The sequence below is a fragment of the Scaptodrosophila lebanonensis genome, unplaced genomic scaffold (genome assembly GCF_003285725.1).
Source record: "Scaptodrosophila lebanonensis strain 11010-0011.00,11010-0021.00 unplaced genomic scaffold, SlebRS2 tig00000043-arrow-pilon, whole genome shotgun sequence".
Classification (NCBI taxonomy): domain Eukaryota; kingdom Metazoa; phylum Arthropoda; class Insecta; order Diptera; family Drosophilidae; genus Scaptodrosophila; species Scaptodrosophila lebanonensis.
In genome coordinates this window covers 583037-837635 of record NW_022060545.1, presented here as the reverse complement: position 1 = coordinate 837635, position 254599 = coordinate 583037, and the positions used below count along the sequence as shown (strand labels likewise).

Sequence of the window (254599 nt, the reverse complement as noted above, 5' to 3'; positions counted from 1 at the left end):
AGAGTACTACCATGAGTGTGTTTGTGTACCGATGGGTGTGTGGTTGGTAGAATGCTTTTGTGGGTAAGTGCTTATGAATGAATGCGCAGTTATGGTGCTGTTTACTCATCTCTTAACGGTAACGAGCATTAATGGAAAATACCAAATAATTATATTGCAGAAAAACATAAAAATGGATTAAAGCAGTACCTGCTGTTACTGATAAACTATTTGTCATTGCTTTAATATTTGATGGAAAAATATTTAAAAAAAAATAAACTTCTTAAAACCGTGCATAGTTGCTTCAATTTCAAAATATGTTATTTATTACATACATGTATTAAAAATTAAAAATGTTTGTAGAAATGTATAATTTATTAATTGCATTTATTTGCTAAAAATTATTATGAAGCTGTTATCTAAGAAATTTATCACTAGAATATAAATATCAAAAGAAAAGAAATAAAGATATATCTATAAATATCAATATTGAAAAACAAATTAAGATTAATTCAAAAAATATACAATTGAAGCTTCATAGAGACTAAATTAATTTTTCTTAATTATTTTGTTTATTTATCATAACTTACATGAAACATTTTCATTATATAATTGGAATATTGTAGAAGTATTTTCTTTTTTGGTTAAAATTGATGTGGGGTTTAAAATTTGATAGTATAACTCAAACCTAGTAATTTAAAAAAAAATACAATTAATTATGAAGCTGTTACCTAAGAAAGTTTATCAGTAGAATAGAAATATCAAAAGAAAATAATTAAAGACATATGTATAAATATCAATATTGATAAAAAAATGAAGATTAATACAAAAAAGAGACAATGAAAGCTCCATAAAGTAGAAGTATTTTCTTCTTTGGTTAAAATTGATGTGGGGTTTATAATTTGATAATATAACTCAAACCTAATAATTAAAAAAAAATTACAATTAATATATTATTGTCAAATATTAAAGAGTACTTTTCCGCCCTTAAATTAACAGGAAATGTATTGTTTTTATTTTCCTGCTAATGAACAGTTTTTTACAAATGAAAAATTTGACTTGCAAGCATTTTGTTTGCGAATCAATTGCATTACTTTCGATTTGAAACATAGTTGTGCCCCTCTATTTGTTCTTTATACACCTACATGCTCGAGAGAGTAAGTATACGAAGTTTCCAATATATTTATCAACACTTGCAACTTGTATACGCCAAAAGCTGCATATATTGCAAAACGGCAACTTGCTGGGATGAAATATTGTTACTAAAACTTTAGCAATATGATGCGGTGAGTATAAAAAGTAAGCCAATAAGTGTGCTTGTGTTAGTGTCTTCGCGGGTATGTAAGTGTGTAAGGGAGAGTCCATGCTTTCGTGTTTGTATGCGTGTCAATACAACTTTCACTTGGCCAGGTGGGCAGGTAAGGCGCTCCAATGGCGTATTTGCGCGCCTTACGGTAAAAAGAAAAGTGGAACGCTTTTGGTTTTTCCCAGACACATTCACACCAAGCTAAATGTAAGTATTTGTTTGTCGCGGCACTGTTTTGCGAAAGCTCTTTGGCACTTTCGCTCTTTGCTTTTTCCCCGTCCTGACATGCCAAGCTATTTAGTTGCCTGCAACTCAGCATATGTATGTGTTCACAAGCGTCCATGCATGTGTGTGCTGTTAGAGGTGAAGGATGATGGGGACGGGGCATGTTTGGGCCGACCCAGGACACTCTGTAAGTAGATGTGGTAGTTTGGCTTATTGCTTTTCACTTTGAAGTGGCTTATATGGATATTTATTACCATGTCGGTTGTATTTGAATTTTACTTGCAAGTAGCACGCAAACTCACTCACACGCACACACGCACACACACACACACACGTATGTGTGTTTTTTTCCCCTAGTATTTGCCTTTGATATCGTTGCCTATGGCCATATAGCTAGCTTGGTCTATGTGTGTGTTTGTGTGCTTTTGTTTGTTGTTTACTTCATATTTCGACTGCCTGCTGCTTTTTCAATTTTATTCCTCTCCTTCGAGCTAGAGTTGTGTGTTTGGAACTCAGTTGTGAATGAAAGTGTAAGAAAATGTGGCTTTTCCTGTTTTTCGTTATTTTTTCTTCTTCTCATATTGCTTTCTCTTGACTTTGCACGCGTTGTGCTTTGCACTTCGTGCTTTCTCTTTCTCACTTTAAAACTGATGGCAATAATTAGCATAGAGCGTTTTTCATTCATTTTTTCTTGTATGCCAGCAAAAAATAATTGTTTCTCTATATTTTGTCATGTCTTGCGGTTAGTTCTGTGAATTTTGTCATTTTTGTTTGTGGCATTGCCCAAAGCATCACAAATGAAAAGGGTGTACGAACAAAAGCTCCATTTGGCAGGCTTTTTTGGCCACTTTTATACCTATTGAATATTTTATGGTATTTGTTGCATAGTTTTGGGCGTTTAGGTTGGAATTTGTGTGTGTTTGGGCTCAGCCATTGTCGCTCGTTTATTTTAACATCTAATGCCTTGTGTATGATTTAAAGTGCTTATTATATTAAATTGGTATTTTTATCTGTTAATAGTCTCTCCTTCTTTGTCGTACATCAACTTATGCAAATGTTTTTAAGCGCTGTGAACAGGTAGCACAAGATAACTAAATTGCCGGTTTTTGGCAAAGCAAAAGCAGTTGCAGTTGCAGAGCCATAAAAAGATAGATTCAAAATTAAAATATATCGGCGTAATTTGAAGGGCGAAAGTGATAGTTTAGTTAGATAAAAGCAGTAAACTAATCACCATAATTATTATATAAAACATATTCCAACTTCAACAAATTGATTGTTGACTGAATACACAATTTTTAAAATATATAGCCTGTATTTACTTTAATTTATTCATATAATTTATAAATGTGTGTCTACTATACTACAAGTAAATACATATAAAAACTTTTATATTTAATACAATAAATATTAAATAAACTAGTTTATTGCTTTTGGTGCATTTTAAGTTCAAGAATTGGTTGTTTTCTATTTATTTATTTTTTGCAAGTCATGAGGATTTATTTAAAGATAATATTTTGTTGGGCAGTAGGTTGCGCATGTTCCGCATTATTAAATATATATTGAAAACAATCAGAACAGATTTTAAATTTACGAAATTCTTTTATAGTGACGAGCTAGTAGAAATAATATTTCTTATTGAAATGTAACGTTAGAGGAAGTGGGTATCAAATAGATGTGTATTTTGATGTATTTCAAAACGGTTTAAAAAATATATCAGCTAACTAATCATCTTAATTCTTATTCTTGCATATATGTACCTTTGTTGGTTGAAATATAGAAAGTTTTTAAACTATACTACGATGCAAATTTGCAAATTTTATTTAACTATCTGTTCTGTTTTATTGTTTCTCAAAGAGCTTGTCTTAATGTTGGTTGAAATATAGAAAGTTTTTAAACTATACTACGATGCAAATTTGCAAATTTTATTTAACTATCTGTTCTGTTTTATTGTTTTTCAAAGAACTTGTCTTAATGTTTGTCTTTTCATATGGTATTGGCAAAAAATTTGTTATGCCTTTATGCTTGTTTTTAAGCTGATCTTAATACTAATGTATGTATGTATGTATTCATACACGGTGCGTATGATTGATTTATTTACAACCATGTTTGTTCCATGTCATAAAATATCATTGAATTTTTTATGCCGAGCAAAAACGTTTTTAATCGTTATATCTAGTTTGGGAAAAGCCATAAAATACAAAATTGTATTTTACTGCTGGATATGAAGAGTCGGTAGAAAACCATTAAAAACTTCCATATAACGATGTCCTGTGCACGAATCAAATTCCAGAAGTTCTTAAGCGTTGTATATATGCATATGTACATACATATGTACACACGTAGACATTTGTATGTAAACTTTAAAGCCTTTAAACTGACAAGGTCATGAACTGCTGTTCGCACCATGTATAGAAATTTATTTGCTTGCCGGAGGCTGTTGTTGTTGTTGTTGTTCGCTTTCGAGCGTGTCAAAATAAATCGTCTTAGTTTTTCGTCCGTGCGTTGTCGACTTTAATTGAATTAAATTGATTTTGTTACCGGTTGCTCGTTGTGGCTATTGCAGTTGTTGCTGCTGTCGCTACCTGACTGTCATCAATTTTGTTACCAAGTAATAGGAAAACATGCTGAAATCTGTGGCATGCTGCCATGGACTTGTATTTCCCTTATAAATAGAAATTTCTAATCTTGACGCTATGCCACTTGCCGTAAATTTGACACGACAATCAACTCAGCTTAGACACGTATTAAACGCACACCTATACCTATGCAAACACACACAATATCACATATACCGACACGCACACAGGCAGACATTGTTAATGTTTTCCCAATCAATTGTGTCACAGACATTGCTGAGCCCCTAAACAATATGAAAATAAATACACCGCACACGTTTTGTTGCCGTGCTTCAATAAACAAATACACTCACACAAAAACACACTACAGCAGCACATAAACATGACGCAGATACATTTGATGGGCATTTTATGTATAAAACAATAACAGTGACAAGTCTGCATTGTGTGCCAGCGACCAATGACCAGGTTTCAACAATGGGCATGAATGGGACAATGGGTAGAGAAAATATGACTGACTAGACTGTGACTGTAGTTCAGGAACTGAAAAATGAATTAATTAATTGTAAATTTTTAAATTCATAGAACTTGTCGAAGAAATAACATGAGAAATGTTATTAAATGGCGTTCTAATTAAATTCAAATATTTAAAAATATTATAATATTTATTCAATTAATTTAATTAATAATTCTATTTGGTTTATTTGTACTCTTAAATGCATAGCCAAAGATCTATAAATATAACAATATTTTGTTTTTATACTCAATGAATAATGTGCTTAGTTTTAAAGTTAAAGTAGAGTATTGGATAGTCGTAAGTCTTTAGCTATATTTAGCTTCACAGCTAATTTGAAAGCCACATTTTCGTCAAATATTAATATGTTAATTGTACAAAATATTTCCTATGAAATAGTTCGTTGCTTCGTTAATTTAAAGCTTCATCTTCGAAATCAATGCATAGAGCAATAATAGTCCCATTTTCGGATTTTTTTTTTTTTTTTTTCAGTTTGCATGCTTTTTTAATTATGCCCACCATTGTTAATCTTCTTCCAATTAGTGCTGATAAAGACAGCGATATCAAAATATAAATATTAATTATGAGTATTTCGATAAAATTGAATTGCGTATTTCTCTCCCTGGTCGTTGACCGGCTGACCATTGTACGAGGGACATTGCCCCACATTGTTAGACGCTGTCTGAAAAGGTGCAACAACTATGCAGGGGACCGCCAACGCCATTTCATGTTTCGAGTTTATGGAATTTCGAATATTTTCATAAAAGCGACACAATCGACCAAAATAATTCACATTGTCAGGCAGTCAGACAGTCGGACAGACGCCGAGAAAGACAGAGGGATAGGACGGACGGAGGAACGAACGGCATGCGGTCCCTAAAGCAATGGCCTAGCCTGTGTCCTGGCCAGTTTTGTGTGCTGCATAGTTTAGTTTGTTGCGGCTGGCCATATTTTCAATTCATATTGTTGTTGTCATGTGCTCACAATGCATGTCGCTTGTAGCATGTCGCTGGCATACATAGCTTGTTAATAAAACTTTACTGATTTTTTGTATTGTTATTGTTGACCGGGACCGGGAGCAGAAAACAAAAAGCTCATACAAAAAACACACACGTACAATTTAGAAATGTACTCGTATTTCGGCGCACATATATCAAACAAATCTAAATCCAAACCGCAAGTTGTTGTCGTCTGTGATACGCGACGCGTGCGTGCAATGTTGTTTAGTGAAAAACTTGTACTGGACAGCAAAAGTTGCTGGGCACACGCAGCTGCTCCAAAAATAAAAAAAAATATAATAAAAAAAACAAATTTGACAGGACCCGTTCTGTGAAGTGAAACAAAGGAAAAATGAAAATGAAAAACAAACGCTAAAAGGAGCCGCGCAGAAATTAATAAAAGTCATAATAATACTCGCAATTTTCTTTGCCCTGCTCTCCCCTTTTTTTTCGGCGCACGCCGTTTGCATATTTTCCTACGGTGGAATGCCTTGTTCCTCAGGCTCAGCGAAGACGTGGACGCAGGTTTGTGTGCTCCCTAGATGCTGCTACTAGGTTCGTACCACGCCTTGCACCCTCACCCCGTTGTTTACAGTGCCCGCCAGCTCAATTTTTTGATTTAAATAGTTTTGTTTGGCATATTTTTGCTTTATTTACGTGCCTGGCGTTGTTGTGCCTTCGTTTTCGCTCCCACCCCTGCCTATTCTCACTCCGACCTTGCCTTTGCTGTGGCTTTATTATTTGTAGCCGCACATTTTGCTCCTTTTGCCGCTTTCTTTTTATTGGAACAGCTATTATCGTTGTTATTACAAAATATTTGCAGCTCTACAGAGTGGGGATTGATTCTGGACTGATGGTCCTATTTCTTTAAGATATTACATTTCCATTAAGTTTTCGGTTAGCTTAAAGCAGTTAAATTATATATAATGTCAATTTTAATTATAAGACATGTATTAATCAGAAGTTCAATGCTATGGACATAGATTAGTGAGAACTGCTATGGTAAATTATCATTTGCAATTTGCAGGGCACATTTAATTCAAATTATTTTTCTTTTTAAGAATTTTCCCACTTTCGCCATTTGTAAGGACCATGTACTTTGTAAGCAATATTTAAAGTTTTTTTTTTTTGGTTTAATTTCATTGTCATAACAAAAAAAACTGTGATAATTTTAATAATAAAATTTAATATGTTTTATATCTAACAATAATATATAACTAGCTAAGTAAGAATCATAACGTGAGATTAGAGAGTATTCAAGACTTGAACGATTTAAGTTTAAGATATATTAATTATATTTTTAAATGAAACTATCTGATTAAAGCTTTGTGGACCTGCGATGCAAGCTAGATAATTTAGTGAAATTGTTGCTACAACTAGTAATGTATTTAGAAAGTCAGCAGCTCATGTTACTGCAACAGCTTTAATACCCAATTTGTATATGTATATAGTATTTACTTTTTCTGATCATCATCAGATGAAGCTCTAAGTGTTTAGGCTCAACTCTTAGCTCATCAACTGTACCGCAGCAGCTATTCAGCACAATCGTAATCCAAAACGATTTGTTGTTTTTTTTCGGAATATTTGTTGCATGCCATTTATTGTATTTGCCTCAGCTCTTTACTAGTGTGTGTGGGTGTGTGTGAGTGTGTGTATGTGTAGTTTTTATGCCACTTTCGTGCGGAAGTGGCATGGCTGGTGACTTATCGTCGCCATTTCACTGGCAATCGACGTGCGTCCGTCCAACCTCTTGGCTCTGCGTGTGTAAATAATTCCAGCATTTACTATTCGTTCTAGGTGTAAATACGTTGAGCTCACACGAGTGAGAGCTCGGTCGAGAGGAATTCGAAAAAGTGTAGCCCCAAAAAAGTGAGACCAAGAAAGAGGTCGAGGATTATGGCTTAATTATTCCTATGCATGAAATGTGTGACTCCATTGTTATATGTTGGCCCATTGTGTACCCCTTTTCGAGTCCTTAATTGCGCTCATGACCTAAGAAATGTATGCGCTCCCCTTTTTTTATTTTATGAGCTTTGCGCCTCGCTTCGTACTTCATTATTTTTATGTCGTTTTTTGTTTGTTTTCTTTATTTGTTTATATACTTATATATATATATATATATATATTTTTTTTTTTTTTTTTGGCACACGCATAATTCATAATTTTTATGATTTATAATAAAAGCAGAGCCCGTTGTATATTTTTAATTATATCCTACATGTGCAGCTCTCAGCCAGGATGGGATTGAGGCGGGTGTATGGTGTTCGGTCATCGCTTATTTGCGGCCTCGCCAATCCCTCTGAGCACAAATATGTTATGTTCAAGAATTTCCTTTGACTGTAATGTGGAAAATATTTACTGTTTGGCTGAATTTGTTCGGCATTGCTTTTTATGGAGGTCAACTTAGTCGTAATTAAGACGATGGCTTCTGTTTATTAAAAAATGCATATAAAGGTTTATCGCCTTTGACAAATTTATGCCATCTATGAACAGTTGGTGGTCATAGACCCCGCCGTGCTTATAACAAATATTCGATTGTTTCGCTTTCAAGGCTGTGTATACTCGTACATTACCTTGAGCTAACAATTAGACCTAATGCCGTTTAGCTTATAGTTAGCGAAAGGCAGCATGTGAAATGGCACCGGAAATCGAAATAGTCACGCATCAAATGACCAAACTTTTCAAGTACATTTTTCTATAAAGCTAACAGTTATGGGCCAATAAATATTACAATTATTTGCACACATAAAGTATAAATCAAGGCTAGTTGGAAATGATGTAAGATTTGCCAACATAATATTAATTCCCGGCAATAAATGAACTTTAATTTAAATGTAGCCTAATAAAACCCAAATAAGGTATTTGGAAGTACAAGTACACGTATGTTTAGTATGTTGTGAGTTCCAAAAGTTCTTGCTTTTTTTTGGGCTCCTAAGCAAATTATTTAAAAATGAAGTAGAACCAACAAATAATTATGGATTTCGCTTAGGCTATCGAAATGTTTCAAAATAGAGTTCATTTAATTGGCTTTTAAATTAAAGATGTATAGTACAATGGTGATATATTGGTTATAATACAACTACAACTTACAACTTTGATACTTCTTTATTTAAAATGTTTGTTAATAAATAAATTGAAAAACGTTGTTTCTAGTTTCATTTGTGCTGTTCGTGTTTTGCCATTGCACCTCATCATCAATTTAATAACTTTACATACATAAATGATTGAAAAAGATAATAAATTTTATAGCTAAACGAGATACTCAACAAATTGATTTCCAAAAGTAAATTTGTTTTGCAATTTTTGCAATACGAGTATGCATGTAGGAATATCAAAATATTTTATGTTTTGAGAGTGCGCGATTAACGTTAAATAAAACATAACTAACAATATTTATGAATAATTTAAGACTTTGAAAAATATTGAAGAACATATTGTATGACTTTTCGGAATGGCAAATAAAACTAATGAACCATTTAATTTAAAATATAAATTCATCTAGTTGTAGTAAAACTGCATGTTTTGTGTAGTAGTCTCTCCTTCGTCTCAATTCTCAGCAATGCCTATGTAATAATATTTAGATAAATAATGTTTCGAGCCATTATGAGAAATAAAACAATCTGCACTCGCCTGATTTAAAATATAAACAGGCATACCTATTTTGAATTTCCATTATCTTTGATAATGGTAAACATTTCTCATTACACACTCAACACACACAAGCTCAAAAACACAGGCACACACACGCAGTCATTTATGCTTATTTGAAGTCAATATGCCTTTGGTATCCAATTACTCATATTGCCTAGGATGCTGTCTGCTTGTTTATCTGCGACATCAGCAAAAGCCTCAACCCTCAATATACTAAGCTTTCTGCATCGATGGCAGTGTTGAGTGTAGGACCTTTAAATTACGAGCTTAAAATTCAACAGTCTTCTGAAAGCAGCGCACAACCAATCAATAAATTAATATAAATGTCACTTCGCAGAGTGCACATGATAATTTAAAATATTCAAGAGACGACGCAGCGATTTTGCGGTTGCGAAGGCTAAGCACTTGGGCTCAGACCTTGGTAGTGTTGTGGGTGTGTTAGCTGCTTGCCACCAATCATAACTCACAATAGAACGAAAAAGTAATAATCAAAGCGTAACACGAACCCTAAATAATAGAAAAAAAGGAACAAGCTGCGATTTAATTTATGTATACGTACGAATACCATAAACGAAAAATGTCTCAAACTGATTTGAATTTAATTACTTGTGCCATATTTTTGCACCGTTGACATCAGCCTTGAGCCGAGGGTATGGCGGTGTGGGGGAGGGCGTGTCTGATGGGGCTGTATTGCTTTGTTGGCCGTTAAACGTTATGTAAATTTTCTTGTAGTACAATTTCTTACACCACAGGCCCTTTGGCCTGCCGCCATATACATTACGCAGTTTTTTTTTTTCTGACAAATTGTTGATGAATGTGTTAAATATTTTCCTCACTCGTTCCAGTGCTCTTCTATACGCTGTTGTTGCTATGATGGGAGGGGGTGTGGTAACATTGCGGTTACAAATGCCCGTCTAATTGCATTACGTGCTTTGTGGCCTCATGTCTTCAGTGGCTTGTTAATGAGTGCTGCAAAGCGCGCAGGAATGCCAACTTTACTAAATCATGCCAAGCATGCCAACTTGACGTGTCGCACAGTGTCAGTTAGAGACGGAGAGAGGGAGAGAGGGAGAGAGAGAGAGAGGGAGAGAGGGGCTGACAGAGAGGGAGTGGGATGCGATCGCCCCACATAAATACTTATTTGTAGCACAGAGGCAGCATGGCATGCATACATACATATGCATATATCACATATGTCTTTACCATACCAAGTGACATTTTCTGCTCCATTATTTTCATCATGTCTGACAGACGACTTTTTAGCATGCAATCCAATGGGGCATGAGACAGAGCAGTCGTGTGGGGGCAGCAGCACCAGCAGCAGCAGTAATAATGCCAACAGCAACAACACGTAACTGTAACTCTAACTGTTTTCGCATTGCGGCTGCAAAGTGCTGCCAACTGCTTGCCCGACTGCTCGCCTGCCTGCCTGCCTGCCTGGGACTCCAATATATTTAGCCAATGCATGTGTGTGTGTCTGTGTACTTGAGTGTGGTATTAGAGATCCTGTTGCTTGCTGTGCAGCATATACACACACCCACACATGCATCTATGCTTATTTCCTTTAACTTCCATTTGCAGAAACTACCTTCTCAGTGTTGCATACATGCAATCCCACATACACACATTCTTACTGGCTTCTGGTGTATGCGTGTGTGTGTGTGTGCAAGCGCTTTGCATTGCAAATATTTATACCCTACTTAAGTTAGATTTTATGACTAGGCCATGAAGTTTGCTTTGTTGCTGAACTGTCTATCTGCAAATGGTTCAGTTTTATAGCTACTAAGTCAAACTAAATAGCAATTTAGGTGCAGGCTAAGCTACATCATTCAGCAATAATGTAACACATAAAGCGGAAGTAGCTTAAGGAGTAAAAATTTAAATACGCATTTGAAATTTTGTATTTAACTTCGTTTTTTATCAATTAATAATAGAAATTGTGAAAGGTATAAAGATGCCTTTTAGACACATTTGTTTTTCAGGAAGGCATTTATTTTATTAGCAATATTTGTGAATAGAATACAGAAACATAAGTAAACATGTAAATTATAGTATTTAAAGCAACATTATTTTATAAATATTAGTTCAATTGAGTATTTTTTAAACATTTAAATTCAATTCAATTTTCAAAATAAAATAAAATAAAATAAATGAATGAATATAAAATGCGGATCAGGCATGTTAAAAACATAGATAGTTCTAACGACAAATGCGCATCGGGACACCGGATCATTGAAGGGAACTGTATTTATGACAATTGGCCAGAGAGGGTACTACAGCACACATCTTCTTTGAACAGCAGAGAAGGCATATGCCGCTAGTTTCCTCACACTTCTGATGTGTAACCACGCATAGACCAGGATCCAACCACGCTGTAAAAGTAAAAACCACACTCCTAAAAAGAAGCAGAGCATTAAAGTTCCCGAAGAGGAGGAGGTACTACGAGTCTAGTAGGCAGACACGCAGGCAGATTTGACATTTCGGATTGCATTTATTTTAGTTGGTTTTGAAGAGTCTTAAATAGGCGTCGAAGTACTAATTCATAACTGGTTTATATAGATTTCTATATGTTTCAAATAACTTTCTGAAGTTAGTGTGTCTGATTGTAGCATAAATTATTCATTGTATGCATAATTCAAAGAAATGTTATAGACGTTGCTACCAATGCTCAACAGTGTCGATAGCATCAAGAATAAATATAGCACACATAAATACTATCAAACGACGGTATCAGTAATTAATATTTCATACTTTTCCCATTGCTCTATTATCGAGAATATGTAAATGAAAGCCATGGAGTGTATTATCGATTCCATATAAATGTTTAAAGATTAACAAAATATGTAGACATAGATTAACGAAATATATAGACCTAGATTTAGGAAATATATAGACATAGCATTTGTTTATCAAAACCAATTAATACAACTAAATAGGAGCGTAGGGCACAGAATAGTTCAACAAGTGCATGCCGGACCGCAAAATCCTTTCGTTTTCATGCAGTGCAATTAATTTTGTGCATTTCCCTGCCATTGAAAATAATATTGGGTATACGCATGCAGATGGCAAATGCTATGTACATATTTTGCATGCAAATTTGACACTTTTTGCCTCATTATTTGACGCCATAATAATAATTTGTGCTTCGGGGCGGGCGAAATGCCAGCATATTTCTTACAGCTGCTGTCTCAGCTCTCTTCCGCTGCCACTGCTGCTACCGCAGCTATGAGTGAGTTAATAAGGAAATATCCTTTTACACATGTGACCCTAATAATTTCTTCGAGTTCTTCGTCGAGTTGGAGTTGATGGCAGGCGACGCGCTTGCATTACATACATGTGTATGTACATATGTATGTACTAATAATAATGCCATTGTATGCTTGCGAGTGTGTGCATCCCTGGCTAAGTATAGGTATGAGTGTGTGTATTGTGTTGTGTTGTGATTTATAGCATACGTGTGCCAGATTTTACAAATGTAATGCCACACTATAGTCATGCCGTGTCTTTGGCCTCTCCCCAACACTCATGCATATGCAAAGTTTCGAATATTTTGCTTGCTAGCCATAGGAATGTGTCATTGTGTGTTAAGTCGAGTGCGTGGGTGTGTGTGTGTGTGTGTGTTTGTGTTTGTATGTGTGTGGATATACATGTGCACTTGTGTGTGTCCTGGCACTCGCATAAATATTCCAAACGTACTCATATTTCTTTTTGCGTTTTGTATGCGTTACAAGTCGAAAGTGGCGTGGACATACGTGTCGGAATTATTTGACTTCCGTTTCCGTTAAAAATGTTGTCGTTGCCTTTTCCATTTTGTGCTAAGCGAATGATTTCTGAATTTTATGCCAAGCGCCTGAGTATTTGGCTAAGAAGAATATGCAATTTTTATTAAGTGCAAAATGTTCTTCATACATAAATGCAAATTGCTGTAAAATATTTTGCAACTATTGCTATCTGTGACCTAAAATATCAAGAATATATATTTTATTAATCCTCTCAGCTTGGCTGTCACTTTGAAAATTATCAACAAACAAATACACAAATTGAAAGACCAAGAGCCCTAAGTATTATGGCAAACGCCAGATTATAAAACTGTACAAATTTAATATATGCTTTTACAACCAGCAATAAAAAGCTTGAAATCATATAATTAGAATATGAACTTTCTACAGCATAGTGCGATGGGAATTACAAAAGTTCTGGAGGTTGGTTTTTGACTAAAAAATGTAACACAGACAGTTTCGATAAAAACGACTTAGAAGTAATAGGGAGGCTATATATCTCAGACTTTACTTTTTATATTAATTTTCAATAACATATTTAATTTATTAACTTAAACATGAATTGAAGATGAGTTTAATTTAAATGTTTAAGCAATTATTGAAAAATATACATATTTTTTTTTGACCCATTACTAAAGATTGCAGTTCATGTAGTTACATACAATATTTTTAGAGAGTTTTTGATTATAAATTTCGAATAGGCAAGGAAATATTTGTAAGAGGTACGCTTGCGTAAATATTTGCATGCCTTTAGGTATTTCTTTGTAATATTTCATAAAATCTTAAGATTATACATAGTACTTGACAACCAATAAAAATTTAATAGTTAAAACTAATTTCAAGTTTTCTGAAAGGGAAATCAGCAATATGTTTGCTTCAATAGCACAGATGGTACTTATATACAGCATTGCTTAAATTTTGTGACTCCCCTCGTGTCAAATGGAATCAGATAAGTTTCACTTAACATGCAGCAGGAAAAACCACAGCATACACATTCGGGCTGGCGCTCGAATTACTCAAAAAATATCATAAATAACGTAGCTCAATCCTTGAAATTAATACAAACTATTGAATTTCTATACAGTTGTGGCTTTATGAAAGCACATGAATTGCTTTTCCGCATAGCAAACTAATTGAAATGCTGTAAAATCCACAAAATATTACACATACGTCATGCATGACGCTCTTGCACATAAACGCATACACACTATATGTATCTACGAGTATAAGTGTGTAACTGCGATACAACTGGAATGCATAAAAAATTCTATATAAACGCAAATGTCTCGAGTCGTCTAAATAAATTTCGTTCAAAATGTCCAACATCTAAAATCTAATAAATTATAACTGGAAATTTTGTGTGCGTTGCAAATTGTAAGCCGTTTGCTGTCGTGTTCGCAATAAGTTCCTGTTAGTGCTTGCCCTACAAGCTGAACATTTTCAATTTATGATTGTAGTTGAAAATTCCCCAAGCATTTAAATCACTTATGCATTTAATCAGAGCATTTAAAATTCCACAGAAGCAGCCCTACAATGTGCTGCATTGCGAGAGTGTGTGTCTGAAAATGTTTGGTATATAGTATACTTGTATAGTAGTAGTTTGAAAACGTTGACACTCTCATTAAAAACTATGCAGCACGGAAATGTGAATTTCATAGCTTAAGAATACATATATGTCAGGCAAATCCATTTCCCAAGGGCTGACAACAAAAGTTGGATCATTTAATGCAGGTGTTGGGTATTGTCTTTTTTAAACAGAATGTGGCAATTTGTCAGTGATGAGCAATTCATTTAATAATAAAGTTTTGTAGTGAATTCGGTACAATAACTCAATTTAAATTAGAATTGCTCTTTTTGTCAGTTGGACAGATAGAAAACTGATAGCTCCGTCCGTTTAGCAGCCATATTTCTTAAATAAGATTGGAGATGAAATTTAGTTAAACAATAACTTAATTAAACAAATATTAATGAAATTCTTCAATAAACAAAGCTTCAGTTCGTTTTTTAAATGAAGCTGGAAAGCCTAAATAAACTACATTTGTTAACTGCACTGTAGACACTAACTAATTAATTATAGAAAGTAAATACTCTCTCTTAACAAGTTCAAAGCACTTTAATGCTTTTGATTATAGAATAATGGAAATGGTTATCAATTAAGAGATAACCTTAATTCCATAAAATATAAATTTATTGAATAAAAAAAATTTGGTTGCAAGAAAGTATATTTCACATATTTCCTTATAACTTAATACCAATTGATTTGAATTGAAAAATAAGTATGGCCCTTTCATATGCAAAAAGTACCCTTGGAGCAGTAACAGTATTTTGGGACCCCCCATCCAGCGAACCAAAAATCATATTTGATAAGGGCTAGTGGCCAATGGGGATAAAACATATTTACATTTGATGTTTGCAGAAAGGCATTCACTGCCGATTCCTTAGCCCAGAAATCACGCAACGTGCTGTTTTGTTGGTGCTGCCCCCCCGGTTGTGGGGGTGGGTAAGCGGTCATCTCCGTTGTGGTCGAATCGGCGTACATGTGGACGGCAATTGCTTTCGCTAGCTACTCTTTAGTAACTGACCACTTAGCCCAGTTATGGCAGTTATTTTTGGCACAAGGTATGCACCTTACCTTGAATTTTTACCAAATAATAAACGAAAATAAATGAATTTAGAGCACGTGACAATTTGGGTGCTGATTTATGCGCCAAGGATTTTTCTTGACTTTTGCTTAGTAATTTGAATAATTTGCTTTATGTATGGGCCATATAAAAAGGCATTTATCACAGTTGATATTATTAATGTCACTACTGCACACACACACATATACAGAGAAACACTGCTTCTCACACAAACACATTTGCACTTGCACATGTAAATTATACGCAGTGTATGCTGTGGTAACGATTTTTCGGGCGAACTTGGCACGCGCAAAGGAAATTGTATTTTGTTCTCAAGGAAGATTTTCAAATCGCGCTTCTCTGCTGTGGCTGGCCCGTGTAACCGCATTACATGCTGACGTACTCAAAACTGTTGGCGCATATGTCCGTCGAAAAGTTCGAGCACGCTAAGCCGCAGTCGACAATATGGCGCAAGATATTGCAGTCCACACACACATACGTATACATATATGTACATATATAAGCATAAACAAAAAGGGGGGACCGTGGAAAAGTCTTGACTCACGTGTTTGTGTGTGTTGCCTCTGGCATGGTCTAATGGCATTTTCGAATAGCTTAGCGCAAAAAGTACACATGAAATGCGCTGGCCGGAGACACAAGCAAGCACACACACATACACACACACACATACACATACAGTACTAATACTGAGATACATATATGCTAACACGTCAGCCATCAACAAAGACTACGACATCAACGATGTCGACAACAATGGCGACGTTTCAATTGCATTTCCGTTTGTACCAGTTTTCATTTCAAAACTCATAAGTTTCAGAAAACGTCAACAGCGACAACAACACCAACAAGACCAACAACAACAACGATGGCAACGACGTGACCAACTTGAGCCGCCTCAGCTTAGCTTCGAGCCTGGGCGGCACTCGCTGTTGCGGTTGACAGCGCGGCACAACTGTTTGCAAATTCTAAAACTTTTCAATATGTCGTCGTAGTTTTTGTTGTCGCCGCTAGATTTATAATGGTTGAAATAAAAAACAATGGTAACAAACACACACACTCACAAACTGGTTATTAAAAGAGGTTTACGAAATGTATCATAAATCTTTAGCATATTTATTCTTAATAAACGTCTTATTAAAATTAAAAGACAAAAATAAGAATTTCTATTTAATTTGTTTTTCTCGGTTTTTTCTTGGTTTTCAATTCAATAAAACGATAAATGAATTATGCGTTCTTGTTCTTTTTAACTTAAATTGAAAGCGCAATAAAAAAATAAAATTAAATACTTAAAAAGTTAGAGAGATATTAACAAAAATTTTTGAAATTGATTTTAATGTGTTAATTTGAAATTTTGATCAAGATTTTAAAAGCCTTCTTTTCAGTTTTATCTCTTAAGGTTCGCAAATAATTTTGAATTTTTACTGTTGCATTTTTAGTTCACACAAATTTATTTTATTCATGACATTACAATGTTTCAATGTTAATGTATTTTTTTATTTTTTATTAATTGTTGCGAGAGAAGACTACGTTTTTAAGTCGGAGAAACAGACTTCTTACTAATGTTTCAATGCTGTATCAGTCTAAAGATAGGATACATATTATTTGCAATACTTATTTAAAATTACAAAACATAAATTAATATTAATATTATTATTATATATTAATATTATATGAATATATGCGGCCCAGTCTATAATCAATAAATTAATAAAAAATAATATAAAAATGTTAATAAAAAATACATATTGCGTTTCCGAAATAATTAAATTCTTGTTCCGGTCATATTTTTGAAGATTAAGATACATTTTAAAAAAGGCAAATACGATACAGAATTCCAAATTCTTTGTTAAATAATTGTGACTCAATACCAAATTTCAAATTATGGGCTGCCGAAGATTACAGAGCAATTATTATTATTTTGAAAGTGAGTTCTAATATACGAATATAAGTTATTAAACTTAAAAAAAAACTACAATTCTAGAATTAATAATTCTTTGGTAAATAAATGGGACTCAATACCAAATTTTAAATTATGGGCTGCCGACGATTACAGAACAATTATTATTATTTTGAAAATGAGATCTTCTAATATACGAATATAAGTTATTAATCTTAAAAACAATTATTTTTTTTTTGTTATATTCGTACGTGTACTCATACGGCATTTGTCTTTTAGATAGCCTGCTTCCATTTTAAGTGTTAAAGCTTCATTTTTGTTTACAGCGTCTTTGCATTTCAACTACTGTGCGATCCATAGTGAAAGTTGTCTTGGCAAAAACGTCGGAAGTAAACCCCAACGCTTGGGTTACACTTCCGCTCACCACTTCAGCCGGTTGACAACTTTCACCATTAGCACACAAGTCGAATTTGTAGTCTGCACCATCAATTCAACTTAAAGACATTACCCTCACACCCACCCACATCCCTCCCCCCTATCCTTATCCAATGAAGTTGCGTCGTGCCTGTGTTTTATTGTTGTGCGCTTTATGGTCACAAAAATTCCTGTTTACTCCATGGAAGGGGTCGAGCGGGGGTTTCGCGGTGTTCCGAGTCGCTTTGCATAGAGTTTCAACAAATCTGTTGGTAGGTTGCCATGAAGAATTATGAAAATATGAGCAGGCGTCGTTGTTGTTGTTGTTGTGAACTCGAGGCCGCATGTAAATAATATATTTATTTTGCAAATTTCAGCCTCGTCTGTGACAGTGGCTTAAGCAGTTTAGTCGCATCGGCTTCTGTCTTTTGTTGGTGCATTAAATTTGTTGCCATTTGTTTGCCGTTGCCTTTTGGCCAGTTGGCGAGTTGACCGTTTGGCCGCTCACTACTTGGCAACCGAAAGTGTTGCCAGTTGCAGTCGGCAGCCAGATAAAACAAAACCAATAAAAAAGAGTTAAATAAAACTACAAATTCTAATTACTGTCATTTGGCTCGGTTTTAAGCTTTGGCTTCTGCCAGCGGTCTAGGTATAAAGTTGCCTTTATTTTGGCAGAGCAGCTTTTTGTGCTTCGGCGCGAGCGTAAATTGGCTTTTGGGTAGCCAAGTTTTTTTTTTTCTGTGTGTACTTTATTGGTCGGGAAGCAAAAGTGAGCAGTTTTTATTAACTACATTTATTTGAGGTTTGCGGAGAAAAGATGTCTTATTTTTTTTTGGAGAAAATAAGTGCCAAAAATTATAGCAAGTTCGAGAAAATGCGAATGTGGAATGCTCTAGACCCATTTAATGGACTATTTAATACAAATGTAGTATTTTAATTGTATATTCATCTATCTATAGAGTTAAGCAGTAATACTTCTGGAGCTTTAATTGACTATTTTGTACAAATACATTAATATTATATTTAAATATCTGAAGAGTTAAGCAGTAATACAATTCGCATTTAATATTTTCTGATTCCTGTTCTACGAAGAGTTTGTTGCTCATTGAGATAATTTGTTATGGGTATTCGCTGTACGATTAATTCGTTAATTATAACAAGCTAAGCTTACCTCTACCCTCCAATCATCTATCTATTTATTGCAGAGATATTTAGTGCAATGTTTTCTGTTTAAATTTTTTTTTTTTACGATTTATGAAGTTTTTAGAAGTTGTTGAGGCGGGGATGAGCATAAAAGCGTTGAACACCATCTTTGATATTCCTCAGCTCTTATTTGCTTTGAGGCAAACATTTCACAGATATGTATATGATTATTACGAAATTAATTTAAGTTCATAGGAACGACCATAGGATTATATCACCTTCGGTTGATCTAGCTCTTCAGATAATAAGACCGTCATCATATTGAGTTGAAGTTTTATACATCATAAATCAATCTATGGTATATAGAATAGTTCGTTGTTTGATGTATTGAAAGTTAATAAAAATGCTTTGAATTTTCATTGGAAGAAATGTGATAGTCACTCAAAGTATTATGGATCGAATAGATAAGTAAGTGTAACTAAACTTTTCTGTAGCAGATTCTTATCATTGGTTTGAGCTTCTGAATCAATGGAGAACGTCTGCAGCTGCTCACCATTGTGGTTACATGCTTGCGAAAGTAACTCAAAAATGTTATTGATTACTAGCATATATAACTTTAATTTTATCGTATCAAGTATTTTTGCATATTGCAGGCTTCATTATTAAATTGGTAAGTTCTCAATTAATATTTCACTTCAACTGAGTCAACCTAAATTGTAGTGAGCAGTTGTCAACTTATTTCTCTCTGGGGTACTTTAAAATGTATCCGCATATCATTTAGTAATTAGCTTTGAATGACGTTAAGAGTTTATCATTTTGCCAAATGCATATTTCATTATGTATTTTCAGCCATTTATTTACATAATCGCTTGCCTTTCTAAGCTCTTTAAAAAGCCATTAAATATGGCTTTTATTATACAATAGTTTTAAACAATTTAAATTTGGCTTTTAGTTTTTAGAGACCATAAACCCCAATGCTATAAAGTGGCACATATTTACAAAAAATATATATACATATATAGTATATACTTTTATGCAAATATGATGGTTTAAACATCTAAATTGTTAATGCCATTTATTTATGTATATATTTTACGCCACACAAAGCTCTGCCATATCCGTATAGGCGTAACCCTTTTTATGTAGCGTACAAAGCTCAGTCAATAAACTTTTATTGTAGCAGACGCCGCAGCTTAAAACTGTCCTGTGCTATTTATTTAATGTCAGCCCTTGTTTTTGCTGCTGTTGTCGTTGTTATTCTTGTTGTTGTAGTTGTTGTTCGTGCAGCGCGGCTACAGCTGCTGTTGTTGTGGTTGTTGTTGTTGTTGTTGCAATTAAAAACGCTGATATATGTTCTTTTTACAATTCAATAAATTTACGCAATGCTTTACTGTTGCCGTTGCTGTTGCCAGTCAGCTGTCCGTTGGACCAACCGACCAGAGTCCAGGGTCCTGTTTATAATGCAATGTTTTCTCTCCCGCTGTTTTTCGTGCGCCCAACTTTTGTGTACAATTTATTTTTTGACTCTTGCGCGCGAATGGTTCGGAATCTTCGAACCAATGACAGTTTAATTAATTGCCACACTGTAATGCGTTTTAAATTGTCATGTTTATACAGCAATGTCCGGCGGCTGTTGGTCAACATTAAGTTTGTTATTGTTACTTTTCTGCCTGTGTGTGTGTGTGCAGGACTAAGTGAGAATGTGTGCGTAAATTCCATGGCTGAACGTTGGTTTGCACAATGGCAGCAAATTCAAACAATAGGTTCTGTAACTCGTTTCATAAATTTTTATGGAATCATTTCCCTTAATTGCCAAAAATATTAATTTACTTCTTCTTATCACAATATGTACATTTTCTGAAAATTTACTTCTAATTTTAGTTTTTAGTGTTGAATAACTGAGATAGGTATTGAATTATGTATCTAGTCATTAGTTCACATTGTAGCTTAGCAGTTCTTATCTTGTACTGCGATTCTCAATTCTTCTTCTTCATATGTGTTTTATACATAAATTCCACTAATTTATGCCTTTCATCTTATCAATAACAATGTTACGTGTAATAATACCACCAGAAAGTTCAATCAAGTAATAGTTCTTTAAATAAGTTTTATTTATTGAGTAGTAATGAGTTCAAACATTTCCAAAAACAACATACAATTCTAAGCCTCCCTGATGCACTTCTTTATTGCCAATATATACTAAGTCTTTCCATAACATTAAAGGGATATCCCCAAGTATAAAAAAAGCTGATGAATGCATTAGTTTATTTGTTTTGTGCGATTACTAGGTAGAGGAGATAAGAACGCTTTTTAAAAATACAGCATACAGTTTACGTAATAACTACACATAAAATCAAAGTAATTCCTAATTTGAAAGAGCATTGCGTGTATTTGTACATTTAAGTCAGTTTTTTTGAATTTGGAACAGATCTAAGCAGATATAATTAGAACATGTTTAACAATAGTTCATACTTTAAATTCAACTGGTTTTCTGTCCCTCAATGCATTTAAAAGAAGCAGAAAAAAAGACATTTAATGTTTAAACACGCTGCTCATTCTTGAAGTCAATATATGTTCTTTGCTATTTCATTGAACAGAATTTAAAATGCAATTTAAACAGCATAGTACATATCGTGTACATATGCAATTGTAATTTAATTTCAAATTATTGTCAACACTTTTTATTACATTGAATAAAATTTGGAAAAATGAGAATTGGGAAAAATATTATTTCCATTGTGCCACGTTGGGCATGTTTGCGGGTATCTGTGACTGTTGCTATTATTATTTTTCATTTGTTTTTCATTGGCTTTAATAATTGCTATTATTGCCTCGGGCTTGGTTGCGCACAATTTGGCCCTCATCTGTTTTTCATTTTAACACCTACGTATGCGTATGCGGATTTTTGGAAAACGTTGCGCTGGCATTTTAACAGCTGCCCCTTTGCCTGCCGCCCGTTGAATTTCAATTAAAATAACGCTAATTTAATTTAAAGAGCGCATTTTAGCTGCTGACCACAAGATTTTCAACGCATGACTAACTCACAGTTAATTCAACGTCTGTCGTGCTTTGATAAGGTCGGCATAAGTACCAGAACTGAACTAATTTATTGAAGTGCCTATTAATACCTTGACAAAATCCAATTTAAGACAATGCAGCAGGGCTCGTTTGTAATTGTGTACGGCTGTGGTGGCCAAGAGAGACAGCTTCGGCCACATTTTCCAAGCCGATGCGCCGGCCACGCGGCGTATGCGTAATATTAATAGGCGTTTTGCTGCATATGCATAAGCAAAATCCCTTGCGTGTGTATGCGTAAGCATCTGAGCTTCTGCCTGGGTTTCCTTGTTGGTGTAGCTTTCGCCTTAATTGCAAACGCCTTAAGGTCTTAGGCACACGCACACACACACACACATATATATTTGCAACGTGAAATATGCATGCTCTGTGACTATGTATGCGTTATAAATTTATGCGTTCTTTGAACTTGGCTTCAATTAATCTTGAAGGCCTGCCACACATTGTTATTGCAACTTTCCGTCAGTCTCCAAATGCTGTGCAGCTGTACAGAAACTGATCCATGTTATAGAATTGGATTTTAACTTTTTGAAATGTATTATATTAAGACAGGACTGGAACTCTTGGCGTCCGTTATTTATTAAGTAATTTAAACTTATTATCTAAGTACCACAAAATACAACATTTCCGAAACTGTGGGCCCAAAATTTTTTCAGTTTTCTTGAAAAGCGCCTACAAGTAAGCAAGCAGGAGAAATCCGTATAGTAATGTATAATTTTAAATATTCATTAACCTCCAGCGTGTCGAAAGTATCATTAGATATTGATATTTGTTTTGTCTTTTTTTTTTAATCTGTGAAGCATAGGTACATTGTTTGAAGCGTATGTAAATTGTTTTCAATAACGACACCATATATTCTTCAACTGAATTAAGGAAAATAAATACAATATTTGATTGGGAAATAATTTCAATTTAACAGCCAACTGATCGGACACCTCTAATCGTTTTCTTTGCTGAAAATAGCCACACCTTCAAATAGTGCGAAATTTCAATAGAGTGTGTTGGTGTTAATTAGGCTGATGATTCGATGCTCATTAGAACAATTAACACAAAATTGGATTTGAAGTAAACACATGTCTACAATTTTATTAGAAGCATTCCATTAATAATGACCAATTATTGAAGTATTTAACATAATATGATTACAAAACTGCTCCGCTTTGACTGAACTCAATAAAATCATAGTTAAGTAAATTAAAAAAAAAAATAGGACGATGCTACGAAGAAGCTGTAAAGCTTTCTACAAACAAGTATTCAAGCATATTTATGAGGGTCGAAAAAAACCCGAGTTGTGGAAATAATCAATTTAATTTGTTTTATTTGAAGACAGCTTCAAAGAAATACAAACGAATTGTATTTCTTTTCAAGTATTTTTTATTACATATAACTTTTTTCATTTTAATGTTTCTGTGTAAATATATTGACATAAAACTAATATTAGCTGTGGGACTTATCGAACTAAGTTAATGACTATGGGGGAAACATATCAGAGAATTACTATTCTATATTTGTGCATATCTGTATACTAAGTTCTACGATTTTACCTACTTCGTGTACGAAGTCTAGTGAATAAATTATTTCCTTTCAACAGAGATCCTAAAAAAATAACTAATTACTGACTTTTTTTTATAACCAAACCTGAACAACAGTGATATTAGATGCGAATTATCTGACAGAAAGGTGTCAAATAATTCGCATCTAATATCACTGTTGTTCAGAATATATATGAGCCTATGACGCCGATATAGTTTTTTAACTAACAGAATATTAGAAAAGCTCTGAAGTATACTATTGTACACATAGAATTATCGTGCCAATTACAGCTTCGGGATTTAGTTCAAATTTAAGACTGTGTTGTAACATTGTATAAAACCGTACCAAATAATGATTGGTCTATAGTTCTACGATCGACAGAAAAATAGATACAATTATTCATTAGCATAATCAAGATTATGTTGCTGTTGTAGACAGTTGAAATGAAAAAAAGCTGTAGCTTTCTCTGTAAAATAGTTTCTAATTAAGTGCTAATTAAACTTGTTCCTCTGATGCCGCATATAAACTCAATCCCATTCCAATTGAGATCAGTTGAATGCAGAAATCGAGATGGGGAGCTTATCGCACATTTCTTCTGTTAAATATTTATTTTTGATCGTGGCAGTTATTGGCATGGCCATCATGGGTTTTGCTGCCATTGCCAACGAAGATTATTATACGACAACAGCACAGCCAGGGGCATCAACCAATATTGATATTTACAATGAGAAAACTACAACAGTTGACAACTTTGGCTTTGGGCTCGAGGAGTTGCCGGTTGGCGGAGATGCATCTTTAAAGCGTTTCAGGAACAAGAACAAGGAGAAGAAAACTACAACTCCAACTACACCTGCGACCTCAAGCCAACCAGTAGTTTAATATAAGGAGCTGCTTATCTTTATAACAACAAGTTCAATTGCAATTGATATAATTATGTCTTATAGAATTAACCCATTCAATTGTCGGCCACGAACTTAACTACACTATTAACTCCGGTGTCCACAGAATGAAGTCATTGTTTGAGAAAGGCGTTTATGTTACTACTCTTTATTCAAATGACAGCTAATTTATATTTAATTATCATATTTATATAATTGTTAAATAAAAATTGGTAAATAAAAAAAGTATATAAAAATGTATACTTTAGTTGGTGAAAGTATGTTTTAATTTGTATAATTTATAGCTGTATAATAATATATACTCTACAAATCAGTCATTTTAAAGTGCCGCTATATATATTGATACTTTGTTGACCCTTTGTCTATGGATCAGCTAAAGTTTTGTTGTATGATTCTAAACGCATATCATTGTTGAGTTTATTTCCCACATCGGTTAAAATGAACAAATAAAAACAGGTAGGGAAGTTGTTGTGAAACACAGATAGAAAACTTAATACTTTCAAACATCGACTGAAAACATTTTGTTTATATTAATTTAAAGTCAATTTTATTGGGGTAATTGAAGCCTTCATTCAGTGAAACCATATTTTATGAAAGGGAATGTTCAGTTCTTGATAGGCGCAAACATAGAAAGAGCATACAAAATACCATTTGTATAAAATTCAATTAACTAATTAGTTTGAAATGTTGTAAAAATACAGCAGCTACACTTTCTCTAAAATCTTAAGTAATCGTTTTACTTTAAAAATTACAATAGCTAAAAACGAATGCAAAACTATTCATTAGCACCATTGCTTAATTATTTAGCTGTTGATATTAAATAATTTATGTTTACGTGAAATTCAAATTATCCACAGCTTTCTCTGCAAAATAGTTCCTAATTAGACGTTAATTAAAATTTTCTCTTAGTTGCTGCATATAAAAGCAATCCCATCCGAATTGAGATCAGTTGTGTGCAAAAATCAAGATGGTTAGGTTTATATTTCTTATCATTGCAATTATTGGAATTGCGAGTGTGAGTTTCGCGGCCATTGCCAACGATAATTACTATACGACATCAGGAGAATTGGAGGAAAATTCAACCGATGATGCCTTTGAATACGGAGCTCTAAAACATTTACCTGGCGAAGGACCTTTTAAGAATTTTAGAGATAAGTTTACGGCAAAAACAACCGTGGCTGGTGAAACTACTACAGCCAAAACGTGGCCAACAAAACGTGGGTTCGGTGAAAAATTCAGACAAAAGAAAACTACAACTCCATCCACAACTTAATCCACAACGGTAGTTACCGCTTAACGCAAATAATTAACTAAGCTTTTTATTTACTAAAACATACACATCAAAAAATATTTATTACATATGGTAATTAATCCATTTATATCCTATGATTTAATTAAACGGCATATATATTGAGTTCTACTATATGTAATGTAACCTGTATACTTTGGTGAAATACTATACAAGTGAAATACGATTTAGTTATTAGTGTACATTTGTTCAGACCTATCTTGAATATGTAATCAAAGTATCCTTATAATTTATTTAAATTTGATCAGACCATCCAATAAATTTTGTGTTACATTCATTTTTGTACTCAATGTTCTGTACTTTTTGTTATTTATAAATTATTAATGATCCAGCTTCGTCGGGAGATTACCGTGAAAAAAAAAATCAACCAGCAGCTGGCATTATACTTATAAATAGGTTGTTCGGTTTTAAATATAAAACGGATACTTTTCACAGCCTGGAATGTTTTAGTAAGTCAGTTGATGTTTACACGTGTTGATAACAATGTTATGAGACCTTCAAAAAAACTGGTGCTGGTTAATGTTTAAATATCGTTCCACAAGAACACGTGGGGTACTCGTATTGCTCGTGTGCTTCACGTGCGCTCAAGCCGTTTGTGAGTTTTGCGTGAGGTCCATTGAAAGAGAGGCATGCAATCAGGGAAAGGAGCTTTGTGCAATGGATGTCGTCAGGCAACGACAAATTTTTCAAAGGGGCTTACAACGCGAGGGCTGCAACGCGGCTACAATCTTGTTCACATGTCATTGCAGGTTGTTGGTCATAATTCTGCTACCAGGACCAAAGTTAAAATAATTGACCCCACAGTGTGTCCGCAAGTCCTTTTTGGTCACCCTTCGGTATACCCGCTCGCCCCCTTGTTTGCAGTTAATTATATGGTGTCTGACCTTGCGTGCTGCATGCGCCATGCCCCAAGCGCCGTTTTTTTTTTGCCTGTTGGGCATGCCGCGCACGTCTGTGCCAAAAATCTTAATTTCTTTTGGGCTTGGGCCTGCCGTCAAGGTTGCACGAGCTCTGCGTGTCCATTTTCTTGGTAGCTTGGGGGTGCAGCACCAATATTACACACACACACACACAAACACACGAGTGCATACGTGGAAATTGACGGCGAGCCTGTCGACCATCATTCATAATTGGCGTGCTGCACCCTTAAGTCGTATTTATGGCACAATTGCATTATCGGTCAGTTAATTTTTGTTGTTGTTGCTTTTTAGTAAATTCTGTGATTTATTTCTTCATTACTTAAGCCAAGCCAATGATAGTTGAAATATTGCAACAACTATAAAGTTACTTCATGGCTTTCTTGTGTTATTTCAATTGGCACTGATTTGTGGATATAATATATAAATAGCACGTTGTCATGGTTAGATATTAAAGTATATACTTAAACGTGTTATAAATTATATATTATTTTATATAATACTTTTATACTGAGCACTTCCAAGAAAGAAGCAAAGGGCTCTAAAGCTTGTATGAAAAATCATTATTCACTAGCTGTCGAACTTTTACTCGACGGCAAATCTATTGGGGCATTTATTCCAAATTCTGCTACGAATTTTGTCTGAAAATTTATAGAAATTATCTGCAATGGATAGGCCAATATAAATTTTCTTCTCACATTGAGATGAGATGGAGAAATGAAAACAGAAAAAGCCCAATAACGACGGGCGAGACCTACTATATACCTAAAAATGTAAATTTAATAATATATTTAAAAACAAAAGGGGACGCTACAGTCAAGCAAGTCCATCAGTAAAATACTCTGCACCCACCTAAACTTGTTTTAATAAAAACAAATATACCACTTGTATACAATTCAATTAATTATTTAGTAGAAATGTACGAGCACAGTAAACAAACTTTCTTCTCTCAAATCTTAAGCAGTCTTTTAACTTTAAACTATTTATTAGCACCAATGCTTCATTATTTAGTTGTTGATAAAAAATAATTTATGTTTACGTAAAATTAAAATCATCGACAGCTTTCTCTGCAAAACAGTTCCTAATTAGACGTTAATTAAAATGTTATCTTGGTTTCTGCATATAAAAGCAATCCCATCCGAATTGAGATCAGTTGTGTGCAAAAATCAAGATGGTTAGGTTTATATTTCTTATCATTGCAATTATTGGAATTGCGAGTGTGAGTTTCGCGGCCATAGCCAACGATAATTACTATACGACATCAGGAGAATTGGAGGAAAATTCAACCGATGATGCCTTTGAATGGGGAGCGCTAAAACATTTACCTGGCGAAGGACCTTTTAAGAATTTTAGAGATAAGTTTACGACAAAAACAACAGTGGCTGGTGAAACTACTACAGCCAAAACGTGGCCAACAAAACGTAGGTTCGGAGAAAAATTCAGACAAAAGAAAACTACAGCTCCATCCACAACACCAGTAACTTCACCATCTACACCTACACAAATAACTAGACATATTTTAGTACAAAAATAACTAAGCTTTACTCGAACATACACTTCGATTCGTTGAATTGTTGAAGATTACACTGGAGAATCTTATAATGACCTCCCCTCACTATATGATCAAAAAAGCTCTATGAGTTGATATGAAATTCTTTGCATAGATTTTTAATAAAGCGCGCCTGACCCGCTTTTTCAAGCACCCTTATATATGTATTTTTGGATTTAAACTTCATGAGTTTCATTTATTCGTATTCTTTTTCTAAAAATACACAAACACAGTCGTATATTTATGAAATGTGTAATAATTCATTCGGATTGTGGTTGAACTGAGTGGCTTATGAGTCATTCAGTGCAAGTCAGCGATATTCGTTATATGAAAGCGAAAATTAGTGTAGCATTGCCAGTGAACTTGTAAGCAATAATAAAGATGAACACTTTTCATATTTTACAACTGAACGATATCTGTTTTATTCATATACTGGAGTACCTGGGTATAGAGGACCAGGCAAATTTTGCACATGTTTGTTCATTATTTCGCCGAATTGTAAAAAACTATTCGAAATGTAAATACATTCGAATCGAACAGCCAAATGTGCGATTGAAGTTAATTTTGTTTTGCACCATTGCGGATAATATTGAAAAGCTTTATATTAATGTTGATAATTTGAGGCAGAAGGATAAATGGTGCCAAAAAATGTTTTATAGATTTTGGAATAGAAACGAAATTCACAAACGCTCCGAAATACTCGAACATATTTTAAAGACTGCCAGAAACTCTTCTAATCTGAGGAGATTAGAAATTGCTTCTAATGGTATGTGATATTTAATAAAATAGAAATATTAAGAAAATATCCACAATATTTCACGTTAGATATCTTTGTCACATGGCACATTAAAGGCCTTCGAAGCCTGAAGCTACTCACAGAACTCGCACTTAATATCAAGTTGAGTCCCCAAAATGTAATCGATTTTTGCAAGTTCAATACAAATCTGCGTATCTTGCATTTAAACGAATTTCCCACATACGTTGAGAATATAAAAAATATTGCATCCTATTGCAAGAATATTGAAGAATTAACCTTTTACCTTAAAACGGAAGCTAGGAAATACTTTTGGATAGCGGAACTGCCAAATCTGAAGAAATTAACTATACATGGTTTTAATAACTGGTCTGCAATGGCAAAGTTTTGCAAAGGACTTGCAGAAACGGATTGTCAAAGGATTCAATGTTTAGAAATAAAAATAAACTTTATTGACTACCAAGCGACTTTGGAGATTGTGCGAATAAAATCACTAAAAAGCTTACGCTTCGATTTCTTCAATCCAAAATGTGTTGAACTCTTGGCCGAACTAATAGAGCTTGAAAACATCACCATAGTAATGTGGCCAACTGTAAGGAAAATCGCTCCTGCGCTTTTACGCGTTCTACAGTGTTGCAAAAAGTTGAACCGAGTTCACGTTGAAGGAGGCAATTTAACATCTGAGTTCGTTTACGATGCTATAAAAATCTTACAATCGGTTAGAAATATTAAAGAACAAAAACCTCTGATATTAGAAGTGGCAAGATTTAAACATTTGATGCCAGTGGAGGTAAGTGTAAATATATTTTTAGCAATGATGGAAATTGTTCGAAATGTGTCTCAGCAATGAAAATGAAATTTAAAAGTGTGATTTTTCTTGTTCTTTTTTCAGTTAACAGCTGCCGATAAGAAATATCTTATATTTCGATTCCAGCCTTGATAAAAATTGTTATTTTATAATCTTGTAAATAAAAAATGTATGCATATATTTTGTTATTTAACATAAAAGATATATTTGTATAGGTAGTTGGGCATCGTCTTAACATAAGTGGGCATAAAAGATTGTCATGATGTTTCAAACACTTAACCGAAACTTATTTAAGCTTGTGCCTAATGTAATATTTATTCAAGTCACATAGCTGCATTTGTTAATCACAGCCAGCGCCTGACTGTCTAGTTTTTTTGGGTTGAATAGTTCTATAAATAAGGAACAAAAGTATTAAATTGAGGCTTCAATACATTTTTTAAACTGACCGCAATTACGTGGAAATTCGAAGTTAGACACTCTTCTTTATAAGATATACGGAGACGATCTAAGGTAGCTCCTTACCCTTTATTTTATCGATTTGGTGGATGTTTGAAGAAGTTTTTACCGTCGGATGTTCATATTCTTACTAGCAAATAGTATAATGGTTTAATTTCCAAATGCCATTTTTATGGCAGTTAATAATTATTAATATTTGTGAAAGTTTAAAATTTGTATTTCCTTCACTGAAAAGTGTAAAGTTAAAAAGTTGTTTCTGGTGTGCAAATTTGTAACAAACAGTAGGAGAACGATAGAAATCATGTTATAGGCAAATATATGATCAGAATAAGGGAATGAATCCATTATCCGTACGTTACATAGCAGTCTAGTGAAGCTGAATACCCGAAAAAAAAAACAGCCTTAGTTAAAATTACGATAAAAAATGCATCTCTAAAATGAAAAGATGCCAATTGTAAGGATGTTGAATCAATTGGCTTCAACAATATTTTCCTCAATTTCTAAGACAATGCAGACTTATCCTAGAAATATTTCATATACAAGTATAATGAGAATTAAATTTTTAGAATAAGTTTAAAAGGTATTGACTTAATTTTAAGGCATTTGCAGAAAACATATACCGTTCTGTTTGAATTCATTTCAAATGCATTTTTTTAAATTTATATGATCTTGAAATGCGTAAAATTGTTTGCCACTGAACTACTTCCTAAAAAAGAATGCATAGCAATATCAATAATATAAAGGTCACCCGAGCATGTGCCCCTAAAGTATGTGGGTTGGACAGCACTCCATTATTTTTTTGACTCTACCTCTTTTCCATATGACCAATTAGCTTTATAACTTGGCAAGGTTACTGCAATTTGCTGCACCCTAAATCCAATCAGTCAGTGGGCAGAGCAGCTCCAGTCACGCACATGTTGCATACATTAACATAAATGATTTGGTAAACAGTTTTTTGTGTACTTATGGGTATGTGGAAAATTTTCCCTAACGCCTGCACACATCGCGCATACGCCGTGTGAGCCCGAAATTGCCAGCAAATTAATTTATATTATTAGCCATGCAAGTGGCGCTTGCACTATACGCCCTTTTCACGTACATGCCCCACTCCTATTGTTTTCATATATTTTACTTGTGTTTTTGCATAAATTTTTAATTTCCCTAAGTGAAATGCCACAAGTTTTCAAATTGGCCTTTTTCGCTTGAGAGCGCCCGGGCAGGGAGAAGGGAGGTGGCTACGATGATTTTCTATGCACTTTTCCATTTGGTGTGCACTGTTCGTGCCACGCGGGCTATGGCTATTGTTCTTTGTTGCCTTTTGCGCCCGCACACACACGCACACACACACACGCACACACACACCACACACGCACACATAGAAGTTCGAGCATCGACAGCGCTGCTGGCGTCGCCGTCATCCGCAGCGTCTTCATCACAAGTTTTGATTTCGTGTGAGAGTTTTGCGCGCAGCTCTCACGCTGCGCTTTTGTTTGCACGCCGCAAGCAATGCGCGCAATTGCCTCTGCGAGTGAGAGGGGGTCGGTGAGTGGCACAGCAAAGTAAAGTTGTGGGCGTCCATTGGCTTTAGTTTCTTTTTCTACCCCAACTGCTTTGTCTCGAAGGCGTGCCCGTTCTTTGACTTTGCAGCGTGTTGGCTTTGGGAGAGGCTCAAACGAAGTACATTAGAAGGTTGGTTGGCAGGAGTCAGAGGAGGCCTACACTAGTTGGTATACAAACAAGTATAAGAACTTTGGGGACATTTTTGAGATATATATGGTTTATAAAATTATGTGTAAACATATTAAATGATTAAAAACCAAGCTAAATTTGAGAGTGAAATTTTAAAATTAAGTAAATACATAAATTATGATATCTCATATATCTTTTTTTCAAAATTTTAGAAATAGTATTGACGAATAACTCATTTTTCATTTTAAACCCGTCAAAGGACATGCTAGACTGTTTAGAATGTTATGAGATTTGTTTGTAATAATATTTAAGTAGGAGTTACAAAACTTGTTAAATCAATGTTATGTGGTTTTTCTGCAGGGTGTTATCTGTCAACCTCATAATTTTTACTTTATGCCAAATGTATTTATTTTCATTCAAAAAACTCATAAATATTATAAAACTCATCGAATTTTTATTTTGTGAAACTTTATCAAACTGAAGGTTAAAATATTTCGATATTTATTACTCCAAAACTTCCCTATTTTTCACAACTAAAATATGTTCATAGTTTAGTGAGATATCATAAATAAAACGCGTAGCTTATGAATTTTGATTCGGCTTCCAAAACATGCCGTCTAGTGTTGATTTTATGGACACATACGCCACGCATAGTCTCGGTATTAGCTTTTGTCCCTATCGATTATGGTTGCTTGATTTCACTTCGTCCATTTTCTTTATTCTTCCGCTGCTGCGCTTTGTCAAAAGGAAGGTGGAAACTTTTTCGATAGTTGTTCGGCGACATGTAGGAAGTGCAGTCTGTTGATTGCCGTGCCTGAAGCTGCGGGTGCATGAATTGTGTGCAGACAATCTCATCTCAGTGCCCACAATGGATATTGAAAAGCTATTAAAGTTGTATGGCAGGCACGGGCTTGTGTTTGGGTTGAAAAGCCAAATGAAGTTGTGGTACTGTTTAAGAAAGTTGGGCTTGCTTTTGTGGCAAGCAGGTGGCAGTTGCAAATTAATTTAAATTTATTTAAAGATGCAATACCAAATGGATACTTCCATCAGGGTTTAATTGCCTTATTGGGAAAAAGTTTATTCAGTGATCATTCAAAAATAACTTTCAATGCTACTAAACATTTTTCTCAATTTTTTAGAGAAAGTTTAAGGACAACCCTTCGAAGCTTATAAATTGAAAATTATAAATTGTAAAGAGGTCGAAACAGAACCAACTTTTAAGTTAATTTCGTAAACAAATTCGAAAACTATATTTGATGTTTAATTCATGAATAGACGAAGCATGACCGAGAAAGGAATTTTATTATTTATTTCTTTTTATATTTTTAATAAACTTTAGGCAACGTAAAAGTTTGTTTAACATTAAGCATATCGATAGCTTCAAAATGCCGCTATAGTTGTCGACACTCTCTACACCACCTTCCCACACAAATATGTCTAAGTAGCGGCAACAGCTGTGTAAACAAATAGTTGCTCTTTCCAAGTATTTGCAAATTCTCACATTCGCTCTTCAATACTGGCAAAGTAGCTCTCTTAAATGGCAAAGAAACCACAATCATTATCGTCAAACCACCCAAGCACTCCCACACCTCACACAGTGCAAGACCTAGTTCCTAAGACGCCCCCTCCGTAGAAGTGCCATGGAACCAACTACTCAGCAAAGCTCATGCTAATTGTTTGATTTTTTTTTGTTTGCGTATAAAAAACATTAGCAGTATAGTTCCACGAACGAGTGGGAGTCGTTGCTTGTTACTCGTGCGCCACATGGGGGTCAGCTCTCACACACACACACACACACACACACACAAACACCAACACCTGAGCCGCATGTGTGCCAAAATGGAGCACACGGCAATTGAGAAAGGCGAGAGAAGAAAATGAAAGTGGCTCGCATGCAAAAATGTGGCCAACACCCGCAGTTGGAGTAACTTGAGGTAGAAATGCGAGCAAAACAAAAACAAAGTAATTTTTCCTTTTTAGGCCAACGGACCCCGAGTCCAGGGGCGAGTGGTATGAGTTGTAGAATGTTGACCGCAAAATTAACACCAAACGGCCACGATATGTACATACATACATATATATATATATATAGTAGTATATGTTCATATAAGAAAATACTTACATATATATGTATGTAGATGGTGTATAGGGAGGGTTGGGGGTACATATAAAATTATGCCAAAATATTCAAATTTCCATCGATTTTGTTCTGGCATGTAAACTTATACTTAAACTTCAAAAAAATTAGTGCAAATTGCAGAAACGCACGCCTCACCCAAATGCAATGCATAAGAGTGGGGGAGAAGTAATGGAGGTTGGACTCACCTTGAAAGCCTTGAACGATGACACCACATAGAAGGCGCCATCCTCGAGCTCATCCAGATGATATTTGCGATCACCATCCATGGAGAAGACGTAGCGAGCACCACGTGGCAAATCCATTTTCGGCGAAATCTTGTCCAGCAAATTGTCGAGCGAGGTGACATCACGTCCGGGTCTGTAGCGCAGCTCCACGCCTGGAAAGAATGGATCACCATTGCGATAAAAGACCACACGTCTGGCCTTCCAATACGACAAATTATTGTAACGCGCGGCGGCGGCACTGGAGATCTCTGGCCGTGATTTGGAACGCACGAGCGGCACAATGGGCGGCTGTTCCGAATTCTCGCTCATGTTATCCAGATAACTGGGACTAAGTGCCCGGCTATGACGACCGCTCTGTCCTGGTCCAGTTGCACCGCCTGGTCCAGGCCCAGCGCCAGATCCAACTGCAATGCCAGATGCGCCGTTCCGTTGTTGCCAATAGTCGGGCACGTGGCCGCCAGCGCCACCACGAGCTACTGCTGCCCCCGAGCTTACGTTATCAGCATGCAAATCGCCGGCTGTTAGTTCGTCCTCGTCGTCATCGTCATTGGCGTAGGAGTCATGTTGGGGCTGTATTTGAAAGCTCGATGGATTGCCGTTGATGTTGCGGCTGTTGCGGTTGCTGCTGTGACCGCGACTTGTGGGTCTCTTCACTGGGCTGCTGCGACTGCTTTCGTTATCGTTATTGTTATTAATACTATTATTATTTATTTGATTATCATCGAACTGAGTTGGCGTCGGCGAAACGTTTCCCTCGAGCTGTGCGTTCGAACTAATTTGTGGCATTGTTTGGCCGCCAAGCACGGACTCGTTATTAGCATTGGCCGCGTCGTTGCCGCCGCCAGCGTCGTCAGCGTCATCATCAGCAGTGGCGGTGGCAGCAGCAGGGGCGCCCATATAATCGTTCTCTTCGTTGGACATTGTCCTTGTGAGTCAGAACCTCTTCCAAGTCCTGCTCTCTTAGCGCACTCTTCACTTGCTCGAATCTAAATCTCAGTCGTCGCGTCGTTCCCTTGCGTGTGTGTTCCAAAGTTTGTTGTGGTCAAAAATTGCTAAGGCAGCGACGTCGCGTCGACGCAGAGCGTGCCTCGACTTTTCTACTCCTCACGACTTTCTTGCACGGTAGTTGGATTTCGTGTCGCGTCTCAAGTTGTTGCACGCCTTGCTAGCACTTTCGTTTTTCAGTTCACATATGCAAATTAGGTTGCTTCAGGTTCTTCACTTTACTTCGCGTTCTTTGTGGTTTTTACTTTGTTTAATGTGAGTTTGCTTGGAGTGTTTGTCAAAGGGGTTTTTATCTGAGCTCAACGGGTTTATGGTGCACCTGGACTGGAATTAAAGTATTTTTTCTTTCTTATTTGTTGTTATTGCAATAAAACAATAAATGTTCTTGCGTGGACAGCTTTTACAAGGAGACACGACCATTTTTATTGCCAGCACTAAGCCAGTTAGGTCAGTTTAATTGAAATGGTATCCAGTAACGACTGAGATCTTCAAGAAATACGAAAGTAGTTGAAGGCAACAAATAGTAGGAGCTTAATGGAGAAGGATTTAGTCTAAAAGACAATTTGTCGCATATTAAAAATATATGTCAAATATTATCAGAGTAATTCCACTATTTAATGTCATTGTCTGATTATATTCAGATAAATTATAAGTATTATTAAGCCCTTATTTGTATTAAATGATGGGCAACTACTTGTATAACAAATTTCATAATCTTTCAAATCTCAAATTTTGACACATCATTAAAAAGTTTGTAGAAATTTGTTTCAAGTCTTAATAGGAATTATTTTCCAATCCCAAATATTTAACTGCCAACTCAACAATTTTGGTTCTGGCATAAAATTGTTGTACTGAGAATATAATGAATGATTTTATAAATTAATGCATGAATGGTTTTAAATTTCGAACCTCGCCTTAAACAATAATGTTACTTGAAATGTACCCAATCTTTTTATTAATCAATCGCATAATATAATTAAAATATTGAATAACAATAATGCATAACTATTATTATTAAACGAATCATTCGAAAAAAGTTCTTAGATATCAGTAATGGCCTTTTTCTTTGAGCTCCTTCTTTTTAAATTTTAAATTCATTGTTTATAAATCATAAATTGAGTATCGAAATTACTTTTAAAATCATTTAAATATTAAAATGTTTATCTTCCAACTGAAAAAAATATAATTAAGTACATATAGTATTTTATGACACTTTCCATATTAAAATATAAAACTGGACATTATTAGGAACAAATAGATATTAATATAACATATGAGAAGAAACCAACAAATAAATAAATCCTTTTTAATAATAAAACGCAATATATATAATTTTGAAAATCATACTCATGAAAATACTTAATATTATCAAATGTGGTTTTAGTTTGGTTTATTTTTATTCATTTACGTAAACAAAACAATTTGTAAATATTAATTTTATGGTTCAAGGTTCTTTTAGTCGTCAATCAGGATATTCAAAAACATATTAGCTACTGCAGTGACTTGAAACAGCTGTTGAATATATTTGTGAAAAATTTGGTTTTGGTGCAAATTAATTATTCTCTTGATTTATACTCGTTTTATCAGCATTCAATCGTATACTCAACAACGGATCGCTTATTTGCTTTATCCTACCCCACACCTTTGCCTTTATGTTTAAAATCGAGAAAGGAAACTTCAGTCAATTGATCCCACCAGCTGTGTGTTCTTATTCTCTGCCATAGTTGGAGTTTACAAATTGGAAGCAATCGAACATACATGAAACTGTCGGTACGCTATCAATGCACAACGAAATTGTCCACGGTCCTGTTCATGTCCATTGGCAATGGCTCTTCAGGCCCACTTCACAGAGCCGTTCAATGGCTGTCCACTAACCACTTTACAGTTCCTTTGTCAGTAAACACAGTGAAGAGCGCTCTCCCATCCACTGTGTGGTGCTTGAGTCGAAATATCGCGTATACGTACAAATGCTATTTGCCTCGCTTTATGCACCTCGCACTTCAAACAGAGACACAGAGAGAAAGAGAGAGACAGAGAGAGAAAGATACAGAGGGAAACAGATAGGGAGGGAGAGTGTGTGATAGAGGGGAGATGAAGGCAATGGCTACTCCACTTTGCTTTGACCAAAATTGCAGCAGGCGTACAGCCTGTTGTGGTGTCTTCAATGCATGCAGACAAACAAACAGATAAACATTCAAACATACATATATGTATGAGTGTATATATATATATTGACGTATACTTTGCGGCGCTGACCGAAGGTTCAGGCTCAGTGCGGTTCGTGCCTTAAGTGGCGTATGTCTGGCTATGTCTTTGCGCCCTCATCACTTCAATTCAAACAAACACACAAACACACATACAATCATATAAACAACAACAACAGCAACTAACTGCATTGGAATTTCACGTATTTTTCAGCCATTGCGAAAAAAGTTGGCATACAGTTCCGTTTTTTTTTTTTTTTGGTTTGTGTGTTTTCTCTGCCTTCACTTTTACACTTGGGGCTTTGGACTCTGCAGTCGTTTTGGGGTTTTGGTTTACCTGGTTTATGTAAATTATTTTTATTGCAACACGTTGCACTTGTTTCTTTACGTTCCTGCCGTTATTTATGGCCGCTGTTTTTCTTTTTCGTGTTTTCTTTTATTTCACTTTTATTTTGTATTTTTGCGCGCCAATTAGGTTAATGACACTTTGGCTTTGCAGATTGCCGTGAAGTGTGGGCTTTTTATTTATGCACAAACAGTTGTTGCTTCCTCGGCTCCGGCTGCTGCGAGCACTTGCACTAATTGCCTATCAATCAGACGCAATTGTTTCAACTTTACAAACACACACACACACACACACACATATACTTGTAGTATGTACACACAAATACTATATAATCGCACTGGGACATTAAGTTGAATTGAATTTAATGAACTCGAAGCAAAGTTTATTAAAACATCTTCACAAAAGAAAGTTGGCAAAACAATGTGCGCACACAAACAACTTTTATGTTGGGGTTTCAGCTTCTGTTACTTCTTCTTCTCCTTGTTTTGGTCCTTTCTCAGCGTCTTCTGATTACTCGCCTTTGTCCTTTTTGGCAACGCGCCGCTCGCTGTTGTGCACGTTGCAGGCAAAAAATTCCGTCTGGCAACTTTGCCGGTCAAAGTGTTTTTGAATTGTGTTTCATGTGCCTGTCCACTCTAAAGTCGTTGGGCGAAGCCAATTTTCTTAGAGAGCGACGCGACGCGACGCGACGTGGCCCCGGTTCTTAACTTTTCACGTCGCCAACGTCGCCAGCGTCGCAGTCGAAGTCGCAGTTACGGCTTCGTCAACGGCGACGGCGACGTCGCGCATTGAATTACACTTTGTTGCTGCTGCTGTTGTTGTTGTTGTATTGTTGTGCAAGTGACTGACTTATGGGTTAATGCTGCCACGCGACTTCTTTGGCTCCAACTCTGCCGCACGCCTACCCGCCTAATTGCGCCCTCTTTATAAGCCACAAGCCACGAGCATGAGCCAGTCAGGCACCCAACCACCCAACCACCATCCACCTAACCACCCATCTAGTCCGTCGACCATCCAACTCACGTACCGACCAGCAGTTGGGCATTCGTTACGTTTTCGAAAACGTTTTGTTTTGGGCTTACTTGGTGGGCGCTTTCTCATTGCACTATTACCTCTTCAGAGCTGGTTGATGTTGTTGTTGTTGTTGGGAGCTGGAAGTTGGAAATGTGGAGCTGGTGGGGGTCTGGTGATGCCAACAACTCATTTGCTACCCACGCGCCAACGGCAATGGCGCTACGTGAGCTCAGCTTGTGGCCCAACCGCAATGTTACCCCAATGAGTCTAAGTGGTTCGCTTGCACAGTGGCTTAAGGCTATGAAAATAAAAAGTTTAATATTAAATAGAATGATGAGGAAGATGAAATTATACAGCCTTTTAAATAGGTATTTTAATACTTTTGAATAATGTTTCGTTTGGCTGCCGAATAATGTATTCCTTTTCTTTAATTTCTTAGTATTGTGTGTTCGTAATTAATTAGATTAAATACAAGTTAGACAACCTTTAGGTGAAAGAGAAATTCAACATTGACTATGAAAATAAAAAGTTTAATATTAAATTGGTATTTTAATACTTTTGAATAATGTTATATGCTGAGAAAGTAAAACGTATTTGAAATGAAATATATGTTTTTTTCGTTTGGCTACCCAATAATGTATTTTTTTTTTAATTTCTTAGTATTATGTGTTCTTAATTAACTAGATTAAATAGATAAATTAAACAATCTTTAGGTGAATAGAGAAATTTGACATTGACTTTTGATCATCATTCCTACGTCCTAAAGTCTTAAGCTGCAGTACGTTCAACTCCATTAATAAATAAATGAAAGAAAGTATACCTATCTATCCTATCTAAAGTTTAACTAAATTAATTAATTTCAATAAGCAGTGGACATTATTTTTATGTTGTATGCCTCTGTCTCTGCCTTCGACGCTCTCCCACAAGCTACACTCCAAGCTGCACAACCAAAACTATAGCACTTTGCCCGAATGTCTAACGCAAAGTCACAAAAAGGAAGTCGCAGTTTTTTGCTTATCGTGTTCATATTGTCGTTGTTTCGTTGTATGTGTGTTATCGTCGTCCCCCTTATCCTCCTTTGCCGCGACTTCCACGAGTCCTCAGCGCCGTCAACGCCATCACCATCGTCATTGCCGCCTGTTCCGACGTCTTGCAGCGATTGGCGCTGCTTATGCGCCACTCACATGCAACTCCTTCGAATCATTCTGCATTCACTCGTACACACGCGTATGTACATAGCTCTGGGTCCTGGGCTTGTAATTTTTTTCTGTGTCATGCTGTTCGGTCAGTCAACAGGGCTGCGAAATAAGCAACAGTCGGAGCTGAACGTGGGCGCCCGAGGCAACTCCTTCGGTTGGCATTTTGGCAGAGTTGCGGCATTGTGGCATTGTGGCACAATTAGGCCAAACGTTTGGGGAAATTTGTTTTTATTACAACGCTATTACACGTGATTTGTATTAGAGAGGGACAAAAAAAAAAAACCAACAAATAATCTCAGACTTGGGAGTGCTCCAGCGTCTACTCTGGTTGGTGTTTGGTCGGTTTTTTGTTTCTAATTGAGTGGGGCGGAGCGTGGAAGATTTTGGATCCCCCCACAGTTGGCCTTCACATTTATTTATTAATCACATTGTGCTTTGCTTAATTACAGGCACCCATGCCAGGGCATTTCAACTTGCCGTCAACGATCAGAAATTTGGCTAAAAGTGTTGGCGGCATGAGCGACACGACGTTTGTTGAAGCTAATGTATTATTTCAATATTACATCCGGCGTGTGCGTGATATTTTAGCGAGCAACCCGTAAATGTGCTTATATTTTAATTTAATTGTCAACCAAATAGCTTGGAGGTCAATGGTTAAAGGATTTTGTATACATTTATTTCTTTAGACATATTGGAAAGAACACTTAGAAATGAATACACTTTGTGAATATAGATCTTTTCATTATTTTGCTTTAAACTTGACAAAATAGGATCCTCAAAGCTGGCATTTTGAAATTAGCATCTTGAGGGTGAATAGGCTATGCGGCTTATCGACGAACAAAGCGGTTGATATTTGTCATAAATGTTTCTTGAATCGCGGACTTAATCAATTGACAAATATTTTGTACTACAATAACAATTGTCTTTCCCTCAAGCTACAAATAAGCAACAACAATTCTAAATACTTATTGACGATTTGCAGCATGATAAGATTACTTCGGCCTTATTCAATAACTACATTTTACAAGTGTAATAGCTAAGTCGAGTGTCCTGACTTTGAAATACTCTATACTTATGTGTACAATAATTATCAAAATTTTAAAAATTAAGAAAATTGGAAAACAAATTCTACAATAAACAGCATTTTGCGATCGATTATGGAGAAAAAGGAAATATTGCGCAGTAATATTTCCCGGTGTTCCTCAGGCATTTTACAAAGTATGGCTGTTAAAATAAATGTAAATGTAGAAAATAAAAGTACTACTGCAGGGAAGCACCGACAAGCTGCTGAGTTTGCACAGTGAGGTTCAATGCTAGCACCTCAGCGAACATGTGATTAATGCTGGAATACCACAAGAACATGTTCTCGGCCGGATGTTAGAGGATACAGCATCGCATACACTTTACACGCAAGTTATATCTACTCTCAAAAAAAAAAAACAAGTGCTACGAACAATCACATTCAAAAAAGGCACATACTTGCAGTTAGTGATTATTATTAAAAGTTTCGTATTTTTTTTTCAATTTTCTTTAATTTTTCAATTTTTTTTTTCAATATTGCACACTTAGCTTGCCGGACTGGCTAATAAATTTCCCCCCAACTGGTCAGTGATTCTTCACCTTTAAATTTTAATTATATTTTATATTTTATTATTTAAATAATTTAATTTTAATTTGTTTTCTTCTATCTTTTATTGCTATATTTTTTTATCTCCACTTCTTTTTTGATAGGTCTAATAACGTATCTGACTACTCTCTGCTGTGAGTCGGGGCATAGCTGGCCGTTTGGCAAATAAAATTCCCCCACCGTGTTGGATTCGTTATTAGATATTTTTGCCATTTTTATAGGCTTTTTCATTTCTTTAGTTTTACTTAGTCTAAGTACTCTATTGTATATTTTTATGTACATCGACTGCACTGTTTGTCGATGGAAATAAATAAAAAATAAATAAATAAATAGGTACAGAGTGTTTCAAAGTTCGACTTTAGCTTTTACATTTGTTAAATCGAATCATTGAACAAGGCCGAAGAAAATCTTATCATGCTGTAAGGGGCATTAAAAAGGAACAGATAACTGGTGTGTAAATACAATTTAAGTCCACACAGTCTGATGACTCACGTTCATTTATATCATAGGTTTGTCGTTTCGATCCCATATCACACTATACATGTTTTCAATAGTTTGAAAGCTTCATGTTAGTGTTAAGCTGATTTTCAATCAAGAAACAACGTTTTTTCAACTCGTCATATTTTTATACACTGCACCCGAAAAGTAAAAAGGGTATATTTGGTTTGTGAAAAGTGAGTGGGAAAGGAAGCATCTCCATGATGAGGCGAATCGACGTGGCACAGCTACAGATAATGCACAGCCTAAGCACAAGTGATATTTATATGTTGGACTTGGACATTAATTGTCAAGAAAGAATTTTTGATTATTTAACTTCTGGTGACTGCATACATACACCGCAGACTTGTTTGCACTGCGTCAAAGCTTTTCAAGATTTGTCGGCCATGAACGATGGCAAAATTCGAATTGATGGCTCATCGGAATATTTTAAATCGCAATTTCTATTGTTTTGCATTGGATGCGAGTTCATAAAAGACCTATTTATCGATATCGGTGACTTAAGCCATTTCTTAAAATCTCTAAGCTGCAGCGAAAGGAATTCGTTCTTTGCAAGTTTAAGCAAGAAATTGAAAAGCATGAACAATTTGGAGCAAGTGCAATTTTTTCTGTTCGGCGAATTACATAAGACATGGAATATGGAACTCTTCGAAGAAAGTTTATTATCATTAAAGGAGTTGCCAAAGCTAAGGAGTGTGATAATTGATGTTGACGGTGCGTTTTCTACATTTAAAAATACTATATCAGAGACAATTTATATACTTTAATTTTGTAGGCTGTTCAGTAAAAAATATACTCCATTTGAAAAGACTCGAAAAAATAACATTCAGGCATAAGGTTAGCCTGTACGACCTAATAGGTTGTTGCAAGGCTAACAAAAACTTGCAAGCCCTGCATGTTAATAAATTGATGATCTTGGCCCAGACCCAGCTGACAGATATTATTGCGTACTGCAACAAACTGGAGGAGTTACACTTTGAGGCCGAAGGTACTGATTATGCTGACTTGGCACGGCTTCCAAATCTGAAGAAACTGGTGGTTTCAGCTACTTCGTGTGGCTCCCTTTTTGAACTATTCAAAGCTCTGGGTAAAGCTCAACAGCTGCAATATCTGCCGATAATCGGCAAAGTTTCTCCAGACGACATTGAGGAAATTGTGGGCATAAAGTCTTTAAGACATCTAAGCTGCTGTTTCTCAGATATGCAATGCATTGAGCAGCTGTCAAGTTTGACTGAACTTGAAGTACTTGAAATAAATATTGACAAATGTGATATCATTCCTCCTGCCTTACTAAATGTGCTTAAAGCGTGCAAGCTATTACGTGTTCTTTTTATTCAAGGCCCAGTCTGGGTAAAGGATTTTCTGAATAGTGCTCGAGAAGTGCTGCAAGAGGTTAGAAATCCACTTGAACAAAAACCATTACAGGTTAAAATCGTTGCCCTCGATTGGTTCATTGTAAGTTTGTACATTTGAATATCAATTGACTATAAAATATGTAATTTTATATCATTTATTTAGTCAGAGCTGGAGGACAACTTTTTAGTAGCCAGTATACAGCGACCAGCTTGTTATGATAATGATGAGTCTCCACCGCAGGGCTGCTTCAATTTTAAATTTAAATTCTAATATATACGTGCAGTATATACATCGTTTTATTATATATTATATAATCATATAACATATAATTGGTCAGCATAAGATCATAATGGAGGGGAGCAAATTATTTCATAGCATCATTATATTTTAACAAATTTGTTAGTACAACATGATATTAATTAGATTGGCGTTGTAGTTGAGATAAAAAAGGGATGAAAGTTTTGCAAGCTTAGATCCCGTTTAGCCGGCAAATAAAAAAGTAATGTTAATAAAAAAGATTAACCTAAACCTTGCCTTTTCAGTGCCTTATGCTAAAAAGCAATTGTCATAACATTTTAATCTTGTAATCCTTGTATCTTTTTATGTAGCCAAAAAGTTATTTCCGAGAAAAAGTTCGTTTTATTCTGCTGAATAACAAGATCTTTGTATCTTTTTTATCTAGCCATAAAGTTCTTTCTTTCTGTTGAATAACAAGATCTTTGTATCTTTCTATGTAGCCATAAAGTTCTTTCCCAGAAAAAGTTCGTTTTATTCTGCTGAATAACAAGACGAATGCCTTTATTAATTATTATTAATGCCGGATTAATTTAAATTGACGTTAGAATTGGATTTCCTCTTGTCTGAAACGGTGCATCGAAAGTTCTTGAAACTTGGGATACTTTTTTTAAGTCTAACGAATCGGGCATTTGTCATATTTAACACAACAGAAAATAATGTATTACTTATATAATACACATAGATTCTATTCAGCAAGTATATTGAGAAGTTGTTCTGTTAATATGACGTGTTGATATCAATTAGCAACAAGACAATGCGGAAAGCTCTTTTAAAGTCCCTTTTTTCCAATTATCTGCAATCTATTGCAACAGCTTGGCTAGTGCTCTGGCAACTGTGTGTAATTTCGCTGCAAGAGTGGACTTTTAAGCTTCAATCAGCTTCATCATTTCTAGTTTCATTTTCAATTATCTAATTTCTCCTTTTCACTCACAGACGCACACACGCGATGCAGTGTGGGCGCTAAACACGACTAGCGAACATCCAGCCACAATGGCCACGCCCACAGCAGTTAACAACTCAAATAAGCTGCTTTTTGTGCTCATGTCCACATAACAGCAGCCTAGCGATTGAACAGGCAGGCATGCAGGGGCCTCGCCGACTGGCAGACTGGCTGGCTGGTAACAGCACTTTACCCCAATCAAAGTATCTTTTCACAACTCATACACATACAGCAACGCACACACACACACACTCACACATACACAGCTAAAAACCCACATAAGCAGGCACATGTATGTACGTAATAAGCTCTTTCAATGCCCAAGCGGGAGAATTTTAAGCGGCTATTGCAACTGCAACATTACCTTGTTGCCCATTCGGCATTGTGTTTACATGATGAAGGACGCTTGGCAAAGTATTCTGAAAATCTACACCAGCCCAGTACAAAGCATGTTTTGTTTGCTATAAATGCCCACTGTGCGTGGGCGCACATTTATGTAGATACACTGACAACAATGGAATTGAATAACCCAAAAAATGGTGTCAAACTAACAATAATTACTAAACTATTCTATTACGTACTTAAAAATATGTTGAGGGTACTTGTGGTTATTTTAAACTTTTTTTAATCTAATATGTGTTCTTTTCCTCTTAAAATATTTGAAAATTTTTAGTGTCTTTGTATTTTTGTTGCGTGACTATAAAAATGTTGATTAATGTGTATGCTTTTATGTCCTACAGCTCCTTGTATGTAAGGGATATTGAGTCTTGAATTGTAATAACAAGACAAAACACGTTAAAAATAATGAATTGAATTGAATATCTTTTTTACAAATCCTTTACAAATATATTTTACAATCCTTATACATCATATATCTCTTGAGCACTTAAGCTTCCATTTATTTGTAGCGCATTCACTTTGAGATGGTAGTTTTAAGAACTGTTTTAAATTATGTGAAGCCTTTGAGTTTTAATACATAGTGTAGCAAATTTAATGGATCTTATTGAGTAGATTCGTTCAAAACATTTATATGAATTGCCTTGTGCACATATAGAATATAATATTTTGTATGGGGGATACATACTAATTTATTTCGATTTTAGTATCTTGCCTAAAACTGTGGTTATTAATATTATTATTCGAAATTAATGTTGCACCCGTTTTCTTTGTGTGTATGCTGCACATATAGTACTTTTCCTTAACTTAAACTTCAGCTAATGGACTCACGTGTGCACACATACAAGTATATGCACATGCATAAGCATGCACAAAGGCATTATAAGCGAGCACGCGAGTCAACAGAAGTGCAGCAAATGTCACTAAAGAGTCCAATGGCCGTCGTTGGCGTTCGTTCGTTCGTCTGTTCGGTCGCTTGTTGGTTTGGCGACCATTTTTGTTGCATACTTTTGCAGGCTGCACCAAAAATGAGGCAAACTTGAAAGAAATGCAGTGGAAAATGTTGTGTAAAGGGCGCGGTCAGAAGTTGACAGCGATGACGACAACAACGGCGACATAGTCGGCTATGAGGCATTTTTAATGTGACCATTAAACAAAGGCAATGAGGACAATGCACACACACACACATATACAGACATGAACACACGAAATATACACAAAACCAAAAGTAGCTGCAGTAGTGAGCACAAACACACACACACACACACACACACACATACTACATTGACTACAGTTCACATTTAAAGAAAACAGCTGAAATGTTCTCACCCAATAAACATATTTTGTTGAGATTGTTTGCTTCCTGTATACATTTTTGTATGTATGTACAAGTATATACATCCCAATACACTTTCGATGATTTCGTTCATTAAGGTGAATTTTGCCTTCGGTTTAGCGCAATTGTAGTATCGTGCATTATTTTTTTTTAAATTTAATGACTGTATCGGTTATATATTTACACAATACACTCATCTCATTGTAACAATATGTTTTAATTATTTCATGGAAACTATTCGATGTTTATAACTAATTTTTTCGACTCTATAACATTGAATTATCACAGTAATGAAAATGTATAGCTGTGATAAATAATCATAAATCATGACCATTGAAAAATTCCAGCTCTATTTCAAAGTATTTTTCAAGTTTTATTGTAAGAAATTTTATTCACTTTTAGAAGACTATATTGGTTGAAATTAAATGGTTTATAGTAACTGACTAACTTATGAAAAGTTTGAACTAAAAAAAGTTAAGCTTTAAACACAAAATTATGCTTGTTAATTTTTGTGCTTAAAATGTTTTTTTTTTTTTAATTTATTGTGTGGTGAATTGTGTTACATTTATTACAAGAGACCACATTTACAAAAGACCACACTGCAAGTATTTTATTCGAACTTCAATCATGCTGCTGCTATGATGGTAGCCACGTGATTCAAACCAGAGCCTACTCTGGAGAAAACTCGCACTGTGGGATTCCTGCTAGCTCGTTGAACTATGCCAGTCCGCACTTGTAAATAGCATGACATTTTTGAGAAGTTGTTTTCTGGGTTATTTCTCAGACGAGGTATCCAGCAAGTATATAAAAGGCAGTCATTCGCATTGCTGTCAGTGGCGCGAGAAAACTTTTCAATACAAAGTATGAAACCCACGACGCTACTAAAAGAAGACGTTGAAGAATGCGACAGCCGTGACGATGACGTTCTCTATAACGATGGTCGAGTTCTGTGTGCAACTGAGTGAACCGCAACAAAGGCGAACTACAATGACAACGAGGACTACGATTTCAGCATCTACGATGAACAGAATGTCGAAGCTGTTGCATTTACAACAGTGCAGGCCACAAGCAATGTGAACATAACAACCCACAATGGGAACATATCACTGTTCAAGTTGGGGAGCTGACCATGCAGCTGCCTTCTCAAAATGAAAAGAACGCATGACAAAATGAATGGAAGGAATATGGTTGAGGGCAAAATGACCACAAGCAGTCAGCATGGCCAACTATTGGGCCAACAACAAACCAAACAGTCGGCCAGACCAAGTCAATGCAATGCACATGTCCTGGGCATCCACATGCCAGCACACAATATGTAATGATGGGGTTGAATGAGGATACGGATGGCATGCCAACGCATCTGTACGATAGTTTGCTGGCTCGTGTCATGCCGGCCGGACGGGCCGTAAGAAAAGTCGTCGTGTCTTTAAATGTGAATGGGACTGGGTTGTCGGCGTCCTTGTCGGCTGCTGGCAAAAGTTTCAATTGTCTGTGCCTGCGGATGTGTGAATGCGATTGTTTAAGTTTTTCTTTTGTCTCCTTCTGTTCCTGTTGCATGTGGGCACAATTAATTTTTGTTGCTCCACATGCTGCAGATGATGGTGATGATGATGATGATGCTGATGATGCTGATGATGCTGCTTATGATACAGATGATGCTGATGCTGATACTGATGATGCTGTGCTGACCAATGTTGAGGTTTGCATTTGGCTTATGTGGGCCACGGACATTGCGTAATGCCAGTGATAAATGCAGCAGTTGATTTCGTAAGAGATGGCAGGCTCAAGCTCATGCTATCAGTCACAAAACTATCAGACTGGGCTATGTTTCATGCAAATTGTTGCTGTGGTTACATAGATAGCCAAGGAACGTAAAACTTAAGGCTTGATTGGATCTGATTGCATCCAGAATTCAACTACTCCAGTGGTTGAGAGTTGAAATATGTTGATCGATGTATAATGTGCTTGAAACCGATACAAGGAATGTTTTTTAAAATATTTTCAAGAATAATGATTCATTATCCATTTAGGTCAACATTCCAATACAAAGAAAAACTTTTATTTTAGGAAGTCAGTTGATTAAAATGATCAATAAAAGTAATTAAGTTTTTAAACTTACTCGCTTAACGATGCCATGAGTCACATATCTTTACCGAAAAGTGTACGTCTTTAATAGACATACTTGTAAGCATAGATGAGAAAATCAATAGTCAGAAATAATAGGCAAAACCACAAACTAGCCCTTTTATTTAAAGAATTCATGTATTTCTCTAATTTTAAAAATGTTGAAAGTAACTTGTGCCTTAAATGTATAAGTCAAGATTTCTTCTATTTATTTTTTCCATTGCTTAGCTATTTATCTTTTATTTCACCAAAAGTGAAGATTATTAATTCCTTAATGAGATATGTACTAGAAAAATAATTAAATTGATATAAGTCGTTAAACGGTCTTAAATTTAAGCCGCTTTTACTAATCCCCCTTTTCCATAACTTGCTCTAAATTTGAAATTTTGCGTGGAATAACTTTGTGCCAAACCCAATCTGGGCATGTGTGTTGTATATTTTCCATTGTACATAGCTTTTACGGTGAATACAAAAGCATGAACATTTAGCTACTCGTACTAAGTTTTCTTAGATTAAAGCTCAAACATGTCTTGGCAACTTTACTTTGCTAATTCGTGCTTCTTTTATGTTAATAAAACGAGAATAGGCGAAAGTTTTTTGAACAGAAATTAACATTTCCCTGTTCGCTTTTAGGTGCGGCTGTCGCCCTTCTTGCTTGACTGCAGCGAATGCAACTGCCACCACAATGTGGGCGGGAAAGTGTTACGGTTTTGGGTTTTCAGTACATGCCCGAAACCCGACACCGGCACCACACCCGATGCCGTTTAGTTGATGGCTCGCTATGATTAGTTTAGGGTTTGGAGCGCTGCGCCATTTTGAATGCCTTTTCGCGCCACATTCATTTTCGAGCGGTGGTCGGTCGGTCGCGGTCTGTGTTGGTTTTTGCAGCAAACGTTTGTCGGGGGCCCAATTTTTTTTTGGTGGGTTCTAAGCTTGAATTTCATTTTTTCTTTTTTCGGTTCCGTTTGGCGGCTGCTTTTAATATGATTGCAATTTGCGCTTACATGTCGTAGGTACAGTTGGGGCCAGCAGCTGCTATAAGTTTTGGCTCGTTGGTTGGTTGGCTGGCTGGCTGGTCAAGTTTTCGACATGCAACAGCAATAGGGAGAGAGAGAGAATTAACGGGAGAAAGAGAGGAACCCAAAGGCTTTGTTGTTGCTGTTGGACGCGTTTGGAATTTTTTCAGAGTCTACTTTTGTGCGCATTAGTTTCGCTTCGCCAGACGCAAATTGTGTGGCCTGCCGTCGCTGTCGCCACCGTCAGCCTCATACTTCTCGCCCATGTCTGCGCCGTCGTCATCGCTACTTTTACTTTGCAAACGCTTTTGTGGTAATTAATGTGCAAGTGTGTGTACGTCCGTGTGTGTGTCGTCAATTATTTTTGGCTTTTGCAGTTGGCCCATAACAAATTACAGAGTGCCACCTCATTCCGCAATGTGCAATTTTTCATTCATTTACTGCACGACTGCTCAAATTTTGTGAAATTTATTGGTAAATTAATTAAGTGTTTTTTAATTGTATACGTGTATATTCCCTAAATTGGGTGAACAGAAACGTCATTCTATTTTAATTTAATATATTAAGGTATACGAACATATATGTAATTATTTAGTTGGAAATTAATTGTATTTTAAAAATCCTTACGAATGTAAAGTCTTTTGATTGCCTCATTCAGATTAGCTAAGATTTATATTTTTATTTTATTTTTTTCTTTCACATACACAATTGTTTCAGTAGTGTGTTTTAATTGGACGTCTTCCATAAAATTTTAGTTAGATTTTCCAGTTAAATGCATTCTAATTGTTGCTATAAGGGCTAAGATAACCAATCATGGTATTCACATTGCTTGAAGTATATGAAAAAAAGAAACACATATATAATGATGATTGGTTTCGCAGCTTGTATTTTATTATAATGCGATTATTAAAACAATATTTGTTGTGAACACTACTTCGTGATTAAAATATTTTAAAAAATGGAACGCCTAGCTGAGTATGTTATATGATTTTTGGAAGTAATTTTGAATTTGTTTGAAGTCCAGCTAGCTACTAAAGAGTCCTTAATATTCTGTCTACAATTCATCATACTATTTATCTCAGCTGGTGGATAAGAAGTGCGAAGAAACCAAATTAGAGATTTCTATAAAAAACATTAAACTGTGTACTGCTCATGTCACAATATTGCAATCATCGTAGGTCCAGAGAACCGTAGACACACAGCCACCGGTGCCGTATGCGAACGTGTGATTATAGCGCCGCACCAGATAGAGCATCGTAAGCAGCATAAGCCCTATCACAGCCATCAAAATGCCAACGTACATTTCTTCGGAGCCGAGCCTCACAGAAAAGCTAAAAGCGCAAAATTCGAGAAAGGAACGTTGCTTAAATAAGTGAACAGGCGTACCGGAACTATGTTGCGCATACGCACCGTTTGCCCTGGATCGCATAAGTGAAATTGCTGCGTCGAACTAGAGAGCCGCATTCCCGGCACTTGGCGTTCCTCACCACCTGGCGTGCCTCACAGCATATTTTACGTCGATATTTCGTGATTATTTCGGAAACGCTGTCACATGCATGCGCGACAACATTCTGCATTGGAGATGACTTCCTTTTGCAGGGGTCCGCGTTGGTGGAAGCAGATCCAGGCATTCTGTGTGAGCTCGTGTAGAAGTGTGCAAAATTTTAGAGGCTTCTGTTTACTTGAATTTGTGCGCTGTGTTGTTTTAAGTATGTTTTGAAACAATTTGCTTTGCAGCTATGTTTATTAATGATTTGTTGTTAAATGACAATTTATGGAAAAACTTACATAGAGTATATTACATATCGTAAAATGAGGTGCATTGAAAGAAATAGATATGGCATTAAGTGCATCAATTAATGTGTGTATCCTTCCGAGACCGGGGCTATTATTCTTTTTCCAACTTTGAGTAATAGTCAGATTGTTTGAATCCCGGTAGCAACATTTGAGTCCAAACCAATTAAAATGCATTCTTTTATTGAACACAGAATGCTCAGACATAATCTAATGAACTACTAAATAAATTCTTTGCGCCAATGTCGTACATGAACCTTTCGACACTTTGTGTAGTTGCGAGAAAATTTTCAAATATGCGTGCTGAATAAAAACTATATATTTCTGAGGAAATGATCAAGTACATAAAATCGATAGATTGAAGCCAAGAAACCATCATGCACAAACTCTTAGATATTACATATAAAACTTTTACTTCGATTTAAAAGTTAATTGTAAGATTTACTGATCCCCATGCTCCAGAAGGGCTTGAGTCTCACAATCTATTAATCGACGAAAGCTAACTAAATTTCGTTTTCGAATTTAAAAACTTGTTTCCTTTTAAAAGATATTTCTCTTCAAAATAAGATAACATTATAATAGATAATACATATACATACATACATACATATCTTACTGAAAAAAAAAAAACAATCTACACATCAATTATATAATTCATCAAATTGTTATGCTCTGAAATAATTACTCACATTGTAGTTTCATCGAAATTTGTGGTCCCATAACAATTGCAGAACAAACAAAATATGTAAACTCGGCGCCTATTCAATAGTGGTAATTACATGATAAAGCCAAAAGTGGAAATGGTGGCCCATAACAGTTAAATAAATGTTTACAAAAGATTCGTAATGGCAGCATCATTAGATAAAATGCTCAATGAATATAATTCGATGCGCTAAATAGCGCAACAAAAGGCCGGCAACAGAAAGAAATCAATAGTTGCAAATTGAAACCGAAAATTTACAGTAATCAGCGCAATATAGTATATAGAAGCCGCCATTAAAATCATTATGTACCCGAGCTTAATGTCTATTTATGGCTGATTTCAATTTGAGTGGCGCGGCGGGTAACCGATCGAGCTGCCAGCCTCCAACCTTCTGGCATTCATTTTCAATAAAAAGCCGCGCTGCAAAAAGTAATTAACAACAAATTACGAAACCGAAGCAAACAAATGCCGCAACCGACACACTTAAAGCTAATTAAATTTTGCGCAGCATTGGAATGATTGCTAGCAATAACAGCAGCGACCACAGCGCTAATAACAAAGTGCTTCAATCCTGGCAGGTCACTACAATAAAGGTTGTTAGTGGCCTCTCCAATATTTAAACTATTGGTAAGAGCACTCAAGCCAAAATGAAATAACTTCGTTGTGCGGTTGTTAAGCACAACGTGTAGTGTAATACGTCTTTACTAAACATTTTAATAAACAGTCTTAAATTGAATTATAAAATTGAATAAAATGAAAAACATAAAATACCGTAAAAATATTTCTATTACGGGCTATCATTTACGCATTTATATGGCATATTTGTTTGATGCTTTTAGTCCAAATGGTACATTTAAACTTTCTAGCTAGCTTTCTCCAGCGGGAAACTGGGCTTTATTTGGTCACGTTCTGGCTAGGGTGCACCTTTAAATGAACACATTTCTTGAGTACTACTTATGGTAAACTTATTCAATTGAATTCTTCCATTATGCTCCTTCCGATTCCCTCATTCATAAGGACGTTTTTCCGTTGAATCAATACCATAAAAAACACTTTCATACAACTTTTAAATTCCACATTTGGGAGCTGACCAAACACTTATGATGCTTATATTTATGACTTCTAAATTAAAAAACAACTTGTAAATTTTCATGTATATTCTGCTGCTAATTTATTATACTTTACATTTATTCATAAGCTAATATGCAATTCACAGATGCCAATAAAAATATTAATACTTGCAATACTTATATATAATCGATTCAAACTTATCATCACTACTTCCATTTAAATATCGATAATGCAACGTTGTTCATAATTAAAAATTTTCACTCATACTTATTTTGTATTCTCTGTAATAATATTAAACTAATTTAGTTTTATTTAGATTTTACATCGCATAGGACATGAATAAATAATTAAATCTAGTCAGTTCCGAGCCGTGGCTTCAGTTCTATCGATCAAAATATTAAGTTGCTCTTGTAGGGGCGAATTCTTTCTTTTCTCGTTTCTAAACAGTAGCAACCAAATGCCAAATAAAATCTGTGAGCAATTTTTATAATATTAACAATTGGATTCAACTTGTGAAATTTTTGGTAATTAAAGTTCTTGTTCAAGGAATACATTTTTTTGTTAAATCAGTTGATTAAGTAATTGCTAAGTAATCATGATCGCTCTCATTGATTTTGTTTATTTACCAATTCTTAATTTGATTTCAATTCCCTTTAGCAGAGAGACTGACATTGTCTCATCAGCTGTCCAGCTTACTGAATACACCTTGCTAATTGCACCGCAGGCAATTTAAACGCCCCAATTTGGGCGCTGCCAATCAGCAAGCTGTTTAAATAATAAATCACTTTAAAATTAGTTTGCCAACTTGTGCCAGTTGGGCGGCGCCAAATTAGTGAAAGTTAATTAAAACTATTTAAATTGCAAATTATTTTAACATTTTTCGCACACACACACACACAGACATAAATTGACAGACAAAGCTCAGGGCAGGACGCTGAAGCTGAAATGTAACTTGTGCGCAGACAAAAACCGCATCGTTGGAAAATGTAAGAAAAACTCTGGCGCGCACACACACACACACACATACGTACACAAAAACATACTAATAGGAATGAGCGCAGGGCCTTTCACATGTTTAAATGAGGGAAATTAAAAGCTAAAAAAAGTGTGCGCCCTGATGTTGGAATATCTAAAAAATGTCAACCGTCGTATGTCGTGTGTGTGTGCGTGTTTGTAAATGCTTGTGTGTGAGTGAGCGTTGAGTGGTTGGCAGGCAAGCAGTCAGGCAGACGAACGGACAGGCAGGCAGGCATTCAGTCAGTCAGACGGCTAGTCGAGGGCGACGGGGCGTATACGCGTCGCGCAACAATTTGCATATAAAAAGGGTTGTTAGACTTTAAATAGCGAACGCGCTGGCCTATTATATGAATTAAGGCAGATATGAGGCGCATTAAGATAAGGCACTTACACAGCATTTACAACGGAACTTCACACACAGACATACACGTATATGCATACATACATACATACACTCCCAACGATAGCTCCACCTGCACCGAAAGTTAATTTATGCGGGCCTGTGAGTGTTTGTGTGCGAAAGTGTGTGAATGTGTGTATTATATATGTATCTGCCGTTGCGTATGTGAAGCTTGTTGAAATTTTAATTAAAGGGAAAATGTTTAAAGAGGCAACAACAAGAACAACAGCAACAACAACAACAAAAAACCATGCGCATCCCACATAAAAGTTAGCACCCAAAAAATAAAAACGACTCGACTCGAGACGAGACGAGACGAGCTAAGTTGAGTTTTGTCTGTGTTTGGGTCTGGTGGCTGATTCTGCTGCACTTTGCCAGCATGCCCCGTAACTTTTGACTTCGCAGCCACAGTCAGGCTGCTGTCTAACACTTTTTGCAACTCACTCAACGCACACTACTCGCCTCTCCTTTCCTTCCCTTTCCTTCGCTATCTCTTCCTTTCCCTGCCGCATCAGACAGCAGCGAAGTCGGCAGCACTTGAAAAGTACTTAACTTCCGCACTGACTTCGCTTAATTCCTAATGATGGAATACCGCTTTTAAGTCAACCCATCTGTTTGTTGTTGTGGAACTGTGCTGCACAGAGAAGATCTGTGGGAAGAGCATCATGATGGTTCATGTAATTGTGACACTAAGCATAAAGCTAGGGAAGATGCTTTCAATTCAACGCAAACAAATGCACACACTACATGTAGGTACACTTATGTGTATGGAGGAGAGCAAAGAATGTGTGTAGAGTAGCTCATTTAAGCTTGGAACCTCACACTGGAACATGGCAAAGGCACACCGTAAAAAAAGTATCCATTCAGCATGGAAATGTGTGATTATATTTCATGAAGACTTAGCTAAGAAAAGGAAAAAGTAATAATTAGCAAAATATTTGTTTGTTATAATAAAAAGGGTAAATAACCGGGTCGGAGGCGTTAATTAGATATTATTGTAATTTGAATAGATTTCTCCTTCTTAGGCTTTTCTAGCTTATAAGATGCTTTTTATAATGAATCTATATACCTAAGCTATAACCAAACCTATATACTGCTCCTCAATGTGTGTGATGAAAAATAAATCTTACAGAATTAATTTAATTGATAGACATCCGTCTTGTATAGTACTCCAGACATACTAGACAAATTTGAAAAATGTTTTGAACATTTTTGCCGGTCTAGCCATACCTTTTTACACACAAATAAGCTATCAAAGTTATTTAAGTTATTTAGAGCGCCAATCAATTCAAATGCAAAGAATTTTCTATCAGCACCTTCGAACTTACTAACACAGTTTCGCATAATTTTGTGCGCTTTCGTTACCCTTGCGGTATGCAACGTTTTTTTTTTATAAAAATCGATTTCAACGTCTCCTTCATGAAGGTGAATTTTTTATCGTCCTGTTAGCTAATACTTCGCCAATATTTGTAATACTTTTGGTTTAGCTCTTCCATTAATATTTGCACAGCTTTAAGCATAAAAAGCCACTAATTTTGCAGCACATCCATTAAAATAATTTAATGCCTTTGTTTTTATTACTAACATTTTTTATCCAGATATTTGCGAACATTATGTACATATACAGGTCACACCTGCTATATTTTGTGGAGGAAGTTGTAGAAGTCGCAGTATAATTTAATATTTAAAAAATAGCTTTTTAAGCCACTAATTTTGCAGCGCATATGTATATTAAAATTATTTAACGCGGTTATGCAGCGCTCAGAGTTTTTATAGCTAAGATTTTATGGCCAGACATTCGAGAATAATATATATACAGGTCATACAGGCTTTATGTTTTTGAGAAAGTAGTAATAGCCGTAGCATAAGTTAGTATTTTAATAAAAATTTTTAAGTCTCCGTCCCGTTTGCAATTAAAGAAATTAAATTATATTTTCAAAAATGTTTTGCTCTATTACGATTATTGACGATTATAATATTATTACTTTTAATGCATTTGAAAATTTGAAAACGATGTGTTCAAGTCAAAATGCAGTCTAGACTGTTATTTTATGTCAATTATAGATTTTGTTTGAAATTGTAACGCCCTTAAAACTGTGCACAGCTATTTGACTAGCAATTACGAAATAGCAATGTAACTTAAGCTGCACAGATAACTATTGAAATAGTTTTTGACCAATTGTACTTCACTTTTGCTAAAGAAATGAATGAGCCATGGAAATTCTGTGAATTTCGATCATTTTCATTTGTCTGCAGATGCTGTTTCCTGTTCCACTTTTTGTTGTAGTGTTATGAGTTGTTTTTTGTTACAAACTAAAAATTTGTACTCATCCACACATTCTTAAATCCCCATTTAAGTTTGGCGCATAACTAGCAAGATTATTGTCTCTGCTGCTGTTGCCATTCAAATTGCATGCTATGTGTGCCAGCTGTGAAGATGTTTGTGTTTAGCTGCAACTTGCAACAGCAAGGACAGCAATAGCAGCAATAGTAAAAGCAAAAACAGTGGCAGGCACAACAAGCCGCAAAGAAGGCACGCAGTGGCAGTTTAAGCAGAAGCCAAAAGCCAACCAGGCAGTCAAACCTTTCCATTTTCCTTTTTTTTTATCCACAAACATTTTCCTCGACAGCAGCAACAGCACCATGAGGCAAATGGGAGCAACATCAGCAACAGCAACTAAAATTTCTCAATTGAAATACCTGGCTGCCTCTTCTCGTTTCATGCCACATACGTGTGTGCGAATCTTCAAATTTGTAGGTGTGTGTGTGTGTGTGTGTGTGTGTGCAGCGTGGCTGTGTTAGCGTATGTGCGCGCTTCAACACTTTCCAGGGCTGCGGGTGGATACCCTGCCAGAGTCTCCTCCATGTGCGTGCTTATGTTTTTGCTCGTGCTGCTGCCACTTCTTTTATTATCCTTTAAACCAATTTGACAGAGAGTCAGACCTGGCATCAGCATCGTCAACGTTTGTCGCCATTGCTGGTTATCAGTCAGGCAGTCAGCCAGTCAGCCAGCCAGACAGTCAGTCAGTCATAGTAGGAGACAACCTGGTAACCCGCCAGCTACAGCAACAACAACAACAACTACTCATCATCATTAACATTTGCGCTTGTCGTTCCTCGTCGAGCTTTTCAAAGCGATTAAACGTGCACGTTGCGTTTGCCTTTCACTCAAACATAGTTTGACATTCAAAATTAATGAGCACTTAAGCGCACGCATAACACATTTATTTCTATGTGTATGGGTGAGCGTGAATGTGAGTGTGTGTGTGCGCCAGTGTGTGTCTGTGGTGGTGACACCTTTGTGTTTCCACAGAACCGCTCTGGCACGCATTCGCGCAGCCAGCCAGTTAATGTGCGCTTTTCAAAACTTAATACGTACACACATACATACATGTCTACAAATGCATATTAGAGGTCTATCGGAATATGTCAAATGTGCTGTACCTAAAGGTTTAAAGGGTGTAATAATCATGTGTGGTTCCCCACCATAATCTAAAGTTACACAAAATTGGCTTACTATATCATATACCAAGATTGGAAGATTTTTTTTTTGTTTTCAAAATGTTGACGATAGTGTATAAGTTTCTATCAATCCATATAGTATAGAAAATGTTGTTTTTCTATCGACCCACATAGTCTAGAGGTTATTGCCCTCCTAACTCTACACGCGATATATTCGATCTTGCCCTTTGTTGTTTTCGACGCTACATAAAATAACTTCATTTTTGTGCTTGAGAAAGCCAGACATTTTAGAAAATTTAATTTAAAATGGATTTAAATTGGCAAAAAAAAATGACGAAGTGGAAACGGATCCATATACTATATTAAATTAAGTTTTGCTATCAGAACACATAATTAGGACAAGAAGAAGGTGAAATATTCAAAATGTTGTAAAATGTTGTTTCCAAATTTTAAACTCTTGACGAGTTAAACAAATTAAACATTGCCCATATTTAAAAAAAATAAATTTGAAAAGGACACTTTTTTGAGGATATTAGTTTTTGAAAGCAAAAGTATGAAATATAGAAAAATAAAATAAGATATAAGAGGAGCTATAAGTGTTTTTTTTAAAGAACTTTAATATAAGTATGCCAAAATATATGTGCAGCTTACAAATGCTTCCAATAGGTTTTTTTTATAGAACATGCTTTACATAATTCTTTCTTCATACGTATTCCATTTAACTGAGCCCAAAGTTTGTAACTCGAAAAATAAATATCTAATACGTTATTGTGTTCTATTGACGCGTTCATGCACACCACTAATACGTCTTTAGCAGACAGACGCGACAATATCAGGCGCAAAATTGCCAAGTGTCTCACTTAGACTCACAAACACATACTCTAATGCACATTTTGGCAGCCATTTAAATGATTTATAGGGTCGCTGCATAATTGTCGCGGTTGAAACTGTGTGAAATTGTCTAATATAATTAACATAAATTAATCATGTGTGGCATTACTTGTGTTGTCTGTTTTTTACGGCCTTGTTTGAGGTACAATTTATTAAGCTAATTATCACTTAAGTTTTTATGCTATGAGGTTATAAAAAAATTAAAAAAATAAAGTTCTATTAAGCATGTTTTTATCAAGGGGTGCGTAAGACTTTTGTATTCTTTTCTATATTAACTTTACTGTTATTATTACAATAACTTATATGTTTATTAAGCTGAAGAAATAACTTTTTTTTAGAATAATGCAAATTTCTCTTTAATATTCTAAAAATTTTCAGTTTTCGATACTAGAGTCTTAAAATTTCTACGGAAACGTAGCATACAATATAAAGAAAAGGTAGGCTATCCACTCTTGTACCATGTTTATGTGCTTGCTCGTGAGATATAATGGACTAGGAAATGCTTTCTGTCAATTGCGGTTGTAAATTCTTACTTAATACATATAAAATACATTAATATAAATTGAATTAATGTATGCACAAAAATTCGTCCATATTGTTGGGGAAAATCATTTAAAAGTTGCGCCCAAATCTGTTATGGACACTTTAATAAAAATGAAGGCAAGAATTTAATAAAGTATACGCCATGTTTTACGGCTTTAATCCGGCAACGACAACATTGCGCAGACATGTGCCCCAGCAAGTAACCAAAATATTAAAAAGAGAGACATCCCGAAATACATAAGTATAAAATAAATTAAAATAATCCGCTTCACGTACAGCGAGCAAATTAAAACAAATGACATTTCACACAAGCAAACGCACAAACACAAACACAAACGAATATGCACGAAAGCCAAACAATAAAAGTGAAACGGAAGGAAGAGCGCGCGCTTCACGCGTGTGTTTGTGTTTCTGTCGGTGTGAGTGTGTGTGTGTGAGTTGCTGTGTGCGGCGTCCGCCGCAACTGAAAATAAAAATAATAAAAATAAAATTACCTGAGCAGTAAAAATAACAAGCGAAACTAAATTTTTCATAAATCCCCAAACTACCCAGCATGAAGAACCGCAAAGACGATGATGGGCGAAATGAAAGAGTGGGGGGTGGCAGTCCTGCAGGATGAAGAAAGACGAGAGAACCAAAATACATAAAAATGAACATTAAATTCGGGCATTTCCCCCCCTTCCCAACCCACGGTACGGTTTTTTGTGCTTGTTTAACAAGCTGCGTAAATCGCCGTGTGGACAATGAAGTTATTCATGTTGCGTATACGCCACGTTTACGTTTGTTTTCAAAACTCACGGCATCGCCATCAAATGATGTCAGTGACTTTTTGCACCGTCTGTCAGCGTGATGGCTGAACAGGAAATGATGGCGCAACCAAAACAAACAGACAAAAAGTTAATTGTATGAAATCAACACAGTTAAAGTCAACAACAATAACAACAACGCCCAACAAATGCGTTCAGCATGTTGACAACAGTCAAGGCAATATTAGAACTTGCTGAGGTTTGGATGGTGTGGTGGATGGGACGAGGGGGGCGAGGTAGCAAATACTGGCAATGATATAGCAGAGTAACGACAAATGCGAACTCAGTCAAGATGTGGGCGAATCGAGCAAAACTACAGGCAACAGTGAGGCAACAACAAGAACAAGGACAACAGCTTATAAGCCACAGAAGCCTTGGCAAAAACATAAGTACAACTGTACAGCTATATGCGTATGTATATACATATACATATACATAGATATCTCTGTAAGTGTGTGTGTGTGTGTGTGCAAAAGAGTAAAAATGATGAAGCAGCTCGAGCTCGGTTCACATGAAAAAGATGAAAATGCTGAAGGTGAGCGTTGAGTGCAATGTGCGACTGAAGGAGGGCAAAAGGGCGCTCTTGCCTCATGTTGTGACGCTTAAGCTCAAGTAGTGACACACTCATCCACACACACACACATATATATATATATATATATATATATATATATATATATATATATATATATATATATACTTACAAACACGCACACCATTACACATTTATATATAAATTCAACCAGACTATAACAGCGACAGAGACGTAAAGAAAGACAGTAAGACAGCTATGCCTTGACACTCGCCCTGTTCTCTGCTGGCAAGCATCGCCATCATCATCGTTGTCCTTGCCATGGCACGAAAATACTTGAGAAAATCGTGTTAAATCGCGCTCAAGTGTTAAAGTAATAAGCACTTTTAATAAATAAAGTTGAGAGCTTGCAAAGGTGAGCGTGCGAGTGTGCAGAGACAGAAACAGAAACAGAAAAACCTCTGCCAACGCCCACAGAGCGACAGGCTCTCGAACACACACAAATACAACTACACTCATGTGTGTAATTGTGCGGTATTTGTGTGTGTGTGCGTGCTTTTTTTAGACAGTTTAGTTTTGACAATGGCAGCTTATTAGGTGCGACTGATTGTTGTTTATTTATTCGCTTTTGCCATTTTAAATTGATTTTAAATTTCATTTTCATTCTTTTATGTTACACGGCACATTTTTGTTCAAGCACAAAGGCGGCCTTTTTTGAATTGCCTGTTAGTATTAGCAATCGAAGCATAAAACTCAAACAAATATAAATGCTTTGAATTGGTTTTAAATGAAAGACTTAGAATTCAATATAGTATTGGAAAAAAGAATTTTTCTAATCTTGCATCTGCTGATTCAAAATTCTAAAAATATTGTAAATTCTAAAACACCCCAATATAAGAAGAATTCGAAAAGAATTATTGGTTAAAATTTAAATGATGTGCTTAAATTCTATTTGGGATTACAAGCAATCCATAAAATATTTTAAACTATTTTCAAAATAATTCAACTCAATAGTACAAATTCTTATTTTCTTAAATTTCATTTTGATTCTTTAATGTTAAACAGCACATTTTTGTTCAAGCACAAAGGCGACCTTTTTTGAATTGTCTGTTAATATTAGCAATCGAAGCATAAAACTCAAAATGCTTTGAATTGGTTTTAAATGACTGACTAAGAATTCAATATAGTATTGAAAAAAAGTTTTTTTTTAACCTTGTTTAAACTTTAAATGATGTGTTTAAATTCTATCTGGAAATACAAGCAATTACAAATTCATAAAATATTTAAAATTCATTGCTGAATATTTCAGTTACATAGTACAAACATTTATTTGCTTTAAAGCTTCATGAAACAAAATTGAAGATTTTCATAAGTCGAATTTGCAAAACACTATTAATTAAAACTAAAATTATGTGTTTAAATTATATCTGGGAATACAAGCAATTATAAATTCATAAAATATTTGAAATTCGTTTCAGAATATTTCAATTATATACAAACTCTTAATTGCCTTACAGGTTCTTAAAACATGAAAACAAACTTAGCAATTTCCAATTTAAGAAATAATTTTATGAGTTCAAGACGATTTTGCAAAAAGCTTGGGTTGCAATTTAATTCATCAGTTGCCCTGATTTGCTTAAGAATGAGCATTAAATATGTTTAAATTTAATTTACATGTCAAAGGAAAAGACAAGTATTTAAGCAACTTTTTATTCATTTTATTTTTGCCAACTTTTTATTCAGCTTGTTAACACAATACTAGCAGATGAATGATGTTTAAGTGAATGACTTCTTAATGCGTAATCTAACAATTTATTTCATATAATTGAATTTAGTTCAATTTAATAATCGTATTTCGCGTTAAGTGTCTAGGTTGTCATTGAATTAAACATGATGGAGAGGGGATTCCATAATGCGTGCAAGCATTGAAGAACCTTCTGGCTACATTTAGGCCACTATTAAGGTGTATTTTGCATTTGCTGCCTCGAAGCAATGCACTTTAGCGATAATCGCTTCGAGGATTTGTGCTAATTGAATTATCAACTTAAATGAGCCACTTAAAAGCAATCAATTCATCAACACCCGTGGGGTGTCTGGCATTATTGTTTGATTGTGTCTTTTTTTTGATTCATTTTTTATATTCAAATTTTTGTTTGTTAATGTCGCCACTTATGCAAAATAACAATGTAAATCACTTAAAGGCATAATTAAAACATATTTGCATATTAAATGCATTATGATGAATTATGAATATTTTTTAAATCTCTGCGCGCACACAAACCCTCTCACAAATACATACGAGTACAGAAGAAAAATGAGCGAAAATATTGATGGGACGCCCACAAGCTATTAAATTACAATGGCGACTGCATTAACTCTATAATTAACACTAATTATGCGCATCGCGCATTTATAATGGAGGATGCTTGCAGTTGCTGCTATTGTTGTTGTAATGGAAACTGCAGGGAAAGTGCAATGCCAGCGCAGTTAATTATAATTTATGCATAATTAAAAATATTGTATATCCACTATACGACGAATATGGAAATGACGCTGCGCGCTGATTAAGCTCAAAAGCCAAATTTCAGATGTGTGATGAAATTATATTAAGCATCATGTGTCGAGGCGCTAGCTCTGAAAACTCCATTTTATATTTACATACACGTATGTATGAGTCATGATGTTTTAATCGAAATTAAATATACGTTTTTTTTTTATTCAAAATGGATTCTATTTTTCACACAATGCTTGTAAAATAATGTATAAATTAGTCCCTATCCAAACATTAAGGGTTAAACCAGTATCATACGATTATATGTAACAATCAGAACTCACTATTAGGTATATATATATATATATATACATTTCTTATCATCTCTATAACCCCAATGATCTAAAAATAACCTGGTATAAAGGTTCTTCTACGTGTGAGATTTAATCGATGTACGCTCCAACTTTATTAGTTATTTTTCAAAACTCCGGTAGTTTTTGGAATTTTATTTTGTCCAGTTTGTCAATCACATGCCAGTGCTTTTTTTTTTGTACAATTTCATCAAAACAAGTTGAACCCAAGGGAAGGTTTATCCATAAATTAAATCTCTGCATGTGTTTTGGCAGCAGCTGTAATGAATATGCATAAAAGAAAACGCAATGCAAATTGGTGCAATTAAAAAAGAGTATCAATAAATGTACGTAGATGCTACATATTTTTCCATTTACGTATATGCATTTATGTATTTATTTTAATTAAAAATTTTTGTTGGGATTTTAAAGTGTCGAACGACTACGACTCCATCATCTCATTCTTGTTAATTATATTTTTATTGTCTGCTGTTGGTTCTCTATTCTCATGCTCCAGTTTTAAACAAGTCAATTTAACAATATAAGTACTTATAAGTACTTGTATGTATGTTTACACTGAACAGTGTTTAATAGTGTTGTTTATTTTTCTTTTTCTTTTGTGATTGGTTGTTGGATTTCGTTGAGCTACCACAGACATACAATGTCTTATATTAATACGCTTGACCACATCACCGTCCCAGTATAGCTTATAGAGGTCATCTGTGTTTGGAAATCGCCTTCAAGGTTTTACCGCCTAAGGATTCGTCTGGTGATTTTTCCTTTGAAAACCTCTGATGCTGTGAGACATGGATATTGTCTCAGCGCCACAAAGGAGCACCTTCCTTATATTGAGAGACTTGGAGAGAGTTTGTTAGGTGCCTCGAGAGAGGGATTTACTCAAGAACTGCTTACTATAGTAACACTGATTAGCAAAAGTTATGTGACGGTTTTATTGTTATTGATGCTGATGCTGCCCAGATAGACAATATTGTCTATAACTTGAAAGTCGTAGCTATCATTAGAGTTTTGTTTAATATCAATCAATTTATTTTTGCTTGAATGCTTTCGACAAATATAAATAGGCATACGAGAATGTGATTATTAATTACTTTCCATCGAATCTGATCAAGGAAATTCTTTGTATCATAGCAGTACCATTGAAAGTCTGTAATGTAAAATATTCTACAAATTATATATGTCTAGTTGTTTTTCTTTTGGTCCTCATATTGTAGACCTGAAGCGACTAAAAGTCAGCAACTCAATCATTTCTTGCACAATTCAGTGGATAAAGACTTCAATATATTTTTGAAAATTTATAATATTGAAACAAATAATACACTCACAACGCGCCACTGTGAGTTGAAAAAGTTATAAGTTGGCCGAACTATAATTAAAGCAAGCGCTAATAATGGAGTACTTGGCGTGAACAATGCACATAAGGACTCCATTTCCGCGAAGCGTGAGGCGCGAAATTTGGTGAGAAATAAAAGGGTCGAACCCACTCCAACGGCAAATACGGAAAATACGGCAAATCGCTGGGTGGCTGAAACTCGAGCCGTAGGTCGCGGCGCCATTAGAAGCATAATTTTGCACGACCATAATCACTTAAAAACAATTTTGTGTGCGGCACATTTAATGAAAATTAATTTAAAACTTACACGTTGCAAACACCGGGTTACCCTTTTTTATTTTCGTATTCAGGCCCGAGTTGGGCGCCATGCTGGCTGCCTTCGGCCTCCTTTGGCTGCCTGCCGCTTGCAAAAAGCCGCTTAAATTACCAAAATCCAGACATATAATCCTTGGCCCGCCTTTTTTGAACACTCACACACACATATATACTCACTCACTTCCACATACAAGCGAACTTTGCCGCTGCGCCGGCAGTGGCAATCACTTTTAAGCGTAAGCTGCGCCATATTGTCAGCCATTATTGTCAGTGTACGGAAAACGGAAATAGGGTGTCATATTTTACAGTCTGCATGTATGTAAGGATATTTACACTTTGAAAAGCAGATCAATATTTCTTTGCGCTTCGCTGATGATTATACGTTTTTTTTTTAAATCTAATTATAATTTAATATTTTATGATATTAAAGTTTCTTTTAAAGTAAAAGGCACGTTTTATGTAATAGACTGTTGTATGTAATAGAATTAATTATGCAGCAATTTACGAGCGGTTGAAGCAAAGATCAATTGAAAAAAGTATATCAACAATAATAAAAACATTAATGAACATTAATATAGATTGTTAATAAGATAGATAATAGAAAAAATAATAAATAGAAAATAAATCAAATATTAAATTTTTCGAAGGAATTTTTGAAGTCTAGCCATTTTTAATTGCTTCAATTCCAAGATCTTGTAAGATTTAAATAAAACAAAACACAAAATAGATCCAGAAACTTGAAAAACTGTTATAAATTCTATAATAAATGCGACTATATATTTTATTAAGCTCAATAGACTTATTTGAATCCTGAAAATAGGCGTTTCAAGCAATACAAGCTCCAAGAAAGTCAATGAACAAATTGTTAAAAAAGTGAATTTTATTTTTTTGTGTGTAGCTTTGTGTGCGTCAGTTTGGCTTTTCGTTTGTATGTGTGCGTGAGTGTGTGTGTGTTAAAATGCGTTAAGCTCCACTTGTGCTAAAGAATTTCAGTTGGCAGGAGTTTTCAGAAACTGCCGGGTCGGGGTCACTCAGACATCAGGCTGCTGTGATATCTCATTACTCGGCTTAAGCAAGTTTAACATTTTTCTGTAATTTAACAACATCACACTTGTGCAATTAATGCACGCAAATGTATGTGCGCCCGCGTGTGTGTGTGTGTACGCCAAAAGTCACAAAAAGGTGGCATGTCCTTGCTGTCTGACGCACATGCGACAACCAAAAATTAGAAAGTATAATGAAGTGTTTTAGTCTTGTTTTTATATTTTGTTTACGCTATCTTTTTGCTTGGGTCCCCTTCTATCTCTCTCCCTCCCCCCGACTGACTCGGCCATCTTTGTTGACTTTTTTTCCACTGTCGCATTTTATCAAGTGCGATGGCAACGGTGGCGATGGCGGCAACACTCATACGCCATGTGCGCCATGAATATTTGTTAACCGCACTGTAAACTGTGTTTACAAAAGTGTTGGGCACCCCCCTCAATCCCCCTCCCCATCCAACACGATACAACCGACCACCACCACGTTGCTGTGGTATGTGCGCTACAAGCATGTATTTTAGAGTGTACAAAAAGGTGGCGACCACACCTAACCCTACCCCAACCCACCCCATTCTGCACCCATACCGCCCGCATCTCTGGCATTTGGGACTCTGCTGTGTGGGGCGAGGCGTATTTTTGCAACGGTAACAGCATCCACATTCAACCATCCACACACACACACACATACACACACACATACACTCACACACACACTCTTGTGTGGTAAAGAGGCGCAGGTTAGTTGCTTTATGTTTTAAAATGTTAACATTGCGTATACGCAGTGTGTACGCACATACTTGTATTCATGCACACTCTGACATTAAACAAATGCCCTGGCATATCTTGGCATAATGCGTTTGAGTTTTTCGGCCATATTGCTGATATGTCCATAATAATTGCGGGCATTTATATTTTGTGGCCAGGCAGTCACATCCATATGCGTAGATCTGCAGATGTTCAAATGTGTGGGTGTGGCTGGCGAATTGTGTGTGTGTCATTGTTCGAGCTGTGCTTTTGTTTTCCACAATGGCACTGTTGTGTTGTTATTATTATTGTTGTTGCTGCTGCTACTGCTGCTGCTGGTGTTCGTACTCGTCCTGCTGTCGCTTCTACTACTGCCCTTATGTTGCTCTGCGTTGGCCTGTTGCGCAGTCAAGTCTCGCATAAAAACTTTTATGTGTTGCTCCTTTTTTGGTAAGCATGTGTATGTGTCATTGGGTCTGGAAATGAGCTGAAGCAACCATTGGAAGCAGATTTCATTCGTATTGAATGTCCTTTACTCTATACAGAGATGAGAATTGCAAACTGCAAAATTGCAAATGCCAACTGTTGGGGCCAAAAATATGATAAAAGGCTTTACTTGTTCATTCTGTCTGCAATTATAGGCTCACAGTTTCCAACAGATAACAAACTTGAAGTGTTGCTGTAATTTGTACAATGCCCGCATAAGATGGGACCCCGTTTTGAGACTCATGAGCCTCTTAATGATGGTATTGTTTCGAATAATTTTTATTCGTCCAACAAAGCTTTGATGAAATTTTCATTTATGTTGACTTTATACTTGTATAATTAGAAGTATGGAAACTTGTAAACTAAAATGACAGGCTACATTTATTTGAAATGTTACTTTTAAGAAATCCTCTTTTGGACATTTCAGAAATATTAATTTGAATAAAAACTAAACAATAGTTCTACTAAACATAAGTTCTACTAGGGAATTACAAATGGTTAGAGGTTTTGCTATTTTAATCCCCGTAACAAGTCACATATATACGTACCAAAGTAATATTTGTTTTTAATGACAGGTCTGTTAACCACTTTTGAGCAATTTCTTTTCACCACTACGCACACTTTTCCATAAATGGAATTATTGAGTCTCATTCGAGTCACACATGCATATGATCATCAATAATAAGCTGGTGTTTTAATCAATACGTCCAACTGTCCATCCCAATCAGAGGCAGATGGATGGTCTGCCCACTACGTACAGCTTGACCTATAAAATCGCAGCCTTATTGGCAAATTTACTATCATTCCGCTTTAAACTGAAACGGACTTGCAGCTCAATCAAGCAATTAAGGAAGTGAAGACCGCATGACGCACGGCTCGACATACACACACACACACACACACACACACATGCTCATTTACTCCGGACCCATTGTGTGAGCGTGTGTTCACAAGCTTGGGATTTATTGAAGCGCACGCAATAAAATCAGCAATGAACAGCAATACACACACATATATATATATACTTCATATTTACATAAGTATGTTGTATGTTCATTTGTGAATGCCTTACGCTTGATTTAAGAAACGTCCTTGCGCACCATTTACATAAGTATGTTGTATGTTCATTTGTGAATGCCTTACGCTTGATTTAAGAAACGTCCTTGCGCACCATTTATATTTATTTACATTAATGCGGCATATTTACAAAAATAATATTTATGTAAGCATTTATTAACGCCTTTTTTCAAAGGTTGCAACATAAATGTGTGCCGCAAATGAGGGATAAATGTATACTACCACGCACTTAATTAGAGACGAAATTCTACCGACAGCTTTTTAAATTTACAGTTAATGAGCTATGAAGATAATACGCCTGTAACAATAATACTACCTTTATTATACGAGTTTTCAAAATACAATACAAATGGAGTTGGAGTTTTGTAATTATATCTTTAGTATGTCTTTCACATGGTTGGAAGGATCGTCTGTCCTTCGCGGCGATATCGCAATGAATGACGCACACGCTTGATGAGTCTCTTCATTTGGCAGAACTCGATGTCTGTGTCGCCGATCGTCTAATTGTTATAACCTTCGTTACTTACTTATCTTCAACTAGGCAGCAATGCTTCGTCTCCCTATTCAGCTGCATAGCAGTGTAGAAAATACACATAAATACGTGTATAAGCATATACACTAATATTTATGCGCTTGCCGGCCATGTGTCGCATAAATATAACAATTAACAGATTGTTTGCGTGCAAACAAAAAGGCAACTAAAACCTTTATTCGTATTTACATATCGCAAAACAAAAAACGAGGGTAAAATACACAAAGGTTAATAATTGTTACAAGTACAATAACTAGGATATATAATATGTCTGCGCACATACATACTAGTATGTAAAAATGCTGCTGCACAAATAAACATTTATTATATTTTAGAGTAATTTTTATATGTGCGCTGCTTTCTTCGTTGCTCTAATGTGCAAAGTTCACGCAATGCCTGCTACTACACCCAAAATTTGTGCTGCTCCACTTGGATGGCGTCCAGCAGACTATGTTGTTGTTGCTTTTGTTGTTTGTGTGATGATGGTGGTAGTGGTGGTGGCGAGTGCGTTGGGCAGGAAACAAATTGCCTTTGCCTGTCGCCATCGCTGCGTTGACAATTAAAACTCGTAGGCCTGTAGATTACGACGCAGCCGAAAAGTAGGCAACGAAATTGAAAAAGAAGGAAATAAGTGAAATAATGTAAAGTGATTTTTGGAGTTGCTGCCAAAAAATAAGCTTTATATGTAAAAAAATTCATAAAGTTACAGAAACGGAACGCACATAAAACGATAATAATAAAAAGAAAACAAAGCCAAGGCAAAGCACAAATCAGTTTATGCGTTTATTATAAAAAAGGCCGACGATGCCATTAAAAAATTAATAGCACAACAATTCACAGTGGAGCACAACGCAAAAATGGCGTTAAAAAATCGTAAAATATTGTATAGCCAAACTTGATAAAGTCACTTCGTATGCCTGACAATAAAGTTTTCTTTGCAGAAAACTAAAATTAGCTAAATAAATGAATTTACAATATATGTCCGTCAATCAGGGATCTTCGTTGTCTTTCTCTTTTTATGCATTTTTCTCTTTCTAACTTTAAAGCAGACTTATTTGAACAAAAATGATTAATTTCTCCAAGCTAAAATTTATTTAGACTAACACTCGGCTCCGTAGACTATAAACGTATTTAAAAGTTATTTAATTCCACACTTTTCCTGAAAAAATTACAAAAAAATTTATTTGAACGCTTTATTCTGATTTAAATTTAAGATCTGCAAAATAGCAGCTACATTGTATTTTTTATGAATTTGCATCGAAATTGAAATATAGAGCCTACATATTTACATAAACAAAACTATGATAGGTGTTCATTTTTAACTTAATTTTTTTTGTATATTTCAACAATACTTTTCGTAATAATTCAGTGTACATAGTCTATTTCTATTCTCTTCAAATTAGCTGTGTTGCGTTTGCAGCTTCTGGTGTTGAGTGCGTTCAAGAAATTTCTGTATTTTTTCAACTATTTTTTTTAGTTTGGCACCACTGTGTGTTGTTGTAGTTGCTATATATTGAACACTCACCCAATGTACTTTAACGCGCAGCGTGTCTGATGGCCATTGTTGATGTTGTTGTTATTAAAGTTATTAGTTTTTTTATTGTTGCGGTTGCGTTTGCAGTTCATTAGAGTTAATTGTTTATCCGCCGGAAATAAATAAATAAACGTGTAAAAAATATTATTATTATTATTTAATAATATGAAATTTATATATTTTTGTGGCTGTCGCTTTATGTCGCTTTTGTTTTTCTTTATGTTTATGTTTGCTGTTGTTACCAACACAGCCCAGCTACCCAACATGGCGTATACAATATTTTCCATTTTTATGCCAAGATTTATTAGTTTAGCGATAAATAAAAGCTGGCGCTCTACATAGAGCAGACGGTCTGCGGCCTCTCTTCATAAATCACATAGAATACTGTGAAATTGGCTTTTATGCGCCGGCATTTTAAACTATATACGGATACATACATACTTATATACTCATATGGCTTGCTGGAGTTTGTGAGCAAGTGAGCGGAATTGATTGAAAATTGTTCTATGACATGTGCAGTGAGTCTTGAAAAAATAGACAAAATAACTATGAATATGATAGTGGAACATCCTATATAGCTGACCGCCATTTGAAGTATTTGAATTTTTTATTGAAGCAGTTGGAGCCTGTTTAAAGAAGACGGAGTTCTATTTAATTGAATGATGTTCTTAATAAAATGTCTATTCTGCAAATAGTTTCCTACGACTAAATCTGTTTGATTTCATTAAAACCGTGCAGCCTTAAATTATGTTGACGTTTAAATTGTACGTTTTGTTCAGTTACCCTATAATTCTAAGCATCCTTTCTAAAATGTACGACATCCTTTAAATTTGTATATAACATTAGATATATTTTCTATCCATAAATAATTTATTAATATTAATCATAGTTTCAATGTCTGTTTGAGACTTCTGTCGTCGAAATTAATGAGCATTTTCCTAATCATAATCAATATGTATCTATGTATATGTAGCTTGCCGGACTGGCATTTAAAATTTCCCCCACCGGGTTAGAGATTTCTCTCTTTTTCTTTTCGCGTCTCTCTTTCCACGTTTCTCTTTTCCTGTTTCTCTATCTCTCTTTCCTTCTTTCTTTTTCTCTTTCTCGTTCTACTTCGTACTTTTTCTAATTAGTTGTTAAATAGAATCTACTTTTTGTGTAGTTTTTTAGGTCTTTAATGTCTCTGACCACATATGGCTGTGAATCGGGGCATAGCTGGCCAACTGGCAAATAAAATTCCCCCAACGTGTTGGAGGCATTAATAGACGTTATTGTAGAGCTTTGTGTTAGGCTTTCTTATCTTTTAAGTTTAGTTTAAATGGTTATATTACGTTTTATAATATAATCGACCGAATTATTGTTGATCTTCTGAATAAAAATAAAATATAAAAAAATGTATGCTAAGAATGAGAAACCTGAACCTCCATTACAAAATGAGATGCAACTTTATTATTAATAAAATAGGCTTCTACCCATATTAAATCGTGTTTGATTCAATTAAGCAAATAAATTAATTCTTGGTATTTTGAGGACAGTGCCTTCTGCTTCTTCCATATTATCTCGGTTATTTTCTTGATTTTTCAAAAGCTGAATTTCGTACTTCAGCCTATTCGTTTCAACAATCAATTTGTCCTCACATTTTTTAATTCATTTCCGCTTGAGCGCGATAATTTATGTGCGTGTGTGTATTTATTTGCGTTTCTGCCTACTCTCTGCTTTCTGTATTGTATTTTTTGTTATGGTAAACAAATAAATTTATTGTTTAATTTATGACCAGTTTATGGAAATGTTGTGCATCATTGATAATAAATTCTTTTATTGGGCGTAAAAGTTTTTGTAGTTATGGTAGTGGGATGTATTTTTTATGGGGTTGGTTAAGGTGATCAATTTATGTGGCCTTCATAGATGGTATTTTGCGTGTTTGCGAAATTTGTGAATGTGGAATTTGTTTTATTAAAGAGAGAGCCATTCCAGTTTTTGCTCTAGGCATATCAATACATCTAAGATGAAGATTTGAAGCTATGAGCGTGGTTAATAAGAAGTTTGCATTCGGAAAAGTAGCTTAATATCAGAAAAACCAAAGATAGAAACATCACATCGCATGAACACGTCTCTAGTTATGTAAAATTAGCATTTTATGAAATTGATTATGTATTCCAATATTTCTGATTTTTGTACTACTTAAACGTGTCACGCCAAACAGCATTACAACGGTTCAATAGTTCAACAGGATAATGCAAATTTATGTATGAGCTTGTCCGCTTCCAGAGAAAAACTCATTAGAATATTTGCACACATTTTCTCAGTTCACCCGCACAAGCCACTCAAGTTGGTCGCCAATATCATTTACTTGTAAATTTTTGTGTTATCCTGCACTGTCAACATTTTCATCTTCGTTGTTTGCTCGTTGAAGCAGAAAAAAAAACACAAAATTCCAACTTCGCTGCATAAAGGCAGAGTGCATGTGTGCCATGCCCCCATAAAGAATGCAGCGCTACGTTGCGCCACTTAAACGTGTTGCATAATTCAGGCAGCGTTTATTCAAAGCCATTGCACTGAACAAGCAAGCAAGCTGCCCCTCTCCAAAAAAAAAAGTAGATTATACAAAAAAATAGAACCGGAACGGAAGTTGAAAAGCGCATAGACAAGCAGAAAGTAGCAGCAGCAGAAGAAGAAGAGGCAGCGCTGTGATGAGGCAAAATACTCAGATGCTGCTTACTTATTAAAGCATGGCAACAAAAAGTTGCCAACGAAGGCATTTCAAGCAAGAAACATGAAAAAAAGCAGGGAGAGTGAAAATATTAAGCGGGTTCAACGCGTCGTATGCGTGATGTGCGCTATTTTTTGTTTGCCTTTTCTGGAGTTTACAATTTCATTGTTGGACAACTTACACGCTCAACTTAAATTCATTCAACCTACTTTGCTTATTTTGCATAAAGAGATAACAACAAAAACAACAGCAGAGAAAGGCGCAGCCGAGAGCTGAGCAGAGAGGAGAGGAGAGGAACGGAGCGAAGCTTTGAGCATCGCCGTTTGTTAGCAAAAGTGTAATAATCTGCATGGCAGAGCCGCCAACAGATGGCGACACACGCACACAGGCGTGCCATCATCCATATCAGCATCAGATCATAACACATTATGGCATATCATGTCGTGCAACTCGCTCTGATATTCTAATAAAAAGAAATTTACATATGTAAGTTTAACTTCTTTGCCGCGTCCTTGGCGCATCACATCTAGCCGGCTGCTTCCTTTTCCTTTTGCCTTTTCATTCTGCCTCGTCTTCAACTTCTCCTTGACTATACGTACAACATGGGCGTACTAATAATAATGCTTAGACTCTCGTCTGTCTCTTTGTGCGGTGGTGGTGGTGTGTGTGTGTGTCTATATTTGTGTTGTGCACACACTAGCCGCCGCAACGTATGCAACATTACACGAACACACAAGCCAAAGAACATGGTGGAACGGCACAAGGACACACACAAGGAACAGCAGCGTCTTGCTTTTAATATTGTAATTTTATACTGTTTACTTTATAGCACACTCAGCGAAAAAATTCAACAACTGCCGTGGTAATTGAAGATAAAAAAAAGGAAAAAGGGTGGTAAAGCAAATCAACGGTTGCAACTTTTTTCCCCCAAGTTTCAGATGAAAGGGCTTTTGTAATAGCATATTAAGAAGTTAGTTTTTAAATTTGCATTACAAATAACGCTTCTAACTGAATAAAGATTGCGTAATACTGAGACACTTCAGGAGAAACTTTGGATTGATAGACCGCACAAAAAAAAGTAGCAGTAATGAATGCCTTCGGAATCTTTTAATATTAATTGTCCCGTAAATATCCCTTATATTGCTTTGAAAACAAATAAAAGTATAATTTGATGGTCCGCGATTTTGAGCCTGTCCTTTAGAAATATTAAGTATGAAATTTCAATTTTATTTATATTAATCAAAAGATTGTGTCCGCTATATTTTAATTAGAAATTATTGGCAACTAACGATACTATTTTGAGAGAGCAATATTGGACTTATGTCCAGCTACAAATCACTGGGAAATAAATTACTGGTAGTAGAAGAATAATCAGCTCCTATTTGAAACACCTATACAAAAATAAACCATTTGTTATATAAGTACGTATTACTGCTGCAAACTGGGGGCACATCATTAAATACAAGTATGTTCTAAAAAGATGTCTCTCAAACACCAAGTAATTTGTTTCAAGTGTAATTGATGTGGATTGGATTCTGATTATAATTGTAGTAGCTTTTTCAAAATTGGCAACAAATAACAATATATATCGAGCTATTAAGTGTAAACTGTAGTTTAATAAAACAAATTAGCAATATTTCTACAACCAGCTGAAAGAGAATCTTTTCATGCAAGCAATACTCATAAGTAGCTGGTAATGGCACAGATGGAATAAAAGACAGGTTTAGCATATACTTTTACTATTCATTGGTATTCAATCCTTCATCATTTGTTTTTACATTTTCATTACCAATTAAATTTATTTTACATCGTTTTCAATCACAGTTACATACTAAAAATTTATTACGTTACGCTACCCAAATATTATTCACGTTTTGTGTACTCGTACTTGTATTTGTTTTTGTTCATTTATTTTGCAAACACTTTACTAAGCAAAATTACCCAAATTTTTCTCTCAATGCATACTGTAAAGATGTCACTGTGTGCCAGTATCTATGTGTACATATGTGTATGTGTGTGTCTAAGTGTGGGTTTCTTCTTGTTGTTAGTGTTGTGTGTGTGTGCGTTTGCGCTAGGCGCTGTTTACACGGCCTATGTCTACATTTAGCGTATCGTATGTATACACATATGCATGTGCTTGTGTGTGTGTGTGTATCTATGTATAGAAGCTCTCTAGGTATATTGGAGCTTGGTGTGTCTGTTTGTTGCTGTTGCGTTTATTATTGTTGTTGGTGTTGGTGTTGCTGTTATTATTATTATTTTTTTTTCTTGTGTGTTGTGCGCGTTTGTCATTTATGGCACAAGTTTCTTAAATCCAGCACCTTCTTGGCCAAGTTTGAGCTCTTCATAAATTGTGGGATTTACTTCATTGCACTGCGTGTTGCTGAGTGGGTTGTGAAAATGATGCGCCGCATCTGTGGCACCACGATGGCCGCCATTGCGCTGCTTCTGATGATGCGGATGCTGTCTACTGCCGCCATTGGCCGTGGTCCCCGTTAGGGCCGCCGCCGTTCCCGTTGCCATTGACGCTCCCTGTGTTGTTGCCGCCGCCGTTGGCGCTGTTGTTGTTGTCGATGTTGTCATTGTGGCGGCAATACCATTATGGGTGCCACTGCTGCCGCTGTGTGTGATGCCGCCGCCACCACCAAAGCCGCCACCACTGCCGCCATTCTGTGTTGTGATGGCGGATGTCACAGTGGGTAGCTTTGGTATGAAATTTGTGTGTGTGTGTATGTGTGAGCATGTGTGTGGGTGTGCAGACGTACGAAAGTGTGGGATACAACAACGGGACATGGAAAGAAAGACACATTGCAGTTAAAACATAAAAAATATAGATGTACTCGTATATATAAACATCAATGTGTGTATACACATAGTAGTCGGCACAATATCTTGACAAACTCAACGTACTTAGCTAAGTAAATTATTAGAGCGAATACTGATGTTCATTTGTCATATCAACACTCGCAGAATAAAAATCTACATGCTTACCGCATTCACACTTTAAATTCTTTCTACAATATTCGTACAGGTAATTATTGTATTTGGCAACAAACTTGAATCGCAATATTTCATTAAACGGTTATATTAAGAAGCAACAATGATTAGTAAAGAAAAAGATATTTAAAAATTTAAAAATACTAAACATATTTATATTGTTTTTCGTTTTTTTATTTTTATTTTGTGAGGCTGATCTATAAATAATAAAAAGTTCACCTAAGGACGTTTTCTTAACATTGCACATCGTCTACCTCACTTACAATTGCAATTTTGAAATGAAAGAAAAATAATGAAAATTGTTGTCATTGAGACTGGCAGGTTTTTCTTGTCAGCAAAAATAATTGCAATTCTCTAAAATTCTCAAAGAAGAGTGAACAGAGATCATAGATATTTGAAATCTATTTATATAGTTGCGCAATCTCGATATATTTTCTTGAAATACTATACAAATTTTCATTGTGCAAAAACTAAGAAAATATAATCTAATTAACAGCATGGCCTTAAAGCTGAAGCATGTGTTGTGTTCTTCCTTACAGTTACAAAACGTTTAGATGATATTTTATTCCAACATTTTATGAAAAATTTAAGAAATAAATTTATTTTAAATATGAGGATAACCACTATACCTTCATTCCCAATACTGAACAAATATTTGGAATCTTCTTTTTAATTTTTAAACAGCTACGGTGATGAAGAACATACATATCTCTATAGCTAATTCCACTTTTAACTCAAATAAAACGTTTTTAAAGAACTTAATGTTCAATGTTGTTAGAATATCATAAATTTGTTGTCAGTCTAAAACCAAAATTAAACAGAAAGAAATTTGTCGGTTGTTATTAGCCTGTCTTAGGGTTTATCTTTTATTGGCACTAGAATCGAACATTCAAAATGTCTTTATATTTACAAGTTTTTTATTCGTAGCATCTGATAAAAAACAAACCTTAGAAATAATTAAAAATGTTAGCTAAAGTCAAGACGTAGTTGCATTTGTCAAGATACATTTGCCGACTAGTGTGCATAATAAGTCTTTGGGCTTATGGCGCCTACGCTAAACAGTCTTAGTGTCTGGCTTACGAACGTCGCATGCAGTCTGTGGCTACGACGAACACGGCACAAATACAAACAGGACTAAAATCTCGCCATCAATAAATATAATACACACCTGAACCTGTTCGAGCCCACGTGTGTAGGTGGGATTCTCGAATGCGACGTTGGCGTTGCCCGCCTTGCCGTGATTGGCACGCTGCCGCCGATAGAACACAATGGCGGCCGCAGCCAGCAATATGGCCAGAATGCTGGCCACAATGCCGCTGATGGTGCCCACAGCACTCGAGTAACTGCTGCTCGCCGAGGTCACATGGTGGTCGCCGAGCGTGAATCTAATCGGCTCGCTGAGGACACTGGCACCTGTAAGACACAAAAGGGAAGGTAGTGGGACGGGAAGAGGCATCAAATTAAGCTTCGACTTGTCAAAGATATCACCCATCAGTCTCTCTCTATCTCTCTCTCTCTCTCTCTCTCTCTCTCTACGCACCGTATGTATTGCCAGCCTTCACCACCAGCTCATAGAGCACATCCTTCTTGAGCCCATTAATGCTTATTGTTGTGTCCTTTACATCGATGCGGCGTATCTCTAAAGCACCAGCCACAACGTTATTGTTGTTGCTGTTCATACTTGTTGCATTATTCATGGCATCCACGCTCATGCCCATGCCCATGCCCATGCCCAAGCTCGCTCCTGCGCCCGATTGCTGGTTGAGCTCCATTGATGATTCGCTTGGATTCGACGACGGCGAAGATGTGACGGAGGAGGACGATGGTGGCGGCAACACGGCGGCCTCATGGTAAAATATTCTATAGCCGTCAACGGCATTTGGATTCTTTGTTGGCGCATCCCATCTGTAATGAAATAGTTTTGAGAGCGTGTGCATGGCGCCGTATTATGAGTAGTAATATTGTTGCAAGCGCAAAACTTGTCTGGAATTTTAATAAATTTAATGCGGCTCTGGCCTAGCCAGTAGTATGTCCGAACCCAAACCGAAACCCCAAACGGGACCCTAACTAACCCCACTTGTATGGCCCACAACAGCCCACAGCTGTTTGTGCGTCTCGCCCGATTCGCCTGATTCGCCAGACTCGCAATCTCGCAGTCTCGTCGCAACCTTTGACGTTGACTGAGTGCATTAAAGTGAGATAAAAATCTCAGCTTTAATGGATTTGCGGTCTATTAGTGCAGGAGAGCAGCCATCCAGTGAGAAGGGGCTGCCGTACACGTGTGCGTGCGGGTGTGTGTAATGAATGTATTGGTTTGTGCGCAAAATGGATGAGTTTACTTCCGGCCATGCTTTGGAAAAGTATTTAAGGGCTTTAGTGAGCCAACCACGTCAGACTCTGCATAGTTTTAGTGCCAGATTAAGGGAAATGACTTTAAATGGTCTGTGTTAATAATGACAGAGTCACACAAAAGGCTTCTTCATTACGAACTCGGGTCGAGTGGAGGGATGAAGTCGCATATTGAAATGAAAGTAAAGCGACTGTGAAACAATGTGGTATATATGTACATATATACATATACATATGCTATGAATATAATGCTTATGGATGATTCCAGATACGAGTCAGCAAATGTTGAAATAGAGCAATAAAAACATAACTAAAGGGCTGGGGAATTAAAGTGGACTTTGGGGGATTTGTGGAAGTCTAACAATGGGGTTGAACATAAATTGTTATTATTTAAAAATAGTGGGAAACCAGTAAACTATAAAATAGCAAGTGTTTTATTTATCACTGGAAAATGTCAATTGTGGCGCGAAAAAAATGTTCAAGTTGGCAAACTTCTTCTAAACTGAACAAACAATCTTTCTAATCTGTACCTCTCTTTGTATTTATCTTCCTCTTAAAAGCTGTTTATTGGAAACTACTTCTAAATTGAACAAACAATTTTTCTAATATACATTGTATTTCTCTTCCTCCTAAAAGCTTTTTAATAAAAATTTCATGATTATGTTAAGTTACAACCACCCTATTCAAGGCTTAATCTAGGCATCCATATGCATAAATAGATATGAGTTCATTATACAAGTAGTTGAAGGCATTTAAAATGCTGCTTCTTTAAATCAAAGCTCTGTTTCTTGCCAGACTGGCTACTAAGTCTTCTCTCATCTCAACTTTCCATTGTACTTGTATGCTATTTTTTAAAAAATCGCTATTTTTTGCCCTTCTATGCTGAATTCATTTTGATAAGAACTAGTAAATTCTGTCAAATACAACAAGATTTATTCTTCACTTACTTGATTTTCACCTCACTGTCGAAGATAAATAGATATGAGTTCATTATAATTGAAGGCATTTCAAATGCTGCTTCTTTAAATCAAAGCTCTGTTTCTTGCCAGACTGGCTACTAAGTCTTCTCCCATCTCAACTTTCCATTGTACTTGTATACTATTTTTTTAAAAATCGCTATTTTTTGTCCTTCTACTTGTATGCTGAATTTATTTTGATAAGAACTAGTAAATTCTGTCAAATACAAAAAGATTTAATCTTCACTTACTTGATTTTCACCTCACTGTCGAAGATAAATAGATATGAGTTCATTATAATTGAAGGCATTTAAAATGCTGCTTCTTTAAATCAAAGCTCTGTTTCTTGCCAGACTGGCTACTAAGTCTTCTCCCATCTCAACTTTCCATTGTACTTGTATACTATTTTTTAAAAAATCGCTATTTTTTTGTCCTTCTATGCTGAATTCATTTTGATAAGAACTAGTAAATTCTGTCAAATACAAAAAGATTTAATCTTCACTTACTTGATTTTCACCTCACTGTCGGATATAACACTGACGACTATATTCTCGGGTGGGCCGGGCAAGCGATCCCGATTCTTCTCGAAGCAGCCCACAATGGTGCGTGCGTATTGCAGGCTGCAGATCTCCTTGGAGCGCACAGACTCGCCACGACACCAGTTGAGGCACTTGCGCGGCACATTCTCGTCCGCACAGCAGGAACGATGATCGGAGCCATCGGCCGCGCACTTCATTAGCTTGTCAAAGTCCACAATGCACTCGGGCTTGTCGGCAATGGCATCGAAATCCACATAATAGCTGCAGGCACTGCGGCAGGGCAGCGACACATTTTGAGCGGCACAGCATTCGGATACATTACGATTGAGGGCCGGCGTATTGCGGATACGCACAGAGACAGGCGTGGTGGAGGAACCGAAAGGATTCTCGGCATGACAGAAATAGTCGCCGACATCGTTCGCCTGCAGTTTGCTGATGCGCAGCGACATGGTGTAGATTGTTGGCCGGGAGACGTTGACACGCACCGATATGTCGTAATTCCCGCCCTGGATGACGGGAACGCGTCCGTCATGATCCCGCCAGAATATGGTCTTGGGCGCCGGTTTGGAGTCCACTGTGCAGCGCAACTCGACTTCATCGCCCACGGAGGCCACGGTAATGCCGGCTGCTTGTATCTTGGGCGAATCTAAATATTGAAGGGAAATAGGAGTGGGTATTAGCTCTGAGCACATGTCGTTTCGCCTGTTTCGACTTACAGCAGATATTGACGCGCCTGGTGGCCTGCATGGGCACTCCATAGCCATTGTCCGCATAGCAGGAGACATGTTCCATATCCGCCGACACATTGTGTATGACCGTCACCATGTGCCTGGACGTGTCCTGGCGCACCAGGTGGCCACCCACATAAAGCGATATGGTGGGCGCTGGATTGCCGAGTGCCAGACACAGAATTGTCATCGAGCCGCCCTCGGGTATATTGTCAGCGGGATGCACGGTCGGGGGCTGTGGGTAATAAGCACAAGGTATTAATGGCCCACATGGGGCGGCGGAAGTTCAAAAAGCAAGGTGTCAAAACCAAATCATTCTCGCCTTTAAAAATAATGATTTTGCTGCTAAAGTTATTAGTGGAAAGTAAACGATTTTTCGACGCTCACAAATAACAAACGGATATATGTATATAGTATACAAATAAACGGAGCGAAGGCTGACGGATTTAAAGAGAAAAAGAGATTAATTGTCATTGACTTTAATCTTTAACATTCTACACTCACGGAACTGAAACAAAAATTGTGACAAAGGTAGTTTTGTATTTTGCATGATTGAGTTCAATTTAATGATTCTATTCCGAAAGTAATATTTAAAGAAATCTTTAAAACAAGCAATTTTTAATAAAATTAAAAAATTTTAGCAAAAGTAGTTGTGAGGGTTTTGCATAATTGAGTTCAATTTTATGATTCTATTCGAAAGTATTCTTTAAACCAAGCAATGTTTAATCAAATGCAAAATATTCATTATTCTTAAATAATTGTGTATAGAAATTCTAAATAAATCGAAATATTTCGTTCTTGTTTGTTTTTCAGTTGATAAAAATGCATAAAAAATTTTAGTCTGGAAATCACCCAAAAGAATGATTATTTTCTACTTCTATTTTAACACCCAACGCAAATACTATATTCGGCTGTTTTGCTCACATAATTGTTTTCGAAATTTTGAAAAGTTAGCTCTACTGAATAGAAATAACAATTACATAAGAAAGGCTGCACTTTAAAATAATTTGTAGAATCAAAGACTCAATATTCGCATGTTTCTATTAATAGTTTTTGATTTTAAAAAAGTGTTTCATCGCGGATTAAGCAGCAGAAGGCATTCCAATGGTTTGTTCTTTTCAAACGTTAGTTTTTGTTACAATTTTTAAATTTTTCTTGAAATTTAATATAAATTGGGTGTTCTTTTCTTTAAATTTATAAAAATATACATATCTATAGGATTTTAATGTTGAAGGTTCTGTTTTTTCATGTATCTGTGAAACACGCGAATCGAGGTAGGACAGAAGTTAAATACGTATTTGTAAAATATTAAACGGGAACACAAATGGCCTCAACATCTAGCTCATGCATTTATTTGTTTATTTGATAGTCTTAGATTGCTTCAACTCGTCTTCTTCAGTTAAGCCCTAAACTTTTTTCTTTATTTTGACTTGCATAACTTCGAATATCGTCCAAATCTAGAAACCAAAGCAATTTCTTTTTACCGAAGACACGTTCTGTTATGAATAGTTTCCTTTCCGTTTCTTATAGACCCTAAAGTTATCTAAGAGCTAGAGTAGGACTCTACTACCCAGCATTTAGCTGAATATTCGAAATAGATTTCAATGAGCTTGAGAAAACAATTCAACTTACGTCTACGAAAGCTGGCAATGCGGGATCTGTCCAGGCCACCAGTGTTTCAGATGGCAACGAGGTCGCCCGCTCGCCCACCGCCTCCACATAGAGGACATGCTGTGAACTGGGCTTTAAGTTGTTCATGCGCAGCCAAGCGAGCTTCGTTTCAATCTTATTGAATTGCTGCGATTTCATGGCTTTGTGATAGACTCTGCAAGTGTTTTACGGACACGGAGTTTGGGTTTAGAGTTGGTCTAACTGGTCCGGATGCTGCTCTGTGCAATGATGGTTGGTCGATGCTTACCTGTAGGTTATGCGCTCATGTGGATGCGAATATTCCGGTGGCTGCCAAGTCAATTGCATCCATGTGGCGCTGTGAGCCACCACTGCCAATGAATGGGGAGGCGAGGGTGCACCCCAGGTGGCATTCATCGGCGGCTGTTGTGAGCCGTTCTCTGTGAAGGAGGGACAAAATGGCATATCAATTTGGCAAAGCATGGAATTGGGAGCAGTATGCTCGTAACAACAACAACAACAAAAATAGCAACAACAACTACTACTTGGCCAATGTCACACAGCAATTAGACAAATTTGTCGGCTGACGCGACCGAGTTGGCCGCCTTTGGAAATAGCGACCTCTTTCATTTCGTTTTCGATTCGATTCGATTTTGATTTCGAATTTGATTTTGATTTACCTTTTTCGCCACTGGCATTCGTCGATGTCGTATTTATCAGCAGCATGGACGATGGTAGCGATGTGCCAAATTTTCCACGCGTCACGACCATAATGCGGTATAAGGCATTCGTTTCCAAATTTGTCAAATCCACGCTGGTCTCATTGGTGGTCAATTCCTAAGTGTATAATTACACACAGTACGAATGATAGATGAAAAGAGAGGGAGCGAGAGATACAGAATGTGGATAAGTATGCGGAGAATTAGAGAAAAATAGAAAAATAAAATGGAGATAAAATTTGTGCACTGCGTGTGGCTGCGGCTTTGGCTTGATTTCGCTGAAAGACATGTCGCCATGATTAGTACTTTTTGTAATTGCTGCGACGCAGCGCAATTTGCGGTATTTAGCCCACAAAATGACGCCAACACCACATTCGTCGCGTCGCGTCGCCACCAACACCAACACTGCCACTACCACTACCAACGACCATAGACCATCGACCATATACCATCGACCATTGTCAGTCGTCCAGACTGGTGTTGGCGTCATTTTGTTGCAAAAGCCATCGTTGAAATTGACAGCAATGGCTCGCCAGCCAGTCCCGCAGACTCCATTCCAGACATGTCCCAACATGTCCCGCTTAGATGGCCACCCGCCATTGTTGCCATCCACATTAAAAATCGTTAGCGTAATCTGTTGCTACAGCTCGGCATGTTTTTTCTGCTCTACAACCCTCAGAAAATTGGGCATATGGCCGCACATGAGGCACAAGGCACACGGTATGCTCCTAAATGATAGATAGTTGCCATTAAGGTTGACAGTAACTGTCGTCTGGCCACCTGTTAGGCACCAGCTTCGAGTAGATGTCGCCTCCTTATAGATTTATTGAGTGCACCGTTTGAGTTCGCGAGCTGCTCGAGAGTTCATGGACAGTTTGACTAAACAGAGACAGCTTAGATGGTGTGCAAATAAATCTTAGGAGCAATAATACACCAACAAAAAAAAAACTTTTATCACCCTCTAAGCAAAGAAAGAACAAACAACTTACAGAGGGCTAATGGCATATTTTCAGAGGAAGAGCAATTTGCACAAATTGTCACTAAATACTTAGCACACCTGTATATCTTCCCACACAAAAAGCTGGAAAGTTCAAAAGCACAGTAAAATTAAATTCTAGAGCACAGCAAACTATTAACGATATGTCTAGAAACATTTCCCGCAGATATACATATTTATTATTATAGCAATAGAAGAGTGTCAAAAGCTTTTTGCATGAAAACTAATACGGTTTCTTAAAGTAAGTTATTAAATTTACAAAAAAAAAAAAGAAGCTTCAATCCAGTGTTGTACATTTTATAAATAATGTCTGTTAACGAAGATTAATTTCCCGACATCCAATCAGAAAACATTTTGCTAAAGAGCAGAATATTGTGTGTTAACGATTTCGAATGTGCTAAGCAGTCAATTAATGGCATTAGCAATCGGTAGAAAAATGAACAAAGTAATAAAATAATCAGAATTTCACAATAGGCCTTAATGAAAAAAAATTCTCTTATATGGATATAATAAATACTTATATAGTGCATCTGGACCTTTTGTCTGTTCAACTTGTTAAATGTAATATCTATGTAGCTAAGATAAATGATTAGTAGTGTGTTGCCAATTTTAAACACTTTTCAATATTTCGTATTTAACGAGCAATAGAATTTAGATTACTACATACTTGTATATATGTGTTTTTACATGGAAAATCTGCGTGTCTGAATACCCCTATGTATGTTTATTGTATAAATTATTTAAAAACATAATGAATGAGAGAGAATGACTTTTTAAAACCGATAACTAGCTATACGATATCCAAAAATGAACATCTAACTTATTATATTGAAAAAACAAACAATATGCTTTGAACATTTCGACCACCACGAAATGTAAGTAGTGCTAAGAAATGTTTGAGTGTTTTGCAAGAGTGTTGAAGAATACGTTAAAAATTACGAAAAAAGAGCGTTATAGTTCAGGTTTTTGTAGATAACTTTTATAACATAACATATTATATTGAATATTATATTGAAAAAACAAACAATATGCTTTGAACATTTCGACCACCACGAAATGAAAGTAGTGCTAAGAAATGTTTGAGTGTTTTGCAAGAGTGTTGAAGAATACGTTAAAAATTACGAAAAAAGAGCGTTACAGTTCAGGTTTTTGTAGATAACTTTTATAACATAAGTTAATGACCAATTGCTGATTAGTCTCTGTGACTGATTATGATCTCTGATTGGTAAAAAATAAAAACGTCGCCATCAAAGTAATTTTTATAATTTATTTTAAAAAATTTTTATTATTATTATTATTTAATGCTGCGAAATCGGCCTGTAGATTTGGTCATAATACGAGAAGTAGACTTTTTATTAGATATGATAGCACCCTTACAGAATTTGAAAAACTGTAATTTTTTAAAATGATTTAATTGACTTAAATTTTAAAGTGATTGGAACTGAGTCATACTCAGGAAACTAACTCATATTGAGAGCTATGCCAGGCCCCGCCATCGAAATAATGGCACTATTTTTCCAATTACCTGGTGAATGCACTTAATGAATCGCTTATATATTTTCGCAGTTAATATGTTTTTTTTTTTTTTTTGATTAAGCGCATCCAGGCGGTCTGCTTTGCGGAATGAAATCCCAAAACCCACTCAATCATTTGTAGACTAACTGAGTTCTGTGCCTCGAGCTGGCTCAGAGTTGTAGTCGTCGTCATTTGCTGTTTTTTTTTGTATTTTTTTTAATCTCTTGCAGATGTCGCACTTTGCGGTTTCGGCCTTTAATTGCATTTTTCGTTGCGTGGCCAGTACGAACAATTTTCGCGTTAAGTAATTTATTTCGTTTTATGGTCAAATGTTGTTTGTTTTTGAGCCGCCAAAGTCGTTGGCTGTGGATATGGATGTGGATGTGGATGATGATGATGATGCTGGTGCTGCATTAACTTGTTTTTGTCGTCATCAACTTTGCCATTGCCACTAGATGTTGTCGTGGTTGTTGTTGTTGTTGCTGTTGTAGTTATTGCCCGGTCGCAGTTGTTGTTAATTTTCATGTTTGTGGCTAATATGCGCTTTGGCTTTGGATGCCGCTACTTAGCGTTGGCAACGCGTTAAAATGATTTGATTTACGCGCGCACAGCACGCAGCTACTGACCTGACACTCCACCCCCCTCTCCCTCCGCCACCCGCCATCCCCTCCCCCTCCCGCTAATTTGAACCTATCTCACAACTGAGCTATGCACATACCGCCTGCCATGAATGAGGCTTTTTGGTATGTAAGTCAATGTCAGGCAACTGACAGTCAGACAGTCAGACATTTGGACAGCTGGTGGGTCGAGGTGGTTTCTGTTGTCGTCGCCGTCGTCGACATCGTTGTTGTTGTTGCTGTTGCTGTTGCTGTTCATCTCTTTTTTTGGTAGCTCGTTGCGGTTTTTATAGACGCTTCTTATTTTGGGCAGCGGTCGGGTCTCCATTCTCGCTGTTGTTGCTTTTGTTTTGCGTTTTCTCTGCTTGGCGGTGCGAAGTCGTAAATCTCCATTTGTTTGTTTTTCACTTGTAACGCTCGTTTAGAGCCAGCCACTGATGTCTTCTTCTTCTTCCTCATCTTCCTTTTTGGATATGTATGTATATATCTTGCTGTTGTTGCTTCTGGCATGTCAATTATGATGTAGGCATGTCGTATTTGTATGCGGCTAATGCGTTTTTGGCATGGAGCTGTCATGTACTTGAAAGTAATACACTTATTCTGATCTGGCTGCCTGAAAAGGGAAACTCTAGAAGTTGCTGCTGCTGTTGTTAGGAAAGGCGCTGGGGAGGGGAGTTGGGTCTGGTTGAGAGAATAAACTCAAACTCATTACAGTATTTAGATCATTTTTTAATTTAATTTCTACGCTGCACATTATTCTGACAAAACTGAAACCACATTTTAAACAGCGTTCTTTGCGATGTGGACAATTTTTCAAGGGATGCTGCTTAGTAGCAAGGAAAAGAGGAAGGTCCGAGAAGTTCAAAGAAAGAAATGATAAATAAAAATACAAATTAAAAACCAAATAGAAGCAGCAATATGTAAGGCGTCCACAGATAATACACATATAATATGTGAAAAAATATTTCTTAATATTTGACAATTAGATTACATTCCGGTTCTAGTCTCAACAGATAAGAAATTGGATCCATAATTTATTTATCAATCATAAGTCACCATTGAATCAATTAATTGGGAAGTATTTAAACATCTCAAAATGAAGACGCCACAAAATGTTCATTAATATTTTAGAGCAGAATAAATAGTGAAGGTTTGAGTTACATTTAGAAAAATATATACAAATTCTATTACATTCTATCGACTAAAGGACATTTAAATAAATGAGATAATGGGTTTTCCAAGAGCAGAAACAAAAAACTTATTGAATTCCTTCTGCAACTCCAGAAACAGGAATACAGGCTCACAACAGGCCTACTTAAAGGTGTTTACTTTTAGCAAGGAACTAAAAGTGATCGCAACGCTGGAACCCCTTTCCAGCTGCCCAACTCTCTTAAGATTTAGTGTAGAGTACTTCTCATAGCTTTTTCTCACCCTGCAGTACCGAGGAAGAAAGGTATAACCTGAATATTGTATTAACATTTGAGAAAACCAACAGCTTCATTAAATCGTTTCCAGATATTACATTTGAAACTACTTAGCGGTAATTCTTGTTGCAAGTTTATGCGCAAAATAAATGAAATATCTGATTTCTTCCAACATTTACTTTTCTAATTTTGAAAAAAAAGACTAAGTAATTTTTTGCAGACGTTAGTTGCACAAAATTATTTGAAATTGTAGTCCAGAATGTGAGTACTTCTGGACTTGCTGTTGGTTGCTAAAATTTCATTTGAAATACAAATTTTTTTCATAAGCTTTAATTTTCTTAAGTTATTTATTTAATACAGTGTTTTTATATTCAACTTAGCAACGTGAACCGAAAACGCTCTATCATGTTGTCAAATAAATAAGGCTAAATCAGATAATAGACACTCAGAATGTCCAACTTAAAATGTTGAAAACCCAAAAACAACTTTACAGCGACCAAACGGCCAATCGGTTGTAGACCGATAAACTTTAATTTACTGTCCCAAGTTGAACTCCACTTGCCGGCCATAAACATACTGTCACACACACACCCAGTCAAATATATTTCAAAATAAAATGTTGTTTGGCAACCCACACAGATACTCATCAGTCAGTTATATAAAACGCATTAAATCTAGGGCAAGGAAGCGATTTATTATTTGTATCCAAATACTCGTAGGTATAGAAATGTTGGTTCCGGTGACCGCTTCCGTAATCACCCAGATTGGATAAGGAACTACTAATAGCCACAAAACTGTACGCTCTCAACTTTGATGTCAGTTTATTATGTCCCTTTTCACCTATAATTACATTAACCGCAACTTAAATGTGACACAATTGGCATGACAACCAACGAGGCAAGCGACTGGTGACTGGACGCTGCCCCAAATGAATAATTAATACGGCCAGGGGCATGCGAGTCCTGCCACAGTCGCTGCCATTGCGCTGAGTTGCAGGTGAGAGCAGGTCCCTGCCCTTACTTCTAGCCCCATTTTCAGCTTCCAGCACGCTGGCAACTACTTAAACAAATAAATATTCAAAAAGCATAGCACTGCGTCGGGTTGCCAGTCGGCCTAACTCCATCCCACCCCGCTCTCCCTTCCCTCCGTCTGCTCTAGCCGATCTGAAGGACACTTAAGCCATAAAACTACGTCCCTGGTTGCTCATTTGGCATTTGTGTTGTGAAACAAGTGAGGGGGTGGGGGTTAATGGTAGTGTGGGATGTAAGCGCAGTGACAAAGCACATAATCAACGCAGCATTACCCTTTTGGCTAGCATCGACTCCACCCATCCCCCATTCCACCATCCCCCATCCCAACTCATCCCATCCCACTTTTCCCGCATGCCGCCTCTGTTGTGTGTCCAGCAACTGTATCGAAATTTTTAATGTGCCTAATTTTGGGTGCTGTTTGTCATTTTTTATAGGTATTATTTCACTGTTGCAGGCCATGTTAGAAAAGTTTTTTACGACCAACATTCCGTTGTTGCTGCGGGTGTCACTGTGTGTGTGTGTGTGTGTGTGTGTGTGTGTGGCACTGTGTGTTGGCAACAAAACAGAAATAAAATTCGTTTGTTGCTGTCAACTAACAGCGGTAGTAAAAATCATTGCAAAAGTTACATTTGGCCAAAGTCAAGTCAAAAACCTTATTACAAATGGTTGACAACGGGCGCAACCCTTTGAATGCCGCAGACGCCCCAAACTGCCGCAATAATATCCTGTTGGCCTGCTTCTGCTGCTGTGTTGTTGTTGTCGTTGTTGTTGTTGTTGTTGCCAGAATCAAATAATGTTTGTTGATGCTGGTGACACCATGCCGCGCACTGGCGACGAATAGAAATTGCCAAATTATTGGCACTGATTCAATCAGGCGCAGCAGCAGAAACAGGACCCAGCCATCATGGGCACGTTGACTTGGACGATTGGTCGCTCAGCTCCAGTCTCAGCCTCAGCATCAGCCTCAGCTCGTCGGCTACGATACTGTGCCACTAATATGCCATTTTGGTCTTACTCTGCACAGTGGGTCGCGATATGCGAACAAGTAATTATAAGTTGCTACTAAAACGAAAACTCGGTTGCTTACTAGTTGAAGCATAATTGTTGAGTACTCATAATAAATTGAATACAAGAAAAAGCATATGGATTGTATATAGAAGCCCCTTATTAAATCTATTAATACATCTATTAAGACTAAAAAAAATGCTGACATCCACAAATGCAGTGCTGACTCTCGCATTTTTAGCTTTATAGATTATTTATTCAAAAACAACAACCTCTAGAACCATTACCAACTACATCAGGTCAGCCTGCTTTTGGCAGCAAAATATATACTTACTCGGCTTTTCGAACCCCCCAATTTAATAATGGGAACGTGTGATTTTAGCAAGTGTAGAATTTTTTAAATATTATATGTGTAAACTATTAGCTTCATTTTGCATGTTTCGAATAAAAACAACATCAAATACTAACTAAAAAAATCTCAGATCTATTGTAGCTCGAAGATTGTCTTCGTATGTGCTGTGTTCACTTAATTAAAATATTTTGGGAACAGAATAAAAGGAGAAAGTAGTGCAGATCTCTTTTTTGTTTAAAGGCGTTAAAAAAATTGATATGCACTATTATTAAAATGCTGTCAGCTTATGTGCAAATATGCAAATAAGTAAGTAATATTTCATATTTGCATTAAAAAAGAAAGAGCATTATTATAGCATATTATTAAATCAATAAATGTAAACACAGAGACTGCCTAACTTAAGTAAGATACAATGTTGTAATTTGAGGTGAAAACTATAACAACGAGATACTTAAACTTATCCAAGCAATTAAACTGCAACTCCACCGTTTAAATATTGATTGTCCAATGATTGTGACAATAAAATATTTAAGTGTTTATACACATATTAAGTTTCCTCATCAACTTTTGTGTGTATGTCCTAAAAGTTTTCAAATGTTGTTGATAATTTTCTGTTTGTTTATATTCCTCAACTAGAAGGAGCATATAATTGAGCTTTTTAAAAAATGTACGAGAAACTCATCAATCCTTCATACAAGCATATACGAATACAGGGAATGCTGGTACATACATCAACCTAAATTAATATTTGCCTTTGCTTCAATGTGCAATAAAGAGTAAAGGCATAGACGGCCAAGGAAGCCGTTAGTTTTGGACCAACGCTTTTTTGATTTTCACTCCAGCATTTGCGTTATTCTGCAGACCCATTTGTTTGGATGGTAACGGGCCAAGGGGTTGGTGGGGCAGAGTAGTGGCGCCACACTGTAACCGAGCCGTAACACCAGGGTTTGCGACTCACTGATGCAACAATATTTCTGACACGTCCAAAAGCAATTAAGTTTGTCCATAAAAGTGTCACACAGAGTCAACGCAATGCAGCGTCGAAAGAGTGTGACAACAAACCGAGCGTACAGCACACGTAAGCTTCGCCGTCCCCCCACCCTCCTGCCCCACCGTCCCCACTACTCCTGTTCCTGCTGCTGCCTCTACGATACACCACTGGCCACACAAAGAACTTATAGATACAATAACGTCGCAGCAGCATCAGCATCAGCGGCAAAGGCCGAACGATGCAACGAGGCACATTTAAACCATTTGACACTAGGCGGCGTAGAGGAAAAAACAACAGCAGCAACTGAAAAGCATTTAAGCCAAGCCGCGAATGAATTTTTCGCATTCACACGGACCGCCGAAAAAATCACTAAAAAAGTTTGCCTCCACGCAGAAACAACGAATCTTAAATACACTCTAACCTACCTACTGACATACAGTTTATTTGCCATTTATGCTAAGGAAATTCAAGACAATAATAAAGTAATATGTAGCTAGGGAAGTTATCTCTCTCCATGAATCAGAGCCAAGTTATGGCGACTTAACAAATTTGAACATCCGAGACAGTTCGTCGAAGACGATAACGAAAGAAAATTTAATAAGAAAACAACTATTAATAATATTGGAAAATTATATGATTCTACTAAACACTACATATTTGAATGATATTGCCATTTTTAATTGTTAATATCTGAACCATAAACAACAGCCATGAATGAAATTGTCTGCGTCTACAAGTAAGATGACTCTAAATTAGAAATTAGTTTTTGCAACCTAATAATATTTCCAACACACAAATAACAAACATGCATACAACATAAAACAAAGAAACGATAAACGTATTTAAGAATCTTTGTTTAGTATTGACATCATACTTGAAAGCTCCAAAACTACTTATTTAAAACTAATAGTTCACCTAAACAGTAAATATATAAAATCATAATAAAGAAATTGAATCGCAGTCGATTTCTTCTAGAACTTAATGGCAATAAAACAAATAAATCAAAAATGATATATAGATGTAGACCTACTGATGATGCTGTAGAAAAAATTGATGTATTTAATATAATTAAATAAACACTCTCCCTGAAGAAAACAGTGGAAACATTTTAGGAGAGAAGACGTTAATGACAAATTAATTTCAAATATTCTTCAATAGCTTCAAAAACTCGCTAGACATCAACATTTTAAAATACATTTTAAGCAATATATGTTTGTTTTAAATAGATTTCAATATCAGCTCGAAATGTTAAAGCTGCAGTGAAATGAAAACGCAAAAATAGCAGAGAGAATAATAGTAGTAAACAATTTTCGACCACATTTAACTGCCAAATTAAAAATAAGCATTTCCTTGGATAAACCTTTTTCAGAAATATTTTAAGCATTTACATGGCTTCTGAGTGCTCTTTATTTTTACAAGTATGAACAAGTTAAAGGCAACTAAAGTAAAGAACAAAATGTGAACAAGCCATGACAAAAACTAAAGCTGGCGCATCTTCAATATCGAACTGGCGAATACCAATACCAATACCAATATCGTTGCCAATACCGATGCCAATGCAAGATGACAGGTCGTTGGGGCAACTACAGCTGGCCATTAAAAACATTTTGCGCGCATCAACGCGCGACAAACTCCAGTAATTGTTGTTGTTGTTGCTGCTGTTGTTCTTGTTGTATTTTTTAGCATTTGCAACTTTTTCGAGGCCAATAACTCTGTTGATGACCATGGCCGATGCAGACAGGCTGGCCCAGCTGGTTGCGCGTTGATGTGTGACTGCAACAACAGCAACAGTAACTGCAACATAAAGCAACAACAGCAACAACAACAACAACAATACCAATGCCAACAACAACAACTACAACAATAGCAAAATGTATGAGTATTCAACCGACTACAGTCGACGCGTTCGCTGGTGATGCCACGGCAACAATTTTTACTAGTTTATGGTCACGTTTTTGATGCTGCAAATTTTTGCCATAAGCCCCGCCAAAAACCCCAACTGAAGACCCCAACCCACCCCATTCCAGTACAACAACAAGAAGGCCATGAAACGGGCAGCAGTTTATGCGTTGACCCATCAGTCGATCTCTGTGCTGGGCACCCGTCGAGGCGCCAAAAACTTTACCAATATTTGTCGGTATATTGCTGTGCACGTCTCTTCTCCGCTTATTGGCTGCGGCGACTGTCAGTGTTTCGGACAGAGTTCAAACATTATGAAATTCAATTGGATTAGTGTTGAATAACGAACACAGACTAATGGTCGATGAACGGGGGGAAGGGTATGCGCGCTAATTGGTTTGCTAAATGCTTACGCATTTCATACCCGATGAGCATTTCATTTGATTTTATGGCTATGCAGTAGAAGAGAATAGTATTTTCTGAATTGTACATAAATCATTCTTCGTGTTTAACATTCTAACTAAACAACTGAAACAATGCAAGTGACGAATTGAGAAAATCATTATACAGATATCTTTCAAGCAGTGAAAAAATAAGTTTGACGAAATTAACTCGTTTGCTCCTGAAAATTAGATAAATCAAAGTTCAATGACTTTTCTATCACAGACTAAGAAATATAAAAATTAATGAACATGAAAACTAACTTTTTTTTCAAACGAAAAATTATAAATTAAGAATCGGGCTTTAAAACCAGTTTGCAGAACAGTTCGTGACACTTTAAATCCTTCATTTAATCGCAGTTTTTTAATTTAGAGAGAGGTTAAAGCTCAAATATATAAACGAAATTATGAAATTCTCTTTCTTGTTGCAAACGTCCTAAAATTTTTTAGGTTTTATTTATTTTATACTGTAGCGATGCTTTTTCATTTAAATGTTTTTATGAATTCTTTCATAATTATTTAATAATTTATAAAAATACAAAAACTCAATTAAGTAACAAACCCAATAAAAAAATGTTCCTTCGCTTCTGTCTACTGTGCTGCATACAAGATTTATATCCTTGAATCAAAACCCTTTAAAATATTGGAATATGCTTAGATTTCATTGCTTTCTTTGGATCTCTTAAGTAATTTTTAAAAATGTACGAGCTTGTTATACTCTGTACATGAAATGTACAAGAGTATATTAGGTTTGCGGGAGCTGAAAAATGTAACAGGCAGAAGGAGGCGTGGCAGACCCCACAAAGTATATATATTCTTGATCAGCATGACGAGACGAGTCGATCTAGCCCTGTCTGTCTGTCTGTCCGTCTGTCCGTCTGTCCGTCTGTCCGTCCGTATGAACACCTGGATCTCAGAGACTATAAGAGATAGAGACACCAAATTTTGCACGAAGATGCGTTATGTGTGTATTCTATACGAGTTTGTTTTATTTTTTTGATTTTCCCCCCCACTTCCCCCCTATGGGGGTTTTCCCGATTTTCCATTCGTATAATCGCCTATATCTCGGAGACTATAAGACCTAGGAACACCAAATTTTAGTCCCAGATGCCTTATGTGAATACGCAGAAAATGTATATTTTGGAATTCCCCTCCCTCCCCCCTCTACCCCGCAAATCGTAACTCCCGTAATTCTTGGAATTTCGAACTAAAATTTTGGAAATACCCCCAGTTAGTTATTATGTGTCCGTATGCCAAATTTCATTATGATAGACCGATTTAACAAGAAGTTATAGCCATAAATATATTTGCTGATGCAGCGCTGCTGCAGCGCTGCTCAAGCGCTGCCCGCGGCTGTTGTTGATGTTGCTGTTTGGTTGACTGCGAAAATGCTTACACAGACACGAATTGATGCGCATAGGCATACATACACTCACACAGACGCAATTGCTATGTAAATGTGCAATTATACACCCTTTACGTGAGTTCGAATACCGAGAGAGGTAAAATCGATCAAATTTTTTTTTTTATTTTCTTAATTTTTTTTATTTTCTATAATTATTGTAAACATATGTACAGAGTATTTCAAAGTCGGGACACCCGACTTTAGCTTTTTTACTTGTTAGTTTTTATTTATGTGCATATATTTATTTAATTTGCAATGCCTACGTAAGTTGTCACATTCATGGCCAATATTATTAGACGCGCTCGGGTAGCGTTCGACTCAGAAATACAAAAACCACCTTAGTCGGATTTAAAATGTCGAGGTTATTGTTCCTGTTACTGATCTCTTCTCTAGTAAGTGCATACACAGAATTTGCTCAAATATTTAGTTGAAATTTGCATCATAAATATTTGGAAATTTTTTGGAACAGCTCTTCCAGTTTTTGAAGGGAGCGGATGACTTATCTTCAGATGAAAACTCTTCTAAGGAGGAAGGCAAATATTTAGAAAGGAGAACTGGCTTATATGCGGATGACGAAAGGGTATTAAGTGAAGTATGTGGAAAAGGAAGATCAGTTGTGCAGCGGGAACGAACTGATATTTTAGATTCCGATGTTTGTGCTGCTATCCTTCAGAAGATGAAAAAACTCATCTTAAATATAAATTTAAAAAAAGACATCGTTTTGAAATGTATTTTGGAAAACCGTACTCGGCTCTCTGCTGAAATTAGACGCAGATCATTCATCATATGTCCAATACTGAACCTTTTAGGTATTCATGCTGAAATATCACTTGGAATTGGAGGTAAACCCCGAAAGGATAAGGATAAAAAGCCACCGACTAAGCCGGTCAACGAGGCACGCGAGACTATCAAACTAACCATTTCTCTTATATTATGGGCAGTGAAAATTAGGAAGGCTTACTATTGTGGACAAGAGATTCGGAACGAAATAACGACTTTAAAGAAACTGCTTGATAAATTCCAGAAATTGGATTGTATGTGTTGAACAGCTTTTTTTTAAATAACTTTAACTAATATTTTTTTTATATATATTGAAAATAAACAAAAAATTTAGCAAAACCAATTTATTTTACAAAAAATAGTCCTGAATAGGCTGAACTGGCCTTTAGGACAACCTTTTTGATTAACTTCAATGTCTACATAATGCCTTCCTTTATCACTGTCATTTTTTCGAAAAGGTTCAAGTCGCACGGAGCCAAATCAGGCGAAATTTGGGAGTGCTTAAGGATTAAAATGCAATATATATATAAAAAAAAAAACATATCAGTCACATGTGCCAACCAATGAGTCATATTTTTGGTTATCAGTCAACTTGATCACTTTTTTCAGTAGCCCTTAATTATCTTTCTATTAATTCCTTTCCATTTCCACTAATGGAGATTTTGGCAGATTTTTTTAAAAAATTCTTGCTTAGTTTCATTCGAATTACGGATTTTGGTTGGCATTTATAATTACACTCAAGGCCATTTACAAACCGCGTGCACCACTCATAAACTCCTTCACGAGATAAAGGTAAAGGAAGTACCTTGTCACAAAAAGAAAGCACCACCAGAAAAGTCCTATTCCTGTTTTCTTTCAAATACACATAAAAGCTTGATAAATATCGATTATATTAATGAAAGAATCAATCAAAGAATGAAGCCAAAATCTTTCGAAACTAGGTGTGTGGAACCGCTGGACTATTAATAATATTTTAGTTATTTAAGGCATTATATGATGATCAGAAAAAGGTCTACTGGACTTGCCATTCTAGCATACCTGTTCTACTTTCTGAAAAACTTTACTTACAACGCAATTGACTACTGCATTCTGGCCATGTCTAATCACAAAACGGAACCAAGTTGTTATTGTTGTAAGAGGTACTATATATGTATAAGAATTGTCATATCTTATTGGGTGTTTATGATATTAAGAAAACGGTATATTATTTATCTGAATGAGCTGTTCAAATATAAAAAAACAGTTGTAAAAATGTAAATTATGAAAGACTTCTATTTTACTTTCCCAAAAACTTTTGTTTTTTAACATTGTTTTTTCGGATATATCTTTATAATACATATTAGACATGCTTGCTTCATTCAAATAACTGTCTAAAGCATAGAGTTCTGAACTTATTCCAGTTCTTGTAGAAAATAGGTCTACTTGGAAAATTCGCTAAGGCATCAAAATTGATTGCGAATAAATGTGTCACTGGAATGGAAATCCTTATCAAAATCTTTCTGAGTTCATTTTACTGTAAATTACTCCCTAAAGTTGCACAGGTATTTTTTCTCCTTCCCCCACCGATTTCCACATACGTATAATGCACTTGAAATTAAGTGTCTGGCAGCATATAAAAGCAACTCATATGCCACAATGCCTAACTTGGCCCATTCACCAGTTGGCCATGCAAATGAAGTGCTCCATTGTGGGTCGAAAAGAGCGCCGACAGCCACAGCCACAGCCACAGCACGCGCACCTTTGCCTGAATGGGAGCAAAAGTTTCCGATTTCTATTGTTGATGCAAAATACTCACATTTTCCAATTTGGCAACTGTCTCGTACATGGTCATGTTATTGACTTTGCCGTATTGTACAATAAAATCAATATCATCTGCCACACTTGTGGCGCCGGACTCGGACGACGACTGCTGTGCGGCTGGCGCCGCTGACGTTGCAAGTTCGCTGTTCATGTTTGGGTTTGGGTTGCCAGCTGCTGCAGCGGCAGCCAACTCATCGCCCGTTATCGCGTCAGCTGGCGTGCCGCTGCTGTTATTGTTGTTGTCGCCCACATCGGGCGGCGTCCAGGCGAGACTGATGCTTGTTTGGCCAACCATTGTGGTGTGCACATCTTCAGGTGGGCCGGGTATGTTCTGTGTGCCTAGAAAGGTAGCGAAGTGGAAGCCATATATAGAAAACTTTGCTTTATAATGCAAGTTTAATTGGCCAATATTGGTTTTGTCTGCCAAGCCACAGCATTGACCGAATAATTAAGCGCACAATCGCGTGCAACAGTGCGTATACGAAACGAGCACAGACACATAATTAAACAAACCAAATTAGCTCCACACACACACACACACACACACGAGACTGTCCACTTGATACACTGATTTAGGGTGACCATAACTACTTACCTTCCTCAAAGCACTGCAGGATATTGCCCGCGTATGACAAACAATCGGGCGCATTTCCTGCTGATGTGGCAGCCGATGTCGATATGCCTGCGCCCGCTCCTGCCGATGACGTAGCCGTTGACCCCGCTGGCGATTTAGTTGTCAGTGTTGGCGGCATGACGCCACGGCAGAGCGGCATGCAGGCATTGATAACGCCCCGTCGACTGCAGCAGGGTGTATGATCGCGTCCACCGGCGGCGCAACGCGCCAAAATGGCTGCAAGAGGCAAAGGTATAGAGTGAGCGAGATGGAGAAGGAATGTAGTTAATAAAGCTGTGTACTATATGTCGGATTATTTGGTTCAATGAACTGCTAATACTTGTAAACAAAAATTGAATATTCTCTTTTCAATTATTGATTGTTACTATCTAGAAGTTGTTTGTGTAAAAGCTGCCCTTTTTTTCGAACCTGTCTTGGTCCAATATTTATTCACAAAATTAATACACAATTACTAATCATTAGCCCTTCTCTAACTGAAAGTATTCTTCTGACTGTCATTTATTCAATAGCTTTGTCCAAACCTTTATTAGAAACGTTTTCCATAAAATTAAATTTTATATTCTTCAAATAAAAGGAACTATCATAAAACTGAAACTTTTGAATTTCGATAATCAAGCTGTTAGTTATTATAGTTACCATCTTAGAGGCTTTAATTAATGGTTGTACCGGAAACAAATAAAAAGTGGAATTTACGCAAAAACAAAAAAGTGGCATTCTTCTTTTTATCGCTTTATATAATCCTTATTTTATATTCAAATCGGGGTGTGTTACTTTCTCCCTAATTTTATTCAAAGGTTCGATTGTTAACGAGACCATTTTTATTTGAATTTCGGAAAATATTTTTTGTGCTGCTTAAATATATTTCTTAACCTAATTTATTGAATGGTGTAAGGCATGTGATTAAATTTGGCCCTGAATATTCTATTTATTTTGGCAAAGCTCTGTGTCGGGGTAGCCGCAGAACAACATATTTTGAAACCAGTATGCTACTGCACAACTCCAGTTAGTTCTGGGCTATTTGCATATGTCGGTATCTGTGTCAGTTACGGCTCATTGGCATCATCAGCATCAGCGTCATCATGATGGCTAACCGCTTGCTGTTGATTGCTCGGATTTTTGGCCATGGCTTATGTCTCATGGCTGATGGCTGATGGCTGATGGCAAGCAAATGTTATGCCTCAATTTGTGCCATGAAGTCATCAATTTTATGTTTGAATAACTTGATTATCAGCGGTCCGCGATGAGCCCGGCCAACGTAACTCGATTGCCACTCGAGTTGCTGCTCCTGTTTCTAATATGACAGTTTTTGCTGTTGGATGCAGGACACAGCAATGACTCGACATGCTACGCCAATTTACAGGAAATTAACACAGATTTGTTATCAGTGACAAAGTGCTGAATAATGTCAAGGATTTTGCACAAGTCATCCTGTAATAGATTAGACATGTACACGAGTTCATTACAATCGCACCATTTATGTAAACCAATCCAGGATGACTTGCATCATTATTGATGAACGAGTATATACCTACATTTGTACACTTTCACTGTCAACAGAATGTAAATATTTACGAATTCTTGTGCGTGAAATTTCCATTTTTATAGTAGTTTTGAAATGATAAGCATCAATCACGGCACCACTTAAAACTTTCAAGTAAATAAAGAAAAATGCAAGCTAATGGCATAACAAGCTTCAAATCCACTTACGATTCAAAACATTTTTTTAAAGCAACAATTAATTGTAATTAATGTTTGCATTTGTATACATTTTCATATCTATTTATATAGATGTAAATACATCGAATATGATTCCCATTGAAACGACTGTTATACTGTTGAGACGAAATTGCTGAAAACAAAATCTAAACAATTTGGAGCCATTTTTTCTAATCCAAAAGTAAATATGTAATACATTACTTTTATTATTTACTTTTGGGTAACTATTAAATTGAAATAAAATAATAAATTATATAGAAAACTTTTAAGAATTGATAGGATTATATTTTTGTTAATTAAAAAAAAAAACACTTATTCCTAAAAATTTAACAAAAAGACAACTTTGAAATAACTCAGTTAGGTATCGAATTCATTTGTGGGTTTTCCATGGAAAATGAACATTATTTGAATTCATATTAGACTTTTCTCAGTGTGGAAATAGACCCAAGAGAATGTAAAAGTGCTGAAACGGCTTTTGTTTTACTTCGGCTCTATTATCTCCGAGTATTTTACATAATAGGCAGAGTGTGGAAATAATTAAAATCTATTCGTAAAGGTTTTATTTTTTATTGTATTTGCATTTCAAGCATTGGACACGCCTTACTAATGCTTTGCTTTCGAACTTCGAGTAAAATGTCTTAGTCGTATAGCTATTCGTGCTTTAAAATGTTGATGGCATTTATTTTTCTTTTGACGTGTACTGGGGTGAGTCCGAAGCCTGGAGACTGATTTTTTTATCATTTTATTTATTTACTGAAAATATAGTTAGCCATGGGTAAAAAAAACATGGAGGATGGCAATATGTTTGCGGAAATAAGAGCACCTGCAAATATAACTCCTAAGAATCCTTCAAAAAGTTTTGCAACTGCAGAGGAGCAGATCGAATTAAAGGAGACGTGTGGACGGAGATCAATAAGACAATACTACAAAAAAATAGCGAAGTTCTTTCCTAATACAACTGCTACTAAAAACCCTCTCCCTATAAAAATATCAGTGAAAACAACAAGAATACCTATAAAAGGTAAACAGATTTCATCTATAGTAGTTCAAATGTGTGATCGCACAGTAAGAACACTCATTGAAAACATTTCTAGAATAAATAATAAAAAGGAAGTGGTTGCACAGTGCATTGAAATGTACCCCGAAAAAAACCTACAGCTAATATTGGGCACAGGACTACATTTTGGCTATGGATTTGGCTCCAAACCGAGAACAATTGTTCTCCCAATGAAGGAACTTCCGAAGAGTGTATTTCTTACAGTTCAAACAGCAATTGCACTTCGATTTTGGCATGAAAGAATAACTGAAAGTGCCAGGTGTGGGAAAGAAATAAAAATAGAAGTTGAGAACATAGAGGAGAAAATTGATAATTTTAAAGTACTAGGATGCGTATGTAAAGTTTAATAAAGAACCTTATTCAATGTATTGAAAACATTTCAGTTATGCATGTTACAAATAAACGATGGTTATTTCAAAATACTATTTCCTTCAGAATAGTTGTAGTTGTGCGCTGTCCAGACTAAGTATGACCGTAATGCTTATTTGATTTTGCATTTTCAGCATTCGACACGGTTTGAGTAACACTTTGGCTTAGATTCAAATTACAAAGGAATGTTCAGTGACATAAATGTTTTGAAATGTTGAGGTTATTTGTATTGCAGTTGCTTTCTGCTGTGGTAAGCTTCTCTGAACATATACAAATCGAAAAGTATATTCCACAAATCACAAAATAGCTGGCCGGCTCTGTGAGCAAGATAGAGCCTCGAGCTTCTGTAAAAAGTAACTTGCCATGGGAGGAGTATCTTGTGACTACAGAAGAACAAATAGAGCTTAAAGAGACGTGTGGCAGAAAGGCAATGGCGGACTATTGTCTAAAAATAACGAACGCGTCGAATGCTGGCCATTGTACCAAAAAGCCAAGAACAGATCCTGCAACGAAATTCAAAACGGCAGCTCAAACTTCAAGGAAATGGGAGGAAATGTGTGCGACCGTAGTAACAAGCATGAGAGACAGTCTTACTGCAATCGATAAGAATAAACAAAATATAACCAAGTGCATAGAAAAATTCCCCACAACAGGCCTGGGAAAGAGTCTGGGTATAGACTTTCAATTTGGTTTTGGCTCCGTACATAGATCGATTGCCATTCCAGTTAAAGAACTTCTCACTAGCGTTTTCCTCACAATTCAAACTACAGTGGGAGTGAAGTTTTGGGGCGAGAAAGTAGTTGAAAATCTCAATTGTGGTAAAGAAATAAAAGATGATATTGCAAAATTAAATGAACTTATTGATAATTTTAAGATTTTAATTTGTTACTGTAAGCCATAAGCATGTTTGTAAATAAAGGCCATTAATGTCAGCAATTTTTTTTTTGCTTAGGATAAGTCGTATATTTAAATGAATTTTCTTGTTTGCAATGAAGCTGAATTCCGCCTTTTGACAAGCGTTAGAAGACTAGTTATAACACAGTTTTATCAAAAGGTCCTAAATTTTTTGTTTGTTTAGGATATATTCGTCTATGTTAATGAATTTTCTTGAATGAATTTTTCGCCTTTTGATAAGCGTTAGAAGACTAGTTGTAAGGCAGTTTTATCAAAATGTCCTAAACTTTCCACAGCGCATTTTCTTGTTTCCAATTGAATTGTGGCTGCAACTGTTGGGTAGCAAAATAAACAATCAATTAGTTGCTGAAAGGCTCTGAACTCGTAAAAAGTTGAACCAGCCAACCGCTCATCATCACATTTCCACCTCATTGAGCAAAAAGGCAGAGCCTGACTGCATGTTATTTTCAGGATTGCTAAGTATATACAACTCATTAGCTAAAAATCGATTTGCATAAGTAGAAATATTCATTACTGGCGCACAAATGCCCACCACATGCCCAATACGATCCGATCCGATCCAAACCAGACTCAGACTCAGACGCAGGCAGGCGCCTACGAAGCGGCCGCATTGGCAGAAACCCACTTAATATTCCAAAATTATTGCAGCAGCGTGAAACGTCGAGGCAAAAGCAAAACAAAATACAAAATGAGCTCATTAAATTAACAAAAATCCAACTAGGAGCTGGGACTGGACACTATGCGTCGGCCAATGGTGGACCGACAACAATAGGCAGACCATGCGCTCGAACTGACACTAATTAGTGTTTTTGCGGCGCTTGAATGGATACGGTGGAGTGGGGTTGGGCGCTGACTGGTGGAAGGGGGATGCTCTACTCACGCATTTGTGCACGGCATGCCGGTCCGAGACGCTCGATGTCCGACAGGCGTATATTGTAGGAGCAGAGGGGCGCACATTGGGGCAGGAGTCCAGATGCCTGGCAACACGTTGTCATGTTGTATTTGGCCGTCGTGTCTTTGGCCGGCTCTGCGGGCTGGGTGCGTGTAATCAGACGTGGCGAAGGCTCGCTCTTGCCGTAGGCATTAATTGAGACCACATAGAACTCGTAGTAGACATCCGGCTCGAGGCCCTCGAGTATGAGTGGCGGCAGGCGCTGTAAAGTTAATGAATTAGCCAAACAAGTAACGTGATGGGCAGGACGTTGCAGGACACCACAACAGAGCCACATGCTGTGACACAAACCTTCTGCACAGTCAGATAGTCATCACCAACGCCGAGACGTCGAAACTTGACATGATATGTGCTGACTGTATCGGCCAGACGCTTCGGCTTATTCCAATCTAAAATTACAAAATTATCCGTTTTGGCCACCGTCCGCAACTTCGAAGGCGGATCGGCCAGCACCCCATAGCCCTGGAACAAGCAGCTGCTATACTCAGACATGAAACGCAGGCATCTGCAACAGAGAATGGGGAGTTCAGAAATTAATTAGTGAGTTTATTAGCCATTTTAACGATTTACAACACAATGTAACAAATGAAGGCAATTTAGCCAAAGGATAATTGATTTGAACATAAAATTTGCCATCCTCAAAGGTTGTCCACGATTAACAACAGATCTTAGTTAGAGAACTTTAAATGTCTTTTTTTTTGGAGCTTAAGTGCTCTTCTGATTTTATGCTGAAGAATATATACAAGTATTGTCTGTTTCGAAATCTAAAAAGATTTACTTTAATTTGCCATTTATTCGCTGATACTAAATAATGTTTTCTTTTTCAGGGCATGCATTAATCTTTGGCTCGTAATATCCTTTAATTTAAAGAGAGGTGAGCTATTAAGTTAAGTTCGTTAGTATTCTTCTGATTTGACGATTACTATAAAATAAATCAAGATTTTATTCATCATTATGTATTGGTTATTTGATTCGGTATGTAAAAAAACAATGTGCTTGAATTTCCAATTTCACCGCTGATACTAAATATTGTTTTTTTCCGGGCTTGTATTAATCTTTAATTATATTCTCAAGTTCTTAAGTCCTCTTCTGACCATTACTATAAAATATATCAAGATTTTACATAGTATGTATTTCGTTTGATTTGGAATCTAATCTAAACAATGTTTTTTTTCCGGGCTTGTATTAATCTTTAATCCATCCTTAAGTTCTTAAGTCCTCTTTTGATTTGAGCATTACTATAAAATACATCAAGATTTTATACATCGTTCGTACGTTTCGTTCGTTAGATCCGGAATCGAATCTAAATAATGTGTTTTATTCAGGGCTTGTATTAATCTTTAATTATATTCTTTAATTAAAAAACAAGTGAGTTATTAAGATAAATTAAAATATCAATTATGTATAGATAGAGCTGCAAAAAGTGAATTGGCAACACTCACTTGAATAGACTGAAGTCCAGGGTGGTTAGCTTGCCGGCGCACAGGGGAAAGCAGGCAGCGGGAATGCCGCGTGCGCGACAACAGGGCGTATGATCGATCTCGTTGGCTAGGCAAGTGAACGTAATGTTGGACCAGGGCGCGCAGACCATAAAGTCGGGCAGTGTGGCCAGATCGGTCTTCTGCGGATCGCACATTTTGTCCAGGCACATGCGATGCGTCATGCCGTTCGCCTCGCAGCAGCTGCGTATATCGGGCAGACTGGGCATCTGCTGTTTGTCGGTATTGCCCGCCTCGGCCTCGGCGGCCGAAGCGCTGATGTGGGTGAAGAAGCGTAGGCGCTCGCTGGGCAAGCTCGAGCCGTATTCATTAACTGCGGTCACTACAACAGCATACATGGTCAACGGACTCAGTCCGTCGAGCGGCAAATAAGTTTGGTTCGCCTGCACATTGTGGAGTGTGACTTGTTCTGCCGGGTCAGTGGCCTTGTGGACCACCTCGCCGGTAACCTCATCCTCATCGAACTTGTGCAGCATGGTCAGATTGACGGTGTAGTGCATGAGGCGATCGGCTAGCTTCTCTGGCGGTGCCCAGCTGATGCGTGCACTCGTCTCGCTCACGCCATCGGCACTCACGGCTGTGGGAGTGCTCGGTATTAATTGAACGCCCTTCAATATGCACTGTAGGCCGCTCAGTGTGTGCTGCACGCAAGAGACGCGTGTCTTCAGCTTGTCCGTGAACGGTGTGTACTCGCCGCGACACATGTCCTGACACAAATCGGGAATCTGCTTCTCCACACAGCACGGCACATGATTTCGGCCGTCGGCCATACAGCGCACAATGCTGGGAAAGTCCCGCTCACAGGCCTCCGGGTCTATGCCCGTCGTGCCGTCGAGTATGTTGTGCACATTGCAGAAGCCCATGCACTGGGCGGAAACATTCGCCCGCTCACAGCACTCGGTGAAGTCGTGCGTCAATTGTGGCAATACCTGGCTGGGACGCCAGAAACTACGATTATCCTGAGCATCGAGCGGAGGTGGTATGAGGAACACATCGCTCGATTCGGAGGCCACAGCGTCTGTATTGTTGGTTGGCGCACCAGATGCCGGCTGCAGTTCCTTCACTATACAACGAGAGAACAATAACATTAAACTAAACTCAAGAAAATCGACATTTAAGCTCGATTTCAATTACGAAATTATCTTGTGCAATAAATAATAATAAAATAGTAATATTAATAACAATCAGCCGATTGTTGACAAAATTGATTAAAGTCAATGATAGTAGATATTTATTTTATGATCAAAAGTAAAAAGAATTAAATCCAATTTCATTTAATTTAAATATTTCCTTGCATTTAATAGATTTTCAGAAAAGAAACTGTGTATACAAATAAAATATAAAATAAAATAAAATATCACCATTATGTTCAGAAAATTGATTAAAATCAATGATAATAGATAGTTATTTTATGATCAAAAGTTAAAAGAAGTAAATCTGCTCAATATAATTCAAATAATAATTAAAATTAAATTCTTTGCATTTAATAAATTTTCAGAAAAGAAACAGTGTATAAAAATAATCGAGAAATGTACCTGTCAGTATATGTATGCTTCGCAGTACTGGTTCAGAGTTCAGTTCGCATATATAGGCACCCGAATCACTTGTCTTTAGCGTCTTTATTAAAAGCACCCACACTTCACCACCCGTTTCCAAATTGGGAGACTTGGGATCTGCAAGGGGGCATTTCTTTTGTACCTAACTTCAATGCTTTTTAACTCGCATTACTCACTGTCATCGTGTAGAACTCTTATGCGATGATCCTTCGTGACACGCACGGTGCCCGCCGTGAGTATTTCGTCACCCTTCTTCCATATTACTGTATTATTGGCCGCATTCTCTGATACAACACACGTCAGCAGCGCATCTTTGTTTTCAAAAATAAGCGATGGTCCACCAGTTCCTAAACGAGTGTTTATTGGTGAGATTATAGATGTATAGATTATATAGCAAAACTAATTAGATTTCTAACTGGCAATGAATGCAAATATTGAATAAAGAGAACTCTAGTAGACTTACCAATTGGCACACCGGAGTTAACAATCGATAATAGCAGGCATATTGTTACAATGTGCACTACTAGAGGCTTAAGCATTATTCCTTGTAGGATTGTCTGCAACAAAAAGAGCCAGTAACATATTTTGGTTAAAAAAATTATTATTTTGAAGCTATATTTGTAGAAAATACTTTTATTATCAAGACAAAACTTAAAAAGCCGTAATTTAATTGCTAGTGGAGCTATTTTTAGTGAATGGGATCGATAAATCATCAACTTGACTTTAAAATTCTAAAATTCTTGAACAATTTAACTTAAGTTTACTTATTGAAGGAAATCGGAATTCAAAAACATCAACTTGACTATAAAATTATATTCTCAGTTCTGGAACAATTTAACTTAAGTTTACTTATTGAAGGAAATTTCTAAAAATATTATCCAAATACGATTCAAAAAAATATGTAAAATATGTAAAATATGTTATATAATTCGGTTTGAAAAAATTAAATTTTTCTGTTAACACAATTGTTAACACACTCTCTGAGTATCAGTTTTTGTAAACTCGAAATGATGCTTCATATTGGGTAATGTAGTGTAAAAATACATAAAAATACTGACGAAAATGTATTCCTGCTGTTTTGTAAATCCCTACAAAATATATAAAAGAGCTTGGCTCTTCTAAAAATAGAAATTAAATAGTCCCCTTCAATAATACTTGAATTCAAGAAATATATAAAACTTTTAAATTAAATTTCTCCTTGGCTAGTAAAACAAAACATAATTCCTTCGATAGTCAATGGATAATGAATTATTGGTTTCCGGATTGGTAAACAAAATTTTATTAAAAGCAACGAGAAAACGTTTTTCCATGATTTCTTACATTAATAACAAACAAAACTACCATTAATGAAAAAAGTTGCTTGCCATATGAGACGTTCATTTAGTAAAGTTAATAACTAATCAATAGAGTGTCGTGCAGTGCAATTTTTTAGATTTATGAACAACTTATCAAATTTTCAATCAACTGTATTTTAATAAGCTTAAATTAAATGTTTGGCTTTTGAAATTTTCCATAAGAAAGTAAAAAGCTATTTAATGTAAGACTGACATTTTCAACGGGTTTCTAAAAAGGCGAAATACAAGTATGTTATTTATTTGTTATAACATTGGAGAAATTTTCTCCTTCAGCAGTGCATAAAATGCATATATTTGATTCTATTATACTTATTTGATGTTAGCAGATTACGAGTATACACTTGACCGCATCAATATAAGCTTTTGAGGCGTATCATGTTTACGAGTTGGCTTCAAAAGCCCTGAATCAACAGCCAAGCATACTCACACATTCAGAATAATTTCTAAGCAGCTTAACAAACAGCTTAAAAACTTTTGGCCACAAAAAGGCTATCGCATCCCTTTGCAGTGCATTGCAAAGAGATTCACACTTCAAATACAAACAAGTGGCACGAACCCAAATCCCTCGCCAGATCCCCCCTCCCCTGATGAACAAATTAGAAATTGCAGAAGAATATATATACTATGTATATATGTATACTATACAGCTTAAAATATTTCCATGAAAATGTTGATATGCATTGACGCGTATTTTATGATTGCCTGAATTGATTTGCATAGCATAGCCCGAGCTTGGCGTGGCCCTTATTTTCCATCACGATTTGTGTGAACAACAAATGCCGAAAACAAACAAGTATTTCTAACATGCACCCCAGCTCAAATGAAAAAAAAAGGAATGGAGGAAAAACGGAAGGAAGTTGAGGAAAATCGTCGATTTGTGCACCTAGAGCCTGCGCATGAAAAGCATTGCCAATATTTTTCAATCATTTTTACAGCGCAAAAGAAACATTTTGATATTGCAATAAATGGCAAGGCCATGGGCCAAGGGAGCGCAACTGGCGAGGGGAATGGGAGGGGCAATGGGAATGGGTGCTGTCATGGGCTGGTCACAAGCCTGGATAGCACACAGTTGAATGCTTCGGCTAGCTGGCAGTGCGAACCCGTCATAGGCAACGATGCAGATAGGTGGGAGTGGGGGTGGGGGTGGGTGTGTTGCTGGGAATAGGGATGGGGTTGGGTCGGAGGAGGTTAGTGCCGCAAGGGGGCTTGGGCACACAAACACTTGAAAGTAGCGCCAATTTTATGTGCCCCAGCAATGGGGCCAACTGGTGACGTTGCTTCAACTTTTGATGCTACAAAAATAAAGTATATAGAAGTTGCATGTATACCAGAGTGGAAGCGCCACTCCAACCTACCACCCCCCATTCCCACCCCACTGGCTGCATGTTTTGTTACCTTTCCGTTTTGTGTGCGCTTTTTGGATTCTTGTATAAAAATTCTGCGATCTGCACCCCCCTCTTTTTTTTCTGCGCATTTGCTTTTTCCCTCTGTTGATAAAATGTTTAACATTGCAATAGTCGCTAGCTGCTGACATGCTGCATGCCGCATGCCGCACGCTGCTGAAAAGTGGCACGGCTGCTGAGAGGAGTGGGTGAGCGGCAGGTGGATTATGTGTTTGCGCAAAAGCGTCACGAGTCTAAACGTGCACGCGTAACTGAGAAATTTTTCGCAATTTTAGCGGCGTTTTTCGTTGCCAACGGTAATAGTTTGGAGCCAAATGAAAAAATATAAAAATGAATGCCCTCGCAAACATAGCGAAATAAATTTTTATGCACATACATACATACAGATAGATCTATGCGTGGTCATTGGAAATGCACTTGAAAAAATTCGAAAATTAAAACGGAAACTAATGAGTATACGTGAATCAAAAAATAATCATATCTAGCACAAACAGGTCATTCTTAAATAAACGGAAGTAAACCAAAACCCTGGCGAGTGCTCATGCCTAATAAGCTCCTAATAATTTACTTAAAATGTTTCCAAATAAGAATTGTAGACACTATAATATTTTACTTGAATATTTTTCTGGAATTAGGATACTTTTGGCCTTTCCGTGCGTTCTTTTTTTAATAGTAAATGGACTATTGTTCCAGTCTCATGCCTATGACTTAGACTCACTTCCTCCTTCCCATTTTTATATTGAATTTAATTTTGAAGGATTTATGAAGACTGAAAATTGAGTGAAATTTAAAGCTATATTAAAAGCAAATTTTTAAATAATTTATTGGATAAATAATAAATGTATATCGGAGTTAAATTATAAGAGAAAAAAACGTTGTTATTAAAAGTTACATTATTACAGAGGTAAACATATATTTCTCACTTATATTTCTAAGTCAGATCTGTAAATATTTTTTACATATGGAGCTGATATTACAAAAATATGTTTAAATGAGAGATAACTTATCAATGCAAAAAAGTTCAATTTAATTACGATGTTTCATTCAGACTCATTCATAAATTTGTTTTTTTTTATTTAAATCCATTGACTTTTAGAGCACGCTTGAGAATTCATTTTGTAAAATGTCAATCTTCTAAAAAAATGTTCTCATTAAAAATGCTCTTCGAACATAATGAAAATTTCAGTAAAAGCATTGATCGCACTGCAGCCTTAGCCTACACCCAGAACGTGCAGTGTACTTTAAAATTTTATTTAACCAAGCGACGACAAGAACAACAGCAACAACAACAGCAACAATGCGAAAGGTAGCGGCAATGTCAGCTGCCACCCAATGCTGACTGCGCCACTTCCGTCGCACGTTCAGGTGAGTCGTTGTCCCTGTAGTTGTTGCTCCACCTGCTTCTGTTGTTGTCATCAACAACGACATTCGCTGTCCCGACGAACCGGCCCCCCTCACCACCCTCTGCCCTCTGCCCGCTGCCCACACAATCCAGCGACCATCAGCCATTAGCCCCTCGGAGCGTGCCCTGTTGACAAACCGCTTAGCCAGCTGGCAACGGCATTTGTTTGGCCATCAGCGGCAACGGCAGCGGGATCGGGTGGCAGATGCGTGTGCCCCTTGATAATGGCACTTGTAGGGTATCAAAAGGTATGTTGCATATTTGCTAAGCGTCCAAGACCAACGTCAACTGAACAATAGACGTGCGGAATACAACAACACAATATGTAATAGCAAAGAGCGCCCCCAACTTTGTGCGTTTCCTGCACATGCCTGCAAAGTAATTTTCTGCGCGTTAAGCGCATTTCAAATTGAATTTACAAAACGCGAATGCAATGCGCTTGCCTTTTTCAATCGAGACCGTCAAGACCCCTCCTTCATCAAGTAATTCCAAATATGTACACACCTTTGTGCGTTGTAAATACGAGGGCTGGTTATAGAATATACTATATCTATTTTAATAAATTATGAAAATATTATTTAAAAAACTGTACGGCACCCTGTAAAGAATTTGATTTCGTAACGTTTTTGAAAAATATTATGAATCTTTGTGAAACATTCATTACTTAAATGTTTTTAAATATTTTAATTTCAATTTGTTAACATTTCTTAAAAACATTATCAATTAACAAGTGAGATAAGGATATCTTAATGTTAAGAGTACAGGCAGCTTAGCCTTTTCTACTTAATTAAACAAAATGGGAAAAATGGTTAACAAAAATCGACAGTGTAAAGCGGGAAAAATTGTACCATAAAACGCATAAAGCTTAATAACTTAAACCTAACATAATACTTAACTAACTTATACAAGTTTTTTAATATTTATAAATTATATATTTTTTACTATATGCAAGTATGTAGATTACATACATCTATTATTGAATCTAATTTAAAAATATGTATGTCAGATCAAAAATGTAACTTCAAGACAATTCGATGGTGTTTTACAATAATGCTGTGATGCCGCAATTGGCATAGAATTTAATAAATTATTGTAAAGGCGTTAGTTGAATGAACTTCCTGTTCATAAAATAGAAAATGTAACTAAGCAAACTAAAAACCCCACCCTTAAAACCACCCTAGAATGTAAAATAAAACAACTTTCATAGTGCATTAAAAATATTTGAAAATATGCAAAACGAAGCTAAATTGTATTTTTCGTGCAACTGCAATTAGTAATCAACAATTTAATGAAGTGTCACAACTTGTATAAATAGTATAACATTAATAGCATATTTATTTACAATATTATATCGCATTAACATAAGCCTTAGGCAAAAGAGTGTCATGGAAATTCGGCACCCTAAAACTCAATGGAATAAAATGGAATTCGCCATTTAATAAAATGGAAATAAAAATTATAGAAAAAATGGAGAACAAACCACTACAACATTAAACTCGTGCCAACCAGACTCTTCAAAATTCTATTCAGCCATTTAATTACAAATATGTTGTACCAATCATTTTGGTTACAGCTATATGGTGTAGCTCAGAGATGTTCTTATAACAACTATATATGATTTAATGAACTGAGTTTTATGACACTTTAGAATATTATAAAGAACAGTAAAACGAATAATTTTCTTAGCAAACAAGAAAGTTTTCATTATGCATCAAAAGTTGCTAAAACAATGAAGCTATATAGTGTTTGTAATAACCTTGATATAAATTTTGATATATACAATATAAATACAAAGCTTAGTGTCCAAATCTGTTTTGGCTAAAAAGTTTTCGATGTTCATATGGACTGACATCAATACCACTTCCTTTTGCATTTTACAAGTACAACCTTTTATCCGTCGGGTAAAGGATTAAAAACGAACCAAGAATCTCACTTTTTAAGTTTAAAGCCTTTTCAAATGCATATGAATTATGCTCATTTTATGACTTAGACGTGTAGTCTTATTCAATTAATTAGCAACGAAAAAAAGGGTGTGTCGTCTGAGTATTCACTTATTACAATGACTACTGATCCTACATTGGTCCCGCTTATTAAAAAATTAAAGTTAGTTAACGTTTGCTGTTTCTTGTTTTAACAAAATATTTGATCTTGTTTAACGCGACTGCCTTCTGGTTAAGATGAATCAATTCTAGACATGGTATCCACATTTGCTAATAGCGATCATTGAGAATTTTGATTCGATTTGCTGTATTGGTTGAAATTGAAAGTTGCAGCTTTGATACGGCCCTCGGCTCTTGATAGGCAAAGTAAAACCTGCCGCCTCCCAATGCCCATTCATAAATTGTTCAGACGCAAGGTGAAATGACAGCATTTGTGACGACCTTGCATAGTCGTGTTCGACAGACTCGACGACGACTCGACGTAACTCCTTGGCAATCGTCAGTCTAAACGACAACATCCCATCGCAACAGCGCGAGAACTGAACAATAGAGAAAGCGTTGACGGTTGGCGACTGATGCTGTGCGTTCTTTGCGCGTTCGTTGCTCAATTGCAAAAGTGACAAATTTGATTAAATTATTGCGCTATTGCAAAGCGTTTTATCTTTTGCCGTTGCACTTTGCCATGCCACACACATTGAATGGTATGCGAAGGAGCAACACCAAAAGCAACAACAACAACAACAACAGCGCCACCCACTCAATTAATTGTTTTTTTTTGTGCTCCTGCCTTTGTCCTTGTTGTTGCTGTTGTTGTTTCTGTTACTATTGCCAGGCAGGCAGGCACGCACGCACTCAGACAACCCATCACTCAGTCACTCAGTCAGTCACTCAGGCACAGAGCCAGAGACAGCGAAAGAGCCAGAGACACAGACACGTGCCAAACATAGCTACCATGTATTTGTCTTCATTCTGCCGTTTTGTCGCTTCTTCTCATTCCACGCTTCGTTCATTTCGTTCTGCTCGTTGACGTTGTAAGTAAATTGTATAACGTGGCGTATGAGTAATATGATATGCATGCTTCGATTCGCTTTGCTCTCTCTCTCTCTCTCTCTCTGCCTTTCCTTTCCTTTCCCCTCCTCTTCACTCCACGCCACTCTACTTGGCTCAACTTTTCTTTTCTCCGCGTAGCGCATTGAAGATGATGTGGTAATCAGTTTTGATTTTATTAGCACAACAAGCGCTGGCAGTCAAAAAGACAGCGGTAAATGTCTTGAGTCTTTTTTATGGGTTGCTTCATAGCGGGATCTGGTAGGGGACTCGTGTCGTAGTCTCGGCATGTCAAGTGTCGCCATCCTCTCCCGTGGGTGCAATTCCGCACTTGATGTAATATAAGTTGTTGCTGGTGCTGGCGCTGCTCACAAAATGGAGGATTGTGGTAATAATTCTTAATGAAATAACGTATATGCTTTTGACTCAAGCGGTTATGTGGCGCTTAGTTGAATTTGTTAATTAAATCATGGTGCCTCTTCCACTGATTGCCTCAGCAGCTGCAACTTAATCAACGTAAAAATGTTGTAATTGCTGCTTATTGTGACGTACAACGTGATTATCATGACATGATTTAATTTTGGGTTAACTACTTATATGTGAAAACGATGAAAATTGTGAGAAGGTTACGCTCAAATTCAGAAAGGCAAATCTACATTTGGATTTGTTGTCAATAACAGATGATTGACATTTGATTGATTACTTCTAATAATAGTAACAAAAAGTTTAACCAAATACCTAGGACCAACGTCTTGTTTGGTAGCTGGACATTGAAAATATATTCAACTACACTGCTGTTTAACTTCAAATCGATATATGCGAATAATTATTACAATTTTTTTTCCTAATTTTATATAAAACTAAAATGTTAGGAACTCACGTTTAAAAGGTCTTTAAAGCTATATTGCTTTATTTTCTATTGTCCTCTATTGTCCTTCATATTTTTTGACATTTAAGAAACTGAATTCTGCAAACTTTTTTGAGAAGGGTTTTGTTAGAGATATGTAAAAATGTATTGCGATTGAAAGTAAGTTTGAGCGATAAACATTAGAATACTTCATCAAACTTTCTTGTGATTTACTCTTTCCGCACAAATGCACATTAAGCGATTAGGTAAGAGCTGCCTTTATGTAATTAGTAATTAGTAATTTACACACACTCCCAGGAAACTGTTTGACTTTTTAAATAAACAACCCTAAGTCACACGCTTAGTTTACTTACGGCGTTACATTTCTCTTGTTCATCTCTTGCAAATACCCATATATTCATTTTCATTTGTAAAACGAACTTTTCACAAAGTGCGCCACCCAGTCCCACACACTTGGGTCTACCACTTAATTATGCCGTCAAAAACAAACAGAATTAAATGCCAGTAAATTTATCTATGCATAATTTGAAAGCTTCTCCATGAAGAATGACAATAAAACAATGACGATGCGAAGGACTCAAACAAAGTTGTTACCTGCAGATGTCGACTGTGTGCACTCAAAATTTATGAAACGGGCCGACAAGTTACGCCCATTACAATATTTATCGCTCATATAAATCAGCATATCTGCGACAAATGTGCCATGCCCTAAGCATTGTTGGAGCATTTTTTCGTCCCTCTCCTGGCCACTAATTAAGAAAATGTACACACATTAGTGCCAAAGACAGGCAGACAGACTGACAGCCAGAGAGACTGTCGGACGACAAATGCAAATAAGCCGGGCACTATGACAACCAGTGAGCAAAGACAAAAGGAAAACCAAGGAAGAAACGAAAAATAATCATAAAGGACAACGTTGGCACATTTAGTAAATTAGACAAAATAGAAATGAAGGAAAATAAAAAGTCAGACCGGATAGAGCGAGTCCGAACATTTACACATTATTTTATAACTTTGCCGCCATAGCCTAAAAATACAGTCTTCAGTAAGTTGCCTGGAAGGAAGGATGGGCCAGGCAATTGCTAGCAAGAGATTTTTCATGATAAATAAAATACACCGCAGAACATTTTAAAAGCCAACCGACAACACTTTCCACTTTGCTGCTAATTTAAAGTTAACACCGAAAAGTCGCAAAAGGTAAGAGAGACGAACAAGTGGTAGAGCAGGAAGAAATGGGAGAAAAAACAGTGGCATGCAGGCAAGAGCTCTGCCGGCTAAGTTCGTTTTAAGGAGCTAGATCCTGGAACTACATATAAGCTAGATCTTGTATCTTCACAATATAGTTCATCTGATAATGGCAGGTATAGCGAAAAATATAAAATCATGACAAATTTTATGAAATACTATAATTAATTGTTCACTTATATTTGGAAAGAATATTCATATACATGTATGAATATCTTTCAATTTCACTTTCATAGTCCTCCCGGTTGGAGATGCTTATTTTTGCTGTCAACGCGTTTTGTTTATCCCAAAAATTTTAATTCTTTATAATAAAACGAAATAAATATCAGCTCAAATAATTAAAGTTATTAAAAACTATTTTAAGTCTATAAAATGGAAAAGGATGTAGATCTTAAGGGTAAAAAATATATGTATGTAATTTAGTTTATATAGAGAGGAATAAATGGTCGAAAAATAAATAGCTTAATAGTTCTATTGCTTTCATAAATTTCGAATTGGATTCTTCTTTTCAGTCAATTTTGAGCACTTGATCTCTAAAAAACGATTGTAAAAAGCATTTAATTAAATTGATTTAATATATCTTATATGAATAAGAAGTTTAAAAAAATCTGTAAATCTAGACTCAACATTATAAAAATTTATAAAGAACGCACAATATCTAGAAACTATTATTATATTTATATAATTAAGATGCTCTTAATTAGTTGGCACTTTTCTTTTACTTAATTTTTTAACAATAGTTGTAGCATCTGATGTAGAAACTAGAAATAATGAAATAAGTTGGCTCCATCTCTGAGAAGTAATTCCGTTGGAATTGCGATTTGAAATATGGCAGGCAGTATTTTACTTTCACTTCCACTAACCCAACAGCCGAACATTTGCAATGTTGACACTTTGCGGAATTCCGAGAAGCAATGAAAATTTGAAAGTTAAATGAAATTCGGAACAGACTTGCCTTCGAACTAATGTGAATCGACGTACATAACTCTAGTGCTGACAACTGACAAGTTCTATGGTTGTCTCTGTGCTTATATCTTTCTCTATGTGTGTGTGTGTGTATGTCTGTTTGTGTGTGTGTCTGTTTACGTTGCTGTGCACAGCTGATGCCCTGACCATGGTTTTTGGGCTGTATGTCTGTCCTTCTATCTATTTGTCCATTCTCTCGTCTCCTTGTTCGTGCAGCCTGTGGCTGGGGCTACTTTACGTTGGCTGGATACTTTGGCTCTGATGCTGTTGCCTGTTGTTGTTGTTGGTTTTTTTGGGCAAGGTAATTTTTCTTAATTACCACAAAATGTTTACCTTGTTGCTTGTGTTTTGGCTTTGCCATTTTGCCCGTTGCCGCATAGATAAGAGGCGAAGCCGCTTGGCCAGAACGAGATAGCAGCCAAGGGACGAGTCGGTTCGAGTCGAGTCGAAGTACGGACTACGAAGTACGAAGTCCGCGTGCCGTAACGGTAGTTAAAAGTGCCTGTAGATTGTGCTCTTGTGTAAAGGTGTAAAATATTTTTCGACAGCGCACACAAAAACACAGACGCACACTCACACACACACACAAAGCTGATGGCAAAAAACAAAAAATGTAACAACATTTTACATTTTTGTCCATGCTGTTGGCATCTCTGTTGTTGTTGTTTTTGTTGTTTTTAAGCAGCTTTTGTGTTTGGGGCATGTTTTCACACGCCGAAGAAGAGACGCAGCAAAAAAAAGGGGAAAAGTAAAAGTGTTGCATACTTACCGGCGGCTACACACACACACACACACACAGTGGGAGACACACACGCACACAGACACTGACAATTTTGAGTACTTAGCTGGCGACAAGGCAAATGTTTGCAGCTTAGTTTAGCAAGGTAAGCCACAGACCTTAAACAACAACACCAACAAAAACAACAACAGCAGCTGCTGAAACAACAACATCGACATGTTGTTGCTGCTAAAGCGTCTCAAATTGAAACAAATGAGTTTTTCTTGTTGATGTTGCTGTTGTTGTGCTTTGAGCAAAAAATTATGCGCAGCTTGAACTTGGCTAAACATTTTGTTAACCTTTCTGTTTCCACACTTATCGCATATGTATGTATCCGTTAGACTGTGCGTGTGTGTGTGTGTATGTGTGTGTGTCTCAACTGTTTGTATATTTAGGCTTTTGTTGTTTCACTCGGCATAATCAAAAAATTACACATAAGCAGCAGCGTGCCAACTTTTTGGTCAACACGAAACTTTGGCTGCACTGTAAAACTTTCGCACCGATAAGGATAAGCAGTCTGCTTATACCTATATACTATATTTGTATGTATGTATATCTATGTGCATCTGTATGTATGTTGCTCTGTAAACTTTTTGTCATTGTGGCAGCATTAGATGTTTGTAATAGTTTGTTGTTTGTTGTTCTTGTTTGTTAGTGGCCCGGCTTGCGGCTTAGCTAAAGAGTTAAGCGGTAAAAATGTTTGCCATATTTGTGATAAAACACCTCGCATGCCATCGAATCACTTTACAAATGAGATGGTTTTTAAAGCAATATCAGCAGTGGTGCCAACAATTTTAATTGTTCGTCAACATGAAGAAAATATTGCAAACGTACGAATATACACTTAATACAAATTCAATGTTATAATATTATTGCAAAATTCAGACGAGAACTTTTTCATTTTCTGGCATCTGCTGCGTTACTATCTCTTATAAAATCGATTTTGTTGGAACTTCAGATTATAATTATTCATTATACAAATTTATAAATATCTAGTCATATATTTGTTACGTTATAGTAATGAACATCAAAGTATTCGATGGTTTTTGAACCGATCGTTGCCAAAACATCCTTATGGTATATCCTAATCATATATAGTTTAAATGTATTTAGTGGATCTAAAATAATATGGGATATATCTATAACTTTCAAATTACTACCCAACTCAATTTTTATTACGATTTTAAGCACGTTATTTATTGTTTGCATCATACTCCGATTTGCACGAAAACTTAAAAATAAAATCAATAATTGTATCCCAGTTTATATTGACCAATTAATACTTCATTTATTTTGCTTACATTTTTAAAACAATTAATTTAAGATTTTAGCAATAAGTAAATTAATAAAACAAGTTCCTTTTTTTAAGATTCATTTTAATCAGCTTAAGCTCGAACGTAACTAGGTGACGTGGTTTTTGAAATTAGTTGGATTTATGTATTATTTTCTGATAAAAATTACATTTTTATTTCTATTTTGCACAGTCACCTCAACCCTTTTATATAACCTATAACAATTGCTTATATGTATACCTGAATTGAAAACTTATTTACAAATATAAATCTGATTGCATTCGCACTTAGTTGATTTATCCAAGAGCACGTACCCAGTTCTAGAACATGAGCGAGTTTCACATTTTTCAATTAAATAATGAGTGCTTTAACGGTATACTTAAATATCTCTCTATTAGTGATCTTGGAAGATTTGGTCGTGTCTGTTTAAAATTCCGCGTAATATTAAACCAATATGCTAAGGACGAATATAGCGAATATAAAATTGAAAAGCCCGATATTAAAGCGAAGCTATTTTTATACTTTGCTGTGGCCGGAAATGTACAGAATCTAATTGTTGACATTTCCGAACTACATCATGCGATGCACATACGTCCTCAAAAGAGCAGATTTATGGGAATTCGAATACCTAATCGACAAACTCAACATTCTAAAATACTAGAGAAAATTCTTGAACCACTAAAAACGTCGAACGAAATCAAATGCCTGGAAATCATTGCTAATTGTATTGAAAAGCTTGTATTGGTTTTTAAAAGGATTATCTACAGTTTTTTTTTATTTTTTTGTTTTATTTCAGTTATGCATAGCGATGAGGTCTGGCACATAAAAAACCTTAAATATTTGAAGCAGCTCGAAGAACTAAAGCTTTGGCCACAAATAAGTGGGAAAAAATTAAAAAAATACTGCAAAGCAAACAGCAACTTGAAGGTCCTGCATTTACGCTATAAGCAACCAGATTCGGACTATATAAGGAAGCATTATAAAAGCATAGAACGAATAGATTGGGTTTGGCCAATTCTTATTAGTAAATTTGGCTATTAAAAAAATTGATTAAACGAAGCAATATTTTTAGCTTTCATGTTAAGTGAGCAATGCTCGAAATATTTCTGATTGTTTTTAAAAGTTGAAATGTTTGCGGTTTGTTTTCGGTATTCATCGTCTAATTAAAACCGATGTGGGTTCAAGAAAATGTATTAATATTAGTTTCTTTCTGACTTTACTGGTGTGACTACCTAGTCTGAGATGAGTGAACTAAATATTGTAAACTTAGATGATAGGTGCTTTTCTGGCATACTGAAATATCTTGACACATGGGACCAATTACAGTTCGCCAGAGTCTGCGTTAGATTTCAACAAGCTTTCCATAAATATGCAAAGCAATATTATCGGGAATTTCGTATTGAGAAAACGAATATTCGTGGAAAACTTACAATGCTTCCGATAATCGCCAAGGATATTAAAAAACTCTATGTAGATCTCAAATATCTAAAAGGTTTAGTTGCTTCTCAAAGCAAATGGAACAAGCGGCTTATTATAAAAGGAAGCAATCTAAGTCGCTCAGTCGTACTGGAGAAAGTCCTACGGGAACTGAAACATTCAAGAAATTTAAAATCCCTGGAAATATGTTATAGTCGTATGTATTTTGTTGAAAGAATTTCTATGTTATATTCTCGATCTTTGGCATTCTAGATTTCTTACCCTTTGAAACGTGGCAAATAAAGCATTTGTGTAAATTAAAGCATCTTGAAGAACTCAAATTGGGCATAAAAATAAGTGGTGATGACTTAAAAGACTGCTGCAAATCGAATAGCAGACTGCGTATTATACATTTAATAAAATATCAGCAAAGTTTTGATTATATAGAGCAACATATTACAAATTTAGATGAGCTAAGGCATTACGATTTTAGCTTTTATGATAACATAGAAGATTTCAATTTATCTTCCTAGACCTGATATTATGTTTTAAAGATTTGTTAATATATTTATTGTATTATTATCATATGTGTTGTAAATAAAGATTATCTCTTACGAAAGAACGTTTCAAATTCTCTATAGAAATAAAGACTGTTCAAATGGGTAGACAATTCAACAAGTTCTAAGCATTCTTTATTGTGTTTATCAAATACATTTCAGAAATGTGTGTCATTATAACTGTAAAACCTCTAGATTGTGCAGCGGTCGGTCAAGCCAAAATTAATGTTTTCTCTTGTTTTTTTTTTGTGGATTCCTGATAAGCGGCTTAAAAGTAACACAAAGCAACATGATTTTAGTTCTATGCAAGTACAGTTCTTATTACTTTATACTGGTCATTGTTTAAACGATTTAAAAATATTTTTAATTATTTTTCAAAATCAATGCTGAAGTGGTTCTGTTTTCGTAACGTAACAAAATATAGATGTTTTTAGTTATAGGAAAATCTCACTTAAGATCTGTTTGAAAACAACATTCAAGTCAAAGGTAGCAGTTTATCGAATGTTTACTACGATTTTTTTGAAATTAAAAGATATATTATCTTGAAAAAAAGATGTATGTACGTATAAAACCTTATATACTTTGGTTTTGTTTTAAATTGTAACTTTTCGAATTATTCTCTTTCTGTTAGTAAATTAACGTTAAAAAATATGGTTTTAAAATATTAATAATAAGTCACACGGGTCAGTGATTCTTCATCTTTAATTTTTAATTATATTTTATCTTTTATTATTTAAGTATTTTAATTTTAAATTGTTTTCTTCTATCTTTTATTGCTATATTCTTTCATCTCCACTTCTTTTTTGATAGGGCCAATAACGTATCTGAATACTCTCTGCTGTGAATCGGGGCCGTGTCGGATTCGTTATTAGATATTTTTGTCATTTTTATAGGATTTTTTATCTCTTTAGTTTTATTTATTTTAAGTTCTCTATTGTATATTTTTTCCTTTTTTCTTTAACATCGACTGCATTGTTTGTCGATGAAATAAATTAATAAAAATATTTCATCGTACATAAGCCATATTATATATATCCGCATTACGCAACAAACACTCATTTAATAATCAAACAATATTCCATCTTAACCATATCCCTCTACCACCACGCAATGGTTGCTTTTGTCGTACTGTGTAGTATTTAAATTAAATCTTAAGTAGTACTTTGTCGCAGAAAGCGAACACTTGGCGCGGTCTTTCGGACGGCAGAACGCGTTTATTTTTTAGTTGCAACCTCACCATCCACTGAAGAGAAGCGGCATGGCGAGCACACCCTGGAGAGGAAACAGTCCCCTTCTTTTGCTGTGCGCGCTCTACATAGACATAGTTCTCGGGACCATTAACGCATCTGATGCTTATCAGTGCTACCAATGTTCCGTAACCTTTGAGAAACGAGTTATCGACAACGAATCTATTAGCTCTTTAGTGTGCTCAAGGTTCAGAGAATCATCGGCATATGCAATCGATTGTCCTTTTTCCACGATGTGCGTGAAAACCATTTCTACACTACTTCTCCAGAATGGCGAAATTCATAGAACCATTACGAGGGGCTGTGCCCTGCAGAAGAATGTCACGCATCAGCTGATTAATCGCATCTGGGAGGAGCAGGAACATATCCATGAAGCGTACGAGGAAGGATGCAGAGAAGTCAAGGCCAATGACCCGGCTGGTCCAACAAATATTCATTGCTATTGTCGCGGCTCGTTATGTAATTCGTCACATCTTCCCACTCCCAGCAGCAACATTGTAACTGTGCTAGTCGTGTTCAGTGCCATTCGCCTTATCAGCTACGCATACAGATATACGAGTACGTAGTACTTAGTACAAACGGCTATCGGGAAGTGCTCAACAATGTTCAGAGAATAAATGTATTCGGGTAATGTAGAGTAGTAGTTGTTGTGATAAATATCAAATAAACTATTTATAATTATCTGTACAATTCTCGCATTATTATTTAATTCCATAAGTATACGTACATACATACATACTACATACATACTACATACATAGTACATACTTCATTATGTGTCATTTCCTTCTTTGCAGCTGAGGGCGTTGGTCTTATCGCATTCTTTCGGTTTAACTCTTGAGTACCTAATGGCTTCTTAGCTATGAGTATTATTGCTATTGGAAGCTGTCTATCAGCACGAATAGATGAATACATATATTTTTATACCCTGTACCCGTAGGGTAAAAAGGGTATATTAGGTTTGTGCAAAGTATGTAACATGAAGAAGGAAGCATCTACGACCCCATAAAGTATATATATTCTGAATCAGCACGACGAGAGAAATCGATCTAGACATGTCCGTCCGTCCGTACGTCTGTCCGTCTGTCCGTCTGGATGAACGCAAGGATCTCAGAAACTATAAAAGCTAGAATAACCAAAGTTGGCATCCAGATTCTCCTAGGTCCGAGAAAGGACGAGTTTATTTTTTTTTTTTTAATTTTTCCCCCCTTCCCCCGCTACAGAATTTCGTCAATAGCGTCCACATTTCAAATGCTACCTAAACCAAATTTTGCACACATAATTTATATATAATTGTCTACTGTTGTTTAACATTTTATCCAATTCGGTCAATTCTAAGAAAAGTTATTAGCAAAACAAATTCTCTCCAGTACAACCCCCACAAACTGCTGCAACAAGTTCGCCCTTCTTCTTCCTCTTTTTGGGCGCATATAACTCAGTGACGGAAGTTTACCTGGGTACAGGGTATTACACTGTCGGGCTTGCTCGACTGTAGCGTTCTCTCTTGTTTCAGTTGTGGATACATAATTCTTGCATTAAAATAAAATGATTAGATCATTTCAATTCAATCAATAGGTGGCGACTCTATAAAAGTTCCTTCATATAGTACAGGGTGCGCCATCTTTTATGTCGGTATGTAAATATTGAATAACTTTAACATTAGTGAACCGATTGACTTGAGTAGACCAGTGTTGAAAACCTCAGTTCAAGAAATTGTACAGAACTAAATTAAATAAAAATATCTCATACTTGAAAATCGGTTGTTTATTTTCAAAGATATTCAATGTTTACATACCGACATAAAAGATGGCGCACCCTGTACTTTTAACACAAGTTAAATTTTTTGAATTTCTATGTCGCAAAAGAAAATAAATTATTGAAAAATGGAGCAGCACCATTATGTTCTTCAAAGCTTTGTCATAATAACGAGAGATAATGGATGAGTATATGTATTATCTTTAGGTGGGAAAAAAATATTTGTGCCTTACCAGATCACAGTTTCTACACGTTTTGTTAACATGTAAAAATTAGCTCTAGGGAAAGAATCTTTCTTTTTCTCAATTCATTTCACGTTTTTCTGGTATAACCCTTGTTGGATTGATTATTCTTCATTAAATAATTAACATATAATGATTAAAGCAATGCTAAATATTTCATTTGAAAAATTTATTTTTTAAAAACAAAATAAATACTTTTTATTGATTTTTTTTATATTTAAGTAACAAATAATTTATTTTTAAACTAATTTAAGTAAATACCTACGAAAAAGCAGCACTTTAAAATTAAATTTGTTGTTATTAAAAACAACCTCGACGCGGAGGTCCTGCCGCACTAGTATTCCCACAACTACTTAATGGGAAAAATGTATTTAAATTATTCAAGCAGCGGCCTCAAAAACTTTTAATTAAAATTGAAAAGCGGCGTGTTACGACAACGTCAAAAAAAATGTTGTGGCAGTGAAGCTAATAACGAAAGCCAACATAAAAATCGGACTGCAAAAAAATAATGGAACCACCAACAACAGTACACAAAAAAGAAGAATTAAAATAAAATCAACACACCTCAATGCAAATTCCCTAAAGGGGCATAAAGAGGACAGCATCAGCAGAACAAGCAGCAGCAACAAAAAATGTAACAACAAAAGACTAAACATAAACAGCAAAACAAAAACAGCAAAAAAACAAACAAATAAAATGAACGATAAGAAAAAGAGGTAGAAAAAATGCACATAACAAAAATGGCACATTATACAAATAGAAACAAGGAAGAGAGAGCTGCAGTTGGGTAAGTCAGACTATCAGATGCCCTTTATGGACATAATTGAATGTCATTAATAAAATAATTTAAGCTGCATTTGAAGTTTGTTTGCTTTCTGATAGAGTTTTTTATAAAACAAAGGATATTTTAATGAAAATAAACTTACGTGATACTCGTAATTTCATTAAATTTATCCAATAATAAATATACCGACAATTTTTTATATTTTGTTGAAAAACAAATGCATTAATCCATCCATAAATTTGTTCAACCATTTAAGGTTTTTTATGTAAAGAAACAAACGTCTTTTAAGAAGTGGTTCTATATTCTGACAAACATATATTAAGAAATTAAAAATAAATTTAGAATTTATCAGAATACCATAAAATTCTTTGTATCAAGATGAAAAAGGTAGTCAACCGATATGGAGAAAGCCATGTAATATTTTTAAACTTAAAGAAAACTATTAATATAATGGTAAAATAATGTAAATATATCGTATATATGATGGTAAGTCTGTATAACATGTTTTTTCCTTCTACCTCTTTAAGTTCCAGAGACCTACAGAATACTTTAATCTCAACTCCTCTGCTGCTCTTCATCCAGCTGTAGCATAATTATATTTCAATCGACCTAGTACTATATACCATTTAAGGGTAGAGAGTATCATGCAAATAAAACAAAGCAAAGAAGAAATGAGAGCACAGCTAGAGAGCGGGTGCTCAAAAGATTTGCTTTAATATGCATCATAAATTTGCATACGCAAATAAGTGGGTGCGAGTAGTAAAGGAGGTGTGTGTGTGTGTGTGGGTGTGTCTAAGCAAGTGTGTCAGTATTTGTAAATCAGACATAATTGCATGCGTGTGTGCCAAGGCATGTGTGTGTGTGCATGTTTATTTTGTTTGCGCATTTTGCAATGCAAAGCGTACAAAAAAGGAGAAAAAACTTTTATGCATTTTTCATAATTCGCTTCAAGCACAAATGCACAATAATAACAACAACAACAACAACAAAAGCAACAATGCAAACAAGAACGTAGTACAAGAGACACGACAAACGGCTGCTGAACAACCAAATGTACAACAACAACGACAAACAACAGTGACAACAATGGCCCACAATTTTCAATGTTAAGCAGACGAGAGAACTAAAACTGCAGCCAGTGCCAGGCCAAAAGAAGTGCCAGCAACAACTACAACTACAAGTACAACAACAACTACAATTGCAGCTGAGAGAACGACAACAACAACAACAACAAAACTCGCGTCGAGAACGACAACAACATTGATTTCACATTTCCGCCGCTTTGCTTGCTTACTTCCGATGCTGCTGCTGCTGCTGCCATTGCATCTGGCGTTGGCGTCAGCGTTGGCTCTGACTTTGGCGCTGTCGTTGGCGTTGGCTTTGGCGTCGGCCCCATGTGCCATGCACATGTTGCAGCAGCAACAACAGCAACAAAAGCAGCAGCTGCAACAGCCACACAATGCCGGGAACAGCAACGTCAGTTGTCATGCTTTACACATGCTAGGCACCGTGTTCAGCACCATATGAGCACTTACAATGCGTGTGTGTGTGTGTGTGTGTGTGTGTGTGTGTGTGTGTGTGTGAGAGTGTGTATGTGTGTGTATGTGTGTATGCGCCCTGAAAGCGACTGTGGTGGGAGCAACTTAGTTAGAACTGGCAGCAAATGCGCGGCAAATGCACGCACTTGAGCTTTGCGCTTTAAAAAGGGAATATAAAGGACACCTCAAGAATGTAATGCGCCATTTTCATACTCTCTGTGCACATTCCCCCTTTTTCTCGCTCACTTTATGGTGAATGAGTAGCGTGTTATGGTCATGGAATAATCGGAATTAATGTTATTATATTTTAACTTCATGAATCTGTGATATAGGACATACGCGTATAAACTGTGGCAGAATCTTTAATGCATGTACAAATACATGTGATTATGGCTTAAGCACACGACTCGAGATCTGCGCAGGAATTATCTTATCCATAAGTAAGATAGCACTTACGCTGTAAAAATAAAAACAAGTTTATGTTGCATTTGAATTAAATAAGTGTTTCTATTTACAAATCTAATCAGTTTTAAAATGAATACTTTCATAAACAAGTTATTGAGAAGTGCTCTGTCTTTTTAAATGGGTATTGGTAATATAAAAGCACCCCAAAAATAATTTGACTTTCTTTTTGCTTATTATTATTATTATTTATCTTGAAAAATGTACGGTCTTGTAATGTCTCCCCAACCGCTTTACTATATTTGCCAACTTAAAGATAGCTGACTCAAATGACAAATCAATTGTCGTCTCGAATATATAAATAAATACTGGAAAACGTAAAATAAACACAAAGCCAAAGAAATTTGTAACTATTCCCAATATTAGGGAAAACTATACAACTATATAATTAGCTTGTAAGTAGTATTTATTATTTATCGGACTTGTATTAGTACGAGTATTTTAATTGCTCTAATAATTATATGATTATATTATAATTAATAATTATGAATTAATTTTGAAAAATATTTTATCTCTGTTTACAGCTTTGACTTTCTTTGGCCAAATCTTAATGTCGCAGTTGTGTACGTTTATTATTACAAAGTAAGTACTGGCTTAGCTTATTACACTCTTGCTTCTTAAAAAAATGGAAATATGGAAAATATGTCTAATATTTCAAACTCTTTAAAAACTTAACATCCATCCTCACAAGAATTCACAAAAATAAAAAATACAAAATGAAATAACAGTCTTCGAGCCATGCTTAACCATGCTGTACCTCAGCGGATGTTTGTAAAAGCTTTTTTTTTAAAAAACAAGCTAAGATCTTTAGAAATAGCAATGAATTGCGTTTCAACAAGCACCCATATTTGTTCAAAGTTCAACTAATGTTTAAATTTTAGTTAAGCTCAGAGTCCCATTGCAAATGTCTGCTGCACTTGATGAACTTAATGTCAGCGGGAGATATGTACATGTATAAGTACTTAGCAGTCAGTTGAACTTATTTCATAGTTTATTTCTCTGTGACGAGCAGAAAAGTGCACAAAAGGCACATAATTTTACGCAATCGGAACAATGAACCCGACAAACTTATAATATATACTCCTTTTTCTTGAAGTGGAAAAGGGCATATGCGAGTGGAAGCAGCAGGCATGGCAATGACAGTTGTAGTTGTAGTTTCGCCGTTGCAATTCCACTTGCAACAAATAAAGTATAACTCGGAACAAGCCACAAACATGGAGGAAAACAAGCGCACACACACACACAGAAACCCACACTTATGACTTAAGACATATGTATGTACTCATATGCATGCATACGAGTGTTTCCTGCAGTGCTTGGTCGGCAGGACCAACAACTTCAAAGTCTGCAAGCTCAAAAATGGCAACAACTGACGTCTGTGTTCCGAGTCCTGAGCCCTGCGTCCTGACGCCTGTCGACGAATTGCAGTTGACGCGTTGTGACGAAGTTGCAGATGCAGTTACATGGCCACAGACGGCGGTTAGAAATTAGATTTACTAGTCTCTCGACAAACCACTCTGCTACCAGCCAACCGCCCTTTCCACCCTACCTCCCTCACATCCCTCCCCTCCGCCCCATTCCCCCCATTCGCGCATAAAGAGTAGCAAAAAGATCACACAGGCCAACTTTTTACAAACAAACGAAAACAAAAAGGGAAGATGGAGAAAAAGTAGTAAAACAAATGCTGTTTGCTCTTTGCTGCTCGTATGCCCCGACGTGCTATTAAATTTACTCATGGGTCTTGCTGTTGACTTTCTGACTATAACGGTAGACATAAAGTGCATTGATGTTGTTATTGTTGTTCTTGCTGCCACACAAATTGCCTGTGCAGAGGGACAAAGTCAAGCAAGAAAAAGTGGTTATCAATAAAAATTTCATATATTCTTTTTCATATTTTCCTCAAAACGACCTAATCACTTGGAAATTGGTGAGCGAATGTGTGTGTGTGTGTGTGTAGGTGTGGTTTTGGGTGTGAAAAACATTACAAGTTTCTGGTCAAAAAGTTTTCAAAACTTTTTTATTGATGGCAATTTTGACATAACGCTCGAACAGAAGGTTCATCGAGGTGTCTCGATTGGGTTCAACTTGCTGAGGGCAGATTTTTAAGTTTGATAGTTTAACACACACATTAGCCATCGCATAGGACACGAAAACTTGGCTTAGTCATTTTAGAAATCATTTTTGAATACATTATACATAGTATTACATACATTAGCGAAAAAATGTTGAATTTGCTGGTGGCTTTGCCTAATTTTTACAAAATAGAACTCCTTTAAATTACAATTCTTCTTACAATTTCACAAGCGTACTTCTTTTAGTAATAATAATTGCCATATCTCCAATTTTATTCTTTTATTAATTGATAATAATTCGAAGGCTATATCTACACCGCACTTTTATTGTTTTAGCAGCTTCATATTAAATACTAATTTTTATTGCCTTTTTCGAAAATATTTTTTACTTAACCAGCAGAATATAGTATATACCCATAATGCAAATAACGACTCCAGATGAAGTGTTCTGGTGACCCGTCCGTTCGCTTATTCCAAAGATTACTTTAAAACTAAATTCCAAGTCAACATGAATATAATTTACATGTTAAGCACTTCGTTGTGCGGCCTTTAAGGCTCACTTATCAAGTCTGGAGATTCATAAATAAATAATATTATAAAATATATTTATTTCAAAAATATTTGTTTATTTGTCTTGTATTTTGAAATGTTGTCAAAATTAATCTGATGAAACAATTTCTTTTTTGATAAGCCAAAATGCTGTTTTATTCGCCATTTACGAGTAGAGTCGGAAATATTTCTAGCCTGTCATGAAGACGATCTCCTATACTAACCAAACTAAGGTTGCTCCCAAAATTTATGCCATATTGGTATTATAGTTATCACTGAGATAGCTGGATTACCAAGATATCTAAAGAACCCATTTGTATATTTTTTTTAACAACGAATTGAGCACAAGAAAGCTCTCGACCTTTGGGTGTCACGTTTGCTCACTTTCGATCAAATGCGCCATCCCATACATCAATAGTTGCATTGGGAAAATGGTATTAACTGCTTCTACACTGCCTTCCTCTCCGGAAAGGGTGATATTTTGTTTAAGCTCGAAATTGCGCAGACAAAAGGGCAGAAATTTTCATTATAGGAGAAGGCTAATACATTCGTAAAAAAAACGTTGAAAAAAATTTGGAGGTGCAGGGCGGCGAACGCTTTTTAGAGGCGTTGAACATTTCGCAGTGCCCTCGTTATTATATAAGTAGCACTATAGTATATATATATGTACATAGATGTGTACAAATTTATATTTGTAAAGCATTTATAAATTTGTTTGAAATATAAATAAGAAGAATCTCTCATAGTTACTCCTCTCGCTTAGATAATTATAATTTGATTTCTTGTTTTTACAGGCGAACAAATTGTGAATGTACCTACTTATATCTATAGTATGTGAGTATATATACATATAGATCTTTCCACTTGGCCTGGCACGATAGGCATGAGTGGTCGCTGCGGTCCAATGGATTATTAAAGTGTTTTGTTCATGTTGCCTTGTTTTTTTTTTAAATATTTATTCTCACTCATTAGCTTATATTGGAAATGGTTTTAAATACATAATACGAGCTATCACAAGTTACTTTCAAAGTCGAAAGTACTTTATTGCATAGGAACTTGAATATCGAAAAGACATTCAGGTCAGTAAGCTCTTCTCAATTATAAATATCAGCTAAGCCGCTTGAAATATATGTTGCAGGCTCTGGTTTTCTGATTACAATAAGTATGTTCTGTATGTTTAGTTTAAAAAGATGCCAACATATAGGGATTCCTATTTGCTTTATTACATATGAGTATCTTTAAACCAATTCAATCCCTATCTCTCTGTACATATGCAATGGAAATTCCTCCCCCCAATACTTGTATGTATCAAACCACACTTCAACTTAAGTCCAGCAACATGAGAAGGAATTCTAAATCTAATTACGGCTTTTGGAACATTGTTAAGGTTGCTCAGCTCGTAAAGGGCGTGCGTGCCTCAGAACACATCGAAAAGATTTTCAAAGTGCTTCTTTTGCAATTACATTCATTTTTGAAGGTGCAACAACGTGTGGTGCTGGCTGGTAACGTCTACAACGCCTGCACTCAACGCTAAACTTCATTTCAACAAATTTCCGCACCAATGTGCAGGAGTCGACGGCAATGGAAAGTCAACCGCGACCGTACGCAAAAGTGCCAAAGCCCCCGCAAACCCTTCACCAACCCTGCAGATTCGTGTGAAGGTGTGTGTGTGTGTGTGTGTGTGTGTGTGCTTTTGTGTGCCGGTATGTGTGTGAGTTGCAGCGAATGTGCCATGTGGCGGCCATGAGGTGCTAATGAGCTGCAGTTCAGCAAAAGATGGCGGCCGTGTCAGCGACAGGCAGCCATTTTGTTGTAGTTGCCAACTTGTTGTCGCTCGTAACGTGTTGCCAGCACTTAAAAGCTTTGTACCGAACACCACCCCCCCCCCCCCACCCATTTCCTCTGCCCCTTGCAGCCTTCCAACCACCGACAACATCACGCCCTGAAGCCACTTCAACTGGGTCGTGTGTTTTTGCTTTTGATATTTTTGACATGTTCGTTTGACATTCTCGTTACCGTTACAGTTTTGGGCTGCATTTTTCGCTGTTGTTATTGTTGTTGTTGTTGTTATTATTATTGCTGTCGCCAGTGTTGCATTATTTTTACTTATTTATTTTCGTTTTTGTTTTAATTAAAATTTCACATGTCAACGAGTTTTGAAGGTGGGCGTCGGCAATGAAGTTGACTTTTCCATTTCCTTAAACGAACACATCCACACACACACACACACACACACCTGCACATTGAGGCATTCTCTTGGCAATTTTTGGCACTCGCATCGATTCGCGACTCGCTTCGCTGACGCGCCTGTCAACTGCATTTTGTGATAACATCTGCGAAACGCTTTCTGGCGGCTATGCCAATCTTCCAATGCACTCAGCACCGCATCGGCCCCGTTCCCCTACCCGTACGCGTACCCACTACTTGGCTACCATCATTGACAACATCAACGAAGTCTTTGCTTAGCCAAAAACTATGACAACCAACATCCCATCCTTCTCCTGCTCCCCATCGAACTCTTGGTCTTTTCATTTGAGGGGGGCTGGGATGGTGATGGGATGCGATACGATGCGATGCTTTTCTTCCGCTGACATGATGCGCGTCAATTAAAATGTGAAAATGAAAAGTTTTCTGTTTGGTTTGAATTTCGTTGTTCAATGTTGTTTATCCCACTACATCCCTCCCACTCCATTTCCATTTCTTCCGTCCCCACCCCCGTCATCACATCGTCGTCATCAGTGCCAGCGACAGGCATTCACTTTTTTCCCCCTCTCTTTGCAAATTTTATCGACTTTTTTGCATGTCGCGTCTCTGCTTGCTGTTGATGTCTGACAAAATGACGTCAGCAGCAACAACAACTACAACGAATTTTGCACCCATTCTGTGCGCCACACGAGTGTGTGTGTGTGTGTGTGTGCGAGTATGCGAGTGAGTGTTTATTTCGAGCATGATTATCTCAAAGCCTTTTTCACATTTTCAATAGCATTTGCCAATGTGCTTGTGGGTGGAAGCGGCAGCTTTGCTTTTTTCGCGCTGATTAATTTTTTGTTGCCACATCTCTACATTTTTTGGCAGCTGAAGTTTAATTTCAATAGTGAAAACTTGTTGTTGTTGTTGTTATGTCATATATAGAGCACATATCTTTTTTTAATTTTTGGGATTTTTTCACCAAGCTTAAATATTTAAGAAGCGCACTTAATGGCTTTAGAGTGGTATGACATTTATAAATAGTCGGCTTGTTTGTAAAAGTTATCGCCATGATTGGACATAAGTGGATTATTGCCTCCAAACGGCGATGTGCGGTAACACAAATTAGAGATAAGCTCATTCATTTAAACCAAATTTAAATTGCTGAAAATATGTGTGTTGCCAATACTTCGCGATAAGCAATACACATTGAAAATAATTATTAACTTACAGCTTCAGAAACTAATTAATTAGGGAGCAGTTAGAGGAATACGTACCTGCAAAGAAACAAGAAAATTTGTGAATAAAGGGCTTTTTTCAAATAAAAGTTAAATAGTTAAGGAAATTGTTCGCTTGAAAACTTTTCAAAATTTTCGTTTTCAATAAAGGGCGTCATTTACAATTTGCGCCTTCAGAAGTATATCCAAAAGGGGCAAGTTTTAGTTGATAAATACTTATTTCTTAATACATAAGCTTAGTAATATTATTTGCATAGAAATGTTCTCAGTATTTAAAAAAAAAACTGCTTAGTAATATGACGATAGAAATTAGAAATTATTAAAATCAGTTTTAAATATTACACACAATTCACAATTTGTTGTTATTTGTTTTTCTAAATAAATAAATAAAATGTATTGCGGTCAAGCAATTTAGAGCTAATTGCTACAATTATTACAAAACCCTTACCTTCTATTTTAAAAAGCCTAAAGAGTTGAATTGCTGCAATTTATAACCTTTAACTTTTAATTTTGTTTCTGAACAAATAATAAATAAACAAAGTGTTATTTTGTAAATTTTGAGCATTGAATGCTAAGCTCATAAAATTGTTGAACAATTTTGTTGTAACTATTTGATTTATTCTTCATTTCAATTAATTTTGAAGGAACTATAAATTGCTTTGCTTACCAAATATTTTACGAGAGAAAACTAAAACATTATTTAATAAGCTGAATCATACTTCACTTGTATTCATAAATTCCAAGCATTCCGTGATTTTGCTATTGGTTTTAGTTGCAGACTACAGTCGAATGCACTGTTCAAGCATTGTTTTTCTAGCTATGGGCCTTGAAAATATCAATTTATATTGTAATTTAGTGTTGAGACTCACTTAAATGCTTATTGGAAATGCGTTTGGGGCCGTGTTAGGCCCAGCCTGAAATGAATCATTAGCTTGAGTGATGGGTCCAAAGCTGGGCCAGAGAAGCGTGTGATTAGACAACAAACCGAACTAACCCTTTTCTCATGAAAAATACACGAGGCTGCAGACTCAAACATTTCGGCGGCACAAAAACGTGTTAAGAACAGCAGCTGATGCCAAAGTGTCTTCAACTGCGACTGACTTGGTTGACTGAGTTGGTTGTTAGACTCACTGGCTGACTGACTGACTGGCTGACTGACTGGCTGATGGACTCTCTGACTGATTTGTGTGCGTTAGCGCAAGATGGCAACAAGCTGTTGTTGTTCCTCTTATTTTTGTGTAGCCGCCAGCTGGATTGTCGATTTGCTTCCTAGTTTCACTTTTTGTTCGCCGACTGGCCAACCGACTGACATCGCATGATTAATTATTTATAAAGTTGAAGTGTTTTGTGTTTAAAGTTTGGCCAGAAGAATGACTGACTGATTGACTGACTGACAGACATTAGACTCTCTTTTTTTTATTTTTCATTCTCGAGGCCTATACAAATTGAACAAAATGCTCGCCCTGGGCTGATGTTAATGTTTCAGCTCATTGTATTTACATTTTTCATTTTGTTGTTGGCTCGATGTTTTTTTTTCCTCCACTTGCACATTTATTTGTTAATTTTCTGAAATGACTTTTTGCAACAGATTACAACAAAGATGTTGCTCGCACGTTTGTTTATATATATATTTTTTTTCATTCCCATTGCCACTGCTACTACCGTTGTATATTCTTTTGGCCATGCCTGCGAAATCGTAGGCACAATTGTTGCTGACACAAAATTAATTGCATTTAATCAGCACGGAGCGAAGCCCAGTTCGAGGCCTGCAGCCGCTTGAAAAATCGTTAATGGGTTTTTGATTAATTGTCTGGGACAGACAGGGAGCTTGTGTGTAAAACCGGCCATTTGTTTGTCTACCCATTTGCATTTTTTAAATTTTAATTAATTAAACAAAAACAAAATGCAGTTACTGGTGGTAAAGTGTAACGACCAATATCAACAAATTTATAGCATGTATTTTAATAATAAGAACATACGTTTTTTATTTTTTCCATACTCCGTTTGTTTTTATTTTCCATTTATGTGTTTTGTTGGTAAACACACAGAGCCATATAATATATATATATATTTTTAATTAATTTGATTAAGGCTTTTAATGACAGTTTTTTTTTTATATTTGCGCAAAGGATTTAAATAATTTTTTTCGCCTGGTTCGTTGTGTTTGTTTTATTTAAACAATTGTTTTATGGCAGCAGCATCGCTCGGCCACGACGATAGCTACATAGCATTATTAACAAGAATTACAACAACTGCAACTATCAGACAAGTTAACATGAATATGATGGCCAGCAATTAAATGTTACTGAAGTATTTTAATTGCTTCGCCAAATGGGATTATTAAATATTGATTTATACATTTGGCGAATTATTAAAGTTGCCAATTTATTCACATTTTCCATTTGCAGCGAGCTAATTTTGCACTACACAGAGAGTTTGATTAAAAATGCATTAAAAAATTGATGGCCTATTTAATTTTAATGCCACCAAAGTGATATCAGTCATTTCTAAGAGACAGAAATCATTTAATTTCAACTATTAATTCGTTTAATGGAGTTGATTTTTTTCAATTTTGAAGCAAACTATTTTGTAGAGCATGAAACCATAAATTAGAACAGATATATAAGTCATTATACATTAACACCGAGAATGGCTCAAGACTCTAGATTATATATTGTATTTTTACATTTATTGAGACTCAGTTCTTATATGTTTCTTTAAGATCTACTTATCTGCTTTAAAGGCTATTCGTTTGCAGTAAATCTGTTTCATCTAAAACTATTCTAGAACTATAAAAGAGCATTAAAACACAAGCTATTGTTTGTTTCTTGCAATTTATTTAAACTACAATATTAATACAAATATATTGTAATGGCATTTAAGTATAATAATAATAATAATTTGTTAAGATAACACTAATGGTGCTAATATTTATATTTATTTAAAGCAATCATAATCATCAAAAGTTCTCTAGGATTTTACCTCATAAAGAAACTTTATTTATTATTTTATTTATTTTATTTCAAAATGCATCAGATGGTGTTTTAAAAACAAACATCTAAGACTCATCTTCTTCTTTTCCTAACATAGCAAATGCTGCTAATATTTATCTTTTTTAAAGCAATCATAAGGATTTTACCTTACCAAGAAACTAAATTGAATAATTTGATTTAAAAATGTATTCTCTAAAATGGATTTTATTTGAAAAACAAACATTTAAATATCGTCTTCTGGATCGATTTAAAGATAAGCCAATGCTAATTCAATGTTGAGAAATCCATTCCAATTTATTCCAGTCCATTGTTTTAGACAAACGCCGTAATCAATTAGAAGTACGGCCCTTTTGCAGAATCGCGGGACCAGTTGCAAATAAGCTCTCGGAACAGCAGAAACAATGATGGCACGAAAACAATCAACAATTTCGTCAACGTTCATTTACAATAAGTACTTGGGGGAGCAGTTCGGCTCTGTCAGAAACTATCAATATCTAATCCCTTTTTGGCGCTAATCCCCAATACAATATGGCGCAGCTTGTTGCTGTTCCTCCTCCTGCTGCTGCTGCTTCTGCTGCTTCTGCTGCTATTGTTGTTGTTGTTGTTGGCGATGCTGCTGGCAGCAACAACTGACAGCATACCCGAAAGACTACTTCAACACTTTCAATCAACAGGGTTAAAAAGGTTTCATTCATTTTCATTTTAAGACGCAACAGAAGCAGCAGCAGTAGAGGCATCAGCTGCCAGTTCTGGCCCAGCGGCAATGTTTGAAGTTGGTGGTTGGCGTGGGGGGCTGGCAATGGGGATGGCGTCTAACTGGCTGAATGCCTGGCATTGTTGTTGCTGTAGTTGTTGGCTTTAAGCTGAAACTGCTGCTTCTGCCGCTGCTTGTGAAGCTTCTTAGCAACTTTTGGCTAAAAACTTTTCGCCGCCGCCGCAACTCGTGCAGTTTTACTTTTGAGCTCATTTCGAAGATTTTCGCTTATAACTTGCAAAATTACAAATTTTGGGCATTTGTTGATGTTGCCCTGACTTGACTTGGTGTTGGAATACACATGTTGTTGTTCAACTCACTGTCTACCAGACTATGGTCTATAATACATATATCTATGGCCTTCCTGTCTGTATGTCGCTCGCTCCGTCTGTTTGTCTGCCTGTCAGTGGCTTCACTGTTGTTGTGCAACAAAAGCCACAGAAAAATTAAATAAGCAACACCGTACACCAACAACAGCAACAGCAACAACAACAGCAACTTTTCTTTTATAGAGCAGCAAAAAGTTGAAGCTTAAGCAAAGAAGCTAAACCACGCCGAGCCAAGCTGTAAAGGCATCAAAAGCCGGAAACTAAAAAACCAGCTCCGACCAAAAGTTCAGGCAACACGCAGGACTTGTCGATTGTGCATTGCTTGTTGTTGTACTATTGTTGTTTTTGTTATAGCTCTTGTTGCGGCATCAAAACTTTTTTATTCCTCGATTCTTTGCCGGTATGTACAAGTATTATGTATTATGTATATGTAGAGCAGAATTCGTGCCAGCAACTGATTTGACTGAAGTCTTTTATTTGTACTCTTCGCACTTTTCTCACCAGGATCACAGGACTGTGCTGCTGTCCCTGCTCCTGGCTGTTGTTCGTCCGGGCAGAAATGTCGACGTTGCCTGAAATCAGTCCATTCGCTTGTCGTCTCCATACATATCTGCTTAAATTAATTCCTTGTCGATAGTTAAACACTGAACGAAATTCAAAAACCTCTTATTGAAAGTGATAAAAATTAAAAACCAAAATCGAGCATGGTAATAATTTGATATCGATTAAATAATTTGAAACACAACATCTGATAGCTTCTGAATTTCTTTAGAGTCAAGCATTATAACCATTTTTTAAATTAATTGTAAGGCTCAAGACAACATTTTACTAGCAGGAATATATTCTTCAAAGGCATTGCAAGTGAAGAATGAAATGTTTTTACAAACACATAGACATTGATGCGAGATATTCAAAGTTCAAGTTTCATATCAAGCTGGCTTTAAAAATTCTAGTACTTGGATCACTCTTTCTTAGAGTTCAGAAATTGTTATTGGAAAAATTTGTAAAAACAAAAAATGCATGTAATATATAAAATATATTACTGAGATGTCGAACATCCTGATCTAAAGTGGATGGCACAGTTGGCAAAGTTTAACTTTGTTTGTTTGCTTAAAAATATAAAACAATTTCAACTGATTTGTTTAATATATTATTATAATAGTTAATATATATATATATATTATATTATAATAGTTATTATAAAATAATAATAATAATATTAAATTATTTAAAGGTTTCATAAATACAGACTTGCTGTCTTTTAGATTAATTTAAAACATAATCAAAAATATGAAGTAAATGCTAAAACAAAAATTCAATAAATCGGCTATCGGCTGCAAAATTGTGTCCAAGCCCTTTGACTTTCCTAAACATTCTTCCATTTAAATGGGTTTATATACTCGTACACTTATACTTTTTCGCAATCATCTATCCCATATAAACTAATAGAGGAACTAAACCAAAGCTACGTTAAATATTATAAATAGTTAAAACCGTTAGAACTCATTATATTTGAAACAAAGAAAAAATTGAATTGAAAGCAAAGCACAAAATAAACTCCGGAGTTTATGCAAGAGCTCAATTTTTGTTTCGTTTTATATAAGTTTGTGCAACAAGTTCGAAGTGATCCTTAAGCTAAGCCATTCAATCTACATTCAATGAATATTATTCATTATTTGTTATCCCATATCCAAAAGCAGTGGCTGGCTTTGATTGCCATTGAAGGACTTAATCAACTATTTGGCTCAGTGCCATGCCAAGTTTGTGTCGCACAATCTGCAGCTGCTGTCGCCTGCGGTCTCCATTGCCATCTTCCAAGTGCTCAACTACTTTGTTTGCGCTTTTGTGTTCGGTCGCGTTATTATTTAACTTTTGAATGCTTTCAATTTTATTCCAAAGCTACTGCTGCTGCTCTCCGCTGTCGTATTTTATGCTGATTTTCGTTACCACTTGGTCACATCCATTGTACATTTTGGCTTCTTTTGGCATCATCATCATCACCAGAACAGCACAAGCAAAATGAGAGCCAGCTGCTCTGCAATGACAGGATGAGGCTGAGGCTGAGGCTAAAGCTGAGACTGGCCGCCTGACCGGCGCACTTTTAACTTTTGTTGGCCATTTCAAATATATATAGTATGTATATACATATATATGTATGTTCCTTCTTCTTGTGCTGTGTTGTGTGTATTTTGTTTGTTGGCAGCAAAATAAAACTTTGTGCCGCAAAAGTTTGTTTATAAATCAACTTTTCTGTTGGTGTTGTTGTTGTTGTTGTTGTTATTATTTTGGAGCATACGAACTTTTGCTTAGAGGCGAGGCCGATGTGTAGATATTTAACGGGCTACGCGGCGTATGCGCAACTTCAACTTCAACGCCTTGTCAGCGCCTCAGTGCCTCTGCTTCGACCATAACGGTGCCTGTGCCCCAGACTGAGCCTCTGCCTGCTCCACTTTCTTCAAAATGCAAAATGCAGAATGCAAAAGCACTAACTCGCCCGGGAATTTGTGCATATTTACATTCATTTTGCGCAAATTATTGAGAAAACAGATTGCACCTCGGTGAGAGAGATCTCGTTTGGAAATTTTCGCGCATTAGTTGCCCCATCTGGTGGGGCCCGCAAGCCCCAAGCCCCTCTCTCCCATGCGTCGTGCTCCACTCGGTTGCATTGTGCTGTGCACGCTTGTTGCACATTTCACTCGGCTGGATCTGTGGCGCCCTGCAATATGCAACAATATTGTTCATTGTGTGCCTCACGAAATGTGCTGAGCAGAAAAGTTCTTCTAAAGGAGATTATAATCTTTAAGCGACGCAAGCAGATTATTTCTGGGTTGCGGTAGCACTAGCATGAGCCAAAAGTGGATTATAGTATGTTCTCCTCAGTCCGCTTCAACTTTCGTCATTCAAATGACAAATACATACACACACACACACACACAAATATATATACAAACATGCATACGTATACAAGTACAACAATACGAAACGCACTCCAACACAAAAGACACTCACTTTGAATGGTTTGCGAGGGATTTGTTGTGTTTCGGGGCTTGTTTCGGGTTTGACTTTGTTGACAAGCGTAATTTGTGGCTTGTCTGCAAGCGATTTGGTTTCGTTTTAGTTTTTAAACGCCACATAATAGTTGCGGGTTGTGGCTTTGTGGGTGCGGCTACATTGTCTTCATAAGCCATAAACACAAAAATTGTCTCGAAAATAATCAACACAATAAATTTGAACTGTGAACTGAATAGAAGCCATCCATCAAATTTGAAATATTCCCTCTACCATTTATATTTTCTAGCTCACTCAGACAAATCATCATCGGCTGGGATGTTCGTTGACAAATTGAAAATGTGGAAAACAGCCACTGCTGCTGAAAATTGGCTTTTATGAAAATTGCCATCATCTAGGACAGTTAAATTATTTATTTAATACAATTTTTTTTTTGTTAAAAAATAATTCTGCCTGCGATTATAGACATTATTGATAAGCGCTTTGCGACATGCAAAATAAATGAAACGGTAATGCAATCTAATAATATTATTACTGTAATCCTTTTGAATGACCAAAGAAACAATTTATATCCATAAAATGGTTGTCAATTGAAAAAAGTACCTACTTATTAATAATTACTGTGACCTTTTAATAACTGTTCCAGCACCTCTCACATTATTACTTACATATGTATGTATGTATAATGGCAAGTTATGTATTAAGGAAGGCAAGCACATACTTGCTAGTTCATTTGATTGCGACTTCCAATATCGATCTTCCATGCAGGGGATATTTTAGTTATAATTTAATTTAAAAGTTAGCAAATTTGCCTGCAAATTTTATTTGATCTACTTAATGACAGAAATAGTGAGGGAAATAGTGAAACTATTCGATGTAAGTGTAGTGGTAAGCGTAGGATTAGTGAAATTATAGAATTGAGCTTAGTTAAGTTTCGATAGCGAAGAAGGGCAGGCGAGGAGAAGTCGGCACAATAATTGGAGCAATCCTGCGTTCTCAATCCCCTGGAGTGGCAAAAAATTTGACAGGTCGCTCCAGCCCGTGAGCATATCTGGGCCAGAACATTGTTGTAGTAGATAGAAGTTTGGAATAAAAATTAGAGCGCTCTTCAAGTTTGTTCTATTTTATGACAGGTTTCAAAATATTCAAATAAATTTCATTATATATTTGGATATGTTTACTATTTATTTATATTTGCGTTACTGAAGAACATGCTTTCGATATTTCTAGAAATATATTTAGTTAAGTTTCGATAGCGAAGAAAGGCAGGCGTAGAGGAGTCGGCCACTTAATCTCTTAGAGTGGCCAAAAATATATTGCGTTACTGAAGAACATGTTTCCAATATTTCTAGAAATATTTCATCAATTATTTTTGAGATCTAAAAGCAACATTGATTATTAGTTTCGAACCTATTCGTATTTAAAAAGACCAATAAGCTAAATAAGTTATCTGTAAAATGTACACTTATATAAGACGGAATTAAAATAAACTGAATTTAAATATTCATTATTTAATCAACTTTTATGTTGTAACGCTATCTAAGGAAAATAAGAATGTTAACCTTATACATATATTTAGACTACAAATATGTGCAGCTTTCAAAAACGATGGCCTAGACAAACCATATTAAAGCACTTGTCGTTTGAGAGTTGGGGGAGTAGGGCAACTGGCCTCAGGCGTTGACAGCATGTGTAATGTTAGTTGAAGGTTTACCTTCCAGCCTATCTTCCTTTTATTGTTTTTGTCTGCCCTGGTGATGATAGGCTTCAATTTGGCAATGTCTGCAGTATTCACAGACACAGCAGCCTTGTTGTCCTTTTTTCTTACATGTTAGCCAAGTTTTTTGCTCGACTGCAGCTTTCAACGATCTCAGATTCTATTGACTTATCGTGTTGAAGAAAGGTATATCCTTGCTGTACCTACGTCATCTGTTATTGTGCTGTCATATGCTTCCTTTATCCTCTCCCATGCTCTTTTGTTCGGTGCGTAATTTTGTATATTAGAGCAAGAACATGTTCTATTACCTATACTAGTATTTGTGGATAGCAATTCCATTTAATATGTGAATATTGTTGTTTCACGTAACTAGTTATGTCTTAGTTTATGAGTATTGCTTAATACAACCCTGTCAGAGCTCGTGCATGCACAAAAGCATCATTTGCATTTAGGGCCCATTTTCTATCAAGGCAAATATCAACTACCACTTTGCATTTTCCTGTACTTCAACCCTTCACTATTCGGCTCTTTGACTATTGGACTGAGGGTGTGGTAAGCAAACAATGCCGTTTTGCGTTAGTTCTATTAGCCATAGACTAAAAACCAGCTCATTATAGTTGTGCTCGTTGAACTCGCAATTTTACATAACTTTCGCATAAAAGCAGCGTCCCAATTGCCGCAGACTGCAAAACAAGAGAGCCAATCCCCAAACAGCCACCTCCTTCAACCACCCACCGCCCCACCCTCTGGGCCATTTCGGGCACATGGCTCACTATACGCACGGGTTTAACACCTGTTTATCTGTTCATCAGCAGCAACAGCATCAGCATCAGCAACGGCAACGGCATCGGCATTGGCAGGGAGAGAATTTCAGCGCTCGGTGCCGACGACCGACATTAGACTAACAAAATTATATGGCCGAAACTATAAAAGCTTTTTAGCATAAACATGTGTTCAACTATTTTATGAGTTAATAACGGCACAGCGCACGACAACGAGTAACGACAAAACGGTAATGACGATGCCACTGAAGCGAAAAGGGCGCTGAAAAGGGGCGATCATCGGGTTTGGCGAATTAAACACCAAATTGAGGGGAGTCGGAAGTGTAAATTTGATTTCATTGCGAGCGGCACTAAAACCATAAACATAATTACGTCTATATAAAGAATGCTCTGCTCTAACAAAAACAGTCAGGTAAATAAGAAAACTTTCGCACAGTCTGCCAAAGTTTCACAATAAACAACTTTGTTGTTGTTGTTGTTGTTCTTGTTGCTGTTGCTGTTCGTGGTGTTAGTGTGATTGTCCGCCGCTTCTGATGATGCTTTTAATATTTTATATTTTTATTTTAATATTTTACTATATGTTTAGATGAATAGCCCACACTTATATCTTTGTGATAAAATGCTGAAAATGTCAATGTTTTCGAACAAAAGGAATTACAACTTTAATCTAATATTCATTATTCAATATTCTATTGATTGATATTCCCCAGATAAACAAATCTATAAAAAAAAATGTATCAGTGTAGTCCAGCAGGCACATCAAAGTTCTTTCTTTATGTACTTTTCTGTTGCCTTATAATAATTAATAGAAAATTTAATTATGCAATTTCGCATGTTCGCAGATTGGCAGCAGGAAGAAAAGAGCAAATGTATACTATATTATTATTATACTATATAGAAAATATGCCAAGCATGTTTTGTGCATTTTATGTGGATTGTTTGGTCAGCACGTATATATGACCGACAACTTTTGGCACACCAACACAACAAAAAGACAAACTAACACCAATGCAAATAATAATCAGAGCACAAATAACGAGCATGAATGGCACGCAGCTCACCACACGCTGGGCGTTCCTGTGGACTTTGTGTTTTGTCTCTGGTTAGTGACGGTTAGTGGTTGTTGTTGCTGGTTGGCCCTGGTTGTTTCCACTATAGAAAATACACAAAAATTTCATAAAAAGGACTACAATTATGCCCAAACAAACAAAATACTAATGAAAACGGCTTATGCACAAACAAAAACACATGAATAAGTAGAAAATACACGAGTTTTTGTGCGGTAATGAGTCTACATTAGGATGGTGCTTAAAAGCATTGTGTTAAGCACAAACATATTTAGACACTTGAATAGTTTCTTTCCATAATTCTTTTGAAAATACTTGTACTATTTACCTGAGGAACACACTGTCTCTGCCACAAGAAATCAAGTCGATTTGGGATATTTAGGAAATATGGTATCCAGACCATTTTAAGAAACCTTATCTCATGCTCATCTTTTCTCTGTACTTTAATTCCGTTTACAGTAGGTTTGTTCAAAGTAGGTAACAAACGGATGGAAGCATCGCCGACCCCCTAAAGTATACTACTTATATATGTTGTTATTCAGAATGGCAAAAGAAATCGATCGAAGCACGTCCATCCATCTGAACAATCGTCTGGATCAACACTTGGATTTTGGAATTGGCTTACCCCACTACTTTTTAAGGATTATACTTAAATGCGTAAAATATTTTCATTTTAGCACAATACGAGCTTTTGCCACAAGTAATATAAACAATTTAAATTTAATATGTATTATAGACGAATTTCGGACCAAAATCAAGAAAATCAACAGTTATCAAAAAAAAAAAAAAATGTACAGACGTAAAACTTTAGAGAACACTTCTGAATTTCAAACTATAGTTTCGAACAAATAGCTTTACGCTAAAATAGAGTTCTTAATGTTTGCCATTTTGTTGATGCAAAATATTAGACAGTATTTATTTAAATATAAATAAAATAAAATAAGTATAATATTTTTAAACAAAACTTGCTCTCAGAAAGAAACTTTAGCCAAGCAAACACAGGCATGACCTGCTAGTGGATCATAAAAAAATTATATTTTAGCTCTGGTCAGCTTAGAAATGTTTTGCCCTTTTAACCATTCTATCGTCCAATCTAATATAGCACCACTCTAATTTGAGGCACACACACACACGCACACTCACAAACACAGCCACACACAATATGCCGTGTCGGGTGTAAAAATGAAGTGAAACTCATTCGGCTTGATCTCATGAAGTAAAAACGGAACCACATCACCAAAAAATCCACAATAATAATTTCGTATGTGGATATAATTGAAAATTTAATTATTTTCAATGGCTGTCGTAGGGGCTGGTGGGCTTGGAAGACTGAGACAGTGATGGTGTGTGGCGAGGGCGGGTGCCGTTGGAGCTGACTCTGGCAGTGTGGTTGGGAGCATGTGTGTGTCTGCATGGTGTGTATATATATTGGTGAGTGTGTGTTTGTGTGTGTGTGTGTTTATTTGTTTGTGTTGCTGCTGGTTGCTGCCTTTCGTGCTATTAATGTCAAGTTGCCATAATGAGCATACAAAAAGCAGCTGATGATGCTTTCTCTCTGAACAGGCTAACAGGATGGATACAGGATGGCAAGTGAAACAAGCCAAGCGGCAAGGACACGGGGTGGTAGTGTGGGGCCTTATGGCAAAACTCAAGGCGTAAAAGCGTGCACGGCATTAACTACAACAACAACAAAAACAAGAAGAAGAACAACAACAACAATGCCAACAACATGAAACCTAGCTGTGAATTGCGGCGGCTGCTTTTTCAATTATTTATGAAAATGAACCAGAAATCAAGAAGTTAAATTGGTTTTGTATTTGTTAACTTTGTTGCTGTCTGTTATCCTGTTCATACACACACACACACACACACACACACACATGCATTTACACATATGTATGTCTGTTGCGCTTCGTTGCTACTTGCCTACTTTGTTTTGTTCTCACTCAGCTACTGTTACATACTTTATTTATGCATGTGTGGATATATAATTGAAAAACGGGAAATACGCAAATCCGTAGACAGAAAGACAGTCAGACAGGCAGACAAAGAAATAAATACAAGCGCAAATACAAAGTGAAATTTATGCCCGAACATAAGCCTAAATATTATGCAGCCGTCAGACCCCCAATCAGCAATCCGTCCCTGCATCGCTCCTCTCCCCACAGCCGCACACACACACACACACACACACACACACATACATACATGTATATGGACTTTATGGAAAACTTTGGCGTTGACATGTAGAACCAACTTGACTGCACGACAGTTACCCATTGAGGGTGGATTCGGGGGCATGCCTGACTGACTGACATAGTTGTGGGCGTCTTTGTATTTTCATTTCGCATGCCAGGCGGCCCTTTTGCCCCAAAGTTATGCGTTTGTCTAACGAAAATAGCCGACACAAGTTCGAGTGTAAGTAGTTTTGGTAACTGTTTTTGATAATCAAAAGTAATTTATGTGCCTTGAACTTTCGACCAGACGTTGCCTTTTTGCAACACCCCCGGCCGTCCCCGGCGCCTCTGTCTCAGTCTCAGTCTCGGTATCAGTATTGGTCTCGCTGGGTCTGAGTCTGGGTCCTTGCATGCAGACAATTGGAGAGGAGCAGCCCAACAATGCCAAAAAGAAGCTGCCCAGAGTCGGCGGGCGGTCAGCAGTAAAAACTTTTCAGTTGCTGTCATTTCAAATGAGGTATGCGGCCCAGCACCATAGAATGGCTTGGTAAGTACAAGTACAACTAAATGTTATTGCTGTTTTCAATTCTATCGCATTTGTTATATTCTTTATGTGCCTGGAAACATATTGAGGTCGTGTGCTAAATGGTCTTACTTGTGTCAACGAGTGCTTCGAAGCATTTATAGCATTCTCATTGTAATGCCGCACAAATTTCTAATGTCTATTCTAATGCAACGGCAAATGAATTTTAAGGCCCCAAGATATATAGTTAGAATTAGGCAATGTAACTATTTATTTCAAAGATCCGGAGTGCATTCATTGGGCCTTCTGAAATTTTTATCAGGCTGGTATTACAAATAGTAGTTAGAATTAGACGATGTAATAACTTAATTCAAAGGCCCAAAGACTGGGAATGCATTCATTGTGCCTTCTGAAATTTCTTATCAGACTGGTATTACAAATAGTAGCTAGAATTAGATGATGTAATAACTTAATTCAAAGACTGGGAATGCATTCATTATAATTTCTGGTATTTCTTATCAGACTGCGTGAAACGATTACGTTCGTGCAGCTTTTAATATTAATGAACATTACTCTCCCTATTGGTGTCTATCTTCGATTTAATAACTTAATAGCTTCACAAAGCACACATATACTATATGTGTAGATGATGACTATCTTTATTCACACGATTCCGCATTAATGGATTTATTTATACTTATTTCTCCACGAATTGTAATGGAGGTTTTATTTTCTCTTCTCTTAGCTTAGCTTTCAAACAGTTTTACTGGAAATTGGTTGCTTTCCGGCCGACTGTAATTAAATTGAATATGTTGGCGTGTAATTCATTAGAAACTCGTTTGGACGGCCTAATGACTGACTATAAACAAAACATCGACCGGATCCCGATTCCTATCCCAACTCAAACACGGACCCTTTGAGCGAATGCCAAAGACAACGCGAACGACAACGACCCAAAGCAGTTAACAAAACACGCTATTGTTTTAATTGCCGTCGTGCGCCTATAGAGACAACAATTGTGGCAACATTTTCATTGGCACATGTGCCATGTATACTAAGTATAATATATATTTAATTTTCCAATTTACCAAATAATATTATTAGACATTATGGTCGGCTATTCAATTGCATCTTCGGTCGCCGTTTCGCTAATTGCTCAACTGATTTGTTATATCTTGTGGCTCTGGAACGATTCTGCTTGTAGGCAGACACATACATACATACATACATACATACTCGTACGAGTACGTCTGTCTATAAAACCGGTTCTAAATACGTTGCTTCAGCACTGGCGACTACCGAACGACCGACAGTAAAGTGTGACTAACTTTTATAACCAGTACCCAGTATCCAGCACCCAGCACCCAGTACCCAGCGCAACTTGTCTGTCGCGCGCGTCTGACGCCCCCTCTGGCCAACTTCTATCCATTACCAGCCACCCTCCTCTTCCTAACACGCGCCACCCATCGCTCGTGCCGTGCCGTGCCGTGCCGTCTGTTGATTTGTCTAATTAAATCCAAGCATTGGCTGCCTGGCTGCCCGGCTGCCTAACTGCCTGCCTGACTGCCTGACTGGTTGGTTGGTTCGTTGGCTGTTTGTCTGTTTGCTGGCTGGCATACAGAATTTTGTTTTTGTTGGCTCTGACGCGGCTGCGTCTGCGGCTATTGCGGTTGGCAGCGCATTTGGCAGTTTTGTATCTGTCAGATACATTTGGCGCGACTGTATGTAAATATAATAAACGCCTATGCGCCAGCGTATCTTGCGGCTTAAACGTAACACAAAAGCTTATTTTCTATACCAAAATACCCAAAACATTGTAAATATTGTTGCGATAAATGTTTTGAGTTCTTGTTGTTGTTATTGTTGTTGGTCTTCCTGTGCTGCTTGTTATTATACATCAAGCAATGTTGATGTTAAAAGCTAATAAACAAATTTTTTTTAATTGTTACTAAGAACATAAGCCGTTTGTTTGAAACTGTAGAACATGGTTCATTTATTTATTGGTATTTTAATTTTAATTAGCAAATAAACATGCACCCTCAAATGTTAACTATGATCGATTTTGTATTTAAATTAAATAAAGCTGACATCAAATTTATTCACAAATATTAAGCTCATTAATGATTTAGAAACATTATAGATTCAAAAGTGCTGGCCATCAATACAAAAGGCCCTTTAGATTATTTAAAAGACCCACAATTATTCAAATTGGAGACAATTTGTGAGAGCTTTGCCTTTTAGTTGAAATGCGACTTCATTAAAGAAAGACAAAAAGGGTCTAAAAATGCAATATATGATAAGCTTACAATGCGATTAAGAGTAAATCAATAAGTCAAGACAAAGCCAAAGCACTAGGATAAATAGTATCAAATAAAATATAATCATAACTTATCTAAGATAAATCCCAAAGCCAACCATCAGTTCGAAAAAGTACTTAGAATAATAACAAATTACACTGACAGGAAAAAATCGAAGCATGAAGTGTAAACTACATCACTTACTAAATCAGAGCATTATATACAGCTGTGAAAGATTTCAAATCGAATTTGAATATCTCAAAGATTGCAGTCATACCAGAGGCATCTTTTATAGATCGCGAAATATAACTTTATAGATCGTTTTTTTTTTAACTATTTGCCTATAAGTTGAATTTTTTGTTAATATTTCATATTATATTCTGTTTTTAAGTTCTTTAAAAAATATATATTTTCATATAACAACAATCAATCAATCAATCAATTTATCAAAAAATATGTATGTACTTCCATCGAAAAAATGAATAAATATCTAAGATATTGGCAAGCCTTTTGAAGGTAATTCCTCATAATTATTAAATGAGCTAATACTTATTCATTTATTTATAAATTACTATATTTTGCTCTGCACAAAATGTTATTATTAATACAATTAATATTTATTTAATCTGTAATCATCTCCATTAGATTCCATAAATATTTGGGATTTTGAAACGAATTAGTCCAATCGAAAAGACACAAGCTGTGTGTTCGTTCGCAGCACAACATCCTCAAGATAAACATGACAAAAGTAACAATCAACAGACCATCAACCTAAATTGGAAAACACCCGAAAACGCACACATACACACACTTGGACTAACTCATAGATAAACAGCTACTCATAAAATCGGTTGATATGCACTTTAGATAAATAAAATTCAATTAGCAGCGCCGACAATCTAACTAAATATTTATAGTGTGCAAAACTGATTGATTCGCTCCGTCCATACCGAGGAAGTAAAATATTTGGTTGCTCAGTTATAGGCTGAGTTAGGTGTATGTGTGTGTGTGTGTGTGTATGTGATGTGTGAGAGATGAGAATTATTCTTAGCATTTGACCGAAACGAAATCATTAAGTAAATTAATGCAATGATAAATCTACAAGGGGCAGTCATGGCAGCTCAGCACAACGAAGGCGTAGAACACACGTGGCACACACATACACATATACAGGCTCAAATGCACACATGAATATGTATGTAGTATATGCATGGGTTTGTGCAATGCCAGACATCGCCAGACAACAGTGCGTATTAGTAATTTATATGCTTACACGCAGCTGTCGGCCGCTCTCGTCCTATTCAGTGCTGTTGATGTTGTTGTTGTTCTCCCTACTGCTTGCTAGTTGCCAGGACCATACGTTCAGCCCAAAGCTGTTTATCTCCATATGACAGTTTAGCTTCATTTTGGAAAGACGTCGCATCCTTGCCTGCCACACGTCCTCCACATCACCATTCTTAACCTTATCCCCATCCTTGTTGGCATTCTCGTTCTTGCCATTGTCGTTGTTTCTACTGCGTGCAGAGAAATGTTTTAATTCATGCGGGAATTATTTAAATTCCTCGTCTTTAATGGTGTTAATAGTTTGCAATCAAGCGACTGCTTTGTTGCTGCCCTGTCTCAATGGCCCACAATTCAGGACCCATGGCCCATCTTCCTTACAGCCCGACCAACCAACTACTGCACACTGTTACCAAACTAAAAGCTAGGCTTACAAAAATCTAAGTTTGTAAATAATATTTTTGTAATAAAAAAAATGAAACTACTTGTAGAAGAAAAGGCATAAGCGATCATAGATTATTATTGAGGTGTAGAAACCTATTGATTCTCGAGAGAAAGCCACTATAACTCAGGAATTATTCCAATTGAAACAGATTTTGAAAGCAGAAAATATTCCAGAATTTGTTCAACATGTTGATTGTCTGTCTCAGGAACAAATAGTTTCTTAAATTAATTGGAATATAGGGAGTGTAATATAGAGAGTAAACAAGATCTAGCACATTTACATTTTTGTTTCTTGACCTAACCCATCCAACGAAAGAAGACTCCAACAACTGATACTTAAACTTAAACTCCAAAAGTTGCAGAAGAACTTCTGCCGAAAATTTTAGTTTTTGTTTTTAAATTTAATCTCAACTGTCTGTAAACAGGAGCTACTTGCATTCCATTAATCAGTAAATGTGTTGAGAATTTTGATCCACTGTGCGCCGCCTGCATGTGATATGTTAATGCAATTTATAAACTGCCTGTGGGGTTGACGAAGCGTCAGACATTGGCATCACCGCCTCGGCTTCATTTCCCTAAACTGTGTGTGCGCTTGCCTGCCCCTTCCCTCGTCCCTGTCCCCTCCTTTTGTCATTGCCTGCAACTTGGCTAGCAGCCTGGCTACATCGTGACCCGCCAGCTTGAGTCCTGCCTGCTCTAGCCTCACATTTTGGCGTTGATGTTTCGCATTTATAATGCCGTCAAGTGCATTTAGCGTTATTTTGTGCTGAAATATTTAGCAGGCGATTTAAACGCCTTAACTGATGTGTTCTTGCGGCTACAGCCACACATACACATAAAGCCAGAAAGGTCCGTGCGTGGAGAGGGGGGTGGGGGACTAAGAATGGGACAGCAGATATATATAGAGATAAGAGAAGCATTTCTTGGGTTCGTGCCCGGCTTGTGTGCGACTGACAGGCATACCCGCCTTATCGGCTTAGACAATAATTAAAGTGTGGCATAATTTCTGCTATGGCTTTAATTAAATTACACACACCAACGCACAGGCCTACACACCAGAGCGCCACCCGTACGGTATTTATGTTCAAAAAGTTATGCGCAAATATTTACAAGTTTATTTTACGGCAATTTAAGCAATAAAATAATCAGCCATGTCGTTTTTGTTGCTCGCATTTTGCTTTCTCTTGTTGTACTAGTCATCAAATGTCGCTTGTCATTTGTTTGTTTAAACAATCTTAAAGGTTGCACGTGCTAATTAGTCGAGCGAGACGAGAGCTTTAAGTTGTAAGCAGCTGGCATTAGCCTTGCAAGCCAGGCCTGACACATATCCAACAACAAATTAGGCATCCAATTCCTTTCTTTGTTATTTAAGTCAACGCCACTTCCAAATTGCTGGCCTCTTAATTGGTTCAAGTGCTATTTTGTTTCCAGCAAAGTAAAATCTCAGTTGCATATGTAATTAAAAGCATTAAATTTGTTAAAAATATGCCATCAATTAAATATCTTCAATTGATATTTATGCAAAGTCCTTAGCTACATAAATGTTGTATAGCAGTTAATTAATGAATGTTCGAGCCCAAAATATTTGAAATGTAAACATTACTTTTTGCATTAAAATTCACAAAACTAAGAGACAAAGAAAGCTCAACAATAAACATTACACTAATTAATTAAAGTTGGAGAATATTTGAAATGAAGAGCCTGGCCTTATTGACATTTTTGCAAACTTACATACAATTTGTACAAATTTCAATACATTCTTTCGTAATTTATTTACCTTTAGCTTTTATTTTCAATCAAGGATATTGCTAATGTAAAGAATGCTTAATGCAAACGAGCTTAAGGTACAATTTCTCTTCATTCGAATGAGATGTTTCGCCAGAAATGCCTTGTAAAGGACTACCTGCAGAATCTACTTTATATATTATTTTTCTTTTGACGAGCTCAGGCTGCTATGTGAACCTAGTAGCGACTAGAATACTTTCATTGACCTCCATGGAAAATATAACTTTAGTAACTACTCTTCTACAAAGACGATGGCAAGAAGAACTAGCTTATTATTCTTTCTGATTGAACTCCATTCAATTATTACAATTGAAATTTGAATATTTATGGATCATGAATCAAGATCAAGTATGTCAATTTTTGTTTGAAAACTACAATTAATTTTAGCGTACATTAGAAAGACTTTTCAATATTGAAGTGAATTTTCAACAAAAGACAAACAAGCATAAACTTTTTGTGAATTGAATAATATACAATACTTATTTATGAGCCAATATTTTATTTGTTATGGTTTCCATACTAAAAACGACGCATTTAAACTACGCTTACGCAACATTTCTATAGAACCCACCGGAAATTGGATTTTTGTCTTAAAATTTGAATAGCAGACACTGAAAAAATATAAAAACGATTTATTTGCTGAATTAAACCAATCATTATTTAAAAATTCAATAAATATTTGCAAATAAAATTAGTGTTGCCTTTGCAATGTTTATTTATTTAAATTAACCTCATATTTTCAAAAGCAATTAAATCAATTTTACGCAGCTCAATCAAATTGTTTTTTTCTTTTTTTCTTTTTCTTCTTCGACCATTTAAATTATGACTATGTACACATGTGTATGTGATTGTGTGTTTATTCTCTCATGAGATCTTTATAACTTCCTGTCTTTTTGAAAGACATTTGCACTTAACTTGATAGCCGGCGAAACACTTAGAACTTGGAAGGCGAAAGAAACTCAACCTTCGGCAAAAGGGAAATCAAATATAACTTAAGCACACAGCAGCCATCAATAACTAATAACTCACTTTGTCATTTTTTTTTTCAACTTTGTTGAACTCCCTCCCTTCCCCCGCTGCTATTTACAAAAGCTCCATGAACAATTTGCAGGCATTTGGTTGGGGCCATTAGACGCAGTCAGTTAGCCAGTTAGCCAGTCAGCTGTTGTGATTGCCGTGGTCATAATCATAACCTGCTCTATGCTCCATGTTTCGCTATTTGTTTGATGATGTTGTTGTTGTTGTTTTTTTTTGCTTCACACAAGTAAACTTATTTATGCATATTTATGCAAACTAAGAAAGAAGAAGAAAAAGAATTGAAATCAAGAAAATGTATTTGGCTTCGCACGCAGGCGTTTGTCCCATTTCAACAGCTGTTTGCCATTCGTTTTGTTTTCGTTTTCACGTACATTTAAATTATTAACTGAATTGCTGACAAACGCTTTATGGCTGACTCAGTGACTCATTGACTCACTGACTGAATGGCTGAACGACTGAACGACTGCACGACGGCTTGACTAAATGACTGACTGACTGACTGACTGTCAGCTTGGCACACTCGACGCCACTTAAATGTGACTGCATGCGCTTGACCTTGTAACTGTTTGAAGTGCTGCAGCGCAAACACACTTACAGCTACAAATGCAAATGCAAATACAAATACAAATACATACAGATACAGATACATGTGCGTACTCGACTCGCATGTCTATATGCAGATACATTTGTACGTTTGCACGGACCCGACCACTTAATTGTTTGCGGCATTCATCATACAATATATGTTCTTTTTTTTTCGTCTATCTGACGCTTCATGGATAATTTTCGTTGAGGTGTGAAAAGGTGTAATGTACAATGTAAGTGTTGCACACGATTTACGGCTGTAATTTTTGTCTTTGTTATCTTTAAAATCACAGTCAGTTACACACACACACACACACACACACATTGTGCACATTGTTTAATAATCTATAAATATTCAAATGCTGCTCGTTTGGCCAGTTTATTGGAAAACCAGTTTGAATTTGTTTCGGCTTTGCGCAGCAAAGGGTGAAAATTGTTATACTTGTATGTACTTCAAAGAAATGCACAAGAACCTTGATTAAAACCGGTCCCGTCCCGTCCAGTGTATTACAGTGTACGAGCACGAGTATCTACTTAGTATATATTTGCTAGCCAGCCAATATGCCTGCCTATACTATATAGTATATTGAATGACACGATTACACCCGCCCGCCCATTAGCAGCCTTTGCCGTCATTGTCGTCTTGGTGTTACAAGTGTCTCGATTCGAATTGGTACTGACAGCTACTCTTTGTGCTGTCACTTGTAAGTTATTGAATTCAGTTGGATTCGTTTGGATTTTCCCGTGGTAGGCGCCGTTCATAAAACTGTTACTTTTTTCCATTTCATGCTCATTTTAACTTGCACTCAATTGAACCATAAAATCATAAATAATGTGTCTTGTCTGCCCGAGGCTCTTTGTCTGTGAATAAGTATGTTTTTGTTAAACAGCCTGTTAACAACTTGCGTTGCGCCATTTGACCAGTTCAGTTAACATGGTCGGTGGACCTAAGAAAAGAGTTGAGGGAAAGTAAATTAGCAAGGGTACTTAAATTATTTAGTAGGCCGTCAAGTAAAGTAGTGCATACTTAGGATAATAGCTTGATGTCAATGCACATCTGCGTTAAAGCACTTGAATATTATTTAACAATTGATTCATGTACATATTTCAGCTGATCCAACAAAATTAAAAGTAGCTCGTCGTTACAAAATGTCACTTTTCTAATAGAAATAAATAAGTTAATTATGTTTAATAAGCCATCAAAGAATCAATTGATTATATTTATTTATTGATTTATTTATTTATGTCAACAATCATAGGAGGAAAATATATAAAAATTATAAAATGCATCTTATAAGCTAGAAAAGCCTAAGAAGAGAAACCTAATCAAATTACAATAATATCTAATCAACGCCAAATATTGCGCAAAAATAGGATCAGGCTAGGAAGATAAAGCATTGATGATGCAGTTGTTTGGAATTTAATTAATTTAATTAGGAAAACTTTACCCTCGTAACTAGGCCAATCTATAGGTGTACAGAAAACATTTTTAAAAAGATTTGCTACCTCGAAGAAAATTTAGACAAACGTATACATGTATGCTACAAATAATTAAATATTATTTGGTATAATAATTATATGTTATATATAATTATATATACCGATTGATCAGTAGAAGTGCCTTCTGAGTGGCTTAAGGCAGACGGTTCTTCGTTCATACGACAAAGCCATATAATCAGTTACAAATTGATGCAATTAGTGTTGGTTGTGTAATTACATTTGTCTGTTATTCAAAAACGATTCAAAACCTACTTTAAATGCATCTTCCACACATTTTCCAATTAAATCCAGAACATACATAACGATACTGATACACTACTAGTAACTATAAAATCATATTCGTGGCTATAAAAATGGGTAGTGTTTTGAGTATATTTATATAAAGAAATTTTTTTTAAATGACAATCTTTTAACGATCCATTGTTCTGCCGCGCTTAAGCTTGGTTACTAAAATGGTTAATATATAGTAATACTCATATACTTTAAATAAACTAAAAATATACAATTTAAGTTTCATTTCTTGCGTTTATATTCAAGAGTGTCTTATAACCTTATTAGGTAATGTATTATCTAAGTAATTAATTTATCTTTAATAGTTAAATTTGGTAAGTTTTAAAGCTTTTAAAATGTTGTATTTTAAATTATTATTAGGAAAAGTTTATAAACGTTCTCGTACAGATCCAGGTTGGATCGCTGCTTTCTATCAGCTATTAAGCTCATTTCCGTGGCGTAGATTACTTTCAATGTTGATCATATGAAAAATAAAGAAAATTTCCAGGCGCTTTAAAAATTCTTCAACTATATTTTAAACATTATATTTTTAATCGAAAATGATCTGCCATCTAAGAATTAGCTCCACAGAGGAATGCATACAATTTAAAGAAATGTTTTTACATTCAATAAATAAAGCAATGCTAACAAATTGTAGTGTGCATACATAAGGAGTACACACTGTACGCAGTGCACTCTTAAGAACATACACTGTAACACTTTATTGCAGTGAATAAATTAATTCAAAAAGCCAAGCATAATTCGGACGCGATGTAATATGATCGCACATGCATTGGGCGACATAAGTGCAGCGTCAGTGCAACTAGTGTCAGCCACCTCAAGTGCACATAACATTCTCCCTCGCGCTCTCGCTGCCAACAGCGCTGAGTACAAATACATAAGTAAAATACATAATGCGGCCGCTCCGCTGCCGGCGTCTCTGGCAGCGCAGCTACGAGGCCTTAGCTAAGTTCATTTTAAGTAAAATGTAAGAAATCAGTATAAGTTCAAGTTTTAAGATTGAGTGTCATAAAAGTTAATAAATAATTAATAAAAAACTCATAATAAAAAGTACGTATGTTATTACATGGCGACCATGACAGTGTCCTACATAGGACCGTGATAGTGGTCCTGGAGGACCAAGGACAGAGGAGCTGATATACCATAAAAACGACCATAATAACGGCAGGAGGACAACTTTAAAATTCGGAAGACGGAGCTTGGCATGGACATCAACACAATAAAAATACTGAGTGAGTAGAGTGCGCGAGTGATGGGTAAACGCGGAGGTGTGCACAATAAAATTAATAAGAGAATAGCACATTTAAAGTGGCTTTTATTCTCAACTGCAACACCACCCGCGTGGACAACGGCCCAAAAATTGCAGGCAGAACTTGACTATTTAAAGTCAATAAGCAAAAATGCGAAACCCGACTCCGCAACTCGCTCCACTCGTATTGAAAATATAAATAAACGTGAAATAATTTTACCGCCTTCACCCAAGCAACTGCCAAGGAACGCAAAAAGCTGCCCAACGGACTGCGAGGGACCATTGCACACCCCACACTGCGAGTACACGTGCCGCCACTGCACGATACGCAATTAGGAGCAGTAAGTGTGAAAGGCATAGGACCGCCTTTTGCACCACCGCTGGAAAAACGCCGACGACAACTGTAAGTGCGGGAGGCAGGCCGCCCCTTGCACCAACGAGGGAGCATCAGCGTGCCACACCGGCGACGCCCAGCTGATGCGGGAATACACCACATCAAATAGCGACAAGTGCGGGAGGCAAACCACCACCAGCGACAACGAGGGAGCATCAGCGTGCCACACCGGCGACGTCCAGCTGATGCGGACGCCACAAGACGACAATCCCAAAAAGGGACACCAGAGGAAAATTTAATGATTAAGCAAAGATAAAAACTTATAATGCAAAATTTGTAATGCATATTTAAGTTAAAATATATATATGTAAGAAAAATTGTAAAAAAAATAGCCAATAAGAAAATTGTAAAATAATTAATAAGGAAAATTGTAAAATTGAGCGGAACCTTTTCTGCCCGATTAGAAGTACAGCCCGTAAAGCTGTACGAACAAATAGGCAGGAAAATTGTCAATCTTTTAATAGTATGAATGAGGAGCAATAGTATAAGTAAGATAGATCAGATAGAAATATATAAGCCATATAAAAGTGGCATAGTTACCGATAAAATAAGTAATATACCCAAAATGGGTTTGATAGACACTAAGGTAGTAGATTCCACTGCAGGAATTGTCAATAAGGTGGAATCACAGAAAGTAGATGTAGAAATGATAAATATCCTGTTGGTAGTAATCGTTGTGTTAATGAGTGCGAATTTGTTTTTTAAGCTGTATAAGCTACACAATAAATGCCTAAAAAAAAGAATTCTGAGTAAGGCAAATGACTTAGATAAAATATAAAAAAATATACAGCGATTACTGCCAGCAGCAAAAAAAAATTATTAATAAATAAATATAAATAAAAAAAGGACATTTTTCACCAATGTAAAATTATAATATCAGGTATGCCCAAGAGTGGAAAGAAATCCACACCTAGGTAGAACCAACCACTATGCACAATGGGTAGATGACCAGGACAATAGATTTAAACAGTAAATAATAATTATGAAATATAGGAATAGAATAGAAGAAACATAAATAAATAAAAATTAATAAATAATAAATAAAACATAAAAATTAAAAGTAAAAAAAAAGAAAGGGTGTTCAACTTAATTACCTAGGAGTCCAATGAAAAAAAATCTTGCTGAGCATCAAAATTATCCATAATACATGGACTGGAATGCTATATGCGGGAGAGTGCAAGAGCTGAGAGCTGAATTTGATAAATCATACAAAAGCCTCACTCAAAATAGGCCAATACAGATTGGTACATTGAATAAGCACACCATCAAATTGGTGCATTATTATAACGAGATCCGAGAGATATTCCTAGAAAACAAACCTAGGCTCACGGATCTCCATTGGACTCAGGCTTCAGACGTTGTCAAACGTCTAAGAGAACAGCTGCTCGCTGTTAGGGAAAGACATGGCTTGGATATACACTTGCCAAATGTCATAAGTAGCGCGGCGACATATATAGCTGTGGACGAAGATGAAGTAATGTCTATAAGTCCCAGGTCAAAATCGCCAAATACGGCATATGTCAGCATAATTTCGGAAGAAGATTCCAAAAGCGGACTTACTCCCAATAACAGCCCCGCAAGAAGCGAACCGGCTGACAGCCTCAACGCAATAGTAAACAGCCCGCAGTTGCGAAAAATGTCGCAGACACAGATACAATTCTTAAAAACGGCGTCATCTCTGATACCGGAGTTTGATGGCAAAGCCGAAAATTTGAGAAGCTTCTTGGACGCGTTGCAGTTGGTGGACTCAATTAAAGAGACACACGAGTCAACGGCAGTCCAATTAATAAAAACAAAGCTCAAAGGCAACGCACGCAATTTAATTAGCACTGAGAACTCAATTGCTGAAATTGTTTGCAAACTTTCTGCCACTGTAAAAGGTGACTCAGTTGAGGTTATTACAGCCAAACTGATGAACCTTCAACAGAAGAGCAAGACGGCTAATCAGTATACCCAAGAGGTAGAAAAACTGACAAAGTCTCTAGAGAGTGCATACATAAACGATGGACTTTCATTGGAGATAGCCGCTAAATACAGTACGCAACATGCTGTAAAATCAATGATGAAGAATTGTAACATTGACAGGGTAAAGCTGGTAATGGAGGCCGGCCAATTCAACAATATGAATGAGGCTGTCTCCAAGTTTGTCAATAGTTGTACCGATGCAACTGGACGAACAGATACAATTTTGTATTATAAAAACCAGCAAATAGACAGACGCTTCAGTAATAATCATAGAGCCAGAGGTAATAATAACCATCGCGTTGGAAATAGCTATCGTGGTGGAAATAACTATCGCGGTGGAAATAACTATCGCGGTGGAAATAACTATCGCGGTGGAGATAACCATCGTGGTGGTAGAAACTACCAGAATGGCTACCAACGAAATAACAGCAATTATAACCAAGTCCGACTGGTGCAAACCACGTCGGAAAACCAGTAAAAACCCTTGGGATAAAGAAAACTGTGGAACAAACGGTTCACGCAATAAACCTTAATTTCAATCTTTATGTTACACTAAAAAATGAAGCAACACATAAGTTGTACACATTGCTGGTTGATACAGGTGCAGATGTGTCTTTAATAAAGGAAGATACGGACTCGTTTGATAACGTCAATTATAATAATATTACTCAATTGTCCGGTATAGGTGAGGGAACAACCAATTCCAAAGGATCGGCAATGATAGAACTCCTATCAACATGCTATGCCATCCCTCATGACTTTCATATAGTAGATTCAGACTTTCCGCTTCCATGTAATGGAATAATAGGTATAGATTTTATGAAGAAATATAATTGTCAAATAGACTTAAATCAGGAGAGTGATTGGCTCATACTGAGACCTAATAATATTGATCACTCAATAAAAATCCCAATACATCATACACTTCAAAATAGTTACACAATTTTGCCAGCAAGATCCGAAGTCGTCCGAAAAATTTCCATAAATACTACAAGCAAGTATATATTCATACCAAATCAAGAAATTCAAAACGGAGTATACATTGGGAACTCCATTGCAGACTCTAAAAATATTTTTGTCCGAATTTTGAATACCACAGATAAAAATGCAATCATTCGGTTAAACGAAGTAAATTTTGAACCATTGAGTGATTATGAAATAATAGAAACAAATATGAACAGCAGTCACATTGAGGTCTTGGACAAACTAAGTAAAAATTTCCCACCACAGTTCGAACACGCTCTTACGGAGATATGCACCAAGTACATTGACGTATTCGGAATAGAAACCGAATCGATATCAACCAATAATTTCTACAAACAAAAGATAAGAATGAAAGATGATGAACCAGTTTATATTAAGAACTATAGAATTCCACATAGCCAAAAAGAAGAGGTAGACAAGCAAGTCGAGAAGCTAATAAAAGACAAAATAGTAGAACCGTCAGTCTCAGAATATAATAGCCCATTATTGATAGTTCCAAAAAAGTCATTGCCGGGTTCTGATAGTAAAAGATGGCGTTTGGTGATTGACTATCGCCAGATCAATAAAAAAATCTTATCCGACAAGTTTCCGTTGCCCAGAATTGATGATATTCTCGATCAATTGGGTAGAGCTAAGTACTTCTCATGTTTGGATCTGATGTCAGGATTTCATCAGATAGAGCTTGAGGAAAGCTCCAGAAACATAACGTCTTTTTCCACGAGCAATGGCTCTTATCGCTTCACGCGATTACCATATGGTTTAAAAATAGCACCAAATTCATTTCAAAGAATGATGACAATCGCATTTTCGGGTATAGAACCTACTCAGGCATTCTTATATATGGATGACCTGATTGTCATCGGGTGTTCAGAAAAACATATGATTAAGAATCTTACAAGCGTTTTTGATTTGTGTAGAAAACACAACCTTAAATTGCACCCCGAAAAGTGCTCATTCTTCAGGCACGAGGTAACCTTTTTGGGCCATAAGTGTACTGATAAGGGTATTTTGCCAGACAGCAAGAAATATGATGTCATAGAAAGGTACCCAGTCCCAACGGACGCTGATAGCGCTAGAAGATTCGTTGCATTCTGCAATTATTATAGACGTTTTATAAAAAATTTCGCCGATTATTCGCGGCACATAACAAGATTATGTAGAAAGAATGTTAAGTTTGAGTGGACCGGTGAATGTCAAAAAGCATTCGAATATTTAAAAGTCCAGTTGATGAAGCCTACGTTGTTGCAGTACCCAGATTTTAGCAAAGAATTTTGCATAACGACGGATGCGAGTAAACAAGCTTGTGGAGCTGTACTGACCCAAAATCATAATGGGACACAACTGCCAGTAGCGTATGCATCAAGATCGTTTACAAAAGGGGAAAGTAACAAAAATACAACGGAGCAAGAACTGGCAGCCATCCATTGGGCAATAAACCATTTTCGACCATATATTTATGGCAGACACTTCACAGTCAAAACCGATCATAGGCCCTTAACTTACTTGTTTTCAATGACGAACCCGAGCTCAAAACTGACGCGCATGAGACTTGACTTAGAGGAGTATGATTTCACAGTTGAATACCTCAAGGGAAAAGACAACCATATAGCAGATGCGTTGTCGAGAATAACTATAACAGACTTAAAAGATATACATAAAGGAAACAAAATACTAAAAGTCACTACAAGAAATCAAAGTAAACAGAAAAATCTCTGCGCAGAGAAAGACAAAGTAGATTTGCATAAGCAAACTAAAAATAAAGCTTCAAAGCCCAACGTATACGAAGTCATTATAAATGACGAGGTACGAAAAGTAGTGACCTTGCGTACGACAGATTCAACATGTTTACTAAAGCATGGAAAAAAAGTCATAGCAAGAATTGATGTTAGCGATATGTACTCCAATGGAATTCTCGACTTAGGTCAGTTCTTCCAAAGGCTTGAAAGGCAAGCCGGTGTGCTTAATATCAGCCGACTCAAAGTGGCACCGAGCGAAAAGATTTTTGAAACAACTTCAATAGAATCTTTTAAAGAAATGGGCAATAAAATATTGAAATCATTAAGAGTAGCGCTACTCAAGCCGGTGACCCAAATAAATAAAGAAAAAGAAAAAGAAGCAATACTGTTTACATTCCATGACGATCCAATACAAGGAGGCCATACGGGTATAGCAAGAACAATGGCAAAAATAAAAAGGCATTATTACTGGAAAAATATAACAAGAGACATTACAAATTATATAAAAAAATGTCGAAAATGTCAAAAGTCGAAATCGACTAAACATACCAGAGCCCCATTGATAATAACAGATACGCCAATAAAGGCTTTCGATAGGGTAATTGTGGATACGATCGGTCCACTACCTAGGTCAGAAAAAGGAAATGAATACGCAGTAACTTTAATCTGCGATTTAACAAAATACCTTGTAGCCATACCAATAGAGAACAAAAGTGCAAAGACAGTAGCCAAGGCTATATTTGAACATTTTATTCTGAAGTACGGTCCAATGAAGACGTTCATTACGGACATGGGAACAGAGTATAAGAATTCAATAATTGAAGATTTATGTAAAAATCTAAATATTAAAAACATAACATCTACTGCACATCATCACCAGACTGTAGGAACCGTGGAGCGAAGCCACAGAACATTTAATGAGTTCATCAGGTCATACATCTCAGTCGACAAATCAGATTGGGATGTGTGGTTACAGTACTTCGTATATTCTTTTAATACTACACCCTCAATGGCACATGATTACTGTCCATATGAGCTAGTTTTTGGTAGAACCTCAAATTTACCAGAGTATTTCAATAGCATAGATAGAATAGAACCACTTTACAATATAGAAGATTATGCTAAGGAATCTAAGTTTAGGATAGAACAAGCTTTGAAAAGAGCAAGATTAATGCTAGAGTCAAATAAACATAAACAGAAAATTAGTTATGACAAGAATAGTTTAGATCTGAAGTTAAAAATAGGAGACCAGGTTCTATTGAAAAATGAAACAGGTCACAAGCTAGATTTTAAATATACAGGACCATATAAGGTAGAAAAAGTAGAAGAAAATAATAACATAATAATATCAAATAATAAAGACAAAAAACAAACAGTACATAAGGATAGGTTAAAGATTTTTAATTCGTAACTTGAAGTATGGCCATACACAAGCATAAATACATATATATAAATATCAATAAATACAAAAAAAAATATACATCAATTTTCTATGATTCCATCGAAAAAAAATAATAATAAAAAAAAAAATATATATATATACATATACATATAAAAAAAAAAATAATAAAATAAAATAAAAATAAGATAAAAAAAAAAAAAACAAAATTTATACATACAAATAAGTATATACATACATATATCAATTTTCCCTTTAAAAACATTATTAAACAAACAAAACAAATAGATTAATAAGAAACGAATCATAAAGATATAAACATATTTCATAACTAGATATACATGAAATTAATAGATAAATAATTTAGAAAATAACTTCATAATATTACGTTATTTTTCAAAAGGAGGGAGATGTAGTGTGCATACATAAGGAGTACACACTGTACGCAGTGCACTCTTAAGAACATACACTGTAACACTTTATTGCAGTGAATAAATTAATTCAAAAAGCCAAGCATAATTCGGACGCGATGTAATATGATCGCACATGCATTGGGCGACATAAGTGCAGCGTCAGTGCAACTAGTGTCAGCCACCTCAAGTGCACATAACATTCTCCCTCGCGCTCTCGCTGCCAACAGCGCTGAGTACAAATACATAAGTAAAATACATAATGCGGCCGCTCCGCTGCCGGCGTCTCTGGCAGCGCAGCTACGAGGCCTTAGCTAAGTTCATTTTAAGTAAAATGTAAGAAATCAGTATAAGTTCAAGTTTTAAGATTGAGTGTCATAAAAGTTAATAAATAATTAATAAAAAACTCATAATAAAAAGTACGTATGTTATTACAAAATAGAGTTTATGTAAATACCCAGCAATGTCAACTTTAATCTAATAAGCTACTAAATATTAATTTACAAAATGTTTGGGCTAACCTGCAGGCGATTTAATTGATTTTTGAACGCATACCTATGCCCCTTATTACCAACACATTTATCTGCTTATAAAAGCCATCTGCCGACTAATTAAAATGCCCAAAACCAATGCCCGTCGAAATATTTCGAGAGCTGCACACACATTTTGGTCATACTCGTTTGTAGTACGAGTACATACCAAAAATCAAAATGGTTGTGCACACAAACTCCACACTGATACATACTCGTGCATATAGGTGGCTATACTTGTATATGTATGTAAGTACGGTATCTATAGTAATGTACGATATCGATTACGGCAATTTTGGCCGCAACTCATTACGGTTTCAAATATGCGGCCACACTCTGTCCGTGACTTGTGCAATTGAACTATTCATTTGTACAATTGTAGAAGCGATCGGCGACCACGCGGCGACCTTGTCAAGTGTTTCTCAATGTCAGAGTGGGGCTCCAAATGGGGGACAACAACAACAACAACAACTTTAAATCGAAAAGCAGCAACAAAAACCAAAAGAATGAGAATCAACGACTATCAGTGAAATCTCAAATCCAGCAAATGAGTTATTGCGTCAGAGCTGTGGCTTTTAGACAAAAGTAAGTCCATTAGAGTGGAAGTGTGTGGTGGATGGACCGAGTGAGCGAGAGAGAGAGAGAGACAGAGAGGGGAGGTAGAGAACTTGTTCAAGGCTGTATTTGTGGCCAAGCTAATTTTGTTTGCTGTTGCAGATAATTATCAATTCTATTTGTTCAATTGCCGTGGCCGAAACGCTTAGCCGCATTTGCCAAAGGCCAACAACGAAAACCAATTCGGTTTACATTAATGTTGTAGCCAGACTTTCAGCAAATTTTATCGTTAATTCTTTGACAGGCTTGCAATTGCTCTGGTGACAGATCCCTTGACGCAGGCCACGACATACTATATACATAGTTTATGTATAAAACAATAAATACACATGCCCATGCCAAAATGTCACTTTAACTTGTGCGGTCTGGTGCGGACACAGGACAGTTGACAGAGCCTATGCATGTTTGATAAAATGACGCAAATGAATTTGTCAAATGGCATGAAGAATAATAAATTAAATGCAATAGTGTTAAAGCTTATACAATTTCTAGACGTGTTTATATAAATATACATATGTATGAGTATGCGTATTATTTTCAAATTCAGTTTAGATTTTGATTAAGATTTCATGACCAAATTAAATGAATGGCACATTTTATTTTTCGGTTTTCGACCAAATGCTTAAATATTGGCCAAAACAATGAAATCGAATGGGTTCATTAAAGCCATGCTTAAAGCAGACTTAAATTGTCTTATTTCAAAAGAAAAAAAATGTATTATATAAAGGATAAGACGCCACTGTGAAGGAACTAATTGTGATACTCTATTGTAGAAAGTAAAAATAGTATAGTTCAATTGTCTGTAGCTAGACCTCTCTGTTCAACTTATCTAAAAAATCATTATGTTTATATGGACAGAGAAAAATAAAACTGCAGTTCAATCAGCACACGATTTTAACAATAGCGTTTGTTTCTCCTCTCTTCCAAATATTGGCATAAGGCTTTATTGCTAAGTATAACAAATTAAAGAATGAAAAGCTCATTTTCCTCCACTCCACAACATTTTTGGGTAATGGTAATTGGAAGTGCCCGGTTTCGGACCAATATTTTAATTAAGTAGATCGTTAACATAATGAAGAAAGTTAAACTTCCAGTTGTGTCGCATTTTTAGAATTATTGAATACCTTTTTCTATTTCTAACTTAACTTTATATTACTTTCTTAAGTTTTCTCACACCTAGAAAAAATATTAGCTTCCGAATGTGAATACCAAATATTGGCTTTCATTTTTGAAACCATTTAAAAGAATTGCACTTAGAATTGAATTGAAAACAAATGGCTGTTTGTTCTACGAATATAACAAATATATAGTAAGCTCAAAATATTATCGTTCATCTATTGAAATGTACGCACAAAAACGTCAGTAAAAAGAATGTGCGTTTTCAATATTTAAAGTAAACAGTGAAATAAAATAAATATGCCCAAGTAATATGCAATTTAATTCAATCAGGGAGTTGCCATAAGTATTTTGTAAGTCACCCATAAACATGCGTCGTAAACATTTACAATCGGAGCTTGACAAGCATGAACTTGACGCCTGTCAATATTAATCCAATAAGTTTCATCACAGAGGGCAAAAGCTTTCTGTTGAATTCCTTAAGATACTTTTGCGCGGCTAATTAAAATGCCCGAGCCCTAAGCCTGCCCTTCAAGTTCGCTTCAGTTCACAGGGCAGGCTATAAATGGGGCAATATTTGCTTGCAAATCAATTTACAAAAATTGATAACGCATACGCACTGTGGTGCGGGCGCGTCTTTTGACGTCTAAAAGGCAAGTAATTGCTTTTAATTTAATTGCCAGTGCGCAAGCCCACCCTGCAACCAAAACCGAAGAGAATGCTAAAAATTGAATCTACTTAGAAAGTTTTAATGCTATTTTGGAAAAGTGGGAAAGCGGCAGCGGGGCAATGAGCAAGGAGTAAGGGGTAAGGAGTATAACGTGTGTTTGTCTGGCAAAAACGCAAAACTTTAATCAGCAATTAAACATTCAACAGCCAATAAAAATAGCTCAAAGCTCACACACTCTGGCACAACACATGGTGCGCATTTTCTTTAAAAGTTCTGTACAGTTCAGCTAAAACGCTTAAATTATATAGCAGCGGTTCAAGCGGCAGTTGTGGCAGCCCCCTCCTCACTAAAGAACTTTTCTAAAGTTAAAACGTTAGCCTGGCATTTTTCTATTTGGAATTCCTTTTTCTCTTTTTAAGCAACTATCAGCGGCAATGGCAAGAGAGCTGCAGCAACCATTGCTAAGCTGTAAGCGGCAAAGTGGCCTACCAAACTACCCAGGCAACCATTAAATGAAACTTAATTAGCCCTAAATAAGCAACAGAGCCAATGAGTAAAGTGTTGCGCCATTTGGCTGTGCATGTGTGTGTGTGTGCGTTTGTGTGTGTGAGTGCGTGGGGAGTTTGCAATTTAATGCAAAACTCAAAAAATCATTGATTACTTTGAAGGAGCTCTCCCAGCAGTGGGCGGTGGGCTGCAGAGTGCAAGTGCTTTTGCATTTTACGCGATAAGTTGATTAAATTGCATAAAAGTGTGCCATGAAGGAGTGGGCGGGGGAGGAGGGGCGGTAAGTTGAAACTACTTCGGCATAAAATGCATTAGTTGGCGGTTGAGTGCAGTAGCAGCGGCAACTTCAGCAAACAGGCAAACAGGCAAGCAGGCAACCAGGCACAACTTAGATTGAGATTGAGTGCCGCTAATTTGAATCCGTAATTTCCTTGGCCAGCCTGAGACCGCGTCACGTCGCCCAGGGAGTGTGACCGTAAAATGGCTTAGAATGTTGCTGCAATTTTGTTGCACACCACCACCACCACCACCCAACTACCGCCCATCCAACGATACTCCGTTTTATGGCCGCATTATGTGCGCCTTTTTCGCCATTTTGATGGCACTTGCAACTGGCGCCTGGCCATGCATCTACTATGTACTTCATCTGAGTTGCCTTGGCAAGTTGCGACTTTTACGAGCGAACGCCATCAACAGCCGTAACGGTCGAACGCACAGGCAAGTGTAGTGGCAGAAACCTACCCTACCCCTGCCCATACCGCCCTCTCCCTATACTTTATCACCCCATCCCCAATTCTCGCATACTTACCCAAAGAGCCGTTTAACAAACTAGACAATTTCCTTTTTATGCCCTTTGCATCAAAAGAGTAGTTTAAGTTTGTCACAAAACTGTGCACACAACCCACACAAATGCACTTCTTTTCTCTCAGAACATATAGTATATTTTGTCTAGAGTAGCCAGCTTGTATCGTAATTCGTACACTATATGTTGCTAAGAGATACTCAAATCCAATCGCTAACCAATTATTGTAAACGAATGAAAGCGCGTTTTGTACATTTCGAAATATTCATTACCATTTTAAAATTATCAATGCATTGTAGATTTTAAAATTTCAATATCAAACTCCAAATATGTCAATAGTTGGTGAATTGCGAAAAGTCTTCTATTAAGTACAAATGTTAAGTGTCCTTCCTTTCAAAACAAAGTTCGATAATTAATTTTTGCAAACATAAATTCAAGGTGGAAATGTGTGTAATTGTTCGTTAAATTGAATATGTAATCCGCAACAAAATAAATAAATTGTTTTTATAAATTCAAGAGCAATCTTAATCTGTTTTCAATACATTTTTTTAGGTTTCTTCATTAAATTATTATGTGCTTTGCACAACAGAACACAAGAAAGTTTGTATTGAAATTCAATTCAGGCTAATCGGTAATAAAAACTATGTAATATTATTTCACATTTGGATACATGGAGTTGACCGACTAACTACAGAATAAATTAAATGATAAATAAATAGTAAATAATAAATAGCATAACGATATTAATAACCTATCTTTAATTTGTTATCAACAATTTTAAATATTTGTATAATACTCAGATTTTTCTATTTATTTCCTTCTTTATATTTATCGATGCTAAAGACTGAGATTTTGTAAGGGTATCAGAGCATCGACATGACCTAAGACTATCACTTTTCCGGCTCTTGCTTTCTTTTTGCTACTGCGGCAATATAGCCAGCGACCAAGTTAACCAACGTTACGGTACGTCTTTTAGCAACGGATCAACCTCGACAAATGTAGTTCAAAGTCGTGCAACATCGTAAATCCATCGTTGAACTATAAAAAACCGTCTTGTTGCAATTTGTATCTCTTTTAACAGTGCACCCCAGTGCAACAAAAACAAAAACAACAACCCAACAGCAATAGCACCAACCATAAGGCAGTAGCTTGGCTTTGGGCTTTGGCCCCTATTCTGCGCTTCTGCTTCTCAGTGGGTGAGCACGGGCGGGTTTTAAGTTCGGCGCATTTAATCCGATTTTGTTGCATTTTTTTTTTCCATACCATGTTGTGTGTTATACTATATATGAGTATGTGTGTGTGTGTGTGTGTGTGTGTAGAACGGCGATTACACTTGCTGTTGCCTTTGCTTCCACCTGCTTTCCACTTTTTGATTATTTTAGTTTAGCCCCCGACCCGCCCCATGCCCCAAAGATTTTACATTTTTTATTTAATATATGCCGCGTTGGCTTTTTGTTGTTGCCGTGGCTGCTCGACTATTTTAAGCCGTAAAACCCTTAACCGTGGCTTAGTTTTACATGGCCATAAGCTTGTATAATATGTGTGTGTGTGCAAGTGTGTGCCCAAAAGCAAAATACACTATGTGGAAAAATATTTACCACTATTTCCAAAAATGTTAAGTAAATAAGTCTTTGGTATAGATACCGATAAGTTGAGCATCATCAAAATTTAAACTTCGATATGCCGATTTATTGGCTTGCGCAGTAAGTTAAATAAGCTCTTCATATTTAAATTAAAATTTATTTAAATTTAAGCCTTGAAATGCTATTCAACAACATAGCCAACAATTACGGCATACATACAATATCATTATAGTTTTGAAAACAATAATCAAATATAGTTGAAAGTAAAGATATAAATTTTAAGCTGACATTTCCCCACCCAGTAATAAAAGTTTGGGCCGCACTTTAAATAATTAATTGTAATTAATTTAAAAAATATATAAGAATCACATTTGCTTACTTGTCGTTAATCTCTAAGAGAGAAGATTCGATACATAAATACTACCGCAAAAAAAAATATATATATTTGTTTTGCTTTTGAAGACTATTTTATTTGTAAAACACGATTTATGTTTTGAAAAACGCTCTGATTAATAGAATAATAGGTCGGATAGAATAAATTAACGAGACTGCATGAATTCGCCTCAATATTCTTTAGAAGACAAAAATTCAGCAAAATTTTTTAATGCGATTGAAAATACATATTGAAATTTGTTTGAAGAATTTCCAAAAATAATGAAATTCTTATATTATATTATATATTATTATAAATACGCTGTAGTAATAGCTGCAAGGCAAGCGAATGCAACAGATCCCTCTGACATTCAACACCACTACATTATGTGTCAAAATAAATCCAGCTTGTACACTTTAATAAATTATCCACGCCCTGGAAATATTGGATGAGGTAAGAAAAAAATAAATTATAAATAAATGCGATAAACTAATTTGTCAGGCTAGATAACAAATTTGAATTAAAATTTGTTTAGAGAAATTATTAATTATCAATAATTTGAATATTTCTCTCAGTGTATTAATATGTGCCCCTCAACGATTTACAACAACTTCCACTTGACATCTTCCGCATTCGCAGCGCAGATGGCCACGGTCGTGTAACTCAAGCTTCTGTTGGCAGAGGGTTGGAGGGGTTGTAGTAACCCAGTAGCTTTGGTTCTGCTGTGCTTTGGCATGGTTCGCCAAATCAAAAGCCCCATGCAGTAAGCGAACAGCAACAACAACAAAGCAGACCATAAAGGACGACTGCCTGATTCGTTTGGTAATCCTTTCGCCTCAAAAGCGCTTATGTACACACCGCCAACACAGATTGCCCAAGTTCTTTAGTCTGAGTCTGAGTCTGGATCTGGGTCTGGGTCTGTATCTTCTGTGTGGGAGTCTGCCACTCATTCCCCTCCCAGACAGCAGGAAGGCGGTAACTGCAGCAATGTTGACGATGGCATCGATGCTGGAGGTCGGGCAATGCCTGCGGCTGCTTTTATTTCCTCGTTGCCTTAGCGCCGTAGTCGTCGACGCCGCCACCGTCTTTTTGTGTTTTGCCTATTTGCATTATGAATTATTTATTTTGTTTATTTCTTTTGCGCCAAGACCACGAGCAGAATAAAAATAACAACAACAACAAGATATAAAAAAAAGAAAACACAGCAAGCAAAAATGCAAACCAAACCAAACCAAACCGTAATCGAAACCAAAAACGAAACGAAAGCCGGAAAATGTTGCAAAAGTGGAATACTTGACGTCGCCTCAGTGATAAACGTGGCAAGAACCAAAACAAACCGCGCCGACTCAAGCCAACCGAGCTAAGCAGGTGTGGGGAGGGGGGAGAGATGAGAGCTCAGAGCTGAACGAAAACAGAAAATAAAGCGTACGAAATACACGAAAAGTGTTTGTTGGGATTAAATTTATGAATATTATATTCAAGCAAAACTTCTGCATCTACTTCTGCTTGTGTGAGCCGGCACAAGTTTGTCTATAAATTTTTTGGTGGCTGCCACACGACTTTGTGGCCATACACATAGCTGCCCCACCACCCCACATTCTGCCACCCATCGCCATCTCCCATCCTCTAGGCCAATGCCTGAGCACTCTGAAGGAGTTATGACTGGGCGTCAGGCTATTGCGATTCGCTTAGAGGTGTAATTTTGGTCAAGTGGTTTATTTTTGGTTGCTGCCATCATAAAATGAAATATTGAATGAAAGCTTTCCGCTTTTCGCTTTTAAGCGGCCAATTTTCCATCGCCGCAGAAGTTTTTCTATTTACCCAGGCCGATAATATACGAGTACTCGTAATATTGAATTGGCATGGGAGTTTGTCAAATATAATGCGCGTGTTGATGCCCCTGTTGAGTTTGTCTGCTTAATGGTTTTGGGTTCTTTACTCCATCCACCAAAGAAAGATAATAATAATAAAATAAAATAATGAAAAAGGGTTTGAAGCAGCTTAGAGAGACTATTGATTATTTCTCAATGTACACACACTTACAAATTATATTAAAGGGACTAGCAATCATTTCCATGGCAGAGACCTGAGCACGTCTGAGAGTTCATAAGTGGCTGCTGCCTAACATTGTAAATTGATAATACGCATACGAATCCGAATATGCATAAATATGGTCAAGTATGTATAAGGTTTATATCCCTTTGCTTTAGATTCCCACTTCAACAAAAACTTGTTTAGGCATTTTGCATTTGTCTACGCCAAATAAAGATAAAAATAAGAAATGGTCAATGGCCTTCGAAACATTTCGCTGTTTTATATAAGCATGTTAATTTCAAAGAACGAAAGTCATAACTGGTTTGTTGCGCAAATACATTTATATGACAGGCTATGGTAGTTCCCCAAAAAATATAAAAATAACTTATCATTTTTATTTCTAGCCGCTTTTGATTGTCTTGTTTTTTACGGCTTCGCATGAGAATTCAATTCTTACAACATAATCTGAGAAGTTAACTATAAACTCGATAAATTATGAAGTCTACTTACTTTGCTCATAGAATATATGACTGCAAAAACCTTTGCGCGTCGTCACTGACTTATTGTTGATATACTTTCTGCTCCAAATCATTCGTTATGTCCGCTGAAATGTCTGAAGGAAAATGAATACATCAGTACCATGCGGCCCACCACAAATGTGATATAGTTTAATGTACTTTTTATATTGTTTATTTTGTCCTGGGTTGGACAATTACCTAATTTTGTGTTTAAATTAAAATTATGACAAATGTTTGATGATTTTCACTTAGTATGGTTTCTTTGATATGCAAATACAAATACAAATTAGAGAAATTTAAAAAAAGTTTAATTTCAATCAAAAAACCAAAAAGAATTCTACACTTAAATAAAAATAAATATCGACTATAAAGACTTCTTTGGAGGTTCCTTTTTAAAGTGTAGTTATCTGCAATATTTTAACAATATTTTTATATTATTTTTATTTTAAGTGGAGCCGTAATAAATTTTATTCAGTATAAAAACCAGTTTTTAAATAAATGAAGAAACTCTTGACTGAACGATTGGAAAACAGTTGCCGGCTTGAGACCTAAATTGGGAATCTAATGTATTCTTCTTCACTAACTTATATACAGTCGTATAATATGCCGCATTGTAATATTCCTACACAAACAGCCTCCATGCGGCCCACCACAAACATTTGATTTGATATTAGTTAGTACCTTTATAGACTGCGTTTTGGAAATGAGTTTTCTGCTACTGTTAAAGGCAAAACTTCTTATTTTTATACTTATTTATAGACAAATCGATCTAAAAATGTCTGTCTATCTGTTCGTATGTATGAACGTCTGTATTTCCGAAGCGGCTGAGCCCACATTGATCCTACTTGGTATGTAGACGCTCCCAATCCCTAGGCAATACTAGTTTATTTCATTTTTTGAATTCCCCCCCTCCTTTCTCCGCTGCAGAGTTTCTACAACACTGTTCATAATTCCACAGCAATTAATTAATTTATAATTCTCCTTAATTTTAACTTAGATTTCCTCAAATGTGCTTGATTCTAAAAAAAAGTAACAAACAAATTTTACTCTAGCGCTACGCCCATAAACTATAGTAGAGCAGCGACTTCTATTTTCTTCTAGTCGCGTTGTTAACAACGCATATAATACAGGGTATATCTCTATCGGACTTGCTCGACTGTGAAATTCTTCCCAGTTTAGAATTATTTGTAGCTTGTTATTAAAAAGATATCCAAAATATCATGCTACGATCAGAACTCATAAAGTGATCTTTATTATTTGTTTTGGTTATTATCAAAAGTAAGCTCGTTGGCTGTGTTGATTATTAATTTAAGCGCTGCCATAATATTGACTCTGCATGACATCTATTTGAAGCACTCCCCAAAACTCTATGGGCAAATGTGTTGCGTCACATTAGGGTTAGCTTAAAAATTTCTCAAGTGCCGTTTTGTACACTATTTGCACAAGAAAAGCAAACACTTGACCATATTCTGCGAATGTAAGTGGACCCAAGAGCTACAACAGCAATGGACAATGGAGCCCGTCTATGGACTTAGTGCTTGTTAACACTTTGTTGGCCAATTAGCACTTGCTCAAGAAAACTCTACTGTTATTTATTTAACAAACGCCATAAACGCATAAGCCCTTCAGACCATCAGCGTTTTCAACATGGCTAGCTGTGAAAGGAGAAGAAGCCGCACTAAACAAAATCGCTTAGCTCGCTGCAAGCGACTCGAATGAGTGAATGGTAGGGGGTGGGGGAAGGGAAAAGCAGCTGCTGCACAAAAGCCAAGATGCCCAGAAATCTCTCCTCCCCATTTCATTCTATTCAATTTAATGGCCGCTACTCTTGACCCGTTCAGGCCCTGGCCCGCCCGCACCTTGTAATGAGTCCACTTAAGACGTTTGCCGCGTTGCGTCGCGTCGGCTTTGCCTTTTGTTCATAAAAGAAATTTACTCCTTCTGCGACGCGTTGTGCTAATTTTATAGAAATTTGCATTAAAAATGTTATAAATTTGCTGGCAGCGCATTAAATGCCGTTCTACGTGAGCGTCGAGGTGGCAGGGCATGCCTATATACTTATACTACTAGACCAGTAATATAAATCTACCTTTAGACGTGTCGTGCTTTGTCGTGTCCCACTCCTCTCTGTCTCTGTCTCTTTAACGGAGCGTTAAAGATTGTAGCGCCTTTTCAATGGAGAAGTGTTGGAGCATGGTTAGCATGAAGTGTGGGGGGTGGGGAAAGGGGAGGGAGAGGAGGCGATGAATTTGGAATGAATGCAATCTAGCTAAAATATGCAAGGAACGCACGCTATGCACACAGACACACACACACATACACACACCCACATACTCACACACACACACACAGACATTAAACATTGAAGCGACAAACGAAATGAAAAACGGCTGTGCAAATTAATTTTACGTTGTACGAACAACAACAACAACAACAACAGGACGAAGAAGAGTGCTCCGAGTACGACTGCGACGATGTTGCCAGCGACGATGAATGGCAAACAAAAGCAGCAACAACAACAACAGCAGCAGCAGCAACAAGAGCAGTAACAACAACTATGGAGGGCACGCCCATAACCTGATATACTATATAAGCGAGAGATGGTTGCGGGGGCAGAGAGTAGAGTGAAGCAATTGTAGCAAGGGGATAAGGAGACCTTGGGCAGCCGGCATGGGTAAAGATACGACACCAACAGCTAGACAAACATTTAAAGGATTGCAAGGATACTGCTGCTGCTCCTGCTTCTGCTGCTGCCGACACCCACAGTTTATTTCGCTTTAATTACCAAGTTGTTGGATAAGGTTTGCCTGCTGCCCGAAAAGGATATAGCCAGCTGGAGGCAGACAAACAAGACGAGTCAAGCAATGATTGGCACTTATGCTAAAGACGATACGGAAATGCTCTACAAAAACAAAAAACAAAAAGACCCGAACTTCAACAGACAATGAATGCGTTTTCAAAATTTAATTATTCCTTAAAAAGTTAAGTCGATATTTTCAAAATGTAAAATATTTGATTATTATATTTTTAGCTATAAATAATTATATTGTAGATTAAGCGAAAGAAATATAATTTGTTTCGGGTTTTCTTGATTATATGAGAACCATTTATATATCTCTTGTCAGTAACATGGCATTTAATTTTTAACATGTGCAGGCCTACGAAAAACATAAAAATAACAGACAATGATGATGTTTTAAAAATTAAGCTATTCCCTAAAAAGTTAAGTCAATCTATTCAAAATGAAAAGGAGTAAATATTTTATTATTATATTGTTAGCTATAAATAATAATATTGTAGATTAAGCGAAAGAAATATAATTAGTTTCGGGTTTTCTAGATTATTTGAGACCCATTTGTATTCGTCTTGTCAGTAACATGGCATTTGATTTTTAAAATGTATATGCAATCAAGATCCTAAGGAAAACTTAAAAATGTTACTTAAGATTTCTAGAATTTTATGGTATTTTCAATTATAAATCATAATTGTTAATTGCAGATTCGGGTACATAATATAACTTGTCAGTCCATCATAATGTTCATCACATTTTTATTGTACGCGAGTACGGTCTAAGAAGTTTTCACACGAACAAGCAGGAAAGAATCCAATTTTATTTATTTATATTTTATACAAACTATTCTTTACAATATATATATACAAGTGACTCTTCTTAGTTGTGCCACGCGTTGCCAACCGTGCCACAAAGTTATGGCAACTCCTCTTAATATAGCGAAGTGCAGAAAAAGCAGCTAAATGAAATGGCATAACAAGTAGCAGGAACTGTGGGCGTTTCCTGGGTGGGAGACACTGCACTAGCTTAGCGGCAAACTATTTTACAATTAAGCATTTAAAGCCGCAGTTAAAACATAGTATTTGTTGTTGTTGTTGTTGTTCTTGTTGTTGTATTCTGCACACGCCCGCTGCACAGCAGTTGGTAGTTGGCTTTTTATTTAACCCATTACTCGACGGTCGCTGCAGGTGCATAAAGCCGCCCGTAAAATGTTGTCCAGAGGTGGCAACGCTGCGCCAATAAATAAATTCCCAAACACCCCAAACATAAGGGGAGACACTCACACACACACACACACACAGATACACACACACTCACACACAGCAGCAGCAGCACTTTGAGAAGCAAAGGGGAATAACTTTAACTTTAGCCGCAGCCGCAGCCACAGCCGCCAACGCAGTTTGTCGCATGCCGTGCGTGCCGTCCCGAGAGCTTCATTCTCTTTGTGTATGTGTGTCGGTATGTGTGTGTGAGTGCGGGTCCATTCTTAACCCCAGACGCCGTTCTATACCCTGCTGGGGTGACATACCGTTCCCTTTTCTTTTTTTTTTGTTTTTTTTTTTTTTTTTGCTTCCAGCTTGTAACCAATGCTTCCGCTGCGTTAGTCAAAAGCTAAATGCAAGCCGTGGCTGTAGAGGAGCCAACCTTTTATTAGATTAAATATCTGTGAGATACATTACGCTCTTAGCATTTGGTATGCGTGCGCGTGTGTATGTGTGTGCAGTGCTTACAAAACGAACAACAACAGCAGCAACGAAAAAGGAAAAAACATCAGTTGCCTGCCTCACGTGCTGCCCTGACGGATTTTCCGCTTTTCTGCAACGAATTGCCTGAAAGGAACAGGAGGGGGGGCAGGGTCTGGAGGACAGTTTGCACTTCTTCTGCGGTTTGTTGGCCTGTTGAGCTGCACTGTTTACACTCTGTCAGGTCGCACAGAGACATACTAGATGATATCACCACCAGGTAATGGAAACGATGCTGCTACCTCCTTTTACCTCAAAGCTGGGTGATTAAAAAAGATTCCGTGATTTCTTAATTAATTTCTTGTCCAAAGAAAAAACTGAAGATGTGAAACGAGAAGCATTTACTAACAATTTAGCACTACTAACTTTCATAGTGGCACATATGCGCATTATTTTTCGCAAAAATTGAATGCCTTAGTGGCTTTATCCTATTACAAATATTTGTCATTTGTATATGAACATTGAAATACATCTACACCTATATTATACATATATCTATTTATACGACCAAATTTATATGAGAAAAGAAGAAAAATGTCCGACCCATTGTCGATGTTTTATTAGTCCGACTAGTGCGAAATTTTTGTTTTAATTAGTTCACGAACTAATCAATATAAACTGAAAAAAAAGAATACACAACGCGCAATCAGTTTGAAGAATCATTAATTATGTATATACTGCGGGGTTCAGCGCTTACTAAACAACTCTACATAAGTGAAATTATTAGTAAATGGTTTATTATCAAAAAATAATAATTTTGTGATTTAGAAATACACCTGATTCTGTTTTGCACAATAACTTGGTTCCTAAAAATGTCGTGTAAAAAAACCGTGTAAAAAAAACCGGGAAGAAAGTCGTGTTACCATATATAACATTTTTAATTTTCAAACCGTGTTAAATCAAAATGGTGTAAAAACAGAATTAGTTGTACATTGTCCAAGCTAGCATTTCAGTTTATGCCGCGATGTGTTTAAAGATTTTCTCCTCAATACATTTTTCTTTAAATGTTGAAGTGTTTAGAATAAGTTAATATAAATAGTAGTTTTTAATTTTGCAGCACCACAACATCATTAATGAAATCAATAATCAACACAATATAATTAACAAGGCGATTAATTTGCATAAACGCCAAAACAAACGGCAGGCACACAGAAAAAATAAATAAATACATAAATAAAGAGGCACTAACAAAAAACACAACAACAGATTAAATATTAAATTTGGTACTTAACGCTGCACAAATTATTACACAGTGTATAGTATATAAAACCCACGATTTATATGAAGGAATTAAAAATGTAAGTTCAAAAGAACAGCCAAAAATAAATTAAAATGCGAAGGCAAAAAAAAACTGGTCAAATATCACACAAATAAAGTTCTCTCTAACAGGCCTGGTAGCAAATGTAAGAATCTTACTTCAAGATCAAGAATCATGGAAAGCAAACACGCATCTTTTCGAAAGCTGCATATAAGCCCTTGAATTGAACTGAATCCCATAGCTACTATAATTACCTTTAAAACCAATCTTCTACTGGCCCTTAAAGATCTAAATTAAAGTAATTCTCTATACGAAGAAATTTCCTTGCTATCATTTATGTCCCAAATATACTGGCTTAATTGCCCCAACAACTTCATAAATGGAAAACTTTAGTTAATTTGTTCGTTCTTATTGAGAAAACTTGACTCCGATTTTCGTGAATTTTTCATTTTGAAATTGAAAATCAAATTGGCAAAGCAATTTACGCTTCATCGAACAAACTCATAAGTTCATTCAGTCATTTAGTGCAGTTAGCTCCAGCCTACCGTTCCGATACTTGTAAATGTCAATGTTCTCTGCGCATCATTTCTTTATAAATTGCACTTGCCTGCAACAGCTCATCAAATTAAAATTGACATAGTTCGACATGTGTCAGGAGCAGTGTAAACAGTACTTCACCTTTTAGTAGCAACATGTTGAGGCGCTCAACTTGACTTTCATGCCACCCGATTACATTCCAGCAATGCCATCCATAGGCCATTGCAATCAACTGCCACTCCCCTTCCCCACCTACCAATGCTGCATACAACTGATTGAAATGCAGCAAGAGAGAAAAAAAAGGAACTTTCTTCTTCCATGTACAACATGAACTTGCCGTAAATTGTCTTGATTTAAGGAGCCCCGTGCTTACCCTACTAATGACGCCTTCTGCACATAAGTCATAGCCACTAACCCATACACACACACACACACACACACACACACACACCACGCACCCATATACCACCACGCCTCCACGGCCTGTCCATAAGTTCATGGGGTTCTCCTCTCCATCCCCTTCCCACCATCTCATGGTACGCTTATTTGGCCAAGTAGCTTTTTATCTTGATGCAGTCTGTGTGGAGCGCAAAGTCAAGTCAGCAGCAGGCGGCCAAAAAGGAAGGCAGCTTGCCAATTTGTAGGTGGGCGCGGTTGAGGTTCCAATAGGGTGGGGACGTGCGCGACGTTGCAAAGCTGACAGCTGCTTAAATAATTTCCAGTCATGTGCGCCGCCCACAAAACACAACTAAATCGAACGTATAAAAAGGAAAAAGTTTTTTCTCTCCCCCTTTTTTTTTATTTTATTCATACTCGTACCAAATGCTCGAATCAGATATATTCATTTTGTCAGCGTGTATGTAACATCTAGAAAATCGTTAATATATTGTGAATATATACATATATATATATATACAAGTAGTACGAGGATAAGGTTCCTGCTGCTGCTGAAGCAATAGTTTACAGTGTTCTACGAAGCTCATCTTTCTTTTTGAACCTCTTTGAAGCGAAATATTTAGTACTAATAAATGTAAAAAAATTAAATAGGCAGAGTTTCTTTTTATATTCTTCCTCGTATTTGAAATTACTCGTATTGTCAAAAAGTCCTTTTTCAAAAATGAATATTAAATCCAAAACTAAAATGTTTATTTTAGCTATCGCTTATTGAAGAAGTTTCCAATCAAGCCAACAATAAGCAACATTCTTAATAATTGACCGCAAATCGAGTCTATTGCGACATATTTCGTAGTCTTGATTGTTATATGAAAAAGAGCGAGTAATTTATTTTATTTTATATTATTTTGATTGAAGTATTGAAGTATTATATATAAAAAAAAAAATTTTACAATTTTCCTCGTGTTACATTTTAATTGAATTGAACATTTTCAAGGAATTTGCCATGATAGTGTATTATTTTTTGGTTAAAAGTGCGCAACTATTGAGGGACAGGGTAATCTGTAGTCGGGAACTCGTAGCCATAAAGTTCTTTGTTGCCTTTTTGCCATGCCTCTACCGCTTCCGGCTGCTGGCTCAGAACACGCCTTTTGACTCGACTTTACGTCGTCGTCATCCTCTTCATTCTCTTTGGCATCGCCTTTGTGTATATCAATATCCAAGGCTTGTGTGCTCAGTTTTTTGTTTTGGTTTTTTTTTTTGCTGCCCAAATCCGTTTGCTCGTCTTTTTGTCCGCACGTCTGCTACATGTTTAATTGCTGCTCGGGAAGATGTTAATCTTATGCGCTGGACCAACACAAAACCAAAAAAAAAGTAAAACAGGCCATAGACAAAAACGTTGGCTATGCAGTAAGTCAGTTGCTTTGTTTCGGGCCATGTTTTGTGCTGCTCGCTTCGGAGAGCATTAGACTGAAGTAAACTAAATCAAGCAATGCTCAAAGAGAAGCGTTCAATTCAAGTTACCCAACCAAATCAATGAAGCTCGGCCGTATTCTGTGAGCTGCGGCGAGCGTCACGGAAATGACGAGGAAATTGTGTAAATTGATTAAAGATAGCCCGGATCCTATTGCCAATGCCCGGCATATTTGCACACCACACATAGCACCCCTCCACCCTCAACCCACACCCCACGCCCCGTTCCCTAAGTGGAAAAGTCAATCATAGCTTCTGCTTTATGATGCTGGCTCTGAGGGTTTGTTCAACCATTGGCCGGGGTAGAGCACCATCTAAAGTTCTTTTTTTTTTATTTAAATTTAATTTTTCTTATGACACAAAGCGCGTAACTTTTTACTGTCGACATCGTCGTCGTCGTCGCCGTCGTCGCTATCCTCGTCATCATCGCAGATCTCCGTCATCATTCGTTGCCGCCAATGAGGGGCCGGAGCGATGAGGTCGTCTGACGGCGCGCCACGGCAAAAACAAAATTTATTACGCAAGAAAATTAATTAAATTAAATGGAGTGTAAAAAAGTTTGCTTTTTGTTCATACCCCTACTCGTACACTATACTTGTATATACATATATATATTCGCACTGATTTTTTATGGTCACAGAAAATATTAAAGTTTGCATGTAATGGGACAGTGGGTGGAAGTCTCATCGAAATGTAATTACAATTACACGGCATTGTGAGGGTAGTTATCAATTAAATCTTTTGCAGAGGCACGAAAAAACTTTTTCAATATTTATAGCACTTATCTTTGACCGCAGGACATTTGTTCTAGATTGCCTTTTCACAGCAAAGTTATGAAAACTCTGACTCTTGTTTGCAGAGAAATGGAAATATAGTATATACATACTCGTAAATGCACAATTTTTTTACTCTATTTAACTCTTTTTAATTCTATATTTTAATTCTATATTTTAATTCCATATTTTAATTCTATATTTTAATTCTATATTTTAATTCTATATTTTAATTCTATATTTAAATATTTATAAGTTGATAAAAAAAATCATACATTTGGGAGCTAATGGCTAATCTTAGTGTCAAGCATTTATTTACTTCTATTTGGGCATTAAATAACTATTTCTTGATGAATTCCAATACTACATCCCTAAAATAATTGAAAAACTCTTGAAAATAACACCACATTCTTAGGCATATAATATTGATGGGTGATTTCATTTACTGGAGAACTCCTTGATGAAAATTAAATTATATTAATAAGTGAAAGCCAAGTTCAACAAACACATATGTTTATGGGAACTTCATGTTGGCAAAACTTGATATATTGTTGATATTGAAAAAAAAAAATTAAAATGCTTTTAGCTGCAAGAAATATTCACGTTTTTCTGTTGGTCTACAATTGTTTCAATTTTGAAATTTAAAAAAATGCGAATTTCGTTAAAAAAAAATGTTTCTTCTTTGTTGAAATATTTGACTGAAATGAAAATATGAAAATTGAGCTTTACTGCGAACAGAATGTCAGTGATATTAAAATTAGTCTGCGAGGAATGTAAGTAATAGGCCCATATCTCCTCTCTATAAAATTCGCTAAATTTTTTAGATTAAAAAAATTCGAATTTCGCTTAAAAAAATGTTCTTTTTTGAAATATTTGACTGAAATGAAAATATGAAAATTGAGCTTTACTGCGAACAGAATGTCAGTGATATTAAAATTAGTCTGCGAGGAAGGAATGTTACTCATGCCATTAATAGATTCCAAAATAAATTAAATTTAAAAGGCCCTAGCATTTTTTTCTAAGCGAATGAATTTGAATAATAAAAGAGAAAACTAAAAGACAAAAAGAAAAGGAAATTTATTTTTGTAATCTTCACCCCATTTCATGTTTAAAATGTGTAATTGGCTTAAAGGCCGAACTCAAGTTCTGTGTGAGAGAACCCTTTGGATGCTTGACATTTAGTAAAATAAGCACATGACATGCTTATGCCAGACAAACCCCCAAATTATCCACTAATACGCACACACATAAATCATATTGTGTATCATAAACTCATCCACTTAGCCAGCGCATCGCAGAGGCGCGCGTACTGCCATAATCTTTTATCTGCCCCAGCACACACGCACGCTCGCACACAGAAACCCACACATGCACATACATACGTGTACATCAAGCGGAAATATGTATGTAGACGAGTATGCGTGTGTGGAGGACGCACATACATGACATACATGCACCATAAATATAGATCTTATTAACCTGTTGACATCAATTTCCACACAATGCGATTACTACACCGATGCGCCCATATCGCAGCCCCCATATCTGAGCACCCTATATAACGAATACCGCCACCACCCCCAGCATACAACAACAACAAAAGTGATGACGGGAGAAGCACCCAAAAGCGAATACTGGAAATGCCAACGTCATGCAATGTAATAAGGAGGCGAAGAACGCTTTGGCGTTGGCGTTGGCGTTGGCATTGGCGTTGTCAGTGGCGTTCGTTGGCAGCCTGAAGCCTTGAAATAAGTGAGGATGGGGAGAGCAAGGAGGGAGAAAGCAGCAGCATAAGCACCGAAATCAGCGCGACAACAGTCGTCCTCGTTGTCGCTGATAAGCTTTGATTTCCTGTGACGACGACAACGAGGACGAGGAGGACTAAGTCGGCGCCACGCACATCGATAAAGACAACGAGCATGTTGAAATCCGCTTAGAGATTTTGTTGCTTAGAGTTCGTCTCACGCTCATTTCGTTTTTAAATTATTACGCTGACGAATTTATTAGCGGAACATGTCTGAAGTTTTTTCCAGCTCTCTCACTACATTTTTTTTAATTTGATTTTTATTTTTAGGTGGTGTTATGTCTTATTGACTTGTGGGTGGGTGGGTATTATAGCCAGGCGACACGTATTCACTTTGATGGCTGTGCGTGTGTGTGTGTGTGCGTGTGTGTGTGTGTGTGGGTGCGGGTGTGTGTCATCATTTTTTTGTTGTTGTGTTTTACATTGTATTTCACGGCTATTGTTGTTGCTGTTGCTGTTGCTGCACACATGGCACGCGTTGCCGTTAAACGTGCGAGGCGTAAAAAGCGTAAAAGAGACAACGACACGCTTATGTGTGTAGCGGTATGTGTGTTTGTGTGTGTGCGTGTGGGTCGGAAACGGAAATCACAACACAACGTGGACTAAACCTGACAGCCAGGGAAAAGCTGTCATGTCACAGCAACTTCGTGGATTTTGTAAGCGACGCCACCCGTTTTTTTTTTTTTTTTCAGCAAAGAAGAGCAGAAAGAAAGCCAGGCAGAGTGAAATCTCAGCGGAATTTCGTTTGAAAGCAATTCCCACATCAACACAGATCGACCGTTAAATAATATCTTGGAAAACAGTAGATTGATAGACAATCAAATTCCCAGATAGTCGCAACACTACAATGTCAGAAATGCAACGAAAACATTTAATAGACTTGAAAAAGAATAAAACAACATTTATAAATAGTATGGACATCATTTATAAATGATTGAATATGGGAAGCATTTGATACTACGATCACATTTCTATTGAATGTATTGAAATAAAATTGAAAAACTATCACTTGTATTTTATTACCAGATGAGGATCTTATTGATACGAAGATTTTTCTATAGCCAATCGAATGTAAACGTATTAAAATCTGTTTTAGATATATAGTACATATCTCCCCAATGGATTTTTGTTTAATATTGACGTGAAGTGTTATGGAATGTGTGTACATCAAAAGGCTGTGAATCGGGACGTAGCTGGCCTAAAGGCATATTATTTTTTAGACTTTAAATTTCAAGTTTATATTAGTAAACCTAATTCTGTTTTTACACGGTAGATTGGTTCCAGAAAAAGTGGTTTAAAAAAATCGTGTAAAAAGGCATGGATCATATGTTATTTTGAATCATGTTAAATGGAATAAAGACGTTCAACCTATATACAATTTTTTATTTTCAAACAGAGTTAGGTGTAATCTGTATCGACAGCACTATTTGTTGATATTTTAAATAAATGAACTGAGCCATCGGGGAAATGAGGTGCGTATTATCATCGCACACTATATCTACTGACAGAACAAATATTGTCATCGTAGAAACTGCCGCAATTTCAATCTTCAAACCTTACTCTGTAATTTCGAAATAGAAACTTAAATCATTATTCATTCAGTTTGGCATTCCACACTTGATATACCAGGTGAAAAAAAGAAGTATTATCATCGCACACTATATCTACTGACAGAACAAATATTGTCATCGTAGAAACTGCCGCGATTTCAATCTTCAAACCTTACTCTTTAATTTTGTAATAGAAACTTAAATCATTATTCATTCAGTTTGGCATTCCACACTTGATATACCAGGTGAAAAAAAGAAGTATTATCATCGCACACTATATCTACTGACAGAACAAATATTGTCATTGTAGAAACTGCCGCGATTTCAATCTCCAAACCTTACTCTTTAATTTCGAAATAGAAACTTAAATCATTATTCATTCAGTTTGGCATTCCACACTTGATATACCAGGTGAAAAAAAGAAGTATTATCATCGCACACTATATCTACTGACAGAACAAATATTGTCATCGTAGAAACTGCCGCGATTTCAATCTTCAAACCTTACTCTTTAATTTTGTAATAGAAACTTAAATCATTATTCATTCAGTTTGGCATTCCACACTTGATATAACAGGTGAAAAAAAGAAGTTCGGTGCTTTCAACTAATACAAATTGCTAGCCAAGGACCATGGACTATTTACCTCTTTACAGATCACAGACCAATGAAATTATTGCGCTCCAATGCCACACTAGTGCACTCCAAAGTCACTTAGGAACCGTTTGAAGTACCGAAACACATTTTCATTAATGCCGATATTGAAATGCTAAAACAAAAGTGCTTCCCCCCTCCCATGGCACCCACCTACGAGTACTCGTGTCCGTTTGTGGCAGATGACTGAGGATGCTGTGACTGGCTGGCTGGCTGGCTGGCTGGGGAAACTAAGCGTAAGAAAGAAATTGTGATGCTGCCTACAGATTTAATAGGATTGTGGTCTAATGAATTAAAGCCTAAGCCAACCAGCCAGTGGGCCAAAACAGAAGAAAAAAACAATAACAGAATAAGAGCAAAAAATACCAAAACGAAATCAACGCGGCAGCGCAAAAGGCAACAAAGCGCGGCGCGCCAAAGGACTCAACTACCAGCCCCATCTCTCTCTCTCTCTCTCTCTCTGTCGCTCTCTTCCTCCCACTCTCGCTTTCTTTATCTGTATGTGTGTGAGTGTGGCTATCTGTGTGCGTTTTGCGTGTGGCGAATAATACAAAACGTAGCAAAACAAAAACAAGCATAGAATGAAATTGTAACAAAACGTAGCACACCAGGAAAGTACGTGCAGGGAAAGCAAAACCAAAACAAAACTAAACAAAAGCCATGGCCATACCGAGAAGTGGGAAGTGAGAACTTGAAACTGAGAACTGGGAACTGGGTGCTGGGTCTTGGGAAGAGGAGAGTGTAGAGAGAGGAGAAGAGAAGAGGAGCGAAGCGAGAAGCGGCTGTAACGTAGTAACAAGTGCAAAATTCTACAGAGGAATAAAAGTGGATCGTTGGCTATGACGATGGCGACGCAGCTCTGAAGGCAGTAAAAAATTGAATTGGTGTAAATGTGTATGCGATGTTTGTGTGTGTGTTTGTGTGTGTGTGTGTGTTTGTGTGTGTGTGTGTGTGTGTTTGCGTGTGTATGCTGAGATGGGACAAACGAGCAACTGAGCGACTGAGACTGATTGTGTGTGCCTGTGCGAATGACTGGCCAGCCAGTTGGCCAAGCAGGCAAGCGGCCGGCTGGGGCCGACCAACCTAACAGGCCCCCTCTGTGGACATTGTGCGTTTAACCACGTAATAGTCTCGGGCGGCATTGCAGATTTACGTTACGTGTGTGGTGCACCGTGGGCCAAGCTTTTTGCTTTAATCGTCTGGTTAATTATATTTTTCCAAAAATTTCACTCATTTGATATTTATTTAACTGATTTTCGATTAACTAATACTTGTATGTATTCACTCAGACACTGTGGTCAGCATCAAAGCCTACAATATACCTATTAATATATTTATAAAGACGAGCTAAATCTACCTAATATAATAGAGCCTCTTAACTAAGCAGTCTTCTGATACTAATTATGTTAAATAATTTGTGAAAACGAAACTCTCCATATGGAAAATCACAATCCTTACAGAAATACAACATGCTTTATAATTTTACGCTCAGCTAACTTCAAGTTATTTGAAAACTAAGACCAACAAAATGTTTTGCATTTCTACAAGATCACAAATTTTTATTTTGCTTATTTTATTTGCAAAAATAATTTTAAAAAATTAATTAAATAGTAATTAAATTTTGTACCAAATAAAGTGTCCATAGTTTTCAATGTACTTAGTTAGATTACCACTTAATGTTTACTATATATCGAAAAACGCCCTAATAATTAAAATATTTGCTTCTTTTTCAGCAAAAGAGTCGAAAGTCGTTTATATCTAAAGCTGTTAGGCAATTGTGGTACATCTTCCAACTCTCAAATCATTATATGAGATTATCTGAAATTTTAAAAACTTGTCCTCTCTCTAAATAATATACTTGTATATATCTGTATACTTATTTAACACAGTTTGTTCCGCGCACTAAGACCTCCAAAGTGGCAAAACAGGCTCCCGATTACAAAATGAATTGCATACAAGGTTTTTGACATTATTGTTTTGGGACTTGAATTTTTAGGGTTTTAATATTTTTTTGTTTCGCTTTCCTACACCATTTACCCTAAGGGCTAAAGAGTGTACTATTTTACATTTGACATTTGATTATTAACTGTGCCTTTAAAAACAGTTTAATAAAATGCTGTGGCAATCAATCCATTTGATTATCAATTTATAATGTGAGCTTGTTCCTAAGTAGACACTCGGTTGGAATCACGTCGAAACCATAAAAAAATTATCAGACTATTTCAAAATTGTCCTACCAAGGACAGATCTTAAATAAAGATTAAAAACATAAAAAAAAGATTATCAATTTATCGCATAAGAATTTTCAGATGTGTTGAACTCGTTTGCGAATTTCTTTACACCACGGTGCAAGTTGAGGCTCGGAGAGCGGCGTGTAGCCATAAAAACACATTTAAGTGAAATAAAATTATATCGCCTGGCCTATTTTTTTCTCTCGATGATGATTTTTTTTTCTACTCAGCTCAAATCGAGGTGCTCCAGTGCTTTGTAGCTTCTTCAGCAAGTTTTTATCGAGCATTTTCCTTTGCTTGCTCGCTCCTATCTTCTACATTCTTGCTGCCAGATACATCTTCAGCTCCTGTAGCCATGTGTGCATGTGTGTGTGTGTGTGTGTGTGTGCTGGTGCGTGCATGTGTTTGGCTTTCTTTGTTTTCACATGCGAAAGTATTTAATTCAATTTGCGCTTAATTGAGACAGTCGGATGGGCTGCTTGCCAGAGTAGACCAAGCCAGGCCAGAAAGAAATGCCTGGAACCTCCGTCCGTTAGCCCGGGAGGCGGCTGTCAAAGCAAGCCAAACGAAGCGAGCGGCAGCTGTCAGCCAGACAAGCTGCACCACCACCACCACCGCCACCACCCCCTTGCAACATCCCAAAGCCGCAATTGCCCGCGCACTTGATAAGCATCAAAAGAGCGTACGGAACGACTCTTGTTAGCATCAGAATAACAGCGAATGATGGCGGTTCTGTCGTTGTCTAACAATTTATAAATTAATTATGTATGCGTTGGGTGTTGTAAGCCAGAAAGCCGTGCGCAATGTAACAACAAGCCCAAATGTATCTAATAGATACAACATGCGTAGTTATACATGAAAAGTACAAAGCGCTAAATGCTTCAATGTCACTCGCAAGACTGAATACAGCCCACACCACCAGCCCCGACTAGCGAAGCAGCAACGGCAACAACAAATACAACAACAGCTGGCCCGGCTACGTCAATCACTCAGTCACTGAGTGTAACAACATTTTGCGCCTTGGTTCCTATACCCTAATAAAAAGGTTGGCCCCAACCATAAACTCTGAATGCTTGTAATGCAGAAAACAACAACAAACAGCATTTCCATAAGGTACATAGATCCTGCAGCATAAATATGCCAGCAAGTGCTGTAAACAAACTTTGAATAGTGGCGAAACGACACTACGAAAGCGCTTTCTTAGAAGTAAATTCTTTGGTTTGATTACAATTGATAAGCCAAGTATTCTCGAGAATATAAAACAACTTTTTTGAAGAGAAATTTCTTATGTGAGGGGTTTGAATGTTAGATCGGCAACCTCTTGTGAAATGAAAACCAACTTGATGTTTTCCTATTGGTCGCATTTCACAACACTTGGCTGCACGATCCTAATGGTAAAACCTTCTGCTTTTTTATGCCTACCTGGTGGGTTTTAATTTTTAAAATAGCCATTTCCTGTGGTTTTCCAGGATTATTTTTAATGCGGAAAAGAGAAGCTTTTGAAAGTCGGATCGGTAACCATCGTTGACCGCGGGTTCTCTATCTCTTTTTTAGCGGGTATTATAGCTTTTTATTGTGGCGTTTCTAGCCATTTTTAGCGGGTTTTCTATATATTTTAGTAGTGGGCTTTCTAGATATATACAATTGTTTTTCTTGCCATTTTCTAGCGGGTTTTCTAGCTTTTCATAGTGGTTTCCCAGCACGATAAACAAAAGTGATAACCGTTTTCTAATTTAAATTAGCCAACAATCATTGATCAACAATTATAAAGTTCTAAAGCTGGGCAAAATTCTGTAATGTGTCTGTCAATCAAACTTTATTTCAGCGGTATGGGAAAGAGGTTAGAAATGCTTTATAGAAGAATAATCTTGGAATAAACTCAAAAGTGTGCAGAAATACTCTGCTAAGCATAAAACAAGTAATGGCACTTGATATTTAAAGTCTCAGACCATGTATTGTGGTCATTGATGAGGAAGCGTTAATAGTGTATAGTATTTATCTATATTTTTACAATCTGACTAAAGCTTGGTTACATAAATGTGTATGTAAGTGTATCTAATATTCTCGCTGCTTTTAATTGATTTACCTTAGCTATATTGCTATTTCTGTTGCTGTTGGTGTTGTTGTTATTTTTTATGCAAACTGTGTCACATTACACATTTTTGGCATGTGCTTTAACTTTTGCTTTGTTGTCAGTGTAATTGTCACTAAATATGGCTTCAATTAAGTATTTCGTTCTATGTTATAAGCACGAAGCATTTGCCTAGACAGACACTCTCAAGTAGCAGATAGTTACGACGACATTTTAGTCGCTGCATCAGTTAGTCAGTTATTCAGTTAGTCAGTCATTCAGCCATTCAGCCAGCTGTTCATTTGCCGCATCTTTAACACCTTTGGCGTTTGCCTTTGCCGGCGCATCTATTCATCTGAAAGTCTCGCATGTCAATTGTTTCGTATCTGTATCTGTATCTGATGTGCTAAACAGCAGCCAGAGCCAGCCAACTAAAAGCACCTTAGGCATCTTGGCAGGCAACCAGGCAAGCGAGACGAGCTGCCAAATCGTTTGGAGCTTTGCATGCAACAACGTCGCATCTTTTTGTCACCCTGCGCCAAAGTGGCAGTCAATTGTTGTTGTTGTTATTGTTGCTGCCACTGCTGTTGCCGCTTCTGTTATTTTAGTTGGCATAACACGCATGAAAATGTGTTGACTTTTACATGGCACTCGAGGGCGATGGCTCAAAAGTTGATGCTGACGCTGCCAACAGAGAGACACACCGACAAACAGACATAGAGAGATAGAGAGACAAAAAGTCAGACCGAAAGACTGACAACAGCTTACACTTCTCTAACTAGTTAATGTGTGGGTTATCTGTTTATTTTGTTGGCGAATGTCACGAAATATGAGCTGCGCCATTTTGTATAAAGTGATTTGAAGTTTATCATCCTTTGAGTTTTAGTTGCAGATAAATAGACACATGAAGAAAAAAGTTTCAAAACTTTCAACTTGCCACTATCTGTTCCAACTTAGAAACAATTTACAACCCACATAGTAGATGGGCAATTTTGATAATGTCATTAAAAAATATCATTTTATATGAATTCCTACCTTATGCACGAAAATGTTGTGTTTGTTTTGAAGTATTTAAAATAATTAATTGTCTTTCTTTAAAACTAACTGCTGCCTAAATGTTGAACGCCTCAAACAAAATACCAGTAGCTCTTAAAACAAAAATATTCCCATTCCAATAATATATTAGAGATGCTCAAAAGTTCGATTTATTTGGTTGTCATTTTAGAAAAGATAGCTACAGACCAAATGCACATATTTAATCAGTTCTGATAAAGCTGTTTATATATATATAGGTTATACCAAAACTCTTGTACATTTTATGAAGTAAATCTATTTGCAAATCTGCCAACACCCTCGTATGCATTGAAGAATAGTGTTTCAATGTTCTCGGAGTATCTACCAAACAGTTGCTAGCCTTACTTTTAGGTGTAAATAATAGCTCAGATATATTGTAACTTAACGCAAATTTAATATTTAGATTGAAACGCTTTAATCCTTGTCGATAAAAATACAAAAACAATCCAGATCTTAATCGAATTAATCAAATTTGAATCGTTTTTTCGCCGCTAGAAAATCAAACAAGTGACTAACTTGATTTATGACGTTGCCAATTACCGTTGATTGAATAAATATTAATAGATACAACTTTAATTCAGTTTCAAACCCTTTGGTGAAATCTGCCAAGCGTCGAAGGAGTTCATTTAAATAAAAAAAGAGCACAATATTCATTCTCAAACAAAGTAGCTAAAATTGTTTGATTCTCACAGCTCAGGGAAATTAAAGGCGTGCATACTTATACCACAATCTGCTCATCTCGAAATAGAATTTAACACTTAGATAGGTATGGTTTAAGGTGTCTCTCAGTACTTGCATTACGCGAGCGTGTTTAGCTATTGCTTGACCTTCAACTACTTCTGATTATGTAATTATTTCAAGTCTATTTTTCCTTTATAGTATAAGCATGCATCAAAAAATAACTTTCAATTTTTTTAAAATAAGTAAATTAAGATGGAAAATGAAAAGTCTGTGGAAATTTCTGTTGAAATTTCTGTTGAAATTTCTGATTAGCAGGGCATTTTATGTAAAAATGCTTCTGCCTGCTTTTACTTTTGTTGTAAGGAAAAAAAACTTGTAAGTAACCCAATCAACTTGGTCCCACTGCCATAGACAAATAATGAGCATTTTTCTACTTGTTTGTTCAAAAGTTATTTCTTTCCTTAGTCATGGCTTTTTTTCAATATTTTCATTTTATTTTTTTTTTTTTTTGAACGATGAGAAATCGATACAAAAATGCGCACTTGACCTTGGGCGCTTCTCTACTATACTTGTGTATATGCTATAGCAACAATTTTTTCATTATCTTTTGTTTTTGTTAGTGTGCTCGCCAATAGTGATTGTTGTTGTTGTTGTTGTTGTTCGTATTGTTGCTGTCTGTTAATAATCTTTGCTCTTCGTTTTCATTACTGAGATGGCCGCTGTTGTTGGCTGCAATTGCAAAGCTTTACTTGGCATTTATTTTGAGCCAAGCAAAATAATAACAAAAATAAATAGAAATATAATTGTATCTTTTGTATAATCAACAGAGCAACGTTTTTAATTATTGTATCTTTGCGTTTGCTTTGTTCTTCTTTATTCCAGCCGTCACGTGTTCGCTGTTGTTGCTGTAATTGTTATTGCTGTTGCTGTTGCTGTTGTCGTCGTCGTTGCTGCTTGTTATTATTATTGACTGTGGTTATTATCATTGTTGTCTTGCCTGTCAAGTAATATCTTGCGCGTTATGTGTATGTACATCTATAATCGTATCTTGTTCTAAGTATGACGCTTGCCCTACCCACAAATGCAATGACATTGGCGAGCACCTAAATAGGAACAAGCAGATTTTCTTTCTAAATTATTCAAAAGCTATCGCTTAAATTATACGGTCTTTTTAAGTCAAAGTAAAGTGAATAAGATATATGTATAATTCTTCTTGGCATTAAACCATATGTATAGCGTGTTAAAAACATTTAAATGATTTTAATAACCACACAATCCGCTTAAGAGAATAACACACAAAGTTCATGTCTTTATGCTTTTATTTTATATTATTTTTATATTTATTTAATAGACGGGAGTGTAGTGCTACATTCGATGGGTCAACTCCTAATCACACTATACCCACAAACTATCAGAAAAAATACTAAACTTGTACTTTCCCAGAGCTAGAATAATCTAAAAATGTTTGGTTATTTTAGCTCTCATACAGACAGACAAACAGATATGTCCATCAATTTATATTAGGCTATATCAACTCGTCTTGTCATTATGAACAAGGATTTATAAACTTTGTGGTATGTCCATTAACCCATTGGATGCAGAGTATAATATTTAAGCAGATTTTCTTTGAATTGAGTGAACTTTAAGAAGAACTGGTAAAATGTTTGAGGAAAAATAAATAAATCTCAAATTTGTAAAAATTATTAATATTAAAGTATTTAAACCATTTCCTTCTGCAATAGACTATTAAATTAAATCATTTCATGAATATTAACACCTGCAGCTTACAATATTAATAATTAGTTTATTTTATTAATGTAATGCAAGTAAATTGCAAATTATATTTCAGTTACAGGTAAAAAATGTTGCAATCCCTGAACTCTGTACCCATAAATAATGAATAACCCCATACTTAGTTTTTTTTGTTTAATGTTGAATTATAAAATGACGTTTCTACTTAATTGGTTGCCATTGTGCAGCATCTGAAGATTTTCTGTATAATTTTTGTTTTGTTATTCTGAATGATGCAACGACCAGCAGGCACCGACATCGACCCACTTTTAAAGCTTTTCAGTGCTGCTACAAGCTAGCCTCGCTTATTTGCATTAAGTCGAGTGGATTCAGTTTCTTTTTGCATTTTTTCTACCACTATATGTATTTATTTGTGCTGCTGCTTTTCCGCACAAACCTCAATACTGAATGACTGAAATGCTCCAAAGCATCGCATTAAGTGCTCGGCGTGCACACTCAGCGCGACTCTGCATTAAAAATTATACAAAATAATTGTTATGCAGAACAATAAGGAAAAAAAGTGAAATAATAAAATAATATAAATGGTTTATAAGTCAAGGTCGGCAAAATGCTTTTACGGCTGTAACTTTTGCTATGCTTTTCAAATACTTTCTCCGGCCCCCTTTTGTGCCCTCAACTGTGCCAGTTGCGAGTAAGCTCGTTCATTTTATTTCTCATTTTCACCCAGTTGTAATGCTATTGCGGTTACACACACACACACACACAGAGAGAGACCCATGCATACACTATAAGCAGTAGGAAAAAATTGCATTTTTATTGCTATTTTATATACATTTATATGTGGTTTTTTATGTCAAAGTGGCTGCGGGCTTCGGGCTATGGGCTGCGGGCTGTGGGCTTCCTACTCAGCCCACTCAAAAACTTAACCCACTCGGTTGGCTTGGTGTTGGTCGCCCTTGAACGGAGTCTACACATAGAAATGCATTAAATCTAGCCTTGAACTATGATTTACTAGTGCATTTATACATACATATATACGAGTATATGTAGAAATACTGTATGGCATACAAGTATAGCGCCACATTTCTTGCCATTTCTTGGCAGTGCCAAATGCATTAGACAATTAGGCTATGGTTGCTTCTAGGCGCATGGTTGGCTGCGTTTCTGCCAGTTGTTGACAGTTCTGCATTTGAATCTTTGTTGATTTTTGGGTTAATGTTGTTCTCTGTGGGTTGGCCAAGGAGAAACGGGTAATTTGGAGAATTGTGGGCTGGCCTGCGAACTGTTGGATAAATTTCGCTCGTAAATCTAATTTCGGTTCGTCCGTTATAATGACATTTATAGACATTTGGTTTGTTTGGGTTGGGTTTAGTTTGGTTTTGCAGCTAAGATAAAGCTGTCACTAGCAAATAAACTATTGAAGATATTTGCAGCTGTTAAGATTTGAATTAAGATGAGATGAACAATAAGTGTTCGTTTCGAAAAAGATAAATTTCTATTGGCAGTTAAGTGTTGATATGCGAGTAAGAAGAGACAAATATTTCATTTCCACTTCTTAGTCGCACATCAACCCTAAAGACTTATGAACAAATGTTAAATATAAACCGATGACTTCAATTTTGAAGCACTGTGCTTAGACTCATCATCCGATTAAAAGCAAACTGCAGACAGTTAATAGCATATTTAATTCTCCTTCACAAGAAACCTGCTAGTATATGTTAAAATGTCGTATCTATTTCATTTGTTAATTATTTCGTGAACTTCTTCTCTACACTTTTCACTTCAACAAAGCTCAGTTACTTTTCACTCTTTCTCAATTTTCTTTTGTTAGAATCCAAAACGAAAATCCTCCAAATACTTGTGCTCGATTGGTATCATCGTTAAGAATAGTCGGCGCATTTTGCTACATAGGCCTCACCTCATTACCTCTGTCCATTAATTAAGAGCACAAAATACTTATCCTTTGAAAGGGTTGTAGAGAAATTTATCAAAAGACGATGGCAGTCAGGCTACTCGTAACAAAAAACACTTGACTGCCAGCACTCAATCAAGTGGCCTGTTCGAAGACCATTTTCTATTATGCGTAGGCAAGCATTAAAATTGATACACTAATTTATTTAAAATAATCAGAAATGCATTGTAAAAAGCCCTTTTTGATGGCATTAAATTAACAAAGAGGCTCATGAATGTAGCGTCACAGCCGGAGGTCGTACGTCGGGTCGTTCGCCTGGCCGCACAGACTTAAAATGGCTCGATGGAAACAACATTTTTCCACTTGTGTGCACTTTTCGAGTCGTACGCAGACACAGACACATCTGCATAAAGCTATCAAAGGCTAATTTGTGTACAAAAACCAATTTTCGTATAATTTCCTTTAAGTAATTAAATTTAAATCAAAATCCAACACCGACAAAAGGTAAAAACAACAGCTACAAAATTTACCTTGTCGTGAGTGAAGAGCAATCGAGCAACTGCTTGAAAGCTTTTGAAGCACAAGCGGGCGAACAAACAAAACGGTAGACAATAGACAGCATAGTCCATGGGCGGCAGAGAGGAGTTGAAGGGCTGCACGCAATATATGGTGGGACGGTCGAACATTCGCACAAACATTTCATCAATATTTGTTTATGTTGGCGTGCTTGAGAAGTCGCCTTGTGGCCGTCAACGGCAGCGACAGTGACGATGACGGCGACGGCGACAGTGACGACGACGACGACGACGACGTCAACATCGGCGTGTAATTAAGACGAAGGGCGTTGCGTCTCATCGCAATTTTGGGCAACACATGGGGGCTACTTAGACGCACGCCCAAGCAAATACAAATAAGCCGAAACCAAAGCGACGTTGCCGCTGATGAGGCTGACGTTGACTCTTGGCTGTACTGTACGTGTACATGCTCGTACATGTCTGTAAGTATGTGTGTGTGTGTGAGTGTTTGCTCTTGACAAAACCCAGACCGCATATTAAATACATGTATGTACATGCAATGGGCTCACAAAGCGCAAGTTGAAACGGAGAAAAAAAATAAAAAACCTTCAGCGTACTGCGCACAACGTGTCGTATGCGTAATAATAATAATGCGCCCAAAAACAAAGTTTGTTAGTACTTCTTTCTGCTACTTGCGGGTGCTTGGGAAAACAAAGTCAAACTCAGAGCATTTCCCAGCACCGCCGCCACTGCGCCATCGAATAAGAAGAGCGGAAAATGTGAGGCATTAATTAAAAATTACGCATACGTCGTGGTGCACTTCTATGGGGATATAAATATACATATATACATACACACATCTGTACTTGTATAGCTGAGTATATCTGGCTTATACATAAACGAACTTCATTAAATATATTTTATTTTGACACTCGTATATAACTCTCTATAATGTCTTGAGTTTGCAGTAGCGTCTAAGCCGGCGAAACGTGCGGCGTATAATTTTAAAAGATTTAGCTTGAAGGAGCCGATAAATTTTGTACGCTACAACGACTTATCCAGAATGCATATGTTGCAAAAAAACGAAAAAATGTTCTTCCAGGAGTGGATTAAATACGTATATTGAATCGATTAATAAAAGAAATTAACGCAGAGTAAACAATTAGTACATTTGTTGAGGTTTAATAATTCTACGCAAAAGTCCACTGAAAAATCATTTTATATATATTTTTTAGGTTGTCGAAAATAGTTTTGTTGAAATGTTATTTACTAAACTTTTGTGATTTAAGTTAATCCTACTGCTTAAGACCTTTGTCATAAACGCATAACCGATTTTTTCATTCATAATTAAAAGCTAAACTTCATCTTTTCATTTATTTGTATTGGAAAAGTAAATTAAAGTAAAATAAATTGTGTAAATTAATTCTAATAATGAATGTGTACAATTCTCGAATGAAGATTTGGGTCTTAAAAACCATTCTCAACACAAGCGAAAAACGCATCTACAAACAAATAAAGACCAAATAGAAAAACTAAAATAAATAAATAAATATCGAGTTATAAAATTTAATCTTGTTTTGAATTTATTCTCTCAAAATAAATCAACTTCAATTCTTAATCTCTTAGATGTCGAGGAATATAACCAGTACAACAATTTTTATAATCTAGATGAGAATAATTAATTAGTATCGAAATAATCTACTACTTATCTACCTATTAATTTTTATTAAACATCTTGGCGTAACTAATCAACCTCAAAGCTGCAGCGCAGTATAGCAACTACAGTTAAGGCGCAGCCCAAAAACAATACCAGTACATACTCAGTGTTCAGTACCCACCCAAATCCGGGGCTGGGCGAATGTGAACAGACGCGTAAAATAAAATTTATATGCAAGTGAAACATGCACAATAAGTGGCGCGTATATGGCGCACATTTCGATCACGTACGCGGAATCGTAAGGAGAAAAGTGTGCGAGCGTTAAGATGCGACAGCCAGGAAGATGCACTGCCGCAATAACAACAGCAACAACAATAAGTATAGCAACAACAGCAACAACAACAAGAGAAACAACAGCAATATATGTGGAAGTCATGCGGCAGCTTTTAAATACAACTTGAGCGCATAAAGTTTTGTCTGTTCAGTGAGCTGGCTGAGCAGTGAGTGCGAGTATGTTGGCAGTAGACCACACAACCGCCGGAATGCAACTGCCTCGCCGCCACCCTCTGCCTCACTGCCTCACTGTATTATGGAAATGGCCGCGTATTACGCATATGCGCTGCCATTAAAACTGTGACTGAAACGGTGTCGGCAAATGCGACTTTCGAGACAGCGCTGCGACAGTCGGCGCAGTTCCAGTTCTTGGGCTCTCGAGTTCTTCTTGGGTTCTTGGGTTCTTGGTTCTGCATCTTAGCGAGCACGTGGTGTGAATGACAAATTACAGGCGCACGCAAAAACAGACAGGCAGGCGGGCGCACAAGGGAGGGGGGAAGACTGGCAAGACAGGCAAAGCCATAAAAATAGTGCGGGTAAGTTTTTTAAACGATTTATGCAACAATATGCAACAATAAAGACAAACAATGGTCACAAGTATAATGGGCGTTCAGGCGCTGCGTTACACATTTCGAGTGGCTGCGGCGGTGCTTTCGATGGTTGCGGCGGTTGCAGTTGCTGCATTGCAGTGCACAAAGCCTAAATTGCTGCATTTAAATACTTGAGAATACGCAAGGCAACGGCTACGGCAACAGCAACAGCTAAGAGCTATAGCCACCAGGGACGGAGAGAAACAGTCTTTACCCAAAGCAAAAAATTCTACAAAAGAATCAAAAAACAATTCGATTAGGACCATCAAAATAAATAAATTATGTTATGGGTTATTATCATTTTATTATTATTTCATTGTTATTATTATATTATTATTATTTGATTATTATTATTTTATTATTATTATTGTATTATTATTATTTTATTATTATTATTTTATTATTATTATTTTATTATTATTATTTTATTAAATTATTGTTATTTATTGTTATTACTATTTTTTTATTGTCTATGCAAACTAACATTTTCATTAAAATATAAAACAATATGTTTATTGCAATTTAGAATTCAAAATTTTGAAAAACTTCCGCAATTTTAAATAAATATTTATAATATAATATTTATTTTATTTATTTGAAATTGATTTGAAATTCATAAATTGTATTCTTCCTACATCTGAACAACTGAAAATCTTAACAATTTCCGGCAGAATTATTTCCCAACCCTCGACCCATCCAATTCTAACAACTTTAAAATACTCGTAAAGTTTCGTAAAGCTTGAAATCAAAATCAAATTATAGTTCTATTACAATTCCACGATAACTTCATTAATTCTTCCATTCACTTCGGTAAATGCATAGCTCCATTAAAATAAATTCATTATAATAATTCATTTTAATTTTTTTATTAAGCTTTGACTACCATAGCTTATCTGTAATTTTAATTACCTTTAAGCTAAATTTAATTAAATAAATAAAAAAATTTATAAATAAATAAAATAATTACATATGAATACAATATCTATAAAAGTTAACAAACTTGAAAACCTTATTGTTCTTGCTTATAATATGACTGAAAATAGTTTCAATATTAAACGTTTGTTTAGTAATGAAATTGTTTTTATTCCTAAAGAAACAGATAATTTCCTGATATTTTATCAAAATTAGTCCCTTGCCTGCGTTTGCATTTCTTTTTAAAAAAAACTTCTCCACCACCTTAGGAACTTTTTATTTGAATCTTGGGATGTGCTGCAGACGTTTCTCCAAATTTTGAAATCGCCTCCTCTAATGAGCAAGTATTATGTCTGTTATTGTCTTGTTCATTAGACCTACTCACATGGATATATTTTCTTGATGCATCAGTCAAATTGGATGACCCCGAACTAAAGACTTATTTGAATACCAACTTTACAAATTCACGATTCCATTTACAATTGACTTGTTCGACAGCTGGAAATCTTATTAACGCCACAGTTGATTAAGAAATAATTCAAGCTATGCTCTAAATAGATACAAATTTCTACAATTTATACCCTTCCTCAATCCAACAATTTCCCAGCCCTGGTGACGACAACAATGAGCTGCGCGCTAAGACGCTAAGACCTTAGTTGCTGCACCTCCCCGCTTGGGGCGTGGGCGTTTTTCGGCTTGCGGTTTCAAGTCAAGTTTGTCCAAGTGGCTGCCTGTCGGCCAAGTGCCGCATGGAAGAAGGTGAAGGCGACCAAGCATGGTTATTGTCGCTGTCGCAGTCGCTGTTGTTGGCTTTGCCTTTGCCTTTGCCTTTGCCGTGGCCAAAACTAAACAACATGTTCTCTATATAAATCTCGTTGCCTTGCCTTTCCACACTTTGCCACTGCCCCTATCTTGGATTTCTTTATTTTTTTGTTTTTGCCTTTCTTTGCGTCTCTCCGCACTTGCTGCATTTTTGCCATTGTATTGTATTTTTGTTAGTTTGTATGCTACCGTATGCTTTATGACTCTTTCTTGACTTGGCGCACTTATAAAAGTTGCCCGTTTGCTGTTTTCTTGTAACTCGGATTGCTCGTTTATTCTTGCGGAGTGAAGTGGTTGTTGCCGCAAGGTGTTGTGGGTGGTGTTCAGTTAAAAATTGTCATAAACACCCAAAAGATGTGGCACTGCTTTTGGTCAGTTAGGCGAGCCAAAGTTTATTATTGGTTGTGGCTGTGCATAGTTGATTTCTGGTAAGTTTTATGAAGACATCTTGCAGACAGCTGCATTGAAATGCTTTTCAGTCTTACTTGTAGTTTATAATTTATTATTATTATATAAAAAAAATATACGTACAAAAGATGAAACTTTGCAGACGCGCTGCAACTTGCATTGCGGCACACACCGCCGCTCCCTCTGGTTTCTCCACACAAAGCCCCGGAGAATTGAGTGCTGAAAATTGTATTATATGCGACAGCACAACACACACACACACACACACACATACAAACAATGTGAAAAGGACATTCTCGTACTCGGACTCACATACTATACATTCTGTTTACTTTGACTTTCTTTTGTATTTTGTTTATTAAGTACTTTTCGCTTCATATTTTTTTCCCGTGCCTCCCCCACCCTTTGTCCCCTCCGACCCTGGCTTCAATTTGGCTAACCAACTCTTCTCAGTGGCTCAGGGCACAAAACTGGGCACGCAGATGCCGCCACCGACTACAACAACCGTATACAACGGCGACGACGACGACGACGCCGCTCATTTCTCATTCAGCTTTGGGGGCACAATTACGCAAATTGCAATTATGCTGTATTTCTCGGTTTGCCTGGGTTTTTGGGTTTAGTGGGCGGGTGGATGTCTGGCTGGCCTCTTGGTTGGCTTGATGACAAAGTCGTGGCCACGGCGACAAATAAAAAATCGCCTTACAATGGACGAAAAGGGAGTTGAAAAATAAACAAAATGCAACTTTGAAACTTTACTCACGCAAGGGACAAATGTACAATATCCTTAATATACAAACATACCTATATAAGTACTTGAGTCATACCGACACTTCCCCAAATAAAGAAGCACAAGAAATTAAAATAAATAAATAAGTTGTTGATTTTCATCAATAATTGAAGAGTTTTCTAACATGATAACAAAATGTTCATTAACAACTGAGGAACAAAAATGCACAACATTGTTTTAAAGTTTAAGATATTAGCATTTTGTTTTATAAAATATATTTATCAGTTGCATAAAAAAGATTGAAGTATGGAGTGCCTGTTTTAATTGAGTTCAAAATAAAATTCGTTAAAATTGTATAATCATTTATTTTGAATCAATTTAACATGTTGTATGTTAGTGTGTTTGCTATTGAAATTTTAAAACTAGTATTTAATTTTTAATACTATAAATTTAATATTTTTTTTTTTAATTTTTAAATTTTACTATTTTAAATTTGTTCAGTTTCAAAGTAAATCTTCAGGAAAAAATCATTTAAATTAATCTTTCTTATTTTTTTAATTTTAGCCTAACAAATTAGATTCATTAATTCATTCAGGTTTACTGGGGGACTACTTATCAGTTCCTTATCTAGTTATTAACTATTAAAAGGACAATTTTCTACACTTAAATACTAGTGTGAATGGTCGTAATAACTATAGAGAACTAGAGACTATAACTAAGGCTCTGTTTGGCATTTAAAAGAGATCAAGTATTTAGAAAATCAAAAATTGAGACCAATTACCATTTATTTGCTAATCTACTGAGTAAGAAGCACAATTTGTGTTTCAAATTATGAATTATGGCGATCAGAAATATCTGACTCTTTAAATATAGTATATACTGGAATTTACTTGTTAATAAAATATTTGATTAACATTATCATATTTTATCTCCACTGTCCTTCACCTCGAAGAAAGAAAGGAAAAAAACATGAGCGGCCCGACATTGTGCGCCAAGTGCAGGCTCGCGGGTGCTTTGGGGAAAAATATGGTTAAAAAATTCATGTAAAGGTTGACAAGCTGGCCGTTGTGAGCAGCAGTGGGGGCTACATGGGTTTTAGTGGGTAAGTGAGTAAGGGCACAAAAGGAGGGTCTAAGGGGTGCTCATAGCAACATGCCAAGGCGACTTTGTGCGCTCGAGCACATTTTTCAAGTGTTAAACAAATATATTGCGCGCTATACGCCACACGACCTTTCTGCTTAGCCCTTTTGTTTATGCCCTGTGGGACGGGTCTTACATTTGCCACTTGTTTCCATTCTGAACGGTTCCGTTCTACCTTTATTTTTCATGCTGGAAGGGAGCTGTCTGTTTACGATTTTCACTGTTTATTTATAAATACTACTATGCTACACATACGAGCAGTAGGGCCAGTGCATTCGCATTGTTTGGGGTACACATACGAGTATTGATTTCAGTTTTAGTTTCAGATCTGCTGACAGTTCTGCTGACAGTTCAGCTCATTTTATACTTTTTATCTGCGAATGCAGCAACCGGTGACTGGCACGGAAGGCCCGCTTTGACGCTTCATTAGCAGCCCCCAGCAAGTTTATTTGTTTATTTTCGCCCACGTTGTCGTTTGTTTACATACATATACAGTGTACTGTGTATATATGTTTATATATATGTTATGTATATATGTTTGTATGTATGTAATATGGCAATATTTATGTATGTACTCGTATGTTTTTTTTGTGCCGTTTCAAGTGCTTTTTCAGTTTTTTTATTTGCCACTCTCAGTTTACGTTTTGTGATTGAGCCGCGATGTGCAACTGATATTGAAGGCGTCTAGTAGTTATTGTTATAAATAAATATAAGTTTACAACTCATCGCTTCACCTTTTCCCCATTTTTTGCCATTTAGCACTTAATTGCTGGGGGGAATTACCTAAAGCGTGAAACGTTTTTTCCAAACAAAATAGACAACATCACAAAATACATATATAAATAATTACAAAGATGAGGATAGGAACTTTTTTAGAATTGTTTAATTAGCAGGTAGTTACGAGTCCGGTAAGGGAGCTTTCAACAATATGTGCTTATCCAGTTGAAGAACAAAAAAACAATAGCAGGTGCAGAGAGTTTATAATAAACAAAAATTTAACAATAACTTAAAAACTTAGCACATTCTTTTCTTTGCTTTTTAAAGCTTACTTACAATACCTAAAAGAAATCGTGCAATCCATTAATATTATTATAAATTTGAAAAGACTCTAACAAATTTCGTAACCAAGGTGATCATGAAATGTAAACTAAATATATTTTCAGTCTTACTTACTTGCTGTGGATACTATTTTTAAAAAATATAAGGAACATACCTGAAAAGAGAAAAGTTAAAATTAATATAGTACTTTGTTTATTTGCTGAGCTTATATAATACTTTAAATATGCTTTAATAATTATGCTTAGATAAGAAATGAAAAGGAATTTAGATATGCACATCTATACAAAATATTTATCATATACATGAAAGAAAGCTTACAGTTTTGAACTTGTAAGACTCAGATGATGCTATCCCTATACCTGTACCTATCCTCTTAGGTTAAAAAACTAATCTACATATTATTTACATTTTTCATTTGTAGTTTAGCTTCCGTAGTCCAGGGCAGAAAATAACAAAATGGAATACTGTTTTTCGTAATATTTCTTTTTTTGCTAATATCTTAAAGTTCTGACACAAATTCGAGCTCACTTACGAACTCCTTTGTCATCCCGTTATAAGATTTTACAGTTTAGAGAAGAATAAGGAAGGGGCCCGTCTACTCGTTAATTTGTTAATGTATTCTTTAAAATTAATATTCAAGATGTTCTGCTTTACTAAAAGATCTACACTCAAGTTTCGGACAAAATCTGAAAGGTACCAATAGATACGAATGTCTAGTTACGCAGACTCATTCCAATTGGTATTCTGAGGGATGAATATTGATTGTTGGAAGTATAGAAAAAATCCCTTTCAAGACCAATAATCTTTTCACCTCTAATGTAAAAAGAAGAAGATGTAGATGTTTTGATAACAAATATGAAAAGAAGATGCATAACTTTGCCTTTTCTTAAGCTACCAACAACTCTACATAGTTGCATAAACCAATCGATTTAAATGAAATGACCTAAACAATGTTGATGAAGGGATTTATGTGCTGACAAGCCACATTGTAGGTTCATTTCAATCAATTTCGTTTAAGCCATAAACTCAAAAGTTGCACATTTTAACCTTTTAAGTGCACACAACAAATCAAGCGGCACTTAAATAAAGGCAGCACCAAGACTCATTTGAAAAGCCACGGCATCTTGCACAGCAACAACAAGAACAACGACAGCCACAACAAAAACATTAAAGACGACATCAACGACAACTCAACGACGCCTCAATAAGCATTGCGATTTTATTAGCAGCACTTTGAATAGCAAAAATGCAACCTTCAAACATTAAAAACGCCCACCCACTCGGCCGGCTGCGCTTCACTGACAACACCAGCACCAACAACACCAACAGCACCAACAGCAACAACAGCAGCATTGCAGCAATTGCAACACCACCAGAGTGGGAGGGTGGGGCAGGCAAGTGGAGGGGTCGGATGTGAGGCATGCTGCAAGAGGTAAACTGCAAACATTTAATGATGCAAAATCAATATTCATTGACATTTTGCGCAATCTGTGAGTGAAATCGAGGCGAAGGGCTAACCAAGCAGGCCCCGATCATACACATTTCAATAGTATGTATGTATGTGTATACATTTTTCAATAATCGTTGAAATATAATGCTCGTTAACAATGGACACGACTTGACGTTGATAATGAGTGCTGTTTATGCCAAGTGCAGCCGGCCTAGTTACGACTTTTTTGGATAGTTAGAACAATGAGAATACTATATTTCTACTACGAAGTTTGCTCGCACTAAACACACAAATGCACTTAACACAGATAATCGCGCATAAGCACGCACATACATTATACATAAATACACACATATATACACATCCACAGAAGACACACAGACACACACATACATAGTCATACTTGGGCGCAAACAGGCAAACAAAAACTAAAGCCCCACCATAATGGGCACCACATGCGATGGGCGGAAAAGTCAAAGTGTATTCAAGTATAACGACTTACTATAAGCATCAAAGATCACAGACCATAGTTGAAATAATTTGTCTTAGCATCGATGCCTTTATTTAATTACAGCTGCATTTTAAATAATGAATTGTTGTACTATTAGATATCTTTTGAGTAATTTCTTTTTACTTAATTTTACAAGAAAATGAAGAAATCAACATTCTATTTGACTTATGAAAAACTTTTAAAGAAAGAAAAGTGTGAAGCGAGTGATCTACAATCTTGGAATATAACTTATATAAAGAAAATATCTAAAATAGTCTGAATATGATTAAAAAAATGCTCAAGCAAAGTTGATAGAAGTACAAGCATAACATTTTGTCTTTGAGGTATTCAAGAACCAGGCTTTTCGTTTAAGGAATAAGTTATAAATGCTACTACTGAAACGATGTTCCTCAAAATAAGATATTTGTAAATTCGCTAAACCGTGCTAGGCAATTATTTAAGTTGTAATTCCATTAAAAACTATTTTTTTTTTAAATATTCAAAAAGTACAATGGCAAGCAAACATTTCTCTTTACATTTTATTTTTTATAAAATTAAAAACATTCAACAAAGACAGCGAACGATTTCTAATTTTAAGTTGCCAATTACACAAAATTGCTGGGTTTTATTTTTGTTCAAAAGTCGATTTAAAATCAATTGTGTCGCTTATGAACGAATACTACTCACTAAAAAGAAGCAATTACCAATCCCTATGGCTAAGACAATTATGACGCATACGCATCTAAACACCTTGCAGAAATGAATGAGTTGGCACCGAAATGATTCGTATAGCCTTGATTTGAATGACAAAATTGTCCGCATTACGATCTTCACACTTGATGATAGATTCATAACTGAGTAAGTATGTTAGAGCCATGATTCAATGCGCCATGAATAACTCTTCATACAATTACTTTTTACAGATGCCGAACCGATAATGTTACTGCCCGTTACAATTGGGTTAGTAGTTTTGTTTTTCAACAAAAACTACTAAAATTCCAATTTTATCAACAACAAAAATTAACAACAATTACTCTCCGTTTATAAAATTCTTTACAAGAGTCCTTTAAAGACAAATGAAACTGAAAAGCTGAAAGTGGAAAGCTATATTTTAAAAGCAAGCACATTTTTTAAGCTAAGCCGCTGCATCCACCTTTCTACCGTCTAGTATTATATAATTTAAAATGTATAAAACTCTACACATCTTTTAAACTCGAATTTTATAAAAAAAAAAAATTAACAACAATTACTCTCCGTTTATAAAGTTATTTACAAAAGTCCTTTAATAGGCAAATGAAACTGAACAGCTGAAAGTGGAAAGCTATATTTTAAAAGCAAGAACATTTTTTTGCCAAGCCTCTGTATGCACCTTTCTGCCGTCTAGAATAATATATTTTATAAGGTATAAGACTCTATAAATCTCTATTAAACTATTGAAACTAAAACATTCCGATTATGAGACATGCCCAACAAAAACTGCATTTGTGCCCATTGTTCGTCTACTTGTATAATGTGCATCATGGCTGGGTGTCTAGCTGTCCCAGCCGGATAGACCTACAAACAATGGTGAAAAAAGCTGTTAATTATCTACTTGAAAATCTACTTCACAACATGCGAGTACACACACATACAAGCAAACAAAAGTATACAGATACGTACACACATACACACACAGACACGAACATTGAGGAAAATTGTCGGCCAGCATAACAACGAGGAAAAATTGTGAAGAAAACTCTTTCAGTTACTATTTGTGTTGCTGCAAAGGATAAAATACGTTAAACTACAGCAGCAACAACAACAGCAGCAACAACAACAGCAGCAACAACAACAACAAGAGCAACAACAATAATAACAATAACAGGATTACAACGTTGGCAAAATGGGAACAGCGCGCCAAACATACGACAATGGGCGCAAAAGAGGAGTCAGACGGAGCAAGACAGATAGAGGACTCTGGAAGACAAGTGACGGATATGTGTAGTTTTGGAAAGCGGGGGGACAATGGGTGGAGTGGGGGGAGGGGAATGCAAAAAAAGGGACGTCGTCGCCGACGACGCTGCTAGTTAGAATCGGGCACATGGAATGAATGAATATAGTTTAACTACAAGTATATGAAAACGTACGCGAAACGGAACGGCTAATGGATGGATGTATGGCTGGCTGGCTGACAGGCAGGAAGGCAATGTCGGAGTCAACGGTCGAGCGGGACGGTATGGGGGCCTGTCAGTTGGTCGTGTTATTTTCTGTGAACTCGCGCCTCGCTCCGCCATTTCTTTTTTTTCTTCTTCTTCTTCTATTCTATTGTTGTGCGTTTTTGCACGTTACGTCTGTTTGGCTGACAGCTGAGCACTGTTCATATGGCAGACATACATATACATACGTATATCGTATATACATATACATAACTAGTATAGCCACCCGGCTATATAGTGTTGGGTCGAGTCGTGTCGAGTCGAGCCGACAGTCGACAGTCGACTGCCTGTCGACTCCGTTTGTATTTCGCTGTCAATCTTAGTTTCATGAGCTTCATGCGCTTGTTTGTTGTGCCGACTGGCACCAGAAAGAGATTTTGTTTTGGCCAGAATATGCGTACGCTAAGCGCTTGAAATGGCACTAAAAGCATTACTGCTCATCTAAAATGGGGGGAAATGAATTGTTTGTGTGCAAATAGACAGAGAATGTTTTAAGTTCTCAGCTGAAAGTTATGCGTAATGCTGTTGAGTACTTATAATTCCAATTTCAATTTACACAATAAGTTTACATTTTGCTTTAATGAAAACTATAAAATACTTACAACTTTTTTATTATGCATCTTATTTACTTAATTATTTAATTGATATTTTAGATTGAATCAATATTTTGCTATCAAACATGCTCTAAATTAGAGTTGATAGAACTTGTATCGAAATCGTTCTCTATTCCATTTTTCTCAAGACACTCGAACTATTCGGTTTCAATAGTATTGCCTTTGCGTGACTGGAATCAAAAGTATTTCGCATTTTTCTCAGTACCGCATATTTCTTTCCCATGACAATTATTTATACTGTATTCAGTATTCAAAAAGTTGGAAAAATGAATAAACACTCACTTACTCGCAGCTTGGAAATCATTTTTATTGATAAATAACTTTCGCAAGTTTTTTATGCGAAGCATGAATGCGATATACCCGAGTTGTTTTCAATTCTGATTAAGAGCATAATAAATAATGCGACAAATTATTTCTGTATTACAATTGTTGGGATTGAGAGCAAACGCAATTTCAGACAAATTTAAGCAAACCTTATTTTTTAAGGACCAACACAAAGATCCAAAGTGGAAGGAAACACTCCTGAAACTTATAATTTAAAACGAAGACAATTTGTGAAAAGGGACGGGGTCTATATAAATGGTCGATCAAACATACTGCAGCAGTTAGAAGTAAAATATTTCAATGATTTCCTACAACTATGTTGATAACTTTTATTAAATGTGTATTTAACTCAAACTACATTACAGATTTCACGACTTCATTTCAAAGGTGAGTGCAACTATTTCACGTTTTATAGACCTATTAAATCAACCCATACTTAAACTACTCCATTTTCGGGCTTTTATTTTCTTGTTAACAATAATATTCTGCAATAACTGTTCGTGAAATCTGTAATAAGGATCATAGTCGTACCGTACTTGTATATAGAAAAACGATTTATTATTTATAAGTAATTTTTTTAAAATATATGTTCTTACTACTATATGTCAATTTTTTAAATCGCTTTAACTATTTTTGTTTTGAAATAGAATAGAAAAATTGAAGACTGTTGGCGATATTGAAAATGATTCCTAATTTATTAAATAATGAAAACATATTTGTATTTTGTTTTTAACACAATTGTGTGAAAATGCTCAGAATTTTTATAAAACACTCAATTCTTCCACAAATTATCATCTAAAAAGTTATTAAGACACTGATTTAAGGTAGTAGTTGAAACGATTTGTATATTTTATAAGTCACGTAGGCAGAGAACACAAATATTTGATCTATCCTATGCTTTTATATATTCATAATCAAAACACATGCTCGCTGCCAAATGTATCGCATGATTCAATAGACAGATCAAATTTATAATTTGCATAAACCAAAATCGTTGGCTTTTTAAAACCAAATAAAATTGCGATACACGGCTGGAATACAAAATATACCACAAAGACCACAAATCTGCATTAATAACGATAAAATATACGAAGTCGAGAATAAAATTATACACCTGTCAACCAGTCTTGTGCGACAGGCAAATGCAAATGCGACCACTTAAACCAAATGCAACGCATTTTCCGCAAATTGAAAAGCAAAGAAACTGTGTGGCCGAAAAAGCATTAAAGAGAAAATGCAATTTGCATGAAACAAATGAGGCAACAGGATCAGAAGCAGTGACAGCCAAAGCGACAGGAACGCTAGCAGGAAAAAAATTTTATTTTAGCGCATATGAAGGAAATATTAAATTATACCAAAAAAAATTTGGGCTAGCCGCACATTGGAGATACGAAGATAAAAGGCACAGAAATGTTGGCGCAAAACAACATTTCAGTAAAGTGCAAAAATAATATTATAATATGTATTTTTAGGTTCTCATATAAAGTACATCGGATGAAATCGAAATACTTTATATAAGTTTCATATAGTAGGATCACGTTAACACTATTTTCTAATATAGAAATCTTTACGGTTATTAAGATTGTTTGATCAACCTAACGATATTGCAAATGTGTAATGAACAATGCGAGAAGAAGAGAATCGAATGGAAAAATAAACTAATACATTAGCTATAAATTCTAAAACTATAATCGCCCTGAACCGAACTTCTATAACCATCTATATTTCTGGGCTAACATTGTTGTTGTAAGGTCTTTCAATACTTTTAATACAAGTTAAATTTTTTTGAATTTCTATGTCGCAAAAGAAAAGAATGGCAATGAAAAGAAATTACTGAAAAATTGAGCAGCAGCATTATGTTCTTCAAAGCTTTGTCATAATAACGAGAGATAATGGAGGAGTATATGTATTATCTTTAGGTGGGAAAAAAATATTTGTGCCTTACCAGATCACAGTTTCTACCCGTTTTGTTAATATGTAAATATTCCTTCTAGGGAAAGGATATCTCTTTTTCTCAATTCATTTCACGTTTTTCTGATATATAAAATTTTAATTTAATTTAAAATTTAACACATTTTTTTTATGTGGCCCGGACATTATACTCGCTTATTAATCGCATGATCTTCCAAAAACTTACATTCATAAGTCGTTTTTCAAATTTATTGACAATCATTATGAATCATGGTTGAGCAATAAAAGCGGTTTTCAAAAATAGTTTTAGGAAAATCGAGTTTTCAATCGGGTTCAATACATGGAAAATGTACCTGTTTACTTTTCTATATTATTAAAAAGATTACATTTTAAAGCTACTACTTATATGTACATGCATATTTCCCATTCTGGGTGTGAGCATTTGTTGGTTTTTTTTTGTCTTTTGCTTAGATTGGTCCCAGTGTGCCGTTGTGTGTAAAATGAACAGCAAAGAGGCAGGCGTGAAAAAAATGTAAGCTCACCAGAACAAAGAAAAAAGGCAGCGGCTGAAAAACAAAAGCGTCACACTCTTATACTCACACACATACACACACAGGCACAAACATACACTCGAATATATTGTATGTAGAGGCAGGGGCAGAAGCTTGACACAAAATGACAGTATTTTCTTTGGCATAGCTAGAATTTTGCTAATGTGCCAGGAGCCAGAGCGAGCCAGGCCAGGCCAGGCCGCTGCAGCTGTAACTGTAACTGTAACTGTAACTGAGTGGGGCTGAGCTGAACTGAGCTGAGCTGAACCGAGTGGAGCAGAGGCAACGCCATGTTGCAATTATTATTTCCGGCTGGAAGCGAAAAATAAAGTTGGATATGCAATGAGCAGGAAGCAACACACGCCAAAGCACGGGCGTGTGAGGACAAAACAAAAAAACCGAGAACTGAACAGAAATGAGGCCTGCCAGTGTTGGGGAGCAAATAGTGCTGCCAGCACCTCCCAACCCGCAACGTGTCAGCGCCAAAAAGTGTGGCAGCCCTGGCAGAGGCAGTTGCAGGGGCAGCGGCAGCGTTTCCGCTTTTGTTTGTGCGCGGCGCATAATTTGCGAGACAAACATGCAAAAATGCCAGCAGTGTGAAAATACACACACACACACACACACACACACACACACACCAACACACACACGCACGCCCTGCTGCACAATTCCCAAACGCAGAGTTGAAGTGCAAAATGGCGGCGGCGCCACACCATGGCATGGTTTGAAGTTTTGCGGTTGGCGGCCGCTGCTTGCCGCACGCCCCTCACCCCCGCAACCCCTCGCTCCACGATGTTCGTTGCGCTTCAAGACGCACAAGTTTATCTTGCGCTTAGGCGCAATGCCCGCGTTGCAATAACGGTTCCATCACAAAGCAAACGCCCAAAGGGGCGGGAGGATATATGCGAGTGTGTGTGTGTGTGTGTTGGCTTTAGTGGGCTGCTCGTTTTTAGTTTTGTGTTGCAGCTTTTTAGGCGTTTTTGACTTGTTTATGGTTATAAGTTGATTTTCGAAATGAAATTCTCCAAAAAGGGATTGCGCCTTTGCCATTTCTGCTCACACACACACACACACACACAAACACTCACACACATACAAAGCCACACAGAGAAACAGGGAAGCACAGAAACAGGAGCGACCACTACAAAGTGGAAAATATTTCTACTTGAAAAATCCACACAAAAGTCGCGTCAGTGGCGCTCGTTTTGGGCCCTAAGCCTCGGACCGAGTTGCTCGCTGGGCTTCTCGTTTATTTTCCAGAAATGCGCATAAGCCTAATGTCGAAAGGGTATGAGCTTTTGTAGCCAAATTGATAATACATACAAACACATACACATACATATGTGTACATATGTACACATGAGCAGGCCCCTTCTTTAAACTTGCTTTAAAAATAATGAGCACACACGTGTATGTGCTTGTGCTCGTATGGAGGTTTGGGCTTTGCCTGTTACGCTATTGACTAATGGCTGCTGTGGAGGCAAATTTATGACCCAAGTTTTTCGTTTGGATTTGCAACTTGATGATTTCTTTTTCCACTTTTTCTTGTTTTTTGATAGTAATTGAGCATGACATGCGGGTAGGCCACTACTGTGTGTGCACAAGTGATGAATTGCTCGAATAATATTGTGGCATGTACATATGAAAGGGAATTGCTACGAAAGCTATTGTAACATGAACATGTGAGAAACACTGTATGAGACGGCTGCCAGTAATACCAATTTATCTGAAATTATTCACAATATTTCCAACAAAAATATGACAAAAATTCTTCTGGAAGGCAGAAGGTACGATTCGCCTTATTGAAATCAATTTTTAAAATCGGTTTCACAGCCTGAGTAAAAGTTTTAAACACACACTGATTGTTTGATCTTTGACTGGTTTTGCGGCTGCGAAAAGGGTCATCAACTGGCATGCCGATGCCATCTATAGTATATATCAGTCTGCAATAAAAATCGTGCAATCGATTTAAGGCCACTTCACATTTAAGAGTCTCACGTAAATCGAATACTAAAACCTGCAGACTCACACACGTACCCACCCACACAAGCAGCTACAATTTGGCCCAAATGACCTGCCGTTCAAAACGCTTAAGAAACCTATGAACCCAGTCAGCCCTTAGCATGTCGACTTCAGCCGTTCAGCCCACCTATAACTACCCAGCCATTCAACACGCCCAAAAAACTTTGCAGCTCACTTACAATGCCAAAATCCAATTGACAAACAAACAACGAGCAACGAGCAGCCGAGAAATGAAAACCTACGAGAAAAGCTCAACGGAGCTGCAATTCATTTCAGTGCCACACACACACACACACTAGCTAGAGATAACAATTTAGTGAGGAGGAGAGTGTAGAAGGGATGGCAAGACTGCGCAATGCGTATAAAAATCAAACCTCAAATCAGCCACAAATTTTTCATATCCCTTAATCCTTTAAATTTCCTGCAAATTTATTGCATTTCCGTTTTGTGTGAAACCTTTGAAACGAGAATCGATGGTGGGATGAAGGGGAGGGAGAGGGGGAGGGGGAGGGGGAGAGGCGTGCCACTGCAACACTCAAAATTCAAACTTAAATTAGTCAAAGCAACCGCTTCACAATCCCAGAGCCAATTGCAGTCACTTTTTGCTATAGCGCCAATCAAAGTCTGAACTAATTTCGTCTGCTATTTGCAAGACCATGAGCATAGATACTATATACACGTTTACTTATACTTGTAGGTTTGTGCTCTGATATATGCATGCACTATTTGAAGAAAAACGTAAAGATAAAGCTGGAAAATCAAAATCAAACTACTCGCTTACAGCTGACAGCTTTCTTTTGGCCTCGGCTTTGGCTTTGCCAACGACTTGGCTCCACTCTCAAGTGCCTGACAGTTTGTTGTGCCATTTGGCCAGGCCTGGCCAATGCGTCTTAATAATGCAGTCGGGCTTTTTTCTATTTTGTGGCTTCAGGAGGCAGGGCTGCGTTTTTTCTTCCCCCCGAGGCTTTGCATTGCTTGGCTCATTTTGCTTTATTGCAGCAGCCACACCAGCACCACCTAGCCATTCAAACTGCCTCACAGTCATTTCGAAGACGGTTGCAAGCAACTACGCTGAGATTTGATCAGTTGTTTGCTTTGTATTCTATATTGTCTGACTGTTTTAAAATTGCATGCACAGTGACACGAAATACGAGACCTGAATTCGCTACTCAAAGAAAACGCTAGAGTAATCTAATACCAAAATGTCAAAAAGTATGCTGGCTGTTTGTTAAGCTATGGGCATCTTTATTTATTTAACAAGGAAGCCATGGCATGAATAGAGAACAGTCTGTTAAGAATTGTTATTGCTTTTAGTAGAAATATATAATCGTGACCTAGTTCTAACGTTTGAGAAATTTGTAACCAATTCTTTTGTTTTATGGCTTTTTCTTATATCTAGATTCCAAATTTCTGAGCATGTAATAGAAGTTTTACTTTTAATTTGGCTATTCCCAAAGAATTTTTTCCCTTACATTGGAATGCCCCTTGATATTCCTGCAAGCTCAGAAGGTATAGCCAAGTTTAAAATAAACTATTATATCTATAAGCTCTTGTTTTACAGCTATTCTAAACTATTTTCTATTCAAAGAGGTGCATTGATTTTAATCTTTAAAGTAATTATTCGTGAAACACGATCTCGAATGCAAACATTTGTATTTCTCCAAGAACTTTCGGTTTACATTATTATTATATTTCTGTTTAATCATTATTATATTTACAGGTAGTCTTTATTGTGTCTATATTTGTAATAAATGTCAGAAAAAAAAACCAAAATACTTCCTAATTTTATTAGCGATTTATCAAGAATTTTATAGGTATTTTTTGTAAAATATGTATCTAAATATTAGGAGGTCCCTTGGTGATTCTAAATAGAATAAGGGAGCTACAATTTGCCAGCTAAGAGACAAATCGGAAGAGCAGACATTTTGATATCTATCCATCTGGGCATTAGTCCCTTCTAAATGATCTAAAACCGAAAAGTTACAAAGATGCAAGTATTAGTCTCAAGACGAAAATAAAAAAAAAATTTTAAGGCATTGTGGCACTGTGGCATATGTATTTATTTTATTTCTTTTTATATTTGTACACTGCTGGCAAATAGTATCTGTATTTTTATATGCTCGCTGGTCCTTGGTGGCTGCTGTTTGCTAAAGCGACAACAGCATAAATTTTCCTTGCACCAAATCTTGGAAAATCCCCGTGCTGGATGCCAGCTGTCGTCTGCATAGCCTGATCCTGAAGCAAGCACATCCGCATCCACACTCACACTCACACGCATACGCACATGCATTCTCATTCATTCGAATACTATGTATGTACAATCCCATACACCCATTCACATTCATTCACATTCGTATTCAACATTTCGTTTGGGAATTAGTAAAGATTCTTAAAGGCCACATTGGGCCTTGTGCTCAGAGACCTGACCTGCCAGCTTGCTTGGCTTGCATATTAAACTGCACTTACATGACCGCCCACCTCACTGACCACGCCCCCTCAACTTGCCAATGTCTCCTGCTGCTTAGAGCCTTTCAATCCATTCGAAATTGTTGCAGTGCGCCCTTTCTGTTGTTGTTTCTTTCTTGCTTAGTTTGTTTTTATTTTTGTCTTTTTCTTCAATTTTGGTTTTAGTTTTCAGCCATGATTTAAAGTTGAGGAAGCATTATTTATGTATTGTTGCCTCTACTCTTTGTTGGAAATATGTATTTTGAGTGGTTTTAAATATTTGCTGAGTTCCAATGGGCTTACTGTTTTGTTGCTGCCAGGACTGCTCCGTTGCCATGCACACAATTGCTGTTGTTCTTGTTGTTGTTGTTGTTGTTATCATGCAATTTGGTTTTTAATTTATTTAACACTTTTCATTTCCACACAGACAATAAAAATAAAACCAGATGCCGCCGAAAGCCGCTCTAATTGGCATTTTGTGTTTTTCCATCTGCATCTGAAGTGTGACAATAAGTGTTTATGGCTGTGAGTATGTGTATGTGTGTGCGTGTGTGTGTGTGTGTGTGTATGTGAAAGTGCTTGTGTGTATGGTGTTTATGTATACATGCCTCAAACAAAATTCTTAGTTGTTGAGAAAAATTCGGGACGAAAATGTTAGCTAAATTTTCCAAATTTCCTATTTCCAAGCTACGCTATAGTGAAATATAGTCTCTGCAAACAAATAACTCTCTATTTTATTAAAAGTATGGAAGATTTTAAGAAGTTTTTCTCTATTTTTATAACATTACATACTCTTCAATCAGAAACCGATGCTGAATAACACTCGGCTTAAGGGAGTATAAGTTTAGAATCGAAAAAGCAATAGCAACCGCTGAGAGTATTATTCAATAATATATATATTAATGCATTAATACACTTGCTTAATAAAATATATTTACCCAAAAATTTGTAATTAAAAATGTATAATTACGCTTCATTTTTCAATATTTACGCAAACATCCACCACACTTCTCACTTCTGTATTACCAAGAACAACACCACACTAATATTTCACTTTTAATCCAATCTGTCTGTCAAATAATTCGATTAAGTAATTGAAAACAATTTACTCTAAATTGACTTCCATACATACAGTGACGTTAAAAAAAATAACATTGCAGTAAGTAAAAAAGTTAATTTTTCGATAACATGTTTTGTTTATTTATAATTTTGTGAATTTGTTGAAATTTTAATTACTTTCATACAAGTATGTTCTCAGGCTGGGAGATACATTTGTACTCCCAAATTGTAAAAGACTTTTTAAAAAAAATAAGTAATTTTGGAAGTAATACGGCGCTGAGGAATTTAAAACACGAAGATATGCGTTGCTAAGTATATTAAAATTTATACATATTTTGAAATATAATAATTAACTCGTATTTTGAAAACTTTACCATTTTTGTAATTTTCATACTTTATCATATTATTTTTTGTTGTTGACTTGATTTTTCTCAGCTGTTTCTTTAAAAGCAATATATCTGTAAAACTATACTTAGTATATACTAAGTACATTTTGAAATTAATTATTAAATGATACATTATGAAGTTTCCTAAATTGCTGCATGGAAAATAAAAACACCATCAACGACAGATTATTATAAAAGTGCACTTTTTTTATCGCTGCTTTAATGTGCAAATACGCTGTTTATCATTATTCAATTCTTCAATTCATAACAATCTTGATCATCTATTTTTTAAGTTAAGTCTGATAGGTATCACAAAATTTGTAAAAATTCAAGCTCTGCAAATAGAAGCATCCAAACTTTCAAGTTCACATTTCAAAAAGAAATATCTTAGTGTACAAATAAAAGCAGCATAAATAAATCAACAAATAACCAAGTAAAACAAACAGAATTTAAAAACTTATGTATGTATGTATATATATAAATATCTAGAAGTGACTTTCACAATTTAGAATGTCCATTAAGCTTCAATGTACAAGGGCTTATATCTTATATGAACATACTATATACTAGTATATTGCCATATCAACTTATTTATGATGTGCCACAAAAATGAAAAATGAAGTCATGCCAAAATATTCATCATCATCATCATCAGAAGAAGTTTGCTAACATATAACAATCTAAAAAGTTATCTAGCTTATCTTTCTTCACAAAGCACTTCGCTAGCCATCGTATATACATAGTAAGTCTGCAATATTCTATAAAATCAATTTGGTTGCCATATTTTTCGAATAAAATACGTTTTTGATACAAAAACTCTTTAAAATCTGTATGATCTGACACGGACTGTCTCGACTTATTATCTGTATCAATCAAAAAGAAAATTCGGCACAAAATTTCATCGAGATGACTCAAAAATTATGGAAGAAGTAATGATTTAAACAGATATTGCGATTTAGATTCATCTCGTCTTGCGGATCATATATATACAACATAGGTATTGGAATATGCTCTTAAAATACATTTAATGAGTAGCAAAGATAATTTTTTTGTAGATACATATTTGTTAAAAGTTTCTTTCGCAACATAGCGTTACTTAATCAGGTCTAGGAAGCAACTTCAATCAAAGAAAAAACGAAATGTTCGGTACGGAATGAGAAAATATAGACTGTCCAAACACTTTCTATCTAACATCTGCCCAAAGTTTTTCAACTATAAACACAACAATTTATATCTAAAATTCGACCAAATGTAATTAATACTTCTTACCCCCTTTCTTGCCAAAGTGAATGCATTTCAAATCAATCATTCGAATTTAAACAATCATGCAAAATGATGAAATACAAAATTTTCCATAAGAATCTACATTTTATAGAGTGCGCTTCAATGTCAAAGAAATGCGCACAATTTTATGAGCTGAAAGAGAAAAACCCGAATGAGAACCGGTTTAATTGATGCATCGTTTGCTTCCATTCTCAATATATTGCTAGGGTAAGACCTCAACAGGTTTAAGATGTCAAGTTCAAGTACACAACGACGTACAAATGGGGCAGCAGCTCTCTGCTTAATTAAAGACACAAACAGCTGCACTTGGAAACCTGCTATTAATTCAAGTAATGGTATTCCAGATTCTGATGTACAAGTATTCGCATGTACGAGTATGTGGCTGAGAAAAGCATCTGCTTATAAAGAGTCGGTTTAGCTAATTCCGATTCAATTAATTCACTCTAACTCTAACGAAGGAATGCCTGTATTGGATCGAAAGGCACTCGAGCATTTCATTTGAAGCTAATGCCGATTTGCATATTTTGTGGTAAGGCCAAAGAAAAGCAGAAACCTTCAAATCAGCTAAAACATAAGTCAAAAAGTTTTACGGCATTTTGTCTTCTCTTTTTTTGTATCTTTTGCTGGGCAATATTTATCTTACAACTTAGTCAAAAAGTCAGCAGACGCAATGAAATAAAATGCTTTAAAATCATAAAAATCTGCATAAAGCTTGAAGGACGGGCAGCAAGCATAAAAGCCTGCATAAGTATTTGTGTTAAGCTCTGCTTTTATTTCAAACAACAATAAAAAATAGTTGTTTTATACGCTGGCTAGCTTGGGAAACTTTTATTTTGTACGTTTTTTTTTTGCATTCTTCTTTTTGTGTTTTGCAACATTGTGTTTGCTTTGATTTATTTTAAATGCTATTATAAAATGAGAAATTTTTGCTGGTATTGCATTTTTTTCAAAATGTTCTTTTAGACAACAATAAACAATCAACTTTTGTGTCCTTTGGCAATGAAATTTATTCTTATTTTTTTAATTTTTTTTGAGCACAAGTTGTTGGCTCTTTTAAAATGCATTTTCAAATTAAAACAAACTAACGAGAAATTTGCAATAAAAGTGCAAAAAATTGCACATCAATGCCAGAGAGAAGTGCAAAAAACTGCCGTTGTTGGCGAAAACACCATTTGATAAATTTTAACAGCTTTTTTTCCACAAAATCGTTTGTGTAGACAAAGTAAGCTTATATGCCAAAATATATTTACAATAGCTATTTAAGTGCTTATATGTACTAACTATCTATTCAGCCTCTTTCTAAATTCTCCAATATTTTTCAGAAATATCTATAATCAGTGGGGTCTATTATCTGAATGTGTCTTAATTGGGACACTAATCGTACATCCCAAACTCAAATATCTAAAAATGTGAGTTTATGAATCCAATACAAATAGAATATTTTTTGTTTTATTCTAAAATATATGCGTGCTTCCACGCCTTTCAAATAATACTTTTAGAAAGGACCTCAAAATAGGAGTCTGTTTGAAACATAATTTACTCGTTTAATGCAGGTCAGGAGAACTACTTCTTCATATTTAGGAATATGAAAATATTGGTGGAGACGAAATCTGGAGAATATGGTGAATGCGACAATAGTTCGAGGCCTACTTGCGTATGGAAAAGCACTTTCTTTTTGGACAAATTGTGTTTCTAATGTCCCATTTTAGCTCCAACTCGAACTATCCAATGCGTATAAATCGGAACCAGTCACTCCTTCTAGAAAACGGTTAAACATGCCTATATTTCTCTCATGCAATATTTTTCGTTTTATTGAAAGTGTTGTTGATTTTATCCGCTGCTTAAATTGATTGGAGACTTTGGAAAGAACATACTTATAACTAATCATAGCGACTGAGTATTGAAATATTAATTTCCGTTGTTTTGTATTTCTTTTGCAAAGCAACTTTTATACCAGGCTATGCAAGATCTTCTGTGAAGCAAAAAACTGAAGTCTTAATTATAATTATGGGAACCAAAGAATATTATTGGAATATTATTTCTCTAAGTCAGAATTTTTTTCGTTTTTTTTTTTTCTTCCTTAATTTTAGATTTTTGTAAAATATCAAGTGGTTTAAGACGTTGCTGGTTATGTATTTTATAAGTTTGGGTTTTGTTTAAATATGGGAGCATATCTTTAATTAAATAAAAATATCGTGGTCGCCCTCCTCTGCGATTCTCATACCAAGTACCTAAGCGCTGGCAAATCGCGAATTAAATTGTGAATTTACTAAAAAATTTAATTATATTTTGCAATTCAATTCTCAGATTTCTGAAAAATTAAATAAAAATATTGGGGGCACCCTCCTCTGCGATTCTCATGCAACCTAAGCGCTGGCAAATCGAGAGTAAAATTGTGAAAAAATAAATAATATTGTGGAATTAAATTGTGAAACTTCTGATTAATTAAATTAAAATATTGTGACCGCCCTCCTCTGCGATTCTCATACCAAGTACCTAGGCGCTGGCAAATTGAGAATTAAATTGTGAATTTACTAAAAAATTAAATTATATTTTACAATTCAATTCTCAAATTTCTGAAAAATTAAATAAAAATATTGTGGGCGCCCTCCTCTGCGATTCTCATACCAAGTACCTAAGCGCTGGCAAATCGAGAATTAAATTAGGAAATTTTTGAAAAATTTAATAAAAAATTTGAGGAAATGTGAAATTTCTGATAAATTAAATCAAAATATTTTGGGCGCCCTAATTAAAAACAAACGATTATTTAAGAACTCTCTATTTTCAAAACTTATGAAGCCTACCAATTCTGTCATTTAGTATGTATACAAAGATGTTTTCTCTAAAATTTCCTACATAATATCGCTACGAGTATATACTTATAATTAATAGCCTAATTGCTATTGCAATTTAGGGTTGTAAATACTTGTAAATAAACAAATGCTCAAAAACACTATAATACTTGTAGAAGAGAGCCACACAGCTGTAATTAAAATGCTAAGATCAAACACTTCTTGAACAGATCTCGTATAATAGTAAGTACGTACAAGTATGTATATATCTACGAACTAAGCTCGGCCTATATGCCTTTGTATATCATTTAAAGGCAAAAAACACACAAATCAACAAATCAAATTAAAAAGTCCAGCAACAACAGTAGCAACAAACTGCTCAACATATTTATTGTTGTTGATGTTGTCATTATTGTTGTTGTTGTTGTAGCTCTTGCTATTGCCGTTGTTATTGTTGTTTGTGCCGTGGCAGTTGTTGCGTTTTTGTTGTTCAATTAAACGTGCGCCAATGCAGTGCCACTGAAGTTCCAGTTCGATATACATATGTATAAGAATGCGTATGCATGTGTGTGTGTGTGTGTGTGTGTGTGTGTGTGTGTGTGTGTGTGTGTGTGTGTGTGTGTGTGTGTGTGTGTGTGGCCCACACCCACCGTTCCCTTCCCCAGCACTTCGCAACATGGACGTCATGCCAGTGCTGCCTACGCTTTTCGATATTAAAAAACTTTTTATGAAGTTCGTATTTTTATTTATTTGAATTTGCGCGCGCATACGCCAAAAAAAGAAGCATTTTCATATGCACTGAATAGCACAGAAGGAAGCACAAACTATTGCAACTTCCAAACATTTGCAACAAGACCAACAAGAACGGAACGACAACAAAAACAACAACATCAACATGAACAGCAAACACAACAGTAGTCGCACTGCAAAGCGATCGCAACTCCAATAACTGATGATTGGTAAATTTTAATTATGGCACACACACACATATACATATATATATAAACTGGTAAACACTGGCAAAGTTTTGCAAATGTGTGTGTGTCGAGCGAGGGGAACTGGCAGGATGGGGAATTGGCCGCCAGGCACAAAACAAAAATATTAATAACGTTAAAATCTAAGCACAAACAGCACAATAAAAATTATTTTTTTTAATTGCTTAATTCAATTTGCATGAAGTAATCAAACAAAAACAACTAGAAGAAAAAACCTACCCAAGTTCTTTTGTTGAGGCGTAGCACAGAGTTTCGCAAGTATTATTATTATTATTATTATTGGTGTTGTTGTTTCTTTAACACTTCACTGACTTTTTTGGCGTGTCTGAGAACACAGAAGACCGCAAAAAACTAAACTCGGATTGGGTTGCCAAACAGCTTATTGGATGTTTCCGAATAATTTTCAAAATTTCGTACTATATATTACTTGCAAAATATTTGCGCACTTTTTTTTGCCAAAGACAACTCGTTGGCGGTATTACACCTATGCGGGTATAGTATGCGTCATAAAATTTTCTCACGCACACATAATTTTCCACGCACTTGGTTATGCTATTTACAGCGGTATTATTTATTGGTTGGTTAGTTGGTTGGTTTGCGACAGGCGTGCGAAAAATTTTCACAGATTTTTCGAAAAACGACTTAACGCAGCAGCCTCGTTGCCAAAAACTGTTGCCCAGCGACGTTGAACTCCGTTAGACGACTGAAACGCCAAGCGATGAAGCAGCGCATTTTTTATATGCGCCGTACTTCGTCCCCCCTTTAATGCGACAGCCGAAGCTCGGCTTTCGGCTGTTGGTCTTCGGGGGCCAGTCGTTGGTGCTGTTCGTCGGTTGAGTGGGGGAACAGTGGGAGACGGTGGATAGTGGGCTGTACGCAGTGCGCAAGCGCTAAGGCTATCGCATAAAAAACATAAACATTGAGCAGCTGTGAGAACGAGCTCAGCTGTTTTTGGCAAAAGCCGGTAACAACACACATGCAGAGAAGACAGTGACGGCGATGGCAACGTCGACGTCGACAGCGGCATAGACACAGTTACACACACATACATACATAAGTACTAGACAGAATGAAGAGATAGGCCGACAGACAATAAAACGCAAGCGATAGCGATGGCAATAGCAAAACGCAAAAGCAAAGTCACATTATTCTTTGTTGTCGTCGTTGTTTTTGTCGGGCAAAAAGCCAGCAAGCAAAAAGCAAGCAAAAGAAAAAAAACCAAAGCAAAAAGCTGTCAGGCAAGCAACGAGCCATAACAAATGTTGTCAAACAGGTGGTTGTCAGTCGTTGTCATATGTTGTTGTTGCTGTCGCCGCCAATACTAGTTGGTTGTAATTTGCTGTTGCTTTGAATCATTAATGGGTGTATGTAGCATGCTTTTAGGTGCTGACTCATCAAATTAAATAAATTATGTGCACGTGTGAAGTGATTTAGACTAAATGAATAATTAGAGATTATTTATGTTAAATTGAAGCCCAGTCTAGAATGTGAAGTTATTTTAATTTTTGTATTTTGAGTCCAATAATAAATACTTAATTGGAATTGTTTTAATCACTGTGATTGTAATATTTACATGATACATGATACATGTTGCTAAAGTGCATTAAAATTGAATCTTAAATATATTAATAAATAAATCAGTAATATTATTGTAATAATGAAACTGCTATCTTTTTTGCGGTTTACATTTTGTTAAAAAAATCGCGCATCTTAAAAAGCCTAGTTCACATAGAGTTTAAAATAAACCTTCTTGAATACTTAGATACCAGAATCGTAAATATTGAGATTTTTTATTTGTACAAAAAATTAGTTCAACCTCATATATGTATTGTATTTTATTTAATAAATGTTCTTTGTGCAATATGCATATATGTATGTGAATGATCTCACGCTCAACGCTTCACAGTACCGGATCCAAAGCAAACACCCACTAAAACCGGCCCAACTCGATGAATTGTATTTGAAATGTTCGTGTTAATATCCATTAAAATTGAAACCCAGTCCTTGATTACTTTACAAGTATGTGCACTTTATTACTTTATTTATTTATGTATCTTTTATTCATTTGAGAATCGAGACACAATAAGCCAATCGATGTTAAAAGATACCTGACAACTCGAAAAACTCGCTTTAATTAGAAGCTAAGCAATTTAACGAACCAAAAACAAATCAAAATATTGGCTTGAATGTGTACATATTATGCATATATATGTGGTATGTTAATATCTTCATGCATAGACGTGATGTTTTTATTTTCATTTAAGATTATTGAACCCAGTATGTGATTATTGAAGAATAATTTTTTAGCATAAAATATCAATTTGCAATTTTGAAACGCATTTTAAAGTTCATTGAGTTTTTATTGTTATTCTTAAAAATAAACAATAAATACGTATTCAATGTATAGCCCAGCATTCTACTGAAAACGCACCCATTTTTTCCAAGCTTAATCGAAATTTAATCATTCGGCTTTTGTTAGAGTAACAATTGAAAATGAAAAACGCTTAAAACTCGAAGGAACTCAAAATTCTAATCGTGCTTATTTAATCTATCTCCCTCATCGACTTTTATTAGTTTAGCAATAATCCTATAATTTAATTACAAATTATTATTATTAGTAAGCAAGCTAAAAATAATGCTTACTGTGCTTTGCCTACTTTTTGCTTTGCCTACCATTGTTGTTATCTTTTCTATTTCTGCAGCTTAAATGAACAGTGAAAATTTTAATCTCAATTTTGCAACCAAAATTCAACTTAAATAAAAAAAATATCGTCTTATGTTATAAATATTTGATGTTCATAAGAAAACATGCCCTATGTGCTGAACATAGAATTTTGCTTCTCAATCATATTTATAAAAAAAATTGCTATGTAAATAAAATCATTCTATTCCTAGTTTTTTTATCTTACTATAATATATAGGTATTGTAGCTTGCAAGCCCTTAGTGTTCCGATTCTACAGAAATTATAACTATGTGTAAAGTCTGCTCGTTTTGTGGTGAATATATTTTATTTATGCTCTGGATAATTGATTTTAGCCTAAAATCGTATAGCATTTTTCGAATGGTTATAATTGCAATAAATCGTTTAGTGATAATTAGTTCATGGGCAGATTATAATATTTATTTGTTTTTTTTTTTTTGTTCTCAGTTAACAGACAAACATAGGCTTGTGCTCCGATTTTATTTTTGAGGGCGGAATATATTTTTGGTTTTGGTTTTTCTGAACAAAATAATATCTTAAATAGTTATTAGGAATACCCTTCTTATTAGTATTTTTTCTGCTTTGGTCCTCTTTTATCCCATTCTCGCTCTTGCTCTTCCTCACTTTCCGAATCAGCGCTGATGATTGTGACTTCATTTTGTAACCTTAATTCTGTAATCACATTTTACTTTATCTCGTGCTTGTTGAGTGCCGTTTTTATTTTTGTTTAACGATTTTTTTTGAAGCCATGAACCGATACGATCGCGCTTATAGAGGTAACTTAAAATTGATTGAAGTTCTAATCCAATAAAACTATTGTTAAATATCCATATAGATCCACGTTCTCCACTGACCCCATTGACGCCGCTAGCTACACCCTCCTTTAACTTCGATAGCGTTGGATCGAACACGCCCATCGCCGAGCCACATATGCAAAGGAAAAATTCATTTCGTGGTCTCAAACCTAGTCGGCTACTTTCAGCCCATCCTCAACAACAACCATCACGTCGCAGGGCCAGCACCCCTCAGAGGTTTTCGGAAGATTTTATGCGAACGCGATCGGTTTTTTCACCGAACTCATCGGCCAACTCCTCTGGGAGCCGAACACGGTCGACAATTTCACAAGACTGTACAGCCAACAGCACAGGGAGCACAACTGGAAGGAACGTGACAACTGCCAGCATGAGATCAATATCGAATATAATGGGTCACAGCGGAAGTAGCACCCGCATAGATACGGGCTGCAGCTATGGTTCTACTAGTGGGCGAGAATTCAAACAGGGCTCACCAGTGGAGCATCCGACATTGAGTCCCCGTGTGCGTTCCCTACTCAATCGCACAGGAAATAGTCACTTGACGGAGCTCTTTACGCGTCAGGAAATTGATATTGATGTGCTTATACAGATGACACTGGAGGATTTGGAGGCGTTGGGAGTGAAGGGGGCTAAGGAGCTGAAACTGGCAATGCAGGTCATCCAGATAGCGAAGAAATTCTTTCGAAAATAATGATTTTTGTTTTGTGTGTATTTAAGAATTGTAAGCCGACCCGCTTTTATATTTTGTGTTCGTGGCGGAATATGTGATTTCTTCTTGTATTGTCAAACTAGCATTGCTAAGCGTATTTTAATATAATGAGAAAATTAACCATTGGTGCTTTTTAAGTGTTAAACTTTGTGCGATTGGGTAGCACTTGTGCACGTTTATGGGCAGCACTAAGACAGTACTTTGCGAATTTCGCCTTCACACCACATTCGTCGTCGATTTCTTAGCTTACTTTTAACATTTTTTTCGACGGATGTGCATTTTTTCTCATAATTTCGTGCTTAACCATGTAAAATGTAACTAGTGTAATTAACAATTAGTGCAAAGGTAATTACATTTGAGCAAGCACATCGATAAATGCACGCGTGTGAAAATTTTTTCCATCGCTTGCAAATTTCCACAGCTGCTCGCTTGCTGGGCTCGCCTGCTTCTTGTTCGTTGCTGCTATTGTTGTTGCTGTTCTGCACAAAAGGGTAGAAAAATGGGCCAAGACCCGAGTTTGGTGTAATGGCCATTGCGAAAGGCTCGATATACATACATGCGTGTGCATTATGTATGTATTTCGGTAAAATCATTGCGTATGGCCATAACAAACGCACGGGCTGTTAATTTGACATTTCGCTTTGGGCAGCATATACCGAAAATGCTGATTGAAATATTTTTGTGCATTTACTTTTGTGTTTGTATTTCTATGCGGTTGTCATTTGCGTTAGTGATGTGCATTTCTCGTGTCTACTCGCTTACACTTTTCGCTTTCCGGCGACTACTGGCCCACCAGAAACACGAAGCAAATACTTGAAATGCTTTTACGCTAAGCAGTGTTTAAGACTTACATTGGAAATATTTAGAAAGAGCTACTAACTTTAAGGAACATCCATTTTTATTTTGGTCAGTAAAGGTTACCTGTGCAACTACTCGGTAACGATTACCCTTCGTATTTCACAACACTGCGAACCGTGGCTGCTGCCTGTGCATTTCGCTGGCACGAACAAGCATACACGGTAAATTAATAGAAAAGTAATTGATTAATTAATGCATAATGCCAACTTGCACTACTAGAATGCGAAATATGCATTAAACGTGTCCTTCAACAACAATAATAAAGCAATTTGCGTAATAGGAGAGTTCGTTGTCCGTCGTCGGCCTATGCCAGTTGCAAGAGCAGCTGAGAGCAAAATTTAGTGCGAACTGAAACTTATGAAAGAACTGAAGCACAATGCCGCATTTAAAGTAATCAAAAGATATTGTTTATAAAATAGGCCTTGTGCTGATTGTTATTACGTGTGCATGTGCATATCACCTTACAAGTGAAAAATGAACAGTTCACTCGTTAAAGTGTAAATGTAAATAATACTGCAGGCAAACCAGCAGTATCAAAAGCAACAACAACACATACAAGAGCCAGTCTGTGTGCTACCGCTTATAAATAAAATGCTGTGTAAAGCAGGCAACGAATAACAACAACATCGGGCACCCCAAAAACATATTAAACAATAGTGTGTGCGGCCACAGTAAGGAAAGAAAACAAAAACAAATTAAATTGCTTTTAATTATGGCTGCAAATAATTTGTGCGTGAGTGTGCGTTCAAGAAGTGCTATTTATTGTGCGTGCGGCCGACACACACACACATACAAGCGCGAATTGTTGTGTGCCACCCACTAAATGAAACGCCCAGCAAGTGAAATCGTTCGTTCTTACGAAATTGTGCATTACTCGCAACCAAAACCAACATTTTTGTTAATATATACAATTTCCTAAAGCTACTTATTTAATTGAAGCATAGTCTCATTTCTATTGCAAACAGAAGAGTTTTATTGTTCAGATCCAGCTTATATTAAATCTTCGGATTCAGGTACCACATCGCGCAGTATGTCATTACAATCCATACATATGAGCCTTTGCTTTCTTTTTAAACAAATACTATTAACAGCAGAACTTTGTTGAACTTATTTCAAAAACAAGTAAAAAAGCTAAAGTCGGGTGTCCCGACTTTGAAATACTCTGTACATATGTTTACAATAATTATAGAAAATAAAAAAAATTAAGAAAATAAAAAAACAAAATTCGATCGATTTTACCTCTCTCGGTATTCGAACTCACGTAAAGGGTGTATAATTGCACATTTACATAGCAATTGCGTCTGTGTGAGTGTATGTATGCCTATGCGCATCAATTCGTGTCTGTGTAAGCATTTTCGCAGTCAACCAAACAGCAACATCAACAACAGCCGCGGGCAGCGCTAGAGCAGCGCTGCAGCAGCGCTGCATCAGCAAATATATTTATGGCTATAACTTCTTGTTAAATCGGTCTATCATAATGAAATTTGGCATACGGACACATAATAACCAACTGGGGGTATTTCCAAAATTTTAGTTCGAAATTCCAAGAATTACGGGAGTTACGATTTGCGGGGTAGAGGGGGGAGGGAGGGGAATTCCAAAATATACATTTTCTGCGTATTCACATAAGGCATCTGGGACTAAAATTTGGTGTTCCTAGGTCTTATAGTCTCCGAGATATAGGCGATTATACGAATGGAAAATCGGGAAAACCCCCATAGGGGGGAAGTGGGGGGGAAAATCAAAAAAATAAAACAAACTCGTATAGAATACACACATAACGCATCTTCGTGCAAAATTTGGTGTCTCTATCTCTTATAGTCTCTGAGATCCAGGTGTTCATACGGACGGACAGACGGACAGACGGACAGACGGACAGACGGACAGACAGACAGACAGGGCTAGATCGACTCGTCTTGTCACGCTGATCAATAATATATATACTTTGTGGGGTCTGCCACGCCTCCTTCTGCCTGTTACATTTTTCAGCTCCCGCAAACCTAATATACTCTTGTACATTTCATGTACAGAGTATAATTATGGAATTGTTCATTGTAAACTAAAGAGCGTATTACAGCGAAAATATTCAAGAAGAAAGCATTAACTATGTATAACACAGCTTCGAATAATAGAAAATGTGGTTCATGCGACTGATTCCCACATATTCGATAACACTCTATATATCATTTACAGACTCAGTTACTTCGTTCGAGCTATTTGTGTAGGAATCTTTAAATTCCAATGACTAACCCAGAGAGAGTTTCTTGCCCTCAATGTTAATATTTATAAGGCCTGTGTATAGTAATCGATGACAACGATTTTTCTCTTCTCATTGCAGCAAACAAAATGCCCTAAAACAAAGCGTAAAAAAAACTTCTACATACATAAGCACTTTGATTATAATTGTAAATTGTTAACTTAAGTAAGTAAACGTAAGCGAAAGAGTAGCAAAGAAGACCACGACCATCACGATCACCTCGAAATCCGACGAGACAACGACGCCATACGCATGAATATAGCCACAAGCAAATACAACAACAACAGCATTGATTTAAATAAAAAACGACTTCAAAAGGGTCTTAGCTAGAAATATCCGTACATACATCCTTTAAATTCCAACGGCCGCCATCAAAATGGCAGCCGAAAAGGAAATGCAGGCACACGACATGGTCCGACGTCGCAATTGGGCACGCGCCGTGGCTCTTTATGATCAAATATTAATAGCTGCCGCTGCCCCGCCAACAACGTCCTCCGCTGGCGCGGTGCGAGCGCAAAAGGATCAGCAAATCGCATGCCTACTGGGACGTTGCGAATGCCTGCTGGAGCTGGGCAAGTACGATGGCTGTCTGGCAGATGCTTACAAGGTGTTGACACTGCTAGCCGAACAGGCGGAATGTGTAGCCAGCGTGTCACGTGCCCGTCGCTGGCTGGTCCATGCGCTCTTCAAGCTTCACAAATACGCGGTAAGTATTGAAGTACTTTGGCGATGAATTTAACTCTAAAAATGTTGTACACTTTTTTAGGATGCGGAGCACTTTCTAAGTAAATGGATCAATGAGTTGTGCGGTCAACAAATTTTCTCGGACATATCCAAAACGCTGGAACGCTACAGGTCCATTATACAAATGATTATGAATAAAGCGCAAACGCAGAAGATAGCACATGCGCGTCTAGAGGATGAAATGGCCATACTGGATACAAAACTAGATCATTGGGCCACCAACAATTTGCCGCTCGACAAGTACAGCAAGCTCCTAAGCAATAAAGGTCTCAAGAAACGTGAGCAGCAGCAACAACAACAGCAGCAGCAGAACGGCAACAGTAGCATCAGTGCGGGCAGTTACAGCAGTAGCAGCAGCACAGGCAGCAGCAGCACCATGTCTAGCATTAGTTCGGGTCTGGGCAAGACCAACGAACTGCTGTCGGCCATTAAGATCACAGGCGTCAAACATCCGCCAGGCGATTCGCCCATTGATCCTGAACAATCGGCAGCCGCTGCGGTGCTTGCATCCACCACCTGTAGCTACTGCGCCATCACGTTTCAGACACGCAACGAGCTGCGTCAGCACTGCCAGACCGAAAGTCACCAGAAAGTGATCATGAGCGATGAAGGTGAGTCAAAGGGAGAAGTGTAGAGTAAAGATCGTATCTATAGATAGATAGGCAGTTAGATCTTTCCCAATAAGATCTCTGACTCACTGAAGAGTGAAATATTTTGCAATCATTCAAGAAACAAAACAGTTAATAATTACACATAATTCTTTCAGGCCGAGACTGGAAGTGGCGACCACCTCCTCGAGGCTATACGCTGGACACATATAGCCTGTGTGAGACATATGCGGAGTCGCACACCTGTCACTATGGCGCCCAGTGTGTGGAGGCGCACGGAATGGACGAGCTGAATGAGTGGAAGGAGCGCTTCGAATACCGACGCATGCGTGTGCAGAAGGCATGTGAAAAGGAGCTCTATGGCAAGTCCTATACGGAGCAGATTCTGGAGCGTTGGATACAAGCGACAGCACCGGAGCGTGTGATGTGCGAACGTGTGCCCGACATGGATGTTAAATGCGAGCAGGAGCTGGTCACGAGCATTAGCTCCAAGACATCCAAACGGGAATGGCTCTTTCAGATGGAGACGCGTCGTCCGCTCAGAGCGGTGGCATTGTTGCAGGATGCGCATCGCAACCATTTTGCACTCAAGTGCATTAAGAGTGGAGCAGCGGCGCCAGTGGAACTAAAGTCTGATCAGGAGTGGGTTGCCACTGTAGCAGCAGCAATTGCAGCGGGAGGAACAACGACAGCAACAACAACATCAACCACTTTGAAAAAGGAGGTAAGCGAGGATGCATCGGAACAACACGTGGAAGAAGGATCAAAAGAGACTCCTTCAACGCCAGCTTCCGATACTTCAGAGTTTTCAGCGCCCCTCTACACGCACGAAATTACCGTGGAGTTCCATACGGAAATCTACGGAACATTTCGTCAAGCCATTTGCTTCGATGTGGGCTTAGAACCACTGCTGGTGCGTCATCTATGCGTGGATGTGTTGCCCGTCAGCGATGCAGAAAAAATTGAGGAGATCAAGCGTGATATTATCAATAGTTCGGCGACGCGTTGGGATGTGGCCAACACTCAGCTGACGCGCTTTGAGACGACAATAGGCACGCATTTGAAGACCGAAGCGTACATCAGTGATTTGCAGCATGAGCGTGAGCTCCTTGAGCGTTATCCATGTCCAAGGGCGGCCACCTTCACGCTCACGCAATCTACGATTGTGGAGAAGCGTTTGACGCAAAACAATTACCGTTCACGCATCCACGAACTACTCTATGTTGAGGAGATTGCGCGCTATGAGCAAATCGCGCGTTATAATGTACGCACTCGCCTAACCGTGGCCTCGAATTATATCCTGACTCCAGCGGGCATGGCTACTAGTACGGCAAAGTATTCTCTGGCGGGCGAACTTTTTGCCCTAATGCGTCTGGGCAAGGACATATCGGAGGATACGTCGCCGGGCCGCCTCATTCTCTCCAATTGCAGCAGTGTCTACATCTCAGCCCCAGAAGAGCCAGGCACTAAGTCCACCGAACCACGTGCCGTCTACGAGGCATTGATTGAGGACAAGGGCAAGAACGTTATCTATCTGAAGCTGTCGGCCAAATGTGTTGAAGCCATGGCTTTGCAGGCAGACACCGAGCTCGATGTGGACATACAATTCCAGCTAAATCGCATGCCTTATTGTGAGTGGCACAATGCTGTGGATAAGATCACGGATTTTCGCCTAATCTTTCCCGCAACTGAACTGGAACCGGCCATTCCATGGACTCCCAAAAAACAATGGGCCGATTCATGTGAGCCCAAATTGAATGCCAAGCAGCGCGAGGCTGTGAATGCCATTACAACAGCATTGAGTATCAAACTGCCTCCCATTCTACTCATCGGACCCTTTGGCACAGGCAAGACTTACACGCTGGCCCAAGCCATCAAACAGTTGTTGGCGCAGCCAGAGGCAAAAATACTCATTTGTACGCACTCGAACTCAGCTGCGGATCTGTACATCAAAGAGTATTTGCATCCGTGGATCGAGGAGGGACTGGAAGAGGCCACGCCACTGCGTGTCTATTACCACAAACGTTGGTCAGCGACGGTAAACAGTGTGGTGCAGAAGTATTGCATTACCGATGGGGTCGGCAACTTCCGGCGGCCCAGTGTGGAGGACATAATGCGGCATCGCATCATTGTGGTCACATTGAGCATCAGCATGGAGCTGGCTACGTTGGGACTACCCAAGGGTCTGTTCACACACATCTTTCTTGATGAGGCCGCCCAGGCGATGGAGTGCGAGGCCATAATGCCGCTGGCATTAGCAAATGATTCTACACGCATTGTGCTTGCCGGCGATCACATGCAGATGAGTCCGGAGCTCTTCTCGGCCTTTGCCAAGGAGCGCAAGCTACACATATCGCTGCTGGAGCGTCTGTACGATCACTATCCCTCTAACTTCCCCTGCAAGATCCTGCTGTGTGAGAACTATCGCGCTCACGAGGCCATCATACGCTTCACATCGGAGCTGTTCTACGAACAGAAATTGGTGGCCTCCGGCAAGCAGCCACGTCACGAACGCTTCTATCCGCTCACCTTCTTCACCACGCGCGGCGAGGATGTGCAGGACAAAAACTCGACAGCTTTCTACAACAACGCCGAGGTGTACGAGGTGGTCGAGCGAGTTTCAGAGCTCCGCAAACGCTGGCCCAGCGCCTGGGGCAAGCTTAACGATACGAGCATCGGCATCATGACCCCCTATGCGGATCAGGTATTTCGCATACGTTCGGAGCTGCGCAAGCGCCGCATGGGTGGCATATCTGTGGAGCGTGTGTTGAATGTGCAGGGCAAACAATTTCGTGCGGTCTTCTTGTCCACAGTCCGCACACGCCGCACTTGTCTGCCACAAGGCAGTGGCAATGGTGTGGCCACTAGTGCCAGCATTGGAGATGCCGACACAGATTACGGATTTCTGAGCAACTCAAAGCTGCTTAATACGGCAATTACACGCGCCCAGTCCTTGGTCGCTGTTGTGGGCGATCCGGTGGCCCTCTGCTCCATCGGACGCTGTCGTAAGGTGTGGGAGCGCTTCATTGAGATTTGCGATGAGCACAAGTCGCTCTTTGGACTGACATGGTCGAATCTGCGCTCGCAGCTAGACGGCGTGGAGCTGAAACGGGCCTATGTTCTCAATCCACTCGCTCCGGTATTTGTTCCGCGTGCCCTGCAGCCGGAGGCGTATCTTCGGGAGCAAGCTGCGCTATATCTGAACGCACATGCGCCGCCACATGGACCGCCAGGTCCACCACCACATTATGCTGCAGCCGCTGCTGCGGGCATGTTGGGTCCGGGACCCGCTGCCGCTGCCGCCGCCCATCAGATGAATCAGATGGCAGCCGCTATGGCGAACCAGCAACATCTCTCACATATATACTCGATGCACGCTATGATGGCGGCTGCAGCAGCTGTCGGTGGTGGCGGTGGAAGTGGTGGTGCTGGTGGTAAAGCACCGAATGTGCCACCTGGTCCCGGACCACCGCCACCACACTACGGCAGTCACATGGGTATGCGCGGACCACCACCAAATGGACCGCCAACGGGTGGACCACCGCAACCACCGCATATGAGAGGACCACCGCAAGCTAATACTGGACCACCGCCGCCCCCATACGGGCAGTATGCAGCCATGCAGCATTGGCGCCCATCAGTGGGACCTCAACAGCAACAACAGCAGCAACAAAATCCGAATGCCAGTTTGTGGGGACCACCACCACAATCGAATCCGTGGAGCGTATTGCCTCCCAATAAGCAGCAGCAGCCACCGCAGCAAACGCCCGGGCGCGGTCCAGGTCCAGGGCCGCTGCAACCACCGCCACCAAATGCTGGACAGGCACTGCGTGGTGGTAGCGTGCCACCGGTGCCGCCCAATGCTGCAGCTGTTGTGGCTGCTGCCGCCGCTGCTGCCTCTCAAATGCTCCGCAATCCCAGCGAGTTGGGCTACCTGGCCAAGAAGACCCTCTACAACCATGGGCAGGCGCCACCTCCGACGCCCCAACAACAGCAGGCGCCGCCACCACCACCACATCATCTATATGGCGGACCCCCACAAGCTCCGCCAATGTCCATGCAGCGAGGCAGCAGCGTGCCGAATGGTCCTATGAGCCCTATGGAAGGTGCACCACCTCCGCCACCACCATACATGCGACACAATGGCGCTGCTTTCAACAGCTATGACAAGCCGCCTGGGCCGCCACAGCAACAGCAGCAACCGCCACAACAAGCGCCCTTCATGTACGGTGCCGCCGGGAAGCAGCCATCACCTAGCGCTTTGCGCTTTCCACACGAGCTGCTGCCGCCCAACGTCAGCATTTACGATATGGCCTTCAACCCCAAGGAGGAGCAGTACAAGTGGTATTTGAAACTGCTCGAGACTGTTGGCCAGGAAGCGGCCAACAAGTTTGCGGACATGCTCCGGCAGGTGATGGCTACTCTGCAGCAGCATGGCCATCAGCAGCAGCAACAAATGCCGCACAAACCGCCGCAGCCACCGCCACAACAGCAGCAGCAACTACCCCCCATGCTGCCTAACAATCCCCATGGAATGGCGCCGCCGCCACCGCAGCAGCGTCAGCCGCCTTATCCCATGATGTATCCGCCGCTGCCGCCACAACCGCCACAGAATCAGCAGCCGCCGAACGTGGATGCATCGCCACCGCTCGATAACTTCAACCAGCAAATCGATTTGGTCTTCAACTCGATCATGAACGGCGCCAACGACATTGCTCAGCCCATATTGCGCGATGTGTTGGGCATGGTGGGTGTGGCCTCGTCCGGCGCCAACATACCGGGGCCCTCACTCAGCAACGGCGTCGTCAATGGCACCGACCTGTTGCTCTCGCAGCAGCAGCAGCAGCAACAACAACAACAGCAGCAGCAGCAGCATCAACAGCAGCAGCAGCAGCAGAGTCGTCTTTTTGCAATGATGCAGCAGAGCCAGCAGCAGCCGGTACCGCCTGCCCCCATGGGCAAGCAATTGGGAGGCAATCAGGCACCACCGTCTCTATATGGCAACCATGTAATCGGTCCCTCCTCGGTGGCTCCGCCCCATGGACCCAACAACAGCAGCGGATCCGGCGGCACTCCCAACTTCATGGGAAACGGTGAGTGGAGCATAACGACAAACTTTACCAAGAAGTTTATAAGAGTTTAAAAACTTTAATTTCGACGAAACGACATTGAGATTAATTGCAACTATAAAACAGATCAGTCCATTATAAATCATGAATAGTTTTTCCATCCAACGAACATCCAAACATTTACATTTTACCTCAACTGGTAACAAAATTACTGACTTCATTTCTGCATGTAAATTATTCAGTAAAAGCAATAATAGTTTTAATATTGGTAGCGTGCAGGAAATTACGTTTTGCACAAAATCGTTGGGGTATTCCGTCAAATTCCCATTTTGAAAACAAAATACTCAGGCGTCTTATCAAATCTAGTTAACACCACAGGCCTCATGTTATAGAGAAGGGAGTCTAAAATAATCGACAAAACCACACTGTATTATTTTTGAATAGCGTTTTTTTATTAAGCTTATCCACGTCCTGTAAATGTGCTTTTAATAATTGTTAAATCGTTCTTTGGACCTAAATTTTATCTCGTTTTATCCTTAATAGAAAATATTTTGGGCTTGTGGACTTAAGATGAAGATACTGCTTAGAAAAACTTCATCGTCAATGGTTTAACAAAATTAGGTTTGAATATATAAAATAAAATATGTATCTGAGTTATTTGCTAATTAGTCTTGGGTACTAGCTCCCTTATAGAAAACGTATTTATAAAATGTATTTCTTGTTTCTCCCGCTCTCCCCCGTAGCCAATGCCTTGCTGAATGACAAGCCATATGGCAATTTCAATAGCGGTGGACAGAACAACATCGGTGGTTCTGGCCTTAGTAACAATAGCAGCGGTGGTGGTCTGCACAGCAACGGCAGCTCCGTGCCCCTCTATCGTCGCCAGGCACTGGCCATGGGAAATGGTGCCGTGGGATTAGGTGGAGGCGGAAACGGAGGCAGTAATAACTACAACAACATGCCCGGATTGCTGGCTGGCCTGGATACGGGCACAAATCTCATTGAAGCTCTATTTGCCAACAATACAGTTGCCGAGCACAACAACAAAGTGAACGATCATGGCCACAATCTGCTTTACAACAACTACAACGTGCTGAAGGGTGGCCCGGACCTGGACTTGTTCCACACGGTGGCGCCACCACAGCAACAACAACAGCAGCAGCAGCAGCCCACACAGGCGTCCAACGATGCGGTCAACCATCAGCATCAGTCCTCGGCCACAACCTACGCAGCGGTGCTGAGTCAGGGACCGCAGGCGGCTGCGCCACAACAGCCCACAGTGGCTGCTGTCCAGACATCGGCGGCAAACGCCGCTCCGCCCACATCCAACGAGCTGGTGGAGAAGGATCCGTTTGCGGCCATTCGCGAACTGGGGCAGGCCACCACGGGCTTCTACAACTATTTTCAGTGAGAGAGTGGAACGCGACGGCGTCGACGTCGGCAGCGGCAACGGCAGCAACGCACTGCTGTGGCATTAAAGGGGGATTAAAAACAAATCTAACAACAACAAAAGAAAACGAAAAAACACAAAAAAAATTGCAAAATTATTCGCAAAAAAAGTCCAAAAACTGCAAAAAAAAAAAACTAAAAAATTAACTGCTTTTTAACTTTAGTGTGCCCTACTTTGCTTTCGTTTTAATTTGTAATTAATTTAAAACTATTTTTCGTATTTAATGCGTAGTCTTAAGTTCATCGTGTGAATTATTATTATTATTAATTAATTAATTCTACTTTAGTTAACGTTTAGTACTTTAAATGTGAACCCCAAATGCCGCAGCAGCCAACACGCCACCATCGCCTACCCCTTTTGCCGCCCATCGACCCTGTCGCGTCCCCATTTGTTGGGGCGTCGCTCTGAGCGGGGGCCCACAGCAAACTTCTAGACTATACATACATACTATATATAGTTTTGCATATATTAATAGTTATACCTACTATAAATAAACATGTTAAAGGAACACATTAAGCTTTTTTAAACTAAATATAACTTGAAAAAAAGGAAAAAAAAAAAAACAAATTGCAAAAAAAAAAGAATAATGAGAAATGATTATTAAATGCCACCAAGCATTGTTAGTTCTTAGAGTAATTCAGAAAGTATAATTGTATACATATAACTTTTGTATTAGGCGTAGTCTTTAAGCTGCATAAATGTTGGGTTAGTTGAGTTGGATGACAACCTTTTACTGAACATTTAATTGTAGCGAATTATTATATATTTAAATCTGATCTTTTAAACAATATATATACATATATACCAACAACAACAAAAATTGAAAAAACGCTAAACGAATATTTCCATAAATGTTACAAACAAGTGTGTTTGAGTTTTTATTTCAGTTTTTCGGCTGCGCCAGTTCGAATTATTCAGCGCACAGGAATTTGGGCAGACTTTTTTGGAAATTGTAGGGTCGATTTTAAATCGATATTTATTTAGGAATTTTGCTCGTTTAACTGTTAACAATATTTATTAACTTTCTCAGTACGCATGAGATTCAGCCAAGATATCCAAACATACAGGCATTCTAGTTTTTTTAGTGTGTTAGATTGAACTTAAAATATTTGCTTTTATTTAAATGTCACTTTTTATTTTCGTTTCAATACGAAACACACCTTTTGAGTTTTACGATAATTGGTAAAGAGCTGTAAGCGGCCTAAATTATTAGATCGAACTCTTCAACTGGTGAATTAAGAACTTTACTTTGCATTACCAATATAAAAAAATCTGCTGCCAATTTGCAATACAATTCTGACTCTTTAACAGATTAACTCGAGCATTCACATTGCAATAAAACCAAATGTTTTCTAAGCCATTCACTTTAAAAGAAATGATACCTATATGGAAACTGTTGCTAACAAGAACTTGATTGACATATTCATACTCAACATTACAAAAATAACCAATAATTTACACTTATTTCGAATAATTGCACTCACTTCGAATAATTACATCCATGCAAGTAATGCATCGATTCATTTAAACGAAACGCACTTGTTTTGCAACAATTTATGGTTATATCGAAAACTCACAGCACATCTAACTTGCAATGCAAATATTACTAATTATTTATAGCTAGTAAAACGAATAAACAAAAATTAAATAAAAATGGAAAAAATTAATATTGCTTAATATGTATTGAATAATTAAAATTAGCGGCAACGCATGTATTTATCTATATACGAAAGGAAACTATTTTACTGTTGTAAAATAAATAGCATCCAAGCCCCAAATAAAAATTGTACAAGAAGATTCTTACCAACTTCGTGTTTGTTCGTCTAGCCCGACTGGATATGTTTTTAATGTAAGGTTTTGATAGTTGTTGTAAAAAATATTATACCATTTCAAATTTCCCGTGTCAATGTCGTCAAATATTGAACAAATTATTTGTAATTAGTTTCAGATACAAAAAACTGAATAGCTGGAATTTCAGCATATTTAGCCACAATTTCATATTTATGTTCAGAGAGAATTACATGTAATGGAGTCCTGCTTGAGTGCATTCAAATCGATGCCAGTTAATACTTCAAAATGAACCATTTAATTATTATTGTACTGCTAAAAGAATTTTGATATGCGTTAGGCATGTACAATCGCATGTAAAATAAGAGCAGCGTGTTCCATTTGGGTTTTGAAAAAGGTCACAGTTCTCTATCGGACTGTCATTGTCGCTTTTAAAAGGAATAATAATATTATGTATACAAAATATTGCATCTAAAATGATCTGATGATCCACTAATCTTCAAATTATATAATCGCAAGGGAACGTTTCTGCGACGTTTCTCGCCTGAGTACAACATTATCCTCTCAGAATTGTACATGTGAAAAACAATGGAAATAATGACTTTTCTTCTAACTTACGAAAATGTGAGTGCAACTTTTTTATATTTGTGTGATCAAGAACTAGTAATGAATCAATTCAAGAAGGCCTCTATTAGTGTATTATGTAAAGAAACACAATCTGAACATTACATTTTGTTTGGTATTGGTATTGTTTAACATTTCTTAATGTCTAATCAGGCATCTCGTACATTTCGTTTTTATATAAAGAAAATTCATTGATATGTTTGAAAATAATTACATATTTAAAGAATATATATCTACATAAATATTACTTTTAAGGCATGCAAATTCAAATGAGTTTGTACAATTTAAGTCACGAATATATCTATATTCTTGTTTTTCAGTGAGAAATAATATAATATGTTTTCAATAAATAGAACAAATTTAATTTGTTTCAACTGTTAATCGATTTTGGAAGCTAAATAATACAAATAATTATAATATTAATGTTATATATAACAAATATAAATAGAATATTTTTGTATTTCTTTGGTATTAAAATGTTACCACATGGTTTACATCTACATTTAAATTCTTAGAAAAATAAATGTTCGCTATCATTATTTATATATGAATTATAATTTTATCCTTAGTTCTATAAGAAGCCCCCAATTTGCACCTACATATATACTTTATTGGATTGATCGTTAGTTTTAGAATAAAATAAGCAAATCTGAAATATATATTTGAAGTTTTCTATAGCTTAGTTAAAAGAAATCGAAACAAGTACGAATAATATAAAAACTACATATATATGTATTTATTGTAAACACACGCATACATACATAGATACTATAAAGAAAGTATAAAAACTTGTATTCATAAATATTAAAGTGTAAATTAAACATTTTTTGTACACATATGTATGTAAACATTTTAGTACTAAACGGGAAACATTTAATTGGCTAAGCACAAAACTCCTTTTGAATACTAAGTACACAGAAACATAAGACACAAAAAAATTATATAAATATATACATATGTATGTCTGTAATTTTAGTATAACACGGTAAATTTTAAATAATGAAAAACCAAAAAAAGCGCAACAACAAAAAAATAATAAAAAATTCAAGAAAAAGATCCCCAAGGGACAGCCAAAAAATGCTTGTTTTCCGGTATACTATTTCCCATATGATGAGCAGCATAAAATTGGGTGGAAAGATTCGAACTTATCGTAACTGATACATTGTGTCTTTTCAAAGACTTAAAAAACAAGAGTTTTTCCCTAATTTTATGAAAATGACTAGAAATTTGAACCATAACTTATCAACACTATTAGAAATCCAAAACAACTAGCTGTAACATAATTGCCGCTTTGAAAAAGAGCTACGATTCCAAAAAGCAACTCCAACCGATGATTACTGAAGATGCTTCTTTAATAAAACAAACGTGCGCTATCCTTGAATCACATATTAGACTTGGTTTATAGAAAATCGAAATGATTATTTATTGTACATTTGACTTAACGAAGTAAAAGCTTAACTAAAGTAGTTACATTTGTAAATGCTTTGCTCATCGCACTGGCACAGTATTTACACCCACAAATTTGTAAATATGCATTATCGGTGTATTTTTTTGAGCAATATTTATAATGCGGGTGTGAATGTTTACCAGCACGAATGTTGCATATATCTCAGCTAGAGAGGCACGATTAGATTAGCCAGCTCCTCCTTCACCTCATCGTACAGATCTTTGTACTCCTCATTCTGGCGGACCAATAAAGCCACTGTGCCGCGCTTAACGCCCATAGCGGCACCCAGATCAGCACGACTAGGCGTATAGGTATAAGGAATGCCCTTCTCCTCACACACGGCTGGCAGATGGCACATAATTTCCACGGGAGTTACATCGCCGGCAAAAATACAAATGCTGTATAAATTGAATAGCTGTCAAGTTGAAACTTATAATTCAATATAATTTTCTGCTGTACTTACCCTGTCTCGCCTTTGCGCAAGCGTGTTTGAACATCCTTAAGGCCGTTCCGCAAGTAAGTCTTGTGTTTCATTGCCTTTTTTACCAACTTGTAACATTTCTTTGCCAGCTTTTTGTTCGCCATAGGCTTAGCAACTGCGTTGGTGAAAAGCAGCTTGTCGTCGTACGTCTCCTCCTCTTTTACAGTAACATCGCCGCTGACTGTAATCGAAGCATCTGCATCATCTGTGCGTTCGACTTTGATTTTGCCCATTTTATTAAAGACAATTATTTGTAATAAACCTTAGATCCAAGCACGTGTGCCTTTGAAACCACCAGGGCTGAAGTACGGCAAAAACATTGTCGCTGGTGCAGTTATAGCAACTCTGAAGTGCCGATTTCGATAGGTACAAGCTATCGATAGCGAATAGATAATTTGGAAATAGTGAGTTTTTCCCACATTCACAGTTGGGCTACACTGCACAGAGAGCACAGTAGGTGTGTGTTTTTCCAGTGTGTGTGAGTGCGTGCGAATTGCAAGTGCTAATCAATAATTAATAACAATTGTGACATTGTCATAGTGCCGAAAAAACACACAACAAAATGAGTGGCATGGATAAAAGAAAACTTTCGTAAGTAAACCGAACGAGCAAACCTCCTACTTCATATACTTAACACTTTTTGCACACTCGCGCACCCATGCACGCATACAAATACGAGTGCGCTGTAGCAGCTGCGCGTTAGCGCTGCCGCAGTTGACGTTTAATTGATTTTCCGCGCAGCAGCGACTATAGCAAAAATAACAACTACAACGTGGGCAGCTGTGTCGGTGGCAGCAACAGAAGCAGCGCCAGCACCGACAGTGCGTAGCCATATGTAATTCCTTGGGATAACAAGGATAAACAAGGAGTAGACACTTATACACACACAAACATGCGAGTATACGCATAACATTTGGAGAGGCAAACGCGACTGAGAACGACGGCAGCTGCCACAACGACAAACATTTCGTCCTGGGACAAGGCCAAGGGAATTGCTGATGCTTGTTTGTTGGTGTGCTCGACTTTGTTGTTGTTGTATATGCGCGAGTGTTGGTGTACTGGTATTTGTCATAGTCTGGTTATTCCTTGCCAATACCACATTGACCAACCATTGTTTTGCAAGCTAATCTGCAAATGTTCTAACAGCAATAGCGAATTTTCGATAACAACAAGTGAACCCCACACACACACCTGCATTTTTGGAATTTTCTTAATCTGAGTAACACTATATATAGCGTTTGCCTTTAATATTTGATGTCCCAATGTGGCCATAAACCAGAATAAGTACATAAGTATGTACTCTGTAAAAACGTGCGTATGTCAGACTCCTGTATTCTTTCTTTTAGAAGTAAACGCCCTAAAAAGTTTACTATGTGCATTTCTATACACTTTTTTGTGTATGCATCTAAGCTTCTTCTTATGCCTTACAAATCAGAACAGATTGATTGTAAACTTTCGTGCTGCTTGGCATGCCTCTAACTTCTTCCTCTATATCGTCCTTGTGTCGTCCTCAAAGTGTTGGCACACATTACTTAAATACTTGTCCCATTTCATTGATTTATGGTGCGGGCAGTGCCAACATTATAAATTGGATATTTTATCTTATCTAGTCTGAATTGAATTACTTTTTTTTTTTTGTTAACTCAATGCAACGTACAATTTTAGATGTATTTTGTATTTCTTGTATTGCAAACTTGACTACCATTTTTTTGGAAACGAGTCTAACATTTTTCTGAACTGAATATTACTGTAACTTTGTCACTGCTTAGTTCTTAATTATTCTAAAAGTTAACCTGGCTATATAATACGTTTATTGTTGTTTTCTGAATACCTGAAATTATGATTTTTCTTTCGTATAAACGTCGAAAACTCCTTATCACCTTATTACCTAACCTGCCTTATCTTTACTTTTAATTTCTGATAGAAATGTGTGCACCGCTTTAAAAAGCCAACCCGTAACATCATACTGATTGGTAGATAATGCTAAAGAGTTAACAGTGATTGTGGGGAATTCATAAATAAAATTTGTCTGTAAAATTTCAATAACTTCCAATTTGTTTTTAACATTGATTTTCTGTAAACAATATAAACAAATAATAATTAAAATAAAATAAAACGTATGTTCTGGATACACAAAAGTCTAATATAAAGTGCACCGATCGAAATATTAGACCAACCATAATATAGACTCAGGGCAAACTAATATTCTTATTTAAATTCATGTTGAAATATTTTCAAACATAAATAAATATCTTTTTAGTCCCAGCATTTGATCACTTAAATGCTTAACCTTGCTACGCATCGACTTACTCATATCCTCCCATACTTGCTGGGTTGTTAATATTATGTGGATGAAATCTTTAGAATGTTGCATTAATTATGCTTTAGTTAAAACGCTTTCTCGCTTCTACACACAAATGTGTTTGGTGTGTGGTGGAGGGGTAGAGGGATTAAATCATTTCTGCAGCTTTTTACGCTTGAGCTAGAATCGAGGGCGGCAGAGCAGGTACATATACATACATATTTATAAATAGACGTCGCTCAGTCCACCCATGAACTGCTAACTGTTCTCTAGAAAATGCTTACAGAGTGCATGCGCTTCTTGAACTGCACGAAACGAACTTGTGAGCTGTTTATGTTAGCATTTCTATTGCACGCGACCTTTGTTGCCATTGCTGCCCATTGTTTGCACCCACCCAGTTCCCCCCAGCTATGTAGCTTTAGTTTAAGCCTGCCCCCCCCCCCCCCCCACTTAGAGGTTCTGTGCAATCTTATGCTGCATTTTAACGCCGACAACTGCGTCATCAATGCCAAGCTGCTTCCGTTTCCGTCCCCCTCCAGCATATGGATGCCGGTTAACAGTTTGTCCAATGCCAATATGCTTAGCATGTATGTATGTGTATACGTATGTATCATATAAGTATGTATGCATGCACCTACGTTATGTGTAGATACGCGTATGTACATCCATATGTCTAGTACTTAAAGTACTGAATGCTAAGTGTAATCGCACTTCGCATTTCCTTTGTCTGTTGCTGACTGTCTACTTAAAGCAGCGACGACGACGGCTCTTAGTCATCAAATACATGTACACCCACCGATCTATATGTATACATATAAATACTTGTATATATGTAAATATTTTGTAAACATTGATACGCCCCGGCGTGTCTTACGATTATCGCATTGCGCTCTCAGAAAATTTAAAATAGTATTGAGAAAATAAATAAATGTAGTAAATCAATACGAGTGAACGGATGAGTGGTTCAAAAATTTCACCGCAACTGTTTTCCGATCTAGAAATATGGTGATGGAGGGCCACAAGCTGCTGGTATATTTATATTTTCTACGATTTACTATTTCATAGTCTACTATACTATATAGTACATAACAAAATATTTGTGTGCTGATAAAAGTTGAAATCTTATCTGCCTGAATAGACCAGAGGTTTTATAGTTTTTGTACAACATTTTTATACAAATACAAGCAATTCGTTTCCATTTTATGAACCAACACCATAATCGTTATGGCGGGTGTATTAAAATCCAAAAACGTTTTGTTTATCAGTTTCGCCAAACAAAGCTGTCAATAAAAGTTTAAAGGGACTTCCTATTGTATAGTTATATAAAAAATGGGTTAATGGACTGTTCTCGAAGGCAGATCAGTTGGAAAGTACTGATCTTAAGCTATTGTTATCTATTAGTTACAGGAGTTTAACTGGAGCTATTGTATTATGATTATAAAAATAATTAAGGAATAACCATCAAAAATTAAAAGGAATGCGAATGGTGTAATTATTTTATTTAAACATTTTTAAATATTTTGGCTTATGATGGCAGTATTCCTGACTTTTATTGCACAAAACTAGTGTAAGATTGATCTTCGGCTTGCAGAAAATATTGAAAAGAAGCAGAAGGTTTTGAAATACGTTTGAAATTCGATGAATATGTGAATTAATATTGGAAAATGTTTCAGTTACTGAAATAATAATATTGAACATGCCCGTGGCAGATCATTTCTTGAGCATTTGGACTCTATCCAGTTTTTATTTGAAAATGTTCAAATGTTTGTTGAAAAGCGTGCAATATTTAGTAAACAAAATTTTTTATTTAGAATTTAATTTATAAAATGGAAACCCAGCCTCATATATTAATATATTTCATATTTTTAAACATTTCTATTGATTACGCTTTTTGCAGAACATCTGGCGATTCGCTTTATGAAATCTTAGGACTTCCTAAAACAGCCACAGCTGATGATATTAAGAAGACTTATAGGAAACTTGCACTTAAATACCATCCAGATAAAAATCCAGACAACGCTGATGCTGCCGAAAAGGTATGAAAAATGTCAAATGAAATATCTATAGTGCATAGTATGAATAAGAAGTGTAACTACCTTCTATCTGTTGGCAGTTCAAGGAAGTCAATCGTGCACACTCGATATTAAGCGACCAAACCAAACGCAATATTTATGACAATTATGGATCGCTGGGTCTTTACATTGCCGAGCAATTTGGCGAGGAGAATGTGAATGCATACTTCGTGGTAACATCGCCGGCGGTGAAGGTGAGCAAAAATCGAATATTTTGAGAGAAATGAAGCTATATTATTGCTTAGTCATTTCTCCTTCTGTAGATCTTTTGTGAGTTTAGCTAATCCATTATTCTCTTCTCTTTCCACACAGGCTCTGGTCATTTGTTGCACAGTGTTGACGGGCTGCTGCTGTTGTTGCTGCTGCTGCTGCTGTTGCAACTTCTGCTGTGGCAAGTTCAAGCCACCAGTGAACGAGTCGCACGATCAGTATTCACATTTGAATGTGAGTGATGTCTGAATAAGTTTACAGCAAAACAAAACAAAAAACCAATTCCTTGCATACTAACTCCCCATAATTCAGTTGATCACCAGGCCGTTAAGGGCTCGTAAAATTAGAGAAGACAACAAAGAACAAGAAAAACAATTTTTTATTTCAATATCCATGACTAAACCCCAACACTTAACAATGCACATGCTCTACCACACATCAACATCTTTACACGCATAATATGGCAATGTGGTTTTGCTTTTTTCGACACATTACACTCCTAACTTATTATAATTTACATAATCTAATTGCTAATTTTAAACAATGAACTCATTTTGATGATTTTTGTGAGGCGTCGTCGTCGAGCATAAAATAAACAACAACAAACATTTTTGTGTAGATACTGTTTGAAGCAAATGTTTAGTCAAAAACGTTTTTTGTTTGTCTCTAAGCTAAAATGGCATTCTGCTTATCGCTTAACTGGTACACATTTAACAATAAATACAAGTCATATGCTGGCGCTTTTATTTAGTGCTTATTTATTTATATACATATCTATACTTTGTTCATTCAATTTTTGGATGATTTGGCATGTGGTTTGGCAAGTTTGGCAGCAAAACCGCCAGCCTGTTTTATGTTTTGCATTTTTGTCTCTTGTTTGTTCCTCTAATTTGTTTTTTTATTTTTGTCAAATATATCGCAATAACATTGCACTAATTTTGTTTGTCAGTTCTGTTTGGCCGGGTAAGTACGTCTTGAGTTGTGCGTTTTGTTGATTTTTCAATTGAGCGAAAACATGTTGGAAGGCGAAGGTAATCTCAACTAACACCCACAAATGTTTCGATCATTTTACGTATAAAACTGATTTTTCGATTGTTCTTTAAGTTTTAGTACTTTGTTTGTATATCAATTTGTTTTTGTAATACTTCACGAAAATCATCAAATGCTTCAAAGTTTTTTTAGTCAATCACATTACGATTTTGTTTAACTTACAATAATTAATTTATAACACATTTATAACGATTCCAACCGAGGGTCATATGATGTAGTTAAAGTTCATGGTATTTCCAAATCAAAAACATTCAAATTGTCTCCACATTTAACTTTTAAATATGATGTAGAGTAATGAAATAATAATTTCAATTCAATCGACCGTGTAATTCTCAAAATACAATGATGATTTAAAGTGAGATTTTGTATCAGTATTGTGATTAAAGTTGTCGAATATGTTTAAAATCTTGGTAAGATTTCAGAGCTTAGAACAGAAAGGTTATGCTACATTTATGAAGGTGTTCAATTAATTGTAAAGTATATTGGAAAATATGTTCAGAAAATAGGAAATTGGGATTTCTGCGGAATCGCTGAATTGTGATTGCGTTCAGAAATATTTATTAATAACATACCATAATTTCTTTGAATTATTTCGATACTATTGCAAACTGATTGAAAATGGAACGATTGTTAATTCTAATTTTGAAATATGAAATTGATTTTCTTGTTTTTTGCTTCTCACCTTGAAACCTGTTGCTTCTGTTTTAGACTTCATTCAATAGTTACAAAATTACATTATTAAATGTTCTCTGTTTGGTTTCTTCTAAATCTTATGTTCAATTCCATGCAAAAACAAAATATATTTTTTATTATTTTTATTCTCAAAACTATTTTTCGATCGATTCATCATATACCACCTATGTACTACCTCACCCACAAATGCGCGTGTGCGTGGCTCATACTAAACAATGTGGCAATTAAATATCGTGCTATTGCATATACCTATGCATATATTCGTATATGCGAACCAATAGCGCGCCGATGGCAATCGAGAGGCCACCGATCAGCCACCGAATCTGGGACAGCAGCCGCGTCTTGTAAGTATAGAAAACGAAACCGGCACGAGTTCTGCATGATATTTTTGGCAAAACACTGCGCTCTAGATGTGTCTCTCACTAACCCAACAACAACCATTCAATTTAAAACTTTCGGTGAAAAAAACAAAATAACCAACAAACCAACATTTTTGAATCAAAATTGCACTTCAAAAAAGTCAAAGTCAAAGTTTTTAAAAAAGTGTGAAGCATTGCAAGTGGGTCTGATTTGCATTCGATGTGTTATCTGTAAATAATAATTTTGGGTAAATGTTTATTTTATTTTCCATACCTAAGAATTGTAGTATGTATTTAGAAATTACTTGCACGTACACCTGGTTTTACTTTTACTTTCGAATACTATTAATCTAATGCTTTTGTAGATAGAGCCACAAATGCCCTAAACGCTTACAACACGCTTTGTTCATAACTATGTATTTCTAAATGCTTATATAACCGAAAACTTTTTGACTAAACATTGCTTAAAACAAATACAATGGTCGAAAGAATTTCGGCTACGGATTTAGGCAAATGGGGAATTTATTCAAAATAAAGTCGTCGATTTAGAATTTAAATATTAGTAATGTTTATATGTATTGGGATAATTCTGGTTTACAATCCGATATTAGTTTTATTATTTGTAATCTTGACATAGTTCAGAAACCTCGGTTCCATGTTTTTGAAATATATTTCGCAGAATTTGAAACTAAATTGAGGATTTCAAAATGTAATTTTCAAAAATGCGTAAAGAGAAGAAAGTCATTTGGTCGATCATTCCTATAGTGTTTATACATACAAGTATGTATAAAATAATATTTATATATTCGTTAATCGATATGGACGACTGTTAATAAAAGTAGAATTTGTGCGTTTTTTCATAGAATTTCAGAAAATATACATATAAACATACATAACTATGTATAACAAATAAAAATCTATAGTGATAAGGGTTGAGGGAGTTTCCCTTTTTTTAATCTTCTAAATTATATTTATGTGTATTCTCTTCAAATACGGGATATAAACACTTAACAGTTTTTCACGTTTAAAGCTGCGATTTCGATTAGAAAAACAATTTGAGAAAAGCTTTACTCGACTTTCAAACAATTGCCACAAGTTTCTAATTTGAATTCCTTCTCTCTGCACAGGAGGACGTTGATCTCGATGATGTTAATCTTTCGGCGGGCGGAGCACCAGTCACCACACAGCCGGCCGGTGGCCAACCCGGTGGCCCACCTGTCTTTGCCATGCCACCACCCAGTGGTGCCGGTGTGGGCGTGAATCCATTCACAGGCGCACCCGTGGCCGCCAACGAGAATACATCGCTGAATACAACAGAACAAACCACATATACGCCAGGTATATAAAGTAGAAGCGCTAGCCCTACCCAATTACTTTGCTAACGCCTCACAATTAATTCGGGGAAATCAAAAACTCTGACTCTGTGCGTTTAATTACACTAACAAAGAAATCTGCAACTGCTATATTAATTATACTAACCATACCAACAAACGACAACAAAGAGGAAGAATCCTAGGGGTCGTCAGATAAAAAACAAAAAAGGAAAAGAGAAACAAGCATAGCGTTAACAAAGCGTTTATGACCATCGAACTACTTGTTAAAATGAAAATTGTGCAAGATTATAAAACACCATACAAACTTTTCAATTGCAAAATGTTTGATACCGATACAAACCTGTTAACTTTTTGAGCTAATATTTCTCGGGCAGCGGAAAGGAAACCACTTTACTTGTTAACTAAGAATAAAGACAAAGGAAAAGGAAAACCCGAGAGCATATAACAAACAATTAATACATCTCTTATGAATATAAGCTCTTATCCATGCATTCGTATACATATACATACAGATATAAATATAACAAAAAGATATATGCGAATTGCAAAAATTTGATGTAGCACAGTTATAGGACCTAAACGTATATTTTTAGACACTCATTTTCACAGCGAATCAAATAAACAATTAGACGTTTGTATGTACGTGTGTAAAGTCCAATAAAAGTACGTCTCGTTTCTCCATAGCCTATAAACATGCATAATATTTACATTCAAAAGTTCTATTCAAAAATAATAGTAATAAGAATTCCACGGAACCATTCATCAACGTCTAGCTTTTGTTTTAACCAATTCTCTCCAATCGATATTGTACAGTATATGTTTAGAGGCTTTTCAAATGTGTTTCAAACTTTAACATGTAGTTCACTAACACTTTGTAAATGAACACTATAATAATAATTCGAAACCACCTGCAATATATTTATCTATATACATACATACATACTATATACATTCGTGTACCTTATAGTGTACCAATTCATTTGCGATTTTGAAAAGTTTTAATGGATCTACATGGGCCAGGATCTAACATTCGTTAATAACCTCAATAAACTATAATATATTGCATGAACCAATTCATAATGATATTATTATGATTTCAAATCAATCTGAAAGATTTTTTCAACTAATATTTTTCCCTAAATGCACATTAAAAACAATGTGTATTTGCTTTTCTTGATTCAGAATTATTCTTAAATGCTTAGACGGATATCATACTGATAGTCCAAACTTTTTTAAATCACTCTAAAGTTAATTTTTTTCATTTTGTTATTATCAAATCAGTAATATAGCATTAGATATTTTACAAAATATTTTTCAAAAATCGGACAATACGTGTTCCATTTCAATGACAGCAAATGTGTTTTAAAAAGTAAATCACGAAAATGTTGTCATTTCAAGAATGGACGCACTGTAGCATTATCCTCAAGTTAGTAGAATTCAAATGGAATAAAAATGGTTATCTGTTTTTAAACACAAAGTATGATTTCAAATACTCTTACATTATTATTATTATTATTATTATTACACAAACAATTCAAAACTCAAGTCACAACAGCGGAGTCATAAAACACTGCCCTATGTGTATATATCTATACATTTTCTAAATATTAATGCAAATACCTATTTCTGCCTAGATTTTTGTAGTTTCTATGAGAACCGTTGGTACGGAATGTGAGAAGAATATGAAGATCGTTAGCAAGACTCAATCAATACCATTTCAAAATAGAATCAACTTCATGACTTTGAACTAAACCGTTTTGTGAATATATTTATTTATTACATCTACCTAATACACCCATTATTATTTGCAAATTTGTATAATCAGTGTTTATTGCTTTCCCATATACGCTTCGTTGGTTGTTTCGGCTGCTCCAAACATTAGAGCTGTGGTCGAAGGACCTTACACACTGCCATCATTATCACTAACTAAAGCTGTAGACTTTACTTAACATTTGCCCTTTTAAGTTAATTGTATGTTGCTTCATTTACACACATTTGTAGTGTACATAAGTACTATACATGTATAGTTTAGTTAATTCAAATTTCATCTTAATTTGTGCTCACCTTTACTCTATTTCTTCTCTCTCTCCCTCTCTTTCGTATCTAGATATGGTTAATCAAAAATATTAGACTCATACAACAAGCGAATCAAGCCCAATCATTGCGTATGTTTTTGAACAGAAAAATTACGAAATAATTTTATACAACAAAAATAGAAGGAAAAACTACACTACATATACATATAAGTATATCAACATGTATTTGTCTAAGATATACATATTGTTAATTTACTTTAAAATTTACACAAAGCGAGGCAGCGAGTCGACGGATTCAGTTCACAGAAAACCAAGTGAATGTTGTCGATTGCAACTGAGCAGAAATTGAAAAATTAGTCACCCTTTATTTGTTTTAGTGTGCGTATTTGATTAAGAATAAATATTTTTGAGTTGTTGAAACTGTAAGAGGATATAGTAGGTATATAAATATTTATAATAAAACCAACAAATCAACCAAAACAGCTGCGAACAGAATTGATGACAAACTTCGCATACACAACAACAACAACAACACAGATCTGTGTGCGTCTATAATTGTCTGAATTTGTACGCATAATCCTACATACATACATATATATAAAAACAGATAAATACATTTGTCATTCATTGAAGCATTCAACTCTAATTAGCCATTCAAATTGTACTTGTATATTAAATTGAAAGCAACAAATCTTTAATATGTATTACTTACTTAGTCATTTACTTAAAGTGTTTTTGCATATTTAGACTTGTACTTTGTTTTGTGTAAAGTGCATTAATTATATAAATAAATTTCAATATGTATAATACATAAAAAGATTAACAACTATTGACAAACAAAAATCTATATTGAGCTAATTACAATAAATTTAAGCTAAAGCTTGACAAATTGAATTGTAAACTAAATTATACATATATACTTGCATATATAAAAACAAATATGTAAGGCGTTCAAGGTGTTTTCTAAAGTTATAGCAAGCTAATAAAAATGCTATAATATATATATATATATATTTATAAATCATTTAGGTTGCATTTGTGTGTATGTCCATGGGATGTAGCTTTCTTTACCTTAGCAAGAGAGAGCAGAAAACCGTTGTTAAAGACATTATTTTTCTAATGAGTTGAAATTATTCTTGTGGTAAATATTAAAATCAATCAGCACACTACAAACGAAATTGAAATCTTACAAAGTCAAATATTACATTTCACATATAAGTGATAAGTCAAGCACTTGAAACGATGCAAAAACAATAATACATACGAGTATATGTAGGCATACATTCAAACTCCAATTGGATTTGGAAAATACAAAATACGTACTCTAATGAGAATTACGAATACATCCCGTCTTAAACAGTATACTTACCCATATTATTTGAAGAAAAAGTACGGAAAGTACGTTCCAAAGTTATGGCACATAGCACTGATTTTTCGTCCAAACCTATTGTTAAACAAATTTCGATGTCATTACCTTTTCTTCATTTGGTTTTGCATTGCTCTCATTTATGTCATTATAAAATATATAAAAAACACTTCATGTAAATGATTGCAATTAGTACCAAATGTTATATCATTCATTCAATATCATTAATATCAATTATAAAAGAGCAAAAATAATTTATATATAAAATTCATTTACGATAATTACATTTCAAAAATTTGTGTGTGTATTTATTGTTCGTCAACAAAATAAATAGAAGGTACATTTAAAATTAACAACCAGAAAGAAATGTATGTAATTATATATATAAAACAATATATAACATTAAAATGATTGTTTTCATGATAAAATATACCAATACAGAAATACATAAATTGAAGAAAGAAATTAATAAATTTACTATACACATATACCAATCTTTTAATGACCTTGATATGAGTTTGGGGATGCACCCAATATTGAATTGATGAAATGGAGACTGAATCATAAGGTTGAACCAAGAACCACTTCCGCAACATGTTACAGAATATCTTTTTGTTATAATGAATAGTAGTGATATTTTCAATTTCAATTTGGAATCTAAATAATTTTTGTTATAATGAATAATAGTGATATTTTAAATTTCAATTTGAAATCTCAATAAGACAAATAATGCAGTTTTTAAGATTTTTATTTAACTTTTAATGAAAAATCCTATAAAGTGGATTAAAAAAAGAAAACAATTCTGTTGAAGATCGTTTTTGGTAGGTGTAGAGCGGACAAAGGTTATTTATTTAATTCTTTTGAACTACCAATTTAAATACCGATTTGATTGCTAGACAACCAACTATTGCTTTCAAAACATAGCTAAAACTTTTCAGTCAGGACTTTTTAATAACATGTTTAATGCTTTGACATGATAATGACGTACAATTGCATCAAAAATATGTACAAACGAAATTCATATACAAGTACAGACCCAGAATAATTTTACAAGAATAAAATTTAATATTTCCAAATACACAATAATATTAACTGTTTTAATATGAGTTCGAAATTTTAACAATTAACAACTTTTCATATACATATTTATTCATATTTGAAATAGCAGCTTTGTTGTCCTTTCGTTATAAAAAACAATGTCGAATTGAAATAGCTTTAGTCGATGTTTTTAGATTTAAGCATTGCACAATTCATTTGTAGTTTAAATGGTGCTTTGTTTCTAATTAATGACGGGTTGGTGTCCCATATAGATTTTCACTTTAAGAAGTATTTTATATGTATGCGGAAGTGATTCTTTGATGAAAAATTGAGTGTTTTCAATATTCTCTAGCATATATTTCGGGGCAGCTGAATGGTCTCTATTTATTTGGGCAGCAGTGTGGTAAGAGGACGGGTCTTGCCAAAAAAGTGTCTTTCAAAGCTCAACCAAGAAAGAACCAAAACTTCTTGCCAGTCACTCTCTATTGGATTTACTGCTCTTTGTTGTAGTTGTTTGTGTTGCTGGCCGTGCTTGGCGGTATTCGTTTTTAGTAAACAAACAAAGAAGTTGAATGCGAGCGAGAGACTGTTTTGGGGGCCTGGTGGGGTAATTTGACAGCTGACAGCCGTTAGCTTTTGTGCGCCCAGTTGGCCAGAGAGTCCAATCGTGCTCTCGCTTTGTTTTGCTTGACCGAAGGTACGTTCGCAGTAACGGTAACGCTAAGCCGACACATGCGCAGGCAATGGAGAGATGGTGAGCGAAAGCGCGAAAATAGAGAGCGAGCGAGAGAGTTTGATGGCCGGACGCAGTAAGTGGCTCGAAACTTCGATGAAGTGGCTTCTACACTCAGAAA

At 36.5% G+C, this 254599-nt stretch overlaps 8 protein-coding genes and 2 long non-coding RNA genes across 16 annotated transcripts; 6 read left to right on the top strand and 4 right to left on the bottom strand.

Annotated features, from left to right (window-relative positions):
- Positions 1–34384: 34384 nt before the first annotated feature.
- LOC115622208 (echinoderm microtubule-associated protein-like CG42247) lies at positions 34385–35398 on the bottom strand. The gene has a single exon (XM_030516104.1). The coding sequence runs from the start codon at positions 35396–35398 to the stop codon at positions 34385–34387; it is 1014 nt and encodes a 337-aa protein (XP_030371964.1).
- Positions 35399–42476: 7078 nt separating this feature from the next.
- Positions 42477–44120, top strand: LOC115622959. Its single transcript, XM_030517100.1, has 3 exons — positions 42477–43084; positions 43146–43825; positions 43889–44120. Exons 1-3 carry the CDS (start codon positions 42571–42573, stop codon positions 43994–43996), a joined length of 1302 nt encoding a protein of 433 aa, XP_030372960.1. The 5' UTR covers positions 42477–42570; the 3' UTR covers positions 43997–44120.
- Positions 44121–50704: 6584 nt separating this feature from the next.
- On the bottom strand, positions 50705–51517 carry LOC115623126. Its single transcript, XM_030517334.1, has 2 exons — positions 51246–51517; positions 50705–51166 (listed from the first exon to the last, which is right to left on the bottom strand). The coding sequence occupies exons 1-2, from the start codon at positions 51464–51466 to the stop codon at positions 50986–50988; spliced, it is 402 nt and encodes a 133-aa protein (XP_030373194.1). The 5' UTR covers positions 51467–51517; the 3' UTR covers positions 50705–50985.
- An 18457-nt stretch (positions 51518–69974) lies between these two features.
- Positions 69975–222418, bottom strand: LOC115623215 (Ig-like and fibronectin type-III domain-containing protein 1). Of its 2 annotated transcripts, none has more exons than XM_030517456.1 (18): positions 221953–222418; positions 172348–172450; positions 107019–107112; positions 106732–106902; positions 106535–106672; positions 104943–106062; positions 103792–104005; positions 103429–103702; positions 98453–98707; positions 97853–98196; positions 83563–83719; positions 83172–83322; positions 82886–83078; positions 81242–81488; positions 80493–81171; positions 78222–78586; positions 77850–78094; positions 69975–70014 (listed from the first exon to the last, which is right to left on the bottom strand). In XM_030517456.1, the coding sequence occupies exons 2-18, from the start codon at positions 172354–172356 to the stop codon at positions 70000–70002; spliced, it is 4671 nt and encodes a 1556-aa protein (XP_030373316.1). In that variant the 5' UTR covers positions 172357–172450; positions 221953–222418; the 3' UTR covers positions 69975–69999. The 2 variants fall into 2 exon arrangements, with proteins under 2 accessions (XP_030373316.1, XP_030373315.1); XM_030517455.1 differs by lacking the exon at positions 69975–70014 and adding an exon at positions 75416–76387.
- On the top strand, positions 95634–96400 carry LOC115623218. The gene is made up of 2 exons (XR_003995385.1): positions 95634–95669; positions 95747–96400. It is a non-coding gene; the product is annotated as an uncharacterized LOC115623218 (long non-coding RNA).
- LOC115623217 lies at positions 100768–101639 on the top strand. Of its 2 annotated transcripts, none has more exons than XR_003995384.1 (2): positions 100768–100912; positions 100977–101639. It is a non-coding gene; the product is annotated as an uncharacterized LOC115623217 (long non-coding RNA). The 2 variants fall into 2 exon arrangements; XR_003995383.1 differs by having other exon boundaries at positions 100973–101639.
- A 2643-nt stretch (positions 222419–225061) lies between the features above and the next one.
- LOC115622895 lies at positions 225062–226079 on the top strand. The gene is made up of 2 exons (XM_030517011.1): positions 225062–225211; positions 225271–226079. Exons 1-2 carry the CDS (start codon positions 225184–225186, stop codon positions 225939–225941), a joined length of 699 nt encoding a protein of 232 aa, XP_030372871.1. The 5' UTR covers positions 225062–225183; the 3' UTR covers positions 225942–226079.
- Positions 226080–229172: 3093 nt separating this feature from the next.
- On the top strand, positions 229173–237809 carry LOC115622268 (probable helicase with zinc finger domain). The gene is made up of 4 exons (XM_030516170.1): positions 229173–229780; positions 229841–230429; positions 230585–235519; positions 236239–237809. Exons 1-4 carry the CDS (start codon positions 229451–229453, stop codon positions 236904–236906), a joined length of 6522 nt encoding a protein of 2173 aa, XP_030372030.1. The 5' UTR covers positions 229173–229450; the 3' UTR covers positions 236907–237809.
- A 2923-nt stretch (positions 237810–240732) lies between these two features.
- LOC115622702 (H/ACA ribonucleoprotein complex subunit 2-like protein) lies at positions 240733–241594 on the bottom strand. Its single transcript, XM_030516732.1, has 2 exons — positions 241268–241594; positions 240733–241202 (listed from the first exon to the last, which is right to left on the bottom strand). Exons 1-2 carry the CDS (start codon positions 241516–241518, stop codon positions 240971–240973), a joined length of 483 nt encoding a protein of 160 aa, XP_030372592.1. The 5' UTR covers positions 241519–241594; the 3' UTR covers positions 240733–240970.
- A 130-nt stretch (positions 241595–241724) lies between these two features.
- LOC115622701 (dnaJ homolog subfamily C member 5 homolog) lies at positions 241725–253193 on the top strand. Of its 5 annotated transcripts, XR_003995353.1 has the most exons (8): positions 241725–241876; positions 245485–245623; positions 245701–245853; positions 245972–246103; positions 247894–247956; positions 249099–249309; positions 250940–251064; positions 251413–253193. XR_003995353.1 is itself a non-coding variant. In XM_030516729.1 (7 exons), the coding sequence occupies exons 1-7, from the start codon at positions 241848–241850 to the stop codon at positions 251433–251435; spliced, it is 750 nt and encodes a 249-aa protein (XP_030372589.1). In that variant the 5' UTR covers positions 241725–241847; the 3' UTR covers positions 251436–253193. The 5 variants fall into 5 exon arrangements, 3 of the variants coding, with proteins under 3 accessions (XP_030372589.1, XP_030372590.1, XP_030372591.1); XR_003995354.1 differs by lacking the exon at positions 247894–247956; XM_030516729.1 differs by lacking the exon at positions 250940–251064.
- The last annotated feature ends 1406 nt before the right edge of the window (positions 253194–254599 follow it).

Bases quoted from the DNA above. Each gene is read 5' to 3' on its own strand.
- LOC115622208 (XM_030516104.1), bottom strand. From the start codon at position 35,398: ATGTCCAACGAAGAGAACGATTATATGGGCGCCCCTGCTGCTGCCACC.
- LOC115622959 (XM_030517100.1), top strand. From the start codon at position 42,571: ATGATGAGGCGAATCGACGTGGCACAGCTACAGATAATGCACAGCCTA. The intron at 43,085-43,145 runs GTGCGTTTTCTA...TTAATTTTGTAG, and splicing joins TGTGATAATTGATGTTGACG to GCTGTTCAGTAAAAAATATA. The intron at 43,826-43,888 runs GTAAGTTTGTAC...TCATTTATTTAG, and splicing joins TTGCCCTCGATTGGTTCATT to TCAGAGCTGGAGGACAACTT.
- LOC115623126 (XM_030517334.1), bottom strand. From the start codon at position 51,466: ATGCCTGGATCTGCTTCCACCAACGCGGACCCCTGCAAAAGGAAGTCA. The intron at 51,167-51,245 runs GTGCGTATGCGC...TTGCGCTTTTAG, and splicing joins TATGCGATCCAGGGCAAACG to CTTTTCTGTGAGGCTCGGCT.
- LOC115623215 (XM_030517455.1), bottom strand. The intron at 83,323-83,562 runs GTAAATCAAAAT...CCTCCTTCACAG, and splicing joins GAATGCCAGTGGCGAAAAAG to AGAACGGCTCACAACAGCCG. The intron at 83,079-83,171 runs GTAAGCATCGAC...AAACACTTGCAG, and splicing joins CATGAGCGCATAACCTACAG to AGTCTATCACAAAGCCATGA.
- LOC115622895 (XM_030517011.1), top strand. From the start codon at position 225,184: ATGAACCGATACGATCGCGCTTATAGAG. The intron at 225,212-225,270 runs GTAACTTAAAAT...ATATCCATATAG, and splicing joins ATACGATCGCGCTTATAGAG to ATCCACGTTCTCCACTGACC.
- LOC115622268 (XM_030516170.1), top strand. From the start codon at position 229,451: ATGGCAGCCGAAAAGGAAATGCAGGCACACGACATGGTCCGACGTCGC. The intron at 229,781-229,840 runs GTAAGTATTGAA...ACACTTTTTTAG, and splicing joins TCAAGCTTCACAAATACGCG to GATGCGGAGCACTTTCTAAG. The intron at 235,520-236,238 runs GTGAGTGGAGCA...TCTCCCCCGTAG, and splicing joins TCCCAACTTCATGGGAAACG to CCAATGCCTTGCTGAATGAC.
- LOC115622702 (XM_030516732.1), bottom strand. From the start codon at position 241,518: ATGGGCAAAATCAAAGTCGAACGCACAGATGATGCAGATGCTTCGATT. The intron at 241,203-241,267 runs GTAAGTACAGCA...CAATTTATACAG, and splicing joins TTGCGCAAAGGCGAGACAGG to CATTTGTATTTTTGCCGGCG.
- LOC115622701 (XM_030516729.1), top strand. From the start codon at position 241,848: ATGAGTGGCATGGATAAAAGAAAACTTTC. The intron at 241,877-245,484 runs GTAAGTAAACCG...CGCTTTTTGCAG, and splicing joins ATGGATAAAAGAAAACTTTC to AACATCTGGCGATTCGCTTT. The intron at 249,310-251,412 runs GTATATAAAGTA...TTTCGTATCTAG, and splicing joins ACAAACCACATATACGCCAG to ATATGGTTAATCAAAAATAT.